This window comes from Electrona antarctica (assembly GCF_951216825.1).
Source record: "Electrona antarctica genome assembly, chromosome: 5".
Lineage (NCBI taxonomy): Eukaryota > Metazoa > Chordata > Actinopteri > Myctophiformes > Myctophidae > Electrona > Electrona antarctica.
The window spans coordinates 31440739-31729096 of record NC_136810.1 but is presented as its reverse complement, the minus strand read 5'-3'; the positions used below and the strand labels follow the sequence as shown (position 1 = coordinate 31729096).

The following is a 288358-nucleotide window of genomic DNA, read 5'->3' as shown; positions in this document are numbered from 1 at the left end:
TTTTGTTCTTGCTTAATGTAAATCGCTCTGGATTAAGAGCGTCTGCTAAATGCCTAAATTGTAAATTGTAAATTGGTTCAACTATCTGGAGTACAATAGACCGCAATGGAAACAAGCCTCCTTTCTGTCTTATCTTTTAAGCATAACCTTTGACTGTACTACTACCTGTACTGTTATCAAACCTGCTAATAAAGTAATCTCTATTGAGTCTACGCCGGGCATTAAATTATTGGCTCAGAAATGCGACAAACAAAATCACACCCGTGTGAAGTGAGTGGTGCAACTCCGTGTGGGGGTCCCCGGAAGGGGTGCCCACTGCCCAGGGTGCCGGCCCGGTTCCGGCGACCCGCCCGCGTCGTCGTGGTTGAGAAATGACAGAGTTACCGTGTGGGGGTCCCCAGGGGGTCCTTGTACTTTACTGTACTGTCACACCCGAAATCATCTTATATACTGTGTGTGTGTGTGTGTGTGTGTGTGTGTGTGTGTGTGTGTACACGCTTACACACAAGTGCTGCCAACCAAACTGAATCTATCCATCTGGTATCCCAATATTCATCATTCATGACCCTCACTGTCTACACCATGGGTGCCCACCCTTTTTTGACTTGAGAGCTACTTTCAAAATGACCAACTCAACAAGATCTACCCACCTGAAAATAGTTTAAATATGTACCTGAGGGTACTTTAGAATAGCGGCGCTGGCATTGCATATAAGACAAATGCACTTGGAATGGGAAATAAAGGGGGCGAAATGGAATAGGTAGGGTTTTTTTGTATTTAATTTATAATGCTACCGATGTTTGTGCACAGCAACACTGAAAACAACATTGTGGATTTGAGCTGACAGGCGCTTTTTGATGTCAATCAATCAAGTCTCCTTTAATTCAATTGACAGATGCCAAGAATTGTCTTTGATATATTTAATTTAAATATTCTTTAGGGGCATGTCATGTGATCTACCTGCACAGCCTTTGTGATCTACTGGTAGATCGCGATCTACCTTTTGGGCACCCCTGGTCTACACCATGGACAGCATCAGACCATAGAGTCTATCTATGTCTCACATATTAAACGGCTGTACTATTTACAAAGGACGGCGTGTGTGTGATTCTAACCCACTGATTTACAACTGTACTCCTCTGTTGTGATCCTGAAAGCCATCCTCTAGAGATGGTGACTAGCAGTAGTGCACACTGCACAGTAACAAAGTATTTACTTTAGCACTGCACTTTGAAGTATTTTGGAATTAATTTTTGACACTTAGAGTTAAACTAACACTTAAAAGCAAGTACTCCAGTTGTAGTTAATAATAACATTTGACCAGTAGCCTACTTTGACTCAAGTACTGGGGTTGAGAACAGCACTCTGACCACTATAGCATTCAGTTGAATTACCTTCCTCCATGCAAACAGAACATAGTGTCACACGACATGTTCAAGTTTATTAAACAAATAACAGGACAATTATACACACTGTATATAGAAACATATAGTGTATCAGCACACCAAGATATGGGTATCATCTGCACATTTGTAAAGTTAGAATCCAATGACTTTTAAGACATGTTTAATACCAAATTGACCAAATTGAAAGATCTGTTGAACCGAGGCAATGCCTACAAGACCCTCAGAGACCCTTCATCTCCTTAGGAGTCTAAGGACATGAGACTCTAAGGCTTAGAGGATGCTAGGAAACTGACTCATGGCTTTGTATTATCTCAACTAGATTACTGCAATGCACTTCATACAGGCTTGCCTAAGAAAACTACTGAGCGGCTGCAACTCCTTAAAAAATGCAGCAGCCAGAATCCTAACCAACAGCAGGAAGAGGGACCGCATCACCCCTGTACTTGCGTCCTTGCACTGGATCCATGTGAAGTTTAGGATAGATTGTAAAGTTATTTTACTGGTTTTTAAAGTCTCAAATTGTCTACTCCAGGCATCCCAAACTGTGGCATATCCCATGTCGTGCGCGAACACCCTCTATAGGGGGGTGCGTGGCAGAAACGGTAATGGCGTTTTTATGGTGTTATTTAACACAAACAGCAACATCTGGTAAACCACTGTTGTAAGGAAATCTATAGAGCAGCTGCGGGAGTATACAGCTGCTGCAAATAATAGTGATGCTAGGGATCATGTTGTTAAGAATCGGCACAGTTTTATGTCTATTTCCTTGTAATTTATTAAAAAAATTATAATCCCGAAATCAAACAATTATCTAACTTAACATAAACATTGTTTCAACAGGAATAGTTAAGCTATAATAGTTAAGCTATTTCTAATAATACTTTCTCAAAGTATTATCAACTAAAACCGACCAACTGCAATTAGTTTAGCTTCCTTTCTTCTTTTTTTCCTTTTTTTTCATCCTTAATCATATCCTTATTTTATATTGGTAATTGCTTAACCTGCAGTGTACCACTCCTGTATTGACCTGCAGTGTACCACTCCTGTATTGACCTGCAGGTACCACTCCTGTTTTGACCAATTTTCTACTCTCTATCTGTTTAATTTGAAAATATTAATACACAAATTATGGAAGAGAAAAATAAAGCAAGACAGCTTTACAGTAGTAGGGGCTCCCCTCAATGCGTGGTGCGCAACTTGGCCGCGCGGCCGAAAATAATAGGGGTATTTTGGTTTAATTTTGGGGTACCCAGCCCCGAGAGAGAGAGAGACACACATACAGAAGTCGCTGTGCATGGTGGGCTTTAGACCAGGATCAGGCTTTCCACAGCTACCCCACAACACAGCAGGCACTGTCTGCAGTGCTGACAGCAGAGCAGAAGCTCTCAATGTTTTAACCATAATACAACTAAATATACAATAACAAAACACAAATCTCACTTGAAGTGGATTGCAAAAATTTACAATTTCATCTTTTTTCTTTATTTTTCCTATTTTTGAGCCCCCCCAGTCGGGGGCCCCCGGGCTGCAGCCCATCCTATAGGCCAATGGTAGATCCGGCCCTGCACATCCGACTGTGTGACGTGTAGTGCAGTGTAGTGTCGTGTCGTGGGGGGTCGTGTCGTGTCGTGGGGGGTCGTGACGTGTCTTGTCGTGGGGGGTCGTGTCGTGGGGGCCGTGTCGTGGGGGGTCGTGTCGTGTCGTGTCGTGTCGTGTCGTGTCGTGTCGTGTCGTGTCAGTCAGTCTGACATGGTAGAATAATATCATCCATTATTAAGAAGGTAAACCTATAGGCTTGTTGTGGAGTTTGCAGTAAGTGTTGCAAGTGTTGTTCATCAACTTCATAACTCTCCTTTTTTGTGGGTTGAGTTCTTCCAGCGCAGTCGAAAGTTAGTTACTCCCTGTTTGGCTAGAGCTTCACGTAACTGAAGGGGGAATAGAATAATTGAATTATATGCCACCATTGTGATGTATATGCAGGTGATTCTTCTATATATTGTATGCATCTGGAAACATCCAGTGAAAATCCCCCCCCATAAAAGTGACATGTCACAAAACAGCATCATTAAAATGTTTCCTAACAGGTTAATTACCTGTTGTAGGAATTGAGCATTAATGTCTGGATCTGTCAGGTCAGCATCAGTCTGAATCTTCATCTTCATCACCTTCACTTCTTGAATAGCTGTGTGTGCCACATGCATGCCACACACGCACCGCATGAAAAGTAGAACAACAAAACACATAAGACAATACTAATTATCTTGATCTTTTGCGCTAAAAATGTGAAACTTTAGGCGTGTTGTGAAGAAGAAGACTCACCTCTGTGGCAGAAGAATGCAAACATTTGATCACATCCTGCATCAACCCATTTAAACTGTTTACGATAAACGGCTCCACAATGTTCCTTTCTACCCTTTGTTTCTAACCCACCATTATTGGGGTCATATTCAGCCCAGTGTGTGAAGGACAGGTTGGTCTGGTCAGACCATGTCCATGCTACTCTGTGAAGGCCGATCCATGGATTGGATGGATCGAATGGATTGTGAGATTTTTGTAATAAAGACACAACTTGGTTGTTCTCCTCAGCATTTTTGATAACAGCCAGGTCTGTGTAATGACGTCTGCAGTGTTGCTGGGCAGCCTTCCATGATAATGTCTCCTTGACAATAATATATTTCTGCTGGGCTCCATTTCTATCTAGGGGAGGGAACAGTGAAATAGTGTCACTATACAGACCAATTGCTTGCAGACAAATTAACTGTAAATTATGTAAAATATATCTGTGTATGTGTCCATACACGTGTGCACAAGCTGCATGCCTGCCTGTGTGTGATAAGTACTATGAATAGATTATTTTGATTGTATAGGCAATATGTTCTTACCACCATAACAGCCAAAACGTTTTTTATACGGTATATAACAAAAAAAAACATCAATGAAAGTGTGTGTGTGTGTGTGTGTGTGTGTGTGTGTGTGTGTGTGTGTGTGTGTGTGTGTGTGTGTGTGTGTGTTCTGTACTGTACTGTACTATACAGTGTAGACAAAAAGTTCGTACCATCATAACAGACAAAATATTTTTTTCCCCCACAGGAATAATCATTCCAAAAACCATCCCAATCGATTGCCACACAGAGCTCTGTTCCGGCATAATAATTTGGCTCGCCAGAACTCCAGTTGTGATACTCTGCCCTGATCGGTGAATCGGCTGCTGACCATCTCCAAGAGTTGACATCATGGCCTATGGTTCCCTTCCAGGATGTGGGGTCATCATACAGTCCAAACCATATATATGTCCCAGGGTTGTCGGTGATGACTGCTTTGAGACTCTTCACATCTTCCATGTTCTCTACGGTGGCCAGGTCAGTGTACTTCTCTCTGCAGTAGCTCCGAGCTTCATTCCAGGTCATTCTCAAGTTAACAAAGTGATATTCACGAAGCACACAACAGGAGGGTATGTAGAATCCTGAAGAAGGTCAAGAATAGTGGATTTAGAGCCGGATGACTATTAATCTTGCCCATTGTGTGTTCACCCCTATCCGTCTGTTTGTGTGTCTGTCTGTGAACAGTTCATCTCCGGCACAGCTGGACCGATTGTCGTAAACCTTGCACACCAGGAGGCCGTGTAGGATAATGTCAGCCCCAATTTCTAATATTTTTGTCTTTATCTGTATAGATTTTGTCGAACATTTTGTAGGACTTCAAATGTCATTCAGTGCCATGTGTATTTACATTACTGAAATGTAAAAACAAGAAATGATGACATAGTCATATTATTACCAGCTGCTTTTATATTTGCGGCGGTGGTGGTCCACAGTAAAAACTAGAAAAAATGCCCCCAGTGCAGGTCAGGTTGTGGCCTCCTGGTGGTGCTATAATAGGCCAATGTGAAAAGGGTGCCATTTCTTCATACGCCTTTGATGGCAATTGGATGATTTGAGGCATTTTGTTCCAAAAATGTGTTTTGCAAAAATCTACCTGTTGGTGGCGCTATAACAGGCCAATGTGAAAAGGGTGGGATATATTCCTCAGCCTAGTAAGAAAATGTGTGAAAGATTTCACGTAAATTGCATGCTGCGTTCATGATTTGAGGCTTTTGTTCCAAACGGGGCAATCTTGCAAACTGTGAAAGCCAATTATAGCCAATTAGGATGGAATATGAAATATCGGACAGATCCGACTTGAGCACATGACCATAGAGATACTGTGTAGCGATTTGTGAGATTTTTGGACAGAATCTGGAGGAGTAATATAAAAAAATGTGTTTTACAAAAGTCGGCCTCCTGGTAGCGCTATAAAAGTCACATGCGGAAAATGCAGGTCAAAATGCAGGTCAAAGTTTGTCCTTGGCCTCTAGGGAGTGTGCATGCAACGTTTCACGCAGATCGGTGCAGTTTCAGGTAAAAAATGTGAAAAGCTGCCTCATGGTGGCGCTATAACAGGCCGTTCTGGAAAATGTGGGGCAGAGGTTCATCGTTGGCATCCAGGGAGTGTGTGTGCAAAGTTTGGCATCGAAGGGGTTAACGGTGCCGGAGATTAGCTGGTAACGGACGGATGGAAGGACGGAAGGACGGACACACACACACGGACAGAGTGCAAAACATACTCTCTCCCCACGCCTTCGGCCTGGTGGAGACAATTACCGATTAGACAGAGACGAGGGGAGGGTATAAGCTTCCTGTTCTCGAGAGGAGGGTCTATTTCACTAGCAGTTGAATAGACATACATCCTAACTTTGCAACAAAACAGTAATAATGATTTTAAAGGTACAATGAAGATATAGTTAAACATAACGAAATAAATGAAATTGAACAGACTCTATATTAAGAAATGAACTAACTGTTTAACCCACTAAAGAAAACTATTAATCATGAAAATACCCTGTCTTATAGTACAGTTTAAATCAGTACACAAATGTACTCACAGTTAATAATTTCATAACGTTTCTCATTATTCTATAATGACAGAAGAGTGTTTACGATTCAAGTTAAATGTGAAACCGCAACTTAGTGACAAAGATAGAAGTCTTCTAGGTCACCGGAAGATTCTAGATTCTCACCACAGGGAAGCAAGCCTCAAACGGTTTAGAACAATAGCCTTTTGGTTCAGGTGCTAAAGAGTAAACAACGACTTTACTATGGTAAAGAGGTGAGAAAGGGTCTCTAGCAGAAGATCATTTTCGCCTGAGTCAACAGACTCTTGTCTGAGAAAACCCTCTTGTGACTTTGTCTAATTTAACATTACAAATTCAAGTAGTGATGAAATATGCTATATGATTCATAATACACCACACCTATACATGCTGACTTAAAAGAACATTGTATATCCTCCCAAAACGGGACAAGTCTATGGCAGGACCATAAAAATACCCCTTTTTTCCTTACATATCCAACACATAAAATACATTTCTGGGTGCATAGCGTTCAATTTCGCTGCAGTATAATATGTTATAAATGTAAGATCTTAAATCAAAAAAGTGTATCTCCAATTCTATGATTCAGAATGTATGCTTGACCATATATCTTTACCCACTCATCATCAATTTCTTGAAAATCTATTATAGTATTAGTAGTATAGTATAATAGTATTAAGTGGAAAAGCCTCTATCAGATCCTGATACAATTTAGACAAAAAGGATCATTTGAGTCCCATAACCAAGAAATAACAATACATGTTCTTACCAGAGAGGAGGACGATCAGAAGTAATTTATGATCCATACTGTAGTTTCTCTGTGAGGAAATAAACAGTTATCACACTGTAAACACTGAAAATATGAATTTGTTGTGATACAATTCCATCAAGAAAACATCTCAATATTACTTCTGGAATAAGAGAGAAAAAAAAAGATGTGTCATTGACAGAATTATTTTAATATTGACCTACTTGCTCTCGGAGAGGAAATTCTGTTTCACCTCAGCCCAGCTTTGTGATGTACCACTGTTGATTAAAAATTGTTTAGATTATTCCTTTTGATGTAAGAGGACACTGATGAACCAGTCTTCTAATCTAACCAACCACCTGTAAATCAATACAGTCTACATGAAAAATACACTCACCATTTGAAATCTCAGTGTCTGATGTTGCAAGTGTTGAAGAACTGTAGCTATGGAGTAAATCTCTCAGAGCTGGTACCTCTAGTGATGATACAAATTTTCACATGCAAATAGTATGGAAAAGTTTCAAAGTCAAGGTCAAAGTCAAAGTCGTACGATTAGTCACAGACGCTACCGCAGTGAAATTTGTTCTCCGCATTTGACACATCTCTTGGAACGGTGAGCCGCAGCGTGCGCCGCAGTCAGGAATCATTAGTTGATTTGACCCCCAATCCAACCCATTGATGCTGAGTGCCAGGGAGGCATTGGGTCCCATTTTTACAGTCTTTGGTATGACCCGGCCGGGGATCGAACCCCGACCTCCCAGTTTCAGGGCGGACACTCTAACCACAAGGCCACTGTCTGACATTTTGATTAATAGTTGCTACAGCTTGGCTCATGTTGGCTGCCATGGCATTGGTCTAATGGCTCGTTATTCCAAAGCACATTGTTATTAACTATAGGGTTATTAACATCACCAAACCTTTTTTTCCAGACTATTGTTGTCTTGTTGTTTTACTGCAAGCATTTATACAGTGCAGTTGTCTTTTCCACAAGGTAATACTGTACAATGGCATAATGTCCTTAATGGAAGAGGCTAGAACAATGTTTTTAGTGGTCTAGGACCCCAAATAATGTTCTAGGAACACAACGTGCTTTGGAAACCACACGATAGTAATTGGAGGCTGAACAGACGTGGAGGCTGAACAGGAGAAGGTTAATACTCGTATAGGCCTACAGCAGCCATGTTGGCAAGAAATTGGACCACTTCTTGTGCCATTGGTGTTACCAATGATACTAATTAAGGCTTAATTCCATTCACTGTCAGATGGGAAATTATCATAACGGAGGCTTTAAACTTTTAATTAACCGACCTATTAAATGTATGCTAATGATTTTTAACTGTAGGACTATACATATAAAGGATTATGAACAAGCCGACACTAAACACGCGTGATTTTCACCCGGACAATTCTATTATTGTAATTTTCATAATGTTGATGTCTGAGGTGGGCTAGTCGTTCTTTCAGTACCTTGATGATGCTCAGTGACATCATAGAAGGTAGGTTTGTTTCCCTGCCCACATCCCTGTTTTTTTCTACAGGCAGGTGTTCGGGCACCCATGTTAGAGAAACACACCCACAATGGGCTTTTTTTCTTTCTTTTTGGAGTGCTATTAGCCACTCCTATACGCAGCAATGTGTGTCCTTCTGTATGTCTGTGTGCATGTATGTCTAAACACGGAAATATTTTTTTACCAGCTGCTATGAAATGTGTATCGATGTGCAAGCTAGTCCTCTAGTAGTCTAGTCCAGCTGGTTTTATCATTGGCTTACATCGCTGTGCGCTGTTTCTGTAATGCACGCACAAACGCACACACGCACGCTCGCACGCACAGCACCACTCAGTTCAGACGGGTCTGATTTTCTTTCTTCGCTGAACCATTTTCACATGTCCCAGGAATGGGTGGACCAAAGGAGAAGTTACCAGCTCCATTTTTCTTCTATATATCTATGTATCCTTAAATAACCTTTTGGTCTTATGTAAGGTACTTTGAATTGTAATGCATGAAATGTGATACACAAATATATTTGCCTTGCCTTGTGCTAATGATCTTTCACTATAAAAGCTTTATATCTTTAAACCATGTGAAGTTAGTTGACCGGGCTCTATATAATATGTTTTAACTCTACACTAAATATCTTCGCTGAACTTAGCCAATCTTGAAGCTTGACAAGCTTGTAGATCTGCTATTTTCACACACTGTTCAGCACTGTACTTGAGTCCCGGGAGTACTAAGTGGTTAAATTGTAGTCTGAAAACCCACCTTTTCAGACTCCATCATGGCCCATACCCTACCCCCTTAGACAGCACTTCTTAGACTTACATAGCATTTGAAACAGACTTATAGCATGTCATGTAGACAGCACAATGTCATGTCACAAAGTGCATTGTATGTAGTCATAGCACTTCATAGTATATATGTACAGCATAGTATAGCATATGTATGTGTAGTTTATATGTATAGTGTCATTATATAGATATGTTCTAGTTATAGTTTATATGTATAGTGTCATTATATAGATATGTTCTAGTTACGTTCTTAGCTTACGCATGTTTCGCGATGAATGCATTTTACATTTTACATATGTGATGTATTCCCATGCTTTTTGTTCTTGCTTAATGTAAGTCGCTCTGGATTAAGAGCGTCTGCTAAATGCCTAAATTGTAAATTGTAAATTGGTTCAACTATCTGGAGTACAATAGACCGCAATGGAAACAAGCCTCCTTTCTGTCTTATCTTTTAAGCATAACCTTGACTGTACTACTACCTGTACTGTTATCAAACCTGCTAATAAAGTAATCTCTATTGAGTCTACGCCGGGCATTCAATTATTGGCTCAGAAATGCGACAAACAAAATCACACCCGTGTGAACTGTGAAGTGAGTGGTGCAACTCCGTGTGGGGGTCCCCGGAAGGGGTGCCCACTGCCCAGGGTGCCGGCCCGGTTCCGGCGACCCGCCCGCGTCGTCATGGTTGAGAAATGACAGAGTTACCGTGTGGGGGTCCCCAGGGGGTCCTTGTACTTTACTGTACTGTCACACCCGAAATCATCTTATATACTGTGTGTGTGTGTGTGTGTGTGTGTGTGTGTGTGTGTGTGTGTGTGTGTGTGTGTGTGTGTGTGTGTGTGTGTGTGTGTGTGTGTGTGTGTGTGTGTGTGTGTGTGTACACGCCTACACACAAGTGCTGCCAACCAAACTGAATCTATCCATCTGGTATCCCAATATTCATCATTCATGACCCTCACTGTCTACACCATGGACAACATCAGACCATAGAGTCTATCTATGTCTCACATATTAAACGGCTGTACTATTTACAAAAGACGGCGTGTGTGTGATTCTAACCCACTGATTTACAACTGTACTCCTCTGTTGTGATCCTGAAAGCCATCCTCTAGAGATGGTGACTAGCAGTAGTGCACACTGCACAGTAACAAAGTATTTACTTTAGCACTGCACTTTGAAGTATTTTGGAATTATTTTTTGAACACTTAGAGTTAGAGTTAAACTAACACTTTTAATTGTTAAAAGCAAGTACTCCAGTTGTAGTTGATAACATTTGACCAGTAGCCTACTTTGACTCAAGTACTGGGGTTGAGAACAGTACTCTGACCACCATAGCATTCAGTTGAATTACCTCCCTCCATGCAAACAGAACATAGTGTCACACAACATGTTCAAGTTTATTAAACAAATAACAGGACAATTATACACACTGTATATAGAAACATATAGTGTATCAGCACACCAAGATATGGGTATCATCTGCACATTTGTAAAGTTAGAATCCAATGACTTTTAAGACATGTTTAATAAACAAATTTACCAAATTGAAAGATCTGTTGAACCGAGTCAATGCCTACAAGACCCTCAGACCCTTCATCTCCTTAGGAGTCTAAGGACATGAGACTCTAAGGCTTAGAGGATGCTAGGAAACTGACTCATGCCTTTGTATTATCTCAACTAGATTACTGCAATGCACTTCACACAGGCTTGCCTAAGAAAACTACTGAGCGGCTGCAACTCCTTAAAAAATGCAGCAGCCAGAATCCTAACCAACAGCAGGAAGAGGGACCGCATCACCCCTGTGCTTGCGTCCTTGCACTGGATCCATGTGAAGTTTAGGATAGATTGTAAAGTTATTTTACTGGTTTTTAAAGTCTCAAATTGTCTACTCCAGGCATCCCAAACTGTGGCATATCCCATGTCGTGCGCGAACACCCTCTAGGGGGTGCGTGGCAGAAAACGGTAATGGCGTTTTTATGGTGTTATTTAACACAAACAGCAACATCTGGTAAACCACTGTTGTAAGGAAATCTATAGAGCAGCTGCGGGAGTATACAGCTGCTGCAAATAATAGTGATGCTAGGGTTCATGTTGTTAAGAATCGGCACAGTTTTATGTCTATTTCCTTGTAATTTATTAAAAAATATATAATCCTGAAATCAAACAATTATCTAACTTAACATAAACATTGTTTCAACAGGAATAGTTAAGCTATAATAGTTAAGCTATTTCTAATAATACTTTCTCAAAGTATTATCAACTAAAACCGACCAACTGCAATTAGTTTTGCTTCCTTTCTTCTTTTTTTACTTTTTTTCCATCCTTAATCATATCATTATTTTGTATTGGTAATTGCTTAACCTGCAGTGTACCACTCCTGTATTGACCTGCAGGTACCACTCCTGTATTGACCTGCAGGTACCACTCCTGTATTGACCTGCAGGTACTACTCCTGTATTGACCTGCAGGTACCACTCCTGTTTTGACCAATTTTCTACTCTCTATCTGTTTAACTTGAAAATATTAATACACAAATTATGGAAGAGAAAAATAAAGCAAGACAGATTTACAGTAGTAGGGGCTCCCCTCAATGCGTGGTGCGCAACTTGGCCGCGCGGCCGAAAATAATAGGGGTATTTTGGTTTAATTTTGGCCCCGAGAGAGAGAGAGAGACGCACAGACAGACAGAAGTCGCTGTGCATGGTGGGCTTTAGACCAGGATCAGGCTTTCCACAGCTACCCCACAACACAGCAGGCAGCTGTCTGCAGTGCTGACAGCAGAGCAGAAGCTCTCAATGTTTTAACCATAATACAACTAAATATACAATAACAAAACACAAATCTCACTTGAATTGGATTGCAATAATTTACAATTTCATTTTTTTTCTTTCTTTTTCCTATTTTTGAGCCCCCCCCCAGTCGGGGGCCCCCGGGCTGCAGCCCATCCTATAGGCCAATGATAGATCCGGCCCTGCACATCCGTCTGTGTGACGTGTAGTGCAGTGTAGTGTCGTGTCGTGGGGGGTCGTGTCGTGTCGTGGGGGGTCGTATCGTGGGGGGTCGTGTTGTGGGGGGTCGTGTTGTGTCGTGTCGTGTCGTGTCGTGTCAGTCAGTCTGACATGGTAGATTAATATCATCCATTATTAAGAAGGTAAACCTATAGGATTGTTGTGGAGTTTGCAGCAAAGTGGTGTTCTTCAACTTCATAACTCTCCTGTTTTGTGGGTTGAGTTCTTCCAGCGCAGTCGAAAGTTAGTTACTCCCTGTTTGGCTAGAGCTTCACGTAACTGAAGGGGAATAGAATAATTTAATTATGCCACCATTGTGATGTATATGCAGGTGATTCTTCTATATATTGTATGCATCTGGAAACATCCAGTGAAAATCCCCCCCCCATAAAAGTGACATGTCACAAAACAGCACCATTAAAATGTTTCCTAACAGGTTAATTACCTGTTGTAGGAATTGAGCATTAATGTCTGGATCTGTCAGGTCAGCATCAGTCTGAATCTTCATCTTCATCACCTTCACTTCTTGAATAGCTGTGTGTGCCACATGCATGCCACACACGCACCGCATGAAAAGTAGAACAACAAAACAACAACAAGACAATACTAATTATCTTGATCTTTTGCGCTAAAAATGTGAAACTTTAGGCGTGTTGTGAAGAAGAAGACTCACCTCTGTGGCAAAAGAATGCTAACTTTGTATTACATCCTGCATCAACCCATTTAAACTGTGGGCTCCGCCGAACAACGGCTCCACAATGTTCCTTTCCACCCTTTCCACCACCATTATTGGGTTCATTTTCAGCCCAGTGTGTGAAGGACAGGTTGGTCTGGTCAGACCATGTCCATGCTACTCTGTGAAGGCCGATCCATGGATTGCCAGGTTTTTGTAATAAAGACACAACTTGGTTGTTCTCCTCAGCATTTTCGATAACAGCCAGGTCTGTGTAATGACGTCTGCAGTGTTGCTGGGCAGCCTTCCATGATAATGTCGCCGTGACAATAATATATTTCTGCTGGGCTCCATTTCTATCTAGGGGAGGGAACAGTGAAATAGTGTCACTATACAGACCAATTGCTTGCAGACATGAACTGTAAATTGTGTGTGTGTGAGTGTGTGAGTGTGTGTGTGTGTGTGTGTGTGTGTGTGTGTGTGTGTGTGTGTGTGTGTGTGTGTGTGTGTGTGTGTGTGTGTGTGTGTGTGTGTGTGTGTGGAAAAAGTTCTTACCATCATAACAGACAAAATATTGTTTTTTTTCACAGGAACCATCATTCCAAAAACCATCCGAACCGATTGTCACACAGAGCTCTTTTCCTCCAACATAATTTGGCTCGCCAGAACTCCAGTTATGATACTCTGCCCTGATCAGTGCATCGGTTGCTGACCATCTCCAAGAGTTGACATCATGGCCTATGGTTCCCTTCCAGGATGTGGGGTCATCATACAGTCCAAACCATATATATGTCCCAGGGTTGTCGGTGATGACTGCTTTGAGACTCTTCACATCTTCCATGTTCTCTACGGTGGCCAGGTCAGTGTACTTCTCTCTGCAGTAGCTCCGAGCATCATTCCAGGTCATTCTCAAGTTAACAAAGTGATATTCACGAAGCACACAACAGGAGGGTATGTAGAATCCTGAAGAAGGTCAAGAATAGTGGATTTAGAGCCGCATGACTATTAATCATGCCCATTGTGTGTTCACCCCTATCCGTCTGTTTGTGTGTCTGTCTGTGAACAGTTCATCTCCGGCACAGCTGGACCGATTGTCGTAAACCTTGCACACCAGGAGGCCGTGTGGGATAATGTCAGCCCCAATTTCTAATATTTTTGGGTCTAACTATAGATTTTGTCGAACATTTTGTAGGACTTCAAATGTCATTCAGTGCCATGTGTATTTACATTACTGAAATGTAAAAACAAGAAATGATGACATAGTCATATTATTACCAGCTGCATTTATATTTGCGGCGGTGGTGGTCCACAGTAAAAACTAGAAAAAATGCCCCCAGTGCAGGTCAGGTTGTGGCCTTCTGGTGGCGCTATAATAGGCCAATGTGAAAAGGGTGACATTTCTTCTTACGCCTTGGATGGCAATTGGATGATTTGAGGCATTTTGTTCCAAAAATGTGTTCCACCTGTTGGTGGCGCTCTAACAGGCCAATGTGAAAAGGGTGGGATATATTCCTCAGCCTAGTAGGAAAGTCTGTGAAAGATTTCACGTAAATTGCACGCTGCGTTCATGATTTGAGACTTTTTGTTCAAAACGGGCCAATCCTGCAAACTGTGAAAGCCAATGTTAGCCAATTAGGAGGGAATCTGAAATATCGGACAGATCCGTCTTGAACACATAACTATAGAGATACTGTGTAACGATTTGTTACAAAAGTTGTTCAAAAGTCTGCCTCCAGGTGGCGCTATAACCGGCCGTTCTGGAAAATTTGGGGCAGGTTCATCGTTGGCATCCAGGGAGAGTGTGTGAAAAATTTGGCCTTCGGCCTGGTGGAGACAAATAGCAAATGTACAAGCTCCCAACGTGTCGAGGTATGAATATGATGCATCGTGAGCTTGTAGATTGGCTATTTTAACTATTGTATATATTTTTTATTATATATTTTGTAAAGGAATGGTTTTGGTCATACAATGTTTCCACCTGACAGCCATATATGGTTCTGCATCAGTCAGTTTGAGCAGATTCCATTCAAATTGGCTACTATGACTGCCTATGAATTCCACAGGCCTGGGTATACAACCTGACCTGGCGGGGATATGCGGCCCGGGCACGGCCGCGCAGCGCTCACATCAAGTGAGTTGTCTCTGTTGCGCACCGACAACGGCTTGAACAATGTCTAACTGTCGTGATTCTGTCATGATTGTTGTAACAGCTGAAAACGTCCCAGTTAGATCAATGTCTAAATGATGTAGCATAGTAGAGTCTGCTGCTGCTATATTACTATCACAACATAAAACGCTCTGTCGCAAGTGACTAATTCTCGTACCAGTTGCCGTGGGCTTCTACACGCTCCTCTGGCCGCGGGGGCGGGGGGAGCGCACGGCAACTGGCACGAGAATTAGTCAGTCGCTTCTCTGTCACAAGCTCGCGGCCGTGGTTAGATGTTATTGTAACTGTGCTGTGCCATGTATGATGCACGCACGCACGCACGCACGCACGCACGCACGCACACACACACACACACACACACACACAGCATTTCTGTACTCACATCACTCCATCTGAGAATATGTAAGGAGTCCATATTTTGTCATGAATGTCCAACTTTCCCTTAATTTTGTAATCTACTACAGGTATATAACTTATATCTCTGCCTTCAGGCCCAGTGGAATTACAGCAATAGTTTTGGCAGTGATGAATGCAAGGTTGCACAACTTTCTTTGGTAACTGTCTCCACATTTAAAATGACCGATTAGACAGAGACGAGGGAGGGTATAAGCCTAAGGTCAAGACATGCTGACTTAAAAGAACATTGTATATCCTCCCAAAACGGGACAAGTCTATGGCAGGACCATAACAATACCCCTTTTTTCCTTACATATCCAACACATAAAAGACATTTCTGGGTGAATAGCGTTCAATTTCACTGCAGTATAATATGTTCTATATGTAAGATCTTAAATCAGAATCAGAATGTATGCTTGACCATATATCTTTACCCACTCATCAATTTCTTGAAAATCTATTATAGTATTAGTAGTATAGTATAGTATAATAGTATTAAGTGGAATAGCCTCTATCAGATCCTGATACAATTTAGACAAAAAGGATAATTTGAGTGCCATAACCAAGAAATAACAATACATGTTCTTACCAGAGAGGAGGATGATCAGAAGTAATTTATGATCCATACTGTAGTTTCTCTGTGAGGAAATAAACAGTTTCACACTGTAAACACTGAAAATATGAATTTGTTGTGATACAATTCCATCGAGAAAACATCTCAATATTACTTCTGGAATAAGAGGAAAAGAAAATAGAAATTATCCAGGCGGACAAAAAAAGATGTGTCATTGACAGAATTATTTTAATATTGACCTACTTGCTCTCGGAGAGGAAATTCTGTTTCACCTCAGCCCAGCTTTGTGATGTACCACTGTTGATAAAAAAAAATGTTTAGATTATTCCCTTTGATGTAAGAGGACACTGATGAACCAGTCTTCTAACCAACCACCTGTAAATCAATACAGTCTACATGAAAAATACACTCAACATTCGAAATCTCAGTGTCTGATGTTGCAAGTGTTGAAGAACTGTATAGTAAATCTCTCAGAGCTGGTACCTCTAGCGATGTTACAAACGTTTATTTTCACATGCAAATAGTATGGAAAGGTTTCAGTGACATTTTGAGTTGCTACAGCTTGGCTCATGTTGGCTGCCATGGCATTGGTCTGATGGCTCGTTATTCCGAAGCACATTGCCCCACCGGGGACGGCGGTGGCTCAGGGGTATAGAGTGGATGGATGGTAACCGCAAGGTTGCCTGTTCGAACCCGGGCTCCCCCAGAGTTAGTGTCGAAGTGTCCTTGAGCAAGACACTGAACCCCAAATTGCTCCTGATGTGCTGGTTGGTGCCTTGCATGGTTTCGGCCACCATTGGTGTATGAATGTGTGTGTGAATGGGTGAATTGATGCAAAAATCTATGTAAAGCGCCTTGGATAAAGGCGCTATATAAATGCACCATTTACCATTTATTGTTATTAACTATAGGGTTATTAACATCACAAAACCTTTTTTCCAGACTATTGTTGTTGTTTTACTGCAAGCATTTATACAGTGCAGTTGTCTTTTCCACAAGGTAATACTGTACAATGGCATAATGTCCTTAATGGAAGAGGCTAGAACAATGTTTTTAGTGGTCTAGGACCCCAAATAATGTTCTAGGAACACAACGTGCTTTGGAAACCACACGATAGTAATTGGAGGCTGAACAGACGTGGAGGCTGAACAGGAGAAGGTTAATACTCGTATAGGCCTACAGCAGCCATGTTGGCAAGAAATTGGACCACTTCTTGTGCCATTGGTGTTACCAATGATACTAATTAAGGCTTAATTCCATTCACTGTCAGATGGGAAATGTTCAATTATCATAATGGAGGCTTTAAACTTTTAATTAACCGACCTATTAAATGTATGCTAATGATTTTTAACTGTAGGCCTATACATATAAAGGATTATGAACAAGCCGACACTAAACACGCGTGATTTTCACCCGGACAATTCTATTATTGTAATTTTCATAATGTTGATGTCTGAGGTGGGCTAGTCGTTCTTTCAGTACCTTCATGATGCTCAGTGACATCATAGAAGGTAGGTTTGTTTCCCTGCCCACATCCCTGGTTTTTTCTACAGGCAGGTGTTCGGGTGAATTTCACCCGTGTTAGAAAAAAATCTCATACACCCACAATGGGCTTTTTTTCCTTCTTTTTGGAGTGCTGCTAGCCACTCCTATACGCAGCAATGTGTGTCCTTCTGTATGTCTGTGTGCATGTATGTCTAAGCACGGAAATATTTTTTTTACCAGCTGCTATGAAATGTGTATCGATGTGTAAAGCTAGTCCTCTAGTAGTCTAGTCCAGCTGATTTTCTCATTGGCTTACATCGCTGTGCGCTGTTTCTGTAATGCACGCACGAACGCACACACGCACGCTCGCACGCACAGCACCACTCAGTTCAGACGGGTCTGATTTTCTTTCTTCGCTGAACCATTTTCACATGTCCCAGGAATGGGTGGACCAAAGGAGAAGTTACCAGCTCCATTTTTCTTCTATGTATCCTTAAATAACCTTTTGGTCTTATGTAAGGTAGGCTACTTTGAATTGTAATGCATGAAATGTGATACACAAATATATTTGCCTTGCCTTGTGCTAATGATCTTTCACTATAAAAGCTTTATATCTTTAAACCATGTGAAGTTAGTTGACCGGGCTCTATATAATAAGTTTTAACTCTACACTAAATATCTTCGCTGAACTTAGCCAATCTTGAAGCTTGACAAGCTTGTAGATCTGCTATTTTCACACACTGTTCAGCACTGTATTTGAGTCCCGGGAGTAATAAGTGGTTAAATTGTAGTCTGAAAACCCACCTTTTCAGACTCCATCATGGCCCATAGCACTTACCCTACCCCCTTAGACAGCACTTCTTAGACTTATATAGCATTTGAAACAGACTTATAGCATGTCATGTAGACAGCACAATAAGTGCATTGTATGTAGTCATAGAGCACTTCATAGTATATATGTGTACAGCATAGTATAGCATATATGTATAGTTTATATGTATAGTGTCATTATATAGATATGTTCTAGTTATAGTTTATATGTATAGTGTCATTATATAGATATGTTCTAGTTACGTTCTTAGCTTACGCATGTTTCGCGATAAATGCATTTTACATTTTACATATGTGATGTATTCCCATGCTTTTTGTTCTTGCTTAATGTAAATCGCTCTGGATTAAGAGCGTCTGCTAAATGCCTAAATTGTAAATTGGTTCAACTATCTGGAGTACAATAGACCGCAATGGAAACAAGCCTCCTTTCTGTCTTATCTTTTAAGCATAACCTTTGACTGTACTACTACCTGTACTGTTATCAAACCTGCTAATAAAGTAATCTCTATTGAGTCTACGCCGGGCATTAAATTATTGGCTCAGAAATGCGACAAACAAAATCACACCCGTGTGAAGTGAGTGGTGCAACTCCGTGTGGGGGTCCCCGGAAGGGGTGCCCACTGCCCAGGGTGCCGGCCCAGTTCCGGCGACCCGCCCGCGTCGTCGTGGTTGAGAAATGACAGAGTTACCGTGTGGGGGTCCCCAGGGGGTCCTTGTACTTTACTGTACTGTCACACCCGAAATCATCTTATATACTGTGTGTGTGTGTGTGTGTGTGTGTGTGTGTGTGTGTGTGTGTGTGTGTGTGTGTGTGTGTGTGTGTGTGTGTGTGTGTGTGTGTGTGTGTGTGTGTGTGTGTGTGTGTGTACACACAAGTGCTGCCAACCAAACTGAATCTATCCATCTGGTATCCCAATATTCATCATTCATGACCCTCACTGTCTACACCATGGACAACATCAGACCATAGAGTCTATAGGGCAGTATTATGCGTGTCTTAAGTACCAGGTCTTATTACTTAACTTAAGACCTGGAGGCGTGGTCAATGCTGTTTGGCCACTCAGAATAGCCAAATGGTATTGATCACACCTCCAGGTCTTAAGTTAAGTAATAAGACCTGGTACTTAAGACACGCATAATACTGCCCTATGTCTCACATATTAAACGGCTGTACTATTTACAAAGGACGGCGTGTGTGTGATTCTAACCCACTGATTTACAACTGTACTCCTCTGTTGTGATCCTGAAAGCCATCCTCTAGAGATGGTGACTAGCAGTAGTGCACACTGCACAGTAACAAAGTATTTACTTTAGCACTGCACTTTGAAGTATTTTGGAATTCATTTTTGAACACTTAGGGCCCTATTATGCGTGTCTTAAGTACCAGGTCTTATGACTTAACTTAAGACCTGGAGGCGTGGTCAATGCTGTTTGGCCACTCAGAATAGCCAAATGGCATTGATCACGCCTCCAGGTCTTAAGTTAAGTAATAATACCTGGTACTTAAGACATGCATAATAGGGCCCCTAGAGTTAGAGTTAAACTAACACTTAAAAGCAAGTACTCCAGTTGTAGTTAATAATAACATTTGACCAGTAGCCTACTTTGACTCAAGTACTGGGGTTGAGAACAGCACTCTGACCACCATAGCATTCAGTTGAATTACCTCCCTCCATGCAAACAGAACATAGTGTCACACAACATGTTCAAGTTTATTAAACAAATAACAGGACAATTATACACACTGTATATAGAAACATATAGTGTATCAGCACACCAAGATATGGGTATCATCTGCACATTTGTAAAGTTAGAATCCAATGACTTTTAAGACATGTTTAATACCAAATTGACCAAATTGAAAGATCTGTTGAACCGAGTCAATGCCTACAAGACCCTCAGACCCTTCATCTCCTTAGGAGTCTAAGGACATGAGACTCTAAGGCTTAGAGGATGCTAGGAAACTGACTCATGCCTTTGTATTATCTCAACTAGATTACTGCAATTCACTTCATACAGGCTTGCCTAAGAAAACTACTGAGCGGCTGCAACTCCTTAAAAAATGCAGCAGCCAGAATCCTAACCAACAGCAGGAAGAGGGACCGCATCACCCCTGTACTTGCGTCCTTGCACTGGATCCATGTGAAGTTTAGGATAGATTGTAAAGTTATTTTACTGGTTTTTAAAGTCTCAAATTGTCTACTCCAGGCATCCCAAACTGTGGCATATCCCATGTCGTGCGCGAACACCCTCTAGGGGGTGCGTGGCAGAAAACGGTAATGGCGTTTTTATGGTGTTATTTAACACAAACAGCAACATCTGGTAAACCACTGTTGTAAGGAAATCTATAGAGCAGCTGCGGGAGTATACAGCTGCTGCAAATAATAGTGATGCTAGGGATCATGTTGTTAAGAATCGGCACAGTTTTATGTCCATTTCCTTGTAATTTATTAAAACAATTATAATCCTGAAATCAAACAATTATCTAACTTAACATAAACATTGTTTCAACAGGAATAGTTAAGCTATAATAGTTAAGCTATTTCTAATAATACTTTCTCAAAGTATTATCAACTAAAACCGACCAACTGCAATTAGTTTTGCTTCCTTTCTTCTTTTTTTCCTTTTTTTTCATCCTTAATCATATCCTTATTTTGTATTGGTAATTGCTTAACCTGCAGTGTACCACTCCTGTATTGACCTGCAGGTACCACTCCTGTATTGACCTGCAGGTACCACTCCTGTTTTGACCAATTTTCTACTCTCTATCTGTTTAATTTGAAAATATTAATACACAAATTATGGAAGAGAAAAATAAAGCAAGACAGATTTACAGTAGTAGGGGCTCCCCTCAATGCGTGGTGCGCAACTTGGCCGCGCGGCCGAAAATAATAGGGGCATTTTGGTTTAATTTTGGGGTACCCAGCCCCGAGAGAGAGAGAGACACACACAGAAGTCGCTGTGCATGGTGGGCTTTAGACCAGGATCAGGCTTTCCACAGCTACCCCACAACACAGCAGGCACTGTCTGCAGTGCTGACAGCAGAGCAGAAGCTCTCAATGTTTTAACCATAATACAACTAAATATACAATAACAAAACACAAATCTCACTTGAAGTGGATTGCAAAAATTTACAATTTCATCTTTTTTCTTTCTTTTTCCTATTTTTGAGCCCCCCCAGTCGGGGGCCCCCGGGCTGCAGCCCATCCTATAAGCCAATGGTAGATCCGGCCCTGCACATCCGTCTGTGTGACGTGTAGTGTCGTGTCGTGGGGGGTCGTGTTGTGGGGGGTCGTGACGTGTCTTGTCGTGGGGGGTCGTGTCTTGGGGGTCGTGTCGTGGGGGGTCGTGTCGTGTCGTGTCGTGTCAGTCAGTCTGACATGGTAGAATAATATCATCCATTATTAAGAAGGTAAACCTATAGGCTTGTTGTGGAGTTTGCAGTAAGTGTTGCAAGTGTTGTTCATCAACTTCATAACTCTCCTTTTTTGTGGGTTGAGTTCTTCCAGCGCAGTCGAAAGTTAGTTACTCCCTGTTTGGCTAGAGCTTCACGTAACTGAAGGGGGAATAGAATAATTGAATTATATGCCACCATTGTGATGTATATGCAGGTGATTCTTCTATATATTGTATGCATCTGGAAACATCCAGTGAAAATCCCCCCCCCATAAAAGTGACATGTCACAAAACAGCACCATTAAAATGTTTCCTAACAGGTTAATTACCTGTTGTAGGAATTGAGCATTAATGTCTGGATCTGTCAGGTCAGCATCAGTCTGAATCTTCATCTTCATCACCTTCACTTCTTGAATAGCTGTGTGTGCCACATGCATGCCACACACGCACCGCATGAAAAGTAGAACAATAAAACACATAAGACAATACTAATTATCTTGATCTTTTGCGCTAAAAATGTGAAACTTTAGGCGTGTTGTGAAGAAGAAGACTCACCTCTGTGGCAGAAGAATGCAAACATTTGATCACATCCTGCATCAACCCATTTAAACTGTTTACGATAAACGGCTCCACAATGTTCCTTTCTACCCTTTGTTTCTAACCCACCATTATTGGGGTCATATTCAGCCCAGTGTGTGAAGGACAGGTTGGTCTGGTCAGACCATGTCCATGCTACTCTGTGAAGGCCGATCCATGGATTGGATGGATCGAATGGATTGTGAGATTTTTGTAATAAAGACACAACTTGGTTGTTCTCCTCAGCATTTTTTATAACAGCCAGGTCTGTGTAATGACGTCTGCAGTGTTGCTGGGCAGCCTTCCATGATAATGTCTCCTTGACAATAATATATTTCTGCTGGGCTCCATTTCTATCTAGGGGAGGGAACAGTGAAATAGTGTCACTATACAGACCAATTGCTTGCAGAGAAAATTAACTGTAAATTATGTAAAATATATCTGTGTATGTGTCCATACACGTGTGCACAAGTTGCATGCCTGCCTGTGTGTGATAAGTACTATGAATAGATTATTTTGATTGTATAGGCAATATGTTCTTACCACCATAACAGCCAAAACGTTTTTTATACAGTATATAACAAAAAAAACATCAATGAAAGTGTGTGTGTGTGTGTGTGTGTGTGTGTGTGTGTGTGTGTGTGTGTGTGTGTGTGTTCTGTACTGTACTGTACTGTACTATACAGTGTAGACAAAAAGTTCGTACCATCATAACAGACAAAATATTTTTTTTCCCCACAGGAATAATCATTCCAAAAACCATCCCAATCGATTGTCACACAGAGCTCTGTTCCGGCATAATAATTTGGCTCGCCAGAACTCCAGTTGTGATACTCTGCCCTGATCGGTGCATCGGCTGCTGACCATCTCCAAGAGTTGACATCATGGCCTATGGTTCCCTTCCAGGATGTGGGGTCATCATACAGTCCAAACCATATATATGTCCCAGGGTTGTCTATGTTGACTGCTTTGAGACTCTTCACATCTTCCATGTTCTCTACGGTGGCCAGGTCAGTGTACTTCTCTCTGCAGTAGCTCCGAGCTTCATTCCAGGTCATTCTCAAGTTAACAAAGTGATATTCACGAAGCACACAACAGGAGGGTATGTAGAATCCTGAAGAAGGTCAAGAATAGTGGATTTAGAGCCGGATGACTATTAATCTTGCCCATTGTGTGTTAACCCCTATCCGTCTGTTTGTGTGTCTGTCTGTGAACAGTTCATCTCCGGCACAGCTGGACCGATTGTCGTAAACCTTGCACACCAGGAGGCCGTGTAGGATAATGTCAGCCCCAATTTCTAATATTTTTGTCTTTATCTGTATAGATTTTGTCGAACATTTTGTAGGACTTCAAATGTCATTCAGTGCCATGTGTATTTACATTACTGAAATGTAAAAACAAGAAATGATGACATAGTCATATTATTACCAGCTGCTTTTATATTTGCGGCGGTGGTGGTCCACAGTAAAAACTAGAAAAAATGCCCCCAGTGCAGGTCAGGTTGTGGCCTCCTGGTGGCGCTATAATAGGCCAATGTGAAAAGGGTGACATTTCTTCTTACGCCTTGGATGGCAATTGGATGATTTGAGGCATTTTGTTCCAAAAATGTGTTCTGCAAAAATCCACCTGTTGGTGGTGCTCTAACAGGCCAATGTGAAAAGGGTGGGATATATTCCTCAGCCTAGTAGGAAAGTCTGTGAAAGATTTCACGTAAACTGCACGCTGCGTTCATGATTTGAGGCTTTTTGTTCAAAACGGGCCAATCCTGCAAACTGTGAAAGCCAATGTTAGCCAATTAGGAGGGAATCCTAATTGGCTAAATCGGACAGATCCGTCTTGAACACATGACTATAGAGATACTGTGTAACGATTTGCGGGATTTTTGGACAGAATCTGGAGGAGTAATATCAAAAAATTTGTTTTTCAAAAGTCGGCCTGCTGGTGGCGCTATAACAGGCCGTTCTGGAAAATTTGGGGCAGGTTCATCGTTGGCATCCAGGGAGACTGTGTGAATAATTCTGCCTTCGGCCTGGTGGAGACAAATAGCAAATGTACAAGCTCCCAACGTGTCGAGATATGAATATGAGGCACCGTGAGCTTGTAGATTGGCTATTTTAACTATTGTATACAGTATATTTATGTTTTATTATTATTATATATTTTGTAAAGGAATGGTTTTGGTCATACAAGGTTTCCACCTGACAGCAATATATGGTTCTGCATCAGTCAGTTTCCACAGGCCTGGGTATACAACCTGACCTGGCGGGGATATGCGGCCCGGCCGCGCAGCGCTCACATCAAGTGAGTTGTCTCTGTTGCGCACCGACAACGGCTTGAACAATGTCAAACTGTCGTGATTCTGTCATGATTGTTGTAACAGCTGAAAACGTCCCAGTTAGATCAATGTCTAAATGATGTAGCATAGTAGAGTCTGCTGCTGCTATATTACTATCACAACATAAAACGCTCTGTCGCAAGTGACTAATTCTCGTACCAGTTGCCGTGGGCTTCTACCCGCTCCTCTGGCCGCGGGGGCGGGGGGGAGCGCACGGCAACTGGCACGATAATTAGTAGTCGCTTCTCTGTTACAAGCTCGCGGCCGTGGTTAGATGTTCTCTTGTAACTGTTCTATGATGATGTACGAACAACACGCATTTGTGCGACCACGCAACAGACTATCAAATGACCTATGGTTCACATGACACTCGTAGCCTACTTCACAGTCATGTTTCAGGGCTATAGTATCAAATATGAAGGACTGACTATCACAATACAGACTAGAGACACCTCAGCAACAATATCGCCGAGACAGTTTGTGTATTTTTGGACCACAATTCTAGGCTACTCAAAACAAAGTCGGACAGTGTTTTAATTAAGCTACTCCAATTTCCACACATGACTGCGTTGTTGCTGTGAAGTGAATCTTCATGCCGTGCAGACGGTGTGAGTTTGTTACTCTTCAAGCCGTGCTGACGATGGGATCATTGGGATGTATGCGCTGTTGCCAGTGTTGCCAACTGTCGTGACAGCTAACCAACTAAGCTAACCAACCAAAAACAGGCAAGCAACTGTGGGGAAAAAAAGAATCCAAGTGTAACTGGAAATAAGCGGACTTGGCAACCATGGTTAATGCTGGCCTCTGATGCTGGCTTACGACATTGAGGGGGCAGAAAACTGCACGCTCGAGCGCTGTTCATGCAGCCTGAACTGGGACAAGAGCTAATTTTAAAATGTGAGCCGCCATTGGACTGGCCCCATGATGACGACAAACTAGGTGGCGAACTTGTCGTGTACATTTCCAGGCTATTCTTTGACCAGCCTGCTACATAGATTTCCATATATGAAGGTGACCTGTTCTGGCATTCCATATGTTGATCCATCCCCACCTGTCCTTCCTGTTCTGACACTCCATATGTTGATCTGACCTCATCAAACCCTGTACACTCAAGACACGCTCCATATATGGCCAATACAGAATTAATTTCATATGTTGATCTTCCCACAGATTACAACCACACACAGAGATTTTGAAAACATGACCAATGACAAAAAACTCCCATATCTGCTGGGCGAAGTACAACAATGTGCAAACACAGCAGCAAGATTCGTGAGTTGCTGTGATAGGAGAAGGATATCAAACGGAACACAACCACCCTAAAGACTGGAAGTACCCTCACTAAAAACGCCGGGCCAACGCTCCACACGTCCCAAACTCTTCTCCCTTCTGGCCCCAAAACTGTGGAATGCACTCCCCGTTGCAGTCAGAACTGCGGCATCACTCCCAATCTTCCGCCGTAGTCTGAAGACCCACCTTTTCAGACTCCATCATGGCCCATAGCACTTATCCTACCCCCTTAGATAGCACTTTTTAGACTTAGATAGCATTTGAAACAGACTTATAGCATGTCATGTAGACAGCACAATAATTGCATTGTATATAGTCATAGCACATCATAGTAGCCTACATATGTATAGCATAGTATAGTATATATGTATAGTTAATATGTATAGTGTCATTATATAGATATGTTCTAGTTACGTTCTTAGCTTACGCATGTTTCTTGATAAATGCATTTTATATATGTGATGTATTCCCATACTTTTGTTCCTGCCTAATGTAAGTCGCTCTGGATTAAGAGCGTCTGCTAAATGCCTAAATTGTAAATTGTAAATTGTAAAGACTAATCATTGTGTATATTCCTGCACTATACCTACATCCAGTGATCTTGGTACAATATAGAAATTGATCTATTGAAGATTCTGACGTTCAAATGTACATATTTTTTGTTTTGATTGTATTGCTGTATTGTTGTATTGTGCTTTCTGCTTTGGCAATGTAAACGTATGTTTTCTCATGCCAATAAAGCCCTTTGAATTGAATTGAATTGAATTGATCTGATCCCCCCCACCCCCCATGCCAAAGCGCCAGCGTTCGCCCAGCAGTCTGCTACCTGCCGTCACCCAGGCGCATGCGTGCTTCTCGCCCTAAAGGGCGAGGTCACTTCTTGCCCTCAGGGCATCTTACTGATGTGGACACACACACACACACACACACACACACACACACACACACACACACACACACACACACACACACACACACACACACACACACACACACACACACACACACACCATTTTTGTACTCACAACAGTCCATCTGAGAATATGTAAGGAGTCCATATTTTGTCATGAATGTCCAACTTTCCCCCTAATTTTGTAATCTACTACAGGTATATAACTACTGTAGATATCTCTGCCTTCAGGCCCAGTGGAATTACAGCAATAGTTTTGGCAGTGATGAATGCAAGGTTGCACAACTTTCTTTGGTAACTGTCTCCACATTTGAAACTAGAAAAAGTGCCCCTCGGGGCACAGGTCTACACCAGGGCAGGTCAGGTTGTGGCCTCCTGGTGGTGCTATAATAGGCCAATGTGAAAAGGGTGCCATTTCTTCATACGCCTTTGATGGCAATTGGATGATTTGAGGCATTTTGTTCCAAAAATGTGTTTTGCAAAAATCTACCTGTTGGTGGCGCTATAACAGGCCAATGTGAAAAGGGTGGGATATATTCCTCAGCCTAGTAAGAAAATGTGTGAAAGATTTCACGTAAATTGCATGCTGCGTTCATGATTTGAGGCTTTTGTTCCAAACGGGGCAATCTTGCAAACTGTGAAAGCCAATTATAGCCAATTAGGATGGAATATGAAATATCGGACAGATCCGACTTGAGCACATGACCATAGAGATACTGTGTAACGAGTTGTGAGATTTTTGGACAGAATCTGGAGGAGTAATATAAAAAAATGTGTTTTACAAAAGTCGGCCTCCTGGTAGCGCTATAAAAGTCACATGCGGAAAATGCAGGTCAAAGGTTTGTCCTTGGCCTCTAGGGAGTGTGCATGCAACGTTTGACGCAGATCGGTGCAGTTTCAGGTAAAAAATGTGAAAAGCTGCCTCATGGTAGCGCTATAACAGGCCGTTCTGGAAAATGTGGGGCAGAGGTTCATCGTTGGCATCCAGGGAGTGTGTGTGCAAAGTTTGGCATCGAACGGGTTAACGGTGCCGGAGATTAGCTGGTAACGGACGGACGGAAGGACGGAAGGACGGACACACACACACACGGACAGAGTGCAAAACATACTCTCTCCCCATGCCTTCGGCCTGGTGGAGACAATTACCGATTAGACAGAGACGAGGGGAGGGTATAAGCTTCCTGTTCTCGAGAGGAGGGTCTATTTCACTAGCAGTTGAATAGACATACATCCTAACTTTGCAACAAAACAGTAATAATGATTTTAAAGGTACAATGAAGATATAGTTAAACATAACGAAATAAATGAAATTGAACAGACTCTATATTAAGAAATGAACTAACTGTTTAACCCACTAAAGAAAACTATTAATCATGAAAATACCCTGTCTTATAGTACAGTTTAAATCAGTACACAAATGTACTCACAGTTAATAATTTCATAACGTTTCTCATTATTCTATAATGACAGAAGAGTGTTTACGATTCAAGTTAAATGTGAAACCGCAACTTAGTGACAAAGATAGAAGTCTTCTAGCCAGATAGTCACCGGAAGATTCTAGATTCTCACCACAGGGAAGCAAGCCTCAAACGGTTTAGAACAATAGCCTTTTGGTTCAGGTGCTAAAGAGTAAACAACGACTTTACTATGGTAAAGAGGTGAGAAAGGGTCTCTAGCAGAAGATCATTTTCGCCTGAGTCAACAGACTCTTGTCTGAGAAAACCCTCTTGTGACTTTGTCTAATTTAACATTACATATTCAAGTAGTGATGAAATATGCTATATGATTCATAATCATAATACACCACACCTATACATGCTGACTTAAAAGAACATTGTATATCCTCCCAAAACGGGACAAGTCTATGGCAGGACCATAAAAATACCCCTTTTTTCCTTACATATCCAACACATAAAATACATTTCTGGGTGCATAGCGTTCAATTTCGCTGCAGTATAATATGTTATAAATGTAAGATCTTAAATCAAAAAAGTGTATCTCCAATTCTATGATTCAGAATGTATGCTTGACCATATATCTTTACCCACTCATCATCAATTTCTTGAAAATCTATTATAGTATTAGTAGTATAGTATTAAGTGGAAAAGCCTCTATCAGATCCTGATACAATTTAGACAAAAAGGATCATTTGAGTCCCATAACCAAGAAATAACAATACATGTTCTTACCAGAGAGGAGGACGATCAGAAGTAATTTATGATCCATACTGTAGTTTCTCTGTGAGGAAATAAACAGTTATCACACTGTAAACACTGAAAATATGAATTTGTTGTGATACAATTCCATCAAGAAAACATCTCAATATTACTTCTGGAATAAGAGAGAAAAAAAAGATGTGTCATTGACAGAATTATTTTAATATTGACCTACTTGCTCTCGGAGAGGAAATTCTGTTTCACCTCAGCCCAGCTTTGTGATGTACCACTGTTGATTAAAAATTGTTTAGATTATTCCTTTTGATGTAAGAGGACACTGATGAACCAGTCTTCTAATCTAACCAACCACCTGTAAATCAATACAGTCTACATGAAAAATACACTCACCATTTGAAATCTCAGTGTCTGATGTTGCAAGTGTTGAAGAACTGTAGCTATGGAGTAAATCTCTCAGAGCTGGTACCTCTAGTGATGATACAAATTTTCACATGCAAATAGTATGGAAAAGTTTCAAAGTCAAGGTCAAAGTCAAAGTCGTACGATTAGTCACAGACGCTACCGCAGTGAAATTTGTTCTCCGCATTTGACACATCTCTTGGAACGGTGAGCCGCAGCGTGCGCCGCACTCAGGAATCATTAGTTGATTTGACCCCCAATCCAACCCATTGATGCTGAGTGCCAGGGAGGCATTGGGTCCCATTTTTACAGTCTTTGGTATGACCCGGCCGGGGATCGAACCCCGACCTCCCAGTTTCAGGGCGGACACTCTAACCACAAGGCCACTGTCTGACATTTTGATTAATAGTTGCTACAGCTTGGCTCATGTTGGCTGCCATGGCATTGGTCTAATGGCTCGTTATTCCAAAGCACATTGTTATTAACTATAGGGTTATTAACATCACCAAACCTTTTTTTCCAGACTATTGTTGTCTTGTTGTTTTACTGCAAGCATTTATACAGTGCAGTTGTCTTTTCCACAAGGTAATACTGTACAATGGCATAATGTCCTTAATGGAAGAGGCTAGAACAATGTTTTTAGTGGTCTAGGACCCCAAATAATGTTCTAGGAACACAACGTGCTTTGGAAACCACACGATAGTAATTGGAGGCTGAACAGACGTGGAGGCTGAACAGGAGAAGGTTAATACTCGTATAGGCCTACAGCAGCCATGTTGGCAAGAAATTGGACCACTTCTTGTGCCATTGGTGTTACCAATGATACTAATTAAGGCTTAATTCCATTCACTGTCAGATGGGAAATGTTCAATTATCATAACGGAGGCTTTACACTTTTAATTAACCGACCTATTAAATGTATGCTAATGATTTTTAACTGTAGGCCTATACATATAAAGGATTATGAACAAGCCGACACTAAACACGCGTGATTTTCACCCGGACAATTCTATTATTGTAATTTTCATAATGTTGATGTCTGAGGTGGGCTAGTCGTTCTTTCAGTACCTTGATGATGCTCAGTGACATCATAGAAGGTAGGTTTGTTTCCCTGCCCACATCCCTGTTTTTTTCTACAGGCAGGTGTTCGGGCACCCATGTTAGATAAAAATCTCATACACCCACAATGGGTTTTTTTTCTTTCTTTTTGGAGTGCTGCTAGCCACTCCTATACGCAGCAATGTGTGTCCTTCTGTATGTCTGTGTGCATGTATGTCTAAACACGGAAATATTTTTTTTACCAGCTGCTATGAAATGTGTATCGATGTGCAAGCTAGTCCTCTAGTAGTCTAGTCCAGCTGGTTTTATCATTGGCTTACATCGCTGTGCGCTGTTTCTGTAATGCACGCACAAACGCACACACGCACGCTCGCACGCACAGCACCACTCAGTTCAGACGGGTCTGATTTTCTTTCTTCGCTGAACCATTTTCACATGTCCCAGGAATGGGTGGACCAAAGGAGAAGTTACCAGCTCCATTTTTCTTCTATATATCTATGTATCCTTAAATAACCTTTTGGTCTTATGTAAGGTACTTTGAATTGTAATGCATGAAATGTGATACACAAATATATTTGCCTTGCCTTGTGCTAATGATCTTTCACTATAAAAGCTTTATATCTTTAAACCATGTGAAGTTAGTTGACCGAGCTCTATATAATATGTTTTAACTCTACACTAAATATCTTCGCTGAATTTAGCCAATCTTGAAGCTTGACAAGCTTGTAGATCTGCTATTTTCACACACTGTTCAGCACTGTATTTGATTCCCGGGAGTACTAAGTGGTTAAATTGTAGTCTGAAAACCCACCTTTTCAGACTCCATCATGGCCCATACCCTACCCCCTTAGACAGCACTTCTTAGACTTACATAGCATTTGAAACAGACTTATAGCATGTCATGTAGACAGCACAATAAGTGCATTGTATGTAGTCATAGCACTTCATAGTATATATGTACAGCATAGTATATGTATGTATAGTTTATATGTATAGTGTCATTATATAGATATGTTCTAGTTATAGTTTATATGTATAGTGTCATTATATAGATATGTTCTAGTTACGTTCTTAGCTTACGCATGTTTCGCGATAAATGCATTTTACATTTTACATATGTGATGTATTCCCATGCTTTTTGTTCTTGCTTAATGTAAGTCGCTCTGGATTAAGAGCGTCTGCTAAATGCCTAAATTGTAAATTGTAAATTGGTTCAACTATCTGGAGTACAATAGACCGCAATGGAAACAAGCCTCCTTTCTGTCTTATCTTTTAAGCATAACCTTGACTGTACTACTACCTGTACTGTTATCAAACCTGCTAATAAAGTAATCTCTATTGAGTCTACGCCGGGCATTAAATTATTGGCTCAGAAATGCGACAAACAAAATCACACCCGTGTGAACTGTGAAGTGAGTGGTGCAACTCCGTGTGGGGGTCCCCGGAAGGGGTGCCCACTGCCCAGGGTGCCGGCCCGGTTCCGGCGACCCGCCCGCGTCGTCGTGGTTGAGAAATGACAGAGTTACCGTGTGGGGGTCCCCAGGGGGTCCTTGTACTTTACTGTACTGTCACACCCGAAATCATCTTATATACTGTGTGTGTGTGTGTGTGTGTGTGTGTGTGTGTGTGTGTGTGTGTGTGTGTGTGTGTGTGTGTGTGTGTGTGTGTGTGTGTGTGTGTGTGTGTGTGTGTGTGTGTGTGTGCGTGCGTGTGCCTGCCTACACACAAGTGCTGCCAACCAAACTGAATCTATCCATCTGGTATCCCAATATTCATCATTCATGACCCTCACTGTCTACACCATGGACAACATCAGACCATAGAGTCTATATAGGGCAGTATTATGCGTGTCTTAAGTACCAGGTCTTATTACTTAACTTAAGACCTGGAGGCGTGGTCAATGCTGTTTGGCCACTCAGAATAGCCAAATGGTATTGATCACACCTCCAGGTCTTAAGTTAAGTAATAAGACCTGGTACTTAAGACATGCATAATACTGCCCATATATGTCTCACATATTAAACGGCTGTACTATTTACAAAGGACGGCGTGTGTGTGATTCTAACCCACTGATTTACAACTGTACTCCTCTGTTGTGATCCTGAAAGCCATCCTCTAGAGATGGTGACTAGCAGTAGTGCACACTGCACAATAACAAAGTATTTACTTTAGCACTGCACTTTGAAGTATTTTGGAATTAATTTTTGAACACTTAGAGTTAGAGTTAAACTAACACTTTTAATTGTTAAAAGCAAGTACTCCAGTTGTAGTTGATAACATTTGACCAGTAGCCTACTTTGACTCAAGTACTGGGGTTGAGAACAGCACTCTGACCACCATAGCATTCAGTTGAATTACCTCCCTCCATGCAAACAGAACATAGTGGCACACGACATGTTCAAGTTTATTAAACAAATAACAGGACAATTATACACACTGTATATAGAAACATATAGTGTATCAGCACACCAAGATATGGGTATCATCTGCACATTTGTAAAGAATCCAATGACTTTTAAGACATGTTTAATAACCAAATTTACCAAATTGAAAGATCTGTTGAACCGAGTCAATGCCTACAAGACCCTCAGACCCTTCATCTCCTTAGGAGTCTAAGGACATGAGACTCTAAGGCTTAGAGGATGCTAGGAAACTGACTCATGCCTTTGTATTATCTCAACTAGATTACTGCAATGCACTTCACACAGGCTTGCCTAAGAAAACTACTGAGCGGCTGCAACTCCTTAAAAAATGCAGCAGCCAGAATCCTAACCAACAGCAGGAAGAGGGACCGCATCACCCCTGTACTTGCGTCCTTGCACTGGATCCATGTGAAGTTTAGGATAGATTGTAAAGTTATTTTACTGGTTTTTAAAGTCTCAAATTGTCTACTCCAGGCATCCCAAACTGTGGCATATCCCATGTCGTGCGCGAACACCCTGTATAGGGGGTAAGGCTGTACCTTAGCCCTTTTTTTTGGACTCGAACTTCGGCAGGAATTCCCGAGCGAACATCCGGACCATTTGTTTCCAATTAATTTAAAAAATAACCTTTGAGATATCCGTCTCGATCAGAGCGCAGCGCGTCTCCCCTGCTCTTTATCAATCTCTCTCGTCTCTCCCAACACACACACATACACACACACACACACACACACCGTCAAGTCCGCGAAAACAGCTGATCTGCAAGCTCACGTGAGCTTGCTGGCAGGCAGCTAAAACAGCGTATATTGCTCGTTATTTGTTCCACCTGTGTATTCTGGGAGGCGCATTGAAGTGAAGTGGGCACAGGGCAAAAGCAGATCCTCCGTGACCGTTTTGCTTAACAATGATCAGAGTTCCCTGCTTTTTGTGATGCTAATATATCATGGCCCCTGTCAGCGATCATGCTGGTGTGTGTGTGTGTGTGTGAGAGAGACGCGTCAGACATTCCATTCAATTCACCTCAGCTGCAGGCCAATCACCAAATTACAAGCACGGGAGATGGGACAGCAGAACTAGGAGATATTTCTTTAAAAAAATCATAACCAGGAATGCACTAGAAACTTACTTTTTTTTTTACATGCTCATATCGCATTCTCGCCGAGATATATTTTCGAGTTAATAAAAAAAGGGGAAAAATAATAATATTTTTTATTTAATAAAAAAAAAACAAAAAAAAAAACGAATGGTTCAAGCCCATTAATTAAGATTCGAGTGCCAACCCTAACGAGCGAACATTCGAACCTTGAATGTTTGGGGACAGCCTTAATAGGGGGTGCGTGGCAGAAAACGGTAATGGGTTTTTATGGTGTTATTTAACACAAACAGCAACATCTGGTAAACCACTGTTGTAAGGAAATCTATAGAGCAGCTGCGGGAGTATACAGCTGCTGCAAATAATAGTGATGCTAGGGTTCATGTTGTTAAGAATCGGCACAGTTTTATGTCTATTTCCTTGTAATTTATTAAAAAATATATAATCCTGAAATCAAACAATTATCTAACTTAACATAAACATTGTTTCAACAGGAATAGTTAAGCTATAATAGTTAAGCTATTTCTAATAATACTTTCTCAAAGTATTATCAACTAAAACCGACCAACTGCAATTAGTTTTGCTTCCTTTCTTCTTTATTTCCTTTTTTTCCATCCTTAATCATATCATTATTTTGTATTGGTAATTGCTTAACCTGCAGTGTACCACTCCTGTATTGACCTGCAGGTACCACTCCTGTATTGACCTGCAGGTACCACTCCTGTATTGACCTGCAGGTACTACTCCTGTATTGACCTGCAGGTACCACTCCTGTTTTGACCAATTTTCTACTCTCTATCTGTTTAATTTGAAAATATTAATACACAAATTATGGAAGAGAAAAATAAAGCAAGACAGATTTACAGTAGTAGGGGCTCCCCTCAATGCGTGGTGCGCAACTTGGCCGCGCGGCCGAAAATAATAGGGGTATTTTGGTTTAATTTTGGCCCTGAGAGAGAGAGACGCACAGACAGACAGAAGTCGCTGTGCATGGTGGGCTTTAGACCAGGATCAGGCTTTCCACAGCTACCCCACAACACAGCAGGCAGCTGTCTGCAGTGCTGACAGCAGAGCAGAAGCTCTCAATGTTTTAACCATAATACAACTAAATATACAATAACAAAACACAAATCTCACTTGAAGTGGATTGCAATCATTTACAATTTCATCTTTTTTCTTTCTTTTTCCTATTTTTGAGCCCCCCCCAGTCGGGGGCCCCCGGGCTGCAGCCCATCCTATAGGCCAATGGTAGATCCGGCCCTGCACATCCGTCTGTGTGACGTGTAGTGTCGTGTCGTGGGGGGTCGTGTCGTGGGGGGTCGTGTCGTGGGGGGTCGTGACGTGTTGTGGGGGTGTCGTGTCGTGTCGTGTCGTGTCGTGTCGTGTCGTGTCAGTCAGTCTGACATGGTAGAATAATATCATCCATTATTAAGAAGGTAAACCTATAGGCTTGTTGTGGAGTTTGCAGTAAGTGTTGCAAGTGTTGTTCATCAACTTCATAACTCTCCTTTTTTGTGGGTTGAGTTCTTCCAGCGCAGTCGAAAGTTAGTTACTCCCTGTTTGGCTAGAGCTTCACGTAACTGAAGGGGGAATAGAATAATTGAATTATATGCCACCATTGTGATGTATATGCAGGTGATTCTTCTATATATTGTATGCATCTGGAAACATCCAGTGAAAATCCCCCCCCCATAAAAGTGACATGTCACAAAACAGCACCATTAAAATGTTTCCTAACAGTTAATTACCTGTTGTAGGAATTGAGCATTAATGTCTGGATCTGTCAGGTCAGCATCAGTCTGAATCTTCATCTTCATCACCTTCACTTCTTGAATAGCTGTGTGTGCCACATGCATGCCACACACGCACCGCATGAAAAGTAGAACAACAAAACAACAACAAGACAATACTAATTATCTTGATCTTTTGTGCTAAAAATTTGAAACTTTAGGCGTGTTGTGAAGAAGAAGACTCACCTCTGTGGCAGAAGAATGCAAACTTTCTATCACATCCTGCATCAACCCATTTAAACTGTGGGCTCCGCCGAACAACGGCTCCACAATGTTCCTTTCCACCCATTCCATTATTGGGCTCATTTTCAGCCCAGTGTGTGAAGGACAGGTTGGTCTGGTCAGACCATGTCCATGCTACTCTGTGAAGACCGATCCATGCATTCTGAGATCTTGTCAATAAAAACACAACTTGGTTGTTCTCCTCAGCATTTTTGATAACAGCCAGGTCTGTGTAATGACGTCTGCAGTGTTGCTGGGCAGCCTTCCATGATAATGTCGCCGTGACAATAATATATTTCTGCTGGGCTCCATTTCTATCTAGGGGAGGGAAAAGTGAAATAGTGTCACTATACAGACCAATTGCTTGCAGACAAATTAACTGTAAATTATGTAAAATATATCTGTGTATGTGTCCATACACGTGTGCACAAGCTGCATGCCTGCCTGTGTGTGATGAGTACTATAAATAGATTATTTTGATTGTATAGGCAATATGTTCTTACCACCATAACAGCCAAAAAGGTTTTTTACCCCATTGACACACGGAGTGTGTGTGTGTGTGTGTGTGTGTGTGTGTGTGTGTGTGTGTGTGTGTGTGTGTGTGTGTGTGTGTGTGTGAGACAAAATGTTCGTACCATCATAACAGACAAAATATTATTTTTCTTCACAGGATTTATCAATCCAAAAACCATCCGAACCGATTTTCACACAGAGCTGTTTCCCTCCAACATAATTTGGCTCGGGAGAACGCCAGTTATGATACTCTGCCCTGATCGGTGCATCAGCTGTTGACCATCTCCAAGAGTTGACATCATGGCCTATGGTTCCCTTCCAGGATGTGGGGTCATCATACAGTCCAAACCATATATATGTCCCAGGGTTGTCGGTGATGACTGCTTTGAGACTCTTCACATCTTCCATGTTCTCTACGGTGGCCAGGTCAGTGTACTTCTCTCTGCAGTAGCTCCGAGCATCATTCCAGGTCATTCTCAAGTTAACAAAGTGATATTCACGAAGCACACAACAGAAGGGTATGTAGAATCCTGAAGAAGGTCAAGAATAGTGGATTTAGAGCCGGATGACTATTAATCTTGCCCATTGTGTGTTCACCCCTATCCGTCTGTTTGTGTGTCTGTCTGTGAACAGTTCATCTCCGGCACAGCTGGACCGATTGTCGTAAACCTTGCACACCAGGAGGCCGTGTAGGATAATGTCAGCCCCAATTTCTAATATTTTTGTCTTTATCTGTATAGATTTTGTCGAACATTTTGTAGGACTTCAAATGTCATTCAGTGCCATGTGTATTTACATTACTGAAATGTAAAAACAAGAAATGATGACATAGTCATATTATTACCAGCTGCTTTTATATTTGCGGCGGTGGTGGTCCACAGTAAAAACTAGAAAAAATGCCCCCAGTGCAGGTCAGGTTGTGGCCTCCTGGTGGCGCTATAATAGGCCAATGTGAAAAGGGTGACATTTCTTCTTACGCCTTGGATGGCAATTGGATGATTTGAGGCATTTTGTTCCAAAAATGTGTTCTGCAAAAATCCACCTGTTGGTGGTGCTCTAACAGGCCAATGTGAAAAGGGTGGGATATATTCCTCAGCCTAGTAGGAAAGTCTGTGAAAGATTTCACGTAAACTGCACGCTGCGTTCATGATTTGAAAGCCAATCTGTGAAAGCCAATGTTAGCCAATTAGGAGGGAATCCTAATTGGCTAAATCGGACAGATCCGTCTTGAACACATGACTATAGAGATACTGTGTAACGATTTGCGGGATTTGCGGGATTTTTGGACAGAATCTGGAGGCCTGCTGGTGGCGCTATAACAGGCCGTTCTGGAAAATTTGGGGCAGGTTCATCGTTGGCATCCAGGGAGAGTGTGTGCAAAATTTGGCCTTCGGCCTGGTGGAGACAAATAGCAAATGTACAAGCTCCCAACGTGTCGAGATATGAATATGATGCATCGTGAGCTTGTAGATTGGCTATTTTAACTATTGTATACAGTATATTTATGTTTTATTATTATATATTTTGTAAAGGAATGGTTTTGGTCATACAAGGTTTCCACCTGACAGCAATATATGGTTCTGCATCAGTCAGTTTCCACAGGCCTGGGTATACAACCTGACCTGGCGGGGATATGCGGCCCGGCCGCGCAGCGCTCACATCAAGTGAGTTGTCTCTGTTGCGCACCGACAACGGCTTGAACAATGTCAAACTGTCGTGATTCTGTCATGATTGTTGTAACAGCTGAAAACGTCCCAGTTAGATCAATGTCTAAATGATGTAGCATAGTAGAGTCTGCTGCAGCTATATTACTATCACAACATAAAACGCTGTCGCAAGTGACTAATTCTCGTACCAGTTGCCGTGGGCTTCTACCCGCTCCTCTGGCCGCGGGGGCGGGGGGGAGCGCACGGCAACTGGCACGATAATTAGTAGTCGCTTCTCTGTTACAAGCTCGCGGCCGTGGTTAGATGTTCTCTTGTAACTGTTCTATGATGATGTACAAACAACACGCATTTGTGCGACCACGCAACAGACTATCAAATGACCCATGGTTCACATGACACTCGTAGCCTACTTCACAGTCATGTTTCAGGGCTATAGTATCAAATATGAAGGACTGACTATCGTAAACGATACAGACTAGAGACACCTCAGCAACAATATCGCCGAGACAGTTTGTGTATTTTTGGACCACAATTCTAGGCTACTCAAAACAAATTCGGACAGTGTTTTAATTAAGCTACTCCAATTTCCACACATGACTGCGTTGTTGCTGTGAAGTGAATCTTCATGCCGTGCTGACGATGGGATCATTGGGATGTATGCGCTGTTGCCAGTGTTGCCAACTGTCGTGACCATAGAGTATATAAAAGGAGGTCGTGACAGCTAACCAACTAAGCTAACCAACCTCCAAAAACCAGGCAAGCAACTGTGGGGAAAAAAATAATCCAAGTGTGGCTGGAAATAAGCGGACTTGGCAACCATGGTTAATGCTGGCCTCTGATGCTGGCTTACGACATTGAGGGGGCAGAAAACTGCACGCTCGAGCGCTGTTCATGCAGCCTGAACTGGGACAAGAGCTAATTTTAAAATGTGAGCCGCCATTGGACTGGCCCCATGAAGTGAACAGAGTTGTCAGACGACAAACTAGGTGGCGAACTTGTCGTATACATTTCCAGGCTATTCTTTGACCAGCCTGCTACATAGATTTCCATATATGAAGCTGACCTGTTCTGGCATTCCATATGTTGATCCATCCCCACCTGTCCTTCCTGTTCTGACACTCCATATGTTGATCTGACCTCATCAAACCCTGTACACTCAAGACACGCTCCATATATGGCCAATACAGAATTAATTTCATATGTTGATCTGATCCCCCCCACCCCCCATGCCAAAGCGCCAGCGTTCGCCCAGCAGTTTGCTACCTGTCGTCACCCAGGCGCATGCGTGCTTCTCGCCCTAAAGGGCGAGGTCACTTCTTGCCCTCAGGGCATCTTACTGATGTGGACACACACACACACACACACACAAAATGCAGGTCAAAGGTTTGTTCTTGGCCTCTAGGGAGTGTGCATGCAACGTTTCACGCGGTGCAGTTTCAGGTAAAAAATGTGAAAAGCTGCCTCGTGGTGGCGCTATAACAGGCCGTTCTGGAAAATGTGGGGCAGAGGTTCATCGTTGGCATCCAGGGAGTGTGTGTGCAAAGTTTGGCATCGACCGGGTTAACGGTGCCGGAGATTAGCTGGTAACGGACGGACGGAAGGACGGACACACACACACACACGGACAGAGTGCAAAACATACTCTCTCCCCATGCCTTCGGCCTGGTGGAGACAATTACCGATTAGACAGAGACGAGGGGAGGGTATAAGCTTCCTGTTCTCGAGAGGAGGGTCTATTTCACTAGCAGTTGAATAGACATACATCCTAACTTTGCAACAAAACAGTAATAATGATTTTAAAGGTACAATGAAGATATAGCTAAACATAACGAAATAAATGAAATTGAACAGACTCTATATTAAAACTGTTTAACCCACTAAAGAAAACTATTAATCATGAAAATACCCTGTCTTATAGTACAGTTTAAATCAGTACACAAATGTACTCACAGTTAATAATTTCATAGCGTTTCTCATTATTCTATAATGACAGAAGAGTGTTTAAGAGTCAAGTTAAATGTGAAACCGCAACTTAGTGACAAAGATAGAAGTCTTCTAGCCAGATAGTCACCGGAAGATTCTAGATTCTCACCACAGGGAAGCAAGCCTCAAACGGTTTAGAACAATAGCCTTTTGGTTCAGGTGCTAAAGAGTAAACAACGACTTTACTATGGTAAAGAGGTGAGAAAAGGTCTCTAGCAGAAGATCATTTTCGCCTGAGTCAACAGACTCTTGTCTGAGAAAACCCTCTTGTGACTTTGTCTAATTTAACATTACATATTCAAGTAGTGATGAAATATGCTATATGATTCATAATACACCACACCTATACATGCTGACTTAAAAGAACATTGTATATCCTCCCAAAACAGGACAAGTCTATGGCAGGACCATAAAAATACCCCTTTTTTCCTTACATATCCAACACATTTCCAACACATTTCTATAAAATACATTTCTGGGTGCATAGCGTTCAATTTCACTGCAGTATAATATGTTATATATGTAAGATTCTAAATCGAAAAAGTGTATCTCCAATCATATGATTCAGAATGTATGCTTGACCATATATCTTTACCCACTCATAAATTTCTTGAAAATCTATTATAGTATTAGTAGTATAGTATAGTATAATAGTATTAAGTGGAAAAGCCTCTATCAGATCCTGATACAATTTAGACAAAAAGGATCATTTGAGTGCCATAACCAAGAAATAACAATACATGTTCTTACCAGAGAGGAGGACGATCAGAAGTAATTTATGATCCATACTGTAGTTTATCTGTGAGGAAATAACAGTTATCACACTGTAAACACTGAAAATATGAATTTGTTGTGATACAATTCCATCAAGAATTCTCAATATTACTTCTGGAATAAGAGAGGAAAAAAAAGATGTGTCATTGACAGAATTATTTTAATATTGACCTACTTGCTCTTGGAGAGGAAATTCTGTTTCACCTCAGCCCAGCTTTGTGATGTACCACTGTTGATTAAAAATTGTTTAGATTATTCCTTTTGATGTAAGAGGACACTGATGAACCAGTCTTCTAATCTAACCAACCACCTGTAAATCAATACAGTCTACATGAAAAATACACTCACCATTTGAAATCTCAGTGTCTGATGTTGCAAGTGTTGAAGAACTGTAGCTATGGAGTAAATCTCTCAGAGCTGGTACCTCTAGTGATGTTACAAATGTTTATTTTCACATGCAAATAGTATGGAAAAGTTTCAAGGTCAAAGTCAAAGTCGTACCGCAGTGAAATTTGTTCTCCGCATTTGACCCATCTCTTGGAACGGTGAGCAGCTGCGCGCGCCGCGCTCGGGAATCATTAGTTGATTTGACCCCCAATCCAACCCATTGATGCTGAGTGCCAGGGAGGCATTGGGTCCCATTTTTACAGTCTTTGGTATGACCCGGCCGGGGATCGAACCCCGACCTCCCAGTTTCAGGGCGGACACTCTAACCACAAGGCCACTGTCTGACATTTTGATTAATAGTTGCTACAGCTTGGCTCATGTTGGCTGCCATGGCATTGGTCTGATGGCTCGTTATTCCAAAGCACATTGTTATTAACTATATGGTTATTAACATCACCAAACCTTTTTTCCAGACTATTGTTGTCTTGTTGTTTTACTGCAAGCATTTATACAGTGCAGTTGTCTTTTCCACAAGGTAATACTGTACAATGGCATAATGTCCTTAATGGAAGAGGCTAGAACAATGTTTTTAGTGGTCTAGGACCCCAAATAATGTTCTAGGAACACAACGTGCTTTGGAAACCACACGATAGTAATTGGAGGCTGAACAGACGTGGAGGCTGAACAGGAGAAGGTTAATACTCGTATAGGCCTACAGCAGCAATGTTGGCAAGAAATTGGACCACCTCTTGTGCCATTGGTGCTACCAATGATACTAATTAAGGCTTAATTCCATTCACTGTCAGATGGGAAATGTTCAATTATCATAACGGAGGCTTTAAACTTTTAATTAACCGACCTATTAAATGTATGCTAATGATTTTTAACTGTAGGCCTATACATAAGGATTATGAACAAGCACCAAACACAAACAAACAACACTAAACACACGTGATTTTCACCCGGACAATTCTATTATTGTAATTGTCTCCACCAGGCCGAAGGCATGGGAGAGAGTATGTTTTGCACTCCGTCCGTGTGTGTGTGTGTGTGCGTCCGTCCGTCCTTCCTTCCTTCCTTCCTTCCTTCCGTCCGTCTGTTACCAGCTAATCTCCGGCACCGTTGGCCCGATCCATGCCAAACTTTTCACACACACTCTCTGGATGCCAACGACGAACCTCTGCCCCAAATATTCCTCAACGGCCTGTTATAGCGCCACCATGAAGCCGATTTAGGCAAAACACATTTCTGTAGATTACTCGTACACATTTTATCCATACATCACACAATTCGGTATACACTATCTCCATAGTCATGTGATCAACACGGATCTGCACCATTTCCCATCTTCCTTCCTGATTGGCTAAGATTCGCTTGCAAAGCTCACATGATTGGTCCGTTTCGAACAAAATGCCACAAATCACAAACACAGTGTGCAATTTCCGTGAAATTATACACGCACATTTCCACTAGGCTGAGGACGACATGACACAATTTATTTTCCAAACCAGCCTCATGGTGGCGCTATAACAGGGCAATTCCTGTTTTTACCTATAACTGCATTGATCTGTGTACAACTTTGTATGCGCACTCCCTAGAGGCCATGGAAAAACATTTGCCCTGCATCCCTCCACATCTGCCGGTTATAGCGCCACCATGAGGCCGATTTCTGCAAAACACATTGTTTATATTAGTCGCACAGATTTCATCCAAATCTCATGCAAATCGGTATACATGATCTCTGTAGTCATGTGATCAAGACGAGTCTGTTTGATTTCTCAGATTCTACACTGATTGGCTAAGATTGCCTTCCAAAGTCTTCAGGAGTGGCCCGTTTTGTACAAAATGCTGCACATGTCCTGCTCATGCAGAATTCTATCCTCAGAGATGCTATGAGTGATCTGGCTCTGCATTTCCTCAACAAAATGAAGAAAATTGTTGCAAAAAACAAACAAACATGTTTATATCACTCCTAAACATTTTGCCAAACATCACACATACTCCTATCCTCCTGGTGGAGACCTGTGCCCAGAAGGGCACTTTTTCTAGTTTTCATAATGTTGATGTCTGAGGTGGGCTAGTCATTCTTTCAGTACCTTCATGATGCTCAGTGACATCATAGAAGGTAGGTTTGTTTCCCTGCCCACATCCCTGGTTTTTTTCTACAGGCAGGTGTTCGGGTGAATTTCACCCACAATGGGCTTTTTGTCTCCACCAGGCCGAAGGCATGGGGAGAGAGTATGTTTTGCACTCCGTCCGTGTGTGTGTCCGTCCTTCCGTCCGTCTGTTACCAGCTAATCTCCGGCACCGTTAACCCGGTCGATGCCAAACTTTGCACACACACTCCCTGGATGCTGACGATGAACCTCTGCTCCACATTTTCCAGAACGGCCTGTTATAGCGCCACCATGAGGCAGCTTTTCACATTTTTTACCTAAAACTGCACAGATCTGCGTGAAACGTTGCATGCACACTCCCTATAGGCCAAGGACAAGCCTTTGACCTGCATTTTCCGCCTTTTATAGCGCCACCAGGAGGCCGACTTTTGTAAAACACATTTTTTTATATTACTCCTCCAGATTCGGTCCAAAAATCTCACAAATCGTTACACAGTATCTCTATAGTCATGTGCTCAAGACGGATCTGTCTGATATTTCATATTCCATCCTAATTGGCTATAATTGGCTTTCACAGTTTGCAAGATTGCCCCATTTTGAACAAAAGCATCAAATCATGAACGCAGCGTGCAATTTACGTGAACTCTTTCACACACTTTCTTACTAGGCTGAGGAATATATGATATATCCCACCTTTTTCACATTGGCCTGTTATAGCGCCACCAACAGGTTGATTTTTGCAAAACACATTTTTGGAACAAAATGCCTCAAACCATCCAATTGCCATCAAAGGCGTATGAAGAATTGGCTTACATCGCTGTGCGCTGTTTCTGTAATGCACGCACGAACGCACGCTCGCTCGCACGCACGCACAGCACCACTCAGTTCAGACGGGTCTGATTTTCTTTCTTCGCTGAAAAATGTATAAATGTCCTCTATATTTAAGCGCAACAGGGTGGACATGTTATGCTTTACCACATCAGTAACGCAACCTAAAACATTGATAAAAAGGCAAATTAAACAGTGATACTTATACTGGTATAGGGTGTCCTATCAAAATATATTCTACTTTCTTCAATAGGGTTTCCTATCAAAAATATATGGTACTTTCTGAAGTCATGTAGCTAGAGAAATAGTCGGGCGGACATTTAGGTGGATTTGCATCAGCGTAACCGGGGGACACTAAAGCCAGGGACTAAATTGATCATTCAAAATTGTAAAAAACAAACAAAAAAAAACACCACTCATCTGCTGAACAAACTTAAGTGAGGTGCTGGAGTCACAAAGGGATAATGAATATTAATAAATAAAGGTAAGCTCCGATCTGTGTACAGTCAATTTATTTTTGCAAGCTTTCGGTCTACTGACGACCTTCAGTCATAATCAAAAAGTGACATAGGACAGAATATATGTTCATCACTTGATTGAATTAATGTTCACACCTGTGTCAAACATTTCAATTAGAATGATAGCACACGGGAGTTGTAGTTCTCAGTGAACCACGAGGCACCCAAAAAGACACTAGTGTCCACTTAGACAAGAGAAAACATCATGAGGAAAAATATATATTACAATTACTTTTACAAACGAAGTGAACAAAAAACTAAAATGCAAACATCAGGCACATGGCCATCATAAAGCAAAGAGCAAATGTAATCTTTTGTCATCTGTTTATAGATCAACACTCATCTTCATTGAGACCTATAGGGGTTGTAAAGTGTGAATCCAATAGAGGCATCACCCCCTCTCTGAAGAGTAATCTGATCTATTCCCTGGAAGACTTTAAGCATTAAAAATACATACAATTAATAACATTTGGTACGAAACATTATAAGTATACTATATAATAAGAATTTGAAATGTTGATTTTGTTTGAATTTGATTAGCTATATTTTGTAACTGAAGCTGAATGAACATTGATGGGGGACATGGCATTTTAGCATAACTCTACTATTATTTTATATTTATTTCACTCTGAGGAACAAATATTTTTTTTTCTATGGTAGAAAATCTTTAATAGTATAAAATAAGCTTTTTGTTGCTTATTTTACACAACATATGCTGGATTATGTCATGGGGACACAAATGGCACCGAATACTAGGAATGACTCAATTCACTGCACCGTAACACACGCCGTAACACTTTCTGCTTTGTACTTGGAATTTGGAATGTATTTATTTTTGTCTGCGTTTAGGGACTCGTCTATTTATTGTATGTGTACTTTGTATTTTTTTAGCATGTTCACAAACGCACAGCTGTGTGTAAAACACCCCCTTCATCATTGAAATAATCCTTCAGATCCCACAACCCTTCATTCTAAAGGTGTCTTCAGATCCCACAACCCTTCATTCTAAAGGTGTCTTCAGATCCCACAACCCTTCATTCTAAAGGTGTCTTCAGATCCCACAACCCTTCATTCTAAAGGTGTCTTCAGATCCCACAACCCTTCATTCTAAAGGTGTCTTCAGATCCCACAACCCTTCATTCTAAAGGTGTCTTCAGATCCCACAACCCTTCATTCTAAAGGTGTCTTCAGATCCCACAACCCTTCATTTAAAGGTGTCTTCAGATCCCACAACCCTTCATTCTAAAGGTGTCTTCAGATCCCACATCCTTCATTCTAAAGGTGTCTTCAGATCCCACAACCCTTCATTTAAAGGTGTCTTCAGATCCCACAACCCTTCATTCTAAAGGTGTCTTCAGATCCCACAACCCTTCATTCTAAAGGTGTCTTCAGATCCCACAACCCTTCATTCTAAAGATGTCTTCAGATCCCACAACCCTTCATTCTAAAGGTGTCTTCAGATCCCACAACCCTTCATTCTAAAGGTGTCTTCAGATCCCACAACCCTTCATTCTAAAGGTGTCTTCAGATCCCACAACCCTTCATTCTAAAGGTGTCTTCAGATCCCACAACCCTTCATTCTAAAGGTGTCTTCAGATCCCACAACCCTTCATTCTAAAGGTGTCTTCAGATCCCACAACCCTTCATTTAAAGGTGTCTTCAGATCCCACAACCCTTCATTCTAAAGGTGTCTTCAGATCCCACAACCCTTCATTTAAAGGTGTCTTCAGATCCCACAATCCTTCATTCTAAAGGTGTCTTCAGATCCCACGTCCCTTCATTCTAAAGGTGTCTTCAGATCCCACAACCCTTCATTTAAAGGTGTCTTCAGATCCCACAACCCTTCATTCTAAAGGTGTCTTCAGATCCCACATCCTTCATTCTAACGGTGTCTTCAGATCCCACAACCCTTCATTTAAAGGTGTCTTCAGATCCCACAACCCTTCATTCTAAAGGTGTCTTCAGATCCCACAACCCTTCATTCTAAAGGTGTCTTCAGATCCCACAACCCTTCATTCTAAAGGTGTTTTCAGATCCCACAACCCTTCATTCTAAAGGTGTCTTCAGATCCCACAACCCTTATTCTAAAGGTGTCTTCAGATCCCACAACCCTTCATTCTAAAGGTGTCTTCAGATCCCACAACCCTTCATTCTAAAGGTGTCTTCAGATCCCACAACCCTTCATTCTAAAGGTGTCTTCAGATCCCACAACCCTTCATTTAAAGGTGTCTTCAGATCCCACAACCCTTCATTCTAAAGGTGTCTTCAGATCCCACAACCCTTCATTCTAAAGGTGTCTTCAGATCCCACAACCCTTCATTTAAAGGTGTCTTCAGATCCCACAACCCTTCATTCTAAAGGTGTCTTCAGATCCCACACCCTTCATTCTAAAGGTGTCTTCAGATCCCACAACCCTTCATTCTAAAGGTGTCTTCAGATCCCACAATCCTTCATTCTAAAGGTGTCTTCAGATCCCACAACCCTTCATTCTAAAGGTGTCTTCAGATCCCACAACCCTTCATTCTAAAGGTGTCTTCAGATCCCACAACCCTTCATTCTAAAGGTGTCTTCAGATCCCACAACCCTTCATTCTAAAGGTGTCTTCAGATCCCACAACCCTTCATTCTAAAGGTGTCTTCAGATTCCACAACCCTTCATTCTAAAGGTGTCTTCAGATCCCACAACCCTTCATTTAAAGGTGTCTTCAGATCCCACAACCCTTCATTCTAAAGGTGTCTTCAGATCCCACATCCTTCATTCTAAAGGTGTCTTCAGATCCCACAACCCTTCATTTAAAGGTGTCTTCAGATCCCACAACCCTTCATTCTAAAGGTGTCTTCAGATCCCACAACCCTTCATTCTAAAGGTGTCTTCAGATCCCACAACCCTTCATTCTAAAGGTGTCTTCAGATCCCACAACCCTTCATTCTAAAGGTGTCTTCAGATCCCACAACCCTTCATTCTAAAGGTGTCTTCAGATCCCACAACCCTTAATTTAAAGGTGTCTTCAGATCCCACAACCCTTATTCTAAAGGTGTCTTCAGATCCCACACCCTTCATTCTAAAGGTGTCTTCAGATCCCACAACCCTTCATTCTAAAGGTGTCTTCAGATCCCACAACCCTTCATTCTAAAGGTGTCTTCAGATCCCACAACCCTTCATTCTAAAGGTGTCTTCAGATCCCACAACCCTTCATTCTAAAGGTGTCTTCAGATCCCACAACCCTTCATTCTAAAGGTGTCTTCAGATCCCACAACCCTTCATTCTAAAGGTGTCTTCAGATTCCACAACCCTTCATTCTAAAGGTGTCTTCAGATCCCACAACCCTTCATTCTAAAGGTGTCTTCTCACTGGCACTGCATTCAAGACCACCTAAAGTGAGGATCAGGTGGAGACCAAGTCAAAGGCTGAGAGCAGAACAACTTGAATCCTAATAGAGACCATAGAAATGTGGTCTTGTCCCAGAAGACTACGATCTATACACTCCCAGACAGCTGGAGGTTTTGGCTTTTACCTCCCTAATAGTAAGACGCCATCTACTTCTCCAGTGGAAATCTACTAGACCACCCTCTAGTACCCAATGGCTGAGAGAAGTAATGTCCTTTTTGAAATTGGAGAAAATCTGATATTCTACCAGAGGTAATCTCAATACATTCCAAGAGAAATGGGATCCTTTATTGTTATTCTTTAATAGCCAGCTAGTCCCTACTCATTGAGTGATCGCCCCCCCCTTCTCTCTTTCCCCTCTTTCTATCCTTCCTTCTATACTTTATTCTTCTCTCTGTCTGCTTATGATTATTATTTTTACATGTTTTTAATGTTTATTTTATGCACTTTTTATTTTATTACTTTCTGATGTCTTATGTTTGTTTGTGTATGGGTTTTGAAATGAAAAGTGGGCAAAGCAATTTAATCAGAAGTATTGTAAAAGGTTGTCCTTCCATGAGCAGTATGCCTAAACAACTATTGTATATATGATGTGACTGAAATGACACCATATACTGTTGCCTAACTTCTAATAAAAATATCAATGAAGAAAAAAATAAATGTGGTCTTGAAGACAGACTTGAGGCTGCTATTTGTCTTGACTCCTGCAGCTGTGTTTATACCGCATGCAGGAACCATATGCAAAACTGTGATTTGCACCTGTCTGATTTCCATTAGGGACTCAACCAGGGTCAAGCTAGGTGAGGTGGTATTGAGGTTCATTATGTGGTAATTCCACTGCCAGGCCCATATGATCTCACTGAGAGACTAATGTTGGTAACATCATGTATTAAAGGGATAGTTGATGACTTGTTTTCTATCTTATTTTCTATCAATTATTTGACGGATCGAGACTCAAAGAGTCTCCTTAGAAATAATAATAATTAAATTAAAATCTCAAGGCTTCATGGGGTGTGTAATTGATAGAAAATAAGACATTTCGGGGTGGAACTGTCCCTTTATGCGTCTCCACTTACTAACATAAGTCTCTCAGAACTATCCCTTTCAGCAATAGGCTACATGCACATATATACATTTGTAATATGCATATACAGAAAGATTAAAGCTTTTTCTATAATGTGCAGTACTATTTGTGGAAAAGTATTACATACATATTACATAGTATTACAAAAGTATTACATAAGTTTAATTTGTAAATCAACACATCAAACTCAAATACAATCAAAACATTTTTTAACCCTGTAAGACCCGGATATATTTCTACTTGCAAAAAAGAGATTTCAACCTTACTACTACTTTGTACTACTAGGACTTATCAGAGGAAATTATTGTTAAGGTCCGGCTCTCAGACCATAACAAAGAAGGGAAACAAGCATGGGATGAATGCAAAAATGTAAAGTTTATTAAATAGTATAATTAAGTTTAAAGTAGAACGAACACATGTTTCCAACAAAAACTTGGCAGGGAAACTAAACTGCCACCACAAACAAACTGATAGTCAAACAAACAATATGCCCTGTGTGGCCATGCTCGGGTGTGGCCGTCACACTCCCCCCCCTTCAAGACAGGGTCCCAACAAGAACCCTGGACAACATTACTGCAGTTTACCGATTACTGAAAGTATACTTTTAAACATACCAATATAGTCATAGACCTACTTTCAAATAGCCCAGAACCCAACCTCCCTCTAGCCCCTGTTCACATCTATATTAAGCCGTAGCCCACACCCCTCTCAGCAACAGGTACCTTTGAAGCAGTTTAAGACAGTGGTGAAAACACAGCAAAAAATAAAATCATGAACAAGAACTAATCATGGCTTTGGTCAAGGCAAATGCACATTTTATCTAGACCTCCAATTTTGATTGTGAGTGTTACTAACACACACATGAGTTTTCCTTCTCTTTCCAAAATAGTTAGTACGGCACAGAAATTTGGTTTGCACCGGTTGTGCTGGTTGATCAGACCAAACACGTCCCCCGGCCAAATCATTTCCCAAAATCAGCGTAATGCCCTCAATGGGAAAAGCAGAAGACACCCCCATCCTAACTTCACGTTTACAGAACGCAGACTGAAGCACAAATGTATGCACAGGCACATGGAACTTAGACATGCCCATGCCCAACACTGGAATACAGGAGCCTGTATCAGTCTCCTTGGAGAAAGGCAAAACAGACCCAAGTACAAATTAATGTGCAGAGCCTGTGTCCCGTAAAATGTTCACTGAAACCTTCTCCCTACTCCCTACCAGAGAGACCTGTCCTGTTGACAGAAATGGCTTGTATGACTCAAAACCAGATTTTTGCCTGAGAGGTGAGACTTTAGTCTTTAGACCAACAGTAGCACTGGAGATTGGCACAGCTAATGCCGACGGCTTTACTTGGCCCTCACTGTGCTTTTTCCTATCCATGAGCAAGTCACAAGAATTTTTCCAAAGGCCTTCCTTGTGGCAGTAGTGGCAAACATTCTCATTGTTACGTGCAGCACGATGGCCCTGTTCTGTATGATTTGCACCAGACCAGTTAGAGAAATACATCCCGCCAGCAGGATCAGTTTCTCTATCGCCCGTAACCAAATAAGAGTAGGAGTTCCCAACTCTATGAGTCAACATGAAATCATCTGCCAGTGCAGCAGCCTCTGATACAGTCTTTACCTTTTTCTCACTTATGTACATTGCCACCTGCTCTGGAACAGAGTTCTTGAATTGTTCCAACACCAACAAGTTGCACAAGTCATGAAAGTCATTTACCTCTGATGCTACACACCAACGGTTAAAATGAGTCCCGAGATCACGGGCAAACTCCATGTAGGACTTGTTACCCCTAGTCCAGGTTCTAAATCTCTGGCAGTATTCCTCGGGTACACGTATATATCTTCAGTACTGCAGCCTTAACTTTTCCATAGTCAGTACTGTCTTCTGCAGGCATTGAGGCAAATGCATCCTGTGCACTTCCAGTTAAGACACATTGTAGAAGGACAGTGCAATCTGAGTTGTCCCAGCCTCTCGCATCAGCAACGCACTCAAACAAGGTGAAAACCACCTCAACCTCCTGCTCATCAAACTTGGGAACCAGACGTAGGCTATTTACAATGTCAGTAGGCCCAGTTTGACCCACAGCAGACGCTTGCCTCTTAGTGACCTCACTCAATTTGCCTAGCTTAATTAGAGCGAGTCTCTCATTCTCCATGTCCAGTTTAGCCATTTCAGCTCTGTGTCTCAACTTCTCCATCTCCAAATCCTTTTCCTTTAACTGCATCTGCAAAGTTAGCAATTCTTTCTGCTGCTCAAATATTAAACCAACAGAGGCTGAACCCTCAACCTGATTAGCAGCAGCAGTGGACTGAGGTGCAGTCAAAACATCCATATCATATAACCATGACTTAACAATAGCTTTTATATTCGTTTTTAGTCTTTGATCACCCACATCAATGTTATAATGTTCAGCTATTTTTATCAGCTGATCTTTGTTGAAGGTATTTAACACTTCCTCTGACGGAGCATCCACAAATGCCTTAACCTCTGCCATGACAAAAAAACAACAAAACAAAAAACCCAGGAACCAGTATTGGCCATCCAAAATGTAAAGTTTATTAAATAGTATAATTAAGTTTAAAGTAGAACGAACACATGTTTCCAACAAAAACTTGGCAGGGAAACTAAACTGCCACCACAAACTGAGAACTGATAGTCAAACAAACAATATGCCCTGTGTGGCCATGCTCGGGTGTGGCCCAGGTGGAAGAGAAAAAACCACTGGCAAGGTGGCTCTTTTATAGTGATTGGAGGCACTGGCCAGCTGCCTCCAATCCTTGATTGCCACCACTCTCCAACCAGGTCCCATCACACTGAAAGACAGATTACTATTAGTAAAGCACACACAAACCCTGACATAGGCTCTGGGGCCGTCACATTATATATAAAATCATTAAAAAACGTTTTTTGCAAATTTTTAAATAATAATAAATTAATAATTTACATTTGGGGGATTATCTTTCACAATAATAAATAAAACATGTTCTAGACATTCTAATGATCACAAAAAACATATTACAGTTATTTTACTTTTATCAGGGTTAAAGGTCAAAGGTCATAGGTTCAAAAGAGTCCAGAGATTTTTAATTTGTGTGAATTTCAGCCTCTGTGGGGGGTATTTATATGCAAATATCATGACCAATGGCATTGCAATGAACATCAATGATGACGTTTAGGTGAAAAAAGAACAGAAAAAAATATATATAATGAATTAATTGAAATATGTTGTATTATTGCAACGATGGGTGTTCAGCCGTTTTGACCGAAAATCAACCGATAATTCCCAGTAGGTTACTTATTACGCCGATCTTATCTAGCCGATCGGCTCGTCTGGAGCCTACTGGCTGCGATTGGCGTTGATGACACGTTAACCGATCTTATCGGTCTATTCAGGTCTACTGGACATGCTGGGAGCCTACTGAAAATGACAAGCCTCCTCATACCCTCCCCTAAACTTAACCGCAAGCATGTCGCAGCGCGGTCCTAATATTAACGCATGTTCGCCAACCTTAATCCTGTCGTTTTGGTCTACTGCCTACTAAAAACGACAAGCCTCCTCATACCCTCCCCTAAGCTTAACCGCAAGCATGTCGCAGCGCGGTCCTAATATTGACGCATGTTCGCCAACCTTAATCCTGTCGGGTTTTTTTATCAGTCGGCAGAGCATGCCCATACTCGTCAAACAATCGTACTGATCCGAACTGATAACTGCGGTCTTGTCCATTGATAATGGAAGCGGGTGCGGCGTTACAGGGTTAATCACACTATTCACTCTTACAACAGATATTTTGCATATAGGCGTCTCAAATTACATCCGGTACATTTAAGGAGTTTGCAGTAAAGTGGTGTTCTTCAACTTCATAACTCTCCTGTTTTGCGGGTTGAGTTCTTCCAGCGCAGTCGAAAGTTAGTTACTCCCTGTTTGGCTAGAGCTTCACGTAACTGAAGGGGAATAAAATAGACATGAGAAGGTATTTCCTTTTGTTTTAATTTCTTTGAAACACAACACAAACACATGTTGACAGCAAAAAAAAACAGGGATATAGTGTCTCACTCACTCACTCACTCACTCACACACAACTCTAAAGCATTAAATATCCTTGTCTAGGATTTGAGTTGATTACCTGTTGTAGGAGTTGGTCATTAATGTCTGGATCTGTCAGGTCAGCATCAGTCTGAATCTTCATCCTCATCACCTTCACTTCCTGAACAGCTGATCCCAAAACACAAACACGCACACACACACACACACGCACACACACACGCACGTGAAATAAAAACCAAAACAATGATATAATATAGGACCATACTAATGATCTAGGTCTGTGCTGTAAACTTGAAAGCTGAGTGGTGTTGTGAAGAAGACTCACCTCTGTGGCAGAAGAACGCAAACTTTTTATCACATTCAGCCATCTTAACTGTGGGCTCCACGACAACACGACTCCACAATGTTCCTTTCCATACAAATTATTGGGCTCTCTGTCATCCCAGTGTGTGAAGGACAGGTTGGTCTGGTCAGACCATGTCCATGCTACTCTGTGAAGGCCGATCCATGGATGCTGATCTGGTAACAATAAAGACACAACTTGGTTGTTCTCTTCAGCAGTTTTGATAACAGCCAGGTCTGTGTAAAGACGTCTGCAGTGTTGCTGGGCAGCCTTCCATGATAATTGGGTAACCCTTTATTTTACAGTACAGTAATAACCATGAAATTACATGGTAATTACATGGTTATTACAAGGTAGTAAGGAGTAATTACTGGGTATTTACTAGGTAATTACATGGTAACTACAGGGTAATAAACACAACAATTACTAGGTAATTATCAAGTATTTTCTTAACTACTACCCGGTAATTACCATCTAATTATGAGTATTTACCAGGTAATTACATGGTAATGTAACCAGTAATTACTATGAAAACGAATCAGTAATTACTAGGTAATTATCAAGTATTTTCTTGACTACTACCCAGTAATTACCATGTAATTATGAGTATTTACCAGGTAATTACAGGTATTTACATGGTAATTACATGTTCATGTAACCAGTAATTACTAGGTAATTATCAAGTATTTTCTTGACTACTACCCAGTGATTATTAGTATTTGCCAGGTAATTACATGGTCATGTAACCAGTAATTACTCAGAAAATACAATGTTTTCCCCAGTAAGTACTAGGTAATCCTTATGTATTTTCCTGCCAACTACCAGGAAATTATAACCTATATACTAGGTAGTTACCAGTTAATTACACTGTAAATACTGGATAATGGCCATGTAGTTAACTAGTATTTACTATACAATTCACTGACGACTACCAGGTATTTACCCATGAATTATTGAGCCATGTGTTATCAATCAATTGGTGCAGTTGACCGTGAGGCTGTTAATGACGGTATTTACATTGTAATTACCAGATATTAACCTGATAACTACCATGTATTACCCAGTCCATTACATGTTAACTACAGGGAAATATACCCAGTAAGTACTAGGTAATTATCATGTATTTTCTTAACTACTACCCGGGAATTACCATGTAATTATGAGTATTTATTATTGATTCATGCCTTATCAATCAACTGGTGCAGTGGCCGTGCGGGTGTTAATGACTATTTACATTGTAATTACCAGATATTAACCTGATAACTACCATGTTTTACCTGGTAATTACTCAGCATTTACCCAGTAACTAGAAAATATTTAACCGGTAATTACCTGCTATTTACCCAGTAAGTGTGATTTGTATTTACCTAGTATATACTAAGTAATTAAAGTGGAACTGTGACTGTAAAAGAAAGCGTGGTTTGTTTCCATATTACTACCTGGTACTTTCAGTATTTACACAGTAATTACGGTAGAACTGGACTGTAAAAGAAAGCGTGGTTTGTTGCCATGATATTACTTGGTAATTACTCAGTATTTATCCAGTAACTAGACAACTATTTACCTGGTATTTACCCAGTAATTAATGTGGAACTGGACTGTAAAAGAAAGTGTGGTTTGTTTCCATGATATTCAGAGCCGGACTAACAATGGAACTAGGTGGAGCTTAAGCGCCAGGGCCCGAAGCTTGTAGGGCCCGGTACGAGACTATAGGTACAACTGTTGCTTCTGTCGAAAAATATAACGCAACACAGGAACCCCCGCTAGTGTTTTTGGTCTTCTCGTCTGAGAGTTTCTGTAGCAGCCTGATACTAGCAGCAAGGGGGGGGGGGGGGGGGGGGGGGGTAAGCGAGTAAGCGACAGAAGCCCCCTCGCTCAGGAAGGCCCCCTCTCTCAGACCGACCAACGTGTGTTGTTGCTGCGACAATAACATAGCCTACAGCCTATGTAAGAGGAATATAAACTTCATATAAAACTTCATATTTACCCTGCTCTAATGCAACAAAAGTGTGTTCTTACATCCTCCATTTCACGATTTCAGCACTCGTGAGTAAATTATTGTAATTGCTAATTTGCTATTATGAAAGTTTTCAGTGACGTTGCACCCACAACTTGGTTGCATTGTTGTCAATAATTAATCTGTCTTTAAAACGTTCTAATATTAATATAGCATATTGGCATTGTCTGTTGGTGCACACAATCACACATGTTATATGGACCAACAGCACTGTTTGCAAATGTAGCTACATTTGTTGGCCACAAAGACAATTTAGACAAAACATGCTGCTGCATGTTTCCTGTTAATGACTGTATTAATAACCATAAAGTAATCTCCTAGTCCTTACATAATAGTTTAGCAGAGACTGAAGTTGGAAAGGCTGTGCCCAGTGCGGCTGTGTCTTGTGTGTCAGCGGGCAGCGCAGGCAGTAGTGGATATGCGCTAAACGGCGAAACGCATGCATGCATGTTAATTAATTAATTAATTAATTGGCTGAATCTGTAGGGCCTTTTGATTTGGTGAAGCGCCAGGGCCTTGAGAGGGGTTGATCCGTCACTGATGATATTACCCTGTACCTTCCCTGTAATATTCAGTTTGTAATCAACGAGTAGCCCATGAACTCAAGAATGACACAATGATGACAGTTTAAGGGTTTTTATATAGAGATGGTTGCACAGCCACAGACAGACATGGATGGATGATTGTATGAATGGTATCTGAAATGACTAACCTTAACACACTTATCACTGTAAAGTTCAAATACATTAGCTGAGGCTAACTTAGCTTGTTAGAGCCCTGTTAGGCTACCATAGATGGCTGCCAATGTTAACTATAGCAACATGATTTAGCATAGCAAATACAGGCAAAAACTAACTTTTTAGACAACACATAGATGAATGAATTGTTGCAACATTAATTAATATTGCACTGTATAAACAAACAATGAGCATACTTCCTGAAGAACGCATTCTGTGATCCTGTTTGTCTGAGTCTGTGTAGCTGCATGACTGAGTGGTTGGGAGAGTGAGTGTAGAGAGTGGAAACTGACTCCAATCAAGATACAGGTTTGGGGGATTTAGCAGGTGTTAAGAATTCACCTAATCAGGTCCAGGCTGGGGTTGCCATGGCGATCAATTATTTTCTACAGGTTAAACCAGTGGTTTTCAACTTTGGTAACCAAATGGACCCTTATAGTTCTTTAACTTTTGAGAGCATAAAATTAAACCATTTTGTGAATAGTTAAATAATTGTTAAACATCTGCATTAATTCATTTACAAGAAGTCTACACAAGTTAGAGAATGTAGAAGAATTTAATAATTAAATCTCATCAAATGGTGGCCCGTGCCGTGGCTCAAATGCAAAATAAATAATGGACCTTGATTTGAAAAGGGTTGAAAACCACTGGTTTAAACCATGAATTGTAAAAGTAACTGTGTACAAAATTCCCATAGCATTTAGTGAAGGCTACTTCATGCACACTCTATTCATATTGAGGACCCATTTTTCTACTTTAGTTCAGGCTTCTGTTTGGGCAGTGTAGTCAGTGCAAGAGGACCCCAGTCCAGCTGCAACTCTACATGCAGCTACACAGACAGACAAACAGGATCACAGAATGCGTTCTTCAGGAAGTATGCTCATTGTTTGTTTATACAGTGCAATATTAATTAATGTTGCAACAATTCATTCATCTATGTGTTCTCTAAAAAAACGTACGTTTTTGCCTGTATTTGCTATGCTAAATCATGTTGCTAGGTTAACATTGGCAGCCATCTATGGTAGCCTAACAGGGCTCTAACAAGCTAAGTTAGCCTCAGCTAATGTATTTGAACTTTACAGTGATAAGTGTGTTAAGGTTAGTCATTTCAGATACCATTCATACAATCATCCATCCATGTCTGTCTGTGGCTGTGCAACCATCTCTATATAAAAACCCTTAAACTGTCATCATTGTGTCATTCTTGAGTTCATGGGCTACTCGTTGATTACAAACTGAAATATGGTTATTACAGGGAAGGTACAGGGTAATATCATGGAAACCAACCACACTTTCTTTTACAGTCCAGTTCCACCTTAATTACTGGGTAAATACCAGGTAAATAGTTGTCTAGTTACTGGATAAATACTGAGTAATTACCAAGTAATATCATGGCAACAAACCACGCTTTCTTTTACAGTTCAGTTCTACCGTAATTACTGTGTAAATACTGAAAGTACCAGGTAGTAATATGGAAACAAACCACGCTTTATTTTACAGTCACAGTTCCACTTTAATTACTTAGTATATACTAGGTAAATACAAATCACACTTACTGGGTAAATAGCAGGTAATTACCGGTTAAATATTTTCTAGTTACTGGGTAAATGCTGAGTAATTACCAGGTAAAACATTGTAGTTATCAGGTTAATATCTGGTAATTACAATGTAAATAGTCATTAACACCCACACGGCCACTGCACCAGTTGATTGATAAGGCATGAATCAATAATAAATACTCATAATTACATGGTAATTCCTGGGTAGTAGTTAAGAAAATACATGATAATTACCTAGTACTTACTGGGTATATTTCCCTGTAGTTAACATGTAATGGACTGGGTAATACATGGTAGTTATCAGGTTAATATCTGGTAATTACAATGTAAATACCGTCATTAACAGCCTCACGGTCAACTGCACCAATTGATTGATAACACATGGCTCAATAATTCATGGGTAAATACCTGGTAGTCGTCAGTGAATTGTATAGTAAATACTAGTTAACTACATGGCCATTATCCAGTATTTACAGTGTAATTAACTGGTAACTACCTAGTATATAGGTTATAATTTCCTGGTAGTTGGCAGGAAAATACATAAGGATTACCTAGTACTTACTGGGGAAAACTTTGTATTTTCTGAGTAATTACTGGTTACATGACCATGTAATTACCTGGAAAATACTAATAATCACTGGTTAGTAGTCAAGAAAATACTTGATAATTACCTAGTAATTACTGATTAGTTTTCATAGTAATTACTGGTTACATGACCATGTAATTACCATGTAAATACCTGTAATTACCTGGTAAATACTCATAATTACATGGTAATTACTGGCTAGTAGTCAAGAAAATACTTGATAATTACCTAGTACTTACTGATTAGTTTTCATAGTAATTACTGGTTACATTACCATGTAATTACCTGGTAAATACTCATAATTACATGGTAATTACTGGGTAGTAGTCAAGAAAATACTTGATAATTACCTAGTACTTACTGATTAGTTTTCATAGTAATTACTGGTTACATTACCATGTAATTACCTGGTAAATACTCATAATTACATGGTAATTACCGGGTAGTAGTTAAGAAAATACTTGATAATTACCTAGTAATTGTTGTGTTTATTACCCTGTAGTTACCATGTAATTACCTAGTAAATACCCAGTAATTACTCCTTACTACCTTGTAATAACCATGTAATTACCATGTAATTTCATGGTTATTACTGTACTGTAAAAGAAAGGGTTACCAAAAAGGGTAGGAACCCTTCCGTTTTTTTCTTCTTTCTAATTATTTGTTCGGCCCAAAAACTTAGTTTGTTGTCATGATTTGTCACGACTCGAGTTGGCTTTGTCCGCGGCGTAAACGTCTTTAAATAAATACTTTCTGAAATGTCTGAGGAAAATCATTTCCTGGTCCATGGTAGGGGGCAGTCCGGGACTGCGACGCTCTATAGGAGACTAACAGGACACAGGTGGAGAAAACTAGTAATCACAGGGAGGTGAGACAACACAGGAAACAGTAACTAGGGAAAACAGGAAACACTAGGACATCACTACACAGTAAAGGTGGCCTTACACTAGCCGATAATCGGGCATTTTTTGACGCTCGGGGGGTGCCCGACTCAATCGATCTGCTCGGGGCCGCGCTCAAAGCGCGATCGGGATCGGCCCGATCAACATCAAGAATGTTTGATATTTGCTCTGCCCCGCTCCGATTATCCTGTAGTGTGTGGTGCTATCAGATTTCAGATTTAAAAAAATCGGCTAGTGTAAGGCCACCTTAAAAGTGTGCAACAGACTGATATCGTGACAGACGGCTTTAGAAGCATCAATAAAACATGTAAATACAGTGGTATTTTGACTTGCATATTTGTCCAATATCTCCTTGAGCGCAAAGATACACATGATGATGTCAGTGCCATGTTTCTGTTTGAAACCAAACTGATTATCAGCTCAACTCATTTTGGTAGTGATCCATGAACTAAAAACCCAGTAAAACAAATGGCAAGTAAAATATGCAGTTTCCTGTTGGCATATTTCAAGTGTTCGGCAGCAATGTTATCCAGACCACAGGCCTTATTGTTGTCTAATAATTTCAGGACAGCTTCATGTATTTCTTGTGATGTGATAACCACCTCCTCATCTGTATTGACTGTGCCAACTTGGAAAGGGTTACTTGGAATACAGTTAAATAAATCAGAGAGTTTTTTCTCCAGGTTACCATGTCCTCCGGGCCACTTGCATCATCGACACTTGGCGGTAGAGATGTTTTACAGTTATTAATAGTTCTGATTTCTTTCCAGAAATCAGTAGTACTATTATTTTGTAGTTTCTTTGCAAGTGCATCAGCCTGCATTGTATTTTCCTGTCTCTTAATGAAACGGCGCTGCACTGCGGCGACATGGGCATAAGGGCTACGCTTGCATGCAGGCCCTTTGTCTAAGACAAATTTCTTCCTCGGGAGACAAATAATAAAGAACCTTGAGTGCATATATTAAAGTTAGCATTGGTCTGTTTTTTTCGTTCAAACAGGTGACCAGACTTATTTGCCTGATTCAGTCCATTCTTTAAAAGACCTACTGGCATCAGCATGCAGTTCTGCTACATATGTATTCCAACCTGGCCTGGCAAGGCCACCATTTGCCATGTTTATATAAAGGCTTGCTGGCAGTTAAAAGAGACTCCACAATATGTACATTGTGCACAGATCAATGCTATGGTGTGGGTTTTTACAATTTAAGTCGTGACACAAAATTGCATCCTTAGGGAGTTTGATGTTATCTAGCAGAGCATTAGTTTGGCTTTGATACATTTCCAACTGGTGGTAGCATTGGTCCAATCTAGTTTCCCTGGCTTCTTGCTCCCCTCTACTGGAGATAGCAGAGGTAGATTACCAACATTGATCAACATGGAGAGAGGAATATGGTCAGTAGTAGCCAAGTCATAGTTGATATGCATGGACTGTAAAGAGGCATGTGCATCTACAGTACTTCTACAGTGATCGAGCCATGAGGTTGTATGCCAAGCCTCGCTGATATAAGTGTAGCTATCAGAGGGTAAAAGTTCCTTGCTAGAGAGGATCAAACCATACTCAGTACAGAACATATCATGCACCCAGCACAAATCACACAAAGTGCAGTGCAGTTATTGATTGACAAAAGGTGCATAATTGGTGCATAATTGTACGTGACAGTATATTTGTACAGATCTGTCAAAAAGATGAAAACAAAAATCTTGAGAGGTTATTCCCATTTTATTCCTGAGTGCCATGTGGTGGGGTAGGGTTAGCAAAGTATTCGTAGTCTTTCGTTTGGCTTACACACCTGACTGGAATACCTTTTTTGGACAATACAATAAGAGTGCAAACATTTCTGTCATCTTTGTCATTATAGTAGCCTACTGATGTACTTTGATGGCTATAGCATTTTTCTTTTCTTAAAATAAATGTTGCAAGCATTGCTATAGTTTGTTCAATAACAGTCTCCAGCGGTTTAGTAAATACATTTTCAGGTCGGGACAAAGTTTTCAACCAAGGGTTCAAGGGAACTCATATTTGTTGAGAAAACAAAGTTGTAGACTTCTTAAATTACCTCTGTTAAAATGTAGCGTCTATGGAGTCACCACTAACCCCGAAAGGGGCCGTATTAAGGGGGGCGGGGAAATTCTGTGAGATAGGCTTATTGCAACCCACCTCAAAATTTATTTTCCGTTGCTGTTATATTAAGGGAATGCTGTCGATACTACAGTTCACTGTGAACTACATTCTCTTGACTCTGGTGAATCTTCTCAGGAACAGTTTGAGTCAGCAAGGTGTAGCGGTCCTTCTTCAGGTGCTGAGCAGACATCTGTTCCAACCCAATGGACAGGTAGTGTTCATCAGCACCGTACTGATGCCAATGTACAAGGCCAACTCCATTAGGCGACCTAGTACATACAAAGTTTGTTTTTAAGTACAAATAGTAATGAGAGTATGTTGATAGACTTGCACTCATCTAATTATAAGATACTGGACTTTGGCTTAAACTCATTCCTGGTCTAAAATCTAAACTGGGTTGTACACATAAATGACGGCCACTGTGTATATGAGTGTAATCCTACCCCGTCCGAGCAAAGTTGCCCCAGTAGCTCATCATAGTTTTGCTGAGCTGTTCCTCTTCTTCTGTACATGGTACTGTAGTGATTAAGAAAAATGGTTGAGTGAAGCTCTGATGTACAATTTCAAAAAGTATTCATTCTTGGAAAGTCAGAGACAAATTAATGCCTACAATATTGCACTTACTAAATTCGGCATAGGAAGTTATAAAGCAGTATCCCAATACAGTGATGATTTCATCACCATGGTCTGATCCAACAAAGCTTGGCCTTCTCTCCTGCAGGAATTTGGGTGGATGCTGGTACTCATACAGATATACAGGAGCACCTGCATCTGGTTGTAGACAAAATTAGGTGTGTTTGTTTGAGGCAAACCGGGCTAAGAAGAACCATTCTCAAGATTACAATATTTTATTTCACAGTTACCTCTGTGGAAATTTGAAGTCTTAATGGCTGGAATGGTAAAAAGAATGTCCCCAAGCATCTCTGTAAATCCATCTCTAATTTTCAGTCGATCTCCAGAGCTTCCAATATATTCATTTGCCACAAGCTCTGGCAGCTTGAGGAAGACCGAAAAAACATTTAAGGTTAGACAGAAAACAGAATCAGGCCAGAAATGTATGCAAGGCAGTGTTTCTCTTACATGGGGATAGAACATGGCTAGAACATCCATGACATGTTCCCGGTCCATTCCCTCTGTCCAGTTTGGAGGAGCAAATAACTAAGAGAGCAAGCATGTTTTTATTTTTGTTTGTTTTGTAGAACAAACAAACAAACATGAACAATACAATGTTTTATAAAGACATATTAGTAAAGTAATTAAACCCAAAATAAAATGCAACAGTATCAAAGATAATGTCTCACGTACTTACCATAGGCAGTAGCCAGCCCCCTTCATCATTATTAACGCCTGTTATGAATGGTATTTTAAGAAGCTCGTGGTTTTGGTACAGTTCATTCACAGGTTTGGTCAGGAAGTGTCCATCAACATTAACAGGGTATCTTAACATGTTGTCCTTGAGGGAAAAGCATACCAATGTGTAAGAGATTTAAGAGTTATTGATATGAGAATCATTGTCAAACATTGGAGATTAGAAATGAGAAATTATAAACTATTTGATCAATTTGTTATGTCAGCAGATTATATATAATACATGACATGTGACATGTCTAACCTTTTCAATAGTCAGCATTGCATCAATGTCCATGGATCTCAGGCAGTCAGCAATCATTGTTGTGCTTGTGATGTCACAGCCTGATACATTGGCTAATAGCTGGCAATAAAGATCATAGAAATATATAATTGTAAAGAAGAAAAAATATAAATCGTGTTTGTATAATATTCTACATATTATGTATTTACTTATTTTATAAACTAAAATGTAAACTCAGGATCGATATGGGATTGACGTGTCTGGGGATCTCGGACTTGGCCAGCCTGTGTCATCAGTCATCTACAGGGTATTATTACATTATCTATGACATATGACAACACATTTGGGTAAGGTTATAGCCCGATCAGGGTAATATTTCAAATACAGAACAATGAGTGGAGGTACTTCTATGGCCTACTGACAGTGTGGACAAGAAATCTGTAGCTGATGGCTCCAGCAGTTTACAAGATCAGCTATGGACAGACAGAGTTATAGTTAAAGAGTTATAGACGGCTAGACTTCTGCAGAGCCATGCTGTGAAAATTAAGTAAACTGCTAAATTACCTGGGCGGTGGGCAAAGGATCTTGTGGAAAGAATAAGAAGTCCAATGCAGCAGTGCCACTCTCCGCGATTCCTCTGTGAAACAGGCCATCAGAAAATGGAGACAGAGCCTGATAATTCAAGCAACACAAAACATGGAATAAATGGAAAAACGAATTCAAAAATATTCCTGTATTCATTCTTAGACATTTTTCTTCAGTCATTGACTTTCAGAGAATATTTGTGTGCGGACTGTATCGTACCAGGAGGGACACACTCACTCCACCAGCAGACTCCCCAAATATGGTGACGGAACCTGGATCTCCTCCAAAGTTGTGGATGTGCTCCTGGACCCATCGCAGAGCTGCCACCTGGTCCAGTAAACCAAAGTTTCCTGACATCTGTTCATCTCCGGTACTGGAAAAAGGCCAACAATGAGGAATCGCTAAAACAAATCAAACCAAGGCATAACTTTTCACAGGATCTCATCATATGCACACCGTCCTCACCTGAGAAATCCCAATGCTCCTAAGCGATATTGGACCAGAACCACAACTACATCCTGGTAAGCAGCCAGGGCAGAACCATCGTACAATGAGGCTGAGCCACCTGTTAGCCCTCCACCATGGATCCAGACCATTACCTAGGAAGTGGAACATTGATTTTATTTTTTATTTTTTAAATTTGTAATTACTCACCAATTCTATGAGGTAAAACAGGGATCTTACTGGGAGTTTGACATCTTGAGCAGCAGTTGCAGGAGTGAAAATGTTGAGGTAAAGACAGTCTTCTGAGATGTCAGGAATATCTGCTGTCTCCGAGAATATCATATTTATCATATCCAGAAGAAACTGTCTATTTTGGACACAGCTGTGAAAAGAATCAAGTTAATATATGGAATAAAACTATCTAATAAACACCTACAGTAGTTGGACTGCATTAATGACTTACATGAATGGTTGTTGGGTGGCATCTCTCACTCCTTCCCATCCCTCTGCAGGCTGGGGTGGGGCCAGTCTCAGTGGTCCAACAGGAGGCTTTGCAAACGGAACTCCCAGGTAGACATGGACCCCCGTATCCTTCCCCTTTACACTCAAATGCTCTCCTCTCAGACTTCCCAGTTTTGTGTGGACTACAGGCCCCGTCTTTGGTCTGTGAGACAAGTATCATATATAGTGATGCTCTATTGAGTTTCAACATGAGTTTCAACATGAACAAACATACATATGTATATACAGAATCATACAGTTCACTGTTCTCCATCTTCTCTCTATGTTGTCTGATCTTCTCAGGAAGGGTTTCAGTCATGAAAGTGTAACTGTCCTTCCTTGGGTGCTGACCAGGTTCCTGCTCCATCCCAATTGAGAGGTAGTCTCTCTCGGCTCCATACTGTGGCCAGGTTACCAGGCCTGCTCCATTAGGTGATCTTCAAACACACAAACACACAGTACAGAAGGGAATTTGAACAGCGCAAAGAACATTAAGTCATCGCGCATTATAAAGCTTGTTAAAATGATATATAATTGTCTCCACCAGGCCAAAGGCTCTAATGCCAGGCCGAAGAAAGGTAGGTTCTAATGCGTGCAATGTTTCTAAGATGAGAGAAGGCAGTCTTGGTAGCCTGAATAATGTGCGCATTGAAATTAATTTCTGGATCAATAATAACCCCCAGGTTCTTTACTGTAGAGTTACTTCCTACAGTCAGGTTACTGATTCTGTCTCTTATCGATTATCTTTGCTCACTAGAACCAATTATGAGAACTTCTGTCTTATCCTATAGTTTGAGAAAGTTCTCACTCATCCAGTGTTTAATGCTGGACAGACAGGACAACAGTGGGTCAAGGGCAGAATGGTCGTCAGGAGCTACAGAGAGATATAGCTGGGTACCGTCTGCATTGAAGTGAAAATTCACCCCAAAGGCGCTAATAAGTTCTCCCAGCTACAGTATGTACAGAGAGAACAATAGAGGACCAAGAATTGAGGCCTGTGGAATACCAAACTGATGTGTGTCTGAGACAAAGTCGGATAGATTGACAAAGTAGCTTCTTCCTGATAAGTAGGACGAAAACCAAGATAAGGCCGTGCTCTATCTCTCCTACATACTCCTACATATTTATCCATACATCGCACACAATGCAGTATTATGTGTGTCTTAAGTACCAGGTCTTATTACAAACAGCCAAACAGCAGTGACCACGCCTCCAGGTCTTAAGTTAAGTAATAAGACCTGGTACTTAAGACACGCATAATACTGCCCTATATCTCTACTACAGGGAGCAATTAGGGGTTCAGAGTCTTGCTAAAGGACATTTCGACAATAACTCTGGGGGAGCCTGAGATCGAACTGGGAACCTTGCGGTTCTGAAGAGTTGCAGCCTTGCAGGGTAGAGTTGCCGGATTCTATACCCTGAGCCAAATTAGCCCTTTCACGCATGACGGTCACTACAGTGGACAGTTATTACAATGACCTTTTTCTATGGTAAGAATAGGTTTTGATGGCAGAGTTGCATATAAGCCACTAGAGGGGATGCCAGAGGACCCCCAACAATGCCATCCAGTGGCCAGCTATAGTTGTGAAAAATTCCAAGTATTGATTTTATATTGGGAAGAAATGACGATTGATCATCTGTCCACTAAATTTGACTACATGCGTCACTGGCTCTATTTCAACTACAATTCATACTATTGCTGCCACAGTTTGCTCTTGAAAATGCTTTATCTGCAGTAACATTTTTGGAAATAAATCAATGTATTCATGTTATTAGACAGCAACCTGCATGGTTTGTATCAAAAATAATGTTTTATGCATCATTATTTACATTATGCAAGTAATTTTGAGTCTATTTATATTTTGTAGAGCTCTAGTGCAGCAGATATAAGGCCTAATGGATAGTGGGGCAACTAAGACTTAGGTGAGGATGATGCTTGCTTGGCCAGTGGTGATCAATGGCTGCCAGAAAAATCTATAAATGTACGTCTGTAATCCACGTAACTCGAAAACCGTTCGCCCCCAATGACTTAAAATTCGACACACGCGTTCCACACCCCCACAGGGAGTGCACTCGGTGACAAGTCCGTCGGATAGCCGGTTATCGAGAACCAGCACAAAAGCCTCTGCCCGGGATCTGACCTGATCACCCCTATATCTCCATATATGGAGCTGGAGGTCGCTTCTCGCCCTCAAGCGTCTTACTGGTACTAGTAACTGTGTTTATCTAATTACATGTAACAAGTGCGACCTACAATATGTGGGTGAAACTAGAAACACAATAGAAGATAGACTAAACCAACATAGATACATAAGTCCTTAAACCAGAAACCTAACCTCACAGGAAGCCACGGGTGATTTTTAACCTTTTAACCTGCAGCACAGGTTTGTCTGACTAATGACTGTAGGACTGTTGGTATATGTCTAACAAACGTATGCACCCCCAAAAACTTCTGCACATTGAAAAGTAGATCTAGACATTTACCTTGTACGAGCAAAGTTGCTCCAGTATTTCATCATAATTCTGCTTAACTGTTCGTCTTCCTCTGTACATGACTCTGGAAGAAAATGTATTATAGAAATAACACAACTAAATAACACAACTAATACGACTAATATAGACATGGGTACAATATGATGAACTATTAAACACTGTCTGGTTGATTTACCTGTTAACATAACTTGATCTTCTGTGAAACACATTCCAAAAACAAAAATAAGATCATCCCCATGATCAGAGCCAACAAAGCTGGGCCTCTTCTTCTTGAGCATGCTGGGTGTCTCCTCTAACTCATAGAAGTACACTGGAACTCCTGCATCTGTTTGGAGGATTAAAGAAAGTCATTCATTTATCTGGTCTTTGGTCTCTTCTATAGTGTTTTCCCAGGGACGAGTTTGAAAATAGCCAACAATTAGCATATACAGTAGGTCTACATTTAGTATTCATAATGTGTCTTCCGTTAACACACATTATTATTACTAGACCTGTAAATGCCCGTCGGCCATCGGCCTACTTGAGAACGATGCAACTTGGGAACCTAATAATAGCCGTTGTCAACTTGTGATGGCACCCGTTTTAACTATATGTCTGTGTCCCACATGGAGATCTCTGTATCTGCTGGTCTGTCTGTGTCTGAAGAGTGCAAACTGACTGTGAAAAGTGGAGTGGTTAAGTAATCAATTTGCAGGTATGGGTTTGCCATGGCAATCAATTGGCTGAGGCAGAGGCTGGAAATTGCACAGGTGAGGGTACTTTGGCTCATTAGGCCCACTGGCAGAGCCTAACCAGAGCCTTTTGTGGTGGTTCTGGAGAACCGTGGGTCCTACCGTCTCGACACTCCCTGGGGGTGTGTGGAACGCGTGTGTCGGTGGGGCAAACGGTTCTCAAGTTACGTGCATTACAACCACACACACACACACATACACACACACACACACACACACACTCTCACACACACACACACACACACACACACACACACACACACACACACACACACACACACACACACACACACACACACACACACACACACACGCACGCAGACAGAGATGTGGCACATTTATAGTAGGATTATTATTATTATTATTACTACAGTCTGACTGGAACTACATGAAACACAGATTGTTGTCCAGTGTAGTTATTAAGGAAATCATGTAATTATCTTTTCAATCATAAAACACCCTAAAATCATGTTTGGTATGTCAATTTCAATTTTGTTGCTAAACATTATCACCTTTGGTCTCTTACCTCTGTGGAAGTTTGCAACCTTAATTGCGGGAATGGTAAACATCACATCTCCAACCACCTTAGTAAGCCCATCTCTAACTTTGACACGATCCCCTGACGTTCCCATGTATTCATCAGCCAACAGCTCTGTTATCCACTGGTCTTCAGGCTAGATCATAGACAGAACATTCAGTACATTCAGGACATTGGAAGTGGTGAATGCAGGGAGGATGTGATCCAAATTGATGCTGAATCCTGTGCAATGCTGCTCACTGTCAGGTACAGTACTGTAGCTAAATGGCTGGTTTGGTGAACATGGATTCAGGCTCCTGCTAATCCACTGTAGTGCCACACAAGCATTTCAAGCTCATTTGTACCAACAGGCTTTCACTACTCTCAGAGGATGGTATGGCTCTTTTTGAGTGTTCTCATTTCACATGATACAGACTGCAGACACAGTAACATTTCTGGTTGTTTCTAAATTTCAGTAAGAGTAACCATACTGGTTGTTCTACCTTCTACACTGCATATTTAAGCAACTACATGTTCAGGCTAAAATCCAGTCCTATATTGCGCTAATCAGTTATTTGAAATGCTGTAATTACACTGCTTTAGTGCCCCATATGTCTACATTTCTTAGGTGTGTGTGTGTGTGTGTGTGTGTGTGTGTGTGTGTGTGTGTGTGTGTGTGTGTGTGTGTGTGTGTGTGTGTGTGTGTGTGTGTGTGTGTGTGTGTGTGTGTGATCAATTTAAATTCTGAAATTAAATTCAAATGAGCTTTATTGGCATGAGAAAACATACGTTTACATTGTCAAAGCAACTAGTGTTATAACATGAAAGAATTTTAGAAAGAAATGTGGAAAGTATGTATGTACACTACACTACAGTTGGAGGGGGTACAGCATTGTGTTAAACAGAGCTGTCACATTGCAACATTACATGTTTGAATAAAAAATATAAAGCAGATATATGAATATGAATATCTTAAACTTTGTTACACACTGTAGTACATGTATGTGTGTAGCTATTCTATGTTTTTGGTCATGCTTTCTCTGTATATAATTATATTTTATTTTATTGGAGTTTTTAATGACAGATTAGTATATTTTGTGGAGGTTTAAAATTAGCTAGTTAGTTATATACTTAAGGCTCATACATAGTCTGGATTTTCGGTGGTGAGGTGACCACCGAACTACAATATGACGTCACAAGCCGCGGTGAAGAGCAAACCACCGCCCCAGCCCTTCTCTCTGTTTTTACTCACCACCACTCAACGTTATTTCAGCTCCAGTGGTCAGCTCACCACCGGAGCGGTGGTCACCTCACCACCGAAAATCCAGACTATGAATGAGCCTTTATACTGTTTGCTCGCGACTCTGGTTGAATCTACTTTGGCTACTAAAACCATAGACGTCTCTTCGGGGCTTCGGGGCTACAGTACAGTATGTTCAATGGCAGCTCAAACAAAAACAGTCATAACTCGCTCAAATCTTGACGGATTTACAAACGGGTTGGTTTATTACAAACGTTGTCAACGTGGCTATGATTCAGGACGCTTATATTTTATATGAACGTCGTATAAAAGCATATAAGGGGCACGGTGGCACAGTCGGTAGTGCTGTCGCCTCACAGCTAGAAGGTCCTGGGTTCGATTCCCGCTGTGGACGCTGTGGGTGCTCATACCCGAGGTGGGGTTGGCGAAAGGGCCTTTCTGTGTGGAGTTTGCATGTTCTCTCCGTGTCCCCTAGGGTAGGTACCCTCACAAAAACATGCAGTAATCCTGGTCTCTAAACTACCTCCCCCTGGCCAGCCGGGGCGCCTGATGGAGGGGAAAGGAACTGGTTGGAATAACGTGTTCCTTCCACGCGCTACGTCCGGTCAGGGAAATTCCCCCCTGTCAGGTGAAAAGAAGCAGCTTGGACTCCTCATGCATGGAAGAGGCATGAGGTCAGTCCGTTGCCCCCCCAGGTTGGCAGAGGAAGTGTAGCGCTCAGGATTACATTAGATAATTGGCACTGGGTGAAAAAACTGGGTTGCAAAATCGTGGGATAAAAATTTAGTTTAAAAAAAAAAGCATATAAGTATGCGGACGTCTCTCTCCGTTTATAACAAACCAAACCGTTTGAAAATCGGTTGAAAATTGAGCAAGTTATGGTTATTTAAAAGTACATGACCCATAGACACAATGTTATGCTGCCCCGAGGTAAGATGGCCGCCACGTAGCAACGTCGCTCTCCATTGGCCAGAGCACGACTGCACGAGTGAGCCATCTAGCTTTCTTATATATATCTTTGACTAAAACCACCAAAGTCAGTATTGTGTTGTCCCAATCTGAGCAGGGAGGGAAATCCAAAAATAGTGAATGTACAATTATGACATTTTTCTAAATCATGTTAACGGAGTACTGATTACTGGTCTCCTGTCAATTGTACAATACCAGAAATTTCGGGAATAGCAGTACATACTCATGTTGCCTCATGTTGTTGAGGTAAGTATTTTGCGGTTTGTTGAAAACATTTTGTTAAATCATATATACTAATATAGGGCAAGTATGTTTTCGTTGCTGAACATTTCGGCACAATACCAGACAAGAACTGTGGTGTTATTACTTACATCGGGGTATGTAACCATGGTCATAATAGGTAGAGCTTCATGCCTGTCAATGCCATCCACCCAACCTTTAGGACCAAAAGACTGTGATGACAGAACATTGAATTATATAGATGTAGAACATGGCTTTATCTCTGGGGGAAATAAATAAAATAGGACATAATAAATGGGCTAATCAATAATGATCATTATGCTTATAACTTCAGAAAAGTTGTGGTTTCCTCTATATACAGTATAGATAATAAATGTATGAACATGCTTTCAGATAACATGGGCAGTATGTGTGTCCAAATTTGATTGGATGATTGGATTGGATTATGATTATGTCAACTTACATGTAATAATAACCACCCTGCTTCATCACTATTGTACCCAATCATGAGAGGCACATTGTGCATCTCATGATTTTCCAAAACCTCCATTCCAGACTTGAGCAGGAATTTCCCATCAACAGTCAATCCAAGTTGTAGCATTTGATTCTGTAACAGACAAATGTTTTGTTTGTATTATTGCTCAATATTGTTTGTTTGTATTGTATGACTTAATGAAAAGGATTTACAGTACCCGTTTACTTTAAGGCAAACGGGAAGCCCCGGTCTATAGGACGGTACATCGCTGGTCAGACCAATCAGAAGGCATCCTTCAGGATTGTTTTGATCACACGGACTGGGATGCGTATACTGATCTGAGTTCTTTAAACTTTTTAAAACTTTTATACTTAGTATCGTTATTTAATTATTTACTATTTTACTTGTGTGTATTGTGGAGCATCACCCAACCTAAGTTTTTCACAATGCTGTACCTGTACATCTGTGTGACAATAAACACCTTGAACCTTGAACCTTGATCCAGGAAATCTCACCTCTTTCTGAATCTTCACTATGTCATCTATGGTCAGCTTCATCATACATTCAGCAACCTTCTCTGTGGTAGAACTGTCACAGCCAGACATGTTTGCTACAGTCTTCAAAGCACAACAAAGGGATTTTTTTTAAATTAAAATTGTATTATAAAACCTTTATTATATATTTTATTGATTAATCTATTTGTAATAGCATAACTAACCTGGGCAACAGGCAGAGGGTTGGATATATAGATAAGTTCTATTGCTGCAGAGCCACTCTGTGCTATTGCACCATGAAACAAACCAGCAGACAATGGAGAAAGAAGCTGCCAATTAAAGAGAGAGTTTTAGTGAGTTTACAGGTATGAACTGCTTGGAAGATGGGGCACCAGGGGTGGTTATGGGGGGTGGGCCTGGTGGGGTGGGGCATTGCGAGAGTATGGTGTTATGGGGAGGTTCCAGATAGGAACTGCAAGGAAGATGGGGGTCGTGGGGGTGGGGGTTGTGGGTGGGGTGGAGCGGGGGTGAGAGGGTGGGGCAGCTATCAATAAGGAACTGTGTGTGTGTGTGTGTGTGTGTGTGTGCGTGCGTGCGTGCGTGCGTGCGTGCGTGCGTGCGTGCGTGCGTGCGTGCGTGCGTGCGTGCATCCTTTGGACTATTATGTGCAAATGCAATCGTATATACATTTGTGCATATGTTTCCATCAACTAAGTAGAAAATATTTCCTTGACCCTACTGACTACTGAAGATTTATATTGTTAACAAATCATTAGATATAATTAGTTCATGTTCTGTGTATGTGTGTTCTTAGACTTCTTACTAATACAGATACGCTCATTCCACCAGCAGACTCCCCAAATATGGTGACGGAACCTGGATCTCCTCCAAAGTTGTGGATGTGCTCTTGGACCCATCGCAGGGCTTCCACCTGGTCCAGTAATCCAAAGTTTCCTGGTACATGCTTGTCTCCTGTGCTTTATGAACACAGACACATTTGCAGAGTTTAACTATAGAAATGCACTCTGTCGAGGTGCCAACTTGCGTGTTGCACACAAGTAGGCCATACATACATACAAAAAATTGTTATCATAATAATTTGGCATTGACATTATATTATACCAACCTTGAAGCACGCCTACATACCCAGCCTACCACGGCACAATCGCCCATTGCACTGCAGCGATGACAGTACCCCTTACTCGCCCAACACATATCTTACTTACGTCACCATCAATAGCCAATTAGGGACATGCGTACCATACATAGACATACCACTTATTTTTTACCTTATACCTACCTTGAAGCGTACCTATGTATGTACGTACGTACGCACACACACACATACACACACACACACACACACACACACACACACACACACACACACACACACACACACACACACACACACACACACATACATACATACAGGACTCAGTCTTACCTAAGAAGTCCCAGTATTCCAACTCGATATTGTATCAGAACAACAACCACATCCTGGTAAGCAGCCAGAGCAGAACCATCATATCCTGATGCAGAACCCATCATGAATGCTCCTCCATGGATCCACACCATGACCTTGATGACCGAATCAAAAACATGTGACATGATGTCATTTTGTTATGTAAATAAATAAATCTATGTTAATTTGATGTACCCTGTCCCTGACTAATGCTTAAAATAAATGTGCATTCTGAGTACTCACAGGCAGTTTACGACTCTCGGAAGGGGTGTAAATGTTAAGATAAAGGCAATCCTCAGATATATCCGGAAATGTTATTTCCATGGATAGATTGGCCACGAGCATGGTTGCAATACTGGCATCTTGAACACACCTGTAAAATATGCATTTAAGTTGCATGAAATTAAGTGTGAGATGTTATGCCACATGGAGTATCTTTTTCAATACATGCAGCTTATTTATAAACTTTCAAAATGTAATTTTACACGAATGTTTTGCCTCTTACATGAATGGTTGTTGCGTAGCATCCCTCACACCTTCCCATCTTTCTGCAGGCTGGGGTGGGGTCAGTCTCAGAGGTCCAACAGGTGGCTTGGCAAATGGCACTCCCAGGTAGGACTGGACTGCTGTATCTTTCCCCTTTACGCTCACATACTTGCCTTTCACGCTCCCCAGTTTTGTGTGGACTACAGGCCCTGTCTTTGGTCTGTGAGACAAGTATCATACAATATAGTGAGTTTTGATCCGGACAAAACCTACTTTTTATAGGTATATTTATAAATCGCTCTGGATTAAGAGTAAATTGTATACTGTAAGTACAGAATCATACAGTTCACTGTTCTCCATATTCTCTCTATGTTGTCTGATCTTCTCAGGAAGGGTTTCAGTCATGAAAGTGTAACTGTCCTTCCTTGGGTGCTGACCAGGTTCCTGCTCCATCCCAATTGAGAGGTAGTCTCTCTCTGCTCCATACTGTGGCCAGTGTACCAGGCCGGCTCCATTAGGTGATCTACACAAACACACAGTACAGAAGAGAAGGCTGGTGATACCAATGAGGACAGCATGAAGTACATTAAGTCATTGCATTTACTGAAACGAAAACCCCATTTCACAGTTAGATTTCCTTATTGTATTACCAAACATCCTCTGGGGAACTTAACTGAGGATGTTTGGTAATACCTTGCTCTTTTTTTAAATAAGAAATGGTCCCCTCCCATTAATGTTAGAAGCCATGCAATTGCCAGCAAAAAGTGTGGAATATCAAAACTATTTAAACTATTTAAACTCAGTTAAGTTTCCTATTTTCCAAACATCAAACATTCTTATAGTTACTGGATACAAAACAAAACAAAAAATCTGCACATAAAAAAATCTCTCTTACCTTGTACGAGCAAAGTTGCCCCAGTATTTCATCATAATTCTACTTAGCTGTTCATCTTCCTCTGTACATGAGTCTGAGAGAGAAATAATTATAGAGATGGTGTTAACAAAAATCACATTATAGACTACATGATGAGTTGCAAATCCTAGTCTTGTTTTACCTTGCACTATGACTTGATCTTCTGTGAAACAGAATCCCAAAACAAAAAAGATTTCATCCCCATGATCAGAGCCAACATAGCTGGGTCTCTTCTTCTTGAGCATGCTAGGTGTCTCCTCAAACTCATAGAAGTACACTGGAAGTCCTGCATCTGTTTGAAGGATGAAAGAAAGTAATGAATTCATGTCACGCAACATACTGTACCTGGTCTTTGATTTCTTCTAATGGTTTTCAGAATATCAGGTATCAAGTAAAATAGCCAACAATCAGGATATGCCTACATAGTCTGCATTTATCCAAAGTGCTTTATGCACTTTTTTTTGTGCATTCACACACAACCATACACGGTACACCACCCTCATAGGCATTCCGTGTCTTGCTCAAGGACATGAATATGCATTTCCTGCTCTATCCATGTTTGGGATACATATTTTCTGGGCAGCATGTTGTGCCTTTTGTCACCATATTGTTAAACCCCACTGGAAATGGTCATGTCCTCTGCAACTATTTCAATGAGTAGAGCAAGGGTTCTCAAACTTTTATATGCCACAACCTCATTTTAGGGGGGAATTCTATAGAGTAGTTTCAAGGTGGAAATAAAGGAAATCTTAAAATAAAATATTTTTTGTTGGACTTATATCTGAATATTTAGTAATAGTTAATAATAGTTAAAGCAGTGCAAAATACATTTGCACAAATCTATATATGTATTTATATATTTGTATTTATATTCCCTGGAACAACATATTTTGAGATGGGGGTCGGCGGCCAAAATGAATACATATATTTGTGGGGGTCCTTGAACATGAAAACATAGGTTTTTCAGAATACTGTCAGTATTTAGAAGGCATTTGTAGAATCGTCCTCAGGTCTAAATGGGTTAAACAACATAACATTTTATTTTATGCTTTAGCTTAAAGCAATTTCACTTAAACCCATACAGGGCACCACAAATGTTGCAAATAACACTGTTGCAGAAACAAGACCCTTTTTCCCAAATTGTATATAAATAATCTTGTATGAGTAAAGTTACCATGACTGGCAAATAGTTTTGATATTCCACACTTTTTGCTGGCAATTGCATGGCTTCTAACATTAATGGGAAGGGACCATTTCTTATTTAAAAAAAAGAGCAAGGTCTTAAGAGGGGCCTCTATATTCCCTAAAGCACTTTCACTTGTGGAATATGTCGATGAAATGCAATTTCCACCCAAGCATGCTTGCGGCCTAACTGCTACAACCCACAACTTACACAACACTGGCTGGGCAATGCAGCCCTTTCTGGTTCTAAAATGTGAAGTGAATACATTTTCTTATCTCACTGAAAATGGCCTGAAAATAATAGCTAAACTATGACAAGAGCTCTGGAAGTCTATTAAAGGATGCAAAGGGTTACCATTCATCTTTGGTTTCTGTGAGTTTTAGTGAATAAAACATTATCTTTACCAATCAGTATGGTAGAACATACAATATAACTAATGTAGTTGTAGTTGGTCTACATGTACCTGCCCTTCTATTGAGACATTGATATGTGGGGTATAGAGCATCGCAGTCCCGCCCCCTACCAGGGCCCAGGAAATGATTCCCCGTTCATTTTCCTCATAGACATTTCAAAAAGTATTTACAAAGAGCCTCGTACAAAGCCAACTCGAGTTGTGACAAATCATGACAACAAACAACAAATTGTTTCAGTTTCTTAAGTTCTTGGTTTGTTGTTTTTCCTTAGTTTAGTTGTCAAGTGTTCATTTCTTACTTTCTGTTATTTGAAAGTGTATTGTCGATAAGTATTGTTTTTGCCTGCACAGTCAAATCCAGCATGGGTCGTTCACTCTGTGTTTTGAGGTAAATAAAATACCAACAAAGATCTACATTCTTGGACTGTCGATTCTTGGAGCCTTGGCCGTTCGGGCAACTTTACAAACAGAACCTAAAGACACCTAGCTATAATCTTACCTCTGTGGAAGTTTGCAACCTTAATGGCAGGAATGGCAAACACCACATCTCCAAACACCTCAGTAAGAGCATCTCTAACTTTCACATGATCCGCTGACGTTCCCATGTATTCATCAGCCAACAGCTCTGTTATCCACTGGTCTTCAGGCTAGATCATAGATAGAACATTCAATAAGGCCTTGACATATAAAACACTGGAAGTGGTGAATGGGGGGAGGATGTGGTCTAAATTGAGTTCCATGTGGACAATGCTGCTCACTGTCTCAACAGGTACTGTAGCCATAACTTTCAGTGAGTGAAGCCTTCTCCCCACTCCCGTTTCCCCTTTACAGTCGCACAGATTTATATTAATATAAATTGAAATCATCTAAGCATAATTGCTTTTGCTTAGTAGAAATAAAAAAATAAAAAGTAAAATATATTTTCGTGAACGGAAATGGCAGCTTCCTTACGGGAATTTTAGTTCGGGAGGTAGTTTCTATAGAGCAACTATAGACAACTATATCGATCTGGTAACGCGAGACCCGGGGGGCCACAGGCTCAAGGAATAGAGTTTAACCTGTGATGTCATGCCGTACTTTTTATTTGTTTTCTCTATTCATTTGGTCATTAAGGTCCACAGAATGAGAGGCCTGCTCTGCCGGAAACACTGCGAAAAAAGGTTATGGACATTTTTGTATATCACACCATAGACATGGCAACATTTTCCAAATTTCATTATGCTTTAAGTAGCATGTGACATGTCAAACTAGGGGGTTTTCATGATTCTGAATCCATTCCAAGCATTAGTTTTACACGAAAAACACTCCATGGGTTGGCCTAAATAAATGTGCCCAAATGTGCTGACCTCATCACATTTGTGATGACGGCTAGGGACGTTTTTAGCCCAAGGATTGTTGGAATGCTTGGAATGGATTCAGAATCATGCATATAGAATCATCTACAGTATATGCTTGGTGTGGTATACAAAAATGGCCATGTGGCAGAGCCACGTATGGCTATGCAAGACTAAGTATTAGGTAAATAACAGCTCGAAGGTAATATTTGCCATAACACAACCTTATGTTATGCTCATGTTGTTGAGGTACCGTAAGTATTTTGTGGCATGTTCAAAACAATAGGTTAAATCAAATATAGGGCAGGAATGTTCTTAACATTTAGGCATGATACCAGACGTTGTTACAAGAACTGTAGAGTTATCTTACATTGGGGTATGTATACATGGACATAATGGGCACAGCTTCTTGTCGGTCCATTCCATCCACCCAGAGTGTAAGAGGACCCATGAACTGTCATAACAAAACACAGAATTATATATACATAGATAGATATAGCACATGACTTTATGGAATTATACGCGATAATTGGAACAATAATGCTGAGTGAAAAATAAAATACCCACATGCTTATAACTTCAGAAAAGTTGTGGTTTCCTCTATATACAGTATAGATAATAAATGTATGAACATGCTTTCAGATAACATGGGTAATAGTATGTGTGTCCAAATTTGATTGGATTGGATTCTGATTATGTCAACTTACATGTAAAAAGAACCACCCTGCTTCATCGCTATTGTACCCAATCATGAGAGGCACATTGTGCATCTCATGATTTTGTAAAGCCTCCATTCCAGATTTGAGAAGGAACTGTCCATCAGCAGTCATTTTACTTTGTAGTAGTACTTCATACTAGAGACCAAAATAAAGACAATAGACACAGCTAGAAGGATATAAAATAAATTACTTAGGACTTTTGCTATCTCCTTCCCAAGCATCCCATCATGTCAAGATACAATAAATAATCAGTTTCCTGGTTTCATGACAATAAAACATGCTTTTTATATTAATTGTATGACTTATGTTGACATTTATCAGCAAGATCCAAACATGCTTACCTCTTTCTGATACTTCACTATGTCATCTATGGTCAGCTTCATCACACATTCAGCAACCTTCTCAGTGGTAGAACTATCACAGCCGGAATAGTTTGCTATAGCCTACAAAGAAAAATAATGGGTCTTACTATGGACTTGTTATGCACATCACGCACATGTATACATGTCCTTTCATCTAGCCATTTGTAATTGCAAAACTAACCTGGGCTACAGGCAGAGGGTCGGAGGAATAGAGAGGATCACATGCTACAGAGCCACTCTGCACTATTGCACCATGAAACAAGCCAGCGGACAATGGAGAAAGAAGCTGCCAATAAAAGAGAGGAAAACATATTTAAGAAAAGGTCAAGATATTAACACCTTAATTGAAGGTTGCCGTGTCCGGCTCATTATTCCGACAGCGTGTTAGTCCGACAGCGTGTTAGTCCGACTCGCGCCTTACTAACCCTGTTCCTACTCCCTATAACCGCACGCAAAGCCACGTAGTCTGACTAATGAGATGTCGGAGTTATGAGCACCCACCCCCCCCACCCCCTAATTTTCCCATTCATGTCAATGGGGAAATGTAATGCACAAATAAATTAATATCAATTAAATTAAACTACACAACATTTCTCAAAATACGAGCGAACCATTCCCGATGAAGCCGGTCGATTTGACATTATGGCTTAAGTGTGTACCGCCAAAACGGTGGGACAAGTAGCGTGCCAAACTTTAGGGTTAGGCTACTCTAGAAAAAGTAGTAAAAAATAAAATCTGGTTGCAACCACACTAATAAGCTCTCAGTATTTTGTGTGTGTGTGTGTGCGTGCGTGCGCGTGTGCGTGCGTGCGTGCGTGCGTGCGTGCGTGCGTGCGTGCGTTTATCCCTTGGACTATTTATTAATGTGCAATCGTATACTTTTTTGCATCATTCATTTCCCATCAATAAAGTAATCTGAAATGCATAGCTCTTGAAAGTATGGAAAATATTTCCTAGATCTAGACCGTCTAATGACTTGCAAAGTTGCGAAGATTCATATTGTTAATAATTCAATAGATATAATTTGTTCATGTGTTCTTACTAATGCAGATACGCTCACTCCACCAGCAGACTCCCCAAATATGGTGACAGAACCTGGATCTCCTCCAAAGTTGTGGATGTGCTCTTGGACCCATCGCAGGGCTTCCACCTGGTCCAGTAATCCAAAGTTTCCTGGTAGATGCTTGTCTCCTGTGCTTTATGAGCATAGACGTTTGCAGAGGTATGGTGAGGTAAATGTATTTATAAAGTGCCTGCCTTTCATAACAAATGTTACATGGTGTTTATGTTACATAAATCAACAATACAATGCGTTACAGCAGAGCAGTATATTATAAAATACATATACATGCACAGTACATATAATATATATAGACAATATTACAATATTCGTTTTTCCAGATTTCGAGGAGTTAATTGAACCACTTTTTTCATGTGTGGTTCAAAGTTCATTTGATGATCAAATAAAACTGCAAAGTTCTTTGAAACTGTAGTGAACAGAACATAAATACATACAGTTTGACACAGCATTACATGGTTCAGGAGAGGACCAAGTCTTACCTAAGGAATCCCAGTATCCCAATGCGATATTGTATCAGAACAACAACCACATCCTGGTAGGCAGCCAGAGCAGATCCATCATATTCTGATATAGCCCCCATATAAAATCCTCCTCCATGAATCCACACCATGACCTTAATGACAGGATACATTTCATGTAATTTTTTAAGAAAGACTGTTGGCTGACAAATTTTTCAAATGCTTCCCCCAAACACCCTGACTATAGTCATGAAGAAAACATACTCAAACCAGTTGTATTTACAGTACTATATATCCTTAAAGGATATACTGTACTACTGTAAACACAACTGGTTTTACGTATGTTTTCTTCATCTGAGTCGTGATTTGAATACTTACGGGCAGTTTATGACTCTCAGATGGTTTGGAAGGAGTGTAAATGTTGAGATAAAGGCAATCCTCAGATATGTCTGGGAATTTGCCTTCAATGGATAGATCGGCCGCGATCATAGCAGACAAACTGGCATCTTGAACACACCTGTTAACATGCATTTAGGTTGCTTGAAATTAAGAGTGAGGTCTTATTTAGCACGGATTATCTTTTTCTATACAGGAAGCTTATAAACTGTGTAATTTACACTTCACTTACATGAATGGTTGTTGTGTAGCATCCCTCACACCTTCCCATCTCTGTGCAGGCTGGGGTGGGGTCAGTCTCAGAGGTCCAACAGGTGGCTTGGCAAAGGGCACTCCCAGGTAGGCATGGACTCGTGTATCTTTCCCCTTTACGCCCACATACTTGCCTCTCACACTCCCCAGTTGTGTGTGGACGACTGGTCCTATTAGATGCAGATGCATGTGCAAAAATGGACAGACAGGAAGCTGCATGATCATTTTTAAAGATTATTCTGTTTGTAGCCCGCAACTACTTGTATTTTCCATCTAATTTTTTTTGCCAATTGTTGGAGCTATTCGCTGTTTTGTATTATTTCACATTTATTTATTTGTTATTTCATTTGGTACAAATTACTTTTCATTACAACAGTATTACTTCAGTTAATTTTGTGTTTCAGCTACATGCTTTATTTTGAAGGTATTGAGTGTACAGGTGAATTTATTTAACTGTCATCAGACAGGCACAGATAGGCACCGGGACGGTGCACAGGTTTTTGCCAGGGTGACAGGGTCAAAGCAAAGTGCCGTATTTGTCTGTAAAAGGAAAGAAAAAGTTAAATACCACCAACCTGCAAGAACTGCTTGGAGTGGACATTGGACTCATTTATCCCTGCGTAAGATTCACTATAGGCTACCTGGTGCCTCAGTGACCTTTTGAATTGTATTGTTTTGAGGACAAATAGCGTGCTTGCCGTGCTACGGCAGCTACACCATTAAATTACATTAAAGTTGGTACCAGTAGGCTACTGAGTTAAAGGCAGACTGATGGACATGCATGTGGAAGACCAGCAACACATACACAAACACAACTTCACGTTTCTAGTTTTAGCTTTTTGCATGTACCCATTTGCTTGCCAATGTTGCTTAACCATGACCACCAGCTAACCTATAATATTTTGGAGGGCATGTGCGATGCGTTTGTCAAAAGACAAACTGAACACCAGCCAGGTGACAGCTATAGGTCCACCGTAGCTTTGTTTTTTGTCCACAATCAAACAAGTGAAAGGTCTACCTAGTTTTACAGTGACTTAATTAATAGCATGGACCAGCTGAGGCAGACCCAGTGGGGAAACCCCGCCACTTCGATCAATGGAAATCAATTGTTGGAATGGCGGTGTGTCGGAATGGCACTCTGTTCCCGACCCAATTTACCCAGATTTGGCACGGCTTGAAACTTGAAAGCGATACTTTTACGAATGCCTCTAATTGGCCAATGAGCTGTTGCATAATTAACAATGTGATAGCTGCCCTAGTTAATGGTCTCACCTCTCACCTCGCCTACGCCTAGCATGAGGTAAAAGGTTGCAGGTGTTGTTGAATGACGAGCCCACGGCGAAAACCAGAATCCCTGCAGAATATTAACAATAATGATAGCCTACTATAGAGGCAACAGATTAAATGTAGTGTAAGTGATTTTCTTCGGTTAAAAATAAGTGTAAAAAAGCTCTATATTGTGATAGTAGGCCTACTCATTGCTATAGACCCGGAGTCTCCATGTCTCTCCCGTTTTTTATTAAACAGAAAATGCATTTTCAGGTCAGGATACCAATTTTATTCAATCAGGATAGAGAACGCAGTCAGGATACAGATTAAACAAGTGGAATTGTATGTGATGACACAAAGAAATGAGCAGACAAAATTGGAACTGGAACAGTACCCGTAAGATGCCCTGAGGGCGAGAAGCGCTGCGGTGAAACAATACGGCAGTGAAGTCAGATGTAGATCTGGCCGGCTCCATATATGCAGATCTAGTATGTCAAACCATGTATGGCTATCCAGGGTTTGACGAGGTCTAACCCAGTGAAATGTATTTGTTGTTCTGAATGTTTGACAATTAGATCCATGTGTTGTACCAACTCAATTTGCAAGCAAGTGTGACTTGCGTCACAGCAACCACACTGGTTATCAAGAGACTGTCAAAATATGGCCATATACTGACATTCAGAATAAGATATGTAACGCACATCCTCCATTCCTGGAGCTGAGCCAAACTGTTAAAACGGACAACGTAGAAAAAAGACTATAATGCTCAGTTGAGAAGCACGAGTTAAACTATTAATCTGGTGTCAGTGAGGTCAGATGTAGATTTGCTGGCCGGCTCCATATATGCAGATGTAGGTGATGATCCAGTCTTCTACAGACAGCCATATATGGAGTGTGTCATGAGGCATGATGTGGCATGACGTGTCACGAGGCGTGACTATATATGGAGGCGTGATGTGACATGACACGACTGATGGGAAATGCTGGTTCTCATAGTAACTGCGGCCTATGGTCGCAATAAAAATGTATGCTGATAAATGGCTACTCACTCCTGATTGGCTGAAATTCTGTCATCTACCTGAAAGTGAATTTTCTGTTTATTAAAGAGCTGGAGAAACAGAGAGACCCCTGTTACTGAACAAACACTATAGCAATGATTACTATCAGATTATCAGCAGTGTTGGGCAATATTACTTAGGAGAATAATATGTTACTTATTACTTATTACTCCTTAGAACAAGTAATAATGTTACATTACTTATTACTTCGAATCAAGAGTAATAGTTTTACATATTACATATTACTTTTGCCTGCGAAAAAAGGGATGTACAACAACACAATCTGTTTAGTCAGCTTCTTTTAGAACTGAATCCAATTGTTTTGATTAATATTAAGAAGAAGAGTCACCAATCAGCCAAAAAAGCTATAAAATAAAGCAGTAATCTCTCTCAACCTTTTAAATTAAATGTTTTCAAGCCAACAGCTAAAACATAATAATAATAATAATAAAGTAATATGTAATATGTGCTTTACAAAGTAAATAGTAATTATATTACTGTTTTGGCAGAGTAATACCTTACACTACTCATTACTGGAAAAGGTAATATTACAGTAATATATTACTAGTAACTATTTACTGCCCAACACTGATTATCAGAATATTGTGATTTAACCTTTTAACAAATACAACCTTTTGTTTTAAGCAAAAAAATATCACTTACCCTACCTTTAATAATGTGAAGGCTCAAATGTCCATGGTCGCAAAGAAAACCACAGCCAAAACTATGAACTATCATAAACTTACCTTCCATGTCTGCAGTGGCACATATAAACCATGTGCATGTTGCTAGGAGTGTGGCTACAAGAGACTTCATGTTTACTTGTGAGCTGCGAGCCTGGGCAACAACAACCCAGGTGAGCGAAGTGGAGCGCTCAGATTTTTAAAAGACGATGAACTATACTCACTTGCCCTGTGGCATATATTGAACAATATTGAGCACAACCGCCCGGACCACTTCTCTTCTTTCTACTACCGCAGTCAAATACTGAGCATACAGTATTGAGCAATATGGGTTGGGCCTATATGACCTCCCCCTTCGCTGTCCAGAAGTTAAATAGGCCTACTGCTGTCAGTGAAATACAATTTGTATTTTATTAAATGTTTTACCAATTTACGACTTAAAAAATTAAGTCATAGTTCCTAATTCCCTAGGGATGACTTTAGTAAAGACGGTGTGATGAAATGATAGGCTGAAACGTCATGTTTTAGAAGGAGATTCACAGTATACTATTCACAAACAATAAAGCAGGTTCAAATCACAAACACAGCTCTATGATTATAAATAGCCTAGATAGTAAATTGCCTACCTGTCTGGCTGTCTCCAGTTAAGATTTTGTTATTTCAAAGCTCAAACTGGACACCTTAAAGTAAATGAATGAGCAAATGCAGGATTAATTGTTTTAACTGGATGAAACTGGATAAACTCCAGGAAAAGGGTTAAGCGGTCATGGCCTGTAATGGTAATTGTTAACAGGATGAGGTCGATCAGAGAAAGATAAGTGGACGCAGGGGGAATGGTTGATAGAAATCCCTGCTCAATGTTCTTGAGTGAAATTGAAATTATGGACATAAAAACAGTAAAAACAAAACATCTACTGACTATAATGATATTGACATGTCACTGGTCAAACAGGTCATTGGGGGGATTTCTAGGCCATTTACACACATATGTAATTTATCATTCCAAACCAGTTCATTTCCAGACCAAATGAAAATAGCAAAGGTCATTCCACTGTATAAAAATGGGAGCAAACACCACTTCACAAACTACAGCCATGTCTCATTACTGCCACAATTCTTAAAGATATTGGAGAAACTTTTTAACAGCAGACTAGATTCATTCTTGGACAGATTTTATGTAGGCCTACTCTCAGAGAGTCAATATATATGGTTTCAGAAAGAACAGATCAACATCTCAGGCATTGATGGAATCCATAGAAAGAATCACATGATGCAATAAGCCTATCTCACAGAATTTCCCCGCCCCCCCTAAATACGCCCCCTTTCGGGGTTAGTGGTGATAGCGTGACGTCACTCCATAGACGCTACATGTTAACAGAGGTAATTTAAGAAGTCTACAACTTTTGTTTTCTCAAGGTAAGGTTTGTTCTATCTGTTCGACCTGATTTACCATCTTGTTTGCTTCATAATAATATTGGTCTGTCACATTTTTACATTAGAAAATATACTTAGATTCTCCAGAGAAAAAAACGTGTAAATGCTCATGTTAAAGACACCACTATTTACCAGAAGTGGGCGTGGAAAGCGGGCTGTGAGAGGCCTATTGATAATCAGCGGTATGCAATTGGGAATATTCATTGACCTCAAAAAAGCTTTTGACATTATCCATCATGTAACCAGGTGGAGTTTTCAGTGTCATGTGATGTCTGTGGGAGTGTCTGTGTCATTGACACCCAACTTGTTTGTCATTGCTTGCAGGTGTTTGTGGGTGTGGTGCCTGCAGCCCTTTAATAGCAGTGTGCTTTTAGTCTGGGAGCCGTGGGGGTGAACGTACGTGATTTCGTCAGTAAAAGTTTTTTTCTCAACAGATTCTTGTAGTTTGGGGTCACCTCTTAAGAATTCAAGAGGGTGCCCAGTGATATCCCTTGGGCATTTTTCGTTATTAACCCCTTAATTCCATAAACACTAAAAATCCACCCAAAATAGAGTTTTAAGGCATTTCATGCAAAACACTTTGTCTAAATGCATCAAATTTGCTTTCTACAGTGTTTATGAATGTGTATATGCATGTATTTGATTGATGATGAATGTATTAACCCCTTCATGCCTGAAATCCCCCAAATCCCATAACATACTGTATCTTTGGTGTTCTAAATGCATCAAATTTGCTTTCTAGAGTGTTTATTCATGAATGTGGATATGCACATGTATGTTTGTTTTCTGAACAGGGCATTAGAACCTTCATGCAAAACAGGAAAATACATAAAATACAATAATCAATGAAAATGCAACACATTTGCATTGCAAAATAAATTGTTATTTGGAAGTGGTCATGTCCACCTCACCCTTTCCTATGAATTAACTCTTTCAGGTGTATGCGTGAACATTCTACACTAAAACATCAACAGAACATTATGTGCATGACAAATCATATACACAGGTTTTCACTCTTACTTACAGCCATGCAGCCACACTTTTTAATGGCACAAATGTCATCTGGGGTAGGTTTGTAATCTTTAGGTCGATTGGTTTAGGGCTCAGAGGCCTGATAGATCTCTTTTTCCATCCAAACTACTCTGGGTCCCATGCTGGTGGAAGATGCCCATCGACATTTTGCCACAGAGCTGCTTAAAAGTGGGCATTCTCAATTAATGATTGATGTGTTGGTGGTAGAGCAGCTACCTGTAGGTTATTTTCTCCCAGAAAAGTAGTCTAGTTTCCTCCATAGTTTCCTTAACGGAACAGGACCTGAAGGTCCAAATGGCACTTGGAATGCCTATATAGCACAAGATGAGGAGAGTGTGGAAATCAGACATGGGAGAAGACTTTGCAGACGTCCTCCTCTTCCCTCTTCCATATCTTTCATGTCTTACTCAATCTTGGAGCAGATGTGACAACTCAGGGCCAAGGTCTTCAGGGTCTCTTGCTTCAATGTTATTCAAATATTCCATCCTGCACTGTGGCCTACCTCATGAAGGTTATATGAACTGGTTGGTCCACCGACCATTCCATCCTCCAGCAATGGGTGGTGTCACATAAAAATAACTTTGAACATGTGGAGGTAGCTTTTCAGGTAGTACAGGCCATAACATCAGAAGATGGAGAAGTCAGTCATCTCATGTTAAGACTAGATGTATATATTGCAATCTGACTCAAGGCTCTCATCAGGTCCTCTGCCTCTGGTCCATCTACGATCCCACTCTGTAGCACTAGCTCAGCCATCAACTGCAGGGCACGCAAACACATTCTGAATTTCTGAAGGAACTTCTTTCCCATTAAACATCTGACAAAACATCAGAAAGCCCACTTTCAGCTAATAGTGAACCGACTGTAGGCCTATATACTGTATAATAAAATCATCAAGGCATAGCATAAAAAGTTACACATGTATAAATTGTGCTTGTAAATTTGTAATCTGTAGCCTACAGCAATGACGTGATCATATTCATAGCTTTAATGATTTACAAAATGCTACTCTCTTCAGCTTTATTCATATTTGTGTTCTATAGACCTGTATTATTTAATGGGGTAAAAGTACTCTGTCAATTCAAAACATTGAACATGACCATATGGATACATCTTTATTTTATTAAATAGTACATTTTATTGGATTTGATAGTATCGTTGCATGAAATCTCAACTACTTTTGTGGGCAATGTTTGGTGCAAGATGCTCGATAGATGGCCTGAAAGGGTTAATATGCCACCACCTGAAAATAAATATGCTACAGTTTCACTAATACAGATTGTAGAAAGCAAAGTTGATACATTTGACAAGCTTATTGTGCATACAATCTCAAAAGATATATTTTATGGAATTTAGGGATTTTCGGTCATGAAGGGGTTAATAAGCATTAATTAATAATGCATTAATCATAAATCAAATATGTTGTGCATATCCACTTTCATAAACACTGTAGAAAGTAAATTTGATGCATTTAGACTAGTATTTTGCATAAAATGCCATAAAACTCTATTTTGGGTGGATTTTTAGTGTTTAGGGCATTAAGGGGTTAATAACTTTTAATGCCCAAGGGATAAGAGTATACTCTAAGATATAACCGGGCACCCTTTTGAATTCTTAAGAGGTACAAGCTACAAGCTACTAAGCTACAAGAATCAGTTGAGAAAAAATCTTTTACTCCGCTACTATTTGGTAATCACAGGACAAACACACAGGTACATATAAATATTGATGGGATTGCTATTGATCGGGTCCATGAAAATACATTTCTGGCTGTGACAATAGATGCCAGGCTTAGCTGGAAACCACATATTACTAACGTCAAGTACAAAGTGGCTAGAAGTATAGCAGTCATAAATAAAGAAAAGCAGGTTCTCGATCCTAAGTCACTTCACACTCTACTGTTCATTAGTCTTGCCATATTTTCATTATTGTGCTGAGGTTTGGGGAAATAACTTTTAAATGTTCATTTCAGTCGATAGTCATTCTACAAAAAATCACACCCGTTTGAACTGAGTGGTGCAAGGTCTTATATAGCTATGTCAGTGACGTCACACACTAACCATAGCAACCATGCTCACCTGTGCACGGACACGTACACAGGTACACAAACATACAGACACAGCTGGTTGTTGGAGTGGTTTGCACCACTCAAAAAGAGCAATAAGAACCATTCACATGGTTGGCTATCTGGAACATACAAATTCTCTATTTTTACAGTCAAAACTGCTCAAATTCACTGACATAAAGTAGCTTATCAAACAGCAATAATAATGTACAAGGCTAAGAACCATAATTTAACAGCAAATATTCAGAATTTGTTTCAGGATAGGGAGGGGGGTTATAATTTGAGGGGAAATTTTAAATTTAAAACGTTAAACAAAAATACCACAATGAAACGTTTTTGTGTTTAGATTATAGGGGTGTAACACTGTGAAACAATTTGAGGGATGAGCAAAAACAATATTCTAGCATCAATCTGTTTAAAGTAAGGTATAAAAATCACACCCGTGTGAACTGAGTGGTGTAAGGTCTTATATAGACTGATCAGCTGTGGTCTGACGTAATGTCTGACGTAATGAAATCACACCCGTGTGAACTGGGTGACCATAGCAACCATGCTCATTTTTGAGTGGTGTAAACCACTCCTACAACTGGCTTTGTTAGTCTGTGCAGAAAAAATGAGCATGGTTGCTATGTTCACCCTGTTCACCCGGGTGTGATTTCATTACGTCAGACATGATTTCATTACGTCAGACAGGCTATATTACACCACTCAGTTCACACGGGTGTGATTCTTTTTGGTACGAACAGACACGGGTACATTTTCTTTGGTACGAACAGACACGGGTACAAAGCCAGTTGTTGGAGTGGTTTACACCACTCAAAAAGAAAGAAAAAATCACACCCGTGTGAACTGAGTGGTGTAAGGTCTTATATAGACTGATCAGCTGTGGTCTGACGTAATGAAATCACACCCCCGTGTGAACTGGGTGACCATAGCAACCATGCTCATTTTTTGGTACGAACAGACACGTAAACTAACAAAGCCAGTTGTAGGAGTGGTTTACACCACTCAAAAATATGATTTTCACAAAATACAGGGAGGAGGATAATGGATAATTCAGGTGCTTATGTGTTTAAAATAGATATTTTTGATATGTATGATATGGATATATGTATTGAATTTATATGTTTATAGTACTATTTATGTGTTGCATATTCTTATGCAGGGTTTTTAAGGGACCAAGAAGTCACGAAGTGACTTTGGTCACTTATTGTTTTTGTGTTTATTTTTCTTCTCCTTCTTCTTCTTCTTCTCCTTCCGCCAAAAATAGCAGTTCTGACTGAACCGTGCAGTCGGTTTTCGTGAAACGCAGGAATCTGGTAGAGGGCCATGCCAAACGGTGACTATATGAAGCCCATGACCATTGGCCAAAGGGTGGCGCTATAGCACTCGATTGAAAATGCAAACTTTGAATGTGCATATCTCATGAACCGTTTGACCGTTGGCAATGACACTTTGATACACATATGTCTCCTCATGCCGAACAACTTTTGTGTTCTGACTTTTGACCTCTGACCTTTAGATCACCCGCCATTTTGAATTATATGAAAAACAGTTAAAATGTATCTCCTCCCAGGATCTTTGATCAAAATGTAGAAAAACTTCTACACATGAACTTTGGACCTATACGAACAAGAAATCGTAGTACATTTCTTTTAAGTGAAAAAGTTTTTATGAGCCAATGAAAATTGCTGTTTTGTGAAAATTCTTCTTTTGTCCCTAATACATACATACAACGTCATATGCTTTTGCAACTGTACAGTATGGTAGAGGGTCATGCCCAAACAGCACTGAAAGCAGTCTTACTCCAATAGGTCAAAGGGGGGCGCTATGGCAATATTTTGAAAATGAAACCTTTGAACAGGCATAACTCATGCCTCGTTTGTCCATAAGTCATGGCACTTGTTTCCACTTGTTCCTTGACTCATGGGGAACATATGTGTCACTTTGATCAGTAAGCTCCACCCTCAGATTTTCTGCCACTTTGAGCAGTTTAAACAACTCTTATAACAGATTTTCTGCCTGTTTTTTTGAGCAATTTCAATGAAATGTTCATTGTCTCTGTGTAGCTCAGTCAGTAGAGCTCTCACCTTTGGACCACAAGGTTGTCGGTTCAAATCCGGGTACCGACAACTCAGCTTGTCAGTCTTATTTGTGCATATTGTTCTCATTGCGTATTGTCTTTTTTCTTGGTCCCGCCTTATCGCTGCTTGCAGCTATATTTTTGTATATAAAATTGAAGAGATTAATTTTGATAATGAGTAGTTTGAAGTAGTTGAAGCACAGAAGTCAGCGAGTAATTATTTAATTACAGTGGGGTAATGGGAGTATATACTTTTAACTTCTTCTCACTCCTTTTCGGATATGCTTAGAGTCTTTTTCTTTGTTTCGTTATATTATATTTTAAGTTATTTATTTCAATCGTTCTTCCTTATATCATATTCGAAATAAACATGACAAGCAAACAAACAAACAGACGTGGGCAGTGAGTCCTCTCCTGCACAAATACAGTAGTCTCCTGTGGACAAAAGCCCTGTCTCTTCATGTTTGAGTATAGTACAGTCACTGGAAGGGGGTATCATGCACCCCCCGGAATTATACTTCTAATCAGTGTTTTCTTATTGGAAAAAATGTGCTGAAAATGATGAGCTATGATAAAAAGTTGTCAAAATGTCCCACCTACCTCAAAACCCCCTTTTTGGTATATGGCTCTGGCGAAATTGTGTAAAGGCAAATATGAATTCACTAAAATTACATAAATAGACATGGTGGTCTGAAATTGGTCATGGAGTATCTTGACACATAGGGGTAAGTAGCAGAACAGGATTTGGTTGGTTGCTACCATTATATTCTTAAATATGACCCACATCATCCTCAGAAACACCAAAAAATATGGTGTCCGCTTGACTAATAATAACAAAGATGGTTATTTTCCAACACATTATGGTGAGTATCACTGCCTCACTTGTATATAGAAAACTTCTCATATCCCTAAGCTTCAATTTGATCCCAAGATAACCTTTCTATCTTGTAAATTACTCTTTCTGTAGCCAAAATTATGAACTATACCTCAAATCGGTGAAAATTGTATATTCAGTCAGTATCAGCTATACATTTGGAATAAATGAATGAATGACTGAGTTTTAACTCACTCCACATCATGGAATATTTCTTACTTGAATAAGCTATGTTAAAAAGTTTGCAAAGTGTCCCATCTACCATTTTTATGCAAATGAGTGCCTCCATTATAAAATTAATCGATTTTCACTATATCTCAGCCAATATTGCACTTAAATGAACAAATAAGGTGTCTAGACCTATGTTTTGAGGGTCGAGGATCTCAGTGAAACTATTCCTAAAGTGACCACATGTGCCCGTGGCATGCTGGTGTACAAATCAGTGCCGATTAAATCAATTCCTCTATCTCGTCGGCTTCTTGTCCATGCTCTCCAGACAGTGTCAAGGAGATCAACCAGTGAGGTTGGTAGGACTGCACCGCAGGACACACTGGATTAAAAAACTCTTTAGTTTCAACCCCCCCTGCCCTTCATCATAGGGTTTTGTTTTTTCCAAAAAAGCTTCATCAGCTCGCTTGTATAAGACACGATGGTTCTCTTCAGAGCAGAGTAGCATGGAGGAAGACGAGCCAGGTCAACTTTAGATTTAGAAATTAGTTTGTCATCTGCCCCCACCACTGTTTCACTGAAGACTCACAATTCAAATAGCTCTATAGCTCAAGCCAAGCCATGTGGCCCATAGGGCAGGAGCCTAACAAGTACACTCCCTGGCATGACTAGTATGTTGCAGGGACTTACCCCAATCCAACCCTTTGGTATTACCCAGCTGGGGATCGAACCCCTGACCATCCAGTCTCAGGGCGGACGCTCTAACTACAAGGCCACTGAGCTGTTGATGATATCCAGGGCCTCTTACGGGTGTGTAACTTTACAGTGTGTACAGAATGGAACCAAATGGACCTGTAAGCCTTGCAGAGCCATGAGGCCCATAGGGCAGGAGCCTATCTCCTGTTTCTGTAGTAGGAGGCAGCTTGATGTACAAGTACACCCCCTGGACATGACGCTAGTATGTATCAGGGACTTACCCCAATCCAACCCTTGATGCTGAGTGCCAAGCAGGGACAAGCAGGGATGTACTGGGTTCCATTTCTCGGAGTCTTTGGTATGACCCGGCCGGGGATCGAACCCCGACCTCCCAGTCTCAAGGCAAACGCTCTGACCACAAGGCCACTGAGCTGTTGATATGCAGGGCCCCTTACGGGTGTGCAACTCTGAATGTACAAATGGAACCAAATGGACCTGTAAGGGTTATGGGGGTCCTTCAAATGTGCCTTGTGCTACACTATATGGAACAGATCCTTAATTAGTATAGTTGGAGCAATTCATCTGTCTGCTGTATGGACAGAGTTGCGAGTCTTCAGTATGGTAAATGGTGCATTTATAAAGCGCCTTTATCCAAGGCGCTTTACATAGACACACACATTCACACACACATTCATACACTGATGGCAGCGGAAACCATGCAAAGCACCAACCTGCACATCGGGAGCTGTTAGGGGTTCAGTGTCTTGCTCAAGGACACTTCGACACTAACTCTGGGGGAGCCCGGGTTTGAACTGGCAACCTTGCGGTTACCATCCAGCCACTCTACCCCTGAGCCACCGCCGCCCCAGTGGACGTCACCCGTGCCAAGTTGCTGCGGACAATGGTGGGGGCAAATGACAAACTCACTTCTTAAATCTAAAGTTGACATGGCTCGTCTTCCTCCATGCTACTCTGCTCTGAAGAGAACCATCGCCTTATACAAGCGAGCTGATGAAGCTATTGTGGTAAAAACAAAACCATATGAAGGGCAGAGATGGTTGAAAATCCTTGTCATTGGAGACCATGGACAAGAAGACAAAGAAGACTGATGAGTTCTATGAACACGATGACTGATTAATGTGACGTTTGTGCATTTTGTTCTTTATGGTGCAGGCTAGGGTGGTCACTGTTTGTACACTGTTTACATTTTTGCCTTTGAGTGTGTATAGTAATAGGATGGAATACTGTTACAGGATTGTGTGACTGTTTGAATTTTGTACTGCATATTGCAGGCCATTCTATAGCGTGTATACTGCCGTATACTATTGTTCATACTAAGAATGTTTTTAGTTTTTGATGTTATGCTACAGTATATTCTAAATTATAAAGCTTGCTTAAAAGCACAGCACCTGTCTAGATACCTTATTTGTAAATGTTATATGCAATATTGGTATCTCTTACTTGGTATAAATGTGACTTTATTGTAATGGCAGCACTGATTTGTACACCAGCATGCCACGGGCACATGTGGTCACTTTAAGAATAGTTTCACTGAGATCCTTGACCGGTTGACCCTCAAAACATAGGTCTAGACACCTTATTTGTTAATTTAAGTGCAATATTGGCTGAGATAGTGAAAATCGATTGTTTCATAACTCATTTGCATAACAATGGTAGATTGGACACTTTGCCAACTTTTTAACATGGCTTATTCAAGAAATATTCCATAATGTGGAGTCAGTTCAAACTCAGTTATTCAATCATTCATTCCAAATGTATAGCTGAAACTGACTGAATATACAATTTTCACCGATTTGAGGTATAGTTCAGAATTTTGGCGACAGAAAGAGTAATTTACAAGATAGAAAGGTTATCTTGGGCTCAAATTGAAGCTTAGGGATATGAGAAGTTTTCTATATACAAGTGAGGAAGTGATACTCACCATAATGTGTTGGAAAATAACCATCTTTGTTGTTATTAGTCAAGCGGACACCATATTTTTGTGTGTTTCTGAGGATGATGTGGGTCATATTTAAGAATATAATGGTAGCAACCAACCAAATCCTGTTCTGCTACTTACCCCTATGTGTCAAGATACTCCATGACCAATTTCAGACCACCATGTCTATTTATGTAATTTTTGTGAATTAATATTTGCCTTTACACAATTTCGCCAGAGCCATATACCTAAAAGGGGGTTTTGAGGTAGGTGGGACATTTTGACAACTTTTTATCATAACTCATCATTTTCAGCACATTTTTTCCAATAAGAAAACACTGATTAGAAGTATAATTCCGGGGGGTGCATGATACCCCCTTCCAGTGACTAGACTAGTATGTTAGTTTGAGAACAACCGGCTCACCCTCAACGTAATCAACTCGTCAAGGCAAGGCAAGGCAAGGCAAGGCAAGGCAAGGCAAGGCAAGGCAAGGCTTGTCGACATGACCATTGTGTTATTCAGACAATAATGTAGTTCTGTCAGTAGAAGTGTGGTGTTGGCAAACACCATTCAAACTTGGCTCCAGGCTCCACACCCCCACCCCCGCTCATCGTCACACTGAAGCACCCGCTTTTTTGAGTGCAACCACTCCCTTACGGAGCTATGTGTGTGGCTGGGTGGCTGTGTCTGAGCACGAAAATAGCATGGTTGTTTTTCACCACCTGTGCACAACCTAACACACACACAAACGCACACGAATAAATTGAAAAGGTGGGTCTTGAGTGCATTCCACAGTTTTGGGGCCAGAAGGGAGAAGAGTTTGGGACGTGTGGAGCGTTTATGTTTATGTTTATTTATTTGATATGGACATAACAATCACATTGCTCATTGCACAGTTGTACAATTAGTAGATGCATCATTGTCTCCACCAGGCCGAAGGCATGGGGAGAGAGTATGTTTTGCACTCCGTCCGTCCGTCCGTGTGTCCGTCCGTCCGTCCGTGTGTCCGTGTGTCCGTCCGTGTGTCCGTCTGTGAACAGCTAATCTCTGGCACCGTTGGCTTGATCGCAGCCATACTCTGCACACACACTCCCTGAATGCCAGAGCTGAACCTCTGTCCCAAAGTTTTCACATTGGCCTGTTATAGCGCCACCAGGAGGCCGCTTTGTGCAACACAAATGTTTTGACAGTACACCTACAGATTTTGTCCAAACATTACGCAAATTGGTACACAGTCTCTCTAGAGCCATTCAACGAAACTCGTCTTTCAGATTTTTCAGACTCCATCCTGATTGGCTAAGATTGGCTTCCAAAGTTCCCAGGACTGCTCCGTTTCCAACAAAATGCTGCAAATCATGAACACATGGTGTGATTTCCGTGAAATTTTGCACGCACATTCCCACTAGGTTGAGGAAGAAATGCCACTTGAATATTTTCAACTCAGCCTCATGGTGGCGCTATAACTGGCCGATTTGTGTTTTTACCTATAACTGCACCGATCTGTGTAAAACCATGTATGCACACTCCCTAGAGGCCAAGGAAAAACCTTTGCCTGGAATTTTTCACATCAGCTCTTTATAGCGCCACCAGGAGGCGTACATATGTAAAACACATTTTCTAATATTACTCCTTCAGATTTTATCCAAATTTCACGCAAATCCGTACACATGCTCTCCATAGTCATGTGATCATGTGATTTGTTTGATTTCTCATAATTATCCATCCTGATTGGCTACGATTGGCTTCTAAAGTTTTCAGGAGTAGCCCGTTTTGTACAAATCGCCACAACTCCGCAACGCAGCGTCCGATTGCGGTGAAACTGTGCATGCCTATTCCCACTACAGGAAATTTCGCAGAGTAAATTTTACTCAATTTGAGTAAAATTTTACTCCCAAAAAGATAGTATTTGGTCCCAGTCCAAATAGAGTAAAATTTACTCTGGTCACAGAGTTAGATTTTCAGAGTTATTTATACTCTATTTAGAGTTTACATTTAACTACACAATATGACATTTTACTCCATTTAGCATAAGTAGGAAACAACTCCAACACCATTTTACTCTGTATGAGAGTAGTAATTCCTCAATATAGAGCTGTATTTTAATCAATACAGAGTAATATTTCACTCAATATAGAGCTGTATTTTACCCAATACAGAGTAATATTTCACTCAATATAGAGCTGTATTTTAATCAATACAGAGTAATATTTCACTCAATATAGAGCTATATTTCTCTCAATATAGAGCTGTATTTTAATCAATACAGAGTAATATTTCACTCAATACAGAGCTGTATTTTAATCAATACAGAGTTATATTTCACTCAATATAGAGCTGTATTTTACCCAATAGAGTAATATTTCACTCAATATAGAGCTGTATTTTACCCAATACAGAGTAATATTTCACTCAATACAGAGCTGTATTTTAATCAATACAGAGTAATATTTCACTCAATACAGAGCTGTATTTTAATCAATACAGAGTTATATTTCACTCAATATAGAATCAGATTTCACTCAATATAGATTAAATTAACTCATTAATAAAATAAAAAAGGTCAATCAGAAATTAGTATTCAACATTGCAATTTTATTTTTCTTACACATGTGCAAATTAATAACTGAACACTTGATACAACCACATACAATACTGTTCCATTAGAACTTGAAAAATAAAATACAATAAAACATTTTGGCCTTTAAAGTGACAGCAGCATCTGTATAAAACTTTGGCCTCTGTAAAGTGACAGCAGCATCTTTTCACACAGATGTATAGTTACACATACATATAGTTAACCCAAAGAATTACTTTATATCATGGATTGAATTCATGGAGATGTTTGTCGCATTACTGAGCCAATAACTGGATGACCGGTGGAGTCTCCAGGAGACTCAACCGATAGGAGACCTCAATAGTTCAAAATCTGTGCAGCATCTGAGACCTCATCTCTTTAACCCTGAGATTCACCTGGTTTGCAAGAAGTTGTAAACATTGGCCAGATCCCTGGACAAAATTAGCTTTGAATCACAATTAAGTATTTGTGAAGTCTCTTACTCCACCGGTCATTACATTATTGGCTCAAGAATGTGTGAGAAAACAATATGTAACAGTTGGATCAAAGATGACGGCCTATTAAAGACATGGATCAATAGATGATCGATAGAACAAAATAGACATGGTGGCATTTGGCCCTCCAGGGAGAAAAAATAAAGAAAACCAAGAAACAGCAGAGTTCTGAATGGCCTGTGCGTGCGGGGCTGCGGGCGGCTGTGTGTGTATGTGTTGAGTATTTATCATTAATGGAAAACTGCAATAATGAATTAAGAGTACATAAGACAGCAGTAAATGAGCTCATCCAGACACACCGTTTGTAGTGCAAATGTGAACAGCAGTAACCTGTCCTCTTTAAGAACAACATGGTGGATTTTGTGAAAAACTGGCATCTCACTAAGGACTTTAAGACAAACAACTAAACCTGGACGATACAAATTTCCATGGTGTTTGGCCCATCTAACATCTTAGTGTCAATTGGTACCTGAAGAGTCTCTGCTATCTCACGGCCCCTGTCCATCACATTTAAAGCTACCATTTTACTTGGACCAAGCACCAGTCTGTTGGGGTCAAATGTCTGCCAACTGTATGCTACTTGACTTTGGTGTTTCTTTGCCAATGTTTTAGTTACATTTTTGAAGCTTTTTAGTTGTTTTTTAAAGAAATTATGTTTCGCTAGCGCATGCACCAAATATGCAAAAGTGGTCCAATTTTACGAATACATGTTGGATAATGCACCATAAAATGATGCTTTGGAAGTAGCCTCTTGTTGGGAAACAAGTGCTTGAATAACCCATGATGCTCTGCAATCAAATGTTTCAAATAAATAGTAATGCCAGTTGATAACCTGGGAGAAAATACAATATCTGCTATTTGAAGCAACAGCAGAAGCAAATACCAGTGTTGATCATTTGGACAAACCAAGTCTCCAAAGATAAGTGGTAAATTGCGAAGCAAGCACCAGGATTGGATTGCATTTAAACCCAAGTAATTCGAGTCCGCTACTAACTTCAATGCAGGTGGCTTGTTGTTTTGTTCCATGTAACCATAGTTAAAGCTCTTAATTCTCCGGTCCTCTTTCTCAGCAAGACAAAAGCGGCAAAAAATTCTGGCACTGAATGATTCTACGAAACCAAACAAACCGTGAAGACCAAGGTTGTCACCAGTAACTTGGACAATAGTTCCATACACATTTTGATCATACAATGGGACCCGAATTCCATTCGTCTCCAGTTCTTTAATGTCTTGCACAATTGGATCAAGTATTTTAGAAAAGCCATATGTTTTAATGTCTTGGGCATGGAATAAAGCGACCAAATGAATATTGAGCAGAATAGAGTTGTGCTTTGGAGAAAAATTACGCAAGGTGAAATAGATTGCTCCTATTTTATGTATTCCCTTTTTACTCCCCAATGGATTGGCGCATTCAAAATCATCATAGAAAATTTGCAACTGAATTGCATGCTTCTGTTTTGAAAATAAAGGATGACTCTTGAAAAGATCTCCATCACACAAGTCATTCAGACCTTCTCTTGAACTGGAATCAGTCTGCAGCATCTCTTTTATATTAGGGTGTTTGTAAATGAAGTCTAATGTTTTCAAAATTGGGATATAAACAAATTTATCGGTAACAACAGCTGGATCATAAGTTCCAGTAGTCCGATTGCGCCGTGTATCAAATCTTGTACCAAGAACACATTCAACTGGGTCTACCTTTCCCCACCTCTCTGTCAAATATCGGCTTCTCTTAGTTTCAGAATTTAAGACACTAAAAGGATTTTCAATTTTTTCAAAGCACTGATCAATTTTACACTCAACCTCACTTGTGATAGGTTCCAGTAAAGATAGACACTGCTTCAGATTATTTTGCTTGATTATGGATATCATCAACAATCTCTTCCATTGAATTAACCAAAGAGTTAATGATTGTTTCACCTGCCACTTTAAGTTCAGCCACTGTTGTAGCGCAGCTGTCTACAAGACTCTTATTAAGGAGGACTGGGTCAGAAAGGGCACTGTTTGATGGACAGTCATCAACAAAACTTCCAGCTAAATCTTCAGATGTAGAGGGGCCTTCACCAGGATCATCACAAGGTTCATGTGCTTTATTAAGATGCTTTCGAAACCCAGAAAAGGTGCCAAAGAAATGAGAACAACCAGGCTGACCACATTTAAGACGAAGTCTCTTTCCTGAGCAAAGTCCGTGGATCAACTTCAAGTGCTTAATTAGTGCATTGGCATTCGCCTGAGGGCCTTTGCAAATAAAACAAAACATCTCAGTATCAAATTAGGGCAGCATCAGAGGCGAGCCCTCAAATAATATCTTCTCAGTATAGCATCAGAGCCCTCAAAGTCAGTGCAGCATCCGAGCCCTCATCTCTTTGACCCTGGGATTGACCTTGGTGGTTGCGGCATCAATCTGGTAAACAGTGGTTTGCACAAAGTTGTACACGTTGGCCAGGTCCCTGTTGTACGAGGCACTGAAGACGAAATGAGCTTTAAAAAGCTCATCGAAAGAGGCAATAGAATCTGGTGACTTACAAGGGATTGCGTGTTTGTCAATCACAACGAAGTATTTGTGTATCGCACTCTTCTGGGTCCCCACAGCAAGTAGATAGGGTTGAAGGCTCTCTGTGATGCTGTCCAGATGCCCCTCGACACTGGTCCCAGTCTGTGACGACAAGAGAACTTAATTAGTCTCGCTATTAATATTAGTCACGGTTTGCAAACAGTTTAGAGCCCAACTGTTATGGGATATCCACCAGAATCACTTATTGGCACAAAATGCAAGATGCTCAGCGATTTACAATAAGCAAGGTAATACATCGATAGAACTAGTAATCTAAGAAAAACGTAGGTAGACCAAGCACCTATTCAGTTACATTTTTTTAAATGCCTACCCTCATTGAGGGTAGGCAAGTGCTACGTTAAGTGCTATGGGCTGGAGTCTGAGGTGGAGTCTGAAGAGGTGAATCTTACCTTGATGAACTTCACCAGGTGGTCAATGGCATGTCTGGCCGACAGCTTTCCGGGTCTCTTGTTTTTGCCTTGTGGTGAAGGTGGCATGAGGTGGATCATGAGCAAGATGGAGGACATCTCACTGTCCCATCCTGGAAATACAAGAAAATTCACAAATACAATTTTTACTAAAATCGGTTTACATTTTGGTTTCAAAACCAATTCCCTCTTCCATATTCCTTTAATTCCAGCGTACCATTTTCCAGTTGTTCCGTTGCGGATTCAGCGTTATGAAGCAGATCTTGAAGGTCGGCTGTCTGGGTGAGGCCATGGCTTTCTTTCAGGACTTTCTGCATGTAGAAAGTAGGCCACTTCTCCAAGAACTTTGCAGAGATGTCATCACCAAACATCAGACTGAAATCTTGCTCTATCTGCAGATGGAATACAGACGACAACATGGTTGAATTGAGATTATTAATAGGTGCACCCTATGACCAGGGATGTGATCTGTTTAACCCATTCAGGACAGGAACCCTTTGTGTTTTAAGCATTATGTTATACTTTAGCTAGTGAAAAATAGCAAATCTGCAAGCTCATAGCACAGCACTGAGTGCCGCGCTACGAGCTTGTAGATCTGCTATTTTTTTTAAATGGTGAAAATGTGGCGCTAACCTTTGAATATATATTTTTTGAGAGCGTTTTTAATTCAAATCTTTGCTTCTGGGGGGGCCCTGGGGGTGGGCTGCCAAATACACGACAGAATCATCAGAAAACTGATGTGGAGAAGCTATTTATTTATTAATCAGCTTCAGGTCTAAATGGGTTAGTTATTTTTCATTTCAGTTTTACTTTAAGGCAAGGCAGTTGAAGAGCCACATACCATTCCTGCGATGTCAAGAAATCTTGGAAAGGTGGTGAATATTTCAGAGGACTTCACTGGATCATGAACCATTGCTTGCCGATGGGTGAATGTCTGTTTCATCTTCTCCTTGATGATTGCTTCATCAGTTGTATGCTTCATCAGTGCGATGGCCTCACGACACTGGGTTTCTGTGGTTAGCTGGTTTTCCTCACTGAAGGGGGATCTGTCACCAGCATCTGGACCACCTGTAACAGTGTTGAAACCACACATACTGCTGCAATACTTTCCAGTGATATTTACTATAAGGATGCATCTAGATGTTTGCCCAGGACCCAAACTAGTGAAAACAAAACATCTACAAACTCACAGCATGTCACGCCGCGTTGGGCTTGTAGATCGGCCATTTTCACTACTTTATAAACACTTATCTAATTTATGGAATTTCTTAGGTTTCTTTTGTTTATAAATGAAATTACTAAAATCACACCAGAGGGCCACTCTTGTTTATTTGCCACCACTGTAGCAAAAATGCACTGTGCACATTTGAATTCTAAATACAATCAAAATCACTTACCCGTCAGTGGCTGAATGTTTCTGGTTCTCTTTTGTCCCTCTGAAGCATCTTTTTGAAGTGTTTTAACTCTCCATGCCAGAAACCCACTCCCATCTACTGGATTGTAAAACTGCTCCTAACAAATAAAATAAGAAAGTGTTTAATTTTCTCCTTAAAACTAAACACACATGGATAATTGCTAAAATCAAGGTCAAAGGGTCTGACATCTGCAGTGCTGAACTAGGAGAAAGCTCAGCATACAGAAATGTTAAATAATATTTTGTTGAAAACGCAGTCCTATTTTGAGCAATTCCAGAAGTGAGGAGTAAAGAGTTTAGACTTGTTTTATCTACTTACATAGCCCAAATTGCCCTGGGGGTCTGCCAGATAAGGGAACAATGTAGTGATTCCCTTTGCATATTCCTCTTTGATACGCCTTGAAGGACTCGTCCTATAGAGTGTGCGCACACGCACACACACACACACACACACACACACACACACACACACACACACACACACACACACACACACACACACACACACACACACACACACACACACACACACACACACACACACACACACACACACACACACACGTATTATTGTGCCGATGCCTTCTGCAAAAGGAAGGCTCTTGGTCTGCAACAAGTAAAATAAAAAGTATATTGGGTGCTTATGTTTATATGCAGTGAACATACCCATGTTCACTTGCCATGTTTGCCACTAGTATCTTCACCAGGTCACGTCTCCTAGCATCTGTAATGCTTTTGGTCCGAGCATACTCGTTCATGATCCTCTCCCCTCCCGGTTTGTCCTTCAGAATCCTTTCAATCATCTAAGTGGGAGGAGACACAGGGACAGGGATAGACAGTAATATTTTTAAGCACTGGCGCAACAGGCCACCAAGGCCCTACATTTGGTGGCCAAATATAGTTACAGTGACAAAAATGTAAACCATGCCCCCATCCCGCGACTCAGTTGCTCAGCTGAGAGACAATATTTCCACCTCGCTCAGAGGTGGGTGCGGGGGCTAGAGAAACAGGCAACTGGCACGAGAGTGGCCACCACCCCCCCCCCTTTTCTCCGCAATTGTACTTGGCTATTTCCACCCTTATCAGAATCACCATCTCAATTTCAAACAGTCATCTGCAAAGCTTACCTGAGCGAGACGAGTCTGGTCAGCTCTGTTGCTTTGGGCAGGACTCAGCTGCAAAATGATGGTGTCATCAGAGTCCGCTTCATTTTCTGCACTGGAGCTGAGAAAGGAGCTGCTGCAGCTGGCAATGGAGCGGCTTGGAGTGGGGCTCACTGAATCTAGCAGTCATGTTGACATAACAGGTGTGATAATAATAGCGTGTGAGAGGGGATCGTTGGATTAGGATGGATCCACACACCAAGCTAGTTCTTCCTCAGATGCTTACTAAAGTGTATGAAGAGCTTCTAATCTACTCAAAATGTCATGCAACGCAGATGAGTTACTATGTTGCATTACAATGAGTGCTTTGAAACAAAGATCATTTTGAAGTACAAAATACATGACATTTTAGGTTAGACTGTGTGGATTACAAGACTCCAAGTTAATAAGTAAATAACTCACCTTCAGGATCTAAACGCACCTCAAGTACACCCAGGTCTGGTTTCTTTACAAGAACTTCCGTGTTTAAGTCATCATAGACTTTTACATCCAAAACAGGAATTTCAAATTTCCTGGAAACTGTGAAGACATAACAAGATTGATCAGACTTTGTTGTCATTGTTTGTGCTTAGAGTGCATGGGCCGCAGCAATTTGGGTCACGCCGCCACATAAAATCTGTTGTGTAATTTATTTGATTTTTTATTAAAAGGTCACGCATCTGTGTCACTTTAGATTTGAACCACTTTAACCTCTTAAACCCCAGGGGGGTCCAGGAGGGAAAATCAAAAATATCGGAGTTGGAACCCGAGACCTTGACCAGCCCCATTTACCCGCTGAGAGCGGTTCATGAGGTGGACGGCCGCTGCCCCCGCCGGCAGGGGATTTTTAAACTAGATATTAAAAATATAGCTTTTCAAATTTAGCAGATTAACACGATCACAGCACACCACTGAGTGCTGTGCTGTGAGCTTGTAGACCTGCCATTGTGCAAATCATTGAATATATATATTTTTTAAAGCAAACATTTGTAACTCAAATCTTTCTCATGGTCTCTGGAACAACATTTATAGATGGGGTCTGCAGTCATAATACATACAATTCTATGGGACCTTGACAAAAAAAATCACCATTAATATAGAAACATACGACTCCAATTTGTTTCACTCACCAGACTCCAGAAATAATTTGAAGGTCAGTTGCCCTTCGTAGCAAATGTACTTCTGTCGGTCTCTACACTTGACCCTTACAGCCTGCATCCTTTAAGACAAATATATAATAAGAGTTACTATGATGATAAAGGGCAGTGGTCTTCAACCCATTTCATATCAAGGCCCATTATTCTTTCAGCTTTTGAGCCTTGGACCACCATTTCATGAGATTTAGCCTTTCAGGCCAAACCCATTGATCAAAAATAATTCTGCATTCTCGAATTATGATGTGTACTTGTAAATTAAGTAATGCAGGTGTTTAACAATAATTTAACTCTTGAGTGTAAAATGAAACCTCAGAAGAAATATCTATATGGGTCCAGAGTTAAAGATCTATAAGGGTCCATTTGGTTACCAACTCGCCATCATTTAGCTGGGGACCACCTGGAACCCCTTCAAGGACGACTGGTGGTCCCCGGACCACTGGTTGAAAACCACCGAGGGCACAACAATTCATTCATCGAGTAGTGTTACAAATAGAAACCATTACAAAACCCCCATCTACAGGTCGGCTCGATACCAATTTGCATGTGCATCTAGCTAAATCCTGTTTGAAAGCTGGGTATAAAGTATCTTTCAACTCACATACCTAACGTTATGGTGTTGATGACGCCGCGACAGCACACGTCTTTCACGAATCCCCCCCACACCCCATCTCTGAGCTGCTATTGACCAACAACAAACTTTTGTTGTGCTAGCAAAGCATAGTGTGCTACTGGTAGGGTGTGCGACCGTGAAAGGTCTGGGCGGAAACCAGTGAACCACTTTGGTTCCACATTAAGAGTCGATCCACAAATTGTAACATCCATGGGGTAAGCACTAAGCACTTTATATTTGAAATCTGAGCGTGTATGTCGATGTACGGCCGGGGAAATATGGAGAACAAGCAAAAACAAAATGACTCTGTTCAGAGTCAAACACACGTGTCTCGCCACCATCTCAGCAAAGTCTGCTATTGTACATAATTGTTCCGTCTCCTGTACTATGTCTACTTGTCTTGTTGCATATTGTATCGGTGTCAGTTTGTTTGGATAGTTTTATGACCAAGCATGCATGCTCACGGACTACAGAATGTAATTAAGCTTCTCGGCCCCTTCACATGAATGTGAAAACCGACATGATTCTTAATGTGAACCGTCCCTCCCTGGTAAATACATTAATGAATAAACATGATAGCAATACTGTTCATAATGTAATACTCGTGTTGCACCGACGTACATGCAGTTGATACGTTAAGCTATTAATTAAAAGGTTGTTTAATTAATAGCTTGCTGATAACGTAGCGTTAGCTAACATGCTAACATCCATGGCTAAGTAGCTGCAGCCAGCTGTTGCAAATCAGTTACAAACATTGCCGTTTACAATAAGTTAACAATAATAATAATAATAATCTTACCTGGTGTTTGATCCATCCACATGAATAAAAGTCTTCAATTAAATCCACTCCAATATCGCTGCCAGTGTCTACTGCTCTTAAGTTTATAGTACTAAAGTTTGTAATATATTGTGCGGGGGATCCGGAGAAGTGCCCACTGCCTACTAGAGAAAAATGGCGCCTTCAGGATTCAAAAACCTTGGCATAGTAGGCGTGGCCATGCTGTATTACTCCAATAGAAATTCTTCTGGAATTTTGCTCTCACTCTATTGGTCACAGGAGAAGAATATTCCTCCAAAGGAGTAGATATTACTATTTCAGAGGAAATGAATTACTCTATAATAATTACTCTGGGAAAAATACTCCCCAGATTTTCCTGTGATAGGCTGAGAAAGAAATGCCACTTGACAGTTTTCAAATCAGCCTCATGGTGGCGCTACAACAGGCCAAGTCTCACACACACACACACACACACACACACACACACACACACACACACACACACACACACACACACACACACAAACAAACAAATAAACATATTTATATTACTCCTAAACATTTTGCCAAACATCACACACAATCCTATCCTCCTGGTGGAGACCTGTGCCCAGAAGGGCACTTTTTCTAGTTTACAGTGTGTTAGCACATGTGCTAATTTTCACCACTTGTCCGGCGTTTTTAGTGAGGGTACTTCCAGCTTGTGTTCATGATTCGCCTATACTGAGTTGCAAAAAATGACTTTCTGTGTTCTGGCCTTAACAGCCCATACATCCAAACAGAAAAGTCCTGTCTGGTTGCATTAAACAACGTTAAACTCAAACTCACTTTGCCACTCGATTTGCCACTCACTTTATGCATGCACATACCCTATAGGCTATGTACTAACTAGTAGTAACTTATGATGAGATATAACTTAATATAGGCACGCATTCAAAATTGTACGTTTTAAGGCATATTGGGACCATATTCAATTAAATTCAATTCAATTCAAACTTTATTCACAGGGGGAACCATAGAACACATAAAACATAAAAACACAAAAGTAAACAACAAAGAATAAACAAACAAACAGGGGGGACTTATCTCTGTACATACAGGCTAGAACGCCAGTGGCTCCACAGCTTAGATGACAGCCTGACAGAGCTCTTAGCAGGGTTAGAAAGTCATGCAATGATGCTGTTCTCAGAGTCTGTTAACCTGCACATAAATCTATCAGTTTCGTAGCACAGCAGGGCAAGTGGGTACATTTATTTCTACAAACATTTGACTGCATGGCACTACAGCATCTTGGGGCTTTGAGCAGCAGTCTCATGCAGTCATTATAGGCCACTGTCATTTTTTGCAGGCTGCCCTTTTTGTAGTGTCGCCACAAGTGGGCAGTGTACAGCGGAGTACAATAGGCTTTAAAAAGTGAGATTTTCACTGGAACAGAGTTACAGAGCAGAAATTAAACTTACGTATGAGTGTGTTGGCTTGAGCATACAGTTTACGCCGCTGTCTAAAAATATCTCTATCATCAGATAGGTCATTTGTTATAAAATTACCTAGATATTTTGTCTCTTTGCATTCTTTTAATGACATTCCAGACAGGTAGAAATCAGGAAATACCAGCTTACTGTCTTCCTTACATCTCACAATCAGGGTTATGCTCTTCTTAGCGTTGTACTTAACATCAAAATCGAGGCCGTACTGTGAGCACACTTTTAGTAACTGCTGGAGACCAGCACTATATGGGCATAGAACCACCAAGTCATCTGCAAACATGAGGTGGTTAATGAAACAGTCACCAATGATACACCCTGTTTTACAGGCATTCAACTGTACAGATAAATCATCCATAAAAATATTAAAAAGGAAAGGAGATAAAATGCTGCCTTGCCGTACCCCATTGGTCACATGGAATGGAGCGGAAATGGAGTTACCCCATTTAACCAGCATAGTCTGGTGTGCATACCAATAAACCAGAATCCTTATTACATATCTAGGGGCCCCTCGCAGACATAATTTGTATACAGTATACTGTCACGGTGCGACTCAAGACAAGTAATGCTGAACAGACAGGCAGGAGCAGAGAACGTCAAATTAAAGTATTTATTATACTGAAAACACTAGGTGAACATAACGGGAACAGAACACCATAACAACATCTATAGTCAAGCAGGGAACATAAGGAACTGAGGGTTTAAGTAAACAGGGATCACAATACACAGGTGAACAGAACAAACAATCAACACTGGGATTGGCTATAGAGCGTCGCAGTCCCGCCCCCTACCATGGACCAGGAAATGAATCCCAATGCATTTTTCCCATAGACATTTCAAAAAGTATTTATTTAAAGACGGTTACGCCACGGTCAAAGCCAACTCGAGTCGTGACAACTCATGACAACACAAACAATATTTTGGACAAAACAAATAATTACAAAGAAGAAAAACAACAAAAAGTGTTGTAACCTGCCGTTCTTTCTAATTATTTGTTCGGCCCAAAAAATGTAGTTTGTTGTCATGATTTGTCACGACTCGAGTTGGCTTTCTCCGCGGCGTAAAGGTCTTTAAATAAATACTTTCTGAAATGTCTATGAGGAAAATCATTTCCTGGTCCATGGTAGGGGGCAGTCCGGGACTGCGACGCTCTATAGGAGACTAACACAGGTGGAGAAAACTAGTAATCACAGGGAGGTGAGACAACACAGGAAACAGTAACTAGGGAAAACAGGAAACACTAGGACATCACTACACAGTAAAGGTGGCCTTACACTAGCCGATAGTTTTTGACAATCGGGGGGTGCCTTTATCTTTATTTATTATCCTGTAGTGTGTGGTGCTATCTGACGAGGAATTTCCCATCACCATAGGACATTTAAATACATTGATAGTTAGTCTATACACCCTGACTTTGAAGCTCTGAACCCTGCTGTGAGAACACAGTGTGTCTGACACTTTGGCTCTGGTGACTTGGAACCCCCTTCTCACCTGTTCCCCCCCCACCCCCCTTCCTTGTAAGCAAATGGTTCTTTCATCTCTGTGAGCTTGTTATCCTGTCTGTATTTCCCGTCTCCTAAAACCTGTCTGTGAGGCCCGTCTCTCGGGGTCCACCTTGTGGGCGGGACTAACGCTATATAAGCTGTACCTCTGAATTGTGACATTTATGGCTACATTGAGACCTGCGGTGCTGCAGCATCGATGTAATGCTGTGCACGTTAAATAAACCATCATCAAGCTTGCCTCATGATTCTTCACGCGTTTAGTGTGTACGAAACTGCCACATCAATTTGGTGTCAGAAGTGGGATCCAGCGTCGTCTGAGCTCCGGAAGATCAATCACGACTGATTGTCCATCACGTCAACGAACGGCTCCAAAAAGGACAGAGATCAACAGGGAGTCGCGGCTGCGATCTACGGAGTTCAGCGCCTGGATTTAAAAAAACCCGTGGCTAGTTGGCTACACTGAAACGGTGAGAAATTTCCAAATTCCAAGTTCCTGACAATTGAAGTGCTACATTTTTAAAGGGTTTAATTAAGTATGCTAAATTCTAAGACCATATTTTGCCAGCCTATCTATTGTGTAAATCTAGCCTAGTGGACAGAAAACGACCTTGCATTAAATAACACAACGACACCTTGTTACACTGTGGAAACAGCAGAAGATATCTTGTTGCACAAGCAACACAAAGACATTTTGCTGTCCTCACAGGATAGCATAAAGATAGTTGCATGTTTTGAAAAACAACGACACCTTGTTAATCTGTGGAAACAACAAAGATACCTTGTTGCACAAGCAACATAAAGACATTTGTTGTCCTCACAAAATAGCATAAAGATAGTTGCATGAAGTCAAGTTTGTAACACAACGACACCTTGTTACTCTGTGGGAAAACATAAGATACCTTGTTGTATAAAACAACATAAAGACATTTTGTCCTCACAAAATAACATAAAGATACCGTGTTACTTAAGACTAGACAGTCCACATTGCTGTGTACTGAGAGAAAAGTGTGCCGGTCCCAGAGAACAGGGACAAGTGACAGATTAACATGGTGGGAAAATATGCTCTACTAGCAAAATAGTCTAGGAGCATTTACTGTCTCAGTGATTGTGAAAAGTATTAGAAAAGTGATAGACTCCCCCAAAAAAGTACATAGCAGTAATTAAATATGGGTAATAAAAAAAGTACCGTCCCAGAGGACAGAGAAAGGTGGTCTTCTGTTATGCACGAGATGGTTGCAAAATATGGCCTAGGAGCGTTAGACTGTCTTGATGAGTGGAAACAAATGGGGTTTCCGGAGCAAGGCTCTTTAAGTGTGGGAAAATTGCTTGAATTAGATAAACTACTAAAAAAAGCTGAGAAGAAAATGAGACAGAAAAAGACAGTAAAAACATCCAAACTTGACAAATGTGAACTGAACAAAAAAGTATTTTCAATGTGGATGGAGGAAGCACAGTACAGACAACGGGAGAGTCATATGAAAGAACTGCCAGACATAGATCCTTTAAGGGAGAACCAACCACAGGCTCCTCCTCAATATGTCGCTTCAGAGCCCAAATATTCGCAGAATTCTATTTTTTATCCTTCTCTGCAGGCGCCATCCCAAATCGGCCTCGACTGCCCTCCTATGCCAGCCAGTCAACCCCCGACGTCTACCATCCGAAACGTCACTGCTCTCCTCACACCCTCTGATGAAACTGCAAGCTCGCACCCCACCCCCCCACAGAACATTCAACCCCCCTCTCTGGAAAACCCACAGCAGGCAGCTATAATACTCGCTACAAGTCTGCAGCCCTCCACTCCAACGGCAATCCTGGTGTCTGCTATTCTCACCCTATTGGAAGAAGTTCAACGCAGAGAAGGCAACATGAACTCCACTCAAGCCAATGACACTAATACAAGCCAACGTCCATCCTACACTGACATTTCTAACCCAGAGCTGGGCAACGGTAACAATACAAACACAGCACAGCCAACAACTCCAGTTCCCGCATCGACAAGACAGAAGACCTTGCCCCCACCAGTATATCGGTCCACCCCTATTCACAACGGGGAGACAGCGGCTCGTCACAAGAATATCGCCATCACCCAGGACAACACACTGTCATATGGGCAGGGAAGAAGAAGGCCTGGGGCAGTAAAACGTGCACAGGGGGCGCCACGGTTTTATCATCTGCCAGGCAACACGCCCACCTCAAATGAACTTTATTCTGACCCATGGATGGATGAAGAGAAAGACAACATAATACAGGCGGCTGACATGCAATGTCCAATGGTAGAAGTAGCCAACCCGTACGGCGACGTAATGATGGTACAACGCTTATGGTCCCCAGACGACATATCCCAATATGCCGCTACACTAAAGAAGCCCAATGAAGTGGGAGGACGCCGCTGGACTCAACAACTGAAGGCTTTCTGTCGTACATACAGGCCTACAATGAAAGAGGTGCTTGACATCTGTGCCAAGAACATGGAACCCTCTAAAATGCAGGCAGTCCTGGAGGCCGCCCAAACATATCAAGATGAGAGGCCCGTCCATGTACAATTTGAGAACAATTACAGATACATCACTGCTGTGGATACAGTTTGTGAGAAGATTATGACACTCTTCCCAACGATATTAAATCTGACTGAAGTGCACAACTGTAAGCAGGGCAGAGATGAAACGGTCAGTCCACCGCCTGGAGGAAGCCATACTCACCCACGGAGGGGGAAAAGATCCGAACGACCCATTTGCCAAAGCCTTCCTGGTCAGTCAGCTAATAAGCAACATGCATGACAAACTCTCTAAGCGTGTGAAACAATCTCTCATTGGCTACAGAACAGCTGATCCGGCCGACATCCTCAGGCACGCAACTCATGCAGAGGAAGTCGAAAACGACATGAACGAAAAAGAGAAGAAACAGGATCAAGAAAAGACCGAAGCCCTCCAACTTGCCATGATTAGTGCTGTCACTACGCTGTCAACAGACAAAGAAGAACGACAGCAGGAGACACCATATGACGACAGTAGCGGCTATTATGACGATCAAGCCTACCATTCATCAGAGGGAGCCAGCAGAGACCGAAGGGACGAAGAGGATTATGGGCACCGGCTGGCAGGGACTGGTGGACAGGATAACTGGGGCCGATGAGGGACAGCGCTTCCAGACAAGAATACAATCGCCAGTCCAGGTTATGCACCCATTACACACACACACACACACACACACACACACACACCCCCCCTGGAGGACTGTCCTACACACACACACACACACACACACACACACACACACACACACACACACACACACACACATACACCTCCCCCTATCAGACGGCCCAATTAAAAAAAAAAAAAAAAGAAAGTGGGGAGAATCACTTGACGGTGGACTCTTAAACGCGTGTTGGACAGTTTGCGTCATGGGAAAATCGTTTCTCATCTGGAAAGAAAATATTGTTTGAAATATATGATTTTGTTTTCTGTTTTATCTGTTATGTTATATTTTGCTGTGCTAATACAGGACAAATGAATTCAACAGGGTACTGTATTAGTATCATTTTTAGGGTTTTTGGTTTCTTTGGTTATATGATTTTGTTTTCTGTTTTATCTGTTATGTTATATTTTGCTGTGCTAATACAGGTCAAATGAATTCAACAGGGTACTGTATTAGTATCATTTTTAGGGATTTTTGGTTTATTTGGTTATCTAACCACGATTGTTATTGCAGTATGCTCAATTATTAGCTACTAGTGATTCTATTTTTTATGTATTTTCTTCAAATGTGATATTATGATGTATTATTGATGGAAAATTCACAATTATTGTTTAATTAAGTTGTTGTTTAATTAACAAAAGGAGGGATTTGACGAGGAATTTCCCATCACCATAGGACATTTAAATACATTGATAGTTAGTCTATACACCCTGACTTTGAAGCTCTGAACCCTGCTGTGAGAACACAGTGTGTCTGACACTTTGGCTCTGGTGACTTGGAACCCCCTTCTCACCTGTTCCCCCCCCACCCCCCTTCCTTGTAAGCAAATGGTTCTTTCATCTCTGTGAGCTTGTTATCCTGTCTGTATTTCCCGTCTCCTAAAACCTGTCTGTGAGGCCCGTCTCTCGGGGTCCACCTTGTGGGCGGGACTAACGCTATATAAGCTGTACCTCTGAATTGTGACATTTATGGCTACATTGAGACCCGCGGTGCTGCAGCATCGATGTAATGCTGTGCACGTTAAATAAACCATCATCAAGCTTGCCTCATGATTCTTCACGCGTTTAGTGTGTACGAAACTGCCACATCATATCAGATTTCAGATTTTAAAAAATCGGCTAGTGTAAGGCCACCTTAAAAGTGTGCAACAGACTGATATCGTGACAGACGGCTTTAGAAGCATCAATAAAACATGTAAATACAGTGGTGTTTTGACTTGCATATTTGTCCAATATCTCCTTGAGCGCAAAGATACACATGATGATGTCAGTGCCATGTTTCTGTTTGAAACCAAACTGATTATCAGCTCAGATTTTGGTAGTGATCCATGAACTAAAAACCCAGTAAAACAAATGGCAAGTAAAATATGCAGTTTCCTGTTGGCATATTTCAAGTGTTCGGCAGCAATGTTATCCAGACCACAGGCCTTATTGTTGTCTAATTTCAGGACAGCTTCATGTATTTCTTGTGATGTGATAACCACCTCCTCATCTGTATTGACTGTGCCAATTTGGAAAGGGTTACTTGGAATACAGTTAAATAAGTCAGAGAGTATTTTCTCCAGGTTACCATGTCCTCCGGGCCACTTGCATCATCGACACTTGACGGTAGAGATGTTTTACAGTTATTAATAGTTCTACTATTATTTTGTAGTTTCTTTGCAAGTGCATCAGCCCGCATTGTATTTTCCTGTCTCTTAATGAAACGGCACTGCACTGCGGCGACATGGGCATAAGGGCTACGCTTGCATGCGGGCCCTTTGTCTAAGACAAATATCTTCCTCGGGAGACAAATAATAAAGAACCTTGAGTGCATATATTAAAGTTAGCGTTGGTCTGTTTTTTTCGTTCAAACAGGTGACCAGACTTATTTGCCTGATTCAGTCCATTCTTTAAAAGCCCTACTGGCATCAGCATGCAGTTCTGCTACATATGTATTCCAACCTGGCCTGGCAAGGCCACCATTTGCCCTATGTTTATATAAAGGCTTGCTGGCAGTTAAAAGAGACTCCACAATATGTACATTGTGCACAGATCAATGCTATGGTGTGGGTTTTTACAATTTAAGTCGTGACACAAAATTGACTTAGGGAGTTTGATGTTATCTAGCAGAGCATTAGTTTGGCTTTGATACATTTCCAACTGGTGGTAGCATTGGTCCAATCTAGTTTCCCTGGCTTCTTGCTAGTCCCCTCTACTGGAGATAGCAGAGGTAGATTACCAACATTGATCAACATGGAGAGAGGAATATGGTCAGTAGTAGCCAAGTCATAGTTGATATGCATGGACTGTAAAGAGGCATGTGCATCTACAGTACTTCTACAGTGATCGAGCCATGAGGTTGTATGCCAAGCCTCGCTGATATAAGTGTAGCTATCAGAGGGTAAAAGTTCCTTGCTAGAGAGGATCAAACCATACTCAGTACAGAACATATCATGCACCCAGCACAAATCACACAAAGTGCAGTGCAGTTATTGATTGACAAAAGGTGCATAATTGGTGCATCCTATATTACAATTGAAAACATGTCCCCAAAAGCACGCACAGGAACAAAAGGCACCAGCTACTACGTCACTGACACGCTGCAACACGCTGCAACACACACTGCAACAACACACTAACACGACACAGCCTTACCCTCCGCGTCGATCCACGGCTATCTCCTCATGTCGCGCCGCACGCCCACAATCAACAACACCCGCGTAAAAACTGTCATTGCACTGCCACTACAGCCGCCTCCCGTCCACACTCACAAACAACATCAATATCAATAACAAACACAAACACGCCACAAGCACCGACACCCCCGCCTAATTTGTTGCCAGGTCTATGAAAACTAGCCCAGAAAAAATGCCATTCAACACGCTACTTACAACTCGCTTACAATTCGCGGACCTGGCAACACTGCATCCTGTTTTCCCATTGGCTACGGTTGCTACAACACGCATTTGCACTGCATCTTGGGAGCAACACAGCTTAATGTAGGGGTCACCCATTGCTGTGCTACATCCCCCTCATGTTCTCAACACCCCGTTCGGCTACACCACACACACTAACCTACACCATTCTCCACATGCAACACAGGGCCCTTATTGGCTAGCCCCCTCACATGGCGATCCCCACGCAACAAAACACAGCCAGCCACACACACACACACCCACCCACACACACACACAACGCCCACGTTCGGAAATATCGCACTGAGCGCACTGTGCAAACCTGGCGTGGTACAACAACAACAACAACACTACACGCACACGCGCGCGCTGCAACAACACACAGCTACGTACAGTGTGTGTGTGTGTGTGTGTGTCTGTGTGCGTGCGTGCGTGCGCGGGGGGGAATTTGGCTCGCCTCGCGATGCAGCGCAAATGCCACTACACTACACAGGGCTCGACAGTGCGACTAGGTACTCGCATTTGCGCCTTACAACATCACCGTGCGAGTTGTAACATTCACTTTGTACCACCGGTGCGACTACACAATCCGAACTTTCAAGCTACAACTTGCGCAGTTTACATCCACACGAATGTGTCACTCTCTCGGTTCTGCACCGCTGCTGGAGAAGTATAGCACTGTCGCAGGCAGCGCAACTAATCCCCCCCCCCCCCCCCCACACACCACCGACACGGAGGAGAGAGAAGAGAGCGAGAGAGACAGAGAGCACACACGTGAGTCCTGCACATTATATTGACCCTATATTAATTTGTACAACCTAGCAAAGCATAAGATATGATGGTTTGGAGAATAGGCTGCTCTCTCTTTTTACAAGACATAAGCCATTGCATACAGGTTCTCAACCTTTTTAATTTCAAGGACCCCCATAACTCTGACAGTAAAACCAAATGGACCCATAACAGTCCCATTTGATTCCATTTGTACAGTATCACAGTTAAACGTTATAAAACAGTCCATTTGGTTCCATTTGTACACTCTCAGAGTTACAGACCTGTAGGGTCCACTTGGTTCCATTTCTACACTCTCAGAGTTACAGACCTATAATGGGTCCATTTGGAACCCCCTCAAGGAACCATGAGGGTCCCTGGAACACACCTTTGACAGCCACTGCTTTAAATCTATACATAACTAATCTAGAGCATATTTGATCCATTTATTGTTATGGATAAGAACAACAACACTACACGCGCGCGCGTGCACGCGCTGCAACACAAAACAGCTGCATAAAACGCGTGTCACTGTGGACTTCTGTATCTGTGGACTTCTGTATCGCAACGCGGGGCAACGCAACTCTGGGATGAGCGGGCCGAAGGCCCGCGAAATTCTATAATTGTACATGACAGTATATTTGTACAGATCTGTCAAAAAGATGAAAACAAAAATCTTGAGAGGTTATTCCCATTTTATTCCTGAGTGCCATGTGGTGGGGTAGGGTTAGCAAAGTATTCGTAGTCTTTCGTTTGGCTTACACACCTGACTGGAATACCTTTTTTGGACAATACAATAAGAGTGCAAACATTTCTGTCATCTTTGTCATTATAGTAGCCTACTGATGTACTTTGATGGCTATAGCATTTTTCTTTTCTTAAAATAAATGTTGCAAGCATTGCTATAGTTTGTTCAATAACAGTCTCCAGCGGTTTAGTAAATACATTTTCAGGTCGGGACAAAGTTTTCAACCAAGGGTTCAAGGGAACTCATACAGGGTATGAGGATAAAAAAGTGAAATTGTGATTCAACAAATAAACGACAAAAATGGGGTACTGTATTCTTTCCTGATAGACCTATCTCACAGCCCGCTTTCCACGCCCACTTCCGGTAAATAGTGGTGTCTTTAACATTAGCATTTACACGTTTCTTTCTCTGGAGAATCTAAGTACATTTTCTAATGTAAAAATGTGACAGACCAATATTATTATGAAGCAAACAAGATGGTAAATCAGCTCGAACAGATAGAACAAACCTTACCTTGAGAAAACAAAAGTTGTAGACTTCTTAAATTACCTCTGTTAAAATGTAGCGTCTATGGAGTGACGTCACGCTATCACCACTAACCCCGAAAGGGGCCGTATTAAGGGGGGCGGGGAAATTCTGTGAGATAGGCTTATTGCAACCCACCTCAAAATTTATTTTCCGTTGCTGTTATATTAAGGGAATGCTGTCGATACTACAGTTCACTGTGAACTACATTCTCTTGACTCTGGTGAATCTTCTCAGGAACAGTTTGAGTCAGCAAGGTGTAGCGGTCCTTCTTCAGGTGCTGAGCAGACATCTGTTCCAACCCAATGGACAGGTAGTGTTCATCAGCACCGTACTGATGCCAATGTACAAGGCCAACTCCATTAGGCGACCTAGTACATACAAAGTTTGTTTTTAAGTACAAATAGTAATGAGAGTATGTTGATAGACTTGCACTCATCTAATTATAAGATACTGGACTTTGGCTTAAACTCATTCCTGGTCTAAAATCTAAACTGGGTTGTACACATAAATGACGGCCACTGTGTATATGAGTGTAATCCTACCCCGTCCGAGCAAAGTTGCCCCAGTAGCTCATCATAGTTTTGCTGAGCTGTTCCTCTTCTTCTGTACATGGTACTGTAGTGATTAAGAAAAATGGTTGAGTGAAGCTCTGATGTACAATTTCAAAAAGTATTCATTCTTGGAAAGTCAGAGACAAATTAATGCCTACAATATTGCACTTACTAAATTCGGCATAGGAAGTTATAAAGCAGTATCCCAATACAGTGATGATTTCATCACCATGGTCTGATCCAACAAAGCTTGGCCTTCTCTCCTGCAGGAATTTGGGTGGATGCTGGTACTCATACAGATATACAGGAGCACCTGCATCTGGTTGTAGACAAAATTAGGTGTGTTTGTTTGAGGCAAACCGGGCTAAGAAGAACCATTCTCAAGATTACAATATTTTATTTCACAGTTACCTCTGTGGAAATTTGAAGTCTTAATGGCTGGAATGGTAAAAAGAATGTCCCCAAGCATCTCTGTAAATCCATCTCTAATTTTCAGTCGATCTCCAGAGCTTCCAATATATTCATTTGCCACAAGCTCTGGCAGCTTGAGGAAGACCGAAAAAACATTTAAGGTTAGACAGAAAACAGAATCAGGCCAGAAATGTATGCAAGGCAGTGTTTCTCTTACATGGGGATAGAACATGGCTAGAACATCCATGACATGTTCCCGGTCCATTCCCTCTGTCCAGTTTGGAGGAGCAAATAACTAAGAGAGCAAGCATGTTTTTATTTTTGTTTGTTTTGTAGAACAAACAAACAAACATGAACAATACAATGTTTTATAAAGACATATTAGTAAAGTAATTAAACCCAAAATAAAATGCAACAGTATCAAAGATAATGTCTCACGTACTTACCATAGGCAGTAGCCAGCCCCCTTCATCATTATTAACGCCTGTTATGAATGGTATTTTAAGAAGCTCGTGGTTTTGGTACAGTTCATTCACAGGTTTGGTCAGGAAGTGTCCATCAACATTAACAGGGTATCTTAACATGTTGTCCTTGAGGGAAAAGCATACCAATGTGTAAGAGATTTAAGAGTTATTGATATGAGAATCATTGTCAAACATTGGAGATTAGAAATGAGAAATTATAAACTATTTGATCAATTTGTTATGTCAGCAGATTATATATAATACATGACATGTGACATGTCTAACCTTTTCAATAGTCAGCATTGCATCAATGTCCATGGATCTCAGGCAGTCAGCAATCATTGTTGTGCTTGTGATGTCACAGCCTGATACATTGGCTAATAGCTGGCAATAAAGATCATAGAAATATATAATTGTAAAGAAGAAAAAATATAAATCTTGTTTGTATAATATTCTACATATTATGTATTTACTTATTTTATAAACTAAAATGTAAACTCAGGATCGATATGGGATTGACGTGTCTGGGGATCTCGGACTTGGCCAGCCTGTGTCATCAGTCATCTACAGGGTATTATTACATTATCTATGACATATGACAACACATTTGGGTAAGGTTATAGCCCGATCAGGGTAATATTTCAAATACAGAACAATGAGTGGAGGTACTTCTATGGCCTACTGACAGTGTGCACAAGAAATCTGTAGCTGATGGCTCCAGCAGTTTACAAGATCAGCTATGGAGTATGGACAGACAGAGTTATAGTTAAAGAGTTATAGACGGCTAGACTTCTGCAGAGCCATGCTGTGAAAATTAAGTAAACTGCTAAATTACCTGGGCGGTGGGCAAAGGATCTTGTGGAAAGAATAAGAAGTCCAATGCAGCAGTGCCACTCTCCGCGATTCCTCTGTGAAACAGGCCATCAGAAAATGGAGACAGAGCCTGATAATTCAAGCAACACAAAACATGGAATAAATGGAAAAACGAATTCAAAAATATTCCTGTATTCATTCTTAGACATTTTTCTTCAGTCATTGACTTTCAGAGAATATTTGTGTGCGGACTGTATCGTACCAGGAGGGACACACTCACTCCACCAGCAGACTCCCCAAATATGGTGACGGAACCTGGATCTCCTCCAAAGTTGTGGATGTGCTCCTGGACCCATCGCAGAGCTGCCACCTGGTCCAGTAAACCAAAGTTTCCTGACATCTGTTCATCTCCGGTACTGGAAAAAGGCCAACAATGAGGAATCGCTAAAACAAATCAAACCAAGGCATAACTTTCCACAGGATCTCATCATATGCACACCGTCCTCACCTGAGAAATCCCAGTGCTCCTAAGCGATATTGGACCAGAACCACAACTACATCCTGGTAAGCAGCCAGGGCAGAACCATCGTACAATGAGGCTGAGCCACCTATTAGCCCTCCACCATGGATCCAGACCATTACCTAGGAAGTGGAACATTGATTTTATTTTTTATTTTTTAAATTTGTAATTACTCACCAATTCTATGAGGTAAAACAGGGATCTTACTGGGAGTTTGACATCTTGAGCAGCAGTTGCAGGAGTGAAAATGTTGAGGTAAAGACAGTCTTCTGAGATGTCAGGAATATCTGCTGTCTCCGAGAATATCATATTTATCATATCCAGAAGAAACTGTCTATTTTGGACACAGCTGTGAAAAGAATCAAGTTAATATATGGAATAAAACTATCTAATAAACACCTACAGTAGTTGGACTGCATTAATGACTTACATGAATGGTTGTTGGGTGGCATCTCTCACTCCTTCCCATCCCTCTGCAGGCTGGGGTGGGGCCAGTCTCAGTGGTCCAACAGGAGGCTTTGCAAACGGAACTCCCAGGTAGACATGGACCCCCGTATCCTTCCCCTTTACACTCAAATGCTCTCCTCTCAGACTTCCCAGTTTTGTGTGGACTACAGGCCCCGTCTTTGGTCTGTGAGACAAGTATCATATATAGTGATGCTCTATTGAGTTTCAACATGAGTTTCAACATGAACAAACATACATATGTATATACAGAATCATACAGTTCACTGTTCTCCATCTTCTCTCTATGTTGTCTGATCTTCTCAGGAAGGGTTTCAGTCATGAAAGTGTAACTGTCCTTCCTTGGGTGCTGACCAGGTTCCTGCTCCATCCCAATTGAGAGGTAGTCTCTCTCGGCTCCATACTGTGGCCAGGTTACCAGGCCTGCTCCATTAGGTGATCTTCAAACACACAAACACACAGTACAGAAGGGAAGGGTGGTCATACAATTTGAACAGCGCAAAGAACATTAAGTCATCGCGCATTATAAAGCTTGTTAAAATGATATATAATTGTCTCCACCAGGCCAAAGGCTCTAATGCCAGGCCGAAGAAAGGTAGGTTCTAATGCGTGCAATGTTTCTAAGATGAGAGAAGGCAGTCTTGGTAGCCTGAATAATGTGCGCATTGAAATTAATTTCTGGATCAATAATAACCCCCAGGTTCTTTACTGTAGAGTTACTTCCTACAGTCAGGTTACTGATTCTGTCTCTTATCGATTATCTTTGCTCACTAGAACCAATTATGAGAACTTCTGTCTTATCCTATAGTTTGAGAAAGTTCTCACTCATCCAGTGTTTAATGCTGGACAGACAGGACAACAGTGGGTCAAGGGCAGAATGGTCGTCAGGAGCTACAGAGAGATATAGCTGGGTACCGTCTGCATTGAAGTGAAAATTCACCCCAAAGGCGCTAATAAGTTCTCCCAGCTACAGTATGTACAGAGAGAACAATAGAGGACCAAGAATTGAGGCCTGTGGAATACCAAACTGATGTGTGTCTGAGACAAAGTCGGATAGATTGACAAAGTAGCTTCTTCCTGATAAGTAGGACGAAAACCAAGATAAGGCCGTGCTCTATCTCTCCTACATACTCCTACATATTTATCCATACATTGCACACAATGCAGTATTATGTGTGTCTTAAGTACCAGGTCTTATTACAAACAGCCAAACAGCAGTGACCACGCCTCCAGGTCTTAAGTTAAGTAATAAGACCTGGTACTTAAGACACGCATAATACTGCCCTATATCTCTACTACAGGGAGCAATTAGGGGTTCAGAGTCTTGCTAAAGGACATTTCGACAATAACTCTGGGGGAGCCTGAGATCGAACTGGGAACCTTGCGGTTCTGAAGAGTTGCAGCCTTGCAGGGTAGAGTTGCCGGATTCTATACCCTGAGCCAAATTAGCCCTTTCACGCATGACGGTCACTGCAGTGGACAGTTATTACAATGACCTTTTTCTATGGTAAGAATAGGTTTTGATGGCAGAGTTGCATATAAGCCACTAGAGGGGATGCCAGAGGACCCCCAACAATGCCATCCAGTGGCCAGCTATAGTTGTGAAAAATTCCAAGTATTGATTTTATATTGGGAAGAAATGACGATTGATCATCTGTCCACTAAATTTGACTACATGCGTCACTGGCTCTATTTCAACTACAATTCATACTATTGCTGCCACAGTTTGCTCTTGAAAATGCTTTATCTGCAGTAAAATTTTTGGAAATAAATCAATGTATTCATGTTATTAGACAGCAACCTGCATGGTTTGTATCAAAAATAATGTTTTATGCATCATTATTTACATTATGCAAGTAATTTTGAGTCTATTTATATTTTGTAGAGCTCTAGTGCAGCAGATATAGACAGGCCTAATGGATAGTGGGGCAAGTAAGACTAAGGTGAGGATGATGCTTGCTTGGCCAGTGGTGATCAATGGCTGCCAGAAAAAAACAGTGGAGCTGTATCTATCTATGAATGTACGTCTGTAATCCATGTAACTCGAAAACCGTTCGCCCCCAATGACTTAAAATTCGACACACGCGTTCCACACCCCCACAGGGAGTGCACTCAGTGCAGTGCCCGGTGACGAGTCCGTCGGATAGCCGGTTATCGAGAACCAGCACAAAAGCCTCTGCCCGGGATCTGACCTGATCACCCCTATATCTCCATATATGGAGCTGGAGGTCGCTTCTCGCCCTCAGGCGTCTTACTGGTACTAGTAACTGTGTTTATCTAATTACATGTAACAAGTGCGACCTACAATATGTGGGTGAAACTAGAAACACAATAGAAGATAGACTAAACCAACATAGATACATAAGTCCTTAAACCAGAAACCTAACCTCACAGGAAGCCACGGGTGATTTTTAACCTTTTAACCTGCAGCACAGGTTTGTCTGACTAATGACTGTAGGACTGTTGGTATATGTCTAACAAACGTATGCACCCCCAAAAAAGTCTGCACATTGAAAAGTAGATCTAGACATTTACCTTGTACGAGCAAAGTTGCTCCAGTATTTCATCATAATTCTGCTTAACTGTTCGTCTTCCTCTGTACATGACTCTGGAAGAAAATGTATTATAGAAATAACACAACTAAATAACACAACTAATACGACTAATATAGACATGGGTACAATATGATGAACTATTAAACACTGTCTGGTTGATTTACCTGTTAACATAACTTGATCTTCTGTGAAACACATTCCAAAAACAAAAATAAGATCATCCCCATGATCAGAGCCAACAAAGCTGGGCCTCTTCTTCTTGAGCATGCTGGGTGTCTCCTCTAACTCATAGAAGTACACTGGAACTCCTGCATCTGTTTGGAGGATTAAAGAAAGTCATTCATTTATCTGGTCTTTGGTCTCTTCTATAGTGTTTTCCCAGGGACGAGTTTGAAAATAGCCAACAATTAGCATATACAGTAGGTCTACATTTAGTATTCATAATGTGTCTTCCGTTAACACACATTATTATTACTAGACCTGTAAATGCCCGTCGGCCATCGGCCTACTTGAGAACGATGCAACTTGGGAACCTAATAATAGCCGTTGTCAACTTGTGATGGCACCCGTTTTAACTATATGTCTGTGTCCCACATGGAGATCTCTGTATCTGCTGGTCTGTCTGTGTCTGAAGAGTGCAAACTGACTGTGAAAAGTGGAGTGGTTAAGTAATCAATTTGCAGGTATGGGTTTGCCATGGCAATCAATTGGCTGAGGCAGAGGCTGGAAATTGCACAGGTGAGGGTACTTTGGCTCATTAGGCCCACTGGCAGAGCCTAACCAGAGCCTTTTGTGGTGGTTCTGGAGAACCGTGGGTCCTACCGTCTCGACACTCCCTGGGGGTGTGTGGAACGCGTGTGTCGGTGGGGCAAACGGTTCTCAAGTTACGTGCATTACAACCACACACACACACACATACACACACACACACACACTCACACGCACATTTATAGTAGGATTATTATTATTATTATTACTACAGTCTGACTGGAACTACATGAAACACAGATTGTTGTCCAGTGTAGTTATTAAGGAAATCATGTAATTATCTTTTTAATCATAAAACACCCTAAAATCATGTTTGGTATGTCAATTTCAATTTTGTTGCTAAACATTATCACCTTTGGTCTCTTACCTCTGTGGAAGTTTGCAACCTTAATTGCGGGAATGGTAAACATCACATCTCCAACCACCTTAGTAAGCCCATCTCTAACTTTGACACGATCCCCTGACGTTCCCATGTATTCATCAGCCAACAGCTCTGTTATCCACTGGTCTTCAGGCTAGATCATAGACAGAACATTCAGTACATTCAGGACATTGGAAGTGGTGAATGCAGGGAGGATGTGATCCAAATTGATGCTGAATCCTGTGCAATGCTGCTCACTGTCAGGTACAGTACTGTAGCTAAATGGCTGGTTTGGTGAACATGGATTCAGGCTCCTGCTAATCCACTGTAGTGCCACACAAGCATTTCAAGCTCATTTGTACCAACAGGCTTTCACTACTCTCAGAGGATGGTATGGCTCTTTTTGAGTGTTCTCATTTCACATGATACAGACTGCAGACACAGTAACATTTCTGGTTGTTTCTAAATTTCAGTAAGAGTAACCATACTGGTTGTTCTACCTTCTACACTGCATATTTAAGCAACTACATGTTCAGGCTAAAATCCAGTCCTATATTGCGCTAATCAGTTATTTGAAATGCTGTAATTACACTGCTTTAGTGCCCCATATGTCTACATTTCTTAGGTGTGTGTGTGTGTGTGTGTGTGTGTGTGTGTGTGTGTGTGTGTGTGTGTGTGTGTGTGTGTGTGTGTGTGTGTGTGTGTGTGTGATCAATTTAAATTCTGAAATTAAATTCAAATGAGCTTTATTGGCATGAGAAAACATACGTTTACATTGTCAAAGCAACTAGTGTTATAACATGAAAGAATTTTAGAAAGAAATGTGGAAAGTATGTATGTACACTACACTACAGTTGGAGGGGGTACAGCATTGTGTTAAACAGAGCTGTCACATTGCAACATTACATGTTTGAATAAAAAATATAAAGCAGATATATGAATATGAATATCTTAAACTTTGTTACACACTGTAGTACATGTATGTGTGTAGCTATTCTATGTTTTTGGTCATGCTTTCTCTGTATATAATTATATTTTATTTTATTGGAGTTTTTAATGACAGATTAGTATATTTTGTGGAGGTTTAAAATTAGCTAGTTAGTTATATACTTAAGGCTCATACATAGTCTGGATTTTCGGTGGTGAGGTGACCACCGAACTACAATATGACGTCACAAGCCGCGGTGAAGAGCAAACCACCGCCCCAGCCCTTCTCTCTGTTTTTACTCACCACCACTCAACGTTATTTCAGCTCCAGTGGTCAGCTCACCACCGGAGCGGTGGTCACCTCACCACCGAAAATCCAGACTATGAATGAGCCTTTATACTGTTTGCTCGCGACTCTGGTTGAATCTACTTTGGCTACTAAAACCATAGACGTCTCTTCGGGGCTTCGGGGCTACAGTACAGTATGTTCAATGGCAGCTCAAACAAAAACAGTCATAACTCGCTCAAATCTTGACGGATTTACAAACGGGTTGGTTTATTACAAACGTTGTCAACGTGGCTATGATTCAGGACGCTTATATTTTATATGAACGTCGTATAAAAGCATATAAGGGGCACGGTGGCACAGTCGGTAGTGCTGTCGCCTCACAGCTAGAAGGTCCTGGGTTCGATTCCCGCTGTGGACGCTGTGGGTGCTCATACCCGAGGTGGGGTTGGCGAAAGGGCCTTTCTGTGTGGAGTTTGCATGTTCTCTCCGTGTCCCCTAGGGTAGGTACCCTCACAAAAACATGCAGTAATCCTGGTCTCTAAACTACCTCCCCCTGGCCAGCCGGGGCACCTGATGGAGGGGAAAGGAACTGGTTGGAATAACGTGTTCCTTCCACGCGCTACGTCCGGTCAGGGAAATTCCCCCCTGTCAGGTGAAAAGAAGCAGCTTGGACTCCTCATGCATGGAAGAGGCATGAGGTCAGTCCGTTGCCCCCCCAGGTTGGCAGAGGAAGTGTAGCGCTCAGGATTACATTAGATAATTGGCACTGGGTGAAAAAACTGGGTTGCAAAATCGTGGGATAAAAATTTAGTTTAAAAAAAAAAAGCATATAAGTATGCGGACGTCTCTCTCCGTTTATAACAAACCAAACCGTTTGAAAATCGGTTGAAAATTGAGCAAGTTATGGTTATTTAAAGGTACATGACCCATAGACACAATGTTATGCTGCCCCGAGGTAAGATGGCCGCCACGTAGCAACGTCGCTCTCCATTGGCCAGAGCACGACTGCACGAGTGAGCCATCTAGCTTTCTTATATATATCTTTGACTAAAACCACCAAAGTCAGTATTGTGTTGTCCCAATCTGAGCAGGGAGGGAAATCCAAAAATAGTGAATGTACAATTATGACATTTTTCTAAATCATGTTAACGGAGTACTGATTACTGGTCTCCTGTCAATTGTACAATACCAGAAATTTCGGGAATAGCAGTACATACTCATGTTGCCTCATGTTGTTGAGGTAAGTATTTTGCGGTTTGTTGAAAACATTTTGTTAAATCATATATACTAATATAGGGCAAGTATGTTTTCGTTGCTGAACATTTCGGCACAATACCAGACAAGAACTGTGGTGTTATTACTTACATCGGGGTATGTAACCATGGTCATAATAGGTAGAGCTTCATGCCTGTCAATGCCATCCACCCAACCTTTAGGACCAAAAGACTGTGATGACAGAACATTGAATTATATAGATGTAGAACATGGCTTTATCTCTGGGGGAAATAAATAAAATAGGACATAATAAATGGGCTAATCAATAATGATCATTATGCTTATAACTTCAGAAAAGTTGTGGTTTCCTCTATATACAGTATAGATAATAAATGTATGAACATGCTTTCAGATAACATGGGCAGTATGTGTGTCCAAATTTGATTGGATGATTGGATTGGATTATGATTATGTCAACTTACATGTAATAATAACCACCCTGCTTCATCACTATTGTACCCAATCATGAGAGGCACATTGTGCATCTCATGATTTTCCAAAACCTCCATTCCAGACTTGAGCAGGAATTTCCCATCAACAGTCAATCCAAGTTGTAGCATTTGATTCTGTAACAGACAAATGTTTTGTTTGTATTATTGCTCAATATTGTTTGTTTGTATTGTATGACTTAATGAAAAGGATTTACAGTACCCGTTTACTTTAAGGCAAACGGGAAGCCCCGGTCTATAGGACGGTACATCGCTGGTCAGACCAATCAGAAGGCATCCTTCAGGATTGTTTTGATCACACGGACTGGGATGCGTATACTGATCTGAGTTCTTTAAACTTTTTAAAACTTTTATACTTAGTATCGTTATTTAATTATTTACTATTTTACTTGTGTGTATTGTGGAGCATCACCCAACCTAAGTTTTTCACAATGCTGTACCTGTACATCTGTGTGACAATAAACACCTTGAACCTTGAACCTTGATCCAGGAAATCTCACCTCTTTCTGAATCTTCACTATGTCATCTATGGTCAGCTTCATCATACATTCAGCAACCTTCTCTGTGGTAGAACTGTCACAGCCAGACATGTTTGCTACAGTCTTCAAAGCACAACAAAGGGATTTTTTTAAAATTAAAATTGTATTATAAAACCTTTATTATATATTTTATTGATTAATCTATTTGTAATAGCATAACTAACCTGGGCAACAGGCAGAGGGTTGGATATATAGATAAGTTCTATTGCTGCAGAGCCACTCTGTGCTATTGCACCATGAAACAAACCAGCAGACAATGGAGAAAGAAGCTGCCAATTAAAGAGAGAGTTTTAGTGAGTTTACAGGTATGAACTGCTTGGAAGATGGGGCACCAGGGGTGGTTATGGGGGGTGGGCCTGGTGGGGTGGGGCATTGCGAGAGTATGGTGTTATGGGGAGGTTCCAGATAGGAACTGCAAGGAAGATGGGGGTCGTGGGGGTGGGGGTTGTGGGTGGGGTGGAGCGGGGGTGAGAGGGTGGGGCAGCTATCAATAAGGAACTGTGTGTGTGTGTGTGTGTGTGTGTGTGTGCGTGCGTGCGTGCGTGCGTGCGTGCGTGCGTGCGTGCGTGCGTGCATCCTTTGGACTATTATGTGCAAATGCAATCGTATATACATTTGTGCATATGTTTCCATCAACTAAGTAGAAAATATTTCCTTGACCCTACTGACTACTGAAGATTTATATTGTTAACAAATCATTAGATATAATTAGTTCATGTTCTGTGTATGTGTGTTCTTAGACTTCTTACTAATACAGATACGCTCATTCCACCAGCAGACTCCCCAAATATGGTGACGGAACCTGGATCTCCTCCAAAGTTGTGGATGTGCTCTTGGACCCATCGCAGGGCTTCCACCTGGTCCAGTAATCCAAAGTTTCCTGGTACATGCTTGTCTCCTGTGCTTTATGAACACAGACACAGACGTTTGCAGAGTTTAACTATAGAAATGCACTCTGTCGAGGTGCCAACTTGCGTGTTGCACACAAGTAGGCCATACATACATACAAAAAATTGTTATCATAATAATTTGGCATTGACATTATATTATACCAACCTTGAAGCACGCCTACATACCCAGCCTACCACGGCACAATCGCCCATTGCACTGCAGCGATGACAGTACCCCTTACTCGCCCAACACATATCTTAGTTACGTCACCATCAATAGCCAATTAGGGACATGCGTACCATACATAGACATACCACTTATTTTTTACCTTATACCTACCTTGAAGCGTATACCTATGTATGTACGTACGTACGCACACACACACACACACACACATACACACACACACACACACACACACACACACACACACACATACATACATACAGGACTCAGTCTTACCTAAGAAGTCCCAGTATTCCAACTCGATATTGTATCAGAACAACAACCACATCCTGGTAAGCAGCCAGAGCAGAACCATCATATCCTGATGCAGAACCCATCATGAATGCTCCTCCATGGATCCACACCATGACCTTGATGACCGAATCAAAAACATGTGACATGATGTCATTTTGTTATGTAAATAAATAAATCTATGTTAATTTGATGTACCCTGTCCCTGACTAATGCTTTAAATAAATGTGCATTCTGAGTACTCACAGGCAGTTTACGACTCTCGGAAGGGGTGTAAATGTTAAGATAAAGGCAATCCTCAGATATATCCGGAAATGTTATTTCCATGGATAGATTGGCCACGAGCATGGTTGCAATACTGGCATCTTGAACACACCTGTAAAATATGCATTTAAGTTGCATGAAATTAAGTGTGAGATGTTATGCCACATGGAGTATCTTTTTCAATACATGCAGCTTATTTATAAACTTTCAAAATGTAATTTTACACGAATGTTTTGCCTCTTACATGAATGGTTGTTGCGTAGCATCCCTCACACCTTCCCATCTTTCTGCAGGCTGGGGTGGGGTCAGTCTCAGAGGTCCAACAGGTGGCTTGGCAAATGGCACTCCCAGGTAGGCATGGACTCCTGTATCTTTCCCCTTTACGCTCACATACTTGCCTTTCACGCTCCCCAGTTTTGTGTGGACTACAGGCCCTGTCTTTGGTCTGTGAGACAAGTATCATACAATATAGTGAGTTTTGATCCGGACAAAACCTACTTTTTATAGGTATATTTATAAATCGCTCTGGATTAAGAGTAAATTGTATACTGTAAGTACAGAATCATACAGTTCACTGTTCTCCATATTCTCTCTATGTTGTCTGATCTTCTCAGGAAGGGTTTCAGTCATGAAAGTGTAACTGTCCTTCCTTGGGTGCTGACCAGGTTCCTGCTCCATCCCAATTGAGAGGTAGTCTCTCTCTGCTCCATACTGTGGCCAGTGTACCAGGCCGGCTCCATTAGGTGATCTCCATACACACAAACAAACAGTACATAATGAAGGGTAGTGATACAGCATAAAGAACATTAAGCCATTGCATTGGGAAGCTTGTTAAAATTATATTATATATTTTTAATATAGATCATTCTTCATCATCCTACACACCAAGGTTTCCTCCTTCTCCACTGTTATTCACACTTGCCATCAAAGCACTTGTCATTACTGTGGCATTTAATCACCTGACTATACTCAGAATATACAGTAGTTTACGCTTGTGAAGACTGGCTCAATGACTTTCATCCCTCCTAGAACTTATCAGACTAAATTAACTTGTGGCGAGACTCACTCTCCCTGTTAAGGGTGCGGTCACACTGAAGTTTAATTCTACCTATGATAGGGTGGATTCTGCCAATACTTCAATGGGAACAGAGCGCAGAATATTTAATATAGATATTTAGATTTAGTTCCATTGAATTATGACTCTCAGTTACAGAATATATTAATAGATGGACTTTGTTTCCCTTTCATTCATTGGCTGTATTAATATACAGTAATTAAAATTAACATTTTAGAATGAATTGGTATTTCATGGCAGCCCATAAGAGCAGCATGAAAGAAAAAACAAAAGAAAGAATTTAAGAGAGACAAAAAAAACTTTGTTAAGAACACAATTGAGACTTTGAAAGCACTAAAATACTTTGGCTCACATACGAAGGTTGTGTGCTTCCCTTCTATATGACCAAATAAACTGAGGACTTGAGTGTTGTTTCCAAGATCATAGATATGTACCGTATGATGACGAGAATATTATGCTTCTGTCCTTTGAAGGTTTGTGTAAAAAGAAAAAAAAATGTTTATATGTTTATATATATATATATATATATATATATATATATATATATATATATATATATATTTATTTATTTTTACCCCCTTTTTCTCCCCAAATTAGTATCCACAGGGTGAGTAAAGAGTTATGATTATGAAGGCCAAAGAATAGATCAACAAAACTTCTACACATTGAAGAGTAGACATACCTTGTACGAGCAAAGTTGCTCCAGTATTTCATCATAATTCTGCTTAATTGTTCATCTTCCTCTGTACATGACTCTGGATGAGAAAACAAATGATGGAAATGGTGTTCAAAAACCACAATGACCAATAGACAGGTACAATATGATGAAATATACAAAACACTGCTTGTTTTACCTTTTAACGTGACTTGATCTTTTGTGAAACACATTCCAAAAACAAAAATAATATCATCCCCATGATCAGAGCCAACAAAGCTGGGCCTCTTCTTCTTGATCATGCTGGGTGTCTCCTCTAACTCATAGAAGTACACTGGAACTCCTGCATCTGTTTGGAAAATTAAAGAAAGTCATTAATTTATACCTGCTCTTTCTCTTCTGGTGTTTTTCCAGGCAACAAGTTAGAATATTCAAGTCAGGTATAAAGATGGGCAGGTGGGGAGACAGTCAATGAGTTTGACAACAATTAACAGCCAACAATTAGCATACAGGATAAAGTAGTAAATGGACTGCATATTGCTTTATAATGTGTGGTACATTAAGATGGAGTGCCATGATTTCCCCCCCACTAAAACATGATCATCAGGTAGGCCTACTATGATTATACTAGGAGGAAGATTTTATTTCCCCCCCCCGAAAGTGTACAGAACATGTTAAAATGCAGTTTTTATGTGACCACAGCCACCAGTTACATACCTGGTTTGTAGCACCACCCACCTAAACTTAAAGGATCACTTCACCACTTTTCAACTTCTCTTCCTATAATTGGTCCTAACTCATGTTCATGATAAAATACCACCATTTTTTCCTACTCAGTCTGTGTCTCATAGGAGGGCTGTGGGCAGTTCAGAAACCCGTCCACCAGTGACATCATCGATGGTGAATCCAAGCTAATAGAAACGGCAGGCTTTCTTTTCCTGAAAAGTTGCAATGCAAAAGTTGAAGCCATCGTTCTCACGATAATAAAAATCTAAATATATTTGAAAACAAATCTTGTTTAAAAATAAATCTGCCTAATGATGATGTCACTGGTGGACGGGTGTCCGAACTGCCCAAAGCCCTCCTATGAGACACAGACTGAGTAGGAAAAAATGGTGGTGTTTTATGAACATTAGTGAGGACCAATTATATGAAGAGATGTTGAAAAGTGGTGAAGTGGTCCTTTAAGCCTCACCCACAGCTGTTGTTGTATGATAGTGGGGGAGGGATTAGGGGAGGTGTAAGGGTTATGAAGTCACTAAAGTGGTGTATTTCGATTGGGTCTTTTGACTCAATGGCTTTCAGGGAGAAACCCAAAATACACAGGGAAGACATTTTAATATTATAACAACACCTAGAGTAATGTTAACTCAGGAAGAACTGAGATTGGTGCAAAATCAGTTCTGTTGAAAAACAGTTACCTCTGTGGAAGTTTGCAACCTTTATGGAAGGAATGGCAAAGATCACATCTCCAGTCACCGCAGTTAACCCATCCCTAACTTTTGTCCGATCCCCCGACGTTCCCATGTATTCATCCGCCAACAGCTCTGTTATCCATTGGTCTTCAGGCTAAATCATAGACAGAACATTCAGTAAGGCCTTTAGCTACATACTGTAGCTGGTTTGGTGAACCTTCAGGCTCCTGCACTACGGTGCTAACCCACCGTGCCACACAAGCATTTCAGCAAATCATTTGCACCAAAAAGCCATCTGGCTTTCCCTAGTCTCAGCCAATTAGTAGGATGGTAGGGTCTCTTTGAGTGTTCATTTCTGGTTGTATCAGTAACATACTTCTACCTTCTACTGCAACATCAGGGTGTATTAAGGCAGATAACAGCACAGCTCAGCTGTGATGATATTTTTCATAACATAACCTCAGGGTGATCTATTATCAGATGTGAATTGAAAACACTGAGATACAGTATGAAGATTTGATGAAGAGTTCATTCTGCCATTTATATATGTGTTATTAAGCAACTACTAGCTGTAACAGCGAGACAAATCCAAGAATAGCGATTCAATTGTGTACAATTATTAAAATGTTACTGTTCTGTTCATGTTATTGTAAATCGTTTGAACTGATTTCTGGTCTTCTTGCAAATTGTTGGAAGAACAGTACTGTATGCTGAAACATGTTTTTGTTAAATCAAATCTAGGGCAGGTATGTTTTATGTTTAATAAAATGTTGGCACGATACCAGACATTGATGTAAGAACTGTGATGTTATTACTTACATGGTAAGTGGGGCAAGTAAACATGGTCATAATAGGTAGAGCTTCATGCTGGTCCATCCCATCCACCCAACCTTCAGGAGCCACGAACTGTGATGACAGAACACTGAATTATACATAGAACATGCAGCTTTATCTCAGGAGAAAATAAATAATATATAGGAGATAATAAATGAGCTAATCTATAATAATAATTATGAAATTACCCCTCAAACTTATTATTTCCTGTATTAAACTAGCTCTCACTCTGAGTTACTGATAAGATGAGCATGCCCGGCTTAAGAGCACTATGTGTGTGTAGTGACGTGTAGTAGCGAAGAAACATGAATGACAAAGACAGGACTCCTTCACAAACCCTAAACCAGAAGAATCCTTCTAATGAATCACGATCAAAATTGTTTCAGCCAGTGTGTGTGTGTGTGTGTGTGTGTGTGTGTGTGTGCGTGCGTGCGTGCGTGCGTGCGTGCGTGCGTGCGTGTGTGCGTGCGTGCGGCCATTCCAAATTTCAAATATGATAGTAGGCTATAAACGTACGTTCATGAGGAGCCACCCTGCTTCATCACTATTGAACCCAATCATGAGAGGCACATTGTGCATCTCATGATTTTCTAAAGCCTCCATTCCAGACTTGAGCAGGAATTTCCCATCGACAGTCAATCCAGGTACAAGCATTTGATTCTGTAACAGACAAATGTATTGTTTGTATTATTGTATAATATTGTTTGTTTGTATTGTATGATGTATGACTTAATGAAAAGGACTAACAGTACCCGTTTACTTTTATGCCCAGGATCCAGGAAATCTCACCTCTTTCTGAATATTCAATATGTTATCTGTGGTCAGCTTCATCATACATTCAGCAACCTTCTCTGTGGTAGAACTGTCACAGCCAGAAATGTTTGCTACAGTCTACCAAGCACAATAAAGGGATTTTTAATGGACAATTTAAACATTTGTACATTATACATTTCATTCATTCATCTGTTTGTAATAGCAGAACTAACCTGGGCTACATGCAGAGGGTTGGAGGAGTAGAGAACTTCCATTGCTACATTGCCACTCTGTGCTATTGCACCATGAAACAAGCCAGCAGACAATGGAGACAGAAGCTGCCAATAAAAGAGAGTTTTAGAGAGCTTACACTACAGCCTTACAGGTACGAACTGCTAGAAAGATGGGGCCGGTATTGTGCTGGGGTGGGTTGGTTAATGGTTGTCAAATTGGATTTTCGAGTGGCCAGCGCAGTGGACCTAGAGAGTATTTGTGCCGAATGTCATGCTTGCATCACACAAAGTGAACGATTCTTCTGATTATTCTTCTGTGCAGGCGGTGGGGCATGCCCGAAAGACACTTTTTGGGGGTTTCTTTTTTTTTGGGAGTTAAGGATAAAAGCTCTAATAACAATACATGAAATGTATTCATATGAATGAATGAATGAATGAATGAAGAACTTTATTCCGAACATGATAAAATTAGACAAAAAAGTTAAAGAATTAAAATAAGTGCAATATAGAACAAATAAAATAATATTCACAAAACAAAACAAACTAATACAAGCCTCACTGGCCGCAAGTATTATAATTCTTATTTTCTTTACATGTTCGAAAAGGAGTAGGGAGAAGTAAAAAACGTATATAACCCTACCCCTTTATTACTAGTCTTTCAGTGTCAGTACATACCAACATGGTATAAACTTAAATAAAAAAATTCAATTCATATATTGGTCAATTTTGTTTGGCATCAGTGATGGGTGTTATGATTCAACACCAAGGTTATGTTATCTGAGAGAAATACTGAGAGAAGTGTGTGTGTGTATGTGTGTGTGTGTGTGTGTGTGTGTGTGTGTGTGTGTGTGTGTGTGTGTGTGTGTGTGTGTGTGTGTGTGTGTGTGTGTGTGTGTTTATCCTATGGACTATTAATATGTGTATACATTTGTGCATCATTATTTTTCCATCATTAAAGTAGTCTGAAATGCATAGCTAAGTATGGAAAATATTTCCTAGACCTAGAACGTCCTATTGACTAGCGATGATTCATATTGTTAATAAATCAATAGATATAATTTGTTCATGTGTTCTTACTAATGCAGATACGCTCACTCCACCAGCAGACTCCCCAAATATGGTGACGGAACCTGGATCTCCTCCAAAGTTGTGGATGTGCTCTTGGACCCATCGTAGGGCTTCCACCTGGTCCAGTAATCCAAAGTTTCCTGGTAGATGCTTGTCTCCTGTGCTTTATGAGCATAGACGTTTGCAGAGCATAAATACATACAGATTAGATGAGAGAGAGGAAGGAAGGCACTGTTTCTTAAATACATACAGTTTGACAAAGCAGTACATGGTTCAGGGGAGGACCCAGTCTTACTTACCTAAGGAATCCCAGTATCCCAACACGATATTGTATCAGAACAACAACCACATCCTGGTAAGCAGCCAGAGCAGAACCATCATATCCTGATGCAGAACCCATCATGAATCCTCCTCCATGGATCCACACCATGACCTTAATGCCCAAATCAAAAACATTGATGAGACATGATGTACATTTTCTATGTAATTTGTAACTTGTGATATTTCATCTGTTGAAGTCCATACACATATAGATGTTCCCTGTCTAAGGATATGAACACTACAGTTTTGCAAGAATTCAATAAAAGACAAAAGCTGAAAGGGCTTTTTGCGCCCATATTGCAGCATTTTTGAGTGATGCAACCACTCCTATAGACAGCTACGTATATGTGTACAGTACAGTACAGTACAGTACAGTACAGTACAGTACAGTACAGTACAGTACAGTACAGTACAGTACAGTACAGTACAGTACAGTGGCTAGGTGCGTCTCAGCCAATCACAGTGTTGGGGTGTGTTGTTCGATGACTGAATCGTCCCATCCCATTGGGCTATATGGGCAGGCATCAGTGGCGTGCACAGACATTTAGAGGGGCAGGTGCTCAAGTTAAAAAGGGCACCTTGTGCAGCGCGTGGAACCGGCCGGTTGCCTTAATCCATTTTGGGCGGGAACCCCTTTTGGTGTTAGCATTATGTTATGCTTTAGCTATTGAAAAATAGCAGATCTACAAGCTCATAGCGCGCCACCGAGTGGCGCGCTATGAGCTTGTAGATCTGCTATTTTTGAAAAATCAAAAAAAAAAAGAGAAAAAAATGTTTTTTCTTTTCTTTTCTTTTTCAAAAGGGCACATTGCCAAAAGGGCAGGGGGTGCTCTAGCACCCCCTAGTGTCTATCTGTGCACGCCACTGGCAGGCATTGCAGGACAGTCTTCCTTTTCAGAAAAGGGGGCAAACCTTTGGAATTCTTTGCCTACAGTTCTAAAACTAGAGACAGGTGGTAATGTGTTTAACAGAGGACTCCTATTGAAATCAAATCAACTGTGCTCACATGTATAGTCAGGCTACTGGTCGGTTATCTGAATGATTCATCCATTTTTTTTGTAATGATAGATTAAACCACATAGGCTACTCTTTTTTTATTGCAGCTGGTTTTTAATGCTTAAAAATAAATGTTCATTCATCTGAGTAGTGAGTATTGAGTTCAATACTCACAGGCAGTTTACGATTCTCGGAAGGGGTGTAAATGTTGAGATATAGACAATCCTCAGATATGTCCGGAAATGTTACTTCCATGGATGCATTGGCATAGAGCATAGTTGAAATGCTGGCATCTTGAACACACCTGTAATATACCGTATACTATTTTTATATACATGCCGCTTATTTAACATGAATTCTTTTTATATACATGTAGCTGTCGAAAGGTAATTTACAGTAATTTACTGTTTTGCCTCTTACATGAATGGTTGTTGTGTAGCATCCCTCACACCTTCCCATCTCTGTGCAGGCTGGGGTGGGGTCAGTCTCAGAGGTCCAACAGGTGGCTTGGCAAAGGGCACTCCCAGGTAGGCATGGACTCCTGTATCTTTCCCCTTTACGCCCACATACTTGCCTCTCACACTCCCCAGTTTTGTGTGGACTACTGGAGCTATAGCACATTATTGAGACATATTTAGGCTATTTAATTAATCAAGACTATTTTGGATGTAATCTTTATGTACTGTAGGTAACTTGTAGGCCTATCTGTGTTGTACTTGCAAAAAGTCTCACCATGTCAAAGTCAAATTTTACATTTTCCCGCATGTGCAGGAGCGATATGGCATATAGCATATGAGGGCAATTTAATACATGCAAACACATGTAGCTTTCATATAGAAACCGGACCACAATAAACTACCAATGTATAGAATGTATATATTTGAAACAATTGTAGAGCATTGACATTTAAACTGAACACAAAAAAACCCCAAATCTATTCTGATGTTGTTATACTAAGCCAGACACCCATACCTGGCTAAAAATAATATGACAAAGACATCAAATGTTATACACTTTTAATAAACAGATTTGAATTCATAGACAGTAGGCCTATAGAAAAATACTGGAGTGAAAAAGTAAGACATATCAGTTTGTCCTCTAGCAGGCAGACCATGTGCGTAGGCTATTGAGTTTCATGGGTCTATCCATAGCCCCCAGTCTCCCTCGCTGACAGGGGTATCAGTACTATAAAATCATTATTTTCATTGGATAATTTGTTGAGTTGTACGCGAGATTAAGACACATGCGGGAGTATTTTCTGCACATCGCTGTCAATTGTCAACAACCACTTTATACAATCTTTATACAACCACTTTTAAAACAATAGCAGTGCACTGTTGTTAATTGTGCTTTGGAAATATTGGTTAGTCGTGTAGGCCGCTAATTTGAGTTGAGCCTGCCTGCTAAGCTAATGTTTACCGTCGCTATAGAACGTCGCAGTCCCGCCCCCTTTCATGACGACGTTTGTTGTCATGATTTGTCACAACTCGAGTTGGCTTTGTAGAGGCTTAAAAGGTCTTTAAATTAAAAAAAATTGAAATATCTATGAGAAAAAAGTTCCCAGAAGTTTTTTTTTTGCCACTAGGGGGCTGAGAATAGGCAAGTTAATGCCACTGACTGGTCCACGGTGTATCTGGAGAGATACTTTTACAGTTGATACAAGGGTTCGAATGCCTCTTGGCCAATAAAAATGCATGGCTGGAACTAGTTTTTGCGTGATAGCCACCCTACAAACAACCTCACCTCTGGCCTTACATACAGTATGTATGATAAGCACGAGGTAAAAGGTCTCAGTCGCAGATGTGCTTGAACAAGCCCACAGCGAACTCAAACCAAAAACCTTTCACAACTAGTTTGATAGGCATTGGGCAGCAACAGTGGCAACAGTAGTTAGTTAACTTTAGATGAATAATGTGAAGGCTCAAACTACCATTGTCACAAAGAAAATCACAGAAAAAGATATGAAATATTGTCTACTTACCATCCAGGTCTGTAGTAGCACATAGAAACCATGTGCATGCTGCCAAGAGGAGTGGGGCTGCTGCCTTTGCAGGAGACATCATGCTTCACTTGTGTGCTGCCAACTGTGAGTCTGGCAGTCTGCTGCAACACACCACTGAGCGGACTCAAATGACATGAGTGGTGAACTTCTCACCTTTGTACACAAGTTAAGTAATATTTTTTAGTGCTCCTGAATGATATATGGGCCAATATGGGTGTGTTGGTTGGTCTAAAGTCCAACAAAGGTGATCTGGCTTTCAGCACCATAGCGCCAACACTTTGGAACACACTGCCCTTGGAAATCAAGTGTTCTAAATCAGTGTCCTCTTTTAAATCCCTTCTGAAAATGTACGTACGCTGCTGTTTATACAGTATAGCTGTTTATTTAAATGTTCTCTGCTGCTTATTTTCCTGTTTTGAATAAACAAGTGTAAAGCACTTTGTAATGCAATTTTGTGCAAGTTGTATTATTATTATTTTATGCCGGTGAAGCTCTGAACTGAATTTCGTTGTTTCGTGCAAGCAATGACAATATAAAGATCTATATATCTATATTTATTATTACCGTATCTATATTGTATATTTGTATATTTGCCTTTGTCTCCATGCAAAGATGCATATAGGCCTATAAGAAGAGCTCAGACAAGGAGAGCGGTGAGGGTCGAGTGAGAGAAATTGGAGTTGGCCCACGACACAAGGCATTTGACCCATCATGCGGCACATTGCGGCATATTTAAAATGTCTTCAGTCAGGACATTTGTGTTCAACATATGTACTTGATATAACAAATATTTAATCAAACAATACATCATTCTACATTTTGCAAAAGTTTATGTTAATACTTTTTCATTTGAAAATATTAACACATTCTCAGTTTTAAAGATATACAGCAAACCCAGCACCATTGAAAAACATTAGTCATCAGTTGTTTTTTATGTTCATTCATCTTCCTATCAGTGAGTGTGTTTGGGCCGTGCTTAAGTATGCAGGGATTTTCATAGGTGAGTGGATGGGAGAGAGGAGTGCTGTCAATGTCCAATTGTCCATGCTACAGTTCACTGTGATCCTTATTCTCTTGACCTTGGTGAATCTTGTCATGAAGAGTTTGAGTCAGCAAGGTGTAGCGGTCCTTCTTCAGGTGCTGAGCAGATACCTGTTCCAGCCCAATGGACAGGTAGTGTTCATCAGCACCGTACTGGTGCCAGTGTACCAGGCCGGCTCCATTAGGTGACCTACAGTAAACAGTTATTTGTTTTTGTTAACCACTTTGAACCTGGCGTCCCTATTTGATCCATCCAAATGATCCAAAATGCCGCAGCTCGTCTGGTCTTCAACCAGCCAAAATTCTCACATGTCTCCCCCCTGCTCCGCTCCCTGCACTGGCTCCCAGTCGCTGCCCGCACAGAATACAAAACTCTGATGCTGGCAGTCAAAGCAACCAAAGGTTTGGCTCCCCCATATCTTGCAAGCATGATTGAACCCTACAAACCCTCCCGCGCACTCAGATCAGCCAACGCAGGAAAGCTGGAAGTACCCTCACTAAAAACGCCAGGCCAACGCTCCACACGTCCCAAACTCTTCTCCCTTCTGGCCCCAAAACTGTGGAATGCACTCCGCGTTGCAGTCAGAACTGCAGCATCACTCCCAATCTTCCGCCGTAGTCTGAAGACCCACCTTTTCAGACTCCATCATGGCCCATAGCACTTATCCTACCCCCTTAGATAGCACTTTTTAGACTTAGATAGCATTTGAAACAGACTTATAGCATGTCATGTAGACAGCACAATAATTGCATTGTATAGTCATAGCACATCATAGTAGCCTACATATGTATAGCATAGTATAGTATATATGTATAGTTAATATGTATAGTGTCATTATATAGATATGTTCTAGTTACGTTCTTAGCTTACGCATGTTTCTTGATAAATGCATTTTATATATGTGATGTATTCCCATACTTTTGTTCCTGCCTAATGTAAGTCGCTCTGGATTAAGAGCGTCTGCTAAATGCCTAAATTGTAAATTGTAAATTGTATTTGGACATGTTCAAAATATTGTGATAGTTTTTGAAGTATAAAAGTGGGTTTAAGTGGTTAACTGTGAACAGAAATTAAGAGTATACTAATGACACTAGACTTGCACATCACATCATCTAGTAGTCAGTTAAATCGTACCCTGTCCGAGCAAAGTTGCCCCAGTAGCTCATCATGGTTTTGCTAAGCTGTTCCTCTTCTTCTGTACATGATACTGTAGTAGAGTGATTGAGAGTAGTTTAGGAAACCTTCTGATGTACATAAGATATGCAGGTATTTATCTGACGTTCTATTTATTTTATATTTAGATTCAGAATAAACACTTACTCCCTAATTTGGCATGAGAAGTGATGAAGCAGGATCCCAATATAGTTACAATGTCATCAGTATGGTGAGTTCTAACAAAGCTTGGCCTTCTCTCCTGCAGGAATTTGGGTGGATAATGGTACTCATACAGGTATACAGAAGCACCTGCATCATGGTTGTAGACAAAATTAGGTATGCAAGTTTCAACTCCAATGTTCAATGCAAAACGGGCTCAGAATTATGATTCATAAGATTACATTACTTTATTGTACAGTTACCTCTGTGGGTATTTGCAGTCTTAATGGCTGGAATGGTAAAAAGAATGTCCCCAAGCAGCTCTGTAAATCTGTCTCTAATTTTCAGTGGATCTCCAGAGGTTTCAAGATATTCATCTGCCACCCGCTCTTTAAATTGGCTATCTTTCAGCTTGAGGAAAGAGAAAACATTAACAGCTGTTGGAATGTATGATCATTAATTGCTTGTATATATATATATCACTGTATGTATATTTGTATCTATACCTTTAAGAGCACGTGACCTGATACCGGTCACGTGATCGTGTGATCTGTGTATATAAGGAAGTGAAAATAAACACACTGCTCAGCCTCTCAGCCATTGTCTAAGAAGCAACAGTATATCTGTCTCTCTGAGTTTCTTTGTTTGTCCTCCGTCATGTTTCAGGCTAGCTTTGAGTTATTGTTGGTTTGACGCAATGCGCTAGCTTTGTTTAACAACAGCTTTCAACCTAGCATCCATATTTTGGGCATGTAGGCAAAAACTTTCAAAAACTTTAAACATTTATTTTATTCTGGAAATAAAAATAGCAGATTTACAAGCACACAAAAGGCATTGTGCTGTGATGCAATGCAAGCTTGTATAGATCGCTATTTTCACTATTCATCGTACAACAACGTATGGCAGAATCAGGCCATGAAATGAATGAGAGGCAGTGATTCTCTTACATGGGGATAGAACATGGCTAGAACATCCATGACATGTTCCCGGTCCATTCCCTCTGTCCAGTTTGGAGGAGCATAGAACTAAGTGAAGAGCAATCAGGTTTACTTTTTGTTTGTTTTGGAGAACAACCATTGAAGAAAAACAGTTTTGAGTAACATAAGAAAACTCTGAACATTGAATGTTACAACAATATGAGCGTTAATGTAAATATTGCATTTAAGCTTTATGACGTGTATTGCATTCACACATTCACACACTGACAGCAGAGGAAACCATGAAAGTACTATCCACCTGCTCAACGGGAGCAGCCAGTTAGGGGTACAGTGTATTTCTCAAGGACGCTTCAACACAAATCCAGGGGGAGCTGGAGGTCGAACCGGGGACCTTTCGATCCCAAAGCCACATTGGTACTTACCCAAGGTAGTAGCCAGCCCCCTTCATGATTATTAATGCCTGTTATGAATGGTATTTTAAGAAGTTTGTGGTTTTGGTACAGTTCATCCACAGGTTTTGTCAAGAAGTGTCCAACATTGACAGGGTATCTTATCTTGTTGTCCTTGAGAGAAAAGCATACATGCATAGATTTAAAATAGCATAATATTTATGGAAGCCTGCATCTCAAACATTCAGCACAACATAAGTATTTCATTAAAAACACATGTATATTTCACAGATTTAATCAAATATATCAGTTATATCAGAATCAGAATACTTATCATGTCAGCAGATATCTACTGTAATATTTGTCTCAAACCTTTTCAATAGTCAGCATTGCATCAATGTCCATGGACCTCAGGCAGTCAGCAATCATTGTTGTGCTTGTGGTGTCACAGCCTGATACTTTGGCTAAGAGCTGGCAATAAAGATCACAGAAATATATTATTTTAAAGAAGAAATACTATAACTCTTTTGGCACAATGTACTACATATTGTGTACTGTATATTTACTAACTGTTTATACAAAAAATAAGTGCAGTATCCTGATAAATAACCTGTGCTATGGGCATAGGATGTTGCGGCAAGTATAGTGAGTCCATCGCAGCAGTGCCACTTTGAGCGATTCCACGGTGAAACAGGCCATCAGACAATGGAGACAAAGCCTGATAATTCAAGCAACACAAAACATGCAATATAGCTATGCCTTAAAATATATTCCTATGTGTATTCATACTTAGATATTTTGTCTCTGTCGAGTTTCAGAGAATATTTTTGTGTGGACTGTACTGTACCAGGAGGGACACGCTCACTCCACCAGCAGACTCCCCAAATATGGTGACTGAACCTGGATCTCCTCCAAAGTTGTGGATGTGATCCTGGACCCATCGCAGAGCTGCCACCTGGTCCAGTAAACCAAAGTTTCCTGACATCTGTTCATCTCCGGTACTGAAAAGAGCACACGATCAAGGAATCGCTAAAACAAGTGAGAAAACGCACCAAAATTCTTCCTCAAAAGTGCTAGGACGCCTTCCTCACCTGAGAAAACCCAGTCCTCCTAAGCGATACTGGATGAGAACCACAACTACATCCTGGTAAGCAGCCAGGGCAGAACCATCGTACAATGAGGCTGAGCCATGTTCTAGCCCTCCACCATGGATCCAGACCATGACCTAGGGAACGAAATACAGATTATATATATATATATATATATATATATATATATATATATATATATTATTGAGAAGTTGTCCCCAAGAAGTTGTCCCCAACACACGGACAAGGGACCCAAAGTCAACAGCTACGTCATGACAACACCGCCATACACCGCCGTCCCACACACTGCCCTCACACGACAGTGACGTCACAGACTTACCCTCCGCGTCATTCCTTCGATCTATCTCCTCATGTCGCGCCGCACGCCGAGACACAACACCTCAACAAGCCCAGAAAAAATGCCATTCAATGCCATTCAACACGCTACTTACACACACTACAACTCGCTTACAATACGCGGACCTGGCAACACTACATTCCCTCTCCCATTTGCTCAAACCCGACCACGTGACCCACACGTTTTCATGTTACCTTTCTTACTTCCGACAACACCACCGGAAGTTACACACTACACACACACACAAAGCAAAGCAAAGTTACTATATTTACCCAGGGTATCTGGGCTAAGCTCAAGAACTTGTTTCCAGCCAGGCCCTGCTCATAGAACATTTCACACACACACACACACACACACACACACCAGTGTACAGCCTGCCGTACAGTTAAAATAATGCAAACACGACAATTGCGCGAACGACCGCGTGGAGACCGAGGCGCATATATGGATACGCGTCTGAACGCAGCATCATCGGGACAAACAAGCATCTCTCGCATTGCATTGTGTCTCGGTGTCCCCCTCGACCACAACACCATTCTTCACAGCAGTTTCACAACTCACTTGGACACGACGTTACTTCTGACTACGGCTCTTTCCACCATTACAGGTAACTACAACTTGCGTGTGTGTGCGTGCATGTGTGTGTGATTGGTACACAATTCTGTATTTAGATTGTCAATGCTGAAAATAACAGCTGCTAATGCTATTATTAATAGCATAATAAGAACTATAACAATACGTGTGTGTGTGTGTGTGTGTGTGTGTGTGTGTGTGTGTGTGTGTGTGTGTGTGTGTGTGTGTGTGTGTGTGTGTGTGTGTGTGTGTGTGTGTGTGTGTGTGTGTGTGTGTGTGTGTGTGTGTGAGAGATTGGTACACAATTCTGTATTTAGATTGTCAATGCTGAAAATAACAGCTGCTAATGCTATTATTAATAGCATAATAATAACAACTATAACAATAAGGGCTGGTAACAATTGGGCTGTTGCCAATTAGGCTATTATTAATAGCATCATGACAAGAACAATATTATTAATAATAATAACACTAGCATAATTAAAAGCATAACACTCCGCCATGTCTCATGTAAAACAACTACTGGCACCCAATTCTGTATTTATGTTGTAGATGCTGAAAATAAGGGCTGCTAACAATTCCACTGTTGCCAACAATGCCATTATTAGCCTAATACCATAATAATAACTACAATAACATTTCTGAATGTATGTCATCAATGCAGAAAACACTTCCTTCAACCACTTCAGCTACCTACAAAGACATGCCGAAGAAATGCACATCATCCCTTGGATACCGAACGACACACGCCACCCGAATGCGCTTGCTCAGAGCTGCGAGACAACACCACGCGCCATCCGCACAAGGTACATGTGCTCTAACAACCTTCCACAAACACATGCACTGCACAATACATGTGTCTGTGCCTTAGAGTATATATGAATAGAGACGACACCCGGAGGAAACCCTGAGGCGCAATGGACATAGTGGCCGAATGTGGTATTGCAGCGTGGGCCAAACACATGAACGCGCTGGTCCATTGACTATCATTGCGCACGTTCATGATGACACGTGACCGCGGTTTCAGTGCAATGGCAGCACGTTCATGTGTTTGGCCCAATCAATCCCAGAATGCACCCTGTTCCTACAAGGAAGGAGGAGTGAAATCGCCTCATGCGCTTTAGAGCAACTTAATGCAAGTGGATGAGAGGAGAACTCGGGTGACGTCTCTATATACTCTAAGGTCTGTGCACACTGTACACACGTAAAATCACACCACAAGTAACCAACTTACTCTTTATGCCCCCCCCCCCCCCCCCCCGCCCCGCCCCGCCCCCTGACTTCACTACACAGAGAACTGCAGTGACGGCGCCCACACCACAATGACAAACACACCCTCCTTGCACACGCCCCCCACCAAAAGTAAATACTTCTGTCCTTCGTATTACCACTACACTCCATCCCTCTCTATCACATCCCTCACTCTCACATCACATTCCAATACATCTACCAAACACATTACATTCACTATCCTATGTTTCCCACGGTGCGGGGCGGCGGTGGCTCAGGGGTAGAGTGCCTGGATGGTAACCGTAAGGTTGCCAGTTCGAACCCGGGCTCCCGCAGAGTTACTGTCGAAGTGTCCTTGAGCAAGACACTGAACCCCTAATTGCTCCCGATGTGCTAGTTGGTGCCTTGCATGGTTTCCGCTGCCATCGGTGTATGTATGTGTGTGTGAATGGGTGAATGTAATGCACAATCTCTGTAAAGTGCCTTGGATAAAGGCGCTATATAAATGCACCATTTACCATTTACCATTTACCACACTTTCCACAACTGCCATCGGCACATTCACACTAACTCATGCATGCTGTCCAATCACACTTTGCAGAACAACGCTATGAGGATCTCCAAACTTCGACCACAACCCTGCTCGAGACACTCTACATGGCCACACTCACACCCACTCATTGGAAGACACCCAGCCCACAGGTACCCAGTACACTGACACCTTTCTATTTACTGTGTGGCGGCAGGGACCCATCACACAGCACCATCTTCTTCTTCTTTCGTGTATCATCAGATGGCCAACTCAGTGTCATGCAGCCATGCCCTCGTCTCTGGTCCTAAGTAAAAAAGGCCAGCTTCTGAGGGTGGGCTGTATAGGGGGCAGTCTGTGATGATGTGTCTCTGAGGGTGGGCTGTATAGGGGGCAGTCTGTGATGATGTGCTCGGCAGTCTGTTCAGGCTCGCCACACTCGCATGCCGCGCTGTCCGATAGGCCCTACTTCTTCATAGATGACTTGAAGCGTCCCACGCCACAGCGCAGACGGTTCAGCGAGGTACATAAATGGCGTGGCATGTCTTCTCCTTTTACGCCACCTGCTGGGTCCCGGATGTATTGATGGATCCGGGAGGGCTCGGCCGTCTCCCACGACTGTTTCCAGGATGCTGCCAGCCAGGCGTCTCTGGACAAGTCCTCAGGAATCGACTGTAGCATCTCTTGAGCTGCCTCGTTGTAGGGATGGTGAGACTTGAGCCTGCCTGGTGGTGCTGTGGTGTTGTTGTGGCTTTGTGCAAGATGTGCCAGTCGTACTTCTGGGCTTTTCTTGCCAGGGCTAGCGTAGCCGCATCCCGTCGGAGACTGGCTGGAGCAATTCCAGCCAGGACTGGCAGGTAGGACACCGGTGTGGGTTTCAGACAACCAGTTACTATCCGGAGGCACCATGTCATAGCAGCACAAGTCATTATGTTGACACTCGCTGATGATGATTGTCTCACTTCACAGCAAAACGCCATGATGACGCCACTACACCACAACTGGTCCACACCCCTACTTTGCACCTGCATGACACCAGAGGCAATGCATTCACATAATATGTTGCACTCAAATTTACCCTTACTGCATTGTGTCCACTACACTCACATACTGTGCAAAACGCCAACAGCTACACGCAAACACATGCATCAAGCAGCTGAACTACTACATGGACCCTCCCTCACCACTCACACGCCAACAGCCCCAACACAACGCATGGTTCCAGCAGCTGCAGCACAACATGTACCAGGTAAACTTGCTCGAAACTACACTTTGCACAGCACATTGCACAATGCAATACACTGCTGTTTCTTTCTCCACAGATACTGCAGTATCTTCATCACATAACCTACATTAATTATGTACACTACACTCACACTCTGTGCTCTACATGACTCATACTATCTCTCTACACATCACCTCACAGCTCAACACCAGGGCAGCACTCCTCCACAAATGGCCAAGACACCTTCATTGGACGTGGCTGAGGCCAGAGGTACTGACTTCTGTTATTCATATAACCTTACTGCTTGGTACCGAGCATCCTGACACACTGTATAGAGACATCTATCTACATATCTCTGCATAACATGTCGATAACATTTTGTACCTCTGTGTCTACACACACACTACTGACATCCATACCCAGCTCAGCGCAGGCGGGCGCAAACGCGTGACAGAAAGAGACGGACCAGAGGTAAGGCCTCAGATATGTTGCCCTCTGCCTCAATGCATTACGCATATGTGTGTTATACCTACATGTACTGCAGATATATTCACATACACTACCATTTTCATTTCTCAGCTCAGCATAAGCTGGACAAACAGCAGCACACGATGGCTACAACACAGCCAATGGCCACAGCAGAGGCCACAGGTAAGGTAACCAACGCACTACACTCACATCTACACTTTCACCTCAATAACTCTAATACAACTATCACATTGTCCCACTACACATATAAGTTCAATTGAATGCCTCCACAAATTGCCATTGCCTGCCTCAACAAAAATATCACATTCACATACTGACCACATTCTACTTATTACATGACTCTCATGAAATGAACGTCACACCATTATTCACCTGCACAATATTTTTGTCCAAGATTTCAAGCAATTCCTTGAAACCCCAGAAGAACAACTACAGCGAGGCACTATTGTCATAAGTGCTGCAGCCAGGCCACAGGGAGGACATTCCGGTGTTTACAATGCCCCCTCCAATCTCCAAGAACTTCGCATTGTCACCAACGAACAGGCACATGATCTGGTCATCCACTTATGTGGTGGAGGTCTGAAAATCATATCTGACCGCCATCCCAAAGCCATGCCCCTCCACTTCACCCTCCTCTTCATTGATGGGACATCTGGCTGGCACTGTGCTCTCAAGCATGTGGACGATGAAAAAAGGCTCACAGCCCGTGAGTTCTTTGCCTATCACATGAACATTCGTCACACTGCGAGCGACTACAATTTCCAGGCAGGCAGACTGTTCCAAGAATGGATCCTCAATGCCTGGATAACATGCGAGAACCAGAGGCTGACTTGGCAGCGCAATAACCAGAAGACATTACGAGCTGACAGCTTCAAACAACTCCAACAGGTTGTGGCTGTGCGTAGACGGGAACGGAGTGCTCCATCTGTGTGTAGAGTCATCCTTGCTAGCTCTTTCCATGGCAGTCCACGCTGGTACCACAGCAAGTTCCAGGACGCTATGGCCATAGTCCGCCACATGCGAAAGCCAGACCTTTTCATCACGGTCACCTGCAATCCTCACTGGCCAGAGATCGTTTGCTGCCCTCACCCCTGGCCAGACACCCCAAGACCGACCTGACCTGGTGGCTCGGGTATTCAAACTAAAGAAAGATCAGATCATGCATGACCTCATCACAAGACACATATTTGGCCTAGCCATTGCCAACCTCTTGGTCATAGAATTCCAAAAACGCGGCTTGCCTCACTCACACATCCTCCTCATTCTAGCAGAGCAGGACCTTCTGCTCTGCAGAAGAAAGCCGGCTCCAACAGCAAAGCCTGCAAGAAGAACTTCCCCAAACCCTTCCAGCCCAGAACAACAGTTGGTGACAAAACAAGCTATCCTATCTACCGTCGTCGCTCTCCAGATAATGGTGGTCGAACTGCAAAAAAAATGGGAACCACATCAACAACAGTTGGGTAGTGCCCTACAACCCCTACCTCAGCCTCCGATACAACTGCCACATCAACGTAGAAGTATGCATCTCTGCACTTGCGGCCAAATAACCATGGGGTACCAAGTACCACCCAGAATCCTCCATGTTTCGCCCGCGTCGCTGCGTCGCACACTAGCCGCCTTCCTACAGGCTTCTCGCAAAATTGATTAATATCCTACTATTCCTTCACTTACCGTCGTCCACGGAACCAGCTTTCTACCTCCTTCGTCCGTCATAAACCCCGCCGCCATATAGCCACGACGTCCCTGTCCTCCACCAGGCTCCAGCAACAACAACATCCACGGCTTCCAACTCCGTTACCGGCTCCGTACTTCCAACGCCACCCAGGCTCACCAACACGTTTGCTGCGGGATACAAGGACAGACGCCTCCCGCCCCAACTTTCAAAACCGGCACACCGTCCGTCTCGACACGGGACCCCCACCGATCAGACGACGTCACCCACAGTTCCAGAGCCACGCCGTTCGAGCCAAGCAGAACGATCCATCCGCCCCACCAATGCAACAACTCACAAAGCTAAGTTTCATTCAACTGTCACAAGCCACAGCGTAGCTCAGGGTTTTCCATTCATGCCCGAAGCTTCACTGACGCGCAGCCTGTCACGTCATCACTCCGTGACAGCCACAACCAGAAGCAGTTCTTGCTGAAACCACACGGGGTCGCTGAAAGCCAGCTAACGGATTGCACTCCATAGTGTTTCTCCCTGCGGCCATAGGCTTCCACGCAACCTTCATTAATAGTATTGGTTTGCACTGCACAGTGCTTTCCCCGCAGCAAGGCTTCACTATGTTTGTTTCTTCTTTTGATATGGACATAACAAATGTGCCGCTTGCATAGTTGTACAATTGTAGATGCATCGTCTACAGCGTGTTAGCACTTGCAGTCTTTCGTTCAGGCCTCAGCCTTCCTTTCAGCCTTTCTGTCCGTCAGATAGCCATGCTCCCATCCCTTCTTTCAGCCTTTTAGTTAGGTTCCCAGCCAGTCGGTCAACCAGTCATGCTCCCAGCCTCCCATTCAGGCCCCAGCCATTCTTTCAGCTATTCATGCAGCCAGCCAGCCAGTCACGCCCCCAGCCTCCGCCATGCTCCCAGCGCCCCTTTCAGGCCCCAGCCATCCTTTCAACAGACGTATAGCTTGTCATGTAGACAGCACAATAATTGCTTTGCATGTAGTCATAGCATAGTACTGTATATATGCATCGTTTATATGTATAGTGTCTTATATAGTTATGTTCTAGTTACGTTCTTAGCTTACGCATGTTTCATGATAAATGCTTTTTTATACGTGATGCATGCCCTTGCTTTGTTCTTGCCTAATGTAAATTGCTCCGGATTAAGAGCGTCTGCTAAATGCCTAAATTGTTTTCAGCCATTTCTTCAGCCAGTTCGGTCAGCCATTCACGCTCTCAGCCTCTCACGCAGGCCCCAGCCATTCTTTCAGCCATTCATTTAGCCAGTCAGCCAGTCACGCCCTCAGCGCCTCCCTCAGGCCCCAGCCATTCTTTCAGCCCTACCTCCTCCCTCCCCTCCACCCTTTCCACACTTCTCCCCACCACCCCTCCCCCACATGGCACATTTCTTCCGAACAGCGCAAACAGCGCAACCCTCCCAAGCTCCCCCCCTCCACCAGCACAATCCCCACAATCAGTGAAACCCCTCCAAACCCCCCCACCTCAGCGCCTGCCCCCACACCCTCACGTCCATCCTGTCCCTCCTTTCCTCCTCCGCCTCGCAGGCCGCTCCACCCCCCACCGCCCCCCCCCCCCCCCCCCCCCCCCCCCCCCTCCCGACTCAAACTTCCCCCGCCCCCCCATCCCTCGCCACCCTTCCTTCTGCCCACCTCGCCCCCCCTGGCTCCGCCCGCCTTCCCTCAGGCTCTGCCCGCCTTTCCCCAGGTTCTGCCCGCCTACCCCCCCCTCCTGGCCCCCCTCCACCCTACGCTGGATCTCCCCAGCGTTCACACTACGCTGGTACCCCCCAGCGTCTTTTCCGACCCCTCCTACCCCCCTCCCCCCGCCCCCCCCCCCCTTTCTCTCTCTCGCCAGTCAGACAGCCACGCTCCCGGCCTTTCATCCAGGCCCCCGTCCCCCCTCCTTTTCTCCTAACAGCCAATCCGGTGATGGCTCTGACCACCGTCCCTCCCCCCCCAGCCACCCCGCCACCTCCGCCGATGGCTCCACCCAACTCCCTTCCCTCCCGTCATCCTACCCCCCACCCCTCCCACCCTCCTCACCCAGTTCTTTCAGCTTGGACACACTCTGTTTTACAATTCACCTATTCGATATTGCTGTATTTAGTGCATGTTGTTGATTTTGTGTTTTGTATTCCGGCTACATTGAACATGAGGGCCTGCCCCTCAATTGTACTCAGAGTTAAATAAAGGCCATGATGATGACGACGACGATGATGATGATGATGATGATCCTGACCCCTCTTCCCGGCGCCGCGCGCCCCCCCCCCCGCTCAGTTTCCCCCAGACGGCACCGCCTGCCTCCCCCGTCCCCCTCCTACCCTTCCACAGCTAGTCCGGCGGCCGCCCCGCCCAACCCCCCTCCGCCCCCCCCTACCCCCCCCACCCCACCCCTCCCCGTCCCCCCTCCCTCTCTCCTATCCCCGTCCCCCCTCCATCTCTCCTATCCCCCCCTCCCCCCTCCCCCGCCCCCCCTCTCCTATCCCCCCCTCCCCCGTCCCCCCTCCCTCTCTCCTATCCCCCCCTCCCCCGTCCCCCCTCCTCTCTTTCACAGCTAATCCGGCGATGGCTCCGCCCATCGTCCCTTCACCCCTCCCCTAACCCCACCCCCACCCCTCCGTTCTCTCCCGTCCCCCTCCCCACGTAGCACGTACTGGTCTGGCAGCCCGTACTCTGGTCGGGCGGCCCACCTCCCCTTAGGCCCCGCCCACCTTCCCTCGGCGCTGCCCGCCTTCCCTCAGGCTCTGCCCGCCTGCCCCCAGGCCCCGCCCACCTTCCCCCAGGCTCTGCCCGCTTTTCCTCAGGCTTCTGCCAGCCTGCCCCGCCCACCTTCCCTCGGCGCCGCCCGCCTTCCCTCAGGCTCTGCCCGCCTCCCCTTAGGCCCCGCCCACCTTCCCTCGTGCCGCCCGCCTTCCCTCAGGTTCTGCCACTTTCACTAGCCACGGCCACTTCGCTCCTCCGCCCCTACAACTCTCCCTTCCCTAGACCTCGCCACGCCCTCGGCCTTCACTAGCCACTTTCGCTAGCCACGGCCACTCCACCCCTCTACTCATGCCTCCACGACCAGAGCTTGCTCCCCGTCAGTCCTCGGAACCCCGGTTAACAACGTCCGCACCAGACGCTGCCACGACCCCCAGACCTCCTTTTCGCCCACGCAACCGGAACCACGGCCTCGCAGCTCGGTTCCCATCGCCACGGTCAAATCCCCAACACCCTAGCGACTCCCGCAGACAACTTCCCTCAGACAACTTCCACGCCACTCCTTCCACATCGGCACCGCATCCACCGCCGCCAGCCGAGGCCCCCAGGACCACGCCGTACACCTGCTTGGCAGATGGGCCTCCCAAGCCTACCAGTCCCACCCGTACGAACCTCCTCTGCCTTAGAACAGCCCTTCCCTTAATTAGTAGTCGCTCCCCGTTTCTCCTTTTGGGGATATCGTCCATGCGCACCGTAAGACGAACGCCACACGACGAGTGCCATTCGACCACCTCCCCAAAGACTCAGGGTCGGCGACCCCCCCGGAACCTACACATCCGTATTCATTCATCCCTCCTGCATCCCTCCATTCCTTCACTGTCAATAAATCACTTAAACCTCCCCAATGGTGTGTTTATTCCTACTAGTGAAATGGAGTTGGAACAACAGATGTTCAGGAGGAGGAGAAACGCACATTGGCCCTGCCCTTCATGCCACTCTCCGCCCCCCACGTCAATCTACCTGTCCCTATTTATACCTGCCCAGTACCACCCAGAATCCTCCATGTTTCGCCCGCGTCGCTGCGTCGCACACTAGCCGCCTTCCTACAGGCTTCTCGCAACCCACCCCCACCCCTTCACCACCTATTAAACAAAACTCTCTCCTCTCCTTCTCAGGTTCTTGCGGGGGATATCGTCCATGCGCACCGTAAGACGAACGCCTTACGACGAACGCCACACGACGAGTGCCATTCGACCACCTCCCCAAAGACTCAGGGTCGGCGACCCCCCCGGAACCTACACATCCGTATTCATTCATCCCTCCTGCATCCCTCCATTCCTTCACTGTCAATAAATCACTTAAACCTCCCCAATGGTGTGTTTATTCCTACTAGTGAATGACTGCTTTCTTCAAACTGAATGCTCAACAGAAGGCAGCCAAGGGTCCAGATTACAACCCTTTGACCATGCAGCGCTATGTTGACATGCCTCACAAATACACCTACAAAAACAACAAGTGGCAACTCAGAAAAAACGACTCTTTCTCCATTGGCCGTGTCCACACCATCAGCCCCCTAGCTGGAGATGTGTTCTACCTGAGACTGCTCCTCCACAATGACCACTCCAAAGGGAAAATAAGTTTTGAGGACCTCTACTCAGTCAACGGCAGCCGCCTTGACACCAACAGGCAGTGTGCAGGGAGCTTGGCCTGTTGGATGATGACCAAGTGGTCCACTGTCCTTACTGAGGCTGCTGCCACTCACCTCTGCCCCCAGATGCGTGCCCTATTCGTCATCATCCTCATCTTCTGCCAACCAGCGAACCCTGCAAGCCTGTTTTAACGACTTCTGGCCAGACTGGACAGATGACTTCAAGCGGAGAGCACAGCAGAGTGCAACGGCCTTCACTGACCAGCAACTCAAAACCATGGTGAGACTGGATCTGCAAGTCCGCCTCCAGTCACATGAACATGACCTCCAAGACTTCCTCCTGGACAAAATGACAGATGAGGAAAAGGCCACTGTCCATGGGCTGGTCAATATCGAAGAGCCTCTTATCCGTGAGGAGCTGGACTATGATGTGGCCCAGCTGAAAGCCAACGGCCGAAGGCCCGCAAAATTCTAGTTACTAACAACAGTATTATGTACAGTATGATGAGGTCTTCTCTCTGCCCTCCTACAACTAATCACCATCTCTTAGAGCAGCTTAGGTCAGTCATCAGAGACAGCTTGGCTAAATGTCTTGTTTAGCATACAGTATTACAGTATGTTGAAGATGCTCTCATGAATTTGCAACAGGGATGAAGAGAAAAACACTTTCTTTCTTATCTCCATAATGTCTGTCCATTATGCAGGTCTGGACTTATACTGCATCAAAAGTCTGGACAGTTTCCAGTGGTATAGAGTGATTTATCTAAGCAAGAATACTACAGTCAGAGACCTGAAAAACAATGTTTCAGTTTTTCTCCCCAATTTCCACTCTCTTGGATAAATTGCAAAAGTAGTATTTGCATTGTTAGGCAGAGAAGACCCATTACATTAATCTTAATCAAGACTAATATCGGCCATAAGGGAAATATGGGGACTGAGCTATATGAAGTTGGAACAACGCAGGTTCAGGAGGGGAGACCACACCAAAAACAATCTCCCTCCGTCACGTCACCACCACCACCAATCCGATCAACGCCAACTCCTAATCTCACCTGCTTGATTCTCCTGATAACAACTCCTCCCTTATCTCCACCTCTCTAGTTAATCAAGCACGGTATTTAAACCCAGCCGGGTGCTCCAGCACTCATGCACAGTTTTTCACATCCCAGCCCCACCACTTCTCCCCCTCATGCACTAACCACCTCGTTCTCCTCAGGCACGCACCCGGCTAACTCTCTCATGTAATCCATTCTCACACAGGTCCTCCAGTGGGGCCTCGGTCGCTTCCGATCTGAGAGAAATCATGGGCCCCATAGCCAAAACCCGCCTCGCCCCCATTGCCCCCCCTCCCTCTCCTCAACATCCGTCCACCCATCCCCTCCCTCCTCTCTCTCATCCTCCCCCCGCGGCACCAGCCCGCGCCCCGCCTCGCTCGGATCCCCAGCCTCGTCCTGGTCCCCCGCCTCGCCCCAGTCCCCCTACTGTCGATCCGCACCCGGCTCCTCCTCCCATCCGGCCCCCCGCACACCGACCCCGGGCCCCCCGCCGAGACACGCTCGGCCCCCCAGCCCGACAAGCCCCCCACGACCCCAACAGCCCTGACAGCCCAACACCCCCCCCCCTATCACATTCCTCCCAGAATTTCTCTCAGCAACAAAAAAAAAGACAAGAAAAAAAGGATCAATCTACAGACTCAGATAACTATACCCAAGAGAGTTAGATGCTCATCACTTCAAAAGGATGAGGGTTTGGGGTCAAACCTCAGGCCATTAGGAATTAGTAGTCCCACAAGACACAACATGCACTGTTATTGAATGAGAAGTGCCACCCTAACCCTACACCAGTCGTGTACACCTTAACCCCACACCAGTGATGTAGTGTAAGTACAGTACTGTATTTCAGTATTTTTAATACTTTTACTCGGCTACATCTCGGCAAATATTGTGCTTTTTACTTCATTACAATTATTCGACAATTTGAGCTAGTATTTGATAATTGTTATAAAACATGCATTAATGACCTCAGCCCAATTTAAACTTAAGCTATTTGAAAATAGCCGATGGACGAGTCGAGCTCACAACGTGTCTGCGGCGATGCGCTGTGTTGTGGATCTGCTATTTTCAAAAGATTTGTACACATTTGATATGAAGCAGGCAGGCATTGACCACAACAACTGGGAGGAAGCTGCAAAAGACCGCGGCGTTTGGAGGCAGACTGTCGCTGCAGGAACCCGCCGTGCCGAGGAGAGACACATCTCCTTGCTGCAGGCGAAGAGGCAGAAGAGGAAACTGCGTGAAGCAGCCCCCACTCCTGTGCCAGTCCCCTCTCGTTTTGTCTGCGCCAACTGCGCTAAAGACTGTCACTCCGGAGCAGGGCTGTCCAGCCACAGCCGCCGCTGCGAAAAAACATGACCACTCAGGCGCAACCCATCGTCATCACTGACGGACGGATGCCTATGAATTGGTTCCCAAAGTGGGGTCCGGGGACCCCCAGGGGTACTTGAGGGAGTTCCAGGGGGGACCCAGCTAAATGATAATTTGTAACCAAATGGACCCTTATGGGTCTGTAACTCAGAGAGTGTACAAATGGAACCAAATGGACCCTAACAGGTCAATTTGGTTCTATTTGTACACTCTCAGAGTTAACAGTGGTTTTACAATATAAGAGATATACTGTAAATGCCATTAAATCGGGGGTCCGTAGCATAATGCGTGTGAAACTGGGGGTCCTTGAAATTAATACGTTTCGGAATCACTGCTGGAGCCGTAAAAATCCTCCCTTATCGGGGTCACTGGCATATGTTTTCAAATGGGGGGCCCGTGGCCTAATAAATGTTGATTTGGGGGTCCTTGACACGAAAAGGTTTGGGAACCTCTGTATTACAGTATATTGTTGCTGTTTGGGAGAAACCTTTTATCTCCTTGTTTTTATTTTTTTGTAAATTAACGGCGTACTACATCATACTACAGCGTAACACAAAAGCAGCAAAAGTAACAAGCAACGAATTTGAATCGTGAAAAGTAACGTAAGTAAGTAAGTACGTTTTTGGACATATGAGGTTTCCAGACGATATGTCCGATGGTTGGTTGGCAGTCAAATGTCGGCCGGCAGCGCTTCGGGTGACAACATTGTGTAAAGGCCAGTGTGTGTATAGCCTTATTAGCCTATATCCTGTGTGCTGTTATTGTTGTGCACATGGAGAAGCTCCAAGTATTTGAACCACTTTGTTCTGCTCCAGCAGTGTGTTCTATCATAAGCAACACACACACACATGCACACCCACGCACGCACGCACGGACGCGCGCATGCACGCACACACGCACACACACGCACACACACACCAACCACAGCATTTTGGCTTCTCTTCGCTACCACTGGCACTGAATAATGGTATTACGGGAAAACACACAAAAACAGCCTTTTCAAATGCAAGACGATCCGTGAGAATAAACCATAGACAAGGATATGTTATCTGATCTCTATGAATACGATAACAATAGAGAAGAGACATCTTTGATAACTTTGCAGGATTCATAACATGTTGACCTAATAAAGGTTTTATAAGCTGATACTGTTGATTATCATCAAACTTTCATGGGACGTGTTATTTGTGTTTTAACCAACATTGACTTGACTATTATTTATTTCGGTCCAAAAGTCCTCCTCAGCCACCTATTTCCCATCTTGTTTTTTTTTTGTCTGGCATTCCAATTTGCACTCATGATGATTGTTTGACCTCTGATGTCCATCAGGGTTTTTTTTTTAGAGCAGCACAAACATATGCGTAGGGCAAGCAAATGGTCAGCAGCGTCCCTGAGTATGTGTGTTAGGGTGGCCTCAGAAAGGAGGACACTTTTGTGCGGGGCTCGCTGTGTGTTTAACCAACACAGCCCCACCCCCCGCCACACACAAACACACACACACACACACTCTCACACACACACACACACACACACACACACACACACACACACACACAGAGACGAAATGTTTTTATAATCGTCATGGGGGTGCCCCTCCTCCCCCCGCTAAGCCCCCCCCCCCCCTCCCGCCGCAACGGGGAAATTAAAAAAGTTGTTGTTTTTTCTTTCCACCCTAAACCCAAGCGTTTAGGTTCTAAACACTTATTTGTAACACTCTTTAAACGTGTCAGTGTTTAGATTATACGAGCAAGTTTGTTTAAATGCCATGATTGCAGCACTGAGTCATCTGGTAGGCTACTCCTTTTCATTGTGAACAAGTTGCCTAAGCAGAGTACAGTACTGTACCCTACCTGGCAGGTGAAAACAAGCACACACACACACACACACACACACACACATTTTAACAATTGATTTATGTCCACACAGAGGAAATTGCAAACAAGGACATAAATAGTTCAGGTGCAGCAAAGTTACATCCACAAAATCAAGGAATATGTCGCGGTACAACAAGAATGTCATGTCACCCAGCATTCCATGGGCACAAGTAGTGTAGGCATGCATCACACACCGGCCACCAACAACCAGTCCGCGGGTGTGTTTCAGGCTGGACCACCAGAGGAAACAATCTTAAATCTGCACCCACTACATTAACGATGGTAGTTACAACGGAGCAGTTTAACGTCATGCTCAGGACACACACACACACACACACACACACACACACAGACACACACACACACACACACACACACGTGACACGCACACACACGTAAAGTGTCTACTGAGAACATATAACATTATTTGCTAACTAAATTAACCTTTAGTACATTATAGGGAACCACAAAGGTCAATCAATTTATTTCCTTTTCATTTCATGTTTAGATATGTTTCATGTTTAAAGGTATATTCAGTGATTTCACTTAATTCAAATATCACTGTTTTGTTGTGATAATCCTCCCTACTATAGAGTGTGCTCACCATATAGAGACACACAGGGACTACAAATTTCACGCCCCCAAATGAGACAGCGGCCCCGCTTCTGGTCCGTTTCAACTGTGTACTGCAGCTGCCAATGCAATCCCTATGAGAAGCATCATGAAATACCCTAATTTCACTGGTTCATTACTGAGGCTATAGCGATTTTTTTTTGTGTTCTAATAAAGTGTCCCATATGTTTGATTTGTCCTTTTCAATGTCACATACCTGCCATCTCAATATACATCCTACAATGTACTATAATATACTCCATCAGTTTGTGAAAAGTGCTAGCATTGTAAATCTCAAGTCAAAGCGGTATATATGTCACGGTTGCATCCCTTGAGGTTTTCAATACCCAGATATATTTGTTGTATTTCGTTTTATATGCTATGTATTTGTTGAAAATTATCTAAACAGCTTCTTGCAAGACTATTATTAATACTCATCTGGAGAATTCACTAGGTAGTTGAAAATGTCAGGATGTCACTCCTCCATTTAGCTGGGTTATTTTCCCATGCAACTATTGTATAAGTTAATTATACACACCGTCGGAGCTCCGTGGTAGGTAGAACATATATAGTAAGCCCGTGACATGTTCAAAATATAGACATGAAATAACGGGATGTATATTGAGAATTCCACTCTTCAAAGTCGGCGCTCGTAGCCTCGTAAAGGCAGTGACGTCCCTTAAAAGCGACAGGTTCTCTGTCTGCCGTCTCCCCTCTGCTCCGTTAACATTATGGGTAACTCATTCAAGTGGTAAATTAAATGTGAAATACATCCTCTATTGAGAAAACAACAATATATGTTGACAAAGACACTTCATACATTTGGAAACGTATTTTTTATTCAAATCAATATAGTCTTCAGTTCATTTCATATTATTTTAAAAGTAGGCTAACTACAGTTGAATTTCAATGGACTTCTATGGGCTGGCCTGCAGTATCCGTGCCAACGGACCAGAAGTGGGGACGCTGTCTCATTTGGGGGCGTGAAATTTGTAGTCCCCGTGTGTCTCTATAAGGAGTTCCTTGTGTGTGTGTGTGTGTGTGTGTGTGTGTGTGTGTGTGTAATAAGAAACGACCCATGGCACGTGGCTGTTGCATTGAGCTCATATGTTGGTGTACAGTACGTAATAAATGCATCCTTCTATCGATACAGGTCTTACCAGTATCTTATCTACTTTGAGTCACTTGGCGTAATGTGATCACCATCACACACTAGGTAACACCTGTGTTGGAGGACACATGCATAGAACAATGCATTCCAGATAGGCACGCAGATGTGCTGCGTGTCCAAAGTGTGGGCCGTGGGCCAAATGCGGCCCTGGGACAAATGTTATACTGCCCGCAGCTTCATACCTGGATGGAGGGTATGCGCATGCATAAAGTGAGTGCCACTGCCAAATCGAGTGGCAAAGTGAGTTTAATGTTGTTTAATACAATCAGATTGTGTTCTGTTTGGATGTATGTGCTGTCAAGGCCCAGAAAGAAAAATGTTGCCACTCAGTAGGCTCAGTAGGCAACACGCATCTAAATCATCATCATCACCATTTTTCGACCGCGGTCGAGATCATGGATTCTACAATGCTACGCCATGAGACTTCCCGGTCCTTCATTGCCACCCCCAGTTCCTGCCTACTGAAGCACCGGTCCTTCATTGCCACCCCCAGTTCCTGCCTACTGAAGCATGTGTCCCTATAGCGATGACATCAGGGAACGATCAGGGAACTCAGTCCTGAGGCAGGACTCCAGAGAAGAAGGGAAGATATAACCTCATTGTCAGCTCTGTAGCAGTGGCCGGCAAACGCGCTCTTCTGGATCGGACCAGCGAAGAAACACGGGGAAGGTTGCCGTATATTAGATTAGTCGATGGGTGGCTCTTCCAAGACAGATTGTGCGCTCTCATTAGAAGGCGGGTGTAAGTGTCATCCAACCGATTCTCTTGTTTAAATCAAGGAAGCATGCAGGAGTCACGACTCCAATTCATGTTAATCTCTCTGAGCATGTTACCGGGTGCACGGTCGGGGAAGAAACAACTTAACTGCTCGTGATGGAACGTTCCGTCAATTAGAATCCAACCGGCAACTGCTTCTGGCATTCCATCGATTAAGCTTTATTATTGATTCCAACCTGGATCGCTGTATTCTTTTTTTTGTTTTTTTGCTTGACCTTTCCTTCTTCAGCGATCCTAGACCGGTTTCACGCACGCGCACTGCCGTTCACATCTTGTATACAGGCTGACTAAAACGCTGAATAACTAAATCTACGGAGCTCTCCATGGTTTTGACAAAACGCACGATGTTCAGAGGTCTTTTCTGATTATCCCGCGATCCCGGTTGGAACATTGGCATTTTCTAGAGCAAGGATGGTCTCATTTTAGCTCGCTAGCATTGACGCCAATATTTAGCATCTGAAATGGACGCCACAAACGGACGTGCGACACACTAAAACCAAGTAGATCCGGGTGGCAGTCAAGCGTTGGCTCTTGCGTCCACCGGGTGGCAGTGACACGGTTAAACAAGAGAATACCAGCACTCACGGAACTGTCCTTAGAGGCAGTGTATTGTTTCATCATCAGGCATGGTATGCTGCAAAGCTGACAGCTTTGAAACATACGCGTTTCGACTTACAGCCTTTGTCAGCGTTGTAGACAATAGCCTCTATTGTTTTATGAACCCGCCCAACAGGATGGGACATTTTTACCGTTTGCAGTTTTTTTAATCCTGAGTTTTTTCCCCAGAATATAATTTGTCAGTGTTCCTTGTTTGTTCTTTTGTTGTTTTTTTACCTTGCTCGTCTGGTTACAATTGGTCATTGTAAAAAGGCTGAGTCACACTTGTTCACAGCACACACCTGACAAAAGACCATTGATATTAAATCTTGATGATGGTAGTTAAATAGAATTGTTTAAATGGGATGAAGATGTATGTGAGTTTGTTATAGTCCAACGTTATGTCAGGAGATGTAGTTGGCCCTGTGGGGTGTTTTGATTTTATATTATGTAATATGTAAGTAAGTACATTTTATTTATAAAGCACCTTTCAAAACAAGGTTACAAAATGCTGTACAGTGACACAATAAAAACAATCAGGTTAAAACAAACATAGTAGTAGGCTATAATAACGCAAGAAAAAAAGAAATATATATAATCAATTAATCAATACTCATCAATAATCAGAAACAAGCGAGGAGATCAAGCGACAACATGGAAAAAATGTTTACGGAACCTTTTTAAACTGCTTTTAAAAATGTCAACTGACTTTGAATTCCTCAAAGTCACCCCTAGTAGGCTGTGGATGGAGGGTTACCATGGATTATGATTGTGGAGTGTTACTATAGTTGTTGTCATTATTGGACACTTTCACTCTCAACTAACGACAACAAGCTTTACTTCCCTGCTTTAGTAAATTGAATGAAGTTAACTGAATCATGTTGCCCCAACTTGATTAAAACATGTACTAGTAAATTGAATTAAGTTAACTGAATCATGTTTCCCCAACTTGATTAAAACGTGTACTAGTAAATTGAATGAAGTTAACTGAATCATGTATCATGTTGCCCCAACTTGATTAAAACGTGTACTAGTAAATTGAATGAAGTTAACTGAATCATGTTGCCCCAACTTGATTAAAACGTGTACTAGTAAATTGAATGAAGTTAACTGAATCATGTTGCCCCAACTTGATTGAAACATGTATAAGTAACACTGTTCAATTGCATTAGGGTAAGTTCATATAGATGTGTTTAACCTAGACAATTGGAGCTAGTGCTGCCAAAGCAAACCATTCATGTGGAACCAATGTCCATATTTAATTCATGTTAAACCAACGATTTTTTTGTTTCAGAGTAGCAACCTAATGTGGCCGGGTAAGACTGAGGTTAGGGTTTGGGACTAACTGCCAGCCACCCCTCCCCCCTCCACACCTCTCCCTCAAGTAGCAGGCAGGCAGGCAGGCGGGCGGGCGGGCGGGCGGGCGGGCGGGCGGCCAGGCAGGCAGGCAGGCAGACAGACAGACAGACAGACAGACAGACAGACAGACAGACAGACAGACAGACAGACAGACAGACAGACAGACAGACAGACAGACAGACAGACAGACAGACAGACAGAATGCCGGCATGTCACCCAGGCGGACGGACGGACGGACGGACGGACGGACGGACGGACGGACGGACGGACAGACGGACAGACAGCTTACTTGCTTATGGCAGTCCATCGATGTTGATGATGACGTTGCTCCAAATATCGTTTATGAGATGATTATTGTTGTGTCTGTCGTCTGTGCATAGCCAGGTGGCTGTTCAGACCAATGTGTGATCCGCAGATTTGTCACAGGAGGGGCAGGGGAAGGCAGCAGTGGTGGTCGGTAGACCTTTGGCACGTTGGTGCCTCTGTGCATGCCGCTGTACTCTCCTCTCTGTGAGCTTCTCCTGAAGATGAGTGATTCCCTGGTGACAGGTAGAGCTCCAGGTGTGGCGATCGACAGCCAGGGACTCTAGTGCTGGTGGTTTGATGTCACACTTCTTCAAGAGGGTTTTGATGTGGTCCTTGTACCTCTTTTTTGGACCCACTGCAGCAGCCCTTTGACTGGCTTGAAGCTGGCCATACAGGATCTGTCGGGGTAGGCGGTGGGCTGGCATACGGATCACATGCGCTGCCCGACCCATCTGAGGTGTTTTTGGCCAAGGAGTGCTGTAATGCTGGGTGTGTTGGTCCGGTCGTATATTTCGATGTACGGCACCCTGTCGGCCCAGGTCAGACCCAGGATCCTTTGGAGGCAGAAGATGTGGAAAGCCTCTAGACAGTTTATGTGCCTCTGGTAGGGTGTCCAGGTTTCCGAGCTGTAGAGCAGTGTGGAGAGGCAGACTGCCTTGTACACAGCTGCCTTAGTGGAGATGGTGAGGTTCCTGTTCTGAAAAACCCTGGACCTTAGCCTACCAAAGGCAGCAGAGGCCAGGCTGATGCGAGCCTGGACGTCATCGTCTATGGTGCAGGATGGTGACAGAGTGCTACCGAGGTAGGTGAAGTGAGGGACGATGGCTAATGAGTGCCCGTCGAGGGTGAAGATAGGCGTGTTTGGCTGGGGGGTGAAATGCTGCACGAGTATTTGTGTTTTTTTAATGTTTATCTGGAGACCAATGGCACTGTATATGGAGGCGACCACATTTAGTGCACGCTGAAGGGATTCCGGTGTGTGAGCGAGTAGAGCACAGTCGTCAGCGTACTGTAACTCCAGGATGTGCTGGGTGGTGACTTTGGTAGCGGCTTGGAGGCGACGGATGTTAAAAAGGTTACCATCCAGCCTGTACTGTATGTGTATCCCATCCGTGGGGTCCAGGTGTTTGTGGGACAGGAGGGTGACAGTGGAGATGAATATATTAAATATGGTTGGGGCTAGGACACACCCGTGCTTGACCCCCACATCCACACTGAAAAATGGGGATTGTTGGCCACCGTTGCTCACACATGCCTTCAACAGACAGACAGACAGACAGACAGACAGACAGAAAGAATGCCGGCATGTCACCCAGCTCCATACAGCAGTACTGACTCCACTGTGAGGGTCCATGCCTCAGCCCCATACAGCAGTACTGACTCCACTGTGAGGGTCCATGTCTCAGCCCCATACAGCAGTACTGACTCCACTGTGAGGGTCCATGCCTCAGCCCCATACAGCAGTACTGACTCCACTGTGAGGGTCCATGCCTCAGCCCCATACAGCAGTACTGACTCCACTGTGAGGGTCCATACAGCAGTACTGACTCCACTGTGAGGGTCCATGTCTCAGCCCCATACAGCAGTACTGACTCCACACACAGTAGCTCTTAAGGTCTTCTCGCATGTCTGATTTCCACACTCTCCTCATCCCACACAAGGCTTTCCAGGCAAGTGCATTACATTGTGCATTACCATTCACCCATTCACACACACATTCATACACCGATGGTGGAGGAAACCATGCAAGGCATCCAACCTGCATCAGGAGCAATTATTAGGGGTTCAGCGTCTTGCTCAAGGACACTTTGCCACTAACTCAGGGGGAGCCTGTGATCGAACAGGGAACGCTCCCATTCCCAAGTGGCTGCTGTCTCTCCTATAAGATATCTTATATCAGTGGTTCTCAAACTATTTCATGTTAACTTTGAAAATAATCTATTTCCCACGGACCCCCAGAAGTAAAGATTTGAGATAAAATACTGTTCGCTTTATAAAATAAATGTGTGTGTGTGTGTGTGTGTGTGTGTGTGTGTGTGTGTGTGTGTGTGTGTGTGTGTGTGTGTGTGTGTGTGTGTGTGTGTGTGTGTGTGTGTGTGTGTGTGTGTGTGTGTGCGTGCGTGCGCGCGAGTGTGTGTAGTCTACTGCAGAACACTGAAATAGCATCCACGTGCACACAGGCTGCCATCTCCATCTCCGAACTGAAAAGATTGCATGGAATTTAAAAGGATTGTAATCGTGTCAAAAACTATGGCGATCGTGCCAGGTGTGTAACACAACGCCAGGTCAGTGTGTGCGTGTGTGTGTGCGTGCGTGCGTGCGTGCGTGCGTGCGTGCGTGCGTGCGTGCGTGCGTGCGTGCGTGCGTGTGCGCGTGTGTGTGCACGTGCATGTGTGTGTAGGAGGAGGAGGGGGGACTTTGGGACATATATATAAGGCAGTTGAGTCCACTGTTCTGTCCACCTTCTCTCTCTCTCTCTCTCTCTCTCTCTCACTCTCTCTCTCTCTCAGACACACACATATACCCTCTTCTAGCTCCAGTCATGATGTCCACTCCTGTGATGTTTGTGCTCTCTGCTCTGCTGGTTGCCATGGTTACCTGCAGTGGCCACGAGGAAGCTGACTCCAACTACGTGGACAACGGGGTTAGTATATTATTATTATTATTATTATTATTATTATTATTATTATTATTATTATTATTATTAGCGGTAGACCTCTTATTGATTTCGTACGGGTGCCGCTATTTTTCGCAGTTTTGCAAGTTCTGAGTCGTTTTCCATGAACTTCGGCAATATGATCATGTAGAGTGTCGTGATTATGATTATTTAATGTGAGAGACAATTCATTTTCATTATAGATGTTGACAACTTTAGACCCATTTAGACCTGGCACACTTGAACGCAACATTTTTAATACATATTTTTACATACGTTTTTCAGTAAACATAAGGTCACGATTTATTATATCTTTTTCCCTCCAGTTCCTGCCTGTCGTATGTGTCTCCTAGTAACCGAGGGTCATTCAGACAAGCGCCCTCTAGTGTTTAACACTAAAAACACAACATCTCAATCTTCTTTGTCTTTGGCACCCAAAGACGCCTACCCTAACCCTAATATTTACATGAATATACCCCAATCATCTGTCTGTCTGTCTGTCTGTCTGTCTGTCTGTCTGTCTGTCTGTCTGTCTGTCTGTCTGTCTGTCTCTCTCTCTCTCTCTCTCTCTCTCTCAGATGGACGGTACGTGGTACATAATGGGCAAGGCCACAAACAATTGGACCGCGTTCGACCGTACAAAAGTGACGACAGTCGTGGTGACACCGACGGCCACAGGACTCAGCGCCAAATTCAGCGAGCGGACATCGTGAGTAGCAGAGTCTGTCTGTCTGTCTGTCTGTCTGTCTGTCTGTCTGTCGCCGTGCCGTCTGTGAACCAGGGAGTAGCAGGAGTAAGGAGCAGTTCACAGCCCATGAAGACATTCATTACTTTACATTACTGAGACAATAATTCATTACTTTATGTCACATTACTGAGACAATAATGAATTACTTTATGTCACATTCCTGGGCCAATAATTCATTACTCTGTCACATTCCTGAGACAATAATTCATTACTTTATGTCACATTCCTGAGACAATAATTCATCAATTTATGTCACATTACTGAGACAATAATTCATTACTTTGTCACATTACTGAGACAATAATTCCATGTGTGAAAAGTAACCTACTCACATTTGTACAAATACTGCAATGTAGAAATACTCTGTTACAAGTAAAGTCTGATAATCAAAATGTTCCTGAGTAAAGGTACTGATGAATTGGTACCTACAAATAATTCAATTTCTCTCTCTCTCTCTCTCTCTCTCTCTCTCTCTCTCTCTCTCTCTCTCTCTCTCTCAGATCTAGTGATGCCAGCTGCACCACCACTGATACTCTACACTTTGATAAGGAAGAAGGTGAAACAGGTGTCTTCGAGTATACAAGCAACAGTGAGTAGCGCACGCACGCACGCACGCACGCACGCACGCACGCACGCACGCACGCACGCACGCACGCACGCACGCACGCACGCACGCACGCACGCACGCACACACACACACACACACACACACACACACACACACACACACACACACACACACACACACACACAGAGAGAGAGAGAGAGAGAGAGAGAGAGAGCACACACACAGAGCTCTTAATGGATCCCTTTGAACTTCGAGATCATCGGTGACGTACACTGAATTTCACCATGGTTACTATAACGTTAACCTCCAGTTATGTTTGCGCCGAGTTGATTGATTGATTGGGCCATAAAAGTGTCAACCTCGTCGCGTCACTTTGATGTCTCTCTCAGAGCGGGGGAGGGGAGGGGATGGGATGGGGGATGGGGGCGGGGGGGGAGTGTTTGTACACAATATGCAAAGACCACATGTCTTACATAGTCTCCCTTCCATGTCTTTGTATGTGCGTGCGTGCGTGTGCTTGTGTGATGAACAGATAAGGAGTATATTGTGGTCGTGAAGCAGTTCAACGCCACCAAAGGGTACGCTGTGATCCACACCGCTGTTCACGACCATGCCGACGACGGGGTGGACAGCCAGGCGGCCCACGACTGCATCAACGAGCTCTACAGTGAGTGACCTTTGCCCTCTCTGACCTTCAGCCAGCGTCCCTCTCTTGAAATGCACAGTGGTATATAGCGGCCATTTATTGTGGTGCCACAGATTGATTTTTTTACATTGATTGAATGCCATTGACGAGATGTCTCGTCATTTAGGTGTTTTTTTATTGATTAAAGGACAATGTCACTCTTTTTCAGGGGGGGGGGGTTATTATATTATAATATTATATTAAGTTATAATAATAATAATACCAGTTCAATCAGTGGTATTCCCCCCATTTAGGCCTGACGTCGAAATAAATAAAAAGTCTTCTGAAAGAATATATTATATTCAAAGATTTGTGCCACATTTTCACGATTTTTCAAAAATAGCAGACCTACAAGCGCGTAGCGCGTAGCGCGCCACTCGCGCTATGAGCTTGTAGATCTGCTATTTTTCAATAGCTAAACAATGCTTAGTTAAAACACCAAAACGGGTTCCCGTCCAGAATGGGTTAACGCTTTGTGTGCCCTTTCAACATTTTCAAAATAGTGACCCAGGGTGCCCAATGTTATTTTTGACATTTTATTTATTTTTTATAAAAACAACGTATTTTTTTCAAAGACGTCCACAGATGTCCTGGGCACCACATATAGCAGTAATTCCCAGGACGTCTGTGGACGTCTTGGGCACAAAATGTGTTTTAAGATGCTCTAGATATATGTAAAGGAGGAGGAGCGTATTGTTCTTGCAGGCCGCACCACCACTATGACCCAGGCCGTGATGGACGAGTTTGAGAGAGTCTCCTTCGCGGACGACGCGATCCCCGCGGCCAAAGTCAAGTTCATGGCCGACAACGGAGAATGCGGGTCAGACACGCGCACACGCGCACACACGCACACACACCCACACACACACACACACACACACACACACACCACATCTCCATATTAAAACTGTTTGTGTTTTTTGGTAAATCCCCCCCCCCCCCCCCCCCCCCACTGGATCATACAAGGGCGCCACACAAAAGTATACTTGTGTGTTTTACTTAAGTAAAAGTATCAATAGTGCAATGTCACAAATACTCTGAAGTAGTCGTAGTAGTAAGTGGTAGTAAGTTATCCAACATGCACTTGATTAAAAGGACAAAAGTACAAATTTAAAAATGTACCTTAAATGTACCAAACGTAAAAGTACTCGTCGTGCAGAGTTGTCCCATTTCACAAAATCCGATCTACAGGCTCAAAATGCGTTGCATTGCAACACATTGTCAGCTCGCAGATCTACAAGTAACTAACGTTTTACTTTCATTGTGGTGCAGTAAAAGTACAACATTGTCCTCTGAGAGTAGTGGAGTAGAAGTAAAATCATTGAAAATTGTAAATACTGGGGTAGTATAGTGCTGTCGCCTCACAGCTAGAAAGTCATGAGAAGGTCGATTTCCGCTGGGGACGCTGTGGGCGTGTTCTCTCCTCCGCATCATCAGTGCCCATACCCGAGGTGGGGGTTGGCGAAAGGGCTTTTCTGTGAGGAGTTTGCATGTTCTCCCCGTGTCCCCTAGGGTAGGTACCATAGAGTATATAAAAGGATAGAGAATGAACTGGCGCGAAGCTCCGCCCCCCCAGCTATTCATGTCAGTGGAAGTTGCTCAGTGGCGTTTTGAAGCACCCGGAAGACTGCCGGAAGTACCGTCTCAGAACGTCTACTTCCGCATTTGACCACCAAATTTTGGTGGTCAAATGCGGAAGTGCAACCGAGCGCTCAATGTTAAAGCCCAGCTGCACGGGGTTTCCCGGTCATGAATCCACGGGTCCGCCTGTAGTCCCTCCTCCTACCACTAGGGAGGAGAGCTTCAACGTTGAATAGCATCACTGGCCCCTTGGTAGGTACCCTCACAAAAAACATGCAGTAGTCCTGGTCTCTAAACTACCTCCCCCTGGCCAGCCGGGGCGCCCGATGGAGGGGAAAGGAACTGGTCGGAATAACGTGTTCCTTCCACGCGCTACGTCCAACCGGGGGAACTCCCCCCTGTCAGGTGAAAAGAAGCAGCTTGGACTCCTCGTGCATAGAAGGAAGCATGAGGTCAGTCCGTTGCTCTCCCCAGGTTGACAGAGGGAGTGTTGCGCCCAGGATTACATTAGATAATTGACACTGGGTGAAAGAAAATCGTTAAATAAAAATAAATAAATAAAAACAAAAAACACTAAAGTACTTAGTAACCTTTTTGCAATTAAATCATTTCAAAATCAATGACATTGATTTATTAGAATGTGTGTCAATGCATCATTTGCTTTATTAAGTAAGTTAAGTAAGTTAAGTAGCCTGTAATAAGGTTATTAATTATGTAATAATGTTATTAATAATTTAATAATGTCATGTTTTATTGTTTGTTGTTACAGTCCATGAGTATCCTGCTGGATGAAGACCCTCATCTGACACACTCACACGCACACGCACACGCGCACGCGCACACGCACACACACACACACACACACAGTGATTTGTTGTGTCGTGTTGTAGTTTTTATGGAGTTGGAACAACAGATGTTCAGGAGGCGGAGAAACACACATTGACCCCGCCCTTCACGCCGCTCTCCGCCCTCCACGCCAATCTACCCGTCCCTATTTATACCTGCCCAGTACCACCCAGAATCCTCCATGTTTCGCCCCGCCTCGCTGCGTCGCACACTAGCCGCACTTCCTACAGGCTTCTCGCATCCCACCCCCACCCCCACCACCTCCATAGTAGCTGCTTTCCCCGCTCCCCCCAAAGGAGCTTATCGGCACTAGGAATACAACCTTCACCTTGCCAAATCGGAACAAACGATTAAAACAAAACTCTCTCTTCTCCTCAGGTCCCTGCTGCGTCCTCGCACACCGTAAGACGAACGCCTTACGACGAACGCCATACGACGATCGCCATACGACCTCCTCCCCAAAGACCCCAGGGTCGGCGACCTCCCAACAACCCCCCCCCCCCCCAACCCCCCCCCCCCTGGAACCTAAAGAACCGATTCCATTCATCCCTCCATTTCTTTACTGTCAATAAATGGCTTAAACCTTCCCACTGGTGTGTTTTCTCTATAGTGAAATACTGTAACTTTGTCTTTCATTATGTCAATGCTTTTCATGCAGTAGACACTTTGGACAGTTTACCATGTGACTTAAGGGTGGTTAGAACATGTTACTGCGTTCAGACTAATTGTGTGACTGTGATTGGGCCGTGGAGTTGCATCATTCTTGCATTTTTTACCCATTTAGATCTGATACCAGATTCTACAAATGTCTTCTAAATCATGATAGTTTTCAGAAAAACCTATGCTTCTATATCAGTTGTTCTCAAACTATTTCATGTCAAGGAGCCCCAGAGTTATATGTAATTGGCCGCCGACCCCCATCTGAAAATATGTTGTTCCAGGGACCCCCCCAGAAGCAAAGATTTGAGTAGCAGATCTACAAGCTTGTAGCGCGGCACTCGTATTTGTAGTTGTTACGTCCCCACCAAAGAGGTCCAGGTGTTATTTTGTGCAAAAGCGCATTGTTGGCTATTCCCCCTACCATAAGCCCTCAATTAATTGAATTGAATTGCATTGAATTGAATGGGGCATTGGGGTGTTGTGCTAATTTGCTTTTTCCATCGCTCAAAAATACAAAAAATTATATCCTCCATTCATAATGTGTGTTTACAGAACACCTGGGTCTAATGTAGAAATGTTCAAAGAAAAACTGGAAGAACTAATGAATGGATTAAATGAAAATAAGACATGTTTAATTTGTGGTGATACCAACATAGATCTAATCAGTGTAGTGAAACATAAAGCAACATCAGATTTTCTGGATACATTATATAGTAGAGGGTTTTACCCCTTAATTACCAAGCCCAGTCGAATTACGACAACTAGCGCAACATTGATTGACAACATTTCTATCAATGTATTAGAGAATGATATTAAGAGTGGGCTAATAATAAATGACATAAGCGATCATTTGCCTGTATTTGTAACATTCAACAGTCAAATAAAGAGTAAGAAAGAGGAAAATTGTCACAGATATGTTAGGGTAAGAACAGAGGAATCAATAAATAAGTTAAGAAATGACCTCTTAAATGAAGAATGGAAAGGAGTGTATACAGAAGAGGTAAATGATGCATATGAGTCATTTTTGAATTGTTTTCTATACCATTATGATAAACGGTGCCCAATAACACAATGCAGAAATAAGAATAGGTACAATAACAAGCCCTGGATAACAAAAGGTTTACAAAATGCATGCAAAAAGAAAAACAAACTTTATAGAGATTTTATGAAATACAGGACAAAGACGGCTGAAAATAAATACAAGGTGTATAAAAATAAATTGGTAATCATAATGAGACAAGCAAAGAAATAATACTATAACAAAAGGTTAGAAGAAAACAAAAATAATCTTAAAGGAACTTGGAAAATCTTAAATCAGGTAATAGGGAATAAAAATACATCTACAGAATTGCCCACTTATTTTACTAATGACAACAAGAGAGTGATAGAAAATATAAATGAAGTGGTAAATTAATTAAATTCTTTTTTTGTAAAGTCTGGCCAATTCCATTCCACAACATGCTGGGCAAAATGATGAAGGGGAAAGTAAAATAATGCAGTCCATGTTTCTAGGAGAAGTGAGTGAAAATATGAAATTAAATCAATTGTAGCAAAATCAAAGAACAAAACATCAACTGATTGTGATGGGATAGATATGATCATTGTGAAGAAGACTATTGACTGTATAATTAAACCTTTTAGTTGTATCTACATTATTATATATATTATATATATATATATATATATATATATATATATATATATATATATATATATACATATATATATATATATTATTATTATTTTTGTGTTACTAATTGTATTCACTACAATTCTATGAGGGAAAACATGGATCTTACTGGGAGTTTGAGATCTTGATATCAGTCATCATGAATAACATATTTATCACATGCAGAAGAAATGGTTTATTTTGGACACAGCTGTGAAAACAAACCAAAAATTAATTACAGCTGATATATTGATACATATAAATCTATCCAATAATGTCTATGGAGTTAACATTACTTGAATAGACCCCCAGGCGTGGTTAGAATATTCAAATATTATGTCTTCCCTGTGTATTTTTTGTTTCTTCCTAAAAGCCTTTGAGTCAAAAGGCCCAATCAAAAATACACATGTGACATCATAACCCTAACATCTCCCCTAAACGCCTCCCTCCCCCATTATCATACAGCACACATCTGTGGGCGAGCAGGTGGGTGGTGTAAAACATAATTTTAACACATTCTGTACACTTTTTGGAAAGATATCTTCCTCCTATTATAATAAATCATCGTACATGATGACCATATCTTTATTTCTTTATTTTATAACAATGCCTTTGTACTTTTACTTAAGTAAATGTTTAATACCGGACTTTAATTTACTTGCAATAGAGTATTTCTACATTGCAGTACGGTTACTTTTTACTTAAGTTGCATGAAATTAAGGATGAGTTTTAATGCCACAATGATTATCTACAGCTTAAACAAATGGCTTACATGAATGGTTGTTGGGTGGCATCCCTTACACCTTCCCATCTCTGTGCAGGCTGGGGTGGGGTCAGTCTCAGAGGTCCAACAGGTGGCTTGGCAAAGGGCACTCCCAGATAGGCATGGACTCCTGTATCTTTCCCCTTTACGCCCACATACTTGCCTCTCACACTCCCCAGTTTTGTGTGGACTACTGGAGCTATTTACACAGTGAAGCAGATTTTGATTGATTGATTGATTGATTGATTGATTGAAAAATGTATTAACAGTTTGCAGAATTACAGTACATTTCAAGCACAAACTCAATACAAAGGCTGTTAACTGTGAGTGGACGACCCAATTAAGCATTACACTTGTTTCCAATAGGGTCCACCATGTTCAAATCAGATTTAGATGCATGTGAGAATTAGACAAACAGAAAGTTACACTGAAGTTCACAAGCTGCTTTTTTGTAGCCCTACTTGTCAACAACGATCTCTCTGGCGCTTAGAAAACATATAGTAAAATAAACGTTTTTCTACAGTATATCTTAGAATAAGAGACTGGTGTCTCCATGTCACTCTATTAAGAAATGTAATAGAAAATGTATACCAATTTATATCCAATCAGGATAGAGACCTCAGTTAGGAAAAAGATTAAACAAGTTTAATTGGAAGTACTATAGATGAGCATACAAAATTGGATCTGGAACACTAAATCCTACTATAAATGCGCCACATCTCTGTCTGCGTGCGTGTAAAGTATAGGTGTGAGGCCCGAACTCTAGACCTCTAGTTGAGGTAACAGCTAGGTAATAAATGGGCTAGGTAATAAAGGAGTTGTCCAGTATTCAATAAATGTGGTTCAATGATAGTGCACAGCGAACTCAAACCAGAACTACTGAAAGTATCAGCGTCAGGACGCAAGCACGTTCTGAATATTGAGTATCAACAAAACAACAACACAATACAAAACCCTCGAGATTTTTGGCAGATATGTACAAATAGGCTATACGTTCATATATGCATTTTTGTCTATGAACCTCAATCAGTTAATCATTAGGCAAAAGTGGGCTATGTTGAATTGATTTTCATGGGTGCAAAATTACAGCAATAATGATTAAATATCATCTACTTACCATCCAGGTCTGCAGTGGCACATAGAAACCATGAGCATGCTGACAAGAGGAAGAGGGCTGCATTTGTAGGTGACTTCATTGTTTACTTTTGTGCTGCAGGTCTGCAACACCCCCGCGGACTCTACTGCTCACTGTGAGAGTGGTGGAAATGACGGAAGTGGTGAGAAGAATATTCTCGCAGGTGTTTCACCTTTGTACAGTTAAGAAACTAAAGTGTAGTTCTCCCGAAGGATATGGGTTCATTGGGTTGTGTGGCATACAGGACAGAAGACATAGGTGTGGAGTCATGTCAACGGCGGTCTAGGCCTATACTGTACATTCAACAAAATTCACTACAAAACTAAATTGATGTATTTGTAAGCTAAACTATGACATTAAAGACCATCTGAAATTAAAATGATAACAACCTACGCCTGACCATTAACTGTGCAGCAGCTACAGCATAATTTGTTCATTATGTTGTGTTTCTTTTCTCTATTCTTTACCCGTATAACACTTTCCTTGAAACTGCAAAACTTTGGGAACTTGTACAATTATTTTGTATTTTAATTAACCCACACTTTTACACCTGTAAACTTGTTATGTGACAATAAAGTTGAAGCTGAACCAGGCTCTGATAGAACGTCATTCTACCACGGGCTGATATGATAAGAAGGTTGGCATACACGTGTGCATAAGAATAGGTTGTGTATTGAGTTCAATTAATTGTGCTAATATACCATGTCAAAAGCAAATAAAGGTATTTTTTTGTAATGTATAATTTTGGCCATAATCTCAAAAATTGTTAACAGATTATAGATGGTGATAGATCTATGAATCTGGTAAATGTTATTGTGATTTGGATGTCCATTTATTATGTTGGTGCCTTAATTATGCCTGATTATTGTTTGGGAGTAATATGACATAGATTATTGTGGTTATTGCACTTGTGAATTAAGATTTTGTATATTTAATTATTGTGAACAAGACACATGAGAAGAAGCTATATTGTACTATCTGGCACTAAATGTGTTTTATTATTCCAGGAAACTGTGGCACCAGAAACCAGCAGTTGTTCTTCAGAGCATGCTAGTACAGGGACATGCTACAGGGACCACATATACAGGGACTATAAGGGATTTACCTTTCCTAGTGGAGTGTGGACTAGTAGTCCATGGGACAGACCAGATGTCGGCGCTCAGGTACGTGACAAAGGTTAATTACCGTAATTATTATTATTATTTTTATGATCCATGTGTGTATAATATTTGGTAACCCACGGCTATTACTGTATGTAATCATTATTATGTTATCATTATTATGTTATTGTGTTATTAAGTTACCCTCCCCCATTGAACTATTGCATAGACACGCCTGCATGGCTCACAGCTACTGTATATGTGCAGGACATATTTCAATGTGCTACAATGTTATTGTGTTTGGCACCATTTTTAAGGGGACACTGAGCATTCAGATATGTGAATATACAGTAGTCACTGGAGGTCTTCAAATGTTGAATAATAACACACATTATTTCCTCAATTACTGTCTAAAATTGGATATAATTATATTGTGGCATCAGAGACCCAAAATACAAACGCCTCAGACGAGGAGAGAAGTGAGGGAAGAAAAATAAATTGCAGTTGGACACGCCCCAAGGTATTTGAACCATGAACTTTAAGTTTAGACCATGCAGCACATTGGACCAGGCATATAGCATCTAACTCAGGGCCCTCTTCACTCAGTATTTTTGTTCAATATCTGCAGCCCTATAAATTATTAATACAACATTGCATTCTGGATTTTGTAAAATGGTCTGTTCATTTTATACTTTTTCAAAACAAATATTTACACATATTCTCAGTTTTAATGCAGTATTTATGCAGCAAACCCAACAACATTGAAAAACAAATGCAAACTATTCATCAGCTGGGTTACATAATTAATAACAATTTTATTTAAAATTGTGTGCAACACTGGCATTCATATTCTGATTCTGTTGATACAAGTATGCAGGACACTATTAGGCGAGTGGAATGAGAAGAGGAGTGCTGTCCATACTACAGTTCAGTGTGCTCTACATTCTCTTGACCCTGGTGAATCTTCTCATTAACAGTTTGAGTCAGCAAGGTGTAGCGGTCCTTCTTCAGGTGCTGAGCAGACATCTGTTCCAACCCAATGGACAGGTAGTGTTCATCAGCACCGTACTGATGCCAATGTACCAGCCCGGCTCCATTAGGTGACCTACAGTACATACACATCGTTGTTGAAAAAACAAACAAAAAAAGAACGACATATCGAAATGTTTTGAATTTTGGATATGTAATCATACGCAAAAACTTTCATTTTTTTAAGTAAAATCATACTAAAATGCTTAATATGAAAAGTAATGAGGGTATGGAGACTACACTACAACATCTAATTATAATAAGATATGTGAGTGTAATCCTACCCCGTCCGAGCAAAGTTGCCCCAGTAGCTCATCATGGTTTTGCTGAGCTGTTCCTCTTCTTCTGTACATAATACTGTAGAGTGATTAAGAAAAATGGTTTAGTGAAGCTTCTGACGTACACTTTCAAGGTATACAGGTATCCGATGTTACATTTATAATTTCTTTAGTAAACGCTTACTCCCTAATTTGGCATGGGAAGTGATGAAGCAGGATCCCAATACAGTGACGATTTCATCAGTATGGTGAGTTCTAACAAAGCTTGGCCTTCTCTCCTGCAGGAATTTGGGTGGATGCTGGTACTCATACAGATATACAGGAGCACCTGCATCTGGTTGTAGACACAATTTGATTTATAAGGTTCAACACAAATGTATGAGGCAAACAGGATAAGAATTACCGTTCGTAAGATTGCATTATTTTATTCTACAGTTACCTCTATGGGAATTTGCAGTCTTAATGGCTGGAATGGTAAAAAGAATGTCCCCAAGCAGCTCTGTAAATCCATCTCTAATTTTCAGTGGATCTCCAGAGGTTCCAAGATATTCATCTGCCACAAACTCTTTCACTGAGACATCTTTCATCTTAGAGGAAAGAAAAAACACAAACCATTTCCAACCTGGTGTCCCTATTTTGGGCATGTCATTACTCATTATAAAAACAACAAACAAATAGCAGATCTACATGCTCACAATGTGTTGCAGAAATAGCAGATCTACAAGCTCACAATGTGTTATGTCATGATCTTGTAGATCTACTATTTTTGTCATACTAACAAAACAGTAGGGTTTAAGTGGTTAAGGCGGCAGCATAACAAAAACATAGAATCAGGCCATGAAATGATTGTGAGGCCGTTTCTCTTACATGGGGATAGAACATGGCTAGAACATCCATGACATGTTCCCGGTCCATTCCCTCTGCCCAGTTTGGAGGAGCATAGAACTATTAAGAGAAGAGCAATCAGTTTGTTTGTAGAATGAGGACATAAGCAAAACACTATATTTTAAATGATTATGAGTAAAGTAAGATAACTAAAATTAAATTATGGATTAAATTAATACATGTTAATCAATGTTCTGAATCTGATTCAACAATATCAGTGATAACGTGAATGCTGCTTTTATATACTGTAGCCATGTAGCACCTTTATCCAAACCACTTTACAATTACATTCACCCATTCATGCACACATTCACACACAGACAGCGGAGGAAACCATGCAAGGTATCATCCTGCTAAGCAGGGGCAGTTAGGGGATCAGTGTATTGCTCAAGAACACCAAGTGGCCACACTATCTCCCGAGCCACTGTCACATTGGTACTTACCCAAGGTAGTAGCCAGCCCCCTTCATGATTATTAATGCCTGTTATGAATGGTATGAATGGTATTTTAAGAAGTTTGTGGTTTTGGTACAGTTCATTCACAGGTTTTGTCAGGAAGTGTCCATCAACATTGACAGGGTATCTTATCTTGTTGTCCTTGAGAGAAAGGTATAAAAATGTATACGATGATGATTGTCAAACATTCAGCACAACAAAAATATTTCACTGAGATCTAATCAAAGATGTTATAATATATCTTCAACTTGCATGTCATATATCATCAGATGATATTTAACTCATCAGTTATACATACACCTTTTCAATAGTCAGCATTGCATCAATGTCCATGGATCTAAGGCAGTCAGCAATCATTTTTGTGCTTGTGATGTCACAGCCTGATACATTGGCTAAAAGCTGGTAGAAAAATAGATTATTTTTGTTAGCATACTACACATTTTGTATTTACTCATTTCTAATACACAAAAATGTAATACAGTATATGAAATAACCTGTGCGATGGGCAAAGGATCTTGTGGCAAGTATAGTGAATCCATTGCTGCAGTGCCACTTTGAGCGATTCCACGGTGAAACAGGCCATAAGATAATGGAGACAGAGCCTGATAATAAAAGCAACACAAAACATGCAATATGAATTCTTCCTCTATGTATGTACCGGTATGTATTTATTCTTAGTCATTTTGTCTCTGTCATTTGGAGTTGGGTGGATTGTAGACTACTGTACCAGGAGAGACACGCTCACTCCACCAGCAGACTCCCCAAATATGGTGACGGAACCTGGATCTCCTCCAAAGTTGTGGATGTGTCCCCGGACCCATCGCAGAGCTGCCACCTGGTCCAGTAAACCAAAGTTTCCTGACATCTGTTCATCTCCAGTACTGAAAAGAGCACACGATCGGGAATCGCTAAATACAAGCCATAGTTCTTCCTCAAACATTCCAGGACAGCATCATATGCTCATCATACTACAGCATCCTCACCTGAGAAAACCCAGTCCTCCTAAGCGATACTGGATGAGAACCACAACTACATCCTGGTAAGCAGCCAGGGCAGAACCATCATAAAATGAGGCTGAGCCATGTTCTAGCCCTCCACCATGGATCCAGACCATGACCTAGGGGACACATACATTTGAAAATATTTGTATTTTACTTTCTAATTGCACTTACCAGTTAAAACAATATATATACAAAATATGAATATATCTTACTGGGAGTTTGCCATGTTGAGACGTTATTGCTGGAGTGTAAATGTTGAGGTAAAGACAGTCTTCTGAGATATCAGGGATATCAGAGATATCCGTCATCTTAAATAACATACTCATCACATGCAGAAGAAACGGTTTATGTTGGACACAGCTGTGAAAACAAAACAAAAAGCTGATATACAGCTTTTTACACACACGCACACGCACGCGCACTATCTCACACTGTTCATGTCCACAAACACACTGACCGCGTCTCGATTCATCTCACTCTCGCCGTCTTGCTCCCGCCCCCGCCCCCCATATGCCCGTGAACAGAGCAAACATTCCAAAGCTGACCTGTGGAATGGCCCTGATAGCTAGTGTGTTTGGGCAAGGTGGGAAGCATTGTGTGTGTGCATGTAGGTAATAAAGAAGGCTATTAACTTCAGCCCGTTCAAAGCAACTTCCAAATGGACATGGAAATGTTTCCCAACACCGTGCTGGCTAGAGCTGCGAGGCCTTTGCTCTGCATAGAAAAATAACAGTATGTGTCGTAATCATATCAAGAGGAAATATTGATCAATGTGTCCAGATTTAACAAGAAGTAATGTAAGCAGGTGAATTTGTGCCATAAAATTAACCTGGTGACAACCCAGTAAAGGCATACTGATTGAGCTTGTCTTACACAAAAGCTTCTTATAATATAGAATGTAAAAAAATCACACCTGTGTGAAGTGACTAAGTGAGGGGTGCTCTTATCATCATACATCACATTGCATGCTCAATAATCAAATCATCACTTTTGGCATCTTCACTTTTCCGCCCTCACTTTTATCTTCAATATACGTACTTTGCTCAGCCAATCAAATCATCACTATGGGGTGATCAGCCAATCACAAGACAATGTTTGTGTTCACGCAAATCCGGAAAGATGGGCATAGGAGGGGCTAGCGGCCCCTCAAAAATATATAATTAATGTCAAAGACAAGCTCACACGTCCTGTTACAAGGAAAGTATGCGTTCCACGCAACACAATATACACCCTGTGACGCTGAGCCTTTTTAACCCATTCAGAACGGGAACCCCTATTGGTGTTTTAAGCATTATGTTATACTATAGCTATTGCAAAATAGCAGATCTACAAGCTTGTAGCGCGGCACCAAGTGCCGAGCCACGAGCTTGTAGATCTGCTATTTTTGAAATATCGTGAAAATGTGGCACAAATCTTTGAATATATATTCTTTCAGAGCGAACGTTTTTAACAAAAAAATGTGCTTCTGGGGGGTCCCTGGAACAACATACACACACACGCACACGCGCACACGCACACACACACACACACACACACACACACACACACACACACACACACAGTAAAACTCTATCCAATAAACTGGACTGCATTAATGACTTACATGAATGGTTGTTGGGTGGCATCTCTCACTCCTTCCCATCCCTCTGCAGGCTGGGGTGGGGCCAGTCTCAGTGGTCCAACAGGAGGCTTTGCAAACGGAACTCCCAGGTAGACATGGACCCCCGTATCCTTCCCCTTTACACTCAAATGCTCTCCTCTCAGACTTCCCAGTTTTGTGTGGACTACAGGCCCCGTCTTTGGTCTGTGAGAAAAGTATCTACAGTGATGCAACTGTTATGATAGGGAAATGTTGTACACACACTTCCTGGATGCCAAGATGAACCTCTGCCCCAAATTTTCCAGAACGGCCTGTTATAGCGCCACCAGGAGGCCGACTTTTGAAAAACACATTATTTGATATTACTCCTCCAGATTCTGTCCAAAAAGCCCGCAAATCGTTACACACTATCTCTATAGTCTTGTGTTCAAATATATCGAATATATCCCACCCTTTTCACATTGGCCTGTTATAGCGCCAAAAACAGGTGGATTTTTGCAAAACACATTTTTGGAACAAAATGCCTCAAATCATGAACGCAGCATCCAATTTACGTGAAATCTTTCACTGACTTTCCTACCAGGCTGAGGAATATATCCCACCCTTTTCACATTGGCCTGTTATAGCGCCACCAACAGGTGGATTTTTGCAAAACACATTTTTGGAACAAAATGTCGCAAATCAATTGCCATCCAAGCCATAAGAAGAAATGGCACCCTTTTCACATTGACCTATTATAGCGCCACCAGGAGGCCACAACCTGACCTGCCCTGGTGGAGACCTGTGCCCCGAGGGGCATTTTATCTAGTTATATATATAACAACATGTATAGTGAGATTTATCCAGACAACAAGAGATGTATAGTGTATAAGTAGGATCATACCTGTTCTTCATCGTTTCTACATGTTGTCTGACCTTCTCAGGAAGGGTTTCAGTCATGAAGGTGTAACGGTCCTTCTTCAGGTGCTGACCAGGTTCCTGCTCCATCCCAATTGAGAGGTAGTCTCCCTCTGCTCCATACTGTGGCCAGTGTACCAGGCCTGCTCCATTAGGCGATCTACAAACACACACAAACACAGTACAGAGGGGAAGGGCTGTGATACAATAACAGTGTAACAAATTGGACTGGGAAGCTTGAAAATTGTCCTCTGGTGGTAATGTTTTTTATTTCTTTTGAAGGTTTAAATCACATGACTGAACTTTCAATAAAACATACAGCAGTTGCAAGGCAAGTGAACAGGAGGATACAGGCATTCAAAGGAAGATAAAGTATTGTTTCTGGGCAGCTAAAATAATCAAAATTAAATTTATTTGGGAGAGAAGATGGACATCCAAATGGAACTGTTACTGCAAATAACCTTCAGAGATAATGAAATAGACTAGTGCTTATGTGCAATTGCAACACATGGTCTTGATTGATTGATTGATTGTTTGATTGATTGAAGTGGGCCTATTTATTAACAGTATGCAGAAGAAAGCACAAACTGTTACTGTGGACGGCATCATGATAAGCATACACTTGTTTACAACAGGGTCCACCATTTTCAATTAATTAGAACATTTAGAGACGTACAAATCTACACTTCTATACAAAAAGTTCATCATATGAAGGAAGTAAAAAGGGATAAGCATATACAGTAGGGGGAAAAGGGTGGGACTCAGACTTTATGGGGGCCAGTATCTAATTGCAGCCGCCCATATAGGTGCCCTTTGAGAGCGGTTTTGAAGGAGTCAAGGGATTTACATGTCTTTATGGCTGTTGGTAGCCACACAGAATGCCACACAGAATGAATCAATAACAGAATGAATCAATAACCACTTCTGCACATTGTAGAATCTCTTACTTTGTATGAGCAAAGTTGCTCCAGTATTTCATCATAATTCTGCTTAGCTTTTCATCTTCCTTTGTACATGACTCTGGGAGAGAAAGAATTTGATTAGACAGTGTCTAATTGACAACATAATGAGCTGCAAAACTTGGTCTTGTTTTACCTTGCACTATGACTTGATCTTCTGTGAAACATATTCCCAAAACGAAAATTACTTCATCCCCATGATCAGAGCCAACAAAGCTGGGCCTCTTCTTCTTGAGCATGCTGGGTGACTCCTCTAACTCATAGAAGTACACTGGAAGTCCTGCATCTGTTTGGAAGGTGAAAGAAATGGCAGGTTCATGTCATGTCATGTCATGTCATGTCATGTCATGTCATGTCATGTCATGTCATGTCATGTCATGTCATGCATCATCTGGTCTTTACCGTCTTTGGTGTCTTCTTCTTTTTTATGATCCATTGTGTAACTGGCTGCCATATTGTAGTTGGGTTATATTTCTGATTTTCTGTTATGATTTATAATTTGCCCTGAAACTTGGGTTTCCCATGAAATGGAGGTTCCGGAAGTGTTGAGAGCCACAAGTGTGCAACACCCAACATGCAACACCCAACACTTTAACTCATTGACAAGTGTTTGAACATGTCGCTGGACAGATAAAGGTTTGCCCCCCCCCCCACACACACACACACACAAATGTGTGTGCAATTAGCATAGCATGTACAAACCACATGTATTTTAAATAATGCAATCCGTGACATTTGTTTGTGAATAAAACGTTACTTTGAAACGTTAGTAGAGAGTACTCTCTACTGCCCCATCTGGCGGAGTCAGGTTAAGGAAGTGTAGGCTACAGACAGAAGGACATGAATGACAGATATTTTTCGGTGCATTTATAGATAGATAACTAATAGAATTGTGGTGGTTGTCTTTGGTTTACCTGTTCTTTTATTGAGAAATTGTTATCATGTGGATGTGGTTGGGTTGGACCACTACTATACTGGTTGACAATGACAACAGGTGCATAGAGCTCAAACCCCAGTTCTTCCTTTGCTTAACAGTCCTAGAACACTAAACACGGGTGATTTTCACCCGGACAATTATATTTTTGTAATTGTCATGTTGCTGTGTCTGGGTGGGTCTTTGAGTACCTTCATGATGCTCAATGACATCAGAGAAGATAGGTTTGTTTCCCTGCCCACATCCCTATTTGTTTCTACAGGGAGGTGAATTTCACCCGTGTTTAGTGATAGAGAAAAGTTCCATACACCCACAATGTTTTTTTTTTTACTGGACCATTCTGGACCATATTACATTGGGTACAATATACCCGTGTTTAGTGATGGATTGACAAAAGTTAAGTTTAGTGTTACAATTTACAATTTAGGCATTTAGCAGACGCTCTTAATCCAGAGCGATTTACATTAGGCAAGAACAAAAAAGCATGGGAATACATCACATATATAAAATGCATTTATCATGAAACATGCGTAAGCTAAGAACGTAACTAGAATATAATGACACTATACATATAAACTATACATATATACTATACTATGCTATACATATGTACTATGAAGTGCTATGACTATATACAATGCAATTATTGTGCTGTCTACATGACATGCTATAAGTCTGTTTCAAATGCTATCTAAGTCTAAAAAGTGCTATCTAAGGGGGTAGGGTAAGTGTTCTAGGGTTAAATGGACTTTCCGTATTAGCCAGCAGAATAAATCTCTGCTGTCAGGAAGAAACCACTTAAAAGGATATTTCACTTTAAAAAAAACTTTTGGTCATTCATTTTCATCATCTACCCAGGCTTATGTGAACACCCCGGGCAGTTTTTAAGTTGCTTCAGTCAGTATTTAGATATTTGATATTCATATTAGCTGCCCTGCCCCCTTCCTATACAAACCCATTATAACTTAAAACTCCATTTTAACCATGATAGATTCATCGAAAACACCCAACCTATTTTCTGTTGACTGATAATGTCCTTCTAATACGAGGGGGCTGTGGTTTGTCATTTACTGTTTTAATTTATTTGTAATAATTATTTTTGATTTTGTGAGGAGGAGCTGGAGCTGGAGCTGCAGGAGGTTCTTTTCCAAAATAATTATTACAAATAAATTAAAACAGTAAATGACAAACCACAGCCCCCTCACGTATTAGAAGGACAATATTAGTCAACAGAAAAAAGGTTGGGTGTTTTTGATGAATCTACAGTATCATGGTTAAAATGGAGTTTTAAGTTATAATGGGTTTGTATAGGAAGGGGGTGGGGCAGCTAATATAAATATCAAATATCTAAATACTGAATCAAGCAACTTAAGAACTGCCCGGGGTGTTCACATAAGCCTGGGTAGACGTTAAAATGACCAAACGTTTTTTTGAAAGTGAAATATCCCTTTAACTCCAAAATGTTCATTTTTCAGCAAACGAAGAAAAATAAATCAGGAAATTAAGAAAACCTTACATTTTTAAAACAAAGCAATACTGCCTCATCAAAATTGGTGTTGTGACTTTATATATTGTCAATTACTTGCATGAGAAGGAGAGAGGTGGTGGAGTTAGTTAGTTTGAATGGAGTGGAATGGAGTTAAGGTTTTGTCTGAAGCGTTTTTTACTACTTTTCATTGGTTCAATATTTTCGAAACAACACACAGATGTAAAGGTTGTCCAATAGCACTGATTTATGCAAAAAAAACTCAAAAATGGAGTTTCCTCCCGACAGCAACGAAATGTTGGCATGCATGCCACTCACACAGGGGTATGGGGTTCAAACCCGGGTAGGACATAGAGGTCAAGGATTACAGCTAAGTTCTGTTGATCAACATTATCACCTTCAGTCTTACCTCTGTGGAAATTTGCAGATTTAATGGCAGGAATGTTAAACATCACATCTCCAATCACCTCAGTAAACCCATCTCTAACTTTCACACGATCCCCTGACGTTCCCATGTATTCATCTGCCAACAGCTCTGTTATCCACCGGTCTTCAGGCTAGATCATAATATAGACAGAACAGTCAGTAATAAGGCCTATACGTATAAGGCCTTGACAGACACACATTGGAAGTGGTGAATGGGGGGAGGATGTGTGATGAGCTCCATCCTGGACAATGCTGGTCACTACTGTAGCTACAGTATGGCTGGTTTGGTGAACGCCTCATACTAATCCACTGTGCGACACACGAATTTCAGCTAATTATTTGTACCAACAGGCATCTGGTTTTATCGCTTTTATTTTGATCGATACAGTACAGTATTTGATTTTATATGGCAGGTTTTTCCAAGCAATTACCAGCCATTATACAAGTAAGACGCGCGAACGCGGGAAGCGAACGCAGCTCGTAAATTGCAATAACAACAATTAGAATAAATTACGTACTTTAAGGTTTTGTTTTTAGTTCTTTTATTTATTTATTTTTTTAAGGTTTTTTTTTAAGTTAAGTTTTTTTAAGTTAGGTTTTTTTTTTTTTTTTTTAAGTTAAGTTTTTTTTTTAATAAGTTAAGTTGTTGTGTGTGTGTGTGTGTGTGTGTGTGTGTGTGTGTGTGTGTGTGTGTGTGTGTGTGTGTGTGTGTGTGTGTGTGTGTGTGTGTGTGTGTGTGTGTGTGTGTGTGTGTGTGTGCATGTGTGTGATACAGCTGCGCCCTCTGGTGGCGGGCGGGTGGTGTTAGACACACAGACAGACAGGATCTGCTGGGTCTCATAGTAAATGCTCACTGCGTTCGCAATTATTGGGCTCTCACCAAAATAGATTGCTTGATCAGAACCATCTATTGTACAATTCTGTTTAATGTGCTACTATACTGTACATGCCCTATCCCTACCAGTATTGTCCTTCCTGTATGATGGAACATTCTGTGTGCATTTGGGTATACTTGCACAGCACATGTTTATATAATTTTGATTGTTTGACTTAAGTTTCAAGAGTTAATATAAGACAAAACGTGAATTGGTCTGTTATACAGTAGCACCATGTGGCATTAAAATTAGAGAAATGGATTAGAAAAATGTAGAAAGTTTCACGGCAATCGGACGCTGCATTCATGATTTGAGGCATTTTGTTTGGGAGGTGAACTCGAAGAAAACGAGCACTCCTTTTTCAATCTGACTACTGTTTTGTTTGTTTTTTAAAGCTAATTACAGGCAAACAGTATGGAATGTAAACTCCAGTTTGACCAACATTGTCCTGTGATGACTCCCGTCATTTGTACATAATATGGTGAAAAAAATGTTTCTGCAACAAACTGGCAATTGTAGCATTTGGTGCTATGGTTTTAAGCGAAATCACTTTTGGCTCTGTGTTGGCCCCGCAATGTGTTTGGGATTGATCGGACAATGTGTTCATGGTTTTTGGCATCTTTTGTCAAATTGGCTCCTCCTGCAAATTTTGGTAGGCAATTACAGCCAATCCAAATGGAATATGAAAAATCTGAATGATAAATGTTCATGACTTAGACTCCAGATATAATGTGTAGCGACACACACACACACACACACACACACACACACACACACACACACACACACACACACACACACACACACATCCAATCTGAATATTTTTGTACAATAACAGAAATGACTGCAAGAATAAAAAGGCATACTCACGAATCACGATGCATCAGACAGAGCACGTAAATATCTTTCAGTAAGTTATGAAATCAAATATTGTTTTAATTTCTGAACATTTTGGCATGATATTACTTACAGCGGCGGATGTAAACATGCTCATTATGGATGTAGCTACTTGCCGGTCCATTCCATCCACCCAACCTGCATGAGCCATTATCTGTGATGACAAAATACCTATTACACAGATATATACACAACATGGTTTTATCTCTGTGGAATCATAGATTATAAATGGAGCAATATTTAATAATCAATGTATATCACATTTTGAAATAATCAGTGTGGGTTGACATCATCTTGAGCACTCTACAGACCCCTGGATCAACATTAAATCTTAATGGAGAATTATACTAACATGTTATGGAAAGATTCAGTAAGTGCTGTTGTTTGTATAGCCTAATCTATCTGACTAGACCAAGATCTCCAGAAGTGGTGATATAGACTTTAGGGACCACATTTTCTGTATCCATAAAATTCATAAATCAACTGTATTTTCCTCCATACAGGATCTCTTCGTTTATCAACAGGGGTGCGCTGAGGACTCTAGCCAGAGCCCTCATCCAATGCCATTTTGACAATGCTTGCACCCTATGGTTCACTAGCACCCCCATGCCACAAAAAACAAAACTACAGACCTCTCAAAACTAATTTATAAGACTACTACTAAACCTCAAGCCCAGGACTCAATCGCAGCTTTGCTAGGCTGGAATGGGATGGCTCATGGAGGCAGACCATAGCCTACACACCATAGCCTACAGCAACTTGCAATGGATCTTGTCTTTAAAATACTCAGAGGAACAATGCCAATGTACAGTAGCTATAGCTACCTTTCAAACTAAATCTCTAGAGTGAGAGGCCCATGGGTACAACGCAGGTAAAAGCAGTGTGTGTGTGTGTGTGTGTGTGTGTGTGTGTGTGTGTGTGTGTGTGTGTGTGTGTGTGTGTGTGTGTGTGTGTGTGTGTGTGTGTGTGTGTGTGTGTGTGTGTGTGTGTGTGTGTGTGTGTGTGTGTGTGTGTGTGTGTGTGTGTGTGTGTGTGTACTTCCAAAATTGATAGTAGTAGTTTATATACCAGTAAGACAGTAAGCCCCAAAGGGCGAGGTAGCGTGTACAAATCCGCCTGGGTGACGGCAGACTGCTGGGCAAGTGCTGGCGCTTTGGCATGGGGGGTCAGATCAACATATGGAATGAAGTCTGTACTGGCCATGGAGCGTGTCTTGAGTGTATAGGGTTTGATGAGGTCAGATCAACATATGGAAAGTCAGAACAGGTCAGCTCCATATATGGAGATCTAAGGGTGGCAGCGGGGGCAGTGTCTTGAGTGTACAGGGTTTGATGAGGTCTGGCCATATATGGAGCGTGTCTTGAGTATACAGGGTTTGATGAGGTCAGGTTTTGCATGTTTATATTACCGGTATACCAGGCAGGGCCTCGGGCGAGCCCAGTTAGGGCTCATTTAGGGCTCTGGTAGGGCCTTCATTTTCGGGCCTGTTGAGAACTCTAGTTTTCGCCAGCTGCCGGGTGTGGCTTCGCTAATAACTTTGGGGTGGGCCCGTCTATAGTTTGAATGGGCAGGTATCAGTCAAAAGGGAGACATAGAAGAGGAAGGACGGATGGCGACACTGGGGAAGGATCAACATATGGAATGTCAGAACAGGTCAGCTCCATATATGGAGATCTAAGGGTTTGAGGTCAGATGTAGACTAGTTGCTGGCCGGCTCCATATATGCAGATCTAGGTGATGATCCAGTCTTCTCCATGTATGGCTATCCAGGGTTTGATGAGGTCAGTGTCGTGATCTTCAGGAGGCCATATATGGAGAGTATCACGAGGCGTGACGGACTGACGGCCATATATGGTGGCGTGAAGGAACGGACTGACAGGTTTAGCAGGTTTTCAAAGTAATCTGCGACCATGATTATTTAAGAGTATCAAAGTATCAGAGTATGGAAGCGCTCGTTATCAGTAAAGCAACCTCCTGCTGCCTCCTGCATTATGCATTCAAAACAGGTGGTACGCATGGGCCGTTGAGTGATAGTCAACGAGCACTTCCAAACTCCAGCACTTGGAAAATAATCATCTGCAAGGAATTTCTTGACAGGAAGTAGCTCATAAAATGTCTACGGTGGATTTTTATGAAACAAACACTTTACAGATTGAAAGAGGATAATTCAAGCTTTCCCTACAGCTGCAATGTTGGTGATTTTGACGTTGTTTAATATAATTAGAGAGGACTTTTCTGTTTGGATGAATGGACTGTCTATGGGAAGTGTCACCTAGGTATCACCTTGCTGGCAAGATGGCTGCGGTCTGAATATGGAGAATTAACTTACGTTTGCGATGAGCCAACCGCCTTCATCATTATTGAACCCAGTCAAGAGAGGTACTTTGTGCATCTCATGATTTTGTAAAGCCTCTATTCCAAACTTGAGAAGGAACTGTCCATCAACAGTTATTCCAAATTGTAGCATTTCATTCTGTAACAGACAAATTGAGTAGCAATTACTGTTTAAAAAATGCATTGGCATCCCAACATACTGTATGAAATGTCAAGATTCAATGATCCGTGTAATGTCTTTTTAGATACCATTTACAGTTATATTATCAATAATGATTTCATGTCTCTAATGAGAAGAAATGCTGTTTGTTTTGTATGTATTCTCAGTTTTCTTTTTATCCCCAGGATCCAGGAAATCTCACCTCTTTCTGAATCTTCACTATGTCATCTATGGTCAGCTTCATCACACATTCAACAACCTTCTTTGTTGTAGAAAAGTCACAGCCCGAAATGTTTGCTACAGTCTACAAAGCACAATAATGGGTCTCGTTATGGACATTCAAGCCACTTGTATATCATTGTTGTCAAGTGGAAACCTTGTATGTCCAAAACACTTAATTTTTATGAAATGGAGTTATGAGATTTTAGTCACAAGCTCTAATGCTTTTCGTTGGTTGAATATTTTGTCAAACCCACAGAGAGAAATGAAGTGTAACAAATAGCATTGATCTAACTATGGAGATACGAGGTTTCCACCCAACATCTAACTGTTTGCAATTGCAAAACTAACCTGGGCTACAACCAAAGGGTTGAAGGAATAGAGATGATAATTTGCTGCAGAGCCACTCTGTGCAATTGCACCATGAAACAAGCCAGCAGACAATGGAGAAAGGAGCTGCCAATAAAGAGAGGAAAACATATTCAAGATTATGTCAAGATATTGACACCAATTGGATTCATACTATTTTATACTATGGGTTAAACATGAATTAAAATGGTATGCTAGTAGTTACTAGTTGTATCAGGTGAAAAACAGAGAACAGACTTTTGTAGATTTATAAATGATTAGATATCATTTTGTTCATGTTCTGTGTATAATGTGTTCTTACTAATGCAGATACGCTCACTCCACCAGAAGAATCCCCAAATATGGTGACAGAACCTGGATCTCCTCCAAAGTTATGGATGTGCTCTTGGACCCATCGCAGGGCTTCCACCTGGTCCAGTAATCCAAAGTTTCCTGGTACACGCTTGTCTCCTGTGCTTTAGGAACATAGATGTTTGCAGAGCTTAAATATACATACAGTTTGACACAATGGCACATGATCATTAGGCTACATGATTCATTGGAAGACCCAGTCTTACCTAAGGAATCCCAGTATCCCAACACGATATTGTATCAGAACAACAACCACATCCTGGTAAGCAGCCAGAGCAGAACCATCATATCCTGATGCAGAACCCATGATAAATCCTCCTCCATGGATCCACACCATGACCTTAATGACGGAAATAACAATGTCTAGTAATGTAAAATGTATAACATTTCATATTACAAGTGCATACACATTAAAGCTGCAATCAATAACTTTGTTTTGTCAATAACAAATATTTTTGAACAATCTGTATCATGGCAGAGTATGGCAATGGCAATATAACTAACACAAATTTGGTGATTGTACACTACAGTAGTCAGTCTCCCTGTTCTTCTATTGAGAAATTAATTCTGTGTTTGGGTCATGAAGGTCAAAACGTGAATTATCCTCTGCCCAAATGGGATTTCTATAGCTCAGCAGTAGACATTTTTGCGTCTGCATGGGGGACCCTGGTTCGGACCACGGGTAGAATAGGGCATTACAGATTATAGCTTTAATGCTTAAAAAGAAATGTTTCTAGTTGAGAGTTCAATACTTACAGGCATTTTTTGATTCTCAGATGGTTTGGAAGAGGTGTAAATGTTGAGATAAAGGCAATCCTCCGATATGTTCGGGAATTTGACTTCCATGGATAGATTGGCCGCCATCATATTTATAAAATCAGTCACTTGAACACACCTGTAAAATATGCATTTTGGTTGCATGAAATTAAGTGTGAGGTCTTATGCCACATTGATTATCTTTTTCTTAGTTTACACGCAGCTTACATTGTCAAAATGTAATTTACAGTAATGTTTTGCTTCTTACATGAATGGTTGTTGGGTGGCATTCCTCACTCCTTCCCATCTCTGTGCAGGCTGGGGTGGGGTCAGTCTCAGAGGTCCAACAGGTGGCTTGGCAAAGGGCACTCCCAGGTAGGCATGGACTCCTGTATCCTTCCCCTTAACGCCCACATACCTGCCTCTCACGCTCCCTAGTTTTGTGTGGACCACTGGTGCTGTTAGAACAATGACACAGATTTATATAAATGTGAGAACAGGACAAAGTTTTTGTAGCCCTTCTTGCATTTTCCATCTGATTTGTAGTCATTAAAATACATTACTTATAGTCACTATTAGACTGCCTACTGCAGGTAAGGACAGACTGATGTGCATGCAAACAGCTATTTGTTAATAATAATTAAGCTTCTATTAGCACACCGCAACACAAGTTGACCGGAGGCCGTGTGGGGGCTCAGGAAGCGCACTTAAGCCTCTCCAATTAATCCAAAATGCCGCAGCTCGCTTGGTCTTCAACCAGCCAGAATTTTCACATGTATCCCCCCTTCTCCGCTCCCTCCATTGGCTCCCGGTCAGTACAAAAACTTTGATGCTGGCATTCAAAGCAACCAAAGGTATGGCACCCCCATATCTTGCAAGTCTGATCAAACCATACAAACCCTCAGATCAGCCAACACATGGAAGCTGGAAGTACCTTCACTAAAAACGCCGGGACAACGCTCCACACGTCCCAAACTCGTCGCCCGCACTTCTCATTGCAATTGCAGTAGGCTGAAAACCCACCTCTTCAGACTCCATCTTAGCCCGTAGCACTTGCCCTAGCCCTGACGACCTGTCGACCTTACAGGCGTATGCAAAGGCTCAACTTAACTTAACTTAACTTAGAATTTTATGTAGACATAGCACTACAGTATATAGAATATATGCATAGTTTCATTATATAGATATTCCACTGTTAGGGTCTTATCTATGTATGATTCATGATGACTATTTTTATGTACTGTATATGATGTATTACCATGTTTTTGTTCTTGCTTACTGTAAATCGCTCTGGATTAAGAGCGACGTCTGCTAAATGCCTAAATTGTAAATCGTAGGAAGTAGAGTTTGGCAATTGGAAGGTTTCCGGTTTGATCCAGGACTCCCACTGGATTAGTGATATTATGGCCACCACCAGGGGGCAACTGGCAAACCCTACTGCATGTATGTGTCATCTACAGTGAGCTGCAGGGAGAATCAAATCAGTGGAACAAGAGTAGCTGCAATTTGCAACACCAGATTTTTGAGTGGTGCAGCCACTCCAAGAAACAGCAATGTGGTGTATGTCTGTCCCTATGTCTGTTTAGAGTACCAACAGATGACAAAGTGGCACTGTTGAGCTTCACACTGTGCACAGGTGCTTGATGGGAAGCTGAGATTTTAGCAGCAATTACGTGATTTCTGGTCTGCATTCATGCGAGCGGCGGAAGTTGGGAGTAACATAGCTCTAAAACGCATTAGAGCTATGGATCAGAGCTACTTTATTCTATGAAATTCTGTGCCGTGATAATGTTTGGAAGCACTCCTTTTCTTTAACGCATCGTGCTGCTGCTACCTGCAATGTGCAAATTCGAAACAGGTGTTACGCAGGGCCGTTGAGTGACTTCTGATGAGCGCTTCCAAACTCCAACACTTCTGCATGGAATTTCTTAGCAGAAAGTAGCTATAACATCTAATTTAGTAATTTGTCTATAGTGGATTTTGTTTGAGTGGTCACAATAATAAGTGCTCACAATAAAGGGCTTTTGTGTGTAGGTCTGTCTGTTTGTTTGGAGCACAGAATGGTTTGTAGCATGACCTATTGACCCCTGCATGATCATTGGGGTCATTCACAGTAGTCCGGCAGCCGACAGGCTTCTTTTGTTTAAAGTGGGAAATTTGGTATATAGTATTTTTTATTGGCCTAAAATATTATATACATACATTCATGAATCCGCTTGCTGACCGGCTGTTAGTATTGGGCAATTTATTTTTCCATTAACATCCTATGGCAGGCAAGATTGTCAAAAATGTCAAACTTTCCTTATGCTTTAAGTAGCATGTGACGTGTCAAACTTTTCATGATTCTGAATCCATTCCAAGCATTAGTTTTGAACAAAAAACACTCCTTGGGCTAAAAACGGCCATAGACGTCATGACAAATGTGATGACATGCTATTACAGCTACTTAAAGCAAAAGGAAAGTTTGACATTTTGCCTGCCATAGGATGTTAATGGTCAAGAAACCCCTTTAAAATAAATTGCCCAATACCGACAGCCGGTCAGCAAGTGGATTCATGAATATATGTATATACAATTGATGGATAATTTTGAATTATTGTAGATCTGTTATTTTGTGGATGGAAGTTTCTATGTTCCCAATGACTTATCTTCATGCCCCATGTCCTGTACCTTTCATATCTCATGCCCTGTATCCCACTAAGTTACATCTCATTTCTGCCCAGCGTTTAGATAAGTATTAATTCTCCCCCAGTCAGCGAGTAAGATAAAGAATTGTTGTTTCCCGATTGTCTGCCTTTCTGTGGAAAACACCCTGTTATTCGGCCTTGCTACGGTGCCAGAGCAGACAAGTTGTCTCCTAGTTACGTTAGCTGGTTGGCTTTAACTTAAATTATGAACTACATTTACATGATTAACTACATATCCCATACATTATGCTTCCTGGTTTGGATAGGAAGTGACAGTGAATCATCCTTTGGTTGTTTGACACGTTGCTCTGTGTAGCGTATTCTATCTGATTAAAATGATATATATACCGTCTCCATTTTGGAGACGGCAGAGAGAGACATTTTGTAATTTGGCTGTATGTGGGATCTGTTCTATTCTCGCCAAACTGAAAATGAATTGACTAAACCATAATGCTTCTGACTGGACAATCATTCTTTCAGTGGACTCATATTTTTTATTGGGTATTTAAAGGTATTTTTCTAAAGAGTATTTCCTGCTTAAGGTAACATTTGGATATTGATCATTTCTCTTAAAAGTATTCCTGTTAAAGCTAATTCTTAACTTTATCATCTAAAAGGTTTAATAACCATTTTTGCCAATTGTTAGAGGCTCTCTACCTAGATTTGTAGGTATTACAACTCTGATTACTTTCTTAAAAGTACTTTTACAGTTTTATAGTTTCAGCTCTGGCTATCGAAGTAATACAGTATTATACAGTCCTTTTTATCATTAGTAAATCATTAATTGTCCCTTCTGCATTTTATATGCAACAATTGGTCTTCGATCCTTCCCTTATCTTAAATATTTCCAACAACAATATTTTAGGCCAATAAAAAAAAGACTATATACCAAATTTCCCAACTGTCCACCTGAACTGCCGGACTACAGTGAGCAGTCAGCTAATTGGAGCCGCATTGGGGTCAAACACACACACACACACACACACACACACACACACACACACACACACACACACACACACACACACACACACAGTTCACTACACAGTGCATTACTCAGTTGGTGTGATTTTTATTAAACAAATGTTCAATGATTGAAAGAGGATAATTCAAGCTTGCCTTACAGCTGCAATGTTGGCGAGTTTTATGTCGTTTAACGCAAGCAGATCAGACTTTTCTATTTGGATGAATGGGCTGTCAATGGAGGGCTCTAGATTCAACCCATTATAAAAAATAATATAGTGTTGCAAATTGCGTCTAGAAAGAGAGCAGATTCAGATACTGGGGGTTCACATAAGTGAGAATGAGGACATTAGCAGGTCACATCATGTGATGCTACTGTATAAGCCCAGTCTCTACAGAGAGTGGTTAAAACAGCACAGCACATCACCAGGACTGAGCTGCCTTGCAGTACTTAACAACCAGACGGTAGCATAGTTCATTAATGGCACCATTAACAAAGAAATGAGAGATCATGACACATCATAACACTGGTGTTACTGTTGACTGGAAAAGCTGTCCAAGTACTGTTTACTATAGGGTTTAAGTAGTTCATCATTTTCAAGATTACAAAGAAAATCAAAGCAAAAATTATTATTGCCTATACTTACCTTCTAGGTTTGCAGTGGCAGACAGAAACCATGCGCATGTTGCCAAGATGAGTGCTGCTGCCTTTGCAGGAGACTTCATGTTTCACTTTTGTGCTGCAGGTCTACTGTGACACCCGGCTGAACGGACTCAAATGATGGGAGTGGTGAACTGCATGCTCACAGGTGTTCCAACTTTGAACAGTAAAGAAACCATCCTTTGTTCCTAAATTTAGTTGGGTTAGGCTAGGTGTGGTCCGTGTGGAGTCATGTCAACTGTGGTCTACATTTAATACATTTTCATACACAATTTATTAAGCTAATATCAAAAGGTTTTCACAAAATAATTAGCTTACTAAGACATTTAAGATCACCTGAAATAAAAAATATGTTTTCAACCTATTTAGAGAATATCTGCTAAATGAATTAACTGTGTTAATAATCTGATTTGTATACAAAAACATTTATCCAGACACATAATAGATTTCTTCAAATAAGCCATAGTGTAATATGTTTGCAAATGAAGTTCTATATTTCCCATTGCCAGGCTCTCCATTGTTAAAATAAGTCCTTTGGAAATAAGAAATGTGTCCAAGAATAAAACAACTAAAATAAAAACTAATATAAAGTTGAAATGAGATTTCATCCCTGGATCCAATTTTAGTATTTTGTTTAGCCTATACTCTTCCAAGTCAATACTGTTCAAAGGGGTGTCTGATTGTGGGTACAGTAACTAACTACCCTATTAACATTTAATATGTGTATTAAGTTCAGGGTCATCATTAGTAACTTGAGGAACCTGAAAACTACTTTGAAAATAATTATAATAATAATTGATTTGAACATAATATTGCAGAAAAACTTATAAACAGATCAACTTCCACATCAAAACATGTATGGGTGCTAAACACAAATTCAAAACAAAGAAATTTAGTCAGACGCTCTTAATCCAGAGCGATTTACAGTAAGCAAGAACAAAAACAAAATCAAATACATAACAATAGTCATCAAGACTCATACTCATACATAAGAACCTAACAGTGGAATATCTATGAAACAATGCATACCGTATACACTATAGAATGGTAGCCCCGTTTGGAACCTCTATATCTACAGTGTTACGCTTTAGCTCCGAGATGAGGTTCCGTGGAAAGCTATCCCTGCGCTGGTAGAAATGGATTCTAGCTGGGTCGAGCCCATCGACAAGTAGTGGATTAAACCCCTTTTGCAGTATTTATTTCAAAAAGTAAAGGTATTTAAGTTAACTGAGGCATCAAACAACCGCTTAAATCAGGCTTAAATACAAATGTAGTCCAGTTAACCCTCGTTGGCATGCGCCATACTGCTTCCGTAAGATTGCATTGGGAAAACCGGGGAAACAAATCGTACTGGCTGACAAACAACCGCTTACAAAGCGGTTGTTTGATGCCTCAGTTAAAATGTTAGGTGCCTATGTTAAGTTTATCAACATGTATCTTGGTTCTGATATCTTTACTTTTTGAAATAAATACTGCGAAAGGGGTTTAATCTACTACTTGTCGACGGGCTCGACCCAGCTAGACTCCATTTCTACCAGCGCAGGGATAGCTTTCCTCAGAACCTCATCTCGGAGCTAAAGCGTAGCAGCGTATCTATATAGAGGTTCCAAACGGAGCTAATAGAGTGGCAGTACGTGCTACAGTATGTCTACATAAAATGCTATCAAGGCTAGGGCAAGTGCTGCGGGCTAAGATGGAGTCTGAAGAGGTGGGTTTTCAGACTATGGCGGAAGTGAGTCTGCAGTTCTGATTGCAATGGAAAGTGAATTCCATAGTTTTGGAGCCAGAAGGGAGAAGAGTTTGGGACGTCTGTTGTCCAGGTGTTTTTAGTGAATGTACTTCCAGCTTCCCTGCGTTGGCTGATCTGAGCGCGTGGGAAGGTTTGTAGGGTCCGATCTTACTGGATGTCATGGATGTTTTTTTGTGGCATGTGCATACATTCTGCAGCATACCAGTGCCTGAGGACCTGTCTGCCTTGCCCTTTTTTGCCCAATGTTATCTTTCCTCTCAAGACTACACCATGGGCCTTTTGTTAGCAGTTGTTTCCTGATCAGACTGGTTTTAGATATGAGGTATGCCTATTCCTTGCATGTCATGCATTTTGTTCTTTTGTTAAGCTGTTTCATTAATTGTTGAATTACTGCACTACCATCCATATTTGTAACAGTGCATTCGCACTGGCAACTACAAAGCTACAAAATATCCAAGCATGTTGAGCTACACTATCACCCAGCCTTAATAAGTGTAGCTCAAAAGACTCACTAAATGATGACATCAAGCAGTCTTGGGTTAAAAGCATGGAACTTGCTGATGATGGCAACTTGGCAAGAATGAGTTTTTCCTCCATTCCAAGCAGGAATTGTGTTGAGAGTGAAAGGTATGGTGAAACAACACTTGAACACTGATTTGGTTTATTATTTACTTGAGACCGATCTAAAGTGAATAACGTAATAAACCAAATTTAGGGGGATTATTCAATTTAGTTTCACACAAAGGTCTGTCAATTGACCTTATACACACTGCCATTTTGCAAGCAAGTTGCAAATTCCCATTGACAACCCATTCATCCAAACAGAAAAGTCCTTATCAAATTGTATTAAACAACATCAAACTCACCAACATTGCAGCTGTACGAAAAACTTGGATTATCCTCTTTCCATCTGTAAAGTTTTTGTTTCATAAAAATCCACCGTAGACATGTTATGAGCTACTTCCTGCATATAAGCAGGAGGTTGCTTTACTGATAACGAGCACTTCCAAACTCTGATGACACTTAAAATAAATCACCTGCAAGGATTTCTTGACAGGAAGTAGCTCATAACATGTCTACGGTGGATTTTTATGAAACAAACACTTTGCAGATAGAAAGAGGATAATTCAAGCTTTTCACACAGCTTAAATATTGGTGAGTTTGACGTTGTTTAATACAATTTGATAGGACTTTTCTGTTTGGATGAATGGGCTGTCAATGGGAAGTTGCTAGTTAGCACCTTGCTGGCAAGATGACAGCCGCGAGCATAAGGTCAATGGTCCCTGTACCTACCCACATTCAATGTATTGTCTCCACCAGGCCGAAGGCATGGGGAGAGACCGAGAGAGTATGTTTTGCACTCCGTCCGTCCGTCCGTGTGTATGTGTGTGTGTGTGTGTGTGCGTGCGTGCGTGCGTTCATCCGTCCGTCCGTCTGTCCGTCCGTCGTCTGTTACCAGCTAATCTCCGGCACCGTTAACCCGGTCGATGCCAAGTTTTTCACACACACTCCCTGGATGCCAACGATGAACCTCTGCACCAAATGTTCCAGAACGGCCTGTTATAGCGCCACCAGGAGGCCGACATTTTTTTATATTACTCCTCCAGATTCAGTCCAAAAATCCCGCTAATTGTTACACACTATCTCTATAGTCATGTGTTCAAGACGGATTCATATTCCATCCTAATTGGCTATAACATTGGCTTTCAAAGTTTGCAGGATTGGCCCGTCCTCAAAAAGCCTCAAATCATGAACGCAGTGTGCAATTTACGTGAAATCATTCACGGACTTTCCTACTAGGCTGAGGAATATATCCCACCCTTTTCATATTGGCCTGTTATAGCGCCACCAACAGGTGGATTTTTGCAAAACACATTTTTGTAACAAAATGCCTCAAATCATCCAATTGCCATCCATCCAATTGGATGGCGTAAGAAGAAATGGCACCTTTTTCACATTGGCCTATTATAGCGCCACCAGGGGGCCACAACCTGATCTGGCCCCCGGAACATCCTGACCCCCAGAAACGCGTCCAGGGGCCGGGCCGGTTCCGGCGAGCCACCCCGCGTCTGAAACGGTTTAAGAAATGACCTCTGTAAACGCAGTGGACTCCGTGTGTCCACAGTTTCACAAGTTTTCAGTTATTATAGAGGGATTGCAACACACACACACACACACACACACACACACACACACACACACACACACACACACACACACACACACACACACACACACACACACACACACACACACACACACACACACACACACACACACACACACACACACACACAATTATGCAGCCAATGTTTTGCAGTCTCAGTTACATTTTAGGAGATTACCATAAAAAAACTATTTTAACAGCCAGTTCAACAGACTGCAAGACAAAAATAGCAGGACGCATTGTGCAACAGTAGCATTCCCTCTACTGGTGGATAGATGTAATACAACAGTGTAGGCTACATGCACCAGAGTGACCAGTGTCAGTGTCAGAGTGACCAGACATCACACAATTAAAGGCAACAGCTGAGCATAGACATAATCTTAAATAAAAAGGTCAGTGTTATGACCATTGACCATGTCATGAACTTCTGTTCTATTTTTTTTCTTTCAATTTACACACATTCACATTTATTTATTTATTTCATTTATTTATTATTTAATTCATTAATTTATTTAGTTTTAGATATGGCAGTTTTAGCCCTCCATATCGTGGCCCTCCGATCGAGTGCTTCAACGTTGGAGAGCCTCACTGGGGGCTGGGCTTGACTACCACACGTACACACACCACACTGTAACCTCGCGTCACCAGGCTTTCCCAAAATTCCCACACTCGTGTTGCGGCGGTGCTGCACACAGCTCTGAGGTCAGCTGGTTGCATGTCGCTGCTTTGCTCATGTGCACTAATGTGACAGGTCCGTTGGGAGTGGGACTGCTCAATGTTGACAGCCAGCGGCACTATAAGCATGGGCATGGTTATGGTAGGTAGGTACCGTACTACTAGAATATGATTTGCGATCATACACATGCAGGCACAGCTAGTGTTGTTTACGACCACCAGGAATGAATAAAGAGCGCACATTTAAATCCCGGGATTGTCTGAAGAAGTGCTTGTGGGTAATATTTATTTGTAGGGAATAGTATCCATCCAGTGTCCTACACTTGGGCAAGCAGGCAAAGGCAGGCGATCGGTTCGGGTAGATCCTGGTTTCGATAAAGTACACATCTTTGACGCCTCCCTGGTCCTCGAAGATTTGGAATATATGATGAAGTTTAAGCCCAACCAGACACGGACTTATGACGGGGAAGGCTTCAAGAGACGAGCGGCGTGTTTATGCTTCAAGAATGAAAAAGAGGACGAGGTAGGTTATCTCGTCATTATATCTAGGGGCGATGTAAGTTGCTTTCAAATCGATAAACCGGGGCGCGATATCTCCAATATTGGAGATTGTACAGCAAGGTATTTTTTTGATTGATTGAAGTATTTATTAACAGTTTGCAGAATTACAGTAGGCTACATTTCAAGCACAACTCAATACAAAAACTGTTAACTTCATTTTTATTTTGAAGTACTATTTATTAACAGTTTGCAGAATTACAGTACATTTCAAGCACAACTCGATACAAAAACTGTTAACTTCAATTCATCATTAGAGACGTACAAATATACACTTCAATACGGGGGCCCGTAGTAGCCGCAATTTGCAACTCTAGATTTTTTTATAATGGGATGAATCTAGAGTTGCAATACCCTCCATTGACTCCCCACTCATCATTTTGCGTTTGCGATCTGCTTGTCTTAAACGACGTTAAACTCACCAACATTGCAGCTGTAGTCCAAGCTTGAATTATTCTCTTTCAATCTGCAAAGCTTGTTTTTCATAAAAATCCCCCGTAGACATGTTATGAGCTACTTTCTGTCAAGAAGAAGAAATGTTGGAGTTTGGAAGCGCTCGTTTTTATTAAGGGGTCGCGCTGCTGCCTCCTGCATTATGTGCAAATGCGAAACAGATGCATGCAGGGACGTTCAGTGACTTACGACGAGCGCTTCCAAACTCCAGCACTTAGAAAAAGAATCACTTGCACAGAATTTCTTGACAGAGAGTAGCTCATAACATGTCTACGGGGGATTTTTATGAAAAACAAGCTTTGCAGATTGAAAGAGAATAATTCAAGCTTGGACTACAGCTGCAATGTTGGTGAGTTTAACGTCGTTTAAGACAAGCAGATCGCAAACGCAAAATGATGAGTGGGGAGTCAATGGAGGGTATTGCAACTCTAGATTCATGCCATTATAAAAAAATCTAGAGTTGCAAATTGCGGCTAGGCCCGTAGGTGGCCTTTGAGAGCGGTTTAGAGATTCGCATGTCTTAATGAATGTTGGGTTCCACATTTGAGTGGCATAGGAGCGAAATTAATTTAGTCCCTTGTTTGTGCCGAATCTGGGTTGCACATGGTTTGTTGAACTCCCTCTGGCTGTGGACTTCATCAATTGACATTAAGGAAGTAGGCCTATGGCTATTTAGACATGGACATGGTACATGGGTATCTTGGTGGTGTAGCGAATCTTTTGGACCAGACCCATTGCAAGATGCTGTGTACTCTGTCGTCAACCGGAAACCAGGCTATCGTCAACCCTAAGCCATTCCAGCCTGTCAAAGTGGGCAGGGGTGAGGTGGGTTTGGGGGCGGGGGTGAGGCCCAGTAGTAGCCTGACCAGTTTGTTTTGGGAAGTCTGGAGCCTGAGGTGCTGTGGTACCAAGAGGTGCATGCATAGTCGAAGAAACCTAGTTGTACGAGGGCTCCTGTTAGGGTCTTCAAGGTGTTTTTGTTGACCATGAGGAGATCTTGTATAAGAATCTTGTTCTTTTGACTTTTTTGATTACGTTGGTGGCCATTTTATCACCGGAAATATTTGTCTCCAGGATGGAACCTAGGTAGGTAATTTCATCAAATTCGTGTGATAATATATTGTCACCCACTCTAACCAAGAAGCAATCTGCCTCGCTGAGATTACTATTTGATCAAAAAAGAATGGATTCAGTTTTTCCCAGGTGTAAAGATAGTTTGTTATCAGCGAGCCAGGTGCAGATTCTACCGAGTTCAGAGCTGAGGGCCTTTTCAACCTGCAGTTTGTTCCTGTCCGAGGTAACGTTTGTTTAGCTCACAGCCTCCTCACATGCCGTTTAAGAAAGTAACACCATGATGGCCCCAGAAATGGAACCTCTCCATGCTTCCTCCGCGAGAGGTTCCATTAGATGGTTTTGGACCGCGGTGAAGTTGGTTTCAAATTTAGGTTGGATATTCACCCAGATGGATATTCAAATTTTTTAGGGTCCGTCAATAAATCTCCTAGACAAAACCAGAGCCTTAGATATAGACAGAGTTACGCAAACTGCGTCCTGGCTCTCCTACATAGACTTCTATTGAGAATGGGGACAACCAACAAGTCCTGGACTGGAAGTAGGCAGAAATGCATTGGACTTTAGTTGTTACTGTACAATACTTTAAAACAGTTGTCATGTTGCACACAAGCTTAAAATAGCTCTTATTTGTGCCGCCCTCGTTGAAAACAATGTATTTCCAACTCCAGCTTGTCTCAGTTCAGGCTGCATGAACAGCGCTCGAGCGCTCGGTTTCCTCCCCCTCAATATCGTAACTCTTCTATTAGATGGCTCTGGACAAAACCACCTGGACACACCAAAATACATGTTCTTCTGCACACCCTTTTATTTAAATATAAGAAATTCAATAACTATTTGGTCACATGGCTTTGACAACAAAATCTTTGTTCATATTGTTTGTCAATCATGCCTACATGATGTACAGCCTTTATTTAGAAAAAATTAGTCAAAAGTATTTTTTTTATGAATTTCTGAAATGACTAATTAATTGACTAATTTGAACATTGCGGAAATTCATTAAAAAAATTACTTCTGATGATTTTCATATTAGCCCTTTACTTTATTGTCAGCAGATATGTTTCCATCTAATCTAAAAAATATTTCACATAGCATTTTCTCTCATCCTTTTGATAAAAAACACAATTGTACGGAATACATCAAGGAATGGAACATGTTTTGATTGAATCTGCATATTTATTTGGAACCATAACGAGTCACTCGTTATGGTTCAAACTGATCACAGTACAGTACAACAACAGTGATGCAAATAGCCTGCATCCTGCATCCTTAGACTCACAAAATTGAGAAAGGACCACGGAAAGGACGCAATCATGTCACCCTCCGGGATGCTGGGATGAAATACTGTACTCGGTACTGTACTCTAACGTCGTTGAAGTAAGACTCAAAAAGTCCCTTGGACCTATCTAAAAGACCACCCCTGGGTCCCGGGACCCATTACATTGAAATTTGAAAACCTATTTATTTATATTTTATCACTGCAACACCTACAGAACCAATATCTGCAGTTTAACCAACTGATCCCAGTAAAGCCTAACAAGACAACACCTACAGTATAGAACCAATCCAGTTCAACCAACGGATCCCAGTATAGTAGCCTACTTCCAGGGTTGTTGGTTTACCAGGCTATCCTACAGCCTAAAAAGACAACACCTGGTTTTATTGATTGAATAGATTATTAGAGAGAATGTATACAAACACTCAGTCCATTTAGGCCCTATGCAATCAATTCATAGACATGACATGAACAACAGAAATCAATATCATATACTAAAAAACAATCACACCCGTGTGAACTGAGTTGTGCAACCCCCCCCCCCCCCCCCCCCCCAACAGTGCAGCACTATCTCTCTCTCCGTTTCTGGCACAACAGTGCCACTTTTGGTACTCATTGGTACTGGTGCTCATAGTCACATAGTCACACACAAACATAGTTGTCACACACAAACATAGTTGAACTCAAAAAAGAAAAATCCATGAAAACACAGTAAAAGAAAAACTACTGTATATACAATGGATCATTTCCTCTCCCTTGAGCGGCGCCTGCTGAAAGGTGGATTGTCAGGCCTGTTTTAAAAGATGCAAGAGATTTGCATTTTTTGAGGGAGGGGGTCAAGGAATTCCACGCTTGGGTGGAATTTACCCATATTTGTATTTATTTTGTTTTGAAAATGGGTGGTACCAGATTGTTGTTCTCGCTCCCTCTAGTATTGTAGCCGTGGGTACTTTTTGAGGTAGTTAGTCAGGTATGCGGGCACGAGGGCAAGGTTGCATTTACAATTTTGAAGGTCAAGCCCATTTTCAATTGCTTAAAGGACCACTTTTCAACCTATCTTCATATAATTGGTCTAATAATTGGACTAATAATCATGATAAAATGGCACAATTCTTTTCTACTCAGTCTGTGTGTGATAGGATCATAGGAGGGCTGTGGGCAGTTCAGAAACCCGTCCCGAGTTTAGAGACTAGAAAGCCTGCAGTTTCTATTAACTTGGATTCCACATCGATGATGGTGGCAGGTGTTTCTGAACTGCCCACAGCCCTCCTATGCGACACAGACAGAGTAGAAAGAATGGTGCCATTTTATCATGATTATTAGTGAGGACCTATTATATGAATATAGGTTGAAAAGTGGTGAAGTGGTGCTTTAACTCTGTCTTCTACCTGGAGCCAGTTTAGAGTAGCAAAATGGGTTGGTAAGAGGTTGGTCATATGGCTGAGAAGTAGTCAAATTAGTTTGTTTTGGGAGGTTTGACGCTTAGTCTTATGTAACATTGAGATGCTGGAGAACCAGGAGGTGGAAGCATAGTCAAAGGATATTATAGATTCATGTTCAGTTCAACATTTCTAAACACCTGGTTAGAATACACTGACACACACACGCACACACACACACACACACACACACACACACACACACACACGCGCCTATACGAAATTGCATAATTGTTGTGAGTGTAGATCATAATTTAGAAACAAAGTGGTCTTTTAGTTGTACTGGATATCTTCTCCACTAATCTTCTCCACTACTCCCTGCATACTGTGCTGTACCGTACTGCTGCGCCCTGTGTACTGTATGTGTGTGCGCGCGTGTGTGTGTGTGCAGTGAAAAGGGGAGGGGCCGGGGAATGGGGAATTTGTGATGTAATGTGCATCACAGCGAAATGTTGCGCAATAACAGTGTGTGTGACAAAAGTAATGTTTTTACAGTAAATATGGCAGTTGTGGGGAATGTAGTATGGATTGGGGTGGCGGGCAGGATTTTTTGTGCATGGAGAGATGCAGTGTTCTAACGGAGAGGTTTGGTAGGAGAAGGCGAACGGATAAACGGCCATGTGCTTGTGTACCCCTTTTCCATTAGGGTAGAAGGATATGATGTTTTTTTTATTAGCATAATGGGGTTAATAATAGACAAATCTTTTTTTATTAGCATAATGGGGTTAATAATAGACCTAGTGAAATGAAAAATAAATTTTCACACTTTTAGACCACATCTGTGGTCATCATATGGGCATACCTAACAATGAATGCCAAAAAAAATGGACATTTTTAATTTGTGTGTATTTTTATATAAAAAGTCCATCAAAATCTAATTTTAATTACTTCCTGAAAACGAAAACGTCCTGCGTGATGATCCATCCATCTTCAACCGCTTATCCGTAGTCGGGTCGCGGGGGCAACAGCTCCACCAGAGCAACATTAGTAACTTCCTCCTGGGGGATCCCGAGACGTTCCAAGGCCAGTTCGTCAATGTATTTCCTCCAACTGCGCCTTGGTCTGCCCCGGGGTCTCCTCCCAGTGGGACGTGCGTCGAGGACCTCCCTAGGGAGACGCCCGAGAGGCATCCTAACCAGATGCCCGAACCACCTAAACTGGCTCCTTTCCAGGCGAAGGAGCAGCGGTTCTACTCCGAGTCTCTCTCGTGTAACTGAACTTCTTACACTATCTCTAAGGGAGATGCCAGCCACCCGTCAAAGAAAACTAATTTCGGCCGCTTGTATTCGCGACCTTATTCTTTCGGTCATGACCCACACTTCATGACCATAGGTGAGAGTAGGAACACTTCATGACCATAGGTGAGAGTAGGAACACTTCATGACCATAGGTGAGAGTAGGAACACTTCATGACCATAGGTGAGAGTAGGAACACTTCATGACCATGGGTGAGAGTAGGAACACTTCATGACCATAGGTGAGAGTAGGAACGAAGATTGCTCAGTAGACAGAGAGCTTTGCCTTCTGGCTCAACTCTCTTTTTGTCACAACTGTGCGGTACAGCGACTGCAATACCACCCGGCACCCACATCAATAGGCAATAGGCCCACATCAATAGGCAATAGGCCCACATCAATAAAAGCCAATACAAATGAAGCTCACCCATTTGATTCCCATTGCTGCATCGTCCTCCAAACACAGGTGGTTTTGATTACAAACTACTCCGTTTTTAATCCAGAACATTAAAACAATATTTGTATGGACTTTTGATATAAAAACACAAAAATTAGAATTTGCCCATTTTTTTGGCATCCATTGTTAGGTATGCCCATATGATGACCACGGATATGGTCTAAAAGTGTGAAAAACATATTTTTCATTCCACTACGCCTTTAAGCCTCTTGGGCTTGGGTGTTTCATTCAAGAGTCGTTGGTGGAGTCTATAGTAATCCCTTTTTCACGCCTGTAATAGATCTGTCTACCACGTGCCCAGTGTACAATTTTCTCCAACATGCCAGTTAACTTGGTAGACTGCTGTGGCCAGGTGGAATAAGTTCTCGTAAGCTTAATGCAACACAATAACAGCACTGTGAGAGGAGATGTGAAAATACGACATTCTCTTTCCTCTGGTGAAAGAGTAGCTTTTTATACTGATTGTACGACAGTGTTGCGTGCCGAAAATAGATTATCTACAAGCTCACAATGCATCGTGGAATCCGTCCTCCAATGAAGTATAAATCATGCTTTGGTCTAGCTGCTCTACTAAGCTGTTTTGGTTTCATTCAGAATGGCAACTGCTGAACCAGTGCTTTTTGTAAAGCCTGCTTGGCTGTGAGTGTACTATATGGCTGTGCGCACGTCGCTCTGTGAGAGTGTGTTACACATTATGTGTGTGTCCATGTCGTGCCCATATGCGTGTACAATTGTTGCAGTAAGAGTGCGGCCAGTGTTTCTGTAACCTCAGTGCTCTACACAGACCCATTCTGTGGGACAGAGGCTAAAATGATCCCTGCCCCTACCCTAATGCTTTTATTTACTAACCCCTTCCTTGCACTCATAGCCATGGGCACACATGTTCACATACATGCACCTTCACCTATGCTAGACTAAACTAAATTTTTTATTCTGAGTTAGATTTGTATGTTTAAAAGCTTTTCCACATTCTTGGTTGGTTTATTCGGGATGAAAAATAGGAAGGCGTGACATGGCTGGCTGCATGGTGACCTATGCAAACCTTTACAGGTATATATATATTTCAAATCAGTTGGCTACATTTTCTTGAATTTGTCTGTTTTAATGTTTGTTAAAGATCATGTCAATGATTCATAATCAGGCCATAGACAATTCATCTGTCATAGTCCTTTGTTTAGCTGTGAATGGGTTCTGTCTTCTGTATAGGTATAGGTCAGCCTAATTTAACATGGCCAATATTAACTTTAGGTAAACATTAAACAAGCACTGAACATTAAACATCATGCGATAGGATTTTATTTGGTCTGTTCTTCTTACACAACAATTGACTGAGTTATTAATATTCATTGCCTGTTGTTCACCAGTCTTCTGAGCTGCTGGAGGGTACATTTTGAGTAGCTAGGTTTTTTATAGTACTGGCCTATAACACCCCCTCCTTTCCCTATAAATGTGTGCTCATGCTTGTACACAGTATAGTAACCTGCCTGGGTTCATTGAGTAGTAGTGGGTTAACTTAGGGGAGTTAGGGCTGATATATACTTAGTTGCACGCGGGTGTAGCATGCTGCAAATAGCAGAAGAATCGTGTTAGCTTGTAATTTGGTTATTTTTGGCTCACGACTCCCGCATACAACTATAACTCAAGCTTTAGATGCCAAATGGGTGCCAGTGCTCAAAGGTGCGTCACACGCTCACCCTCATGCATGTTAAGAATGTATTTCAGTTATCCAAAGCGGTAAACAGGAACTTTTTTGTGACCCTCTTATGTAATGTAATAGTTTGCTAATTATTTTCAAGGCCTATTTTAAGACTTGATAACCCCAGCTAATTCTGAGAGTGAAGTTGATTTCATTAATGGTATGGATTGCAGTGCAGTCTGTAAACCAATATTATAATGTAGCCGAATCTTCCTCCTGACATGGTTAGTGAATGAGTTACAGGCGTGAAGTTTCAAAGAAAGTTCAGTCAATGAGTCAATATAATTTTGCTGCAACAGAGACTATCTTTGCCAGTGGCGAAGGAGACATTATCATTACAGATCGGATTACGGATTCATAGATCTTTCAAGCTTCACTGTTCTGTCCTGCAGGCACATTATGCTAATTGAAAACTGTGCAAGGGTGACTGTGGGTTATGTTACTCCCTGAGGCTGTAATGTAGAATATAATACAGGCTGGCCTGGCTCTTTAATCAACTCTTGATGTCAAAAGAGTTGTCGAACAGAAATTAGGTGAATTAGTGCACTTTTTTTCAAAAATAGCAGACCTACAAGCTCGTAGCGCGTCACTCGGTGGTGCGCTATGAGCTTGTAGATCTGCTATTTTTCAATAGCTAAATTATAACAATGCTTAAAACACCAAAAGGGGTTCCCGCCCAAAATGGTTTAAGGTTATTGTAGCAGTCAATTTATATTGGGGGTCGGGAGGGGGCGGGGCGGGGGTCCCGAGACATTGCCAAAGCATTTCCGGGGGTCCCCGGCCAAAAACGTTGAGAACCCCTGGATTAGTGCACTGCAGAGTCAGACTTTTAGTATCTACTTACTATATAGTATCTAGCATGCTGAATGAATAGTGACAATGACATACAGTACTTGGCCATTTCAGGATTCTGAACTCGGGCATGCTTAAGTTCTGGCACCCCTAAGCAGAGGAGGGAGGGATGGGGGAACTGATGGTGGTCCTGCTGGCAACAGATATTTATCGTGTCTGTCTGACAGGTGCTACTAGTAAGCAGCAGTCGACATCCTGACCAGTGGATTGTGCCAGGAGGAGGCATGGAGCCAGAGGAGGAGCCCTGTTGTGCTGCTGTAAGAGAGGTGTATGAGGAGGTGAGCTTGTCCACGGGAGAATTATGAGAGAATCACAAAACACACACACACAGTCACACACACACACACGCACACACACGCACGCACGCACGCGCGCGCGCGCGCACACACACACACACACACACACACACACACACACACACACACAATTAAAACATGCATTGCCACAATCATACACACTAACAATTCTCTTATGGGAATTTTGCACAATGCCATATACAGGTAGCTTGCATTAGCGGTTAGTCTGCCTTTTAGTTAGTTATTTATACTTTTATTGCTTTTATTTCAGCTTCGATTAATGATTATTTATGGCCGTAGAACACAATCAAAATAGATTTGTATTGGCTTTTATTGATGTGGGCCTTGACACGTCATCACGCAGGACGTTTTTGTTTTCAAGAAGTAATTCAAATTAGATTTTGTCGGAATCACCGATATCTTTGTGGTCAGTGGAGATACTTAGCGGACAAAGGGAGAAGCTATACATCAATGGCAAATTTTTAGAGCCAGATATGAAGGAGATAAGTGGTATGAGAACGGAAGTGACAATGGCTTACGTCAAAACCAAATTGAACCCCACTCCCGACCCAATCAGTGTCCAATCATTCAAGATCAAAAGGGACCATTGCTATTGGTTTAACCCAGTCCCGGATTGAGAGATTGTAATCTTCTCTGAGACTACTTCTCTATGAATGAATGAATGAATTTTATTTGTATAGCACCTTTCCAAACATATAGTTACAAAGTGCTTTACAGACAGGTTATAAAACAGGAATCATAAAAACATCAAAACAACAAAACATCAAGACATCAGAAACAATAAAATATGAAGAAAAGGTCAATAAAACAATTAAAAACAATATTAGGAAAAACACTTGGCATATAGATGTGTTTTTAAAAGCGTTTTAAAAGAAGACACTGATTCTGCTAACCTAAGAGCCAGTGGCAGGGAGTTCCAAAGCAAAGGTGCCCGAGCCGCAAAGGCCCGGTCACCCCGAGTGACCAGACGTGTTGCAAGAGGAACTAGGAGGGCCCTATCCGCAGATCTGAGGCAGCGCACAGGGTTATGGGGTTTCAGCAAGTCTGTTATATAAATGGGAGCTAGACCATGTAGAGCTTTAAAAGTAATCAATAAAATCTTAAAATCAATTCTGTAGCTCACAGGGAGCCAGTGAAGAGTAGCTAAAATAGGTGTGATATGCTCACGTTTTCTTGTGTTGGTGAGAAGGCGAGCCGCAGAGTTCTGCACCATCTGGAGGCGAGATATATATTTTTTGCTCATACCAGAGTATATTGAATTGCAGTAATCCAGTCGTGAAGATATGAATGCGTGTATGACGGTTTCCAGGTCTGCATATGACAAAAGAATGTTTAATTTTAGCGATGTTTCTGATCTGATGGTAACATGACTGGACTACTTTGGTGACTTGGGTGTTGAAGGAAATATCTGGATCGAAGAAAACACCTAGGTTGCGGGCTGAGTGTGTGATGTTTGTGGATAGGGTGCCAAGTTCAGAGTGAAATGAGTGGGTTGAGTTTGGGGGGCCAAATAAGATTATTTCTGTCAGAGAGACATTTAAGAAGGCGTGGTATGAGACTAACTTCTACCGAGATAGACCTGGAAACCACCCTAGTGGAATCAGTTCTCTATGTTTTCATATATTGAAAGGCTGGCGGCGAAACCAACATCAGAAGGGTGCTTTATGTGTGTGCTTTATGACAGAAATAACTGGTGTAGTCTATGGGAAAAAAATAAGTAATGTTTTGGGTGAACTACTCCTTAAAAGTATCCCTGGCTAATAAGACAAATATGCCTTAAAACATTATTGTTACCACGGATACGGATAGCAGTGTGACACCACAGCAGTGATGTCACACCGAGTCTACCCTGGGAAGTTGAGAACGAGAGTGTAGCAGTACAGACCAGCTAGAGAGTAACTCTAGACACGTAGCATCGACAGCTTGTAGCACCAAGCGAAGACGTTCTCAACTCCAGGGCTCAAGGTCTCAGACCTCGGCCTCCCCATCTACACAGGTAGACTAGTTCTACCCCCATTGTGTCAGACTCCCAGGGTCTCCTGAAGAGAGTCTCGATTACAATTATACTTGCCCTCCACAACTAAAATAAAAAAATGAAAACATATAAATATTTATTGAACAGGACTTGATTGGATTAAAATGTTGAACGTGCAAACAATAGCAATAGGCTATTGGCCTATCAAGTCAAGTACCTGCTTTTAATGCACATCAAACCAGTGGACTGATGAGTTGGACCTGACCAAGGTGTTGAAAAGCCTTTGCTTTGAAAGTGATTGTGAAATAGATCATGGGGCTGATTGGTTGATAGTTGTTTGTTGTTATTATTACCTTGGATTTCTCTGTAAATAAATAATGAGACTTACACCTATGGAGTTCAGAGTCAGTATTCTGGCCATGAATCATTTTGAACCTGTGAGAGCTCTATGTGTATAATATCTAATCTAATATGTTCTATTTAGTCTAACTTCTATTTGAGGTTTATTGAAATGCAATGTTTCATGTGACTTTCACTATAGAGTAATAGAGCTTGAATGAAAAGTCTGAAAATTACTTTAACATTTATAGCTACTTTAATATTGCTTATAGTTAGTTAATAAAATTCTGAGAAGTCGTGTGTGTGTGTGTGTGTGTGTGTGTGTGTGTGTGTGTGTGTGTGTGTGTGTGTGTGTGTGTGTGTGTGTGTGTGTGTGTGTGTGTGTGTGTGTGTGTGTGTGTGTGTGTGTGTGTGTGTGTGTGTGTGTGTGTGTGTGTGTGTGTGTGTGTGTGTCATTATTGTTAGGACATGCCTGCTGGCTGAGATTTTCACTCTACTGAGCGCAACGTACTGTACTAGTTACTATACCGTAGTTTTGCATCACTTCTACTCATTAGAGACAAAAAAACATTTGGGCAGTGAAGGGTAGATTTCCACTCTGTTTGACGCTGCCAACCTATAATCTTGAACATGTCTTTATACTGTAGGTGAACATTGGTGAGTGATGGACAGGAAACGGGGAGTAGTTGTCGAGGAAATTTGGAATACACTAAGTTATATACATTTAGGGAAATCAAATCACTCATGAGAAGCTGTTTTCTGTCCCATTGTTATCTTTACTGTCAGTGACATTTGACCTAAATTCTAATACTTTGAAAGTCTGAATTGTGTCTGTTGTTTAAACTGTGTTATAAGTGCTCTCCAAAAGATTCTATAACAGAGTGACACGCAGCAAAGGTCGGGATTGGGATTCCAACCCGGGACACGCTGGCAAGCTGCATATGTGGTATGCATCTCGACAGCTAGGCCAGTGGGCGCCCCCTTTAGAGAGAAATCTGTTGACATTTTTGATGTACAGCGGTGACATTTGGAAAGGGTTTCCATTTACCCTCATCCTGTTCCACCTCAGAGAGAGACACGTCCAATGACTACGGATAACGTACCAAGGACTGTTTGAAGATAATCTATTCTAAATTCAAGAACCGCTGTCTGTCTGTCCACTTCCCTAGCATAGAGCAAGACAGCTGCTCGCTTCCAGCGCCTCCTCACAACGCCACAACGCACGGACAGCCTCACGGAACCTAGTGCCGTGCAGCCCTGTCCTCCAACCTCAATCTGCCCTGCATTACACATGCCAAACATTCTAACAATCATCTTAATTAAATACATTTGCGTCAAAAACAACTCATCTCCCCGCAAATCACGTGTCACCAGTGTCACCAGTGAAATGCATGTTGGGACGGACACTGATTAATACTGGGACACAGTTTTCCGTGCAACATTCCCCTTGAATTCTCCAACGCACCTCCCCTTTTCCACACCGCCCCCAGGCAGGCATCAGACCTATACATCAGACCCACACGGGGGAAACAACTCGGACCCATAGTAGCCTACAGCTACTCTTGTGTCCGTCGACATAACTTCTTCTTTGGGGAAGCATTGCGGCCAACGCGGGGGTTTTGTGGCACAGGCACCTGAAAGCCAGCTCTGACAGTTGGACGGGGCATGTTCACGTGAACACACGCGCTGTTTCGACACCACACTGTCCGCCCCCTCCTCAACCACTTCCTTTGCCGTGCCGTACACATGGGCTACATGCACTCTGAAAGCCTGGACACTGACAACGACAGGTTACAGCCCTGCGCGCACCCAGCGTGGTTGCGTGACACACTGAACAGCTCCGTCACAACGGAATGCTTATCTGACGGGGACTCGGGGTGGCCAAATGGAGACGTTTTCTTAACCGCTTACCGTTCACCCGGACGGGGCATTGCCTTGGCAACAGTTACAATACTGTGCACTTTTATATCTGTTGGATCATAACATATGAATACTATAATCCGGGGAAGACAGATCCCGTGCCGTCGGAACAACACAATGACAAAAATACATACAGACAGATGCAATGACCTGGCTCAATAGCTCACGAACGACACATTCCTAAATCACACAAAACATCTCATTCTTAACCTGAAAGAACAAATAAAGAACAAACTACAACTTGCTAAAAAAGCCCAACCTCCGCGTTCACCGTTTAATAGCTTATATCAGACGGTGAGCGGTTAGGGACCGTCTACAAAGTGCAACACCGAACGTGAAAATATTCAATAACTTCCATTTATAGGCAGAATATCACCACCAAATTTACATCACACATCAACGGTGTACTTATCATTGTACTGCAGCATTTTCTTGCAAAAGAAACTAGCCTACTAATTAGCCTACTTTTGTGCCCAACTCAACTTCCCAAGACCATCTGTAAACAATTCCCCCCCCCCCTATCAGTAATGTGATCTATTACATCACATTACCCACACTGAACATCATTTGCTGTTCAGATATTCAGAACTGGTAAGGACTAGTAATCTAAATGTGCCAATACCCTGCTGCCAAGTTCAACACATCAACTAACTGGTAACATGGCATCTTCTACCATTGGCTGCATTAAACTGAAGTTGCATTTTCAATGCAATCCCTACAATTCAATTAAAAATGTACTATATATAGTGGTCTGTTGTTGGATGAGAATAGTTTAAAAATATCCCTGTCAAAACAACTACAACTTGCCAGTTTATCACTTGGTATACTGTGTGTCTGTGTCTCTGTTTGTCATATGATCCACGCTCGTCTAACCAGATACTGGGGGACTCTTGGAGGAGCAGCCATGCCAAAATAATTATGGCATTCCCCATGGTTCAAAAGACCTAAACCAAGGCCATTGGTTCCTGGATTGCTGCCAGGTGTTACCCGTCTCCCAGTTAGCAGGGAGATGTTTTCAATAAATGAGTCGCCTGTGACTTGGGACATTCTGTATGAACTCCATAATTACAGTGGCATAAGAGTGATACAATTTGTAGTCCTAAAACCTGGAAGTGAGTTTGTAGCTCCTTCTTTTCTTGTTCTTTTTTATAACCAAAGAGTAAGTATTCAATGTATGCAGAAAATAGGGCCTGTGGCTAAGCAAGCCTGGGGAGGGTGTCATATTTAGTTCCATGACGCTAATTCCACACATCAATATCTCAATTGTGAGTTAAGTGGGTTGGGGGGTTATTCCCTAAAATGATTGTCATAAAAAGTGAGTTGATTTGTGGAGATTATCTTGTTGAGCAGAATGTGTGAATATCACATATACCCTTATACCCCCAAAGAATATACATGATCTTCAGCTAAGCACAAAACATACAGTAATCACTGTATACTGTACCTTTGATGTCCACCAATGGTTCTGGTACAGTATGATTCAGTCATCCTTACCTCGTTTCTGCTTGGTTCAAGCACATCACAGTTTCACCTGGAAATGTTTGCATGGCCATGGTACCAACGTCTGTGTGAAGCTTGGTTGAGGACAACAATATACCCAGTTGAGAATGCAAATGTATTTGAGAGCAGTGACATAACATTCAGTTCAGGTGCAGACGGGGTCACAGGGTCCTATATCATGCTTGAATGTTTAGTGTCAGTAACCAGTGTATGACTAATTTTCTTAATTTCTATCTGTCGGTCTACACAGGCTGGTGTGAAGGGAAAACTTGGCAGACTACTAGGGGTTTTCGAGGTAAACTTAACCTATAATGCAGCATGGATTAAAGCGTCATCTCACAGTATTTCAAATCTTTTTGTCCCTTTTTATATGAAATCCACACATGCAACGTATAAACGCAGCTTATTGCAACAATGTAAACTAATTATGTAATTATGTCAATTTTTGTAGCACAACCGGGACAGAAAGCACAGGACATATGTCTACGTCCTCACTGTGACAGAGACACTGGAGGCCTGGGAGGATTCTGTCAACATTGGTATGCTTCTACATTAAAGCTAAAAGCTCATTTTCATCTTATCAGTTTGCACTTATTTAAGTTCATGTCAAATTTATCCTGTTGACACAAAGTACACCTCTATTTATTTAACTCCATTGCTTGCATGCATTATAGAGATGTATTTAACTCCATTGCTTGCAGGCATTATAGAGATGTATTTAACTCCATTGCTTGCAGGCATTATGAATGAAGCAGTTGTTGTACAACTTAATTGAGGTCTCCTTCCCATATTGTTTTTTACTAGCTGTTATGCATGGAGTAAAGTAAATCAGTCAGACAGTTCTCAAGATAAGGACAGGCGCACACATGCACTTGTATCAGCATACTGTACCTTTGTCTTTAAACCATGTCAAGGTCAAGGAAACACAATTATTATTAGAATAAAGGTAATTGTTTTCTTCATTAAGTTTATGGCATTTACCTTAATATCTAATTCTATGTGTAAGCATAACAGAGGTTTTTTAAGGTCATGCACCTTTTGAAGTTGACCACGTTTATGAGTGTTATCTAGAGTTACAAGCAGATTTCAGCAGTCAAGAAGTAATTTACTGGTGCCTTTTTTCCACGGCGTAGCACACAATTTGTTACGACCCCCTGTAAGGCGAAATAACATAATAATGGAGGAGACAGTTTTCAAAAAGAACTTTGATCTTTAATATTGCTCTTTTTTGCATTAGCAGAGACAATTGATTCAATTCTTTGTTCTTTTAGTTTCAAAGAGAAGTATTGGCTTCAGGGTGTCGTTTACATTTATAAAGGTTTACCCCTAACTTAGTCCCTAACAAAGAGAAAACAAAAATACAATTACTAAACCCTAACCCTAAAATTACACTAAGGAGAGGGAGAACAAAAATGCCTAACACCCCTACAGGATGGCAGTGGCAGGGAGTTACATCAGGTAAATAAATGCAAATAGAATAAGAATAACAGCAAACTCTGTACTCTTAAAGGTAAACAAACTGAAAGGCTGAAATTAACTCTAAGGAATGGCTGGGAATTAACAAAAGAACACAGGATAACTAAGGTAAACCTTACTGGAACGAAATATGGCTCAACTCAGAATAACAAACAAACTAAAGTAAAATAGAAAGGCAGGCAAAGGGTGGAGGACAAGAGGAACCGAGTCTCTGCTGCAAACTGCTGTCGTCCCCACCAGAGCACAAGTTCAACTGAGCATTTGTAGCAAACAGGATCATGGCCCAAAGACACACAGGGACTACAAATGTCACGCCTCCAAATGAGACAGCAGCTCCACTTCTGGTCCATTAGAACGGTGTACTTCAGGCCAGCCCAGTGAAGTCCATTGAAATGCAACTGTAGATAGCCTACTTTTAAAATAATAGGAAATTAACTGAAGACTATATTGATTTGAATAAAAATATCTCAATAGAGGATGTATTTCACATTTACCACTTGAATGAGTTACCCATAATGTTAACAGAGCAGAGGGGAGACGGCAGACAGAGAAGCTGTCACTTTAAGGGACGTCACTGCCTTTACGAGGCTACGAGCGGCGAAGAGTGGAATTCTCAATAATACATCCCGATCCGATCCCGACTGACTGTTCATTCATGTCTATATTTTGAACATGTCACAGGCTTATATGTTCTACCTACCGCGGAGCTCCGATGGTGTGTTTTACCGTTGTCAACTTGTTGTATAATAATGAACTTGGCTGAATAGTTGGGAAAATAAGTTTAACCCAGCTAAATGGAGGAGTGACATATCCTGACAGTTTCAACTACCAAGTGAATTCTCCAGATGATTAATAATTAGTCTTGCAAGATGCTGTTTGGATAATTTTCCACAAATACATAGCCTATAAAACGAAACACAACAAATATGGTATTGAAAACCTCAAGGGATGCGACCGTGACGTATACCGTGCGACCACTTTAACTTTTGACACACTGATGGAGTATGTTATAGTACATTGTGGGTTGTATATTGAGATGGCAGGTATGTGACATTGAAAAGGACAAATCAAATATATGGGACACTTTATTAGAACACAAAAAATATCGCTTCAGCCTCAGTAATGATTCTGAACCAGTGAAATTATAATGAATTGCATTTTTATAATGAATTGCATTTTTATAGCGCTTTTCCAAGTGCTCAAAGCGCTTTACAATGGTTCATTCATTCATACATTCGGAGGTGAAGCATGAAATTAGGGTATTTTATCATGACTCATAGGGATTGCATTGACAACTGCAGTACACCGTTCTAACGCACCTGAAGTGGGGCCGCTGTCTCATTTGGGGGCTTGAAATTTGTAGTCACCGTGTGTCTTTATTGGAATTAGGGTGTGGGCGAGGACACCCAATCAGGAATCTCACAGCCATGTCTGCATTCAATCATTCACTTATCACTGCCAGCCATCAGTACCAACCTCACTTTCCAACATACTCCATTCAATACCTTACATGAAACACAGAAATAAACAAATACATGCCATCAACATAAGAGTAAGACCAACATTTCCATACTATAAATATTATTCCCAGGCCAGCTTAACCAATTACCACCTCAATAATTAAATTAACCATAACAATATTAATAATAATACTCAAAAGGACCGTGGTCCGTAACACAATTCATCTGTGACTTTCAGCAAAGAAACTCAAAAAGTGAAAGCTATGTGAAATCAATGAGCACTCATTTTCTATTATAATGTATTAGTTACTGTACATGACTGCAGAAACGCAATCAAAGATTTTTATTTTATTTATAAGATTTATTTTTGACATTTTTCAGATATGGCAGAGAGAGGAGAGGTACATGTCAGACAAGACGGGATTGGGTTTGAACCCGGGTCCTTGCGCTCACTTGGACCATAGATCTGTGCACTAACCCTTGAACCGGAGTCTCCTCAATCAAAGTCATTTTAAATTGGTTTAAATTTTAAATCAAACTTTGGACAATTATGAATGTGTTGATTGAAGGAACGTGATAATTAGTAACATAAAACCCAAGAGAGGAAAACCGTGCAGGAGGACCTGTGTGTGTGTGTGTGTGTGTGTGTGTGTGTGTGTGTGTGTGTGTGTGTGTGTGTGTGTGTGTGTGTGTGTGTGTGTGTGTGTGTGTGTGTGTGTGTGTGTGTGTGTGTGTGTGTGTGTGTGTGTGTGTGGGGGGGGGGGGGGGGGGGGGGGTTTGAGTGTCTTCACTCAACAGTGGGCCACACGGACACGTGTGGCTGTCATAAGAGTTCCCTAGTCACCTGACCCATGGCCCTAAAATATTGACTGAAAAAATGTAGTAACTTGTTTGCACACCCCAACCACCTGTTAACCGCTTGAGCCCTATTTCATACATCGTATGACTGAAATAGGTTATCTCTATTGCATGCTGTGCTGATCTATCGTGATGTGCGCTTGTAGTTTGGTTATATCCGCTATATAAAAAAAGACACATTTTGACGTATTTTGAAAATGTTTACCTATTAATTACCCAAAAGAGGGATGCCAGTTTCAAATTGGTTAAAGATCACTAGCATTTTACTGGAAGTAAAATAGGCGAATGGTTAATGCCAGTTCCACAGCATTAGTTGTTTGTCTCGTTACCCAGGCTTTTATTTTCGTGAGATGAAGTGAGTTTCAGAAGTTCATTTGACTTTTCAATTCTAGTTCTATAATATCAGGAGTCGATGCATTATATTGTACAAGGATTCTCTTTTCTTGTTTATATCTCATCACTTGAACATTGAAAATCTTTCTTACAAGGCAATGTCTGTATATCCAGTTGCTGGACTGTATCCAAATAGAATTAGCATCATTTGTTTTTATATATTGGTTGCTATTTTAAATATAACATTTGACAAGGGACACAGTAATTTAAAACTTAACTATTTGCAGCTGGTCTGGAAAGAAAGTAGTGTTCCTTCAAATATAAATATAGTAGTGCCTGTTCACGAGGGACAGTTATCGTCACTCACCACGGCCCCCCTCCATGCTTGTCCTCTCTTGCCCTATGCAAGGGCCATAACTATGTCAGAAGGACTCCAGTGGTCTCGTGTAATTTACTCCTTTACTCAAAGGTCAACAGTAGAGCTGTGGTTCTCTAACACTCTAAAGGACCAAAGGTATATGTATTTGGCCCCTTAATGTCAAAGGTCACGGTAGATTCTGTTTGTGTAGTGTATAAATAACTCCAGGTGACAGTTTACTGGACAGATTATGTTTATGGAAGATGCTTTATGGACGAGTTGAGTGACATAATGGCTTCATAAACACTAGCTGAAGTACGTCAAACTTGTATGCTTCAACAGTGAAGTAAATGTTCTGCATAATTTCTGAGCAGGTTGTATAACTGGTGTTAAATATTTTCAAATTAATTTACATTTTGATCTTCTTCCTCTTGTAAACGTGTAGTCATCCGCCTCTTAGTGCTTTTGTGAATTGCTTCAATTAACCACTTAAACCAATTATAGGTAGGTACCCTGATTTATTCCCCTCTACACTAAATATCTTCATCAAAATAAGCTCACAATGTGTCAATGTTTATTTTTTAACATTTTTTGAAGATTCTCCTCTATAATGACGAAATAGGGACACCGCAATACTACCAAAAAGAGATACTGCCTGTCTTAGGTAGGACATTCACACCAGAAAGCTTTGCTGCGATTAAAACGAATCCTGCATTGTCAGACAGTGCACTTTGTTTGGCAGGTGTGAAGGCTCATTTGACTGGGCGGTCCAGTCCCAGGCGGCACGACACATGCACGTTATGAGTATCATTTTTATCACCATAGATTTCACTGTGTAGGCTAGTTTATGAATGGAACACATTGATAAAGGTCCCCCCTGCTGCGTTTCCAATTGCTGCGGATGACAGTGTGAAGGCAAACCGCAGTAAATTTAATATGCAAGAATCCCAACTTCTCCGCCCATACGCATCGAGTCTACCGAAGTATTAGGTGGGAATGTGACCTTACTCACACGCAGCACACAGCCATGTCTAGCAGCTAGGTGCTGTTCCACAGTATCTTTGACCAAGTGCATTAGCTAAATGTGATGTATTATACCTCCCCCTCTCCTTTCTTTCACTCTGTTGACAGGAAGGAAACGTAAGTGGTTCAAGATTGACGAGGCCATCAGAGTTCTGCAGAGCCATAAGCCTGTCCATGCAGACTACCTACGCAGACTTACAGCAACCGGTAACCCCACCTGCTGCAGTCCTATGTGTAGCCCCACTAATGGCAACACGGTGATGTCTCCTGTGACGGACAACAATGGTCCTCGCTACGTTTGCTCCACACAGGGTTCAGATGATCTACTCAACAGATAGGACAGTTGTCAGCGTTTGCCATCATTTGGCTCCTAAAAGTGGACAGGTCTCAGATTGGACATATCTACTGACAAAAGACATTTGCATGAAATACAATACTAACACACACATACTGTACAGTGTATGCATTTTCACACACTTAAAATGTACAGGGCAGACTTTCTAACTTTCTTGAGTGGGCTCAGAGTGCCAAAATGTTAAAAGTGTATTTAATATTTTATATGAATTATTTTTAAAGAACCATCACCAGCTAATAGATACAGTATGCAACTTCAAAGCCTACCGCTCTTAACAGGCATTTCCCAGTCCCCTGCTTTTTTTCTTTTTTTCATTCCTACATTCTGAACAATACTTGGATACTTGATGGCGTGCAGCCTTGCACACAGTTTTTGAGTGGTTTCCTTGAGGCCAGCAGAGGGAAGTGTTGGCTCTGAAAAGAAGCCGTGCCCCTGTGATGACTCACTGACAAATAATGTCTGTGTATAACACTTTTCACTGTAATAAAGACAGCTACTGTGTCATGTCTAAGAATATTAGGCTGCAACTCAGTTTGACAGATGGGCCACATATGTAATATGTTGCCAATCTGATTGCTGCTTGCTTATACTGTAACAGAGTATACAGCCTATAGGGATGCTCCGATCCAGATTGTTTTTCTCATGATTGGCCGATCGGTCGATCACCGATCGGTGGCCGATTGATCGGAGCATCTCTATAATACAGACTAGTCGATTGCTGTCTTTAGATGGTTTTCAAAGTGATGACAAGCCTCCATTAATCTTCCCCATCTAAACTCCAAAATGTAACAACCACCAAAGAAAGCCAGTTTTACATAGCACAATCATATGGGCAGTATTATATGCAAGAATGTAGCTTTTAATTACTTTTGTTTATTTTGATCTCCTGGCCGGCGGTGAGGAGAGAGATAGTTTTCACCCCTGTGGGTCTGTGTGTGTATTTAGGGTACCTCTACCTCAGAGAAACAGCCTTGTGGTGGCGCTATAAGTAACTGTAGGTTGTACAATCCAAATTTGTAATTTTCTTCAAAAAACATAGTTTTTGCTACTCCTACAGATTTTGTCACAAAGATCTTTTGATATTCTGTATCAATTGGCTATAAATGGCGGAAGTGGACTATTTTTACAAACAAATCCCCAAAATCATGAATGCACTGTCCGATATATTGAGGGGCAAGCACACAATTCAGAGCCAAAAGTGTTTTCACCCTACACTGTAGGGTGAAAACACTTTTGGTAGGGCCTACAGTTCCCAAACCTTTTTGGCCATGCACCCCGTTACCTCCCGACCTACTGTAGCTGACGCAGCCCCCCACATGGAAATAACGCACCACAAGGGGTGAAACAAATTCTATTCTCCCCCACAGCTTCCTCACGTCCTACGGTCCTGACGCGTGATTTGGGAGCGTACGGCAACTTTGGACAAGCCAGACAGAATTGGAATTAACTTCTCCATTCGCATAACAAAATCCATTATCCAACTATTTATAAACACTTATTTATAAAGCAGTTAACGGATGCACGTTATTATTTTACATTCTGATAACAGCGGTGCGTCGGGGGTGTGACTTGCCCAAAGGCAAGCCAAGACACCTAGGGTGCGTTCAGAAATGCGCCCTGAACGCACTGGTGTGCTCTCTTGTCGTTCCTTTGTTCAGTGCACTCGGTGCGTTGTCGTTAGAAAATCCAGTGCGCTGCGCACCGGGTGTGGCGAGTGCCCGCACTGAGCGACCCTACCCTGAAGCTGGGGTCGTCCGGTGTGAATGCGTCACAGCTGTGGTCGTTCGTAAATAAGGCACACTGAACTCACTCTGTGACGTCACCGCCCACCACACTCAACAAACTGACCACATTCCCGGTGCGCATTTCCGAACGCACCCATAGACACCTGGCCTGACGGAGATCTGTGCTCTGCATTACACCCCTTTCTGTGAAATTGTTTGTTTAGAAATGAATTAGGCACTGGCTGGTAAGGTATTATAGAATAAATAAAGCATGGAGCTTTAGCTTTACTGATTCATGTAAGTGCCTTTACAATTGTTATATTATGCACCTTTTATTACATTTGGATGCATAACAGGGTTATGATAACCCTGATTCTCTAAGCAACACACATCGAAACTCTATCTTAATCGTGTGTGTGTGTGTGCGCGAGAGAGAGACAGTGTGATTGAATTAAATGTACAATATTAGTATGCATGGAATGAATACATTTATTTAACAAAATCACTCCCACATATGAACAGTAAAAGTCACATAGCCTATAATAGACCATACAGTTTTCAGTTCAATGGTTTCTGATATTACCGTGTATATTATGTGCAGTAGGTCTGTGCGATTACTGTTACCTTGTGACTGGAATATTATTTTCTGTGCCATCTTGTATATAAAATGTTTCAATAAACTGTTTTTTTATTGAACAATTAACATTCAGCATGCCTTTCATTTGTATTCAATTCAATTTTACATACAAATTTGTCTTATGACGGAAATCGAGTAGGCTATTAGTATTATTATTGCCCGAAATATCGATGCACGGGGGTAATGAGGTTAAATGTGCTGTATATTAATATACAGTAATGTATGATGATCAGGCAGGCAGTTCTCAGACCCGCCCATTCGCCGCTGCTCTGCTGTCTGCCTGAGCTGGTCAGGTGTTCGGTTATTCAGCGACAGAAACTTTACCTCTGGGACATTGAGATTATTTTCGTGGTGACACAGACACACAGCCAGCACCATGCTCAGACGGATCCTCCAGATGGTGAGTCTTTCTTGGATGAAAGGGGCAGTTTGTTTATGAAACCAACTCGCTTTCCATGCGAAAAGGGGCCTACCGTACTAGTCTGACTCGGGGCGCACGTTTTGTCACGCGGCGTGGCACGGCTGCGACTTTTCCACCCGTAGTGTTTGTGTGTCAAAAGAAAAGCTCCACCACGTTGTCTGATCGATGACGACGTATCGAGTGCTCCTTTACTGCGACCCCAGAGCTATGTGATGTTAGCTAGCAATGACTGACATGGATGAGGGTGCTTCCCCTTGCCTGCCACCGCTGCTGTTATTAATAACTACCAGTTAATGAACAAATACATGTATTTTATTGGCCAGCCTATGTGGTTATAATGTTTGTATTTTACAGTGTGGTTGTGTGTAATTCATTGCCATGTTCGCTTGCTAACGTTGACATTAACGTTAGCCATACAGGCTAGAATACGTTTACCAAGGATTTGTCAGTGACGTCACGTCACTCGTCACAACAAGTAGCGGAAGTGTTTGAACCGTGCTGTTAAAAGTTAATTGACGTATGCATATTGTTAATGACTTCTCCTTAATCCCAGCTGGAGAAAAATAAATAATAATAATAAAAGCGCCCAGGTCTTCCGATTGTGACGTCACTTATTTATCCATTGTAGATATAAGGACTACCCAAGGCTTTAATAAATAAATAAATACATAAACGGACTACAGGTTGGTTGTTGGTGGTTTTAACCCTGGCTTTAAACTATACTGTGTTAACCTTTTCACCCAGGCATCCCTGTTTTGGGCATGAAACATCTAGACTAGAGTTTAAAAATAATAATAATGAAATAATGCCAGCTCGAATACAAGCCCATTGTGGGCTTGATTGTTTCAATAGGCAAAGCAAAGTTCTTTGTTTACTCAGGGAAGTGGACTAAGCTCGAGATGCTTGTTTACAGCCACACCCTGCTCATAGAACATTTCATGGTAGGGGTTCAATGCCTTGCTCAAGGGCACGGTGGTAATTTTAACGTGCCGGTCCGGGGATTCGAACTGGCGACCTTCCGGTATCAAGACCGCTCCGCAAACCGTTCGGCCACCGCTGCCCCACCGCGGCCTTTATGATGTTATGTTAGTTCAGATTAATTATTAACCATTGCTTTTATAGCAGCTGTTATTTTGAGTGTCCTGCTCACATGACTTCTCCCAGAACCAAGCAGCCCAGCTACTGCTAGCAAATGACTAAAATAATGTTACTTTATAATGGATCTTGTACAAGAACTGGAAGATGACTCTCCCTTGAGTTTAGATTAGAAACCACAGCCAGGATATTGTATCAGTGATGGGTAGGCGAGGCCACACAAATGTATACAACTCGCCCTATTCATTGTAATGACTATGAGAGCTGCTCCACAAAGTGTCTTTTGATAACACAGCTTACAAGACTTGGCTGTCTTGTAGAAACTGTAGCTTGGAGTGAGAGACTGAGGTCTTTTACACGATAATTCCTAATGGAACAGCCTTCTCTGTAGGACACTTAGGACAGGACTACAAACAGCCAGTGTAGTATTATTCTTTTGAGTGCAGGCAGGGTCAAAGTGTGTTTCGTGAAGTGAAGGCCTCTCTTCTAATGGGCGGTGATTCCCTACTTTACATTGTCCTCAGATGACATTGCTCAAAGTACGTGTAGGCCAAACAGATACGGATTACTTACTTCCCTAACCTCTTACCACACAAAATGCTGACCTAATGATTCATTAATGAGATGTCAGGCATCAGCAGTCAGAGACATCAAATATTTTGATGATTGGATATTTTCATCAGTCTAACCCCTTTCATGACGACGAGTGGCCCGGAAGATAATTTCCCATTCATTTTTCCCATAGACGTTTCAGAAAGTATTTATTTAAAGACCTGTAAGCCTCGGACAAAGCCAACTCGGATGGTGACAAATCATGACAATAAACAAAACATTTTGGACCGAACAAATAATTAGTAGAAAAACAACAAAAAAAGTGTTTTTTTTTCTTCTTTATAATTTTTTGTTCGGCCAAAACAAATGTGTTTATTGTCATGAGTTGTCCATTCGAGTTGGCTTTGTCCAAGGCTTACAGGTCTTTAAATAAATACTTTCTGAAACGTCTATAGGAAAAATTTATTTGAAACTCGTCGGGGCGGGACTGCGACGCTCTATAGCCCTACACTTTGTGCGGATGATCTCCACACAAAAAAAAACAATTTGTTTAATTATCTGGTATCAAAGGTTGGATTAGCAATAGTTTGAAGTACTTCACATTGGAGCTGCGTTTTTAATAATACATTATGTTATGAGAGAGAGAGAGAACATGGTTTCAATGGGAGAATACGACATTCCTCTTCGGTAGATGTTTGTTTATGTTTGAGAAATAGGAACCAAGACTTTATTACATCCCCATGGCAGGAATGTGATTGTTGAAGACTTGCTTTAATGTTTGTCTATCCCTAATTCCTAGCTCCCTAACATCACAAACAAACAGTTTCAATTTGTATCCAGAGGGCAAAGTCAGACTAATGTGGAAGTGGAATTCATATGAACTTTTCAAGGTTCACGTGTGATGTGCTTTGGCCAAGATATAGAAAACTTTCTTGTGAGTCTCTTAAAAAAAAGTCTTAACACTGACAAGACTTAACACCGATTGATTCTTGGTGTGTGTGCGACCTCTTCACCTCTTTGGCCAAGATATTAAATTTGGCCAAAAAAGTCCAATCTAGTTGATACATTTAAGTAATTTGTTCCAAAGTCTTTCACTCCCCAGACTAATCCTTTGTTTATCTTCTCTATGTCCTCTAGACTCCTGGGAAAGCAGGGACTCAGAATTCAGAGTCAGACCAGCCGCCCAGTGCAGACCTCAACAATGACCAGACCTCTGAGGTAACTGGACAATTAGTTCTCTGGGTGAAAGCTTGTAGCATCGTTCTAACTTGAATTGCTACCGCACATTTGTTTTTTTCTTTGCGTCGCTAAATTATGGCAATAGTCTTTTGAAGCTGTCTGCTTACGTAAATATGGGATATCCTGACAAAGTAAAACATGTAATGCTTGGTCCTAATGATTGTTATTCTGTATGCAGGGCTTCATCTGTCCTCAGTGCATGAAGTCTCACAACTCTGCTGAGGAGTTGTTCAAACATTACGAGTTGTTCCATGACACAGGCGATATGCCCACCAATGTGGGCCCCAGTCGGTAAAAAACTCACGTTTAACATACTCATTGTTTATCAAGTGTATTGTTATTATTGATTGATTATTTATCTCAGTCAGCACCATAGTAAGATCTCTCTGTGCACTCGTGCTGTCTTGTGTAATCGAGTATATTCCTTTAACTTGCAAATGTGTCTCCTTGTTGTAGGGGAGACCTCATAATGTTGAGGCAAGAAGTTCAGGACTTGCATGTCTCACTCAAGGTATGATCATGAATTTATGGACAGATTGGTTGAATACTTTATTAACCGTTTGCAAATAGTACAGTGGTACGATTTTACAACGGTGCAAATAATGACAAAGGATGACACAAAAGCTCTGAGGGCTTGTTTCAATTGTGGTCCTGTGTGATCCACAAACTGTGTTTATTTAAAAACCAGTCTACAATGCATTTTGTGTGTGCATGTGTTTGTAATATACAGTATATGTGTATGTGTCTCTTCCCTATTTTAGGAAGAAAAATGGTTTTCTGGAGAGCTAAAGAAAGAGTTAGACAAAGTGCAAGGACAACTGAAGCAAGTAATTCATTTAAGTTGCTAAACAACTATAAAGTAATCACAGTCACTCTTCTGAGAAATGCCTGAGAAAAACTGCCATGATTTACAAATGTGGAAGGAGTTGCAGAATATGAAACTACAGTTTATTTAAGATGTGATTTATGGATGCCAATCTTGTTTCTTCTGTCACCAGTACGGATGATACTGTACATGTCAATGTGTCTCTCTCTCTTTCACTCCTTTGAATTCTTAGGGAGACGGACAGACGGGCACAGAGGATTTAGGTGAGCAGAGTAGAAAAGTACATTTAAAAAATAAGATTCCATCATGATCTTCAGTTACTAAAGCTGCAGTGCTCATTTCTCGTCAGTCCTAGAGAAGAAACTGAATGAGGCGGAGACTGAGAAATTCAACATCAAACAGATGAAAGACCTGTATGAGCAAAAGGCTGCCCAGCTGGCCACAGAGATTGTGGGTAAGGTTGGGGCAAGCAAGCCAGGAGACCGGGGGTCTCTGTGCTGCTTTTGTAAATTACTCAACCCAGATTTGTGTTGCACATAATATGTCTTGTATCAGTTGTTTTTGAGGGCGCTAGCCCCTCATATGGTTTAATGTTTGTCTTGTCTAGACAAACATTAAAAGCGCCATTGACAATGGACAGAGTTTAATGTTTGTTTTGTCACTAACACAAACATTAAATGCCATTAACAATGAAAGGAGTTTAATGTTTGTTTTGTCTGTCACTGAGCAAATCGGCATATTATGTTGTGTTATGATATCACGATGATGTAAGATGATAAGGGTTTACCAACCCTTATTACTTACCCTTACTTCACACGGGTGTGATTTTTCCACTTACGTTTGAATTTTGAATGTTGTACTGTGATAACACTTTTATATTGCTGTTCTCTTTTAAATACGGATGGGTAAATTTCCTTTTTGATTCGATTTCTTGGTATTAAAGCTGCTTTGGTTGTTTGATCGGGATGTTATTAATAAGGCCTGAATGTGTGGTCGAACCCAACAGACATTAAGTCACGCTATGATGAGGAGAAGAGCCTACGGGAGGCCGCTGACCAGAGGTTGACCAAACTGACCCAAGAGTTGCAGACGGCAAAACAGGGCAATGAGAGACTTCACACAGAACTGGTACAATGCACACTCAGTTTGCAATTTTAGTTTATTCTTACTAGGCTTCGCACATACAGTACTTTGTTGTTTGTTATTTGACATATTTCTCAATAATGTGCTTTCCAGTTTGAATGAGACACACTGAACTGAATCCATGAACTGAAACCATGAAATCAGTTTGGCTTTCAGCTGCTTTCTGGAGAATAGCCTCCCACCCCCCAAGTGAACCTTTCACTGTTGTTATGGAAACCTGTGTAACAGAACTTCTTCCAAAGAATTTGAATGAAGTGAATTATAAAGTAGTCTGTACAGACTGAGCACTATGATTTAGACAAGTTTTGTACACACTTTTTCACCATGATACCCGGCCGTCTCTGATACAGGCCTAATGCTTCTTGGTTGAACTAGTTTAGCAAAATTGGTTGGTGGCTTGTGGCCAAGGAGCGTTAACCCTTCTAATATGCTTTCATAAGGGGCCTCTTTCCCTTCATCTTTACCCCTGATGTTAACCAAAACGGAATGTCTTTGCACTGCCCCCTAGCTGCAGCGGCCGGGAGTGGAGGACGTGGAGGTTCTGCAGAAGGAGCTGGTGCAAGTGCAGACACTGATGGACTGCACAACACGTGAGAAGGAGGAAGAGTCGGAGCGCCTCAGACACCACTATGAGGAGCTGCAGAGTAATTACACTACCTCAGAGGTGAGGGGAACCATGGAGATGCTGGCTCTGCCCTTTACGCTGTTGTTTGTGTTTAATAATGGCTCTTCTAATACTTTCCCCAGAACGACACCAGAACTGGTGCAGTACTAAGTTCCGACACGTGTTTTGGTCTGACGGTCATTAGACCGACAACCTACCTCTATCCCTAACCTAACCATAACCGCAAGCACTGGAGCAGTGAACGTTTGAGCGGTAGTCCGACCATTGTTCCCGAATATCGGACTAATGACTCGTACACACTGCACGATATTTTCTCCGATTATGCTGTCGGGGACCATTTTTCGCCGACTGGACATCCTACAGTATGAACTAGGTTGCGACCGCACACCGAGAAGGCCTGTATTATAGCTAATGAGAGCACAGGACAGCTGTGCTCACTGACTCTGTCTGTCTGTCGACTGTATCGATAGATGATCAGAATAGATGATCAAATATATAACCTTTATTCCTTGAGTCCCTGTGTCATACATATTGGTAGCTATATTAGCCCAATGTTGCCGTCTATAAAACCAACGCATTTCACTTGAGTAATGTTGATAAAACCGCATCGGAATCAACAGTGCAGAGGTGTGTGTGTGTGTGTGTGTGTGTGTGTGTGTGTGTGTGTGTGTGTGTGTGTGTGTGTGTGTGTGTGTGTGTGTGTGTGTGTGTGTGTGTGTGTGTGTGTGTGTGTGTGTGTGTGTGTGTGTGTAATCCTCATATTTGTATAAAGGCAAACACACAGACAAACTTAGATTTATACATGCCAAATGTCTGTACAATTATAGCATACTGATATATAGAATGTGTATACTTTAGGTTCTTTACCCTTCTGTGCTGAATTATTTACTTAGGTCCCACATTCTACATTGACTCACCTGCAAAAAAGACCTCAAGTTTCAAATTATAATAAAATAGATAAGATTATTTATTTTTTTAATCTTGAGGCCTAGTTTCCAATTCTGACATGTCTGCCCTGCATAATTCTATCCTATTTCCTGCATTATTGATACCTGGCCTGAAGACTTTTGGAGGAAATAGGCGTGATAATTTGTACGGTTCCATCCATCAGCTCCAGGCTCTAAATTTCTTTTCCTGCACCATCCCTCCATCTCATCCCACGTCAGGAGAATATCACATTCCAACACCCCAAGAAGCTGCAGGCGTCCATTTTTGTGGCTCATACTGACTGGCCTTTTTATTTTATTTTTTAAAGATATCTTTTGGGGCTTTTTATGCCTTTATTGATAGGTGTACAGTAGAGAGAGATGGGGGGGGACGGGGGAAACGACACACGACACACAGCAAAGGTTGTCGGGATCGGGACTCGAACCTGTGACACCCTGTCAGGCTGGATTGCCACTTGCCAGCCTACTGAGCCTAGGTGCCCAGACGGCTATGCCAGCTGTCGGGCCATACTGACTGGCTTTTAATTCCTTAACAGCATTAAGAGATAATTAACAATACTGACCAGGCTCTCTGCAGTCAGAATTATTTTATACCTAACCTTGGCATTCAGTACTGAATGTTAGACCACTGTGTACAGTGCTGCAATGGTCATTTTGCTTCTGGATCGCCACTCTGATTATTTTATACCACCGCCAACTTCGCCAAGGCACTTTGACTTATTTGTTTCTGAGGTTTCACCATTTCTGGCGACAAACACAATGTGTGTGCTATCTCTCTCTATTAATGAATTGCCATCTGGTTGTTTGTAGTCCCTCAGAGAGGGATTATAGAGGTTTGTAACTCCTATGCTCCTCAGACAACCTTTATTCAAAACTTTCCATGGTACGTTGCTGCCAGATTGTGGATTGATTGATTGATTCAGTCATACACAATGTTCACATTGGTGTCATCTGTTGGAAAAGCTTGGAGGGACCATAAGGAACTTAATGTTTGTTTATTTTCTCTGCAATTATATCATTTTGTTCTTACAACTTACAAAAGTAAGCTGTAGCCTTAAGGCCTATTCATAGTCCAGTTTTCGGTGATGAGGTGACCACCGCTATCACCGAAAACTACAACATGGCGTCACTGAGCCGCGGTGAAGAGCTAACCACCGCTCTCCCCAGCTCTTCTCTCTGTTTTTACTCACCACTTTCGGTGGTCACCGAGACTCGCTCCGGGCAATGTGATTGGTCTAGAAGCTATGTTGTGCTAGCCTGGTTAATAAACCAGACCGAATCAGCCGTTGGCAAAAAAAAGTTGCCTACCAGCGGATTACGGTCTGGCGAGGCTCAGTAGCACGCCTCTTTCCTACAGCAGAGAACAGGTCGGACCAATCGGGACACGGTATGCAATATAGGCGGGCTTTGGTACAGTGACGTTCAATGCTTGAGACCTTTGACTGACAGTAGCTCTGACCAATTGCGTCGAAGAGAAAATGTTCCCCGGGAAATGAAATCCAAGTGGAGCCAGCCCAGACTGATATACCGCGACAGTGTTGTGTGATATTAGTCTGGCTTATTAGCCAGGCTAATGTTGTGCTGGCTATAGTTATACTTTATAATAGTTGCAACTTCTCCCAAAACACCACGGAGCATAGCACTGTCCTCCTGGCTGTGACGTGTTTGTTTGTGTGTGTCTGGGGATGAGGAACGGGGACTTGGGGAGGCGGGGTTCGCAGACTCGCAGTATAGCCAGCACAACGCGAGTAGCTCCCCCCGCCTCCCCGTTCATATTTTGCCACATGCACAGTTGCGCACAAACACGTCACGGCCAGGACGACACAGGACAGCACTGCCTGGCTTTTATTTGCTTGGTAAAAAAACAGACGTAAAAACAAAGAGAGAACAAACAAATTAATTTTAGAGACAGCATCAGCGATATAAATAGAATAGGAAAGAAACGGAAAAGGACCAGAAAGTAATAGAATAGAGGCAGATAGGCAGTAGAGAGTAAGCAGAGGGAAAACAATGGACAAATTTGAGGAAGTGTTGGAGATATGAGCACGGTGATGGACTTTGAGCACCTTCACCAAAACCACCGTTCTGGTGAAGCACCTCTTCACTTAAATCTGGACTATGAATAGGGCTTTATACATCACTGACTGTTTACATAATGAAGACACACCAGTCTCCACAATGTGGACACAACCCTCCTCCCCTGCTTAATGCTGACATAGCAAGATGATGTGCATATTTGGTTCTGGTTTTTGGATAATAATCAAATGAACCAATCAGCATCTTGCTCTGTGTAGCAGTGTCTGTCTGGCCTCTTTTGTTGTGATTCACCTGTGTACCTGTCTCTTTCTCCCCGCCCCCCCCCCCCCCCTCTCATCCACTCTGCACCTTTCCCTCTTCCGCACTTGCTCGTTCTCGAAGATTCGTAAACTGGAGGTAAAACTTCTTGTTTCACGTTGGCCCCAGACTTGAACATAGGGCTGCATCTATTGATTATTTTCTTAGAGATTATTATTATATCGATAACCTTTTTTGATAAATTGAGTGAATTGGCGCAAACAACTTTGAATAGTTTTATTTGTATAATCGACTAAACGGATACCACATAAGCCACATTTTATACTTTTAACTACAATGGTGTCGTGCAAGAGAGCTGCAGGTTTACAGGCAGGCGGTAATACATGTTTGGATTGTTTTTACATCTTATTAGTGATGCCATAGTCCTAGTGCGTAATTGTGCAGTTTAATTTTTTGACCATTTACCCTTCTGAATCACCTGTATTGTTGCTGTTAACAGATGACCATATCCCAACTGAAGGCTGAGCTGGAGAAGGGTCCCCAAGAAGCAGCCGTCTATACACAGCAGATCCACCAACTACAGAGCAACCTGAACAACTTGACACAACAAAGCCAGGTAGTGCGCACAGTCCACACACAGATACACAGTAAAATCCCGACTGATAATTTAACTCTGATCAAATGTAACCATGGAAAGCATGGTCCAGTTGGGGCAATTTGTACACGCTCACAGTTGGAAATGGATAAATCAACGTTGAAGATTTGACTGTGCACTACTAAACAGTTATGCACAGATATTTCAGTCATTTGACAGGTTTACAGGGGTGAGCACACATTGTAACTGACAACATGCCTACCAAGGCATCTGCCTGCCAACAACAAAAGCTAGGCGGTGTAATTTAAATTTACACCGCTTAACGAGCGTCACCAGCTGCGCTTAACCCATTTAGACCGGCTGCCAAGGCCACGTTACTTTCCCTTTAAGACTGGCTGCTGCGGCAGTCTTATTTTATCTCTGGAGTGGGGAATGTGTGAACGTCAGAAAGACCTCAGGTTTTAGGTGTCTTTCATAAAACTGCGAAGGCCTCGGGTCTAAATGCGTAAACTGCGGAACATGGCAGCCTCCTTTCTATAAACCATCCTCCTTCGCTCTGCATCGTTCCATCACAATGCGCCCCCTGTCATCAGGCTGCATGAGTTTGTGTTGGCAACGCTGATATGTTGACAAAAATCACACGCGCGTCTATAATTAAACCCAGCAGGAGTGGGGATCTCTGCCGTGCAGCCGGTGTCACTTGGGATGAAATATGATCACAGGTAACTGCACCAATAAACTACAGCGCGAATTGACAGTTTGCTGTGTGGACTGCCAGCTAGAGATGAAGTCCTCTCGTGGCAGGCGTGTGTCCATGTCACACTGTGCTCTAAGCCAAGTAGGTGTCTGGATGAGAAGAGAGGGATTTATGGACCTGATACCCCCCAACAGTGTGCCCTGAGACTTGATCCACGTCCCTCATCACTGGATGAATAGAGACGAGACCGGAAAGGGGAGAAGGCTAAGGAGGATAAAGAGGAGATAAGGGAACCACATAGAGGATCATTTCTAAGAACAGCCAGGTGAACAGCCAACGGGGGTTTCGTTGAATCCCAAAGACAGGATTAGAGATGAATAACCGAGCAGAACAACGTGGCGGCGACATGGGGAGAGCTAGACGGTGAGCAAGGGCATGAGGAGGAGAGGGCTGGACATAACAGCACAAAGCCTCCAGAGAGAGGGATTGTGGGATGGTCATAAATGAGAGCCAGCTGCTATGTGACTTTGGGCAAAGCAGGTTTACCGTGACACTCCCTACTTAGCAGAGCGAAGCACCATTAACAGCATTTTGTACTTCATCACCCAGCTGGCAAATTTACTGTATGGAGGGGCCATGCAATGTATACATAACCCTGGTATTCCAAGTGCCTTGTCGTAAAATCTGTCATTAGCAAAGTCACATTAGCAATGTCACTTCACTCTATTTTGAAATGTGTTCTTAAAGAGTTTTTATTTTTTACTGAAGACGATTGTGTGTGTGACAAACTGTGACATAGGGTGCTTTCACTCTCTTGCAGCTCCTATCACATTTTGCTTGGGTTCTAGATTGGACGATGAAAAGAGAGAGGAGGGCTGATGTGCAACACAGGTGTTGAGCTGATCTCAGACTCAGAACATTGGTGCTTATTTGACTGAGCCACCTGAGCACTTTGAACGTTGTGCTGAATCTATTAACCATTTCCAGGATTCGTACCGTAGACATTATCAAGACGACATCAGACAGTGGAAAGAAGAATAACTTGCAGCCATTTCTATATGATTTTCACATGCCATCATCCTAACTTGACGCTATCTCGTGCTCATGCCTTTTTCACAGAGCCTGTCAGAAAAGCTATCCCGCGAGGAGAAGGAACACCACGAATTAGAGGAGCGCCTGGGGCTGGAGCTGACTGCCAAGAAGGAAGTGCAAGCAAGTCTGCATCAGAGGGAGATGGAGATACAGGAGCTGCAGGCCAGGGCCGCAGGGGCCGAGGCCTCCCTGCAGAGGGCGCGGGAGGACCTCGGAGAGAGGGCCGAGGATGTGGCGAAACTGAAGAGGGAGGTCACAGAACTTGAGGTGAAGCATGGGGAACTGAAGGCAGAGAGGAAACAGCTGCAGCAGCAAAGAGAGGATAAGCAGAGCCAAGGAGCCCAGCAGCAGAGCGAGATCAGTCAGGTACACCTCAAATTAAATAATATACATGATGTATTTGACTAAAGCACTTAATTGGATGTAGTACTAACTATAGCTGTTCACTGTTTAATGCAAGGTTGGAGATGGGTTTATATTAAAATAAAAAATAAATGATCGATTAGTGTTTACTTTTTTACAATTAACCAAACAATCGAGAAGCACAGGTGTTTAAATGTATATTTTTATACATCAACGAACCAATGCAAAAAATATACGTAATTGATTTTTGATAAGCAAAATGGACCCTTTGGCTACATTATTTTGTATACTCTCAGAGTGAAAATAACAGTAATAAAAGTCTAACTCATGTTGATTAGGTTCTGTAAAACAAACGGTGCCAACACAAACATTAAACGCCATTAACAATAAAGAGACAATATGACGTAATGAGTTACATTATGAAGTAAATTTTCCCTTCATTGTAAATGGCAATTACAAAACAAACATTGAACTAAAGACAAACATTAAACCTGTGTATAGGCCCTCAAAAACTACTCGGCTGAGAAATGAAAGGGACATTTCATGCTTTTGTCCATGCCCATGTGAAGTCTGATGGCGTTCTCCCCTGTCTGGCATTCTCCCCTGACTGCAGGGAAGATCATAGGGGTAAGACAACTCCCCTCTCTGCAGTCTATGTATGAGCAGGCTACACTAAGACAGGCTCAAAACATTGTCGGTGATGTTACCCATGTTTTAAATGAAGAGTTTGTACTCTGGTAGAAGGTACAAAGAACCAAGTGGAAGGATCAGGTTTAAAAAAATAATTTGTACCAGTGTCAACAGATGGTGGAGTGAACGGAACACTGCCCCCCCCCACCCCCCTCCCAGTGAGCTGTGGCGTTCCACAAGGAAGCATACTAGGGCCTTTACTGTTCCTAATATATGTTAACGACATGACATCAGCTTGTGACTGCAACTTGTTCCTGTTTGCAGACAGGAACAAGCTGCAGGTTGAAAAGACCCTCAGCTCTGAGCTCGGTAGAATCTGCACCTAGCTCGCTGATAAACTATCTTTACACCTGGGAAAAACCGAATCCATTCTCTTTGGTTCAAATAGTAATCTCAGCAAGGCTGATGACTTCTTGATTAGAGTGGTGACAATATTATCACACGAAAAGATGAAATCTGCTCAGAGTACAGCAAGTGCACACCCAAAACACCAGAGGGAGCTCAACAAACCATGTGCAACACAGATTCGGCACAAACAAGGGACTAAATGCCCTACCAACAGTTATTAAGACATGCAAATCCCTTGACTCCTTCAAAACCGCTCTCAAAGGGCACCTATGGACGGCTGCAATTCGAAACTGGCCCCCGTAAAACCTGAATCCCCCACCCACCCCTTTTTCCCCTCACTGTATATGTTTTTTTTCCCTTTTTACCTCCTCTATGATGATTTCCTGTTTTTGGCTATATAGAGTATATTTGTATGTCTCTTAATTGTTATGATGTAAACAAGTGTAATACTTGGTATTTGGTGTCGTCCACAGTTAACAGTTTTGTATTGAGTTGTGCTTGAAATGTACTGTAATTCTCCAATCTGTTAATACATTCATCAATCAATCAAACTAAAATGTTGAACGAGGTTCTGAAACCGCATTGAGGTTAGATTAACCATACTACTTTTAGCGATTCAACCACTTAAATCCCAAACCACACCTGTTTTAAGGTCAAGCACACCATGGGTGAAAGTCCAAGACAAATGTCCCTTGTGAACAGTTGACCATGACCTGTCTGTCTGTCTGTCTGCTCTTTCTGTTAGCTGCATGCTAAGCTGCTGGAGGCTGAGCGGCAGCTGGGAGAGTTGCAGGGCCGCCTGAAGGAACAACGGCAGCTCTCTGGGGAGAAGCTGAAGGACCGTGAGCAGCAAGCAGCCGACCTCCAGCTCAAACTCTCTCGTGCAGAGGAACAGGTAGGCTCGGCTGCACCGGTGTGGAATTGGAAAAGTAACGGACCCAAATGTACGTCTGCATGATGAACAGATTTTGATTTAACGCAACGACTGCCATGGACGGCCGATCTCAGTCTTTTCAAATCCAACGGCTCATTGCCATGGACGGAGATCTGCGTCTTTTAATGTTTTATATTGATTCAGCTTGAAATTGTGTCTATCAGCGTCTCCGTGTCTTGGAGATAAACAGGATGTGGTTGGTCCGTCAGTAAATAGGTTCCCCCCCGTTGACTTCAATGATAGCCGAAATCTTAACACCCTTTTATCTCGGATCCCAGATTCCGATTCTAATCAAAACAAGCTTTATATACGGCCGAGTTCAGGTCGCGTGGCTGGTCTGGGTCCGCGATCCTCCTGCAATAGGATTGTTTAACCGTGAGCTAACTTCTGGTTAAGTCCCGTGAGCTAACTTCTGGTTATAAGGAACCTCACTTTAAAATGCTCTTGGCACATGAATGGACAAAGGCTGAAACAATTGTGGCAGTCAATGTGTAACTATACTTTTAGCGATTCAACCACTTAAAGCCCAAACCACACCTGTTGCAACTTCTTGCAACAAAACAGTTTAAGGTCAACCACACCAATGCAACTCCTTGCAATTCCCATTGGGGATAATGGTTGCAACTTGCAAGTAGTTGCTTGTTGCAAGGAGTTGTATGGCGAATCATTGGTGCGGTTTGGTAAGGCAACAGGAAAGGGACAACTTCAGATGTACTACAGAATATGTTGACAAAACTATCAGTTGCTTTTTTCCATATCATTAATGTATATTACTTAAAATTTGAATTATTCTGAAAAGACGACTGTACAGGTAGCATCATTGGCATCACGATTGGAACATTTTACTAGCTTAAAATGTCTTCACTATCTGCCTTATCAGACAGATCGTATAGATCTTACGCAAACCTTAATTGCATGATGATGTACAAGCAAAACACAATGCATCACGAAGCAATGCATTGTGTGCTTGAATATCTGTTCTTTTTTTCTCATACGGGCAAACCTCTTTGGCTGGCTATTTGTGGCAGCGTAGCAGCAATCAATGGGCAGACACACAGAGGAGCTGGTCCCTAATGACATTCTAACAAAACAAAAATGTGTGCATGATTGTGTATTGGGATTCTGCCTAAACAAAATCAGACCTGTCTGAAGTGAGTGGTGCAACAGTGCCCCCTGTTGGTACCCTATACATACATACATACATACATACATACATACATACATACATACATACATACATAGGGACACTGTTGAGGCTGGGGATGATTTACCTGTTCAACCACTAATTCAGCATATTTATTGTTTATGACTGAGAATGCCAAATTATAACAGGTATAGGTCTTTAAGCCCTATACTGTACTTCCTCATACAACCGATCACCAGGCTCTGAGCTTGTAGATCTGCCATTTTTGAAAATGTTAATCTTTTGCAAATGCTCGCCTACAATGATAATAGTTGAAAATAGTTATGCCAGGTTGAAAGTGGTTAATCGTCAGATATCCTTTTAATTTAAAATTATTTATTTTTTTATCCCACGATTTTGCAACCCATTTTTTTCACCCAGTGTCAATTATCTAATGTAATCCTGTGCGCTTCACTTCCTCTGCCAACCTGGGGGAGCAGCGGATTGACTTCATGCTTCCTTCTATGCATGAGGAGTCCAAGCTGCTCTTTTCACCTGACGGGGGAGTTTCCCCGGCTGGACGTAGCATGTGGAAGGAACACGTTATTCCGACCAGTTCCTTCCCCCTCCATCAGGCGCCCCGGCTGGCCAGGGGGAGGTAGTTTAGAGACCAGGATTACTGCATGTTTTTTGTGAGGGTACCTACCCTAGGGGACACGGGGAGAACATGCAAACTCCACACAGAAAGGCCCTTTCGCCAACCCCGCCTCGGGTATGAGCACTGATGACGCGGAGAAGGTAACACGCCCCCAGCGCCCACAGCGGGCATCGAACCCAGGACCATCTAGCTGTGAGGCGACAGCACTACCGACTGTGCCACCGTGCACCCAATCGTCAGATATCTTGACAGAATGTGTAAAGTGCTCACTTTGGTGTCTTTCTGGATGTCCAGTTGAAGGAGAGTGCCAGTAAGAACACGGACCTTCAGCACCAGGTGGAGAAGGCCAAGCAACAGCACCAGGAGGTGCAGACCCTGCAGCAGAACACCAATGGCAAGATGCGGGAGGCTCAGGTAGCGGTACCACCCAGTTCCTTACCTTCACTTCAACAATGGGCTCTATGCACACACGTCATTTTGGAAAGAACTTGGGCCCCTTCCCTACTTCCTTCACAGGTGTTACCGATGATGCTAATGAAGGCTCTAGTGAAGTCCATTCTGGTCAAACAGTGTCACGGTGCTGCTGCTATTGTGCATGTTGACTCACTGGAAACAGTGGATCTCAAAGTGTCCTTGTGCAACTCTGAGAGTGTACAAATTCCAATTGTACACTCTCAGAGTTATCGGGGTCCTTGAAATTAAAAAGTTTGAGAACCACGGCACACTAAATGGAACAGAGCCTTAATTGGTATCATCGGTAAAACCTGTGAATTTCAATTCAATTTCAATTCAATTTTATTAAAGTGTCATGATAACAAGTTGTCTCAAGACACCAACAAAGATCCACCCAGAGCAAGCAATATTGCGACAGTGGTAACGAAAAACCCTTTTTAGGAATAAATGTCAGGCAGAACCCGACTAGGGTGGGCGGCCATCTGCCTCGACCGTGTCGGGGGAGAGGGGGGTGGGGGATGAGGGGAAATGGGAAGAAAGAATAGAAGAGAGATAGACAGGGAAAGAGATGCAGGCAAATACAAGTAGTAGCAATAATAATGAATGCAGTCCATGGTCGTGCACTGTGAGGGGGCCGGGTCCACGGTCACGCTTTGGTGGGCTCCGTGAAGGGGCCTGGTCCACGTCTGGTCCAGGTCGTGCTCTGTGAGGAGGCTGGGTCCACGGTCACACTTCTGGTGGGCTCCATGAAGAGGCCTGGTCCACGGTCACACTCGGCAGTCAGTTGGGGGTTCATATTAGAGGTACACGGAACTGTGAAGTGGAGTGGTTCCCCGGATGTTGAGTTAGTGGCAGGCCTTACTGGAGCCTATACAATGTTTATTACAAGCACTGCTGGGAGACAAATCCACACAAACAATGTAAGATTTAGGAAATTAGCAGACGCACAGCACAGGTGTGGGGTTTGGTGGGAGGTTCCCCTTAAGGCTCACTCATAGTCCGGACCCCCGGCGGCGAGGCGACCACAGCTCCGGTGGTGAGCTAACCACCGGAGCTGAAATAACGTTGAGCGGTGGTGAGTAAAAAATAGAGAGAAGGAAGTGAGTGACGGAAGTAGGGAAGAGTTATTCGGTGTGCATGGAGCCCATTCCTGCTTTCTACTTCCTGTTCTGACCAAGCTGTAGTTAATAACAGGAATTGTCTAACTACTAGCATTGTCTGGCAAAATTGGCACGCAATGATATTTGCATAAATATTGTTTTGCATAATTATACCTGGTAGCAATGTCATGTCAAATCATCTCCCATTGACCTGCATTTAGAATGTGATTTGATCATTTATTTTATATTCCATTGTTGAGTTAATCATTGAGCGTTTCTTTTCACTTGCGATTTTCTTTTTTTTGTGTGCCAGATGATTAATCTGATTCTGATTAATTCAGAATTGGGTGAAAACTCTTCAGAAAATCTGACAATAATGGAGACATTGAATGTTATCAATCGATGTTTGGCACACAAAGCTATCATAACGGGTGTCTCCGTTTTAGAATGACCTGGAGCAAGTGTTGCGTCAGATTGGCGATAAGGACCAGAAGATCCAGAACTTGGATGCCCTGCTGCAGAAGAGCAAGGACAGTGTGAGTCAGCTGGAGGCAGAGAGAGAAGAGCTGTGTGCCAAGATCCAGGCTGGGGAAGGAGAGACGGCTGTCCTCAGCCAGCTGAAGGAGAAGAACCATGCACTACAAGAACAGGTACTGTAGAATAGATGCACACACGCTGACCCAACTTAAAGGGATATCATATTTAACTTTAATTTTATCGTCTACTCAGGCTTATGTGAACACCCCAGACAGTTTTTTTTAAGTTGCTTGATTCAGTATTTGATATTCATTGTACTGTAGCTGCCCCGCCCCCTTCCTATACAAACCCATTATAACTTCAAACTCCATTTTATTTAACACCTTGAGGGCTCGGGCCTATTTAATCCATTAATAAAATGTGCCCATCGTTTATAGCGCCCGGACCACTTTTACCGGCGGACCGGAAGTTGTTGTGAATGTGTGTGTAGCAGCTAACAATAGCCACACCACTCTAGAGTCGATCGACAACAACGGGAGGTAAGAATAAATCTATCGCGACTAGCGACTGGACCGCGGAGTGCCGTCTAACACAGGATCTTTTTTCATAATTAGACGGGATGATTTAGATTGTGAGTTATGAACGCTTTAAGATTTTCGTTGTCGTCAGCTAAACAGGCAGGGAACATTTTCGATGACGTGTCACTGTTGTGCAACACCGAGGATTGCGCAACAAGCGCCTCTAGGCTGTAGAGCGATGGGATCAGTTTTCATAGCACTAATTTGACGGAGATTAATCAATCTCCGTCTCGGGCAACTGACCGTGAACTTGAACTTGACGGTGATCTCCGTCTTGCGCCTCCAAGGTGTTAACCATGACAGATTAATCGAAAACACCCGTCTTTTTTCTGCTGACTGATACTGCCCTCCTAATATGTGAGGGGGTGTTTTTTCATTTATTTTTATAATTGTTTTGGAAAATGTGTAGGACTCTGCTGCGCGACGGAGGAGACTAAAGAATAAATGAAAACAGTAAATGAAAAAACACGGCCCCTCACGTATTAGAAGGACAATATCAGTCACCAGAAAAAAGGTTGGGTGTTTTCGATGAATCTATCATGGTTAAAATAGAGTTTGAAGTTACAATGGGTTTGTATAGGAAGGGGGCGGGGCAGCTAAAATGAATATCAAATATCTAAATAGTGAATCAATTAAAAACTGTCTGGGATGTTCACATAAGCCTGAGTAGACGATAAAATGACCAAACGTTTTTTTGAGAGTGAAATATCCCTTTAAGTGGAGTTTAGAAAGTGGCACCAGCTTGGATCGGTGCTGCAGCCAACACAATTGACGAGTCGCTAAGCTCCGCCTCCAATAGAGGGTATGCGTGTGACATCATCATCAAACCAGGAAGTTATGCAGGAACGCCTACTGAGTGGCAAAAACTACTTTCTGGCCTTGACAGCCCATACATCCACACAGAAAAGTCTTATCTGATTGCATTAAACAACATTAAACAATGTTAAACTCACTTTGCCTGTTGCTTTGCCACTCGATTTGCCACTCGATGTGCCATTCACTTTAAGCATGCGCATACTCTCTATACTAGTGATTGTCCAATGCTATCTTAGCAACCGTTGCCATTCGCCATAGACTTGGACAACCCTTCCATTCATGCACCAGGGTAGATGCGTGGTTGTTTACACCACCTCAAAGACCAGCCAATAGGGTTCAGCAGTGACGAGGGACTACAGTACAGTGGGAGAATCAATAGGGTTCAGCAGTGACGAGGGACTACAGTACAGTGGGAGACCAGCCAATAGGGTTCAGCAGTGACGAGGGACTACAGTACAGTGGGAGACCAGCCAATAGGGTTCAGCAGTGACGAGGGACTACAGTACAGTGGGAGACCAGCCAATAGGGTTCAGCAGTGACGAGGGACTACAGTACAGTGGGAGACCAGCCAATAGGGTTCAGCAGTGACGAGGGACTACAGTACAGTGGGAGAATCGGCACAATGACTAAATTGGGAGAAAAAAGGAAAAGACGATTGCAATAAAGAGAGAGAGTGGCAACGTAAAGATTGGCTGCTAGTATAACATAATTATCCAACAGGATTCAGGTTTATTTGTCATGTGTATAAATACAGTGTATAAATACAATTAAATAATTTTTTCTCCGAGCACTCTGTCTTAATACAATATACACCAGTGTATACAAGACAAAAACACAAGTATAGTGCAAACCAACACAAAAGGAAGTTACAATGTAAAGTGACAGTGCATTACAGTGCAAGGTCAGCTGTTCAGCAGCCTGACTGCCTGGGGGAAAAAACTGTTACTGAGACAGTGTTTACGTCAACATGAGCTAATGGTCTTTTCTGTAACTGTCGACGGGGGTTGAAGGTCACCCACATGACAGACAAGCTGAAGAACCAGTCTGAAAGCCACAAGCAGGCCCAGGACAACATCCATGACCAGGTCCAGGAGCAGAAGATCCAGCTGCGGTCTGCCGAGGACCGAGCACAGGCACTCCAGGCCTCTGTGACTGAACTTACAGCCCAGCTCACAGAGAACAAGGAGAAGGTGGCTCAGCTGGACTCACAGGTAACCGTCACAATCACCTGTGGCTCTGATCAGAGCAATTACTGACTCAAATAATGAGTCAGAAATCCTAGCAGCTAAATTAGTTGGACACTTATTTGGGAAATCTATTGAACAGCTCTCTCCTATTATAAAATGGAAATTCTGATATTTAGTAGTGTATAACTTCTATCTTATGTATGTACTCTGATATTTAGTAGTGTATAACTTCTATCTTATGTATGTACTCTGATATTTAGTATAACTTCTATCTTATGTATGTACTAAGTATGTACTAAGGTTGGGTGACGAATACGAATATATCGGCATTCGTGGATTGGATGAGTCCATCGCCGAATATTTTATTAGGTGATTTTCTCAGCGATTTTATTTTATTTTTTATTTTGCAAAATAATACTCAAACCTTATCAAACATTCAACTCTTCAAATGTCGCCCAATTAACCTGTATAGCAAAATAAAGTGTGAGGAAAATTTGGGCCAGCAAACTAGTAATAGCCGCCGGTGGAACCCCCCCCCCCCCCCCCCCGTCCCCTTGTAATGGTATGCCCCATTGACCAAGCAGCAGCCATGGCAGCAGCATTTGGGTCCGGGGAGGAGAAGTTACTGTAGGCTACATGACATGTTGTTTCATCACAACCGACATGCTTCAATGCACAACCCTTGAAGTGTGGGGGGGGGGGGGGGATAAAAGAAGAAGGAAAAGGAACAGACGAGGAGTGACAAAGCATTAGCATTGCAACAAGCTAAGCTAACAACAACACCAGTTTAGCTCAGCATGCTTGTCTGATTAAACTTCACTTCATCTCCACCTGTAATCTATGTTATTTTGTTACTCTGACACCGGCGCTGCAAAAACAGGCAGATCTGCAAAGCTCTCAACATGTAGCGAACAGCGCTGGAAAAACAGGCAGATCTACAAGAGCTTGTAGATCTGCTTGTAGATCTGCCTTTTTTTTAATATATCGACCATCGGCGGCATTTTGGGGCAGACGATGGGTGATAAAAATCGTATAAAAATACTGTCCAACCTTAGTATGTACATACAAGTTTGCTAAAGTATTCGCCCCTTTCATCTAATTTGTTTCACAAACAATGACTTCCTCAACACAAACTTGTTGAGGAAGTCAAGGGTTTGTTTTATTTTGTTATATACACTACAGCACAAATACATGTACCGGTAGTTTAAGATGGCTTAATCCACATGTTTTCTTCCAATGCACCCCCAGCTGAAGGCCAAGACTGAGATGTTGCTTTCTGCTGAGGCCGCCAAGGCTGCCCAGAGGGCTGACCTGGAGAACCACCTGGAGACGGCCCAGCATGCACTGCAGGACAAGCAACAGGTCAGAGCCTTATGTCTCAGGCCACGTTTACGTTATTGGGGGTGCCAGGCGTCTGAAATACGAAGAAATCTGCAAAACGTGTGATGTCATGGCTCTGCTCGTGTCGGCTGATGTAGACATACGCCACGTGCGTTTGTCCCCCCGCCGCCAGTCCATTGTTGTGGACTGGCGTAAAGAACATCACAGCTTTGATCGCCTACGGCACTCGCCTATGGTTCCTTCCATGCAGTTACAGTCATCATATTCTTTATTATAGCACACAACCTAATGTGTTCTTTTGCTTTTATACCACAGTTTATTTCAATATCTCAAGATTAAATGATCTCTTTATACAGTATGTGTGTTGTTATCAACTTATCTGCACGATGTTGCAGCAAATAGCACAGAAACAATCTTGCATAAAGAGATAATTTTGTTTAAAATGACCTTAACCTCTGTCTCCTCTCATCCTCTCTGATGAATCTGTTTTGTCAAAGTGCCCAATAATAACCTGACTTCCCTCCCTCCCCCAGGAACTGAGTAAAACTCATAAGAAGTTGGAGGAGCAAGGCCACAGGCTGCAGAAGAAACAGGAGCAGTGCAGCCAGTTGGAGGCTGGCCTGAAGGAGTGCAAAGACAAGCTGCTGACTTCAGAACAGCGGATAGAGAAGTTAGAGGGACACGGCAAGGTCAGTGTCAAGTGTACATTATATCGTTGCTGCCTCTTTTATCGTACATTAATGCCCTACTTGATCATACTACAGCGTTACACGAAAGCATCAAAGGTGAGCTTATAGATTTGCTTTTTGAATTTGAATCCTGAAAAGTAACAGTTTTGGACCTATGAGGTTTCCACCCGACAGAGACGATATACAACACCTATACATGTGATCCTGTAAAGGTACCTCCAATAAAAGGCCTGCTAGTATGTGCTTTTTGTCTCAAGTGTGACTGGTGTGGTAATCTGTGACAGAAAGTGGAGATGCAGTTGGTGGAGGTGCAGGCAGCACGGGAGCAGGCCCAGCAGGAGGTGCAGAAGCTCCAGACAGAGAGGTCGGAGGCGAAGAGGAATGCCAAGGAACTGGAGCACCAGCTGCAAAAGGAGAAAACAGGGTGAGACACACCGACACGGGAGCACAGATTGGGCCTCGTTCACAAAGCTGCTCTTAGATTTCTACTATAGATTTCTACTTTTAGTTTTCCTTTAGTATTCCTAAGTGAAGAGAAACATCGGATTTGTTAAAGGGTGTGTACAGCCTTGATTTGTGGGCATCTCAGTTGCATACGATGATGAATTCAACCTGTTCGTCAAATCAAAATCCACGTTCATGTTTGAATCATTTGTATTGTTCCAGTTTGTGTAAAGTTTGGCACTATTGTATTTGATTGTACATGAAGAATAAGGTATTCTAATAACAGTCACCTATGTTTTGTGCCACGTACAGTACGAGTGTCACGTGCAGTTTGTGTTTCGTGAATGAGGCCCATTGTGTTTGATAAATAACTAGAAACCAGTAAAATGCTAACTTGCCTTTTCTTTGATATTGAATACTTTGATTGAATACTTTATTAGTCAGACATGTAAACAGCACAGAGGTACAGTAAGACATTTAGGCTAAAAGGATACAGTAACATTAACAAAGTCCTGTTTTTTGTGATAAGGGCTGTGACGCTACAAGGGGAGCTGAAGAAGAAGGCGGCTGCCTTTGACGACAGCCGCCAGCAACTGGAGCGATTTGAGCAGGAGAGGGGGGCTCTCAGAGCCCACCTGGACAAGGTGACACAGGAGGGGAAGGCGCAACAAGCAGAGTTGGACAGAAAAGCACAAAGCTTGGCATCAGACCTCCAGAAGGCCCAAGAGGAGAGAGACACTCGAGGGAAGGAGCTCGCTGCTGCTAAAGACAACATGGCCAAGACCAGCAAGGCCCTGAAAGAGTCTCAAAATCAATTAGACAAGGAGAGGAAGAGCAGTAAGTCCACTATGGAGGAGAAGGTGAGTTCAGTAAACTACAATGTGTTTCAAGCTCAATTATGTATACTTAATCTTAATCCAGTGTCATGTTGATATACCGGTACTGTATCTTGAGTAAAGTGGACCAGCCTTTGTCACATCCATAGCTTTGTGTATGTATTATGTATTTGTTGTATATTTCTTTATTATACTACTCTTTAGGAGAAGTTGCATGAGAAGGCCAGACAGGAGCTTCTGAAGAGCAATGAGGCCAGCACTAAGGAGCTCAAAGAGGTCAAAGAGCAGACCGAGAGGCTAAGAGAGGTATGCAAGTACAGTAACCTTACAGTGTGGAGGAAGCACTAACCACATGGTCAATGGGCAGGATGGGATGTCCCGATCCGATCATGTGATCGGAAATCGGGGCCGATCACGTCATTTTCAAATGATCGGAATCGGAGCAAAAAAACGTGATCGGGACATCCCCAGTATCAATATTATATCCATATCATGATATTAAGCCCAAACCACACCAAAGGGGTTTTTAAAGGACCACTTCACCACTTTTCAACCTATCTTCATATAATAGGTCCTCATTAATAATCATGATAAAAAAAATCTACTCGGTCTGTGTCTCATAGGAGGGCATCATTAGGCAGATACTTTTTTAAACAAGATTTATTTACAAAAATGTTTCGATTTTTATTATCGTGGGAACGATAGCGTCCATTTTCGCATTGCAACTTTTCAGGAACAGAAAGCCTGCCGTTTCTATTAGCTTGGATTCCCCATCGATGATGTCACTGGTGGACGGGTTTCTGAACTGCCCACAGCCCTCTTATGAGACACAGACTGAGTAGAAAAATATTGTGCCATTTTATCATGATTATTAGTGAGGACAGATGATTATATGAAGATAGGTTGAAAAGTGGTGAATGGTTTGGTTTGGGCTTTAGACTGGATATTGCCCCCCCAGGTTGGCAGAGGAAGTGTAGCGCCCAGGATTACAGATTAGATAATTGACACTGGGTGAAAAAATGGGTTGCAAAATCGTGGGATATTAAAAATATAAAATAGACTGGATACTGTGTGGGATTTTGGATAATGTACTACGTCCTACAAAAATATAAATATCGGATCGGGAAAAATCGGTATCGGCAGATACTCAAAATCAAATGATCGGAATCGGATCGGGAGCAAAAAAACGTGATCGGGACATCCTTAGTTGGGGTCTAAGTTATATAGCCACCATGTGAATATGGCCAACTGCTGTGATGAAATAAACCAAGTCTACATAAACAACAATCTGTCCCCAGACAGAGAAAGGCTTGAACACCAAGCTGGCTGCACTAACACAGCAGCACTCAAAGACTCAGGAGGCACTGAAAGAGAAGGAGAAAGGCGTTCAGCAGCTGCAGGCACAGCTAAAGACAGTCCAGGGGTCCTTCGACCAGGAGAAGAAGAAACTGGAGAGCCATGTGACGGAACTACAGGGCACTAATGCCAAGAAGGCAAGTATCGATCCCCTCAGTTCCATAATACTGTTCACATTTAAACCATGTTATAATACCAGTTGCATATTTATATTTACATCATCATTATATCTGCAGTGCATATTGGTTTATTAGTAGTGATATGTGTGCATGTGTATAAATAAACTGCCCCCCTGTATCGGTAGGTTGAGGAGGTGGGCAGGTTGAACGAGAAGGTATCAGGGCTGGGCCAGGAGATGGCTGCTGAGAAGAGTTGCACAGCAGATCTCCAGAAGAGCTTAGAGCAGAGCCGAGAGAGCCTCACCAAACTGCAGTCTGACTGTTATGGAAAGGAGTCTGAGGTTTCTGCACTGCGCCAGGACCTCAAGGTATGTTTTACTGTACATGTACACAGAGCTTCTACATTTACACACAGTTACATTTATTTTCTTTTGTAAATTATTGAAATAGTTTTGAGGAAAAAATTCTACTTTTTGTCCCAAAATGACTTGACATGCATATAACGAACGATGCAATGTGACATAGCTCTGTTTACACAATGCTGTACCCCTTCCAACTACTGTATACTTTCCCCATTTTCAACTGTTTTATTATATTTTGAGTTTGACACTTGCTTTCAACTACAATTTACAATTTAGGCATTTAGCAGACGCTCTTAATCCAGAGCGACTTACATTAAGCAAGAACAAAAAGCATGGGAATACATCACATATATAAAAAGCATTTATCAAGAAACATGTGTAAGCTAAGAACGTAACTAGAACATATCTATATAATGACACTATACATATAAACTATACATATATATTATACTATGCTGTACATATATACTATGAAGTGCTATGACTACATACAATGCAATTATTGTGCTGTCTACATGACATGCTATAAGTCTGTTTCAAATGCTATCTAAGTCTAAAAAGTGCTGTCTAAGGCACTGTCTAACTAGCTACTAAAATTTACCATTTGTCTCACTGGCACATTTACAGTGAAGTTAATTTATGGCTACGGGCCTTTTAAAAAATAAAATGAATAAATAAATGTGCTGCACTACTGGCCACACCCTGTCATGTAATAGTACATCTTGAACCGTTGGCACCTGAGGAAAAACAGGTAGTACTACATGGATTTTGGGGTGTGGCCAAATGAGGCCAACAGTCAGCCTGGGCACACTTGAACTTCCATGCGCGGACAGAAGAAGCTGTGTTTTGCGTCATTTCCGTTTTTTTAGACAGCTGGTGGATGGAAAAGAAGCTTCACCCACGCGGCAGAATGCCGCTGGGGCAAGCTTTTCCGGGAAATGACGCAAAACACAGCTTCTTCAGTCCGCGCATGGAATCTTAGATGTGCCCATACCCAGTAACCTACATACACAGTGCAACCTAGTTGAAAGCTTCATCCTGACCTGTAGAGGTCAGTGCAACGCTAGTTTTCTGCACATACATTTCTTGTGTGTGTGTGAGTGTGAGTGAGAGAGAGAGCGAGAGAACCTCATATGAACTCTCTCCCTGTCAACGTAGACATCAGAGGAGAAGCTAAAGCAGGCCCAAGAGGAGCTGGCTGCCAACCGCACACATCAGAGGGTCCTGGAGGAGCAGATCCAGGTAGTGAAGACAAGCCGTGCCTCTTTGGAGCAAGAGCTGGCCAAGCGGGACGGGAGACTCCAACAACAAGACCAGGCCCTAACAGAACTCCAGAAACAACAGGTACACGCACACACACACACACACACACACACAGACAGACAGACAGACAACTGGTGTGACATTATGCTACTGATGTCTTGTCTTTTTCTACCTCTCAGGCTCTGGCTAAGGATGGGTTGGAGAAGGAGAAGGCCAGAGTAGATGAACTGACCAAGGCCAACAGCAGCTTGGAGAAGAACACCACCAGACTGACTGCTGAACTCAAAACTTTAGCGGACAAAAGTGACAAGGTCCGACAGTTACTTTTAATTATTATAACATGGCCACGGAGATTACTCCGTTCAGACTGGCCGGAGGGTGTGCTCTATTTTCAGATAACCGCACAGTTTTGATGTAGCGGTCTCATCACCGTTCTAAATTAATAAGCATAATAAAAATTGTATTAGGCTAACTGTCATTTAATGTTAACATTAGCTCATTAGTGTGGCTTCTCCAACTTGCTGTAGTTGTATCACCCTGAATGATTCTCCACCTCATTCAAATCACTATATTCACATCATCCTCAGCTATAACCCTGTATCTTCCTGTTTCGATACCAAAGGAGGATACCACATCTTACCTGCATACAGAGTGATCTCTGACTTTTGGACCAATTATACAAAACTTATTTTTGTTTATCCTATGTTCTTAATTTTGGCTTTTACCAAATGTCTTCTGCCCAAATTTGTGCACATTTAGCCCGGATATGGTTTTTAAACTCGTCCACATTCACAATGATTCATTGAAAATAAATGTTCTTCCAGACCTCGTTAGTCCATGTTTCTATAACTAAGCGCTGTCTTTCAGGAGTTGCGTGAGCTGCGGGAGGCCAAACAGCTGTTGATCCAGCAGAAACTGGAGGTGCAGGGCCAGGTGGAGGCAGCGCAGGCAGCCCTGGAGAAGGAGCAGAAGGAGCATCTGGCCTCCCGGGACGGTGTGGCCAAGAGGGAGGAACAGCTCCTCGCCCAGACCAAGGAGGTCCAGGCCCTGCTGGTATGACCTTCCATAAAATCTGTTGAAGACCTCATGATTGCCTAAATGTGCTGTATTTGGATTATTTCTAAAACTAGAGGTTCACAGGCCTTTGGCCCGATCACATCTAGCTTAAAACTGTGCAGTGTGTCGACGCACGTGTCACATCGGCCGTAGCCACTCGGAAGAAGGAAAGACAAGAGTGGAGTTCCTATTGCGTTCCTGGTTCTGGGCCGTGAACAGAACGCAGACGTTCTGGGATCATTTCTGATGTTGTGCTGTGTCGAGGTCGCAATATTAACGCTTCTGAAGATAAGTAGATGTTTAAGATGGAGGGAGCGAGTCTAATGGCCACTTTCAAAAACGGAAACTGCAGGACGGAAATAGCAGAAGCACGTCAGAGCAAAGGCAGAGCAGAGGCTTAGACGGCAGTCCCGCATACTCTGCGTACGTTACGGTCTATGACTCGTCTACAGGATTGTGAACACAAGCAGCTATTCTTATTTGTATATATAGTTAGAGCAAATAGCCGTTCTACTGTACACGCTCGCAATTGTCTCATTGCGATGCGTGGTGAGCTTGTAGATTTTCTCACTGCGTCTTTATAACATTTTCAGACATTTTTTTGAAAATGTTCGCCTATAATGACATGCCCAAAATAGGGACACCAGGAGTCCCAACATTAAATCCTCCCTCCCTCCTCAAGGCGGCAGAGAAGCGAGCCAGGGAAGAGCAGGTGAAGCGCAGCGAGGAGGCGGAGGCTAAGCTGGGCGTGCAGGTGACCGCTCTGAACGAGAACGTGGCCACGCTGAAGAGAGAGTGGCAGGGCAGCCAGAAGCGCGTGGGCGAGCTGGAGAAACAGACGGACGAGCTGAGGGGAGAGATCGCCGTGCTGGAGGCCACGGTCCAGAACAACCAGGATGAGAGGCGGGCTCTGCTGGAGAGGTTTGTAATATTATATTTGTGCAGGCACCATGAGATGAGCGAAGGTTTTGGAAATTATTTGTTTCTTGACGGTAGAAAATGTCCTGAACCACGTTCAACTTGGAGTCCCTAATTTGGGCATCTCATTATACTGTAGGTGTAAATTAAATGTTTGATTTTTCTTTTTTTTTATGAAAATAGCCTAATATCTACTAATTGAACCAGTGTAACCGATTTAGCCTAATTGTTAATGACTGAATTTTAAAATAGTTTAAGTTAATTTAAAGTGTGATGAGGTGTGGTTTATTTACCGTTGTTCTACGGTCATGTCGTAGGTGTGTGAAAGGCGAGGGCGAGCTTGAGAAGCTGCAAGCCAAAGTGGTGGAGATGAGACGGAAGCTGGATGACACGACTGCAGCCATGCAAGAACTTGGCAGAGAGAACCAGTCACTGCAGGTTAGACCCAACAAATAACACTAGTTAAGACTTCCACACTAGAGCTATGATTCTTGGTGTACCGTTTAGATTAGTGGTGTACACTACAACAAAAGACTATTATTTGCAGTTCAGCTAGTTATTTGAGCCATGACGAGCCATGTAATGACTCTAATGAGGCCATCAGTGTGTATGTAGTATGTACTGCATGTCACTCAAGAAAATGTCCACAATGAATGACCCAATACACGCATTATCAAATCACAACTCAAGGCCATGCAACACATAAACAAAACACACATGCTATATTGATGAAGGCAGTTCAGAAACACATCCCACACACACACACACACACACACAGGCAATTGACACGTTGTATTATCATTGCACACACAATCATACAGTACATGTATATACTGTACATATTATATACCTGAATAGACATAAATATAGCACCTAAAACTGCGCTCTGATTACTGTACATATTTAGTCATTTCTATAAGCAGCAAAACCAAAGACCTTTTCTGTAAGCTACTTCTGTACTGAGATGTAACGAATAAATATATTACATTTTGTCATTTCATACATTTAATCTCTAACTCAATATGACATATGGTGCAATTTGACGGTCAAGCTCTGCGATGAGCCACATAGCAATTATACACACCTCTAGGAAGCTCTTGTATATCAATTGTCATTAACCATATGAACGCTAGTGTCCCTTTCCTGGTTATGTCATAACTTTGGCAAAAATAGCCAGTGTACAAGCTCACAATGGCTCACATGTGTTGTGAGCTTGTAGATCAGCTATTTTGTTTTGCTATTTTATGATGTTCATAGGCAGAATCAGAATTGTCACATTAGTTTTACAAGTAAAGGAAAGTGGGTGAAATTCGCTTTTGTGCATAGTTCCCATCTTGTTATTTTCCAAGCAAACAAATAAAGGGAAGTAGAGAGAGTTAGAGAAGGGGGGGTAAGGAAATCAAGGCAGGAAAGAAGAAGGTTTGTGGTTTTGTGGCATATGCGTTGTTTTAGAACTCTGGTCCCTTTCTCCTCCATATAGATCAAGCAGTCCCAATCTCTGACCAGGAAGTGGACAGAAGATCACGATGTGCAGAACTGCATGGCATGTGGAAAGGGCTTTTCTCTCGCCGTCAGGAGGGTGAGAGATGACATTCGTGCTCAGGGTTGATTGTTTATGTTCACACAGATATAGGCCACTCGTAGTGTTGTGAGACTGTCCTGTCCTGCGAGTTAACTATAGACTATACCTCTGTCTTGTGTCTCTGCGAACATCCAGCACCACTGCAGACATTGTGGGAACATCTTCTGCAACGAGTGCTCGTGCAGGAACGCCCTCACCCCCTCTTCGAAGAAGCCAGTACGAGTGTGCGAGACGTGCTTTGAGGACCTCCAAGGGTGATCTGTCTTTCCCCATGTATACCCCCTGCCCCACCCCTCTCCCTCCCTCCCCTCAGGCAGAGCAAGGCATGTTTTGTCATATTCAATGTGCTCTATAATGAACATGACGTGAGTTGTCATATTCAATGTGCTCTATAATGAACATGACGTGAGTGGACAAAATGCCCATCTCCCTGAGACAGCAGCGACTCAGCTCTGGCTCTGATGTGAAGGCGTCCAGGGGTTGAGAGCCATTCGTTTGAGGATTGACGACGCTCCTTCAACTGCAATGATGATGAAGCAACAGAGTCCGCTTCGAATGTTATCAACCTATAATCACCAGTATGTTCTTATCAAGACCATTCAATGCAGCTAGTATGGACATTTCCACAAACTGCCTACCGTGAGTAGGCGACTAGGAAATGCGGAAGTGAAATTACTGCCCGCGAAGCGAAAACATTGTGAAACTGACTTACATGGCCGGTTAAGACTGATATGAGGTTAAGGGAATTACGTGGCCGGTTAAGACTGCGGTTAGGGTTAGCTTTAGGCATTACAGTTAGTAATAGTCGGACAACGCCTGGCAACAACGTCAGTATGTGGAATATACATAATGGCTGCCTGCATTGAATGGTGTTGATAACGGCTGATGACGGACATTAAATACGGAGATGACATCAGAAACCGCTCGGGCCACAGCGTGGAACAAGACATGGTGAGAATGGGGAGGGCTAGCCTGTATCTGTATTGTGCCTTTGCTGCTCCTGTGGACTGCCAGAGAGTGGATATGGGGAGATCTGCACAGCACCATTCATCTCTTTACATGCACATATTTGCACCTTCATCTCCATGTGGCATTGGTTGTGTTAGCAAGGTGGTTGAGTTGGCGTAAGTGTTTGGTGTAAGAGGCTCCCAGAGGTCTAAAGGAGAGAATCATAATGAAAGTGTTGTTTGTATTTTAAATGAGGATGTAATAATTGTAATGGAAAAAAGCTAAAATCAAGTAATTGTTTTGTTAAAATCAAGTAATTGTTTTGTTAAATATAAAATATTATGGTCTAGAAATGGACTTAAGACACCTAATTTGTGTTGTGCATTTGTTTTCCTTCAATTTTCTATCTCCAAATCTGGAAATATAAAATGTCACACTATTAAATGAACCAAGTGAAGCCAAGACCATAAGCATTAACCGCTGATTTTGCCTTTTAAATGGTTTGCTGCCATGTCATTTTCCCTATGATTGTTGTTTAAGTTGACGACACTTTTCTATGCCTATGCAGCCTATACTGTATAAATTAAGAAATGTGTGAATACCAAAATGCAGGCAAATTGTCTTTTTTGAGCATTCCATTTAATCCCTCCAGGGATTCCCTGGCAGGGAATAACTGGGATATATAGAACATGATCTGACTTACTGTCAAACTAAAGTCAGCTAGTTAAAATAATATGTAATAGATTACACCAGTACGTTCCCAAACATTTCAGGTCGAGACCCAAGAGAGAGATTAGACGGGACCCAAACTAGTGAAAATACTTCTTAAACATTTGTTTTCTCATTTATGGAATTTCTTTATGAAATTACTGAATTCTATTTTTATTTTTTTTATTAAACAAAAGTGGAAAACAAAATATAGGGGCCCCATCTCATTTATGGAATTTCTTTATGAAATTACTGAATTTGATTTTTATTTTTTTTATTAAACAAAAGTAGAAAACAAAATATAGGGCCCACTGTTCCCACTGTTTGGGAACCAGTGGATTACACAATGATGATTGACACGACTATTGAAGAGTGGTTATTGCTGTGTGTCTTTGTGTTCCATTAACATGCAAATCTTTAAGTCGAACATTTTCCATGTTTTTCTACTCAAATCTGGTCCTCTACCTTTTGTGGGGCAGGATGGTGGTGAGATTGTTAAAAAGCTAAGTAGTAGTATTCAGCCTGTCTCATGACCAAAGAATGTCTGCAGGAGTCTGTAAAATGATGGAATAGAGGCAAGATCATAACCATGTTTGTGTTTTGTTTTTCAAATAGAAACAATGGAGCACGCACATCCACAAACTAAACGCCACGTGCTGGGCTGATGTAAATGATGGAGAATAAAGTAAGGTCTGCCCACTGGACTGAGCTCCAAAAGCTTAAGGTTTTATTTTCTCACCACAGGGTACATGACGTTTCGAGCCTCACGGTGCGGACCTTACTTTCTTCTGTGTTTTGTTTTTCACCATAATTTCTTTTCAGAAATGTAGTTCTCTACAAATGCTTTGGAGTTTTAAACCACAATGTCCTATCAAACACAAATGCATAGTATGAACATTTGACATGTACAACTGATTTTGTGTTGTAACTTCTTTCAGTGCTACTCGGTTCTATAAAGCAGCATTCATTTTTTATTTGCTTTTTTATTTCTACATATGGTGGTGTGCACCCCCCCCCCCCACAGTTAATGTGGTTATGAATGGTGCTTGTATGTTAAGCATTATTTTTGCCTGTCTCCATTCAACCGCTTTGACTAAGTACTGCTAGAGCCCTGTGTGCTCTGCTTTCAAGCAATAAGTGTGTGTGTGGGGTCATCTGAGGACCACAATAAGGACCCCCCCAGGAGGACCATCGTACTCGACACCGAGTGATTGCCGATGGGTGTGTTTGTGTGTGCAGCTCCACTGTGTATGGCTGCTCAAAAGCTTCTCAGCATCTCTTGTGCACATTCTTCGGAGACGTCAATGTTGATTTAATTGCAGTGGGTTTTGTATACAGCCTGTGTGACTAATCTGTAACTGACAACTGTAAAAAAAAAAATAAGATTTATTCATTTTTTTGTTATTTAAGTTTGCTGTCAAGTTATACCGGTAAGACCTTTATGTGCAATTGTCAAACTACGGTGGCTGGAGTGGGCCATGTAACTGAGCAAGTGACCGTGCAGGCTCTCCTCGCATTTTGCTGCTGATCTGAGCTCCGTCTATGCCCTGTACTTTACTGCACTGTAGGCTCTAGAAAAGAATGTTCCATTTCAACAGCCAACTTTCATAAGGACACTTATTTGTCTTTGCGTTGCATTTATTTTGTTTGTCTACCTCAGATTGGCACAGAAAAGGCACCGTTTTAAAACCTTAAAGATCACAAGTAGTATTTGCTCTAATAATGGTTACTGAGACCTAGATGGAAGATCTGCACCTTATTCTGTTCTGGGTTCAACCATGCAGCTCTCCAGTCCCTGCCACACACATTCAGAAAACAAAACCCAACTTTTTTTGCAATCGTCAGCATTTCTAATGTTTTAGTTGTCATCTTAATTGTACTTAATTGCTTATTAAGACTAGATATCATAATCTCTGTAAAATGTTTCTATTTGTAAAATATGTAAATCCAACAATGTCTTATTCATTTTTAGAAAATGGCACTATAGACCTACACTGAATTGTCTTGATTCACATTGATGTCAGTGGTCATGCATGATGAATCAGCCTCTCACTCTTTTCCATGTTGTGTGTCTTGGTACCATACTTCAGGGGTTCTCAACCCGTGGGTCGCAACCCCTCGGGGGGTCGCCAAATTATTTTCCAAAAAAAAAAAAAAAAGTTTTTTTTTCACGGTTTTTCAAAAATAGCAGAGCTACAAGCTCGTAGCGCGCCACTCGGTGGCGCGCTATGAGCTTGTAGATCTATTTTTCATTAGCTAAATTATAACATGCTTAAAACACAAAGGGGTTCCCGCCCAAAATGGGTTAAGGTTATTGTAGCAGTCAATTTATATTGGGGGTCGGGAGGGGGCGGGGGTCCCGAGATATTGCCAAAGCATTTCCGGGGGTCCCCGGCCAAAAACGTTGAGAACCCCTGCCATACTTGGCGATGTGGGTGTGCCTTAAGCAAAGGTCTTGTTTGGTCTTACTCTGCGTAGGCAGTGTGACATGCACCCTGCACAATAACATCCTCACTTTATCATCATTTTAACTTGGAGTGTTCAAATAGAACCAATAACCGGGTTAAGGGTCCTTCACACTGAGCACCATAACGATAACTAACGTTCATTGTATTTATTATAGATGTGGCGTGGACTCTGCCATCCACTTGATTTTTAAAACAATAGTTCTAGTAGCCGGGGAGCCACAGGCCCAAAAGCTCAACGGTTAAGGATTAACCTGTGATGTCATGACATACTTTATTTGTTTTTTCTATTCACTTGGTCATTAAGGTCCACAGAATGAGAGGGCTGCTCTGCCGGAAACATCGCGAAAAAGAGTTACGACCATTTTTGTATACCACACCATAGACAACCAATATAAGGCAAAATTTCATCATACTTTAAGTAGCATGTGACATGTCAAACTAGGGGGTTTTCATGATTCTGAATCCATTTCAAGCATTTAGCTTTGCACGAAAAACACTCCTTGGCCTAAAAATGGCAATAGCCGTCATCACAAATGTGATTAGGTCAGCACATTTGGGATATGGCTGAATTTAGACCAAGGAGTGTTTTTCGTGCAAAACTAATGCTTGGAATGGATTCAGAATCATGGAAACGCCCTAGTTTGACATGTCACATGCTACTTAAGTATGATAAAATGTTGCCTTATATTAGTTGTCTATGGTGGGGTATAACTTTTTTTTTATTCCGGCAGAGCAGACCTCATTCTGTGGACCTTAATGACCAAATTAATAGAAAAAAATACAAATAAAAAGTATGTCATGACATCACAGGTCCTCTCAAATTTAGGATGGCTGGCCATCCGGCTATAGTAAACTCAGTGAGACCGGCCCTTTACAATGGATACATTAACATTTTACTGTGTGTATCACAGTCTCCATGACTGACTACTTGTACTGAGAGAGGGATTCATTATAAAAAAGGAAAATATATTTAATTTATGTGAAGAAGATGTACCAAGCTTTTTATTTTCTCAAGATTTTCCATGTTGACAAAGTAAATAAAACTTCAAGTGTTTATATTCCCTCTAGATAATTATTTATCGAAATGGTTTCATGAAAAAGTCATGGCAAATTAAAATGCATTGGCTGCAGTACAAACCACATGGAACTCAGTGATACTAATTATTACTACACGATCAGAGATTTATTGTCCTATCACAGCAATGCCCTTCCCAGTCACGGCATTTATTTTACAAATGTATCCTATATGGGCACAGAAATTTACAAGACCTTAGGGATCCTTTAAGCCTGATACATGCTTCATGCAGTCTGTGTGGTATACAGGGTAAATACAAGTATTGATCCCTGTGAGGTAATAATTACTTCACTGCATTTGACCCATCCTAACTATAAGGAGCAGTGTGCAGCCACCATGCTAACTATAAGGAGCAGTGATGTAGCCAAAGGGGTGCTCGGGGAGTTCCGTGTCTTGCTCAGTGACACTTCAATACAAAGCCTGGATGAGCTGGGGATCGAATCGGAGACCTTCCAGTTCCCAGGCTGCCGCTCTACCTCCTCAGCCTCTGCCGCCCCTAATGCGGCGCCATGAAACCACATGCCATACCATGAACGTGTAGCCACACACCTTCAATATTTTGTAACTACATGGTGCACTGACCGAGTTGGCAGGTTTGGCTTCAGAAATAACAGCAAAGAGAGAACAAGGGTACGTCGCTATGTCCACTCTGTTCTTTGAACCGCTCTTATTGCAATTACTATTAAACAGTCTGAGGTTTATAGAGACCACGAGCGCCTCCCACTCCGTCAAGAAGCATGAACCAGGCTTTGCAGTGCATGTTGACAGTAGATCCTTTAGCACTACTACAGTTTATGATGTACTGCAGGCCAGGGTCAGATGAATCATATCTGTGAAGACTCCAGCCACAGTGAGGCGCTCTTGACTCGTGACTGCTGGCAGTCCACCTTCAGCAGTGCTGTCACAGCACCCTCTATCTTTGACATCCACACTTTCTGTATAAAACACAAAACACAACAAGGGGGTGTGTGAACAGTGTGCAATCTAATGGTTTTTGCATGTCAATGGGCCAACGGCTTGAGTGATGAACACATTACTAAAAGAATACTGGATGTTTTATACCTTGCATAATTGTAATGCCTAACAATTTTACTAATGTCTGGCTGGGGCAAAGATGTTGTAAAATGAAATACCATAGCCTTAAAACGACCCAGAGGTGAGTACCAAAGAGCTTACTTACCAATATTATTGGTGGGGTGTCACTCCCTCTCTCCACTGTCTTATCAAAGGCATAAAAAGCCCCAAAATATCTTAAAAAAATATATACCCCTGTACATAGGCGTGTATATATTCCAGGGAATGGTTTCCAAAAAGAACAAAAGGCAAGTTGGCATGTACAGTAAGGTTATTGTTATGAAGTGTGTGTCATTTTGCTTAATTATCTAAAACATCTTAGTAATTTGTACGCTGCCCAGGTGTGACATGACATTGGAAGAACTATCTCAGGATTATTATCTCGCCTACTGAAGATTTTTGTAACACCCAAGGCTACCAATGAACTTCCACCTGACTAATCCACTTCGAGTTAACAGACAGCTGCACATTATCTTAACCCCATGTGGTTGCTGTTCAGATGGGAAAGGTTTTTAAATGATCCACATATTACATAAGGTATAATCATTTCTGATTCCCATGAGAAGACTGCTAGGGCATGCGATCTTGCCAACAGAAATTCATCAGTGCCAACGTAGTCCTGCAGCTGCATTCATGTGAAATGCTGGTATGTCTTATGAAACATATCATGGACAAACGCACACATTCCTGGTTTAAGAGAGACAGCGTACCTTGACAGACTCGGACGGAGCTTGTAGGATGAATGCACCTATGCACTGCTGGTATCGGTTCTGATGCATGATTATGAAAGAGTGAGGCAGGCCCGATGCTGAAAAGGAAGGGTTCAATAACATTAGTTCTAAACACCACCCCTGTAATAGGGCCAGACCGATATCAGATGGGCCAATATATTGACCATTATTTGGCTTTTTCAGTATCTGCAATTACCCAGCCGATATGTCCCATTTTAACCACTTGAAATTGTTGCCGATATACAAGTTCACACGCCGCATAAAGTTGTGATGTGGCATGACCTTGTAGATCGGCTAGTTTAGATTTCTTTTAATAGGGCTTCCGCTTAGGGCTTCCGCTTAAGTGGTTGAATAAAACAATGTTCAGTTCAAAATCTATACCAAATAAACATTCACAGAGAGACCAACATGAAACAAAAGATCAAATATTCATCTACTCTGTTGTCTGCTAAGATAAATTAAGCTAGATAAATAGCACAATCACACCCTCCCCCGCACCACCCGCTGCAACCTCTAGTTTTCCATTCTCATACCATCCCTCTCTCTAGGAACCCATGGGGGGGCAAAAAGGAGTTGTAGCGGCCAACCGATCCAGAGCAGAGCATGACAGTTGTCAGCAGCCAAAACACTACACCCCCAACCTGAGTCTCATCCCTCCCTAGGTCCCTCACCTCACCTCACCTGTACATTCCATTCATTCACGTTCATGTGCACTATTGCCTTAACCAAAAAGTCGACTAGTCTACTTTATTGATGATACAGTATGCACATGGCTGCCATCTTGCCAGCAGACAGCTTCCCATAGACAGCCCATTCATCCAAACAGAACAGTCCTATCTAATTGTATTAAATAACGTCAAACTCACCAACATTGCAACTGTACAGAAAGCTTGAATTATCCTCTATCTGCAATGTGTTTGTTTAATAAAAATCACACCCGTGTGAACTGAGTGGTGTAATATAGCCTGTCTGACGTAATGAAATCATGTCTGACGTAATGAAATCACACCCGGGTGAACAGGGTGAACATAGCAACCATGCTCATTTTTTCTGCACTAACAAAGCCAGTTGTAGGAGTGGTTTACACCACTCAAAAAAATCCACTGTAGACATATGAGCCACTCCCTGTCAAGAAATTCCCTGCAGATGATGTTGGAGTTTGGAAGTGCTCGTTGACCATCACTCAACAGCCCATGTGTACCACCTGTACAGGCAGCAGGAGGTTGCTTTACTGATAACGAGTGATTCCAAACTCTGACAGGAAGTAGCTCATAATAGGTCTACGGTGGATTTTTATGAAACAAACACTTTGCAGCTGTACGAAAAGCTTGGATTGTCGTCTTACTATCTGCAATGTTGGTGAGTTTGACGTTATTAAATAAAATTTAATAGGACTTTTCTGTTTGGATGAATGGGCTGTCTATCGTTGACACCCACCGGGCGAAGTCGACAGTCACGTTTTATTTAAATGTAATTATTTGTATCATTCATTTTGCTCTGTGTGTACAGAATGCAGACTGTCGGATTGGTTATTGTCAGGGACAGAAGTGTTTTTTTTTTTTCAACTGTTATACTGAATTATTTTTTTCCGGTAACCAGGCATCGACTGTTGTCAGCCATTAATTAACCAGCCCTTTGAAGCTGTGGCTCTGCCTTTGATGTGCTGCTGCATGTGCTCTGTCCCAGTGATTGACAGGCTGAACTGCACTGTGTCAGAACAGAAGCTGTGAAATACATCGAAATCCAACTTTGGGGAAAAAAATATATGTTGAAAAAGGTGTTTGTTTGTTTTGAGTAATATGGCTGTCTGTTGCTTATGTAGTAGGAACCTTTGTAACAGGTACTGCGTGACACAGGAACCTGTTAATGGTTGCACATCGGTTCACATTTGAGCTGGAGAGTGCATTGCAAATTAATTTAATAAACTATTGCCAGGTTGGATAAATAAAAATAAATGGGGAAAGGGAAGGCACTTTCTCCCAAATATAGGCAAGACATACATTATTTATTGTTTATTGCTGCTGCTGCTTCTGCCTCCGTGCAAGCAGCAGCAGCAATGTTGGGGGTGTTAACCCCCTTATGGCTGACATAATGAATCAAAAAATCCCTCATTACCCTTGACGTAAATGACGTAATCGCTTTATTTCCTATAATCGGGGGGCTTAATGTAGCAAAATGTAGCAACCTTTAGCTTGTTTGGCTAACGGTCGATGTAATCTACCTAAAACCGGACGAAATCCTCACGCGCGCGGTCTTTATGTGAATCTCTGCGTAAAATGCGATATTTGGGACTTGATTAGAGCTTAATTTGACTTAGTTATTAAAATAAACGATGATAGCTTAGCATCCCGGACATCTGACTGTGTAACACAGTGCAGAAAGCTAGAGGATGCTGTGATCAGCTGACCGGAAATGACATTGCCAGATTCCCTCTATTCGGTCAAAATCGGCATAATGGTGAAGTTACCGCCACCATCAGGACTCGGTGTCTAATACTATAGGATTACCGTGCTAGAATGAGATATAGTGTGTATGTCACGGATTTTTCTATTGGCATTAAAATGATGAATTAAACATATGAATAGTGCAGGTAGAAGGCACAATCCACTCTTAATTAGGGTGGCCATAAGAGGGTTAAAATGTGTGCATGTCTGCGTCATTGACCGTACAAACTTATATTGTTTTTTGTTTTGTTGTTTTTTCCATCCATTTGCAGATGGTGGTCAGTATCCATATTGCTTGGTAAAGGTAACCCTCTAGTCTAAAGAGACGCAAGGACACAGGTGCCGCATTAGTCTGTTGTCTTGACAGGAAATAAGAAAGGTGGCGGGTCAGGTGAGGCAGTGAGATAAATAATGTCATCCAAACAATAACAGATGGAGATTATGGCAGCTATACCTGACGCATTGAGCTGGTCCACATTCTTGAGCTGCAGCCGGTCCAGTGATATGGGCTGGTCCAGAACTGTGAAGGTGCTGCCGTCCTTCAGCAGCTGATCCAGCTCCAGGTTTTGTGGCGGTCGCATAGGACTCTGTTCTGGTCCAACAGACTTCTGCAGTAGATGTGGAGAAAGGATGTTCAATAGTGAGGAAACATGGTAGATGTGGAGAAAGGATGTTCAATAGTGAGGAAACATGGTAGATGTGGACAAAGGATGTTCAATAGTGAGGAAACATGGTAGATGTGGACAAAGGATGTTCAATAGTGAGGAAACATGGTAGATGTGGACAAAGGATGTTCAATAGTGAGGAAACATGGTAGATGTGGACAAAGGATGTTCAATAGTGAGGAAACATGGTAGATGTGGACAAAGGATGTTCAATAGTGAGGAAACATGGTAGATGTGGACAAAGGATGTTCAATAGTGAGAACATATAGAAGGACTTGATCTATGACAACCTGCTGATGTGCAGTAAGTTCCTTAGAGTAAACTCTGAGAGATACAAGCCCGCAAATGTCCTTCTGGTAACGTTTTCACACTCTCTGAGTTACAGAACCGTCTATTTTGTTCCTATAACGACTTAAGAAGATTTTACTGTGTCCTCGACTCACTCAAGTTCACATTCCCAAAAAAGTGAACAAGAATTGAAGTACCTTTTTGTTTCTCTTCATTTTTGTGATCAGGAGGAATTCATCGAACAGGAACACGTACACGTCGATCAGCTTTGCGTTTTCTGGTATTAAATGGAAAAAAATGAAATATTTTATATATATATATATATATATATATATATATATATATATATATATATATATATATATATATATATATATTCAGCATGCTCCGATCAACAAGCATGTTCACATAATATACTACAGAGCTATTTCTATTAAATAAGTTTCACCTGTGAGCACCAGTTTTCCATCATGCAATAGGCTTCGATGAGAGATGAGGTTTTCCAAAGTGACAGCTTTCAGGAGGTGTTTCAAATTCTGGGGGGGGAAGGGGGGGGGGGGGGGGTCATAAAGCATATATCTTTTTTATGTATTGTATTTACAACACCAATAAATTGATATGAATTATAAACCCCCTGATACCGGGCCTAATTTACCAGATTATATGCGATAACCTGTAGCATAGTAACCCTACCCGGAAATAACCTCTTTTCTGATATGCTGTTATCAGTTGGCATGAATTTCTTCCTCAATCAAAATAAATAATCGCCTATAATGACATTCCTAAAACATGGATGCCAGGTTTAAAGGTCCTTCACCATGAATTTAAACTTTTCCCACTTTTTTTACCCAATTTTGAACAATTCTCATCATATTTGGGTTTTTATGTACAGTATAGTGGTCTCACAACAGGCCAACTGACTTGGTGCTACTCGTGATGTCATTCAGTATTTTAGCCGTGACGTAAGCACCCCCTCCAGAGATACTTCTGGGTCCTACTGTTTGTGTCGCTTTTGTTTCCCCATAGTTATACTGTGTACAGTACCTCCGTCGGAGCGGTGTTGGAACCGATCTGAGACTAGAACAACCACTAAAGTCTCATTTTACAGCTTTCCTTGCAACAACAAAGCTACTGGTCTCCCAAATCCGGCTGCGACAGGCTGTCTGCCCCACACTGATTACTATCGCCATTTTATTTCATTGCATCAACTGAATCCTCCATTAGAGATCGTATTAATGCAAACTAGATTTAATGTACTCAACCCTGCACACATTCTAAATATGCCCCCAAAATATTGTACTGAGCAAATGGACTGTTACCACCTTCAATAATAATGATTATATTTTGTCCACATCATATATTTTCTTTGTCATGGATACTTGTACAGAACATTAATAATTCTACTCGAGTTGGAAGCATTAAGAGCCAAGACCCATTTTAACCCTCAATGGCTTCCTTTCTGAAAAATAATGTTATTGTAAAAAGATTCACGTGTTTAGATATTGCCATTTACATTGAGAAGCGGACGGGAGCTGGTGCCACTTGGACCCGGACGTAGCGTAGGACTACAAAATGACGTCGGACTAAAATACCGAATAGGTATCTTCCTAGTTTGTATAATCCCTCCTCCCCCTCTTCAGTTCAAAATTTGCATTTCATCTTTGGAGAGGGGAGTAGATGGGATGAGTGTGTGGTGGAGAAAATAATTTGCATACACAGCACCCCCACCACATCAGGACATTTAACCCATTCTGGACGGGAACCCCTTTTGGTGTTTTAACTAAGCATTATGTTATACTTTAGCTATTGAAAAATAGCAGATCTACAAGCTCATAGCGCGCCACCGAGTGGCGCGCTATGAGCTTGTAGGTCTGCTATTTTTGAAACATCGTGAAAATGCGGCACAAATCTTTGAATATATATTTTTTCAGAGGACCTTTTTTTTTATTTCGACGTCAGGCCTAAATGGATTAAGCTCACACCATTTGAAATAAGTTTGAGGGACATAAACAATATGATATTAAATGTTAAAAATACGTTTTAAAATGCATGTTGTAGTGTTTTACAGCGAACAAACACAGACCTCGGGAACGAAGGCACGCTTGTCTCTCTCCCACACAGGCAGCCACACCAAGGCATCTCTCAGTTGTTTCACCTTCTGGTAGTTATCCAGCCATTTCACCTTCCCTTCTAAATCGCCTGGACACAGAGTGAGATAGTGGAAAAACATTGTTATGGACTTATGGTCCTTGCAGACTGATGCTATTTTCCTAAAAACACTGGACCTTTCTGCGCAGTTAAATTAAACTTCATCATTTTGCTGTAGGTTTATCTTATTTTATAGACAAACGAACAGTTAGAATAGCAAAGCAAATGTCTGAAAAAGAAGAATATCTCTCTCAAGAAGTCATTTAAAATACATTGTAATACTTTCTATGAAGCCCATGTCTTTTATGTATTATAATAGGGCTAGACAAATTCAATATATCATTATTATATACCGTCATGAGACTAGATATCTGGGATTTTTGATATTGTAAAATCATGATATGGCAAGTGTTGTTTTTTACATAAGTGTTGGGTTAATCATGTTCTATTTTATACTTAAAAAATCACACCCGTGTGAACTGAGTGGTGTATTATAGCCTGTCTGACGTAATGAAATCATGTCTGACGTAATGAAATCACACCCGGGTGAACAGGGTGAACATAGCAACCATGCTCATTTTTTCTGCACAGACTAGTAAAGCCACCCGGGTGAACAGGGTGAACATAGCAACCATGCTAATTTTTTCTGCACAAAAAAGCCAGTTGTAGGAGTGGTTTACACCACTCAAAAATCTTTAAAAAAAAAAGTCTAGATACTACGGAGATGACATGGAGGCAGAAATGTGAGTATTGGGATCTGGCTATAGTCTCGTCAGTGGTGGGCAGGAACTTTTCCCCTGCGACACCCAATTGTGCATTTCCCGTCAGTCAGTTGGTCACGCCCCATATATGGTCATGCCTCGTGACATCACTTGATGTCATCAATATTAAGCCCATATATGGAAATCCATGATGTCAATATTGGCCAGCAACTCTACATCTCACCTCAAACCCTTAGATCTCCATATATGGAGCTGACCTGTTCTGACATTCCATATGTTGATCCTTCCCCATCCATCCTTCCTCTTCCATGTATCCCTTTTGACTGATACCTGTTCATTTAAACTCTAGACAGGCCTGCCCCAAAGTTATTAATGCAGCCACGGCAAAAACTAACAGGCCCGAAAAACAAGGCCCGGCCCTACCTGAGCCCTCATCAAATCCTGTACACTCAAGACACTGCCACCCTTAGATCTCCATATATGGAGCTGACCTGTTCTGACATTCCATATGTTGATCTGACCTCATCAAACCCTGTACACTCAAGACACGCTCCATATGGCCAGTACAGAATTCATTCCATATGTTGATCTGACCCCCCATGCCAAAGCGCCAGCGCTCGCCCAGCAGTCTGCTGTCACCCACGTAGATGCGTGCACGCGACCTCGCCCTTTAGGGCGAGGTCGTCTTACCGGTATGACAATTATAATGCACTGAGATACATGCCAAAAGGTGTGATTGTACATCATCATAATACAATGCTTTATAATGTGATTAAGTATTACCACAGAAGACAATACCGATTTGTCAGCTTAAGCTCCCAGCCCAGCACAGTGTGTTCCTTAGGTATTCAGCCTGGAGACCTACTACATTTAGATGGACTAACCCAGTTACTGGCGTCACATAATCCCTTCACATTGATATGAACAACATGGCATGATACTACATGATACATTTGGCATGATACTCTCATAGCATGGTTAGCAGAGCTCTATTCTAGCATTACATCTCAATCTCAAGTTTTTTATAGCTACAGTCTGTGTGTGTGTGTGTGTGTGTGTGTGTGTGTGTGTGGGGGCATGGGCGTGTGGGCATGGGCGTGATGGTACCGTGGCGTGAGAGATTAAACCACACACCTTTTCCAGTAAATATCCCCCACGCCCACAGGACATTGGCCTGTTCATTGAGGCCAGAGTCACAATAATATTCCCCTGACACACCAACTCCCTGTTGCAGCGTTCTTGTTGCGTGTTCAGTGTCACACCCATGTAATGGTTATGGGAACACACGTTTATCAAAGAAAGGTGAAGCCAGACTGGTTGGTTTATTTGAAATTACATGAGACAATCGCGTTGAGGCGTCTCTAAGCAGCTATTTCTCAAACCCTGACAATCTAGTTACAGAGTAAACCACCAGTCCGTGTCTCTACAGGCACAGACATGCCGTGAATGGCCATTTGGCTTCAGGCCAAAGCATGCCCAATCTGTTTGGACAGCAAGCTCTAAAAGACATGAATTGGTATCTCCTTGCTCGTGTTTACTTAGTGAATCTTTTATATAATGGCCTCAGATCACAAGATAAGCTCCAATGTTGTGTTAAACAAAACACATCACTAACCACCATGTAATCCACAGGTCCTGACGAAAGCAAATGCTATTAGGGATATTTCACTTTCAAATAAAATAAACATTATTTTTGTCTCCACCAGGCCGAAGGCATGGGGAGAGAGTATGTTTTGCACTCCGTCTGTGTGTGTGTGTGTGTGTCCGTCTGTGCGTCCGTACGTTACCAGCTAATCTCCGGCACCGCTAACCCGGTCGATGCCAAATTTTGCACACACACACACACACACACACACACACCAACTTTTGCGCGCGCACACACACACACACACACACACACACCAACTTTTGCACAAACTTTTGCACACACACACACACCAACTTTTGCACACACACACACACCAACTTTTGCACACACACACACACACACACACACACACACACACACACACACACACACACACACACACACACACACACACACACACACACACCAACTTTTGCACACACACACACCAACACACCAACTTTTGCACACAAACGTTTGCACACACACACACACACACCAACTTTTGCACACACACACACACACACACACCAACTTTTGCACAAACACACACACCAACTTTTGCACACACACACCAACTTTTGCACACACACACACACACACACACACACACACACACACACACACACACACACACACACACACACACACACACACACACACACACACACACACACACACACACACACACACACACACACACACACACACACACACACACACACACACACACACACACCAACTTTTGCACACACACACACCAACTTTTGCACACACACACACACACACACACACACATCAACTTTTGCACACACACACACACACCAACTTTTGCACACACACCAACTTTTGCACACACACACACACACACCAACTTTTGCACGCACGCACGCACGCACACACGCACGCACGCACGATGAACCTCTGCCCCAAATTTTCCAGAACAGCCTGTTATAGCGCCACCAGGAGGCCAACTTTTTGAAAAGTTTTGAAAAACTTTTTTGGATATTACACCAAAAATCCCGCAAATCGTTATACACTATCTCTAGTCATGTGCTCAAGCCGGATCTGATATTTCATATTCCATCCTAATTGGCCAACATTGGCTTTCAAAGTTTGCAGGATTGGCCCGTTTTGAACAAAAAGCCTCAAATCAAGAACGCAGCGTGCAATTTACGTGAAATCTTTCACGGACTTTCCTACTAAGGTGAGGAATATATCCCACCCTTTTCACATTGGCCTGTTATAGCGCCACCAACAGGTAGATTTTTGCAAAACACATTTTTGGAACAAAATGCCTCAAAATTGCCATCCAAGGCATAAGAAGAAATGTCACCCTTTTCACATTGGCCTATTATAGCGCCACCAGGAGGCCACAACCTGACCTGCCCTAGTGGAGACCTGTGCCCTGAGGGGCATTTTATCTAGTATTTTATTTTATTTAAGTAATGGAAAAATCGCATTAGAATGTTCTTCTAAAGGGTGAGGAGGGCTTGATTGTTCATATAATTATGTTTATTTGAAAGTGAAATATCCATTTAATATCCCTTTTATCACTTGAAACGTGAAGGAGAGTTCCACTTGTGAATGTGTGTGTGTGTGTGTGTGTGTGTGTGTGTGTGTGTGTGTGTGTGTGTGTGTGTGTGTGTGTGTGTGTGTGTGTGTGTGTTGCAAGAGTCATAGAACGAGCTGAGCAACAATGTTATTACTCCAGTATCAGAACGGGCTGAGCAACAATATACTTATGCCTGTATTATACTTATATTCGGCATGAGAATGAAGAACAGCGTAGTGTTGTTAATGCCTCATCATTAACAACACTACGCTGTTCTTCATTCTCATGCCAAGAAAGTGTCAAGGATCGTTAAAACATTAACAGAATCATGAGGCTGTGCACTCTGTGGCATCAATGGGAAGAGCTAGTTCCCCTACGCAGTCAGACTGCTAAACGAACGACATGACCATTGACTGTCCCCTCATATGCATCATGCATTCTGTCTCTATTTGGACTGTGATAATTTATTAGTTCCCTTTTCATCCATCATGCACTTTAAAATATCACCATGCACTTTACTTTGTGTTGTATGTTATGTGTTATGTTGTGTTTATGTACTACGGTTATGTGGGAGCTCCCTTGAAATTTCGTTGTATGCTCAGTGTATGCTTGGTGTGCAATGACAAATAAAAGTCTATTCTAGTCTATTCTAATATGGCGATATGGATGGAGACGTGAAAATTCACATCCAGGTTAAAATAACTAATTTTCTGTTATTTCCAACGAGCGAAGCGGTTGTAAGACATAAAAGATATAATTAGAGTTCATAAAGGTCTTTGCATCTTGCAAGTCCAGGCTTTGGACTCAAGGTTCTACTAAAGATTAACGTTGCATTTTGAGGATTCCTGATATTCAGTGATGCAGAAGAGAATAATAATATGATGCTCACATATGGACGTGTCCACCTGCTCCGCTATGACCTGCAGACCACTGGTTTCTTCCTCCGTCCTGCACCTCTTCCCAATGTTCCTCAGCAGGAGCGGGTAGCGAGTCAGCCTTTGCAACGGCGCCACCAACAGGTCACGCAGCTGCAGCCTCCGACACTGCTCGTTCCTTTCACACCACTGAGAGAGCGAAGGGGGGGGGAGGGGGGGTTAATAGAGAGACAGAGGGAAAAACCCACAGAGAGAGAGAGAGAGAGAGAAAGAGAGGGGAGAGGTTAAAGGAGAGCAGGGTCAGGGAGAGAGAAAGAGGGAGAAGAGAAGAAAAAAAGGTCAGGGCGGTGGGGGTGAAAGGGAGCGCTTGTTAAGACACGATGGAGAGAAGGGGGGAGGGGAAGTGGAAGTTGAGGAAGGGGAATGTGGAACAGAAAAATGATCTCCAGGAACAAAGAAAAAAACAACAACAACAATGGAGTGAGGAACTGGGTTGAGAGGGAAAGTTACACAATGCAGAGAGACAACTTGTCACATTCCAACCCTGGTGAGCCTTAGTGACCGTGAACAGGTCATGGTTGTTTACGGAGCAGCGTTGCATGTGTGTTCTCTCTTCATTCTTGGCCCCCGCACTGCACTGCCTGCGTGGTTGTCAAGGTGCACCGCAGGCGTTCTTATTTACTGACGCAAAATAACCTGTGCAAGGGGAGTCGTTGCCGTGTACCTTCACATAAGAGCCAAAGTCCTCTCTGGGTTTGAGGCTGTCCAGATAAACCAGAGCTGCGGAGTAGTTGAGGCAGTACTTCTGCAGACAGTAGCATACACTCTCGTGGAAAGCCTGCAGGCAGAGAAGAACAATACTTAATGCATGCCAGGTAACAATACTTAAAGGGAAACTTATACAACAATACTTAAAGGGTTACTGACATTTAGAACATTTAGAACACTTTCCTGGGGGTCTTTGTGTGCAATATGTGGTTTTAGATATTTTAGCTGTGAGCCCAGTGTCTCTGATGTCATAGACACTGGGCTCACTTCCTTCCTGGACTACAATTCCCATAATGCTTTGGTGCACTGCTCCTCCTTGTGATTAGGGGAAGGGTTGTCTTACTGAGACAACATGTAGTCCAAGGTATATGAAATGGAGGTAAAGTCACCAATATCATTTTCGCTATGACGCAATTCCAGACGGCAGATTCGTCGCACCATGGGAGCCAAACTGCACCGGGAAATTCGGCAGAATGCACTGGAGTCAATGAGAGCTCAGTGACCAGCTCATGAACATGAGCTACACAAACAATATTTCTGAATGACTGAGATCTTTTGTAAAGTAATAGCTTCTGGCAAAAAACAGAAGACATATAACACATTATTGTCTGCTGTGTTGCTTTTCGATGTGTACACTGTGTAATTTTATAGAGGTATCTAAAAAGCAAAAAGTACGTTTCTGAACGTGCCAAGTATCGTGAGACTGTCCACCGTTTCCTGTCTGGCAGCCAAATCTTGCGATACCCCCGGAACAGAAACGATACTTGCTGCTGTTTAAATCCTCAAATAAAATGATGTACTGTGCACTCTGTGCAAGTGATTAGAAAACAAACTGTGATAGGTCTTCTTTTATATGCCTGAACCGATTGTATGACACAGGTCTCAATGGTTCATAATTAATGTTTGTTATGAGCTGGTCAAGTTTGCTCCATTTACTGCTTTGTATTCATGTAACTTCCGGTGCGAGATTTGGCTCCCATGAAAGTGTCATAGCGTCACGTGACCATGTCACTTCCTTCTCTAATCTTCCTTGATGTAGTCCAGGAAGTAAGTGAGCCCAGTGTCCATGACATCAGAGACACTGGGCTCACAGCTAAAATCTAAAATATCTAAAACCACATATTACACACATAAAGACCCTCAGGAAAGTGTTCTAAATCTTCCAAAAGTCATTAACATATATTTTTTTGCAAAAAGGGTGAAGTTTCTCTTTAACACAATGAGCACCGGATTCTTTCAAAATAGGAGCTTGGGGTCCCGCTTTTACTCTGAAAGCCCCCCCCCCCTTACAACAAAGTAAGGCAACTTTAGGTTATAAGGATAAAAACGTGCGGTTTCTGGTTTAAAATAAAATGTAGTTGTTCAATTCAATTGATAATAGTGCTATGATCACTAGAACTAGTAACCACATGAACCACACAAATTCTAAACTGGCCCCCGTAAAAAGAAAAAGTCCCCCCAACCCCTTTTTCCCCCCCATACTATACATGTTTTTCCTCTCTTTTTATGATGATTTCCTGTTTTTCATAGAAGTGTATATTTGTACATTTGTTCTGATGAATTGAAAATGGAGGACCCTGATGTAAACAAGTCTAGTGCTTTTAGGTTTCATCCTCAAAGTAGCAGTTTTTGTATTGACTTGTGCTTTCGTTTGAAATGTAGGCTACCCATTCTACATACTGTGAAGAAAAACAAATCAATCAATCAATGAACCCTACCGTCCCTATTCTGAGGGCAAACATATGGCTAAAGTAGCCCATTGGATTGGCTATTTTTGGTGAAGAGATTTGGTGTTGAAGGAAAAAGGAGGGGGACCCACCCGCCTAATCCCGCACACACTGTGTTCACTTACAGAACAATTTATGAAAGTATGTTTCGGTCAACTGATGTGTGTATTATTATACTTGAGGGCCACAATTATAGTGGAATTTGAGAAATATACATTGTGAGGAGCATTTTTCTCCACAAGAGAAATGGTCGTTTTATGGCTAAAATAAATTTGGGGAGTAAATAGGAAAAGATTCAGGTTGGAGTTGGGATTAGGTTTACAAATTGGGGTTAGAATAATACCTGATTTACACCTACTTAATTGCATGCCTGTGTTGTGCACTGGGAATAGGCGATCAGCTATTTTCTGCTTTAGGGTTGGGGTTAAAAACGGCAAAAACATTTAAATTAAAATGGCATACATATAATCTGATGTCCCCACAAGTGTAGTAATGCAAACGCGTGCACGCGCGCGCGCGCATGTGGGTGTGTTTGTGTGTGTGCGTGAAGCTATAACATGCCTTGCTCAGCTGCTCCAGCAAGGTGGGCCCGCCACCCTCCAAAGTGCCTTTAATGACATGTAGGAGGTTGTTCAGGAAGCCAAAGCTCACCTGGAACAGAACACAACAAGGGTGACATCAACACCGGCTCTTTAACACACTTACCCTGTCGTCAGGTTAGTGTAATGATTACTGTACATGACGGAGAGGAACAGAGTCCACATTACAAGGAGACATGATTAAAAGATAGCTGTTCACTTCGACATGGACCCAAGACATAGTTGTTATATGATAGTGACATTTAATTACAATATTAAGTTATGAAGTATGATGGCGACATTTAATTACAATATTAAGTTATGAAGTAGTGTTATACTGTCATTTCTGCTGTTAATTGGGCCATAAGCAATGACCACGGCAGTTAGAAATCTGTATTTAATATGTATTATTGTTGCTGCTCAAGGTTTCCAAAACTAAATGTCTTTTTGTAACTACACCTCTAAGGATGTGTCCAACAATTTGGTCCAAAGTTATTTATTTATTTTTCCCACAGCTGAAAACCCAATGTGCTCTTCTAAAACGTTGAAAATATTCCTACTCTCTGCGACCAGATAAAAACACCAGACATGAACATGCAGCGCAGAATACACACTAAGTCTTGTCATGCTGCTGGCATTTCCATCGTAATTATGCGGCACTCCCATTGAGATGGATAGATAGACACAGCCTTTACGCAGTCATTCAGGCCGCTGTGATTGTTTTTAGTTCGGCTATTTTCTGCACGGGACACAGTCGAATTATACATTTTCAGATTTGTTTTGTTGTGAATCTTGCTAGGCTCTAAGCCATGTAGCCTTTTATTTTGTCATCTCTCAGTGGACAGTTTCTGCATTTGCGTCAGGTCTCACCAGACAGAGCTCGTTGAGATTAGCAAACAGCCTCCAGGAGTCCACATCCGTAAGACAGTTTCTCATCCGCAGGTTAGTCAGTGTAGCCAGAAACACCTGAAAGCCCCAAAGGAATAATGCATTGCACTTCCATTTAAATATTACTTTCAATTGTCAAGTGGTGGAAACAAAACAAAACAAAAAGATACTTTTAGCGGTACCTTTTATCTAACAATCAACACAAGGCAGGTGTTGGGTTGCAGTTCTGTCTGTCTGTCTGTCTGTCTGTCTGTGTGCGTGCGTGCGTGCATGCGTGCGTGGCAGCTTTAGTTAAGAGTCAGTCACCTCCTTGAGAACCATCAACTGATCCAGGAAGTAAACACACTCGCTGGTTAACAGTTCCCACACAGCCTCCTGTCTCTTGTAGTCCTGGGGTTCAGAGTCCGTCTCATACTGGGAGGACTGGTCTCGCAGGAAGTCAGCCAGTGTCCAGTCCTAGTGACAGACAAACAGATCAATGGATGGGCGGGGAACACAAACAAACCACATAAAGGACAAATGGAGCAGAAAGAAATAAGAATACTTGTCCCCCAGGGCACTATACTAAGTATGATCCTTTTTCCCCCTCAAAAATAATCTCACAACACATTGCAAACGTGTGAGTGTTGTGAGCCTGTAGATCTGCCATTTTTGCTGGATGTTGCGCCCCCAGAATAGGGACGCTAGCCTTGTGTTTAAGTGGTTAAATCAGGCAATGTTAAAGGGATATATTTCACTTTGGGTCATTTTAACATCTACTAAGGCTTTTGTGACAGTTGCTTGATGCAGTACTTGAGACAATTGATATTAATTTTGTCAGACCCCTACCCTTCCTATACAAACACATGAATTGTAACTTAAAACTCCATTTTAACCATGATAGATCCATCGAAAAAACCCGTCCTTGGTTCTGGTCACTGATATTGGCCTTCTAATACGTGAGGAGGCAGTGATATCAAGCCTATGTCACTGTCTGGGGTGAAACACAAAAGCCTGAGTAGACGTTAAAATGACCCAACACATATATGAAAGTGAATATCCATTGGAACATTATTTCAGGACATATTTGTTACTGCCGTTTCTTTACAAAACCAATAAAATATGTTTAAAAAAGTGAAATATCCCTTTAACAGAGGTGTTATTCATGAAATTATGTTTATCTACCATGATTTACAAAGTCGCCAGCATGGCCAATAATATTTTCAGTTGACATAATTACCTTATACTTCTGAAAGTGTGTCTCTCTCCAGTCTCTGATCTGTGCCGTTGAAAGATATTTTTCAATATCCGATGACGTGGCGCTAGTGGGTGTTTTCCCTTTAGTCTGTGCAGTGGAAAAAATATGTATACCGTATGTAAAGTTAGGTATAGTAAAGTTAGGTATAGTATAGCACACACTCAAAAACTAAACTAATGCGATTTCGGCAATGCAATTTTCTTTTTTCTTCCGATAGTATTAGCTTTTGCAATCTCTACACTGACCTATCTGAAATAAAACATAAACATGCAAAATGATGTATCGTTAAGCTGCAATTCTGTCCAACCTGTCCAAGCCGGGATTCGAACTCGGGTCTTCCACAAGGTTTCTACCACTGAGCTAAAATGAAATGCCCTCTTGGGCAGGATTCAGGCAATACCTCAACCAATTGTGTTTCTATCCAGAACACAAGGTCTACATTTCTCAGTAGAAAAGCAAGGAGACAACCTCCATTCCCCACAGTTCAACATGAATGATTTCAGGTTTTGGTACCGAGCATTGGCCAGTTTATTGCACGAAATAGGCGCTCTCTCTCCCCCTCCCGATCTCCCCCAAACTATGACCTTTGTCTACCGTTGCTCCAGAAAACATTTACAAAAAAATTATGTATGATAATAACCAGCACTTCTTCACACAAGTGTGATTTTTTGTTATTAAACGGTCTGCACATATAGTAATAGTGGTGTGTTCATAGTATGAATAGTGTTCATAGCTACTGTGGAGTCAGTACTGCTGTATGGGGTCGAGACATGGACCCTCGCAGTACAACAGGAAAAAGCCCTGGATGGAGTCTACACAAGAATGCTACGAATGGCACTAGGTGTCAAATGGACGGACCGCATCAGACATGTGGACCTCTATGGGGACCTACCACGGGTCACGGACAAAGTCAGAGAGAGAAGGATGAGGCTGGAAGGGCACTGCGTCAGGCACCCAGAACTTGAGGCAAGTAAATTGACTCTATGGGAGCCAACCCAGGGCAAAGCCAGGAGGGGAAAGAAGCGTACCACCTATGTAGACATGCTGCGGCGCGACAGCTTGGCTAACAACACTGCAGAGCTCAAGAACCTGATGTTGGATAGGAATTTGTGGAGGGCAGCGATCCAGGAATCCCGAGTTGGTGTTGGCTAGACCTCACTCTCGCAGCAACTAACTAGTAATCGTGGTTCTCTGTGATTTCCTATGACATGAAACTAGTAAAGATGATGCAGATATTTGTGTGTAAAACTAGCAGTTTCTGTTAATGCAAAACCATGGTATCACAGACAACTGTCGTAACACCAGCCACACAGCACAAACATACAGTAGACCAAGTTGTATGACAATGCCAGAAGTCCCCTCATCGACAGCCGTCCTAGACCTTATCATGATGTTACCACATTTATGCAACTATGTATGTGGAAACACTAAGCCAGCCGCTTTTTGCTAATGGTAGCTTAAACATGTTTGTATGTATACAGTACAGTATATTCAATTCATCTTTTCTTGGTAGTTAAATTTAAAGGAAGTACCCCAAACACTAACCTCACAGGGAAGCCACAGGTGAGTCTTAACCGACAATGCATGCCGGGAGCCACGGGTGAGTCTTAAACAGTCACGCATGTGTCTTAACCGACAATGCATGCCGGGAGCCACAGGTGAGTCTTACTCTTAACCAGTCACGCATGTGTCGGACTGTTGCATGTCGGACTGTTAGCATGTCAGACAACGTATGCGCCCCAGCTAACTAAATGTATGCTCAGTGTGTGTGTGTGTGTGTGTGTGTCTGTCTGTTTGAATATTGTCCCATGCTACTCTGTTTTGTACTGATGGAACCCCCTATGGAAGCCGACATTCTGTGTCTGGTGTGGTTGACTACTGCATGGAGTATCACTACAGTTTCAAAGCTACAGGGCATGGGACAAAAGTGAAACAGACAACCATCAATCTGCTTTGAAACATTAGGTCAGTGAAAAAGGTACTGTCCAATCAGACCAGCATTTCAAAACATGCCCCAATGATGACACTCTAGGTAGACCTCTGTTACAAACAATCAGAAGATATCAACAATAAAAAAATGCATACCGTGCTACGCCTCGAAAAAGGCCACTTTGACTTCTTGGTATCTGTTAAAATTATAACACAAGGCATGGGGTAAGAAGAAAACAACAAAACTGCCAAAGCAAAAAATCTGCAGTAGAACAGATGGGATTAGAAAGCAAAACAAACAGAATAGTGTGCTGGCGTTAACTGTGGCCAAGGGTGGACACTTAAAGGAGTTTTTGTTTGTCATTTGGGCATTTACTTAAATTACATACACATTAGCAGGCTTTGAATGCACAGTATAGATATATGCCATATTGCCATTATATTATTAGAGATATCATGAAACTTTAAATTCAGATGATGTACCCGAGATGTTGGAATCATTCAACATGTCAGCTACCCCATTGGATACAAATAGATCCCCTGGTGAATCCAATCCTGGTAAGCTGACCACCACAGAACTCCGTCTCCTCTCCTGAAGCCTATGAACACAGAAATGTAGGGAATAGAATAGAACAGCCAAACTGACAGTAATGAAAACAAGCCAACAGAATGGAAAATGCCTCAGGGTGCCTCTTAAGATCATGTCAAAGATGTTAAACAAACATGATTAGAGGAAGATTCCCTTCAATGGCGTGGTGGTTGGGTTGCTTGGCTGTAGGAACCATACATTCTCCCTCTCATTTCAGATCCAATCCCGCCAGTCTGCCATCCACACTTCCCCTCCCTCTTAGCTTTCTTAACACGCGTCTTAAAAACATGCACAAGGTAGGGTTTCCCACACTCCTTTAGATAGTATACCAGCATAGTTTTAAAGGTCAAAACAGTAGAAATGTAATACTTCAGGCCATATAAACGAGGACATAACGTTCCTTCTTACACTTATACCTGGTTCAAATACCAACTGCACTTTAAGCAAATTGATTTTTTTTGTAGTCTGAATAGCATACATTCTCAAGTACAACTATTATCTCAAGTAGAATGAAGGTACTGGAGTACTGGCTTGAGGCGTGGTGCAGCCGCAGCAACCCCCTGTGTCTTGGTAATGTGCAGAAAGATAAGAGACTAATTGATCAGCACATTTCTCTCTTCTATACTGCAAGAGATGGACTGACAGTGTAATGGTGAGAATTCCGCTGGCCTCCTTTTGGAGTCAGTAACCAAAGCTTTGCCAAGACCGGAAAAACACAGGCCTGCCTTTTAGCCTCGGGCAAAGCTCAGACAGACAGCAAATGATTTCACGTCCATGTGTTGTTGTTATTGGGGGATTGCTGTTCACAGAAATATGCACATCCGCATACTGAATGTCAGAATAAAAATTTGATGGCATCTGATGAATGTTATCCAATCATTAAATCAATTATGCCTATCCAACCCTTGATATATTATAATTTATTGAACGTTTATAACATTTGGTAATTTGTTCTGTAGTCCTTACAAGAATAAAGATGTTATAATAATACAATGACAGATACTTAAATATCAAGCCATAGTATGATTGTGTGTCGAAGTTAACCATAGACTCAGTCTTGAACCAGAATCAACAACTGTCTTCAGAAATGAGGCAAACGGCAACCTGACAGGCTCTGGGACTGCTTCACAGTACCTAGACAATAAAATCCTTCGTGTAAAAATAAGAGTCTATGCAATTCGGAAACAAATGTCCATTTGGCAATGGCAACAACAGACCCATATCAGTACATTTGTTTCCATTTGCACATTCTCAATAGTTGTAAATGGATTTTACTGTGTACTATTATTATTCACTATTGCAGTAATGGTGTAAAGAAATATAAATATATAAAATAAATGTGATCCATTATACTCAATTTGGTGTGAAACTGTGAATAGGTACTTTATGATTTGTATATACTTTGTCCTTATGGTATTATGTATTTTATGATTTGCATATATTTTTTGTTTTGGTTTTATGTCCCGTTATTGTACTGTCAACCCGTTTGGGATTATGGTTGAGCTTATGAATGTCTTATAGATCTTGATCTAAGTGTTTAATAGAAAGAAAAAGGGGAAATAATAACAGAAGGGGGTTATGTTGTGTCCATGTGCTATAAGTTCATGTATTGTCCATGTCCTTTTCTGTTTAATAAAAATATTGAAACACAAAATAAATGTGATTCCAATAATTCATTGCAATATGACAATTGTAATGAGATCATAGTTGTTATCTTTGCATAGCAGCGGTTACTAGGAGGACGTGATCTCGGGTCATAAGGAAGATGTGGTGTTTATGATAACAATACAACTAACAGGAACAGAATCAGTAGGGGAAGCATGATGGTTTATGATGTTGCATCTACCATGGTGTGTGAATATGTCTCAAAAGAAAAATTCAGTTAGCTTCCTCTATAAGAGGCCTACATTGGATCACATACATGTTAAACAGTGCATAATGGCTTTTCTGAATACTGTATTTACCATCCATAATGCTTTGCTTGCATAACCACGATCTCTCCTTGTGTAAATCAACAATACATTGACTAAACAAAGTGCATATAGCACATAGCTGGAGGGCCAATATGTACACCTGAATGTTAGGTAAGTCTCATGGATAACTGTGGTAACCCAGTAATGTTTTTCCCCCCTCCAGGAGACTTTTGTTGGGCTCTGAATGCACCGCCTGTTCTTTGCTCTCACTCCCGGGCTGCGTTCCCTCAAGTAAACTGATCCAACTCTCTGAATGATCAATGTATATGCAGGCAGTCGAAAGTGGTGCTGTGAGTCCTCAGCAAAAGAGGTATTTGCACACAGAGTATGAGAAGTGGTTGAAATATACTTACTAAACACCGTTTCTGTGGTCACCTCCTCACCGAAAAGTTAACTGGACTATGAATAGACCTTTAGTCTGTGTATCAAACTAGCACAACCAGAAAGGGCCCTGGATGGAGTCTACACAAGAATGCTACGAATGGCACCAAGTGTCACATGGATGGACCACAACAGAAATGTGGTCCTCTACGGGGAGTGTCGGGGACCTACCACAGGTCACAGACAAAGTCAAAGAGAGAAGGATGAGGCTGGCAGGGCACTGTGTCAGGAACCCGGAACTAGATGCAAGCAAACTGACACTATGGGAGCCAACCCAAGGCAAAGCCAGCAACCACCTACACAGAAGCACTGCAGCGCAACAGCTTCACTAACAACACTGTAGAATGTTAGATAGGAGGGTATGGAGGGAAGCAATTCAAGAGTCCCGAGTTGGTGTTGGCTAGACACATGCATATCAAATCTAAGTTTTAGTAGTAAAACTTTGTAGTCAGTAAAACTGATTAGATTTAGAATTAGCTTTTTTTTTTTTTTAAACGATTTTTTTAAAAAACGATTTTTAAATCGGTCAAAATATTGGTAATTGGCGGGCTGCGATTCTACAAACTCAGGATCGAACCAAACAAATCTGGTATTGGTCGTAAGAAAACACACAAGCATCACCCCAAACCAGGTTTCTGCTTAATTGCTGGTACCCTCACAATGCCATCCTGTTACTTTGCGACCACAGAATGCTCTCTCTGTAGTCCCTTCTGCTACAAGTGGCACACACAAAAAATGGGTGCTTTGTTCACGCACATGATGATGCCCAAAAACTAAACTGTCCTGACCAATGGCTTGTTGTTTCTGGTGACTATAAGGGGCACAGTGCCAGGCTGTAATTACAGGGACAATAGCTGCCTAATTATCCCATGAGGAGAAGAGCCCAGAATCCCATTAGGAGAGGTGTGGGTGGCATTAGGGGAAAACTCTTAATGAGGGTTGGTCTAGTCCACACATAACCATGGGACTCTCATAACTCGACCCAGCGAGCTTATGCCCCGTTAACAAAGACGTGACACAAAGAATGCACAATGGGCCTCCCTGGGCTCCAGGTCCAATCATCGTCACTCATAAGTGCACATTATGCACAGGACCCGAGTCCTGTGCATTAACTGTAAAGTCCAGTTAATTCAACTCTGAGAGTGTACTAACGGGTCCATTTAGTTTTGTACCCTCTCAGAGTAACAAATGGATGGATTTGGCATGGAGTTTAGTCATTTTAGATCAAACACCATTTTGGTTAATGAATTTGAGATGTTTATGAAACAGGAAGGCACAACGGTTGATTGTATAAAACAGAACTGGCTCAGAACTACATGGCAAACAAATTTTGTTCCCCATTGTGATGGCAAATGCCCAGAGCTTATCAGTTACCAGTAAAATTTTACTGTCTGTGTGAAATGCAAATATGTTCTGTCACAATGTTGTAATTGGGGGCCTAGTAAGCCTGGTGTTTTGCAGCTCAGTCAAGAGTACACACTACACAGGTTGATTTGGATGGACCACATACCTTTCGGGACAATGAATGTTCTCCTGCAAGATGAAGCAAAACAGAATGTTAGTGAATGACCACACTGCAAATCCTGAGTGTTGATCCTTGGGTGCTTTTACGCTTTCAGAGTTAAATTGGCTCTCCAATTTCCAATTTCGCTGTGCGTGATTATACGTCCAGAATGAACATAATCGCTTTAAAACCGTGTGCTGAAACGTAAAACGTGAAAATAAAAAGGCTCCATCAGAGTTCAGCCCTAGTTGTCTCAAACTATTTTTACATTGCTCTCTGCTCTGAAAGGATGTAAGATATTTCTGTGCGCAGGCTTACTGTGCACTAACCATTATACAGAGCTATGGGCCCCACTACAACTAGCCATATGCCACTATATCACTTTCAAAGACATTCAAATTTGAATCGGTGTTTAAAGTGGTCACTTGCATTCAAAAGCCGCCGATATCTGAGGAGAATGTCGGGGCGCTCTATTGAGAATGTGCTCGGCTGAATACCGCTAGCCGATGAATAGGTCTCCCCATTATCTTTCTCCATCGCTCACTGACCCCTCCATTATTGGGTGACTGCTGACTGCGGTGAATAGGGGCCCCGGGTAGGAGCCTTCCCAGGGCCCTCTAGACTGTGGGGTTGGTCAGAGCTGTCAGTGCATGTAACTGCTGATTCATTTGCTGTCAAAAGCTTGCATTGTGTATGACCACCAGTCCACCACAGGAGGTAAAGGTAGAAAGAGAGGGACATGTACTGGCAATTCAATTAACCACTTAAGCCCTACAAGCTCACAGCACGTTGCATCGCGATGTGTCGTGAGTTTGAAGATCTGCTATTTTTGCCATTTTTCTAAAGAATTAAAAAATGTTGTACGTTTTTGACACAATAGGGACAGTAGTGTCAATGTGCTTAATACACTGTAAAAGTGTTTAATGAGTCCATTTGGTTACATTTGTACACTCTCAGATGGATAAATTACAGGATGACAGCTTCGGGGTGATATTTGCAAGAGGATTGAGTTAGTAACAACTAGGGAATCAAGGATCAAGTGATTAAAGAGGAATTGGGCCACATGCATTATTTGTCATAATGCTGCATTGAAAAAAATATTTTGATCAATGAATCAATTAGTAAAAGCTCACCTGAACGTCACTGTCAGGAAACTCAAAATCTTTCGCCACACTCTGAAGCACACACAGAGATGCTGGCCTTGTGGAAGCTATGCCATTGTCAAAAGTCTTTGATCTATGTGATCTGCTTCTCTGTCTGGCTGATGATGAATTATGGTGTTTCACATGCTGGATTTCTCCATCGGACACAGACAGGGGGCTTGCTGCAAGTGGAGACTTTTGCCTGTGTGCTGGGGATACAGGACTAGTGAGGGCCGGCAAGTCGCCTGCACCCGGCTCCTCCTGTGTGCTCTCCATCTTGACAGGGTCCCGGGGGAAGTCCAGCTGTGGACGTCGGGTGCTTCTCATCCTTCTCAAGGTCGGAGATGTGGAGATGCGGCCCGGTGCCTGGCGGTCAAATTGTGGTGCAACCAAGCCGTCAACATCCACCAGGGACGTGTGCCTGCGCTTGGAGTGTGTCCGTGCCAGATCTATGTGCATTATAACCGGGTTGCTTGTCTGAGTCTGCTTGTGCTCTGTGGACTGCTGGTCTGTTTGTGTCTGTGCATTCGCCACACCTGCAGTGACAACACCATTTTCTAGCCGAATAATGTAACTCCAGTCCAAGTTATTGTCCACGTCTTGGTCTTTATCACTCAGGATAACCTGCTCCAAAGTAGACATGTTGCTCTAAAAGGCATTGTAGACCGGCCAGGATCTGAAAATGTGTGGTCTAAATAATGATCCTGATTCTTGGCTCCCAAGTGAGGTGAAGTCAGATGATAATCCAGTTGAATTCCAGAGATTTCATACCATTCAACTTTCAAGTTCCTGGGGGGGAGGGGGGGGATGCATTAATCCAGTATAATGTATGTATGTGTACGAGTTATGCCGCCGTCGGCCCGAATGTCAACCATCTCGTCACCTCGCTCTTTCCCTATAGGCAACTTGAATCACCCTCATCCCCGGCCTAACCCAAACATGATGCTCTGTAAAGTAGCCTAATAGACAAGAGATTATTCTAGGTCAGTAGTCAGTGAATCTGGAAAACAAAAACAATGCTTCCTTCAGCACAGAAGAAGACAGCACTATTGGTCTCTCTCTGTAGCATCTTTTCTAGACTGAGGAAAGTCGTATTAGTATCCAGTGGTGGAAAGTAACTAAGTACAATTTTGAGGTTACTTTACTGGAGTATTTCACATTTTCAATAGGCCTAATCAGACAAATATTGTACCTTTACTTCACTACAATCATTTTTAATATTTAGTTACTACAAATCATACATTACCCACTTGAGCCTTAATGCATTTTGGCCATTTAGCAGATCTAAGCTCACAATGCGTAGCATCTGCTATTTTCAAAAGATCTTTATACATTTTGAACTTGTGAAATTGGACATTCTGCATAATTGAGTACTTTCTACTTTTAGTACATTTTGATGCCAATGTTTTGTACTTTTACTTAAGTACATTTCGAATTCCGGACTTCTTGTAACAGATCTAGAGTATTTCTATATTATTGAGTATTGATACTGATTAAGTTGATACTTTTACTTAAGTAAGAAATGTGAGTGTCTTTTCCTCCACTGTTAGCATCTATCGGGGCAAATGTTGTAGCCTATAGCCTTTGTCACCTCAATGGTAAGCATTCAGAGTGTGGCGTGGGAACAAAGAGAAGGGACCGCAGCGACCCGTACACCTGTTTCAAGTTTCACTGTCTGTGTCTCTGCTGCGGGACACCATGTTTGTAACCCTCATTGTGACAGCAAACAGAAGAGGTATCGTGTACAAAGTGAGAGACATATTAAAGGAAAATAAATGATTGTTTTTAATGTTATAGACGTGCGGACTAAACTTACAGAACTCCTCACACACGAGGTGGCCAAAGGTGAAGTACGATCTAAAAAATAATAATAGTAGCTAACTCGCACGTAAAACATTGATATCACTTTTAAGGAGGAAACGCGACATATATCCTACGTGTGACAAATTAATCGGGAATCGCCTCCTTTTTACTTACAGCTGTCGCGTCTGCTGCTCCCATGTTCACCAGTGGTGGATCATTCACTTTGTGCTGTAGCGACGAGCCGACGACGACTAGGCTGGACTCTGTCACGTCAGTGTGACTATAGTCCGAGGTACGACGGTGTCGCTTGCCAAAATGTAACAAACTGCGCGTGGGTCCTGAGCAGCTGAGTTGAGCCTGGCAGTGCAGTGGTGGCACGCAGCCCAATTTAAATTAAACCGGTCCTCATACATTACACTAGCTCTGCCACACACACACACACACACACACACACACACACACACCCTTTTCCCCATACTAGGATACTGTCCCTTTTTTACTTTTTGTTTTTATAGAAGTGTATATTTGTACGTCTCTAAATGTTCTGATGAATTGAATAGTGTGGACCCTGTTGTAAACAAGTAATGCTTAAAATGGTGTCGTCCACATCATGCAGTAATTTAATGTCCCATTCTGCATAGGCCTACTGTGTGTCAGTGTGTGCATGAGTGAATCAATCAATCAAGACTGGACCAAAATGGCGCATTTATATAGCGCCTTTATCCAAGCGCGCATAGATTGTGCACATTTACCCATTCATACACCAATGACAGAGGAAACCATGCAAGGCACCAAGCTGCACATCGGGAGCAATTAGGGGTTCAGTATCTTGCTCAAGGACACTCAACCCCTGAGCGCCACCGCCGCCCGGAGCAAGAACCAGAGCTAACATTATACAACATGCAAGTTGCAATAACTCTAAACTCACTTTTTCCCAAATAGTGGGTATAGTAGTCTAGGGACCCATTTGTCTTTTTTTTCCATTAATAATTCATTTCAAATTTCAAACTTTATTTTGAAAATTGAAATGTACCCATACTACAGCCTGGTAACAAGATAACTCTCTCTGTCTCTGTGTCTCTCTCTCTCTCTCTCTCTCTCTCTCTCTCTCTCTCTCAAATATAATAAAATATTTTTCTCGGTTGTCTCTCTGTCTCCCTCTCCCGACAGAGCAAGGCAATTCATTGTATTCAGTGTATGTAGAATGGACCCACATATCAAACGAAAGCGCAAGTCAATATAAAAACTGCTATGATTGAGGACGAAACCGAAAGACCCTAACCCTAACCGAAAGACTTGTTTACATCAGGGTCCTCCATTTTCAAATCATCAGAACATTTAAAGACATACAAATGGAAAAAAAAAAAGGGGAAAAAAAGGAAATAATAATAATAATATAAATAATAAGTTCAAGGTTGTAGGCCTACTTTATTGTTACATCTTGTGTACAGGTAGGCAGCAAGAGTAAAACTTATTTTTGTTTGGCTTCCTTCAGACGTACAATGCAGCAGCATAGATAGCGTAACATTTAAAACAACAAAAACACAGAGAAAACAAAGGGATAAAATAAAGAGTGCAATAAAGAGCAAACAAAGAGTAAAATCACACCTGTGTGAAGTGAGCAGTGCACTTGTTCCTGCATGAACAGGGGGCTGGCCCGGTTCCGGCGAGCTTTCCCGCGTCCGAAACGGTCGAGAAATGACACAGTTACCGTGTGGGGGTCCCCGGGGGATCCCCGGAACAACCGGACCCCCAGGAACATGGCCAGGTGGCCGGCCTGGTTCAGATGAGCCTTCCCGCGTTTGAAATGAGTTATCGTGTTGCAACTTTCTGTGCTCACCGTGCTGGGACGGACTGTCACGGACATACACATAGGGACACACATAGCTGCGTAATGGAGCGGAGGCACCGCTCAAAGGGGCGCTAATATATTAAAGTCTAACTCATGTTGCTCTGATTAGGTGCATGTAATGGTGATGTAAAACAAACGAGGACAAAACAAACATTAAATTATCTTTATTGTTATTGGCATTTAATGTTTGTGTTAGGGACAAGATGACATAAATTTTCCCTTCAATGGTGTTTTTAAAACAAACATTGAACTAAAAACAAACATTAATTAAACCTGTATATAGGAGGGGATAGCGCCCCTCAAAAATGGCCATAACTTTTTTTCGCGACGTTTCCGGCAGAGCAGACCTCTCATTCTGTGGACCAATGACATGAATAGAAAAAACACTAATAAAAAGTATGGAATGACATCACACTACAAATTAATCTCTATTCCTTGGGCTTTTGGGCCTGTGGCTCCCCGGCTACCAGCGTGCGAAAGTTCAAGGAGGTAGGGAGACTAACACTAACCACTGTAGATGTGCTTGACAGTTAGGCTACCGGTATATTATATTGTAGGCCTACTAGTCCTTACCCGTTGTGAGATATTGCCCCCCAGAAATATTAATTACCATTCATTTTAACTTGTAATGTAACTGTGAGAGTGTAAATGGAGCCGTTATGGTTTATTTGGTGTGGTTCTATTTGGTTCTAAACTATCATTTAGCTGGGGACATGGGGGAACTCCCCCCATGCAGGACCCCTAAACTATGGTTGAGCCACAAACACACACACACACACCCCCACACACACACACGTGCGTTGCGGAAGTAGCTATACACACACACACGTGCGTTGCGAAAGTACACAGTACACACACGCACACACACACATGCGTCGCGGAAGTAGCTACACGCACACACACGTGCGTTGCGAAAGTACACAATACACACACGTACACACACACACACACGTGCGTCGCGGAAGTAGCTACACGCACACACAGACGTGCGTTGCGAAAGTACACAGTACACACACACACACACACACACACACACACACACACGTGCGTCGCGGAAGTAGCTACACAGACATACACACACCAGCGTTGCGAAAGTACACAGTACACACACACACACACACACACGTGCGTTGCGAAAGTACACACACACACACACGCGTTGCGAAAGTAGCTGGAAGGAATTGTTTGTGTGTGTGGGTGTGTGTGTGTGTGACGTGTGTGTGTGTGTGTGTGTGTGTGTGTGTGTGTGTGTGTGTGTGTGTGTGTGTGCGTGTGCGCGCCGGCAGCGTGGAGCTATGTGAGTGTTTCTGACACACATTCAGACACACACCACCCGTTGTGAGATATTGCCCCCACCTTGTGGTCGCAGGGGGTACTGCGCCCTGAGCGCATTTTTAATTCACTAATAAATTCATTATTAATCTATAATTTGTTAAATTGGAAAAAGGGCTTCGTTAAGACCTCCATATTATTATGGTCAATTATGTGTGAAAAGTGGGAGTGATTTGGTGCAGGCAGTGTGGAGCTATGTGAG

At 42.0% G+C, this 288358-nt stretch overlaps 7 protein-coding genes across 9 annotated transcripts; 2 read left to right on the top strand and 5 right to left on the bottom strand.

Moving 5' to 3' along the window:
* Positions 1–61753: 61753 nt before the first annotated feature.
* Positions 61754–131981, bottom strand: LOC306923490 (uncharacterized protein). Its single transcript, XM_079501616.1, has 40 exons — positions 131840–131981; positions 130618–130767; positions 130446–130518; positions 129257–129436; positions 128933–129133; positions 128671–128800; positions 128410–128543; positions 127806–127959; positions 127221–127325; positions 127018–127119; positions 78528–78674; positions 78191–78274; positions 76986–77133; positions 75034–75183; positions 74874–74946; positions 74322–74501; positions 73998–74198; positions 73736–73865; positions 73475–73608; positions 72851–73004; positions 72252–72356; positions 72050–72150; positions 71522–71672; positions 71190–71270; positions 68598–68745; positions 67516–67536; positions 67332–67404; positions 65105–65284; positions 64810–65010; positions 64587–64728; positions 64368–64501; positions 64122–64275; positions 63882–63989; positions 63339–63437; positions 63036–63179; positions 62807–62884; positions 62590–62722; positions 62351–62497; positions 62170–62242; positions 61754–61995 (listed from the first exon to the last, which is right to left on the bottom strand). Exons 1-40 carry the CDS (start codon positions 131943–131945, stop codon positions 61812–61814), a joined length of 5193 nt encoding a protein of 1730 aa, XP_079357742.1. The 5' UTR covers positions 131946–131981; the 3' UTR covers positions 61754–61811.
* Positions 116802–172624, bottom strand: LOC306923493 (fatty acyl-CoA hydrolase precursor, medium chain-like). Its single transcript, XM_079501620.1, has 12 exons — positions 172554–172624; positions 119636–119697; positions 119417–119550; positions 119171–119324; positions 118931–119038; positions 118381–118479; positions 118078–118221; positions 117849–117926; positions 117632–117764; positions 117393–117539; positions 117212–117284; positions 116802–117037 (listed from the first exon to the last, which is right to left on the bottom strand). Exons 3-12 carry the CDS (start codon positions 119545–119547, stop codon positions 116854–116856), a joined length of 1251 nt encoding a protein of 416 aa, XP_079357746.1. The 5' UTR covers positions 119548–119550; positions 119636–119697; positions 172554–172624; the 3' UTR covers positions 116802–116853.
* Positions 138941–171924, bottom strand: LOC306923204 (carboxylesterase 1D-like). The gene is made up of 11 exons (XM_079501230.1): positions 171912–171924; positions 142815–142948; positions 142571–142724; positions 142334–142441; positions 142096–142239; positions 141757–141897; positions 141344–141421; positions 140654–140807; positions 140403–140546; positions 140217–140289; positions 138941–139271 (listed from the first exon to the last, which is right to left on the bottom strand). The coding sequence occupies exons 2-11, from the start codon at positions 142943–142945 to the stop codon at positions 139088–139090; spliced, it is 1311 nt and encodes a 436-aa protein (XP_079357356.1). The 5' UTR covers positions 142946–142948; positions 171912–171924; the 3' UTR covers positions 138941–139087.
* Positions 172625–175700: 3076 nt separating the features above from the next.
* On the bottom strand, positions 175701–189615 carry LOC306923492 (cocaine esterase-like; the record flags this gene model as incomplete). 2 transcript variants are annotated; one of them, XM_079501618.1, is made up of 20 exons in its annotated part: positions 189566–189615; positions 189198–189299; positions 188831–188974; positions 186575–186655; positions 184713–184860; positions 182020–182169; positions 181872–181944; positions 180911–181084; positions 180031–180231; positions 178640–178787; positions 178410–178543; positions 178154–178307; positions 177921–178028; positions 177727–177825; positions 177415–177567; positions 176954–177031; positions 176526–176673; positions 176271–176420; positions 176093–176165; positions 175701–175884 (listed from the first exon to the last, which is right to left on the bottom strand). In XM_079501618.1, the coding sequence occupies exons 2-20, from the start codon at positions 189237–189239 to the stop codon at positions 175701–175703; spliced, it is 2442 nt and encodes an 813-aa protein (XP_079357744.1). In that variant the 5' UTR covers positions 189240–189299; positions 189566–189615. The 2 variants fall into 2 exon arrangements, with proteins under 2 accessions (XP_079357744.1, XP_079357745.1); XM_079501619.1 differs by having other exon boundaries at positions 176093–176153.
* Positions 189616–199634: 10019 nt separating this feature from the next.
* Positions 199635–221347, top strand: nudt4a (nudix (nucleoside diphosphate linked moiety X)-type motif 4a). 2 transcript variants are annotated; one of them, XM_079501157.1, is made up of 5 exons: positions 199635–200116; positions 208798–208908; positions 214932–214976; positions 215133–215220; positions 220298–221347. In XM_079501157.1, exons 1-5 carry the CDS (start codon positions 200018–200020, stop codon positions 220525–220527), a joined length of 573 nt encoding a protein of 190 aa, XP_079357283.1. In that variant the 5' UTR covers positions 199635–200017; the 3' UTR covers positions 220528–221347. The 2 variants fall into 2 exon arrangements, with proteins under 2 accessions (XP_079357283.1, XP_079357284.1); XM_079501158.1 differs by having other exon boundaries at positions 199690–199735.
* A 1813-nt stretch (positions 221348–223160) lies between these two features.
* On the top strand, positions 223161–256862 carry eea1 (early endosome antigen 1). Its single transcript, XM_079501833.1, has 29 exons — positions 223161–223305; positions 226111–226191; positions 226391–226503; positions 226669–226723; positions 226974–227039; positions 227271–227301; positions 227388–227492; positions 228045–228166; positions 228690–228845; positions 232548–232664; positions 234460–234798; positions 236579–236728; positions 238843–238962; positions 240548–240751; positions 242983–243183; positions 244408–244521; positions 245034–245189; positions 245474–245613; positions 246163–246493; positions 246674–246775; positions 247768–247962; positions 248130–248312; positions 249465–249650; positions 249749–249880; positions 250437–250622; positions 251308–251546; positions 251861–251981; positions 253024–253122; positions 253261–256862. Exons 1-29 carry the CDS (start codon positions 223282–223284, stop codon positions 253381–253383), a joined length of 4191 nt encoding a protein of 1396 aa, XP_079357959.1. The 5' UTR covers positions 223161–223281; the 3' UTR covers positions 253384–256862.
* Positions 256863–258410: 1548 nt separating this feature from the next.
* plekhg7 (pleckstrin homology domain containing, family G (with RhoGef domain) member 7) lies at positions 258411–285615 on the bottom strand. Its single transcript, XM_079501566.1, has 17 exons — positions 285147–285615; positions 283161–283958; positions 282034–282056; positions 278064–278179; positions 277737–277777; positions 275634–275738; positions 274721–274870; positions 274397–274492; positions 273510–273599; positions 271178–271291; positions 270468–270642; positions 265610–265725; positions 263975–264062; positions 263724–263803; positions 263028–263181; positions 260109–260206; positions 258411–259259 (listed from the first exon to the last, which is right to left on the bottom strand). Exons 2-17 carry the CDS (start codon positions 283809–283811, stop codon positions 259149–259151), a joined length of 2208 nt encoding a protein of 735 aa, XP_079357692.1. The 5' UTR covers positions 283812–283958; positions 285147–285615; the 3' UTR covers positions 258411–259148.
* Positions 285616–288358: the final 2743 nt, after the last annotated feature.

Coding starts and splice junctions, on each gene's coding strand:
- LOC306923493 (XM_079501620.1), bottom strand. CDS start 119,547: ATGGTCTGGATCCATGGTGGAGGGCTAATAGGTGGCTCAGCCTCATTG. Junction 119,039..119,170: donor GAGTGAGTGTGTCCCTCCTG/GTACGATACAGT, acceptor TTGAATTATCAG/GCTCTGTCTCCATTTTCTGA. Junction 117,765..117,848: donor TAGCCATGTTCTATCCCCAT/GTAAGAGAAACA, acceptor GTCTTCCTCAAG/CTGCCAGAGCTTGTGGCAAA.
- LOC306923490 (XM_079501616.1), bottom strand. CDS start 131,945: ATGGGAACGTCGGGGGATCGGACAAAAGTTAGGGATGGGTTAACTGCG. Junction 64,502..64,586: donor CTCAAGATGTCAAACTCCCA/GTAAGATCCCTG, acceptor TCCACTTCCTAG/GTAATGGTCTGGATCCATGG. Junction 64,276..64,367: donor GGAGCATTGGGATTTCTCAG/GTGAGGACGGTG, acceptor GCCTTTTTCCAG/TACCGGAGATGAACAGATGT.
- LOC306923204 (XM_079501230.1), bottom strand. CDS start 142,945: ATGGTCTGGATCCATGGTGGAGGGCTAGAACATGGCTCAGCCTCATTG. Junction 142,442..142,570: donor GAGTGAGCGTGTCCCTCCTG/GTACAGTACAGT, acceptor TTGAATTATCAG/GCTTTGTCTCCATTGTCTGA. Junction 140,547..140,653: donor AAATACCCACAGAGGTAACT/GTACAATAAAGT, acceptor ACCATGATGCAG/GTGCTTCTGTATACCTGTAT.
- nudt4a (XM_079501157.1), top strand. CDS start 200,018: ATGATGAAGTTTAAGCCCAACCAGACACGGACTTATGACGGGGAAGGC. Junction 200,117..208,797: donor AGAATGAAAAAGAGGACGAG/GTAGGTTATCTC, acceptor TCTGTCTGACAG/GTGCTACTAGTAAGCAGCAG. Junction 215,221..220,297: donor GGAGGATTCTGTCAACATTG/GTATGCTTCTAC, acceptor CTCTGTTGACAG/GAAGGAAACGTAAGTGGTTC.
- eea1 (XM_079501833.1), top strand. CDS start 223,282: ATGCTCAGACGGATCCTCCAGATG. Junction 243,184..244,407: donor TGGCTCAGCTGGACTCACAG/GTAACCGTCACA, acceptor ATGCACCCCCAG/CTGAAGGCCAAGACTGAGAT. Junction 248,313..249,464: donor CACTGCGCCAGGACCTCAAG/GTATGTTTTACT, acceptor CTGTCAACGTAG/ACATCAGAGGAGAAGCTAAA.
- plekhg7 (XM_079501566.1), bottom strand. CDS start 283,811: ATGTCTACTTTGGAGCAGGTTATCCTGAGTGATAAAGACCAAGACGTG. Junction 270,643..271,177: donor ACTTTGGCTCTTATGTGAAG/GTACACGGCAAC, acceptor TCGCTCTCTCAG/TGGTGTGAAAGGAACGAGCA. Junction 263,804..263,974: donor TGGAAAACTGGTGCTCACAG/GTGAAACTTATT, acceptor ATTTAATACCAG/AAAACGCAAAGCTGATCGAC.